At 40.2% G+C, this 275152-nt stretch overlaps 2 protein-coding genes, 1 long non-coding RNA gene and 1 other non-coding gene across 7 annotated transcripts; 1 reads left to right on the forward strand and 3 right to left on the reverse strand.

The window, feature by feature from the left end:
• Positions 1 to 421: 421 nt before the first annotated feature.
• Positions 422 to 67730, reverse strand: TLCD4 (TLC domain containing 4). 4 transcript variants are annotated; one of them, XM_055585030.1, is made up of 7 exons: positions 67478 to 67730; positions 44506 to 44671; positions 40112 to 40201; positions 38135 to 38193; positions 35879 to 35973; positions 17686 to 17759; positions 422 to 4012 (listed from the first exon to the last, which is right to left on the reverse strand). In XM_055585030.1, the coding sequence occupies exons 2-7, from the start codon at positions 44658 to 44660 to the stop codon at positions 3694 to 3696; spliced, it is 792 nt and encodes a 263-aa protein (XP_055441005.1). In that variant the 5' UTR covers positions 44661 to 44671; positions 67478 to 67730; the 3' UTR covers positions 422 to 3693. The 4 variants fall into 4 exon arrangements, with proteins under 4 accessions (XP_055441005.1, XP_055441006.1, XP_055441007.1 ...); XM_055585031.1 differs by lacking the exon at positions 67478 to 67730 and adding an exon at positions 67024 to 67357; XM_055585032.1 differs by lacking the exon at positions 67478 to 67730 and adding an exon at positions 65870 to 65964.
• Positions 67731 to 93712: 25982 nt separating this feature from the next.
• On the reverse strand, positions 93713 to 107227 carry LOC129655096 (uncharacterized). Its single transcript, XR_008715762.1, has 2 exons — positions 107069 to 107227; positions 93713 to 94014 (listed from the first exon to the last, which is right to left on the reverse strand). It is a non-coding gene; the product is annotated as an uncharacterized LOC129655096 (long non-coding RNA).
• An 8925-nt stretch (positions 107228 to 116152) lies between these two features.
• Positions 116153 to 211845, forward strand: ALG14 (ALG14 UDP-N-acetylglucosaminyltransferase subunit). The gene is made up of 4 exons (XM_055585035.1): positions 116153 to 116439; positions 120201 to 120352; positions 150527 to 150658; positions 211407 to 211845. Exons 1-4 carry the CDS (start codon positions 116301 to 116303, stop codon positions 211635 to 211637), a joined length of 654 nt encoding a protein of 217 aa, XP_055441010.1. The 5' UTR covers positions 116153 to 116300; the 3' UTR covers positions 211638 to 211845.
• Positions 185018 to 185089, reverse strand: TRNAY-GUA (transfer RNA tyrosine (anticodon GUA)). The gene has a single exon. It is a non-coding gene; the product is annotated as a tRNA-Tyr (tRNA).
• Positions 211846 to 275152: the final 63307 nt, after the last annotated feature.

The raw sequence follows: 275152 nt of genomic DNA on the forward strand, positions 1-275152 counted from the left end.
AACCTTAGGTCTTGCTGGCTTTTCCTTGTCCTCACTAATATCACACATTTTATGTCAGAATTTGCTTTCAGTACCTTTAGTGTGTCTGTCATTAACCAGCTGTGGTTAAGGCTAGGAAGGTGTGTGTGCACCCGGGGCCTCTCATCACAGGAGGGTCTCCGGGCTATACTGGTTTGCACCTTTTGAGATATACTCTGCCACATTATGATAACATTATACCAGTTTGCTTCTTATAGAATCCAAAACACATAAATACATAATTTTCTATGAAGTATAATTGATGATGTCAACAATGACATGGACTTTCAAATTTAATTTAACAGATTAAACCACTTAAAGCCAATTGAAATGTATATTTACGTATTTGGAGTGAAGAGAAACCTAGAAATTGAAATTTATTCAAACACTTATTTTAATAGTGTCTTTTGGAACATGTTTATTTTCCTTAAAAATGAAGTAGAACAAACATGAATATTACAACATACTTCCCCCCTATATATCTCCATGAGAAGAATATTTCTAAACACATGATTACAATGTTGGTGTACCCAACAATACAGGGAAGAACCACTCTTTAAATGCCTAGTGCACCTCAGAGAAAATATATAATTTAAAAACTGATACTTTCAGCAAAATTTTTATTTGAGTCAAATATGTCATTAAAATTTAGAAAAGAATTTGATTTAAACACCTATAAATTAGGCAGTTTTTAAAACTAGACCTTTACAACAGTACTGGGTCATCCACAGTATATGAGCCACCCTTAGGAATGATAAAAACATCATTATTTCTCTGAACAAAGACTACTCCATAAAATAACAAAACTGAACAGCTGGAATAAATATTGCATTTCAACTTCTATGATATATCAAGACACAATTTAAGCAGGAGTTCATTTCTCTGCACTCAAGATTCATACTGAGATTTAAATAAATGCAAATGATATTCATTAAAAAGGTTTTAGACACAATAATGCAGACTCTATAAACTCAAGCTCATAGTTTTTAAATTCTCCCCAATAAAATATCTAATGCAGTTTATGATCTTGCATGATATTTAGTTGATTTTCACTCATTTTCAAAATTTTGAATGACCTTTTTATTTTCTAGAGTACTACATGTTCAGAGAACATTTATATAGTTACAGGTTGTCACTAACTTTTTTCTACAAAAATAGAGTTGCTTAAAAATTTATACCAATTTGTTTTCATTTTCTATAAATATTTTAACAGTTGTTTAATATCAGAATGTCTAATATCAATAGAATCATTTAAATTAATCCATGTAGTCAAAATATTTAATATGTAAAATGTCTAGCAAAAGTTTGTCATTTAATAAATGAAAAATTCATTATTTAATAAATGAAATGTTCTGTCTTTAACTACTTGTATCTTAGGCAGGTGGATAAAATCACAGAACAGCAAAGTATAGCTCCTGTAAAGATCTGACTTAAAGTAGCATGGCAGCTTATAGTGTCTTTTTCATTTCATATCTATTGTATGAGGAAGTACGTAGAATCTATTTTGGATATTTAATCTGAATGTTAAATTATCTGTCATGCAGCCAGCATAAAATAAGAATTGCTGACTAAGAGAATAACAAACTTTAGTTCAACACATTGATATTTTAATTATACTTACTTTGTCGGGGGCTATACTACTGAAAGGTGCTGTTGGTGAAAGTAAAAATAAAGTTTTAAGCATGAAATAACAACTATAAAAACTGAAATTGCTATATGGAAACTCACTCATATTATATAGCATTATATTTTCTTCATATTGATGATGGGTTTAAAATCTGTGTTCAGAAACCACAGAAATATCTGAATAGTCAAAATTATTTATTTCACATTTTGTTTCTTTCTAAAGGAATGAATTTCCAAAATAGCTTTCTAATGTAAGTGTTTTCCTTTTTGAAAGCCATTTTTCTTGCAAAAGAGCAAGAAAGGAACAAGATAAAACCACATGCTTTCATACTCCCTCTAAACAACCAATACATGTCTAAGTGCCTATGTGTAAAAGGGACTAAATTTAATAACAAATTATCAATGTAATATTAGTAAATCTGAAAACAAATACTTACATTTTACATTACTTTAAGCCTTTCAAAAATAAGTGCACTGGTATAAGCCAATCAATTTCAATTTATCATTTAGTTACTGACTGAGATTTCAGTTACCTTCTTTAAATGTTCTATAACTTATCAGGCCCTATCTGCATTGGACAGCTGAGTCAAATCAAATCACATTAAATCAAAAGTCCTGAAATATCCAGCTAGCCTTCCTTCATCACCATAACATGGACAATGAGAATGAGTGGCACATTCTCATTCAAACTGAGAAACTGAATGGATTAGATCTTTTGGTTTGGGTTCAATTAAATTCAAGTATTTTCCATTGATTAATTTTTTTCCTTAGGTAAGAATGATCATTAAAGTCAAGTACTTGAGAAAAAGAAAGACAATAATAGCTAACTATGTTATTTTATATTTGGGTTGTTAGGACCAAAACAAAAGCAAACATATACCCACATACACAAACAGAAAAAAAAAGTCACCATTCATTTATCCTCACATAAAATAATAATATTGATAATCAGAATACTTAAATCATCTATCTTTTGCCTATCTTTTAAGAAAAACAGAAAATCAAAGCACTCAAAATGCTAGCAAGCATGGGTGTAAATTGTGAGTAAAATATGAATACTGACTTATTTATTTAGTTTTTGCAGTTTTGGTCTCATCAAGAAGAGGCTTACTTTAGGAGCATGATAAATATATATTGCACAAGACTGTGGTGCTAAAAAATGTTGGGTTCAGAACTCATGGGAGGTTTTGAAAATAGAAATAATATAGTTTTCAAAGAAAAAAATGCAAGGGAAGCAGATAAGAGACAGCAGTGTTAAAGCCTTTTTCTTAATGACTCCTCATATTAGTCTAACTAGTCATCTAGAACATGCATGTTTAGAAGGAAGAATTCATCTCTTAAGGAGCTCTATTAGATTGGTCTTAAGCTTTCCTATTTAAGAAAAAAGCAATAATTTGATAAAATGTTAAAAACAGATACAATAAAGTAATGTCAGAAAAATCCAAAATTGTAGGAAATATTTCCCATGAAAACTAATTAGAGGTTCCCAAAGTAAGCAAAATATTTCATTATTAGTAGATGATAGCAAATTGAAATGAAAAAGACATCACATCTAATAGTCTAAGAAAAAGAACATTTCAATAATTTGGAAATCAAACTCTACTCCAGGAATTGACAGCCATAGTAAGAAATAAGCACAGTGCATCAGAATGTGGAGAGCTGTTTACAGATTTAAAGGCAGTTCCCATTCTCTCAGCAAAATCAGTGACATAAAACCAAGTGCACCAAATTAGCATAGTCATCTTTTCACAGAGAAAAGTACCAATGCCAGTGAACAGATTTCCAAAAAGATTCACGATCAATATTTATACATTTTTATTTTAATCTTTAAGATTTTATCCATGCTTATAATGCAGAAGAAAATTAGAAAATAAATCTTGAGAAAAAAAACTGTTTTAGTTTCTCTTTTCTAATGGTTAAGATAAAAAGACACTGAAAGTATGAATACCAAGTATAATTAATAAAGAAGCACAAGAACATGCCAAGAATTTATCCTATCAGAAGAGACAATGTGGGTAGTAATGAAGTATGCTTATCGATAGCCCGCTTTTAGTCAAGTTTTCCATTCTGAAGACTCTTTCTGGCTTTCTCTTGTCTTAAGAGAGAGATGACTTTGATGCACCCCTTTGAAATTTTGATCATCCACATGACATTCATCACATCCAAAACCACACAAGTAGCAATCCAGGAAAACTGAATTAAAAATCCAAGCCTCATGTAGGCTTCTGTCCCAAACACAGAGTACATGTAGCCATAACAAGGTGGTATCGAGGCAATCCTCACTACGAAGAACACCACCGTCATAAGGATTCCATTGATGACGTTAGCCTTGGAAAACTTAGGATACTTCAGAGCCTCAAAGAACCATCTGGGAAAAAAATTTAAGAAACATCTCATTTATTCTGCATCTGTGAGGATTAATGGTTTCTAGTTTACAGTTTTTAAAATTCAGAACACCCCCCCCCCACCCCTGCCCAAGATTTATTGGGTTGGCCTAAAAGTTTGTTCAGGTTTTTCCTAAGCTGGTATAGAAAAACCCAAATAAACTTTTTGGCCAACCCAATCTATGGCAAGTCAAAGGGCCTAGAATTGTCAACATAATACTGAAAAAGAACAAAGTTGACAGATTCACTTTCAAGAACTACAATAAAGCTATAATAATTAAGACAGCATGGCATCGATAAAAGAACAAATAGAACAGTGGAATAGAACAGAGAGTCCACCAATAAACCCACACAAATATACTGAACTTGCTTTTGACAAAGGTGTAAAAGTAATTCAATGGAGAAAAAGCAGTCTTTTTAACAAACAGTGATGGAACAATTGGATAGCCACGTGCAGAAAAATAAACCTAGGCAGAGACCTCACAACTTACACAAAAATTAACCTGAAATGGACCACAGACTTAAAAGTAAAATGCAAAATTATAAAACTTCTAGAAAAAAAAAAACAGGAAAAAATCTTCATGACCTTGGGTTTGATGATAGTATTTTAGATGTAATACCAAAAGCACAATCCATAGAAAAAAATATCAATAGGCTGGACTTTGCTAAAATTAGAAATGGGCTCTGTGAAAGGCACTATTAAAAGAAAATGAAGAGACATCCAAACACTGGGCGATTGTTTACTAATACATATATGATAAAATACGTATCTAAAATATATATAGAACTCTTAAAGCTCAGAAATAAGGAAACAACTCAATTAAAATATGGGCAAAAGATCTTAAATACATCATCAGAGACGATAAACAAAAGGAAAAAAAGTATATAAAAAAGATGTTAAACATCATTTGTCCTTAGAAAAATGTAAATTAAAACAATGACATACTACTACACATATATTAGAATGACTAAAATCCAAAAATCTGACAATATGCATTGTCAGCAAGGACGTGGAACAATATGAATACTCATTAATTGTTGGTGGGAATGCAAAATGGAAGCCACTTTGTAAGATAGCATTGCAGTTAAAATGTTACTCATATTCACAGTGCACAATCTAACTATCACACTTCTAGGTATTTTTTTCAATTGATTTCAAAATATATGGCCACACAAAAACCTGCATGCAAGTGTTTACACCAATTATATTCATAATTGCCAAAAACTGGAAGTAACCAAATGTTATAGGTTGGTTCACAATATTATTCACAACATAGTATGTGAACAAATAAGCAAACTGTGGTACATACATACAATAAAATACTATTTAGCGATACAAAAGAACAAACTATCAATTCATGTAACACAACAGGTGAATCTTAAATGCATATTGCTAAATCAAAAAAGTCAGTATGAAAATTTTATGATTCCATTTATATGACATTCTGGAAAAAGCAAAACTATAAAGACAAAACAGAATAGTGACTGCCAGAGGTTCAGAGAGAGGAGAGTGTAGAATAGGTGAAGCGTGGGCAGTATTTTAGAGTAGTGAAGCAATTCTGTATGATACTGTAGTGGTGGATACATGACAATATGCATCTGCCAAAACTCACAGAACAGCATGAAGAATGTTCACAAGTTTTTTAAAAAATTAATAAATAAAATCTCCCAGGGGACCCCAGTCTGAAAATAGACTGTAAGACTAAAAAACCTATATACATAGGCACTGTACTCTACTTAGTAAAACTATTATCTCAAGGGGGAACAGGTTAACAATTTTGAAACCATTATGCATGTATATTGGTATTTAACAAATAAATTTGTCTATGGTGCAGTGGGGACCAGATTTCTCATTGTTGGAGTGGAAATTACAGACAATTGAGTGTAAAAGGCTAGATTGATCCATATGATCCTGGATTAGAGTTGGAAACTTCAGTATAAACTCATACTTAGTTTAATACAGATATAGATGGATATATAGAGAGAAATAATTATAGATATGTGTGTATATACAGGTTAATATATTTCCAAGTTGTCAGCTGGGAGGACATAGGAATAATGATTCCCCAGGAGCAGTGAGCACACCCAGGGCCCACATTTTGGTTTCTAATAGCAGTCTCCAATAAAAGGAAAAAAGACTCCTTAAGAAAAGGCGGATTCTAGGGTTGGGACACAATATACAATAAAAATCCAGAATACTGTTTTTAGTATCAGAAACTAAATAAGTGTTCAAAGAACAAAATGATGAAGTTATGTCAAAGGGACTAAGAAACCAACTGAAAGAGTTCCCAATGGCAAACGTTATAACAATTTGAACAAAATAAATATAGGTAGTATTGGTTTTAAACTCAAAGTAAAAAGTTGATATCCACAAAGTCATGGTAACATAAATGAATGAATGAGTGAATGAATAGAGAAGAAAAAATAAATACTCTGTACAGAATGATTGCAAACAAAATATGTAGATGCATCCTCAAAGAGTTCATGAAGCATAACTCCACCGTTCAAGAGGGGACTACGTGTAATGACTTTGTTCCAGGGAGTTCAGTGTAGAAGGCAAGTAGCGTAGAAATAGTAACTTTAAAAACTGAGAAATCTTACAAACTCTACCTCAGCTAGGTGAACAAGGTAAACACCAACAGTGATAAACCATGTTTATGCATGTAGTCCTGACATAATGGGATGAGAATGGCACACTACTTCTGTGGTCTTCCTCCAAAAACCCCATCGTTGTTGTTTAGTTGCAAAGTCATGGCCAACTCTTGTGACACCATGGACTATACAGCCTGCCAGGCTCCTCCGTCCATGGGATTTCCCAGGCAAGAATACTGGAGTGGGTTGCCATTTCCTTCTCTGGGGAATCTTCCTGACCCAGGCATGGAACCTGTGCCTCCTGCATTGGCAGAAGAGTTCTTTACCACTGAGCCACCAGGGAAGCCTCCGGAAAACCCCATAACCTGAATCTAATCACGCAAGAGAAACATCAGACAAATCCAAATTGAGAAATATTCTACAAAATACCTGACCAGGACTTCTCAAAACTGACAAGGTCATCAAAAACAATGAACGTCTGAGAAATTGTCACAACCAGGAGTCTAAAGAGAAGTGACAGCTAAATGTAATGTGGTATCTCAGATAGAATCCTGGAACAGAAAAATGACATTCGGTAAAAACTAAGGAAATCTGAACTACTATAGCCATTAGTTAATAATAATGTACCAATATTTATTCACTAATTATGACAAATGTACCATACGAATGAAAATATTAACACTAGGAGAATCTGAGTGTGGGGTATATAGGAATCCTTTGAACCCTCCTTGAAACTTTTCTGAAAGTCTAAAATTATTCTCAAGTAAAAAGCATATTTTTCAAAAATTCAGTATTTGCTCTATTCTACTTTTTCCTCCTTAAAGAAACTATATTGCCTAATGTTGCTTCATTATATTGTAGAGGTTGAATTATAAAATGGAGTGAAATATATCCATGGATCTTAATATTAAATTTGACTGAATTAGTCATGACTAAACTAGAAACTGGAGAAGGCAATGGCACCCCACTCCAGTACTCTTGCCTGGAAAATCCCCTGGACGGAGGAGCCTGGTAGGCTGCAGTCCATGGGGTTGCGAAGAGTCGGACACGACTGAGCAACTTCACTTTCACTTTTCACTTTCCTGCATTGGAGAAGGAAATGGCAACCCACTCCAGTGTTCTTGCCTGGAGAATCCCAGGGACGGGGGAGCCTGGCAGGCTGCCGTCTATGGGGTCGCACAGAGTCGGACACGACTGAAGCAACCTAGCAGCAAACTAGAAACTGCTCAATCTCAGAAACCAAAAATCAAACTGTTAAAAAAAGACCTTAAAATATTTTACTAAGAAATTAAAATATGAAACAGAAATAATTTGCAGGATAAGAGAGATATTACAATTTATAACTATGTTGCGTGAAAAAAGAAGGAAGTTAAGGTAGCAATTTAGGTGCTGCTGCAGCTAAGTCGCTTCAGTCGTGTCCGACTCTGTGCGACCCCACAGACGGAAGCCCACCAGGCTCCCCCGTCCCTGGGATTCTCCAGGCAAGAACACTGGAGTGGGTTGCCATTTCCTTCTCCAATGCATGAAAGTGAAAAGTGAAAAGGAAGTCGCTCAGTCGTGTCCGACTCTTAGTGACCCCATGGACTACAGCCTACCAGGCTCTTCCATCCATGGGATTTTCCAGGCAAGAGTACTGAAGTGGGGTGCCATGCTCAAATTAATAAAATAGTATCACAAATAGGAAAAATGTCACTGTAGCAGTAAAATCAAGATTTTTTGCTCTATCCCAATCTCCTATCTTCCAGCCTTCTCTACTCCGAAGATTTTCCCCATCTGATCCTCAGTCATTCATTTTTGTGACTATATAGCCTCAATTTTAATGAAAAATGCTATACCTTAAATAATCCACCCCCGTATTTAAAAAAAAAAATTTTTTTTAATTTATTTATTTGACTGTACCAGGTCTTAGTTGCAATAGGTGGGACCTTTGATCTTCGTTGAGGCATGCAGGCTCTTAGCTGCAGCATGCAGGATCTCGTTTTCTGACCAGGGATTGAACCCGGGCCCTGTGCATTGGGAATGCAGAGTCTTAACCACTGGATCACCAGGGAAGTCCTAACCCATTCCCTTCTAAGTGTATTCATAATACCTGATATTTCATTTTATCCAATTCCATCTAAATCTCTTCATTGACTTCCACTCCTAAACCTGTCACTATCAGCCTCTGATTCACTTCTTTTCCTACCTACCTCAGTTACCTTCAGGACACACATTGGCATCCTCAGCGCTCTTGCCACTTCATCCATCATACTTACCTGCCTATCATCAACTTCTCATCAAGTCAGCTTTCCTTAGGCAGAAAAGAGAGGGAAGGCAGGTACTACACTCTGCAGTCAGAAAGGCTGGGCTCAAATCTCCTTCTTCCACTGGCTGCTGTGTGGTCTTACCTCTGTTACTGACCTCTCTGTCTCAGTTTAATCTACAAAGATCATGGTGGATAATGATAGCACTCTGCCCCCTTATACAATGAAGTTGTTATAATACATAGTAAGAACTCCCTTGAACTAAAGAGCTCAATCAATAGCTATTATTACTCACCAATATTGACATTAGATAAATAGCACAAATATAGAGAGATCTGAACTGCCCAGTGTATCCTCAGATTTGCTTCATGTTCCTTTTACTTAACTCGACATTCTCCATAGAATTGCCTCCAAACCTCTGTCTCACCAATGAAGTCACTTTCCTTCCTCATTTAACTCTCTCTCTCAATCCCAGAGGAACTGGCCTCCTCTGCTCTTAAGATATTAGTCCATCAACCATGGATTCCTCAAACTCTGACCTCAAGACCTCAAATCTTTTCAGGCACATCTTCCTCTACATTCAGAAGTGGTTTCTCTTGCTGTCTCCAAGGCCAACTGCTCTGCACCTATGCTCTGCAACCTTAGGCCATCAATTATCCCCTTCCTCTTGCTCCATCCAGCTCTCCATCTATAGGTTGATTCCTTCTTTCTTACCAACATGCCCAATTCTTCCTAATCCAAAAATCTCTCCTCCTCTGCTTGATTTCCCTATTAAACTTTTAAAAAGAGACATCAACAGTGTATTCAGAGACATTCTTGTTATAACTTCACAACCCAGTACATATGATTGCTGCTGCTGCTGCTGCTGCTGCTAAGTCACTTCAGTCGTGTCTGACTCTGTGCGACCCCATAGACGGCAGCTCACCAGGCTCCCCCGTCCCTGGGATTCTCCAGGCAAGAACACTGGAGTGGGTTGCCATTTCCTTCTCCAATGCATGAAAGTGAAAAGTGAAAGTGAAGCTGCTCAGTGGCGTCCAACTCTTAGTGACCCCATGGACTGCATCTACCAGGCTCCTCCATCCATGGGATTTTCCAGGCAAGAGTATTGGAGTGGGGTGCCATTGCCTTCTCCACATATGATTGCATTCCCCTACAAAAGAATGCAGGGGTCACCAGTGGCAGCTCCATAACAAGACAGTGGATTCATCCCAGCCTTCATCCCCGGTAACCTTTCTGTAGCATATGACACTGTCAATCATCACATTTCCTTTCTCCTCTCCTGGTTTCCATACTATTTCGTCTTCATTCCGGAGCTACAGTTTTTCAGTTTCTATTTCCTCTGCCTTTCCCTTAAAATTTTGTGCTTCCCAAGTACACTTCCTCCATATGCTGTGCCAAGGCCATTGAATCTATTCCCAGGGGCCTAAAAGGCTTCAGAACAAGTTTCCCAAAATGTGCCACCACTATGGCTTGCCGAATATTTTGTGTGCGTGTGTATTAAGTTGCTTCAGTCGTGTCCAACTCTCTACCACCCTATGGACCGTAGCCCACCAGGCTTCTGTGTCCATGGAATTCTCCAAGCAAAAATAGAGCTGAAAGAAATTAAGACCCAGCAGATTCAAGAAAAACTCCTACCTCTCCCTTAACTACCTGAGAGATTTCAGACAGGTGACCCAGCCACACAGAGAGCTATTACCAAGAGATAACTTTTCATCTGAATGACCTATCTGTATAGCAGGACAAACATCTAATTACCAACTATCTGCTCTCTTATCATCCTGTGAATATCCTCCTCCACAGATGCCTACACCATGCCTTAGTTCAAGACGGCTTTATAAGCCTCTATTGCCAGTTTGAACTTGGATCTCATTGTCCTGTGGCACTCCCATATATATGTAATTAAATCTGTTTTTTCTCCTGTTAATCTGCCTTATGTCAATTTGATTATTAGATCCACTAAAGAACCAAAACTAGTAGAGGAAAACATTTTCCTCCTCAAAGGCTCAAACACCCTGACACAAATCTCTGGTTTCAAGTTCTCTCTTATATTCTACTTGTAGTTCCATATTTCTCAGTTATTGCTGAGCATCCTTACCTGACAAATCACACATTCTCAAATATGCCTCAAACCCAACATGCCTGAAACAAATACCCTACTCTTTGCTTAATCTCCCTTTCCTCCATGACCACCACCACAGAAATCTCCCAAAATTAATCAATGGGATCATCATCAACTTAGCCAAGTCAGAAAACTGGAGTCACCCTAGACTGTTCCTAGTCTTGAACCAAGCCCTATTCATCTTATCTCCTAAGATTCTTCTTAATCCTTTTCCAACTTATTCCATTACACCTGTTGCCATTATAATTTTTGTCATTGGTGTCTCTTACCTAGATGAATGCAATAACCCAACTGGTCTCCTGTAACCCTATATTGCTAGCCCTCTCTCTTTGATCTCATAACTCCTAGATTGTATTTAGCCTAGACTGTTTCCTGTTGTCCAGCACTTTACACATTTTCCAAATTTTTGGTTGTCTGGAAAGGTGATTATCTACAAATCTGGACTTTAAGAACATGTGCTTTGGCTTTACTGTACAATCATCGCATTTACCTTTGGCCAGTTTCTCCATGTGACTGGTGCCTGATCTTTAAGCCAGTCTCTTTCAAAGGAACGAACTCATGTATTAATTTTTAGGATAAAATAATATTTATATAATTGTTTTTCTCTTCCTCATGTCAGAAGAACCCCTTATGTTTTGGGAATGCATCTCTTTTTACCTAAGTAGAACACTCCTTCATTCCAACATATATAGGCTAACAGTTTTTGAATATATGTATTGATGTTGAGAGGGAGAGGAACAGGAGGAAGCAAGAAGACATGCTTGAGAGAAGGAAGGAGAGTGGGAACACATTGTCTTTCCCCACCAGCCACAGTTATTACTCAGATGGGTATAGGAGAAAAGATGGTAGGCTGTATGTGTTTGTAACCCTCCCCAACTCCATATAGAAAAATCTATCTTTGATCATTTAGCACTTCCTCCTCCCTCTGTTCTTCCAAATGCACATGGACTTTTCAAGTTTCCTAGGAATGAATTGTGCACTGTGTGGTACTAAGCACACTCAGTGTAAAAACAAGGTATTGGTGGGTATAATTCACATTTGGAAAGATGAGCCAGAGCTACTTTCAGATAGAGAAAGAAAGGAAAAAAGAGGATGCGAACCAAGAATCTATCCACCAACAAGGTACTGGTTTGGTGAATTTTAGGAGTTGAGAGCCACAAGTGTGAGATTTGGGAAACCTACAGGGTCCCAGAGATATTTTGAGTTCAGGAGGAATGAAGAGAACAAAAATATCACAAACCAAAGAAAACAAACTATGGAAAATTTCATTATAATCTCCTTGCTGCTCCATTATACCATTTCTTGCTCATATTCCAATCCTATTTCTCAATTCTTAATTTCTTCAAGACTCAAAGATTTTAAATAAAGGTAGAGCATAGCTTTTTACTATAAAATTAAAGAATAAGTTATATTATCTCTAATATTATGATTTCTCAAAAAGAGTTTCAAACAAAAACATTAAAGTTCCTTTAAGTGTCAAAGATAAGTTCCTCCTGCTTTAAAATCTCAAATCCGAATCACCATCAAGATACAGATATTGCTAAAGCTAAACTGATCACCTCTTGGGAACCATTAATTCAAAAAGCAATTAAATGGCTACTAAGTACCAGACAACAGGTGGACACTGGACGATGCAAAATTCAACAAAGTTTGGCTGTTGACCTAACAAAACACAGAGATAAGTAAAGAACAGGAAAAAAAAGAAAAGTTTACTTTACAATAATTAATCATAATGCTATAACTGTGTGTTGCTATTGTGCCACACAGGTGAGGGACGCACAACCCAGCCTGGAAGACATGGGGTTTCTTGTTGTGCTCAGTACAACTCTTGGGCTGACTTGTGAAGAAAGAGCAAGGATCCAGGAGACCTTTCCAGCATAGGGACAGTGGGGCAAAAGAAGAATTTGAGGGGAATACGGCATAAAGAAAGAAGACAGCTCTACTTGCAGAGCTTTCTATGTCACATTACAGAGCTCAGAGTTTATCCTGGAAGCAGAGGAATCACTCAGAGGATCTAACCAGGGGGGTACGTGCTCATTTTTGTGTGGAGATCACTGTGGAAGGTAATAATACAGCAGAGAAGGAAAGGGGAACAGGACTAGCGACAGGCAGACTGCCTAGAGCAGAAATCAGTAAACTTCTTCCCTAAAAAGCCAGAGAGTAAACACAAAGCAAGGGGCTCCGGAAGCCATACCATATCTGTTACAACTAATCAACTTGGCCGCTGTCATGGGAAAGCAGCCATAGTAAACAAACACATTAGGCTGGGCCCCAGTAAAGCTTTATTTGTAGAAACAGGCAGCAGGTTTGGCCTTCAAGTCTTAGTTTGCCGACTCCAGTCTAAAAGAGCACTGTTCAAAGGAACTTTCTGCAGTAATGAAATGGTCCACAGATGTTCTACTCAGTTCTGTAGACACATAGGGCTATGACGCACTGGAAACCTTACAAGTCATGCTGAAGAACTGAATTTTTTATTTAATTTCATTTTAATTAAATATAAATAGTCACATGTGTGGCTTGTGGCTCCTCTACTGGACAGTACAGGTATACCAGCTAGTTCAGGAGCCCAGACAAGAGATGATGAGCGAGAGCACTGACAGCAGAGATGGAGAGGAGCTGGCCAAGGCCAGAACTGTTTAGGAGGTGATGTGGCAGGGCCTGGGATGTACCAAATACAGGTGAGGGAGAAACAGTCAAAGAGGATTCCCACATGCTGAACAGAGATAACGGAGAGAATGGCCAGGTCACAAGCTGAACAGGAGCATGTAAGAGAACACAGAGGGAAATGTGTTGCATTCTATTTCAGACGTGTGGATTCTGATGTGCCACCTGGGAGAAGAAAACACTTGACTACAATGCAAAGAAGTAAGCAATATTAAATATGCTTTTTTATAGATAAAGCAACTGCAGTACAGGAACGTTACATAACTTAGCCAAGGTCAGAGCAAGTAAGTGGCAAGGTTAAATTGCAACTTGAGTTGCTATGATTCTAAAATTCTGACATAGTTCATTACACCACATTGAGCAAATGGGTAATAGCTGAAACCTTGAAAGCACAATTCACTCAGGGGAAAGCACCGAGAAGGTCAGTGGGCCCAGAGGAACACCGGCATTTAAGGAACTATTACATTCAAGACTGAGACAGGATGGTCAGAGCACTACAAGAACCAGTGTGGTGTCATGAAAGAGAAGGGGAGCTGTGGCATTAGAAGGAGATGGCCAACAGTATCAAGTCCACAGGGAGATGCAATGAGATAGGCACCAAACAGTGTTTGCTGGATTTCGCACATGCAAGTCATTGATACCTCTAAGGAAATCATTCTAGCAAAATGACAGAAGAGGAAGCCTAGTTTTAATGCATTAAAGAACAAAAAAAGATACAACCAAGTAGAGAAGGCAAACATAAACTACGCACTTCCAGTGTTGACTAGATTTCAGCATATTGAATCTACACTACATTTAGCACTTGTTGCATATGTAGTGAATGAAAAGCACTAGGTCAGGTGCTTTACACATGTAAGTAAATATACAACCAAACATATAACCACAAAGAATCTTCACAATAAACTGTAAGGCCGATAGGGATCATTATCCCTGTTTTATAGGTAAAAAAAAACAAAAACAAAAACAAAAACAGAGGCCCAGAAAGATGAGACAATTTTCCACTCACATACAGTGGGAAGCGAGGCAGCTTGGATTTGAATCCAGGTCTCCTGCCTTCAAAGAACATGTTCTTTGCTCTCTATACTTTCACGTCATCAGAGTCTTTAAAAATTGCAGAAGAACTCTTATTTTAAAATTTTCAAATGGCCAAGGCTAAAGAACTTAGTGTCTTCTTGAAGAAATAAAAATTAAAACATACGAAACACTGACAAAATAAGATAGTACATAATTATCTGGGAAAGAAAAGTTTAAGCAGCAGATATGTAATCTAATTTCTTCTGTTTGGGTGTGGAAGGACCATGGTTCCCACCTTTGGCAAGAAAAACAAGTGATGAGGCTAACTGCTTGGTAAGCATAATGATGGTATTTGCAGCAGAGAGTCTTCATCCTTGGAATGCTTTTAGGATACATGTAGTCTACAGTTGCTTATAATAAATGAACCTAGAGTGTACAGATATATGGGGTCTGACCTCCCTGGGGAAGGTTACATAATCTAAGTAACTATTTGAATATTAAATGCAGATATTTCATAACCAAGACAGCTACTTTATGTCAGCAATATGAACCATACATATCACTTAGAGACCTCATAGGTAACCTCATTCCAGAATGTGCTCAATGCAAAAAAAAACTTAGGGAGCCTTGCTGATGGTCCTGAACATCATCATGCTTTGCCAGTGTCTCATGATTACTTGTATCCTTGGGATTATTAGTAAGGCTTGATACAGGGTAAGCTCCCTAATGCACATGAGTCTGATTTGACTCTCAATTCTCTGAGGTATCTCTGCACTAAGATACAAAAATCTACATGTAATCATGGGAGCTTTCCCTGGGTTTGGGACTTTGACCTACAACTTGAAAGATAGGCAAATTTTTCAAAGATGGAGGGAAAATGGAGGATATGAATAAAGGAGGAAACGTGAGAAAAATCCACAGGTGTGTGAGACAGTTTAAAGGTATAAAACTAACTCTAATGAGTAATTAGGTAAAAAATTAGGCTGGAGACATGGAGCACATCACAGAGAGCTTCAAAAGTTCAGAGACGACTCTAAAGAAGACACAGCATTTAGTAAGAAAGTAAGGCACTGAAAGTGGGACAAGAGAAAGATGACTTGGAGGCATTATGAGGAAAGGACTGGAGAGTGGGCGAATGGAGAGTCAGGAAGTCAGTTAGACCGCTATCAATCACCCACAAGATCCTAAAGGCCCTAAACTAGGACCATGTGTATGGAATGAAAGGAGCAGCTAAACATTACACAGAAAAAATTACAGCAGACCCTGTTAAATGACAAGATAATGGTAAGAAATGATAATAATAAAGCCATTGTCAAAATGAGAGGTAGGGAGACAACTACCTCCCTCCAGGAGGTGGAGCTTAATTTCTCCCCAGAATGGGTTACATACTTTGTGCCTTGCTTTCAAAGAAGAGAATAAGGAAAAGGAAAAACTTCACAGCAGAGAAACTTGTCAAACGCCACCTCAACCACACAGTGGACGTTCACACCCCCAGTGATGTCACATGGATATCATACAGCTCCTGATATGTGACAAGGGTAGTTCAGTTCAGTCGCTCAGTCGTGCCTGACTCCTTGCGGCCCCATGGACTGCAGCACGCCAGGCTTCCCTGTCCATCACCAGCTCTCCAAGCTTGCTCAAACTCATGTCCATCGAGGCAGTGATGCCATCCAACCATCTCCTCCTCTGTCATCCCCTTCTCCTGCCCTCAATCTTTCCCAGCCTCAGGGTCTTTTCAAATGAGTCAGTTCTTTGCATCAGGTAGCTAAAGTATTGGCATTTCAGCTTCAGCATCAATCCTTCCAATGAGGACTGATCTCCTTTAGGATGGACTGGTTGGATCACCTTGCAGTCCAAGGGACTCTCAAGCATCTTCTCCAACACCACAGTTCAAAAGCATCAATTCTTCGGCACGCAGATTTCTTTATAGTCCAACTGTCACATCCACACGTGACTACTGGAAAAACCATAGCTTTGACTAGATGGACCTTTGTTGGCAAAGTAATGTCTCTGCTTTTTAATATGCTGTCAAGGTTTGTCATACCTTTTCTTCCAAGGAGTATGCATCTTTTAATTTCATGGCTACAGTCACCATCTGCAGTGATTTTGGAGTCCCCCAAAATAAAGTCTGTCACTGTTTCCATTGTTTTCCCATTTATTTGCTATGAAGTGATGGGACTGGATGCCATGATCTTCATTTTTTAAATGCTGAGTTTTAAGCCAGCTTTTTCAAATGTTGAGTTTTAAGCCAGCTTTTAAGTGACAAGAAGGGCACTTCACCTCTATTGGATTTCTTTCAAAAACCTATAACCTTTGCCTAGTCATGAGAAAAACAGGTAAATCTAGACTGCAGGATTCTACAAAATAACTGGAGAGTATCCTTTAACAATGTTAAGGTCATGAAAAACAAGGAGAGACTAAGAATCTGTTACAGACCAGGGTAGATCGGGGAGGAAGACTGACAACTAAATGCAACGTGGCAGCCTGGATTGAATCATAGAACAGAAGGAAGACACTAATAGAAAAACTCGGGGAATCCAACAGTCTGGAGTTTACTTAGTAATAATGAGTCAATGCTGGCTTAGTTTTGACAAATGTTCCATGATAATGTAAGATATTAACAAAAGGGGAAACTAGGTGAAGGGTTTGTGGGAGTTTTTGTGTAATTTTTGTGACTTTTCTGTAAATCTAAAATTAAAAGATTCTTTTAAAAGAGGGACAACATAATGTTGGTATCAAAATTTGGGAACAGGAGGAAGTTGGTATCAGGGATATTAACTGGGCCCAAGATAAATCCAGTAAAACAAAGTATTGTTATACCACAAAGGGAGCTGGGTTCAAGAGCCAGGGTCACCACCAATCTTGGCTTAGTTTCCTTCACCTTTCCAAGGCTCAATTTCCTCATTTGTACAATGGTGATAATTCATATCACATATTCTCATTTTTATAGCTAGGATCTTGAGGAAAACATTTCCCTAAACTAAACAACCCAAGTATAAAATAATTAATGATATCAGTAACCTACCGCTGATTCACAAAAGGGCTGGAAAGTTCTGCAAGCAGGCGGAAATTCCCAACGTACACCAGCACACCATCATTCTGGGTGATAAATATAAAACATCATGTCAGGGTTAACGTTCTTATCAAAATCTCCAATCATTGAAGAGACATTCAACAGCTTCTTGGCATAAAACAATGATCAATATAAACACAAACCAAGTCTGCTAAAGTGATCTTCTTTATGAAAACTTAGAAATGTCATTAGAATTCTACAGTATATTTTAAAGACAACATATTGCACACTTATGTTCATTTACGTACATAATGTTCACTCAGACAGATTTCAAGCAGTAGTCTCATGCTGAACTAATGAATTCTGCAAATAGCCATGAGTAACAGCGTTCTCAAATTACCATAGAAATACTGATCATGGTAGTGTGAATTTCAAAAGTTGAGTAATTTTATAGCAATTAAATATCTAATCGGAATGTAGTTTTATATCCATTAGACACACCTTAAAAATTTCCAAAGTGTGCTTCACTTTCTCAATAACAATATATGCCTATGAGCAGACACACACTTGCCAAATGTAACAACACATGTTAAACCTTATCTATCATATTTGACCTGAAAAATATATTTGTCAATCAGAAGATCCTCTAACTAAAACACATACTTTGGGGACCTTTCTGAATTTAGAAACATAATGCTTAGTACATTTCACTAATTTAATAACCAAAAAAGTATTATACTGTTAATAACCATTAGAAATAAAACTAAAAGTATACATTCCAAAAATGTTATGTAATTTTAAAAGTGTTACTAGGTTAATGGAATCATTATAGCACTTCCAATTAAATCAGAATTATGATTATACACCAAAAGAAATAGTTCCACCTGCCCTCAAAATGTTCCCAGATGGTGCTAGTGGTAAAGAACCTGCCTGTCAATGCAGGAGACATAAGGGACATGGGTTGATTTCAAAGTTGGGAAGATTCCCTGGAGGAGGGCATGGCAACCCACTCCATTATTCTTGCCTGGAGAATCCCATGGACAGAGGAACCTGGAAGGCTGGAGTCCATAGGCTTGCAAAAGAGTCAGACACGACTGAAATGACTTAGCATGCATGCCCTCAAAACATGAGATATACAACTTCAGAAACATTTTTCCCACTGTTTATAGCACACTGCCTTCCAAATGGGAACAATATAAAGCAATATTTTAGAAAATGATAATGAATGGGACTTTTTATTTTAAGAGTCTCAGTTCTTCTCTATGTAAGTTATTTTAGGGGTTAAACATTGAGAGCTGGATTGCAAGAATTAGTTTTTCCAAGATAAATCTAAAACTAAAACTTCCCATCATCTCAAACTCGCTGTCCTTAGTAAAACTGAAATGGGTTATGAGGAAGAAGAAAGGACAACAGAGAGATGAAGACAATAGCCAAGATGAGCTCTGTGCATGTGGAGGGTGATGGGGAAGATGATCAACATTTTAGAGGTGACTGGACACAGCCATAGCAGTTCAAAAACACATGACAATACATGGGAAATAACTATCCACATGTGTTGTTACTTTAACACAGAAATATGTGTGAATTTGAGATTCTATATTATTCTGTACTATTTTCTTTTCTATTACAGTAAATGCTTTTATTTAAATAATAGAACTAGTTAATATCAGTAACTAGTAATTAATAGTGGGACTAATCAAACAAATCAAATTGTGGAAAAATATATTTTTATAATGTTTATGATCTTTTATTTCTCTTTGATATTGAAATTTAGTAGGTTATATTATGTTTTCAGAAGCATAAATATAAGACTTTTTAAAAGAAGAATGCAAATACAATAGGACTAAACAGTTGTTACCCATATTTAATAAAAAAAATTATATCTTTTTATCCATGACATAGTAGGATATTTTCACTCTTTATCTCCTTTTCCAATAGTACCTTTCTGAAATGTCTGCAGCCTTTAGGATATCCTTATTTTTTGCAGGATTAAAACAACTACAGTTAAATATAAAATTTACTTTGACTTATAACTGTGCTCTTAGAGGTCCACATTACTGGTATCAGTCAAATATGATGATCTCAAGCTAAATATTTCCTCAATAAAGTTGTTTAAGCATAAAATACATAAAATTTTACTTATTAGCAATAGTAGGCTTTTAGAGTTATAAGAATTAAGTTTCCAGCTCTCTAACAATATTCATTCACTTTGTAGTTACAGGCTTGTTCTGGTAGACCAGTAGTTTGCAAGATCATTTGTATGCATAAATTCATCATATATGCCATCTATTTCTAAAATGTCTAAAATACATATCATTTTAAGATACCCTAGAGCATACTCAATGAATTCCAGTAAGTTATAGTTTTAGTATAAAAAAAGTTCTATTTAATGTAGCTACTCTTCTCTGGTAACATTTTTGAGTTCCGAGGCAGTCTTATTTCCAAAAACCTGAGCCAGTATTTCACTGTATAAGTTTTCTCATTTCATTGTATGCAATTTCACAATCTGCACATAACATCAAACGATGCAGGTACTGATAGTTCACCGTTTTCTATCTCCTTATGGCCTCTTCAACTATCATCATTTTGGAGAACCAGTACATAAATATCCGTTTCACTGCAACATTTTTATGCATTCTCATCCTCAATCTATTTCCAAACTAAAGGACATTCCTCTTGCCTCACACTCTGAACATATGCTTGCAGAGCAGGCCAACATTTGCTGGCAGCAGTCATAGCTACTTGTAGGCTCTTGTCCACAAAGATTATGTCCTTCCATCTCCATAAAGTCAAATATCTCATTAAGTGTTTCTTCAGGTTTTGAGTAAATGAAAGATGAACAAGAACTTTCATTATGAAAGCTTCAGTGTCACAGGTAAGCAAATCACGTTCCTTTAACAGGATTGTATACAAGATGTAGAAGACATCTAGTGGGTAATATCTTTTCACTTTCCTTGGTAAGAAGTTTATAGACTGAATGAAATTTGCCAAAGTTGACAATAGTACTGTCTGCTATAAAATGTAGATAGATGAGCAAAATCTAACTTGTTTTTATATATCAACAATTTTCATGTTTTATGTGGTTTCTTTATAATCTTCACAGAAATCAAAAATTCAGTTTGAAAATCCATTTTTCAAATCAAAATACCAAAGATGGAGGGGGACATCTTTTTGTTGCTGTGATTCAATAAATCATTTGATATACTGCAGAAAGAATGATCATTGGTAAGATCTGACAGAATCAGCTGTATATAAGAAGCCATCACATCTGTTACCAAAATTTCCCCCTTCTTTCACCTACAGAATATTTTAGTTGTACCTTCTGAATCAGGAAATCCAGCTTTACTCAGTTTCACAGAGCAATCAAGGGGATAAAATGTGTACATTCATGTGGAATATCCAAGCTAAGTCAATGCCTGCTATTTTCATTTGAGCATTGGTGTCTTTTTGCAAGATGAGAAAAGCACAGATTAAGATGTATCTGCCTGTATTATTCCAGACCTGTGAGATTTGGTCTCTTCAGGTGCTTTTACATCCTCTTCTCCACCAGGCCTGTGTTGGTGGCTAGGGCTGCCATAGCTAAGTACTGCAAACTGAATGCCTTAAACAACAAAAATGTATTATCTTACAGTTCTAGAGGCCAAAAGTCGAAGACCAAGGATCAACAGGGCCATGCTCCTTCTGAATGTTTTAGGGAAGAAGTTATTTTAGACCTTTCTCCTAGATTCTAACCGTTCCTTGGTTTCTGGCAGCTCAGCTCCAATCTTCATATGACGTTTTCCTTGTATGCATGTTGGTGACCAAATCCCCTTTTCATGAGGACACCAATCATATTGGATTAAGGACCAATACTACTCAAGTATGCCTGATTTTCACTTAACTAATTATCTCTGTAATGACCCTATTTCCAAATTAGGTCATATTCTGAAGTACTGGGGATTAGGATTTCAACATATACATTTGAGGTGAGGGTGGGGCAGGGGACACAATTCAACTCAAAATTCTTTTATGCATATTGTGCAGTATGTTCTGCCTTGGTTATCCAACTTCCTAATTGTTTTTCTATCCATCTATGATAACATATCACTATACACAATAATATATACTATGTATATTTCCATATATAAAAACTACTATAACCTTCTTTCTTGGTCATGCTTGTGGCAGTTTGGTGGTATCATAACTGTTGTCATTTTCATTATCTACTCTTAGAAAAAACGGTCACAATATGTACAGTGCTAATAAATTAAGCTAACACTGTTTCAATAAAAATACAGCATTAATCCAATGGGCAAAGTCAAGGATGACTGTTATTGTTCATGATTACAACACACTTAAGTTGCATCATTCAGAGTGACGTGACAACAAATGAACCATTATTGAGAACTGCAAATCATGGTGCCATGATTTTTTTGCATCACAGGGAGGGGTTTCATGAGATGTAGGATTTTTGATGGTAAAATGGTAAAACCAGGATAGACATAGGCAGGCCACGCCTAACTTTATTTTATTATCAATTTTATTATAATGAATTCCAAATGGCAGGTGAATGTTTTCATTTTAATATGTAATAGGAATCACATTCCCAGCTAGGAGATGTGGAAATGAATAAAGAACAAGCATCTTGCCTCTCTTAAGTCATCCAGCAGGGAAAAAAAAAAAGCACTTTAAAGAGAAAAGGAGAAAAAATGTCACTCATAGTCCAGGTTCCTGGATAGTTTGTGGGCTTAGTTTTAGTTTGAGTGATTTGTTTCAAGTTTAGGTGAGTTGTTTCAAAAGAAGTGGTCAGAATAGTTAAATTAAGAAAAGGTCAGAAAAACAAGAAATTGTTTTCAATGACAAACCATTCAAATAAAATTCTCAAGTTGAAATGCTCTTCTCTTCTCTCCTTCCATAGTTTAATTCTGTAGTGAATAGGTTAAGGGAGAAAAGCCTTGCAAATAGTATAAAACTACAAACAATATGACTGGGGCCACAGAGGACAGAAAATGAAATGAAAAAAAGTTATTTTAGTAAGATTGTTACTTGAACCAGATGTAAAAATCTTGGAAATATTTTTACTAGTATAATCTTTCATTATAATAGATTCAGATATATAATAAACATTTCCTACTTTTTCTTAAAGATAAATTCTCTCATTCATAACATTGCCTTTCCCTCCTCAGTTAAAGGCAGCTCCTCATTCAATCCATTATTCTTAACGATTTTCTTCTTCTTTTGATTAGTTTTTTTAAGTCTATGCTATTCTAGAAAAGTGTATCCAATGTTTAGAGAATATGATCGTCCATACTGCTGTACTGTGAGTTAATGTGTTCCTATGGTCACTCAAAATCCTTGCTTAATTACTCACTGTGTCTTTCAAATAAACAGTTTTTCCAAAGATGAGATCCAATTCTAAAATTTATTTTTAATTTGAATTTTATGCAACTTCAAAAATATTTAAAAGACACCTCATAGTCATGTAAAATACTGAAATGATAATAGTAGCAATACCCTTAATCTTAAACTTTAAAAGAGAATTCTATGAATTACTCTCTAGTTAACTTTTTAAAAACAAAAAATATGTTCATGACATATACTATGTCTAAGACTTTTTTGAGAGTTTAAAAGATTACTTCTTCCAACTCCTTTCAATTTGGAACAAAATTAAAAATACCTATTAATCAAATATCAGGTTAAACCTGACTTTATGATATTCTTTAAGTATTAAAAGTTACTAGTAAAAATAGTATTTTTGGTTCATTGTTTTTATCTAAATATGGCCAAAATACAAATTTTTCACATTTTGAAAAATTTCCTCTAGATTTTCTTTGAAAAAAATGGGCATAACATCCTGACCTTCCTCTTAAATTCTCTTCCCTCTTTCTAAAGAGAATCAGTTAGTTGTAAGCCAAAGAGTCTCAAAATGTGGTTCCCAGACTAGCAGCATTAGCATTTCCCAGGAACTTGCTAAATTTGCATATTTTATTCTTGGACCCCATCCCAGACCTACTGAATCAGTAGCCCTGGGGGTGACACCAGTAATCTAGTTTTAACAGGTCCTCTAGTTGATTCTCATATACACTAGTGTTAAACGGCTACTGTCCTACCTAGAGATTGAAGTCCTAAGGAAACTAGCTCCCTACTTCTCTGAAATCATAATTAGGGAAGATTTACAAAAGCCCTCATCAAAACCCACAACTATTATCTAGGTGGACCTGATACATTCCACTAGAAAAGTTTCTTCTGACCCCTTCCTGTCTGTTACTGTACTTAGCCTCCTGCAAATACCTGCATCCCCTGTTTCTCATTTCCTGTTCTATCTGTAAAGCTTAGTGCAGCGCCTGGCCCATGTTTCCTGAGTTGAGCCTCGCCTGCTAACCAGTGTAAAGGAGAATCACCTCCAAAATCAAAATCCTAAAAGAGTCCTTCGGACCTATTTCTGAGAGGGTCAGTGCACCCTGATGAGAACGTTAGTATTCCACCCGAAAATGAAAACAGAAAAATATCTCAATTTCAATTTCTTTAAAGAGATCGGTAGAGCAGCATTAGAGGTTATCATAAACTTGCTACGAGCAAAAAAAGATAGATGATTAATCTCCAAACCTTGATACATTCAGGTTAGTGAAGGCAAGACAGGAAAAGTGGGCAGGCAACTAAAAGAGGTAGGGGAACTTGAGACCTATGTAATAGCTACCAATCAGAAGGAAACGAGCTAGAAGCAGGTTCTCAGTGAGCACACAAGCAGAGTCCCTCATCATCCCATGACCTCTTGTCTACTGATGAACTTCCCTAACCCCATTTCCAGATCTCTTTAAAATATGAGGAATACTTTGTACCAGAGCTGTTGTTAGGACTGTATGGCTGTCACTGCCACCACCATGATCTTCATCACTTTATAAAACAGAATGACAGAGTTATGGTTAACTGACAGATGAGAGGTCTCTGGATGCCATGACCTCTTGATCCTAATACTCATGATAGAATTGCCATGAAGACTTATAGGCTAACTGACTGCTTAGAAAGTCTGCAAAACATCATCCTCTTTGGGCAATTCATGATGATTATTAAGCAGATAAGTTTAAGGAGGCAAGGATAGTTAATGAATGATTATGGGCCTGTGGTCTGAAAACCAAGATTTGAACCGTAGCTCTCCCGGGTGACCTTGGGCAAAGAAGACCAAAACCTCAGTTTCTCCATGTGTAAAACAAGCAGAATACCATCCTTATGACAGAGCTGATGTGAGAATAAGACACAATGCATACTAATGGCAAACAGGAAAAATACTAAAACAGAAAAGCACTGCAAAAAAGCACTTTTTTTTAAGGTTAAAAGTGAAATAGAACCAGGTACTTTTTCTTACCACAGCTATTAAGAAGATTAAATAAGTTTGAACAAGTCCTGAAAGGATGTATTCTTTCCTGCCTAGGTACAAGCCTTCAACTCTAGTCATTGATCCCTGGATGACTACACAAGACTAAGGGCCATGCCTGAGGTGATGACAATGAGCAGATGATAGGAAAGACAGATCGTCATCACAATTAGGACAAAAATGTAGGTTCACTACTGCTATTTTACTATATATTAATAATCACTCCTCAAAAAGTAGTTAATGCTACTTTCTAATTGCTGCAGAAAAAATATTCATGCTGGAAAAGAAATTAAGTACTTCTAAAGGAAGACTCACCTGTTTTACTTGCCCAGTAGGTTGTATCAACTTTATACCTCACTTTGCACAACTATACTGCATCCAAGCTGAACTTAACTTCTTCATGACAAGTTTATGCTTATGACCATCAAAATGTGGTGAGATTGAGATGGCCTCTGAAGATTGCCTATTTCAATTACCCACAGATTTCTTAAATCCCTTCTACAAAAGTTCTTCCAGTTTACCCCTCAGCATGGAAAACTCTGTGTTAAGAGGAGTAGCATCTTCTAAAGCTGCTTTCCAAAAGTTCCAGAACTAATCTGTACCCTCTTTGACATCTACCCGCTAGTCCTATTCCAGATTCTGGCTATCCAAAATCACTTTTTCATATGAAAGTGAAAGTGTTAGTCACTCAGTTGCATTCAACTCTTTTGCAAACCCATAGACTACAGCTCGCCCGGCTCCTCTGTCCATGGAATTCTCCAGGCAAGAATACTGGAATGGGTTGCCATTCTGTTCTCCAGGGGATCTTCTCAACCCAGGGATTGAGCATGGGTCTCCTGCAATGCAGGCAGATTCTTTACCATCTGAGCCACTAGGGAAGCCCCTCTTTTCATATTATAACCCTTCAAATATTTTATGACTGTCCAAGTACCTGTCTATCTTCTTCAGAGGTATCAGTTCCACTCTGCACAGAAAATTCTGGCCTATCCTCCTCAGAGTTCCTTAGCCCTATGAACTGACAGCATTCACAAGACAAAAACAAACAGATACAACAACAAAACCAACCAATCTCTTGATGAAAAGGACCATTTACACATAACACTCCCTACCTGTTAACCAATTCAATCACATACACACATACATCTTTGGAGGACACTGGGTAACCTTTCTAAAGATAATTTTAGTAGAACATGTCACTATCCTTAAAAATGTAAATACCATTTGCCCAGGAACCCCACAAAACTAACCTTTGAAATAGCTATGTATAGGCACAAATATGAAGACATAAGAATGTTTATGCAAGTTATATACAACAGTAAAACTTAAAAAACACATAAAGATAGAAAACTGATTAAATATGATTGTTTATCTATATGCCATCCACAGAGATACTGATGCAACTAGACGGCCTGAAAATAAAAACATTTTCAGAACTTGCTGAAGATTTCGAGAGTATACCTCCTTTACCCCCTTTCTTGGAAAATATGAGGATATACTATAGCATGAGTGAATAAACCAAGACAGATATGGGGTAAAGAAGCAGTGGCCTCAAACCAGAAGAGTAATGGTAGGAAGCCTGGGACATTAACAAGCGCACCTAGAGGGCAGGAGAATGGAGAGCTCCAGGGGCAGGTATCTGGGGAATTTGACTGAAGAGATGGGACAATTCAAATACATGATAAAGGCATATGTTACAAGGGGAAAAAAAGAAGGCAAATAGTCTAAGCAAAAATTAGATAGGAAAAATAATCCTAGCTGTTCAGTGAACTATTTTAATACAATCATAAGAAACACTTCATTTTCTCTGTGTAGGATCAACTGAAATGCAATATGATTATAGAATATAAGGCAAATACTGTTAAATCTTAGTGATACTAAAGTTCACATGCAAATGACAAAAACTGGAAGGACAGAAGCATAAACATCTTCACCTTAAAGGATCAAGAGGTGCTACAAACCCAAAATAAAAATGTTTATAAAGTTTTCGAAGAAACTGTGAGAGGAACTCTAATTACTTTAACTACATGGGAAGAAAGAAGGGAAAGGAGATAGAGGTGGGAGAGTTAAATTCTTACCCACCATAGCAAGAAGATAATACATGGTATCTAACACTGACCAATTAAGACATGGCTTACAGTCACCTAAGTGATCACCATCAATTCTGTCCCTTCCTGCATGGGCACAGTGTTCCTCAGATCATGTGCTTGGGTCTTACTTTCCTCCCCTTGAATCTGGGCTGCCTCAGTGACTCATTTGACCACCAGAATGCAGAGGAAATGAAGTTCTGGTCTTCTGCAGCTAGGTCTCAAAGAGCCATGCAGCTTCCTCCTGGGTCTGTTAGAATATTTGCTCTTAAAATGCTCCCTCTTGAAACACAATAGCCAGGCTGTGAGACGCTCAAGACACATGGAGGGGCCACATACAGGAGCTTGAGGCAAAGAGCCTACTGATGTTCCAGGAGAGAACTAGCATGAACTACCAGCTACTTGAATGAGCCCCTTTTAATTCAGTCAAGCCTTTAGATTATCCAGTCTTAACTGCTACCTAACAGCACCCACATGAGACCTCACACAAGGACCACCCAGCTTTCTTCCTCCCTTCTTTTTTTTTAAATATAATTAAAAACTTGTGAGTCAATGGGTTTCACTGGCCTAAGTCAGTATTCTAACTGATGATCAAATTGTCACATTTTTAACCAATGGGATAGTCATTGTGTTAGTTCCAGTGTCTTTTTGAGAAAACCCTATTAGTCTTTGATAGGTTCCTTGCTTTCTGACAGACTACCTTATTTTGTTGTATGCAATGCTTCAATATGTAAAACAAATTTTAAATTTTGGGGTTTGATCCTATTTTTGTAATATATATTCATATACAGAAGACTATTTTTTAATTATTCATATACACAGATAGAATATATTCCTATATGTAAATGGTGATTAAGTAAATATAAATAGTTATCTCTGGGTTGTGAGATTGAGCATTAGCTTCTCTTTTTGCTTGTCAATATTTCCTAATCCTCAAATAAAAATGAGCGACCAAATTAATTTTTTCAAATAGCTCTGCACCGACATTTCTTATCATAGCTTTTTAAATTATAGTGTTGCCTTAACCACTGTTTACCAAATGTATTCTTTTGTGGTTCTCTTTCTGCACTTCTGAAGTTCTCCTCTGCTTCTTTTAGAGGATTGACTTTCTTTGGGTCCCTGACTCTGATTACCCTGCACCGACAGGTCATTTCTTATTTCTAATGGCATATGAGCCCTTTTCCCCTGGAATAACCATGTATCACCACAAACCTGAAATCTACAAACACATTTCTGCCCAAACTGGTTCTCCCATTTCCTTTAGGATCTCCATTCCTCTAGTGCCCTGGGTCACTTTGCCCTCTTGTTTCCCTTCTTTCTCTGAAATCTAAATTAGTCACCATGATCTATTGACTACAATGTTGCTTTTAGATTAGTTTCTTCCTCATTATTTCTTCCTGCTTATTTATTATTATGGATATTTCTTCCCGCTTATTTAATTTATATGCAGAGCACATCACGTGAAATGCTGGGCTGGATGAAGCACAAGCTGCAATCAAGATTGCCAGGAGAAATATCAATAACCTCAGATTTGTAGATGATATCACCCTTATGGCAGAAAGCAAAAAACTAAACAGCCTCTTGATGAAAGTGAAAGAGAAGAGTGAAAAAGTTGACTTAAAACTCAACATTCAGAAAACCAAGATCATGGCATCCAATCCCATCTCTTCATGGCAAATAGATGGGGAAACAAAGGAAACAGTGAGAGATTTTATTTTGGGGGGCTCCAAAATCATTGCAGGTAGTGACTGCAGCCATGAAATTAAAAGACACTTGCTCCTTGGAAGAAAAGCTATGACAAACCTAGACAGCATATTAAAAAGCAGAGACATTATTTTGTCAACCAAGTTCTGCCTAGTCAAAGCTATGGTTTTTCCAGTAGTCATGTATGGATGTGAGAGTTGGACTGTAAAGAAAGCTGAGTGTCGAAAAATTGATGCTTTTGAACTGCGGTGTTGGAGAAGACTCTTGAGAGTCCCTTGGACTGCAAGGAGATCAAAACAGTCAATCCTAAAGGAGATCAGTCCTGAATATCCATTGAAAGGACTGATGCTGAAGCTGAAACTCCAATACTTTAGCCACCTGATGTGAAGAACTGACTCATTTGAAAAGACCCTGATTCTGGGAAAGATTGAAGGCAGGAGGAGAAGGGGACGACAGAGGATGGGATGGTTGGATGGCATCACTGACTCGATGGACATGAGTTTGAGCAAGCTCCAGGAGTTGGTGATGGACAGGGAAGCCTGGCGTGCTGCAGTCCATGGCGTTGCAGAGTCGGACACGACTAAGCAACTGAACTAAACTGAATTTGCTCATTAATAAAACCACCAAAGTTAAGTTCTTCACAATCTATCATCTACATTACTCCAATAACCTCCTCAAAGAGATCCTTCCACACAAAACTTTTCTCCCCCCACGTATCACCTTCAGCTTCATCTTTCTAAATATGTAAATTGCATCAAGTTATTTTTTTGGCTAAAGGTCCTACAACAATTCTGTGAAAAGAAAAATACAAGGTTGATAAGGTCCAGGGAAGTCCCTTGAATTTTTAAAAATAGTTTCCTATATTTAAATCTTGCGACTTGTGGTATTTAATTAGGTAGCTATCTACCCTGGATATTCTTATTCTTATTCCTTACCCCCCAACTCCTTAGTTCAAAACCATTGTAAGCCAGTGAGCTATGCTTCAGTAGCCTGGCTTCCATATTTTCTAATCCTGTACATCAATGACTCTTAACCTGTTTAATACAATCCACCCATGAGAGTGAGCATCACATGTGGTAGAGGCTTCCACAGGCAGAGGAAGCTGTTAAATAAGGTTCAGGTTACGTATAATTCCTTGTTACCTTATCCCTACCCCATTAACAAAACCTACTAAAATATAAGTCAGATAGATGCTATTAAGAGGACAGATTTAATTCAGATCTAATAAACTATACATTTTGATACTTCACTGTAATAAATTACAGCAAACTCACAACTGAGTAAACTCTCTTTGCTATATAGGTCAATATGGTGTTTCTACTTCTGGCATCTACCTTTAAGGCGCTTTGTCTATAATAGAATTCATACTGGCCATGGACTCTGCATGACTCTGTGAGAGAAAACAAAATAAGATTTGTCTGATCCCTTCTAGAGCTTAAAGAAAATTCTTCTTTCAGCCAGTGATTATGAAAATCTGGATTTTCTTATCACGAGAAATTTAATTTTCCAATAGCCAAGAACTGCTAGGGTCAGGAATTCAGAAGGTGAGGGAGAAAGATAAATAAAATTATTATGCACCTATTACAGCTAGTATGATGCTAAATATTGTGCCACTTTCAATGGTGTGGAGTGGGATGGACACATTTTCCCACCACTAGGGCTGTATAATTGGTGTGAGGTCATTTATGGGCATCCCAACTGGGCTTTGTATAAAACTGACTATGTTCTACTGTAGCAATTAGGAGGTACTTTTTCTAGGCTATTTGAACTGACTCAGAATCTTAGGTCATTTCCATGATCTAAGAAAACCCTTTTAAAGCACCATCAATATAGAAATGAGATCTGGGAACAAATTCTACCATGTATTCAATTACTGTTTGCTTCACTTTAATCATTCAAAGTTTTTGATGATTTACTTACAAGGCAGAGTTGAAGGTTTGAGGTAACACACTGGACTAGGTTGCCAAATCAGGCTCATGGGAAACAGTGATCTTACCTCGAGTTAAGCTTTACTAGTTGCTACAAGCAGAGAGACTATCAGATTAATGCAGAGGAAGCAGAGAGAGGTTTGGGATATGAAGGGCAGTTGGCAAGCCAGGTCCTTCCTGTGTTGAACAAGCAGTCCTGGCCCAAAGAAGTTAAGGCTCTACTAGGTGAGGTTTACAAAGTTCTTCACACAGCACTAGGAGTCTATCTTATAAAACGTCCTTATCTTATGCCTCTAAAAATATTGTAGAGCCTATATGACATTCTCCAAGGAGCCAGGCCTCACAGAGCCTGGCTTCTCTTTACTACAGCGACTCCTTAGCCAGGAATAGGCTAAGGGCATTTCAGAGTTAAGGTCTCCTCCTTCTAACAGTACATACCCTATGTACTTAAAGTTCCAGTTGACAGGAGATTAGACCTGGGTCACTTGCCTTCTTTCTCCCCCTCCCTTTCTTCCAAGGAGGTGAATGGATTTGAAGACCAGCTGCTTGCACCCCTTCCTCACTTAAGAACTTGGTGAAAAAATGTAGCTTATTCTTGCTTGCCCAGTGCTTAGCTCTCCGTATTAGGAATAAATCCAATAATTTCATCAAAACAACTGAATCACAGAATCTCAGATTAGAATAGAATTTTAAAGATAATTTATTACAAGCTCCTACCTAAAGCTTCTGCTTATTAGATCCATTTTTATACCTATCTGATTGAAGATACCTTATGGAGAAGAATCACTTTAAAAGGGTGTTGTTAAAATCTTCTAGTCATTGGGGATGTCTCTTTTGTAAAAGAGAAGTCTCCCCTACATCTCATTACCATCCCCTTTGGTCCTAGTTCCAATGTCTGAGTGAAACCAGAGTAAGTCTAATTCCTCTTCCACTAAATAGTCGTTTCACATTTCTAAGGACATTTCAAAACCACATAGATGTCCTACAACTTATCTCTTCTATGCTGACCTCTCTGGGTCCTTCAGTTGTTTATTCTGGGACAATAGCTACCTAATCTAATCTCTCCTCTACAGCTATCTGGCAGCTCACCTCTGGACATAGGCAATTTTAGAGACTCCAGAGGCTTTGGGTATGGTCTAATCAAGAAACTGTAATTTGTTTGAACTGGATACCAAACCTCCCCAATAGAGTACACATTTAAAAACAACTTCCTATTTTAGCAGATGGACACACTATTGGTACACCTACAATTGTGGTCATCTGCTACTTCCAGGTCATTTCCCTCTTTTTATACAGTGTCAAACTCAAATGCAAACCTTGACAGTCATCACTATTCAGTTCAGTTCAGTTCAGTTGCTCACTATTAAATTCCATCTATTTGTTTCAGCTTATTATTCCAGCCTGAAACATTTAAATATAAAATACATGATCTGACACATTATTAGTTCCTCCTCCTACCTTTGCTTCAGTCATTTGATGTGCTCAGTCACTTAGTTGTGTCCTACTCTTTGCTACCCCATGGACAGTAGTCCACCGGGCTCCTCTGCCCATAGAATTCTCCAGGCAAGAACACTGGAGTAGGTAGCCATTTCCTTCTCCAGGGGATCTTCCTGACCCAGGGATCAAACTCAGGACTCCCATAGTGCAGGCAGTGGGCAGATTCTTTACCTTCTGAGCCACCAGGGAACTCCATAATTGAAAATGGCTTCCCTTGTGGCTCAGCTGGAAAAGAAAGAATTGAGAACAGGCAACATTTTTAAAATAATCTTTAAAAACAATAGTTTTTTTAAAACACTGTTAATTATAAAATGTTAGTGAGTCATGGCATTTTTTCCATGGCATTGGGGAAATTTTTCTTTAGACTAAATATAAGATCAGTCTTTTTCTACTTCTTGTCTCCTGATGTAAATTACAACTTTATCTTATCTTAAACACTAAATCTCATTTTTCAAAACCACTTCATATGTAATTGCTGGCAATATGTTTTTAAAATATAGATACTAGGGTAAAATATTAAAGAAAAACTAAAACTCCTCACCCTTGAAGTATGACACAATCATGAAATAAATGTAACAAATGGCATCTGAAACCAAATTTTCTTCCTAAATTGCAGTAGAATGGTTTAATGATTAGATCCTAAGGTAGTGGAATGATGCAGAAGAGTTGGCCAAGTATGCATAGACTCAGTCATTTCATATCAAGTTTGAAAGTTTTCCAAACATACTATAACTCATTGGTTTTGTTGAGGGGAGGCAGTGATTCATAAAGAACACAAGAAAAGTAAGGCTACCCAAGAAGTCAGAAATGGAGTACAAAGAGGGTGGTTTACCCCTAAAAATAGGATATTAAAGCATAAATGTGTCACTTCCTTTATGATCATATTTTCCCTGATTATGAGTATCCTGCCCAAGGGATGAAAGTTGAATATCAGGAAAAAAACTATAGAATTTTTTTACCTGCCTATGTAAGCAGAAGAGAGAAAACCTCTTAAACTCTAAACCTTTTTACAACCCGCTGCTGCTGCTGCTAAGTCGCTTCAGTCCTGTCCGACTCTGTGCGACCCCATAGACGGCAGCCCGCCAGGCTCCCCCGTCCCTGGGATTGTCCAGGCAAGAACACTGGCATGGGTTGCCATTTCCTTCTCCAATGCATGAAAGTGAAAAGTGAAAGTGAAGTCGCTCAGTCGTGTCTGACTCTTTGTGACCCCATGAACTACAGCCTACCAGGCTCCTCTGTCCATGGGATTTTCCAGGCAAGAGTACTGGAGTGGGTTGCCATTGCCTTCTCCATCTCATTGCATAAGGGGTAACAATTTCATAAAAGTTTATATGAAATAAGAATAGTAGTACTTACTGTTGGCATTTTGTTAGCTTTACTTAAAAATGTAAGTAAGTGATCTGAGAATTCACCACATGGAAAATTTTCCTTATACTCAAATAGTAAATGTACGATCTATAAATGACATAGGATCTCTATAAACATGTATTAGTTCATCAATTTTGTTTCTATTTTCTTTCCCTATGAATAGATTCACTTTAATTAGATAAATTTATTTCATACCATTCATTTATTTCATACAATAGAACATAGGAAGGCATATCAAAAAAGCAACCATCTCTTGAAAAATATTGCTGTTAATCTTATCAATTTTACTAAAAAAGGCAATAGTTAATTTCTTTTTTAAAAATCCAACATTTATGTCATTGACTTTTTTATAAAGGCATAAAAGTTCAAAGAGAACACAGCATTCATCCCACATAATGAAATATTCAGCTTGCCAACCCATGTACAGTCAGCCACTTGCCAAGCTTGTGACTTCAGTGGTCAAGACAGAACAACACTTCATACTAGTCACATTTACAAATGCATGTAAGTGACCTGTTATCCTTCACCAGCCTATGTTCTTCTCATAGCACACTGATTATTTGTGACTTATGTTCAAAAACCATACTTCTAACCTGCAGCATGATATTAAACTCAAACAGGTACCCACATACATTCTTCCCTGAATTAACCAATATTAGGTTAGTCAGTTTTCATGTCTTTTTAGCAAAAGTGTTTAGGAAGCAAAGTGCGTATATTCCAAATAAGACCTGCAAAAAGTAGAAGCCTATATGTTGTAATTGCTTAATCTATTAAAATCTAAAAAGGAAGATAAGGAAATAAACATTAGGAAATGCCAGTTAAAAAAGCCTATTGTTTCAGAAAATAAGGCGATTGTGGATACCTACTGGGATATATAAGCATTATAAACAACATTAAAACCAGCATAGCTTTTAAAACATTTACATTAATTATTTAGATTCATGACTTCAAATGGGTGATATAAAGAGATGCTTTGCTATATCTTATTCTTGCAGAATGATGAATTGATGTCTTATTTACCAGCTATCTTTGTGTGGGGCAATATAAAGAAAAATGGAAGAATGTTATTAACATACATTTGTATGAGTTTTTTTTTAAAAGACCTCAAAACAGTTGCAAATGTCCACTAATATGCATATTTTAGTAACACCAAATAAGAAAAACAAAGCCAATGGTTACATTTATGTCTTAAAACAGAGAAAACATGGAAGTGTATACCACATGTATTATATAAAATTTATAATATTTTAGTTTACATATGTCTATTATTTCCTAATACCTATCTTGGGTTTGGTGGTATATCTAGGCTAAAAAATAATTGACTGAGGAGATGCAAAGGATATAAAACTGCTAATTTACAAATGTATAATGTAGAAAAATAATGTTAGAAATAAAAATGTACATTAGTGCTGGACATTACATTAGATTTGCTGGATCCTCTATTAGGTCAGTCTTGAAGTCTCTGAGCAAGACTCCCCCTCACTCCCACCCCACTCTCTAGGCCACTTAAGTGCAATTATGCATTTATAGGGCTTCCCTGATAGCCCAGTTGGTAAAGAATCTGCCTGCAATGCAGGAGACCCCGGTTCAATTCCTGGGTCAATCTGCTGGAGAAGGGATAGGCTACCCACTCCAGTATTCTTGGGCTTCCCTTGTGGCTCAGCTGATAAAGAATCTACCTGCAACGCAGGAGACCTGGGCTCATTTTCTGGGAAGATCCAGAGGGGTTGGGAAGATCCCCTGGAGAAGGGAAAGGCTACCCATTCCAGTATTCTGGCCTGGAGAATTCCATGGACTGTTTAGTCCATGGGGTCACAAAGAGTTGGACACGACTGAGCAACTTTCACTTCACTTCACTTCATGCATTTACATGGAATTATACATGAGATTAAATAGAAAAGAAATATTTTAGCTGGTTATATAGGAATCTATATGTAGCTCTGGCTGTTAAAACATAAACACATCTAGAAAGACAAACATCAAGACAAACATTAAGAGCCACATGATCCTAAAGGTTTTCAGTGAACATTCAAGAAATTGGGATCATTTGCCTTTTTCAAAGTTTAAGAATCCAAAGATATACACACTAATACAAATACACAAGTAAAGGTATTATTTTTGTTGATATACAAGATAACATCACAAGATGATCCCTGAATGCATTTGGAGTTGACCTTTATAAATTAAGAATTGTATGTTTAGATTTATGTTCACCCTTGAGTCATTACTCCGTGTTGCCTGTTTGTCAGACTGCTGGAAATCCTAGCACTCACCAGTACAAAGTGGTATGCATACAGCGCTGTACAATGGTGAATTACAAAATACTTATCACCAATCACTTTCCAATACCAAATGAGAATCAACAAATCTGTAAGAAGGAAAAGTAAGATATTACATAGGAAGAAAGCTTCATCATTTTTCAAATGTATTTATCTCTTTCTCCTGACAGCTCACCACAGTCCACTCTGAGCCCTCAGCACTTGCCTCGTACATCAGATCAACTACCCTTTTACCACAAAGCCGGTGCCTCCAGGGGCTATCTCCCTCACACGACTGCAACTCCGCTAGGATAAGCACCAAGTGGGGCATCCATCACAGTGCCTGGCATATAGTTACATAATGTATAATGTATTTGTTGAAAGTATAAATGAATAACTTGTTTCCAGGGTTAAACAAAACAAAAATATTATTGAATAAAAATAATTGTAAAATAAGCTTAAATTACTGATTTTTATCAGTATATAACTCAGAGATTAAGATGGTCCCAGAAGGTATAAAATGACCAAATCATTTATAACACAAATTCATTAAAAAATTTAAAAATTAACAAAGAATGTGATTAAATATTAATTCAAAATAGGGAAAAAAAAGGACAAATAACTATAGCTATTAAAAAGAGATCTTTAAAAAGAGCTCAAGGCATTGATTTTCTTTAAATTCTAAATCAGCACTGTGATTCAGAAAATTGTTTCCTTTAACAAAACAGAAATGTCTCAAAATTTGAACACAACTATTTTCTTTACCAAATGGTTAAACATGAAATTTAGACATGGAAACAAATGGCTATCATGGATGGAAACCAGGTTTTAAGGGTTTGGAGCTTATAGCATGGACAGCTTCTCTTATAAAAATAAAAATTACTAACACAAAACTAGGTGTGACTATATATATAAGATAAAAGAAATTATCAAATTATAAATTTCCAGGAGAGAAAAAAAGTACTTTAAATGTGGAAACCAAGAAAATTGAAAAGTGTTAGTAATTTACTGCCCTTTATACGTCTCTAAATGCATTTTCCCTATATTTCAGCTGTATACTCTTTGATCACCAATTTACATTAAGATAATGACTTTATAATATTTTCTATAGAGAGAATAAAATAATTCACTTTTCATCCAGCTTGGTATAAAAATTTTGTTTCAGTTCATAATCCTTATTTTTAAGTGTTTTGAATTATTACCTTATTTGAGTAAACCTTTTCAAGTTCCTTTTGTATAAGATTTCCTGGGTTGTAACTACTCTCTGAATTGACAACAGTCATTAACCAGTGTATGAAGCATATTATAAATTTTGTATTAACCTTGTCAGTGACAGAATTTCGTGCCAAATGGGCAAACATTTTCCCAGTGTGTCCACATGATTCACTCTTCTTTTAATTGGGCCATCAAATAATCCAATAGCTTATTCATTATTTCTACCCCAAATATATCTTTTCCTTTTAATAAATTACTGCGTTTGGGTTTAATCTAATTTTTCGGTTACAATTCACTTCTTGATGGCAAACATTTTCTAAGACCATCACTCATCTTTATCACTTTTGATTCGTATCCTATTATTTTTATTTCAATTTTATTTCAGCTGTTTATTGAGTTCAAAAATTACAAAACAGTGTTTCCTACCTAAATGTCCAAGTCAGGGATCTGTTATTTCTCTCTAGTTTTATTGAGGCAGTCCAAAATGTCTCTTCAAAAAGCAGTTTAAATGGCATATTCTCAATCTAACTTCCCCTCTGTCTCGTTGTATAAAAGATTACTCCAATCTCATCCAACATGAGATGGAATATGACAGACGGAAATGTGAAGTAGAAAGACTCCATGATCTTAACTGATTACCACTAAAATAGTTTACTTTTGCAGATTTTACCAAAACAACACAAAACCATGACTATGGAAGCACATCTCAAGTGCCTGTGAGATGAGGACTCTCAGGCTTAGACTTCATTAGCTTCATGGTGATTGCACCTGAGCAACTTTGGTCCAAACAGGGACAATCACTAGTTTAAAAAAAAAAAACACACACACCAGGTTTAACTGAAGCCTCACTCTACAGCTCTAATCTTTGAGAACTACAGAGCCACCATGAAAAATGTTTCATATCCTATCATCAGAACAGACATTTTTTTCCCTCAGTATGGGTCCTAAAAGCTACTTCTCAAATAACCAAACCTAAAGCATTGACTCTGTATTCTTTGCATAATTCCATAAGCAGTTTAAAAAGAAATGGACAGATATGAACAACATATCACATACCAGAAATGAGATAGCCTGAAGCAATAGCAACATTCACTTTCCCAAGAGATGTATCACCCCTATAAATATTAAAAAAAAAAAAAAGGTTTCTTTTTTTAGCACATGGTTATAGATGACAGCTACTAATTTTTCTATTGAGATTTAAATATAAATGCTTTCTATAGGTAGCAAATAGTAACCTATCATTTGCACAAGGTATTAATGTTAGCTATGATAATACTTCTAATTGCAATAATCATAATTTCTTATACTTATTAGCCAAAAGTTTTATGAAAATAAACAACATTTTATAAGTATGTTCTTGTATGATTTGTTTTTGAAAGGACTAAAATGCAGTAGATGCTGGTTGTTGTTTTGATTCCTATTTTGCATCAGAGGCTCAAACAGGCTCAAGAAATAATCTAGCCTGCCCTGATATAGAGGCAATATATTGACTACTATTAGCATTCTCACTTTTCTGAGGACTGGAGAGATTTCCCTATTAGCACATATTAGAAAGGCTTCTCAGGTGATGCTAGTGTAAAGAATCCACCTGCCAATGCAGGATTCGTGGGTTCAATCCCTGGGTTGGGAAGATCCCTTGGAGGAGGAAATGGCAACCCACTCCAATATTCTTGCCCGAAAAAATTTCACAAACAGAGGAGCTTGGCAGGCTATAGTCCATGGAGTCACAAAGAGTCAGACATGACAGAGCAACTGGGCATGCATACATTAGAAAATGGTCAGAACAGGACAATTTAATCCTGTTGTTTCAACCCTTTTGCCCTAACCTTGGTTCCAAGGAACAAATACAAATTATCAGTCCTTTATCTGACTTATAAGGTGAATTACTGGTAAAATGAACATTAAGTAAAACTGATAACAGCTAAACTACAAATGGAAATATTTAGTAGAAGTTATATCTTCTTTACAAGTTTTCATTTGTAAATATGATCCAGGAAAATTAGACCTGGAATAAACTACAGTACCAATAAAATGCTAAAATATCAAAACGTATAATAGGTAAAAATTTGTTCAGTTCAAATTGGTCAATGAATCAAATCTGTGTTATAAAATTTACTTTGCAAAAGAACTGGTTCTATTGACAATCGTGTTGGTAAAATATGGGAAAAAAGTAGCAATTGTTTAGATAGACTGCATTAAAACCTGGTCAAAGAATTAAATTCACTAAATTAATTCACTTTGAAAAAGATTTTCTCAATGAAAATTTACCAAAACTGGTGTAATTCTGACTAGCATAACTTCATATTTATGAATAAAAAAAAACATCATTTCAGTCAAATAGAAACAATCAAAAGACCTGGTTAAATCGCCCCACATCCCTCAGAGGCCATGACTATCACATCCTTGTCCAGTGCCCTCTCAAAACACAGTCTCTCAAACTAAGCTGAACTAAAGCTTCTCATATAGTGCCAGGAATTACAGTTTGTAAAATTTCTGCCACTGGAAAGATATTTAAATTCTCCAGAAAGAACACTTTACAAATAATCCTATTATGGCTGAACACAATTACTATTCTTACTTGAAATCATTTCATGCGGTATTAAACTCCTTTCACAAGGACATCTATAATTCTCATTTTCCTATCTTTGAAATTGAAGGATGGGTCAAACATAAATTTGAAGACAAAGTGCTGTTTATCCAAGTTGACTATTCTATCTCAGTAACAACTCATTTTTGCTCAAAACAGTGGTTATAATAACTTGATTTCATTCATACAGTATACATGTTTACATAATTATCATATTCTGTTTTGGATGGCAGTTGCAACACTAATGCAAAATGGCCCTCATTATTTGTATTCAAATCTAAAATAAATCATTCTAATGCACCTCGCTGAAACAAGTCTGAACACAAGCATTTAAATACACCATACACCATCAATATGCTTTCTGTTTTACAGTAAAGAGATGTTCTTATTAATAATTAATATCAAAACATAAATCAAATTGACGATATTAGAAAGAAACAGCTTACCAAAGTGGATCAGCAATACCAGCCTCGTCAAACAAGAAAATGTACAAGCCAACAAGCCCAACCACCAAAGAATGACACGTAGATACCACCCTGAAACGAGATGAAATACACACAAAGATTTTAGATTCTGTGCAATAAATTTTAACTAATTCTGGCAAGACATTTAACACTCTGAAGAAGTTAAATCTGGAAGCATTTAAATATAGGATTGCAGTACATCTGAGAGTATAATACAAAATGGCTATTTAGAAATCCAAGGGCCATAACTTTACTTTGGAATTGATAACAAGAAGGATGCCTAGGTCTACAATTTCCTTCTAGACTATTGATGAACCACTTATTGGTTAAAGGGTCTAAAGGGGAAGAATAGCTAATGATACGGTTGACAGTCTTGTGCAAAGAGGTGGCAATTGGTAAGCACACGACCCTGCACCCTGCTTCATCCCCAGCACCATCACTGAGAGAGTAGTTTCCTGCTCCAAGCAGTCCTGAAGGACTTTCAAATCTACTAGCCTTAATGAATTCTACAACCATGGGTCAGAATTGGAATGGATTGTGAAGTCAAAATGTATTCCCTTGGAGATTCCCTTGGAGTTTTAATACACACATTATAGTACTTGATTCTTTTAAGCAATCTGTGAGATAGCTACAGCAGCTATTGATTATTAGTGTCTCTTTATCACTGTTATGAAAATGGAGGGCTATGAATTCATTCAGAAGAATCTTTTTAAAAGAAATGCCCAAATGAAAACAAAATGTTCACAGGATCAAGATCAAATTTTCTTTATAGAAGGAATAACGTTTAGCTGAAAAACATCAATTTCTTTGAACGCATCTTGTTAAACATTTAATGACTTAACCAAGTTCTAAGATATCCTACTTACAGAACTGTATACAGGACACTATATACTTACTCACAAAACAAAAACATTTATGAGTAGTGAAATTTCTCTTCTCTTCATTAGAATAAAAGATGAGAGGAATAGTAAAGTTTTTAGAAATTAATTGCAGTGGTAAAGAATCCACCTGTCAATGCAGGAGACAGAAGAGATGTGGTTGGATCCCTGGGTTGGGAAGATCCCCAGGAGTAGGAAACAGTGATCCACCCGAGTATTTTTGCCTGGAAAAGCCCATTGACAGAGGAGTCTGGTGGGCTACAGTCCATGGGGTCATAAGGAGCTGGATGACTGAGTGCAGCACAGGCGTCAGGAGTAGAAATTAATGGTGTGCAATGAATCTCTCTACAGTATGACCCCATATCTTTCAAAGTGAAATATATCAACCAATATAAAAGTTGATATGAAAAAATTTCACTGCAATTTGAAAAATCAATATAGTTGATCTAATAAATGATGTGATCCTTAGCAAGAATATCAAATTAATCAAATCATATTTTAAATGCTTGAAGAGTCTCACTAAGTTAAAGGTATTGAGTCCTCTGTAATACCAAAATATCATTTTGAAATGTGATAATTAACCCAATTAACCTGGTTTACAAGTCTGGAATTTTCACATCAAGTATTTGTATTCCACTTGAACATAGCAAGATAAAAATGTAAGTTCCTTGATGTCAAGTAAGGCACTCCATCTAAATAATCATACAACCAGTTTTCTGTTGACATTCAAAAATTCTACTAAAGGAAAAAGCATAACTTCTTACTAACCCATGGTAGTGCCTGGTAACCGTATCAAAAAGTTCCCTTTTGAAAAAAAATCTAAATTTTTGTTCCTAATACTCAGGCCTCAGATTCCCTTCTCTGTTGAGATGTTTCATGGTAAAAGGGAAGAATTGCAAGCCCTCAACTGATGGAAATGACATATAATTCATGAGAGAAAAGTTACATGGTACTTGGATCAAATAGCTCCCACTACAATGAACAGAAGAAACAAACACCCTATGCTTGTATGCTATTCTGTATTAAAAGCCTATACATTATGAAACTTCTATTAGCAAGAATTTCATATTTCATTCTTTAAAACCAGATTCCTGGCAAAGCAGAATGTAGATTCCTCAAGGTCTTAAAAAAAAAAAAAAAAACAAGATGCTACCCAAAATAAAATATTTAAATTTTTTCAAAGAAATTTAAAAAGAAATGTTTGTGGGTTTTTTCTTTAAGGAAATAATGACCATTTTAGAATAGCAATTTAAAGTTACTGATGTAATCACTCACAAGTAGCATGAGTATGACCAATAGAAATGATATAGCTCCATCAGACAAAAGAGTTATATTTTAAAGACGAAGATTTAAAAATTAGGAATATTTCAGCATAACAGTACTTTCCATGTCATAGGAAAGCAAGCGGAAATAATGAATTCATTTAATTATATAATATAAATAATATCAATAAGTATGCATCTTTGTAGAAAAAGCAACAATTATGTATAAGATTTTCTCACTTATAATTAATTAAACTGTTATCTCTCAGGTGTGAATTTTATGGAGAGTTTTTCTGCCTACAGATTGTACCCCGCCAGGCTCCTCTGTCCATGATTATCCAGGGAAGAATACTAGAGTGTGTTACCATGCCCTCCTCCAGGGGATCTTCTCAACCCAGGGATTGAACCCATGTGCCTTATGTCTCCTGCATTGACGGGCAGGTTCTTTACCACTAGCGCCACCTGTGAAGTCTTTCAAAATATATATATACATGTATATATACACACATATATATATACATGTATATATATACACGTACTCAGAAAGCAACCAACTGTTTTTCTTTCTTTGCATTCTCCACCTTACAGCTTGACTCCCATGTAAATTAAGGTGGAGTGGGAAACAGGAGTAAATGTGAAGAAAGAGAATACCATTTGAATAGCATAATGCATCTTAGATAATTCCAGATTTTTTTTTCAAATAGGAACTCAGTTTCCTAAACAGTGATTCCATGTCTCATAGAATGGCAGTGATAAGACTGAATAATGGTAAGTATTTTTCCATTTCATCATTTTATTTCATTTTTATCTTTGCTTCAGTCTATCTGAAACCTCCCTATTTCTTTGGCTTACAGCTCCCCAAGATTCAAATGCGTTTACTCACCCTAACAATGTTGAAGATAAAATGAAAATAGTTCAAAATTTAATCACAGAAAATGTATGCCCTCCTATATGTCCCTTTCCTTTTCTTTCCCACTATCTTTTGTCCCCTCCCCCTCATCTCTTATCCTTTTCTTTTCCATTCTATCTTCACGTTAGAAATGGTTTTACAAAATAATGGTGTCTTTTGTATCCTACATTTGAACAACATTTCAGTGCTATTCTTTAGACAAAAGAATCATACCTCTTATTTTTCAAAAATATGTGGAGAAATAGTTCTAACTTTTGGGGAGAAGAGCCGTAACATGTATGAACCAGACCAATCAGTATAAGATGCAGAGAAAAACAACTAGCCTTATTCCCAGTCTGAGTCATAAAAGTGCATGCCTGCAAAAAAATTTGGCTCAAACAAAGATGGGGCATTTCAGGTCCTGTAAGGCCACTCTCAAATAAATAGACTTTGGCAGAAGTTTTTAATTCTAAAAGGAAATTTCAATGAAAAATAATTATAGCAATGTTGGAAATCTGCTGAATTCATTTCCTAGTTAGCATTAACTTCAACTAAATAAGAACAATAAGTACCCCATAGCTGCTCTAATTCACTGAGGTTTGCAAATGCACAGAGGTCTTTGGGCATCTGAAATGCTCTAAAGCAAGTGAGCCAGTCATCAAAGTCGTTTCCGCTTGAAACTCTGCGAGAGATTAACAAGTTGCATATACACAATTTGCAAACCAACTAACTAAAACTGGTAGATTTCTACATCCTTCGATGTCTTACTTGTTTTCCTCTTACTTTTTTGTTAAAAAAAAATTTTTTTAAGCAAGTTTTACTTTAAAATTACATAACAAAAGAATAGATTCTGGAGGGCTCTGAATTATAATGAAAAGTTCATTAAAAGAGAGACATAGATGTTCTAACTGTACACCAGGTTCTCTGGTGTGTAGTGTTTAATGCCCTAGGTTGGGCTAAACCAGCCAATACTATATATAGGCTACTCACAGTCCCAACTACTATTACTTTCGTTACCGTTTCCAGAGAACATGTATTTGTTATCATAAATATTTCAGAGGAGAATGCAAAACAGTGCCTTCCAGCACAGTTAGCCACAGCCTACTTATCACTTCCCTAGTGAGTTAAACTTTCCCTAACATCTTTCAGAATAAGAATTTAAAACTGTTTCTTGTATAAGATCTATCCACCTTTCTTTCCTTTTACTTCTAATGTCAAACAAAAAATTTGACCTAAGATTTTGTTAAATACTAAGTGAAAAAGAATTTTTGGAAATATTTTAAATGTGTAATTTTGTTTCATAAGACTAGGTTTTTTTAATCAATTACATTTTCATATATGCTTTACCTTGAGTTCCATTCAATCTTCTTTTTGAAGTTGAGGTTATTAAAACCTGGAGAAATCTTTGCTGAAAACCAATAACTTACAACGTGGAAAATCATCTGAAAGGTGAAAAAGCTGGCAAAACAAGTGCTGATGAGCAGTATGGTGTTGGTATCCATATTTCTTCAACCTGTTAAAAGAAATGATGGCTATAAATTCCTTTAAATTGCCTGTAAAACACCCAAATTATTTTTTTAATTTTAAAAGAGTATGTGGTTGTATTTTTTTGCAATTTACTTTAGCACAAACGTAAGAGTACAAGGAAATTGTATGAATTCAAACCTTTACCAGCTATCTGTCCTGGTATCTCATATTTGTACCTACAAGAGGGAAAAATCTATTGTCTTAAAGATCTCGATATTATAAATGTCAGGAGACAAATTTAACATCATTATACTCAAAATTATCTAAGTCTAGAGTTTAACATTATGAGGGCGTTTCAAATACTGTAATTGAAGATATTATTTTAGTAATATTTTTAATTAAACCAAGAACAAATCACCTGATTTCTCTATGCCTCAGTTACCTCATCTATAAAATGAGAACGTTGGTTAGATAATTTCTAAGAAAAAATTATACCAAAAATAAGAATAGAACATTATCTGCAATAGTAAAACAAAACACAATCATCTAATAAAAAATAACTGTACCATGGGACAAACATTTAAAGTCTTAAGAAGAATAATACCACCTTGGAAAATAATTATACCATTGTTTTTGCTTAAATTAGTATTTAACCTAAAAAAAAATATTTTTCAACCAAACATATCCTTGAACGAAAAATCCTCTATGGTTTTTTATCTCTAAAATAAAACATTTTTATAAAAACGCTCCAGGTTTTAGGGACAGAATTACTGAAAGAATAGTAATATGCATATATATGCATTCAAAGTATATTTTCTATCTCATTGAGCTCAACTTTATTTGGCTCCTAAAAATCTTAGGAACATTCAGGCCAAAAAAAGACAATAAATCATTTGCTCATATTCAGCAAATACAGCATTTCTATGACTCCATCTTTGATAGAGCTGACCCTCAAATGAAAAGGAAATGAATCAATACACATTTCCAGCTGCATAATGTAAAGAAATAAAGTCACCTACTGAAGCCAATTCACTAGAGAAAAATCAAGTCATTGACTACACTAGCAATAACCCTACTTCATTCCCTTCCAACCAGGATATCATAATAAGAATCGGTCTCCCACAGGGCCCCTTCTGACTGAACTCATGTGTCTGTAATGAATTCCTTCCTCATTCTTTTTTTCTGGCCTGTGTGCACAGTAAAAAAATTGATATCGCAATTCTTCTTTGTGAAATTCCATTAACTTCATTCCTCATTTAATTTTTTTAATTCAAGAAATGTTTATTGGGTATTAAAATTTTTAATTTTAATTTATCTTGGTCTTTTAGCCTCAGTTTGCTGCTAAGTCACTTCAGTCATGTCTGACTCTGTGCGACCCCATAGACAGCAGACCACCAGGCTCCCCCATCCCTGGGATTCTCCAGGCAAGAACACTGGAGTGGGTTGCCATTTCCTTCTCCAATGCATGAAAGTGAAAAGTGAAAGGGAAGTTGCTCAGTCGTGTCTGACTCTTTGCGACCCCATGGACTGCAGCCTACCAGGCTCCTCCGCCCATCAGATTTTCCAGGCAAGAGGACTGGAGTGGGTTGCCATTGCCTCCTCCAATATTAATCAAATAATATATAAAAGTAAGTTGCATACATAAATTAATGTCATCCTAATTTGCTAAGTGAGATATGAAAAGGAAAATGTTTTTCTAAGATTCAAGCAAATAAGGATATGGATCCCATGTGTGCAGATCAGTTCAGTCACTCAGTTGCGTCTGACTCTTTGCAACCCCATGGACTGCAGCACACCAAGCTCCCTGTCCATCACCAACTCCCAGAGCTTGCTCAAACTCATGTCCATCCAGTCCATGATGCCATCCAACCATCTCATCTTCTGTCATCCCCTTCTTCAATCTTTCCCAACATCAGGGTCCTTTCCAATGAGTCAGTTCTTTGCATCAGGTGGCTAAAGTATTGGAGTTTCTGCTTCAGCATCAGTCCTTCCAATGAATATTCAGGACTAATTTCCTTTAGGATTGACTGGTTTGATCTCCTTGCAGCCCAAGGGACTCTTAAGGGTCTTCTCCAACACCACAGTTCAAAAGCATCAATTCTTCAGCGCTCAGCTTTCTTTATAGTCCAACTCTCACATCCATACATGACTACCGGAAAAACCATAGCTTTGACTAGACCTTTGTCAGCAAAGTAATGTCTCTGCCCTTTAATATGCTGTCTAGGTTGGTCATAGCTTTTCTTCTATGTGGGCAGAAAAACAAAGACAATGAAACCAGGAACAAGAAGCTAGTGGAAACTCTAATCTTAAATGTGAAGATTTGTCCTTAAGGGTTTTGTGTGTTCCCTGGAGGTTCTGGAGGGTGGCTAGGCAAGAGCTGCTTACTTACTTCAGTTAAAATTTAATGTATACAATGAGCATTTATTTCATGAGTGTTTGCTAAAAGTTATAAAACATAGAAGGTGTCACGTAACATTATCCATTTTATGAATTGTTAATTTAAGTAACATCAAAAAAATCACTCAAACAATTCACCATTAAAAAAAATTCCTCATTTCTTAAAAAAAAGTTACTTTTTTATTAAGTTTTTGCTATTTTGCTATACTGGATATCATATATTTTCAACAGACGTTTGGTTAACTACAGTTTTTAGGGAACATGTTGAGATTCGCCCTTTGCAAAAATGTTCCACTTTTAAAACTAAAAAGCTCCACATAATCAAGTTATGGCTTCCATTAAAGGCTCAAAGACAGAAGCTAATTAAATTGTTCAACTCCCAGCTTTGCTTCTTATTAAGCAGTTGCTTGCTTCATCAGTCATGCCAAGTCAAGGACTAATTTAAGGAATTAAAAAAAAAAATTCCCCAGGAAACCAACGTTTCCGGTAGGAAGCAACTGCCTCTGTTCATTCACTGAATCTGGCAAGAAAATGGTAAAAATGGATAAAACCAAATAATGCTCATCACTGACACAGATTAAAGACCTTTTAGAGTTAAGTGTTTATTCAGTAGAGGAACACACAGTAAAAGCAGAAAAGTATTAGACTTGGTTCCTACACCTTTACATGTGGCAAATAGCTGGTAGAACAGAGCTATCCTAGAACAGAACAGAGCAACAAGCTATCCTAGAACAGGAAATATTTCTGTGGCAATTTACAAGAGGCGTGTCTAGACATGAACTTTAATTAGCCCATCTTGCTTTACAGGAATTATGTACACCAAAGAAACTCTTCCAGAGGCTTCCTGGATACAAAGATCTTTGTACTTTTTCCCCTAAGATAGTTCCATAAATTTTAATTCAAGTTGGTTTCTTGGTAGAGAAAACCATGAAAAGGTTTGGAGAAGGCCTCTCAACCATCAGCTTGTGAGGAGAATTCCAGGAAGAGGACTCCCAGAGGCAGGACCACTAGAAACATCTCGGCCAGGCTGATTTAGTCTTCGGCTTGCAACAGTTCACCCAACACCTGTCATGAGTCCACTCTGTGTCAGGCACTGTGATGCGACTCCAAATACAAAATGGGAGACACGCTCATGGGCCAGCAGGTAAGCAACAGACTGATCATCCCCACACAAAGAGGTAAATGCATGGTGCTAAGGGGGCACTTTCTGCTTTCCAGGGAATAAATACCCAGCAGATGTGATATGTAAACAGCGAGGAGATATCCAATGGTACTCAGGCTAACCAAGAGAATATCGTCTCTTCTACTATAACCCCAACAAGACGCTTTAAGGCTGAAGCCCATAAAGATTCAGTTACACAGCTGACTCTAGAACTACCAACCTGGGAATGCAACTGCTGCTCTCAATTCCCCATGTTCGTTATCCCATTGTAACACAAAGAAATCCTTAGGCAGTATGCTGGAATCTCCAATGTCACCTCCAATCTCTAATACACATACAAACCACACTCCTTCATTCTCTGATACAACTTCCAGATAAAACCACTGCCGTACTGATTAGCAGTAAAAATCCTTAAAACCAGGGGGAAAGGCCTTGTGTGGTTGTCTATAAGGGCAGCAAGGAAGGAGGAAGCTGGGAAGAACGTTCTACACATGCTTAGCAGTCCTTTTCCCATTTCTAGTAAGTTCCCTTTCCTATTTCCCAAACTGATTCCAAACACTGATTGCTCTCAAACCTCCTGTTCTCCCTGTCTTGCAATAGATGAGGTTTCTTCCCAATTCACCAAAAAATGTAGGCTCTCAAGTGTGAACTTCTGATGATGGCAATGTTTACCACCTCCCCTCACCCCAACCCAGAAGCTCTGCTCTGCACACTATGGATTCTGCAGGGGTGTATGTCCCACACTTTCAACATGGCTTATACTGTGTACAACCAAACCCCACTATCTCCCAAGGAACCAGTCCTGGATGGTCAGCTACCCTCTCAATGGTTCCATAGGAGCATCCTGGAGACCCCCAGATTCTACATGGCCAAGTAGAACTTAAACCCATTCCAGTCCTTCCCCCAGGGTTCCAGATCTCAGAGAAGGACGCTATCAACCACGACACCTCTCCACCTTCAATCTAGAGCAGCTCTCTCATCCCGGTCTCCTTATCTCTTACTCCCACAGTTAACTGCCAAGTTCTGGTAGATTGAAGAATATCAAATGAATAGCAACATGATTCCAGGGAAGTTCTGAAAATTTCTCTTGAGAGTCTTATGAACAACACAAAAATTGTGGCTGCTTAACAAAATTAAGTAATTCCAGAGTTAGTTGCAAAAATAGAACCAGCATGAAGATCAGTGATCTGAAGAAGACTTGAGAAATATTTCCTGCTATCACATAAGGTTCTCTCTTTTTGATCTCTTTCAGAAATATTTTTATAAATATTTATATGTTTACTCACTCCGCTTATAACACAGAGCTGGGAAAGATAGCTAATATAATTAGTTAACAGATTCAGGTTTCAAAATTATATTCAGAAGCTGAAATAATAATCCCAATCAGAAAAACAGAAATACATTTTTAAAAGGTAATACCCAAGTATAGGACTTAGCATATTATAGTGACATAACACACACAAATACACATGGAGGAAATCTTACCATTTTAATTTGCACAAACCAATGAGAAATAATAATGTAATGAAGGCACTAATAACAAAAACAAACTTCTAACCATTTATAATCAGAGTGTTAGATCAAGACTTATCAGCCCTATTTTACTCTGAATTAACCACATATCAAAGTACCTTTAGAGCAGTGTAACTAAGATGTGATTTTTAGAAAACATATCATATCATTAAGAGTTGAAGGGCTGAGAGATGTCAGCTTAGGAACAAGATTACTTAGAGAGGACTGAAGGGCATTCTGCAAACATCTAAAGAAGTGTCACATAGAAAAGTAAAAAAAAGAACTTACTCTGTGCTACTCCAGATGACCCAAATGTGCAAAAATTACAGAAAGGGAAGAGCTCACCTTAACTGAAGAAAGCATCTTCTAACAATTTAGAAGTACCCAAGCATCCATCAGGTGGCACAGTGATAAGTGCAATGCTGGAGACACAAGAGACGTGGGTTCAATCCCTGGGTTGGGAAGGTCCCCTGGAGAAGGAAATGGCAACCCACTCCAGTATTTTTCCTGGAAAATTTCATGGACAGAGTAGCCTGGTGGGCTGTAGTCCATGGGGTCACAAGGAGTCAGACATGACTGAACACACACACAAATATCATCATGGAAGTGGTAAAATGACCACAAGGTTGGTTCACAAGCCTAAATTTTAGAGAACTTAAAAGTAAGATTCTGGAATTCTAGGACTGAATTGGCATCTAAAAGGTTAATTTTGTATTAGCTTCTCAACAGTCTATCACTTATGTTTTACAAAATCAAAATTACATGCATAAGAAAACATCATTTATGTACTACCCAATGGGAAGCACACAGGTCCTGTCACAGACTTGAGTCTGAGCCTCACTTCATCACTTGTTAGCTGTGTGACCTGGGACAAGTCACTTGCCTTGCTTTACCTGCATTTCAGCGTCTTCATCTGGAAAGTGGAGATAAGGACAGTATTAATCTGACATGGGGAATAAACCACAGAACGCTCGGTGCTTAGAACAGTACTTGGCATGTGGTGCACACTAGAGTACTATTTATGCTTCCACTATTGTCCATCTCCTGGGTCTGTCATCACTCCAGCCAAGGAAAATAAGACCAGTTTCTGACCACTGGGCTCTTTTCTCTAACTCATCCCCTTTACATTAGTCAACACTCAAAACACAGGTGACCCCATTGTAGAAATCTAGCCTCCACTGGACTATCCACTGTGATGCTCCAATGTTCCTTCTGGTCACCTGACCCAGCCCATTGCCCCTCCACCTCCCACATGCTTCCACTAGCCCCCTGAAAGTGAAGGCCTACACCCAGAAAACAGTGCTCTCTCCGTGGCCTCTCCTCTGCCTGCTCTGAAGACACCCTCTTCTTCTGCATCCTTTCAGCTAGCCCAGGGCCTCATCCATCAGGGTCAGGAGCGGCCCCACATCCTCTTTGCTCCTCATGGTTCACTTCAAGCCTCTCTCCTCCCTTCTCTCACCTCCTACAGACAACCAGGGTGTTAGGTCCTTCCATTCACACCCTCTCCCACTCTGCAGTGATATCATATTCCAACCTCCTGAACACTTCCCCCCATTCAAAAACTTTGGTCCTGGTTCACTCACGTCCTCAAGCCCTGCCACCATCCTGTGTGTATGCGTGCTTAGTCATTCAGTCTGACTCTTTGCAACCCTACAGATTGCAGCCTGCCAGGCTCCTCTGTCCATGGGATTTTCCAGGCAAGAACACTGGAGTGGGTTGCCATTTCCTGCTCCAGGGGATCTTCCCGACCCAGGGATTGAACCCATGTTTCTTGAGTCTCCTGCATTGGCAGGTGGGTTCTTTGCCACTCAGCCACCTGGGAAACCCTGCCATCATCCTGAGTGACTTCCTATGTAGAAGACCCAGTTTCCTTAACAACTCAATCCCTTAATCTTTTCTTTCAACCTCTTATTTTGTGTTGGAGTACAGCTGATTGACAATGCTGTGATAGTTTCAGGTGTACAACAGCGACTCAGCCATATGTACACATGTATCTATTCTCCCCCAAACTCCCTTGCAATCCAGGCTGGCACATAACATTGAGCAGAGTTCCCTGTGATATATAGTAGGTCTCTTAATCTTCATTTGGAATGGGACTTCACTCATTTGTTTGTCATCTCTTATCCATCACTTTTCTGCCTCCAAAATAATATTTCAAGAATACTTTGTTGAACTTTCCTTCAAGTGTGCTTAGTGTGACAACATTCTCAAGGTCATTGACCTCTCAGCTTTTCCTCAATCCACTAGCCCTTTCCTCTGTTTATGCCCCTCTTTAATCGGCTTAGATCCTAGAGCCCATCATTTCAATAAGTCTTTCTAACATCCCACATTCCCTTTCTATTGCCAAGAGCCGGCAAAACTCCAACAGTGGATATGTCCAACAATTTACACAGTGACAAGCCCCAAACAATCAGAGCACTGTTGGAAAAAGTCACATAACAGAGAATACTGAGGCTGGTGAGTGTGAAACTACAGAGAGATCAAACAGCTCTCCATCCTGCTCTGCCCTTCCAATGCATTGCCCTTGCCAACCAATCCTTTTATGCTCCACAATTAATTTTCCAACCTCCAGCCATACAGCCCCATTTTCAACAAATACCCATCCTACTTCACAGAAGAATAGAAGACAACATATAACAAGTATGTTGTCACGCTGGGTTGGCAAAAAAGTTTGTTCAGGTTTTCCCACAGAATCTTATGGAAAAACCTGAACGAACTTTTTGGCCAAACATCAACCATTCAAACAACCCATCTGTCCTCCGTTCTCAAGACCACCTCTCTAACCTGTGCAAGTGGGGCCATCCTCTCTGGTCTTCTTGGGAAACTTTTGCTTCCCATTATCCTCTATTCTCTCTTCAACTATTGGTTGTTTTTTTTAAGATTTGATTTTCTTTGGCTAGTTACTTATCTTTGGCTGCACTGGGTCGTCATTGCTGCCTAGGGGCTTTCTCTAGCTGTGGTGAGCAGGGACTACTCTCGAGCTGTGGTGTGTGGGCTTCTCTTTGCAGTGGCTTCTTGTTGTAGAACATAGGGTCTAGGTGTATGGGGTTCAATAGTTGCAGCACATGGGTTTAGCTGCTCCACAGCATGTGGGATCTTCCTAGACCAGGGATTGAACTCGTGGCCCCTGCATTGGCAGGCAGAGGCTTAACACCTAGACCCCCAGGGAAAAAAGCTCCCACTATTGGTTTTTAAACAGGCTCAAGTTCCCAGAAAAAAACAAAAATCAATAAACCCACCACCTCTTCTTCATTCTCCTCTTTTCCAGTGTAATCTCTTAACCTTTCTCCTTCCCTCTTCCTTAAGGACAAAGTTCTAGAAAGGTTTGTAAATATTGTCATTTCTCAACTCTCTTACTCTACATTCTTGTTCCCACCCTCGTTACTCCCCTGAAATAGTTCTTGCTAACATCAGTAATGACTTCTATGTGTGGCTTTTGTGTCCCCTGACACCTCTGCAACATTAGACACTATGGACCACTTTCTCCTTGAAACACTTTTTTCTTCCCTGTTTTTAGACACCACACTTCTGCCCAGAAACTAAGTAATAGAACCCCTAAGTTTCAGTCCCTGCCTCTCTTCTACTTGATTTCACCTATACCTGCGGCTTTGGTTACCATTTATATGCAGAAAAACCTCAAGTTTAAACTCCACCCCAGGTCGCCCTCTGAGCTCCTGACATGTATAACTGACTGCCTGGCTGTTAACACCACAGAGCTTTTCAAACCCCACTCAGGGCCTGATCTCCAAACTTGCTCCTCCTCTAGGTTCTTCATTTCTTCTGTGAATGGTACCACCATTCTGTGAATGGTACCACAAATGGTACACCCATTTGACAGCCAGAAGCCTAGGAATCATCCCTGATAACTTGATTTCCACACCATCCTACTAAGCCACCATATCCTTTCCCTTCCTAAATAACTTTCACGAACACCCATTTTTCTCAACCTGCTGTCACCACTTTTCTGGACTGTCTCCAAATTGGTCTCCTTAGGGTGGAAGACAGATTGGAGGACCCCAGGGGAATTAGTTTTAAAAGCTGTCTCTGTTCATATCACTTCCTCACATACCCCCAATGTAAAATATTCACTGGGGGCCCAGTCCTCTGATGAGGGCTCTGCTCTCCCCAGCTTCAAGAGGCACTTACCCTCACTTGCTTCCCTCCTCAGCAAACGTGGCCTTCTTTCTGTCCCTTAAAGATGCCATGTTCCCTCCAGCCTCAAGGCTTCTGCATAACCTACCTCCCCACTCCTGCCCTGCCCCTCCACTGCCACAATAAGGCTCAGGTCAATCCTCACTTCCTCAGGGAAGCCTTGTTGGAACAAACCCCCTTGTCTGCTTGCATGGCATCACATCCCTCTCTTTTACAGATGCAATTTAAATGAACATCTCTCCCAGTGGAATATGAGCCCCACGAGGGTGGGAAACATGAACATTTCCCCCCACCATGGTGTCCTCTTATCTAACACAGTGCCTTGCCACACAGGATGCACTCAACAAATGTCTATGAAATATAATAATGATAACAACAGACATTCATATTCTTACATGTGCTTTGCATTGTAAAATGCAAAGTTACAGGTCCCTCATTTTGCCAGTACAATCAGAACACTGGAAATAAGAATTTTCTAAATTGACAACCTTAGTGTTATAGCGGAGAAGGCAATGGCAACCCACTCCAGTCCTCTTGCCTGGAAAATCCGATGGGCGGAGGAGCCTGGTAGGCTGCAGTCCATGGGGTCGCTAAGAGTCAGACACAACTGAGCAACTTCCCTTTCACTTTTCACTTTCATTCACTGGAGAAGGAAATGGCAACCCACTCCAGTGTTCTTGCCTGGAGAATCCCAGGGACGGGGGAGCCTGGTGGGCTGCTGTCTCTGGGGTCGCACAGAGTCGGACACGACTGAAGCAACTTAGCAGCAGCAGCTGCAGCAGCAGCGTTATAGCATGAACACATACTGACTGCAAAAGGATCCTCACCTCCAAACATCCAAAATAAGAGTGCCAACACTACAAAACGAACTAATATTGAGCATGTGCCTTAGTCTATTTGTGCTGCTATCACAAAATACTACAGACTGAGAGACTTTAAAATACCATATGTTTATTGCCCACAGTTCTGGGGGTGAGAAGTGTGATATCAGGGTACCAGCATGATTGGAGAAGGGCCCTCTTCTAGGTCACAGAGTTCACATGATGGAAGGGGCGAGGAAGCTCTGTGGTATCTCTTTTAAAAGAGTACTAATCCTATTCATGAGGGATCAACCCTCATGACCTAATTACCCCTAAAGACTCCACCTACTATTACCACCACTTTGATGGTTAGGATTTCAACACAAGAATTTTGGTGGGGGAGTCACAAACATTCAGAGCACAACAGTATGATATTTGGTGTCTATTCCAACCAAGGTGTGACATGTGTTCTCAAGTTTTCAAGAGTATATTTAACTGTAATCTGCACTGTGTTTTCATATTCTTTCCAATTACAGAAGTACTTATTTATCAATTTATCTATCAGTAGCCCTAACATCGGTGAAGGCAATGGCAAGCCACTCCAGTACTCTTGCCTTGAAAATCCCATGGATGGAGGAGCCTGGTAGGCTGCAGTCCATGGGGTCACACAGAGTCGGACACGACTGAAGCGACTTAGAAGCAGCAGCAGCAGCCCTAACATGTAAAAGTGTTTTAAAAGTCTCTATTAACAAACTGTAAGTCATCTGTAAATGAACACATGACGATAAAAAATGAGATATTCACCAGACCAAACAAATAAAAATCCTACCAAAGAAACACCTGCTCCCCACCCATTCTGGTTTGATTTGCATTTTCATATGGCTGGAACATTGCAATCATCTTTCTCAGTGCTCACGAAATGTCAATAGTTAACCAGAGATATTAAAGCCACTTGGTAAAGAATAAGTTATCTACTACCCACTACCCACTTTTGACTTTTCATTCATGTAAAAATTTGAGCATCTAATCAAATGTGTACATAGCTTTTGGCTAACTGCAGTCACTGCTTTTGTTATTGTTTTGTTATTATTGCTAATTCTACATTAAGAGCTATATGGAAAAAAAGGTAGGAGAATCCACCTCTTTTTTTTTTTTTTCTTCTGAGCATCAAGTTTAAGAACCATTAGCACTGGAAAAGTCTAAAACTCCAGCAGCATAAATGTCAACCTAATTTCTATAAATCCTCCAATATTCATGGTATCCCTTTTTAAACTGAAGCAAGTGAAAAGAAATGAAGACTAAACCAGAAAAGGCTAAAGAACCCTATAAGTTACACTCCTTTTCGAGGATATGACGTTACTTAAGATTTAAGAAGGAATTGCTCATTACTATAGAAAAGATAGCTCCATAGTTCTTCCCTGTCAGTTAAGACCCTAAACTTTGAATAAGGGTATCCTTTTCATTTTTCCTATACTTTCAACTCTTTCTCTTCCTAGAACATAGAATTCAAGTTAAAGAGAAACTGTTTTATTCTGCTGTTACAGAGCTTGGCTATGGTTAATTCCCTGAAACAGGTTTTTGTTTTTTGAATATAGATTGTTTAATGAAAACAAAGAATGAAATATGTAAGGCTACATGTCCATACATTTCTAACTGACCTTTATTACCCCCAAGATTCTATGTAATAATTACAATCACAGAGTGTTAGGGCCAGAAGAAGGTTAAATTGTTCCCCAAAACTGGCTATAAGAGTCACCCACTGCCAGGCAAAACATTCAGGGTAATCTATGTCATGACAACTTTTCTGTTGTTCTTATTCAAACATTTTTATTTCATTTTACATTGACTTCTGGCTTGGGATTTGTTTTTATAATGCCTAACAAGAAGTGAGGCTGTAATACAAAAAAGGCCTTCTTTTCCAGCTCCCAACCCACTGAAGAATACTTTCCTTGGGCAATTCAAGAGTATATTTTCCAGGGTCTTAAGGCTCAGAGCATAGATGGCACAATTATTTGATAAATGTTGCTTCCTAGCATTTTACTCCACTCAAAAACTTTCATAAAGAAGTCTGCCTTTTAAACTTATAAGTTCCAACCACAGCCACTAGATTTTGGATAAACCAGAATGCCTTAAGCCAGAAGACAGAAACAATTAGAAGATCACACTAATATAGTATCTGACACAAGCAAAAAGTAAGGGGTTGGAATTTGAGGACCCCTCTTTAAGGAACTCAACATTTCAAACACAATGCACTCCCTGAGCCTTAGATGGGGTCTGTGTGAATGAGAGGCTCTGTAGCTGAAGCAGTGACCAGGTGGGACCACATAACCTGGGGGACTCTGGGAGAGGAGGCGGTTCTGCAACCCATCTCTCCCAGCTTCTGATGTGCTCATTTTCAGATTTCCACTCTTTCTTTCCTGGAGGGATCACAGCAGGAGCCTCTTGGCTTGGGACAACTACTGGCTTCCTGCCAACACTAGGAAATCCAGGAAAAGCTGGACAGAGCAAGTTTTCCAACTGTGTTTTGTTCTTTTAAAAAAAAAAAAAAAGAAAGAAAGAAAGAAAGAAAAGAAATCACTGGGACACCTGCCAAGCAACCTAGAACTTCAGAATCTAAGGAGACAGGGAGGGCCTTCTCACCTCCAAATTATCCACCTGATTACCCCCGAGGAAGGGCTCAGGATGCAAGAAAGGGACTGTGGCAGGGCTTTGCCTGCCTGCCTGTTTGTCTTCTATTTTTCTCTTGCCTGCTCTCCACAGGAAAAAAGGAGATTGTATTAAATGGGTTTGAGATGTTGAAGAACAACTGGGCAAATTTCTCCCACCTGTTGAGTTCTCGAGCCAAATTAAAGAGATGGGAATACCGGATCACCTCACCTGCCTCCTAGAAATCTGTATACAGGTTAAGAAGCAACAGTGAGAACTGGACATGCAACAACAGACTGGTTCCAAATTGGGAAAGGAATACATCAAGGCTATATATTGTCACCTTGCTTATTTAACTTCTGTGCAGATTACATCATGCAAAATGCTGGGTTGGATGAAGTACAAGACTGCTGGGAGAAATATCAATAACCTCAGATACGCAGATGATGCCACCCTTCTGGCAGACAGTGAAGAGGAACTGAAGAGCCTCCTGATGAAAGGGAAAGAGGAGACTGAAAAAATTGGCTTAAAACTCAACATTCAGAAAACTAAGATTATGGCATCCGGTCCCATCACTTTATGGCAAATAGATGGGGAGACAACGGAAACAGTGACAGACTTTATTTTCTTGGGCTCCAAAATCACTGCAGATGTTGACTGAAGCCACAAAATTAAAAGATGCTTGCTCCTTGGAAGGAAAGCTATGAGCAACCTAGACAGCATATTAAAAAGCAGAGACATTACTTTGCCAACAAAGGTCCATCTAGTCAAGGCTATGGTTTTTCCAGTAATCGCGTATGGATGTGAGATTTGGACCACAACGAAGGCTGAGCACCAAAGAATTGATGCTTTTGAACTGTGGTGTTGGAGAAGACTCTTGATAGTCCCCTGGACAGCAAGGAGATCCAACAAGTCAATCCTAAAGAAAATCAGTCCTGAGTATTCATTGGAAGAACTGATGCTGAAGCTGAAACTCCAATACTTTGGCCACCTGATGCAAAGAACTGACTCATTTGAAAAGATCCTGATGCTGGGAAAGATTGAAGGCAGGAATAGAAGGGGATGACAGAAGATGAGATGGTTGGATGGCATAACCGACTAGATGGATATGAGTTTGGGCAAGCTCCTGGAGTTGGTGATGGACAAGGAAGCCCGGCATGGTGCAGTCCATGGGGTCACAAAGAGTCAGACACGACTGAGTGACTCAACTGAACTGAAAGAAAGAGAGCTAGAATCAAATCCTAATCCTGATATTCATCAAGTGGTCTTGGGCAAGAAGACTATGACCTGCAAGATCTACAAAATGGAGATAAGAGTACTAAAGGTGCAAGACAGTTATGTGGCATAAATGAAACGAGTTAAACATACCTCCCTCCATGCTTGGCACATGCAGCCACTTGCAGCAAGTCATTTAATGATCATAAATTCCTTTGTAATGTGGCATTACCATCCCATCATTCACAGGTATATTGTCCTTGTCTCTGTCCCCTGTGAATGTGAGTTGGCCTTGGCACCTGATGACAGATACAGTAGAGGAGAGGGTTCCAGAGTCTAGGGAGGCCTCCAAAGACCTTGTAGCATCTGCCTTTCACTGTCCTGGAGAGTTGCCCAGAGACTGCTGTGTAAAGAAACCTGTCTGGCCTGTTGGAGGATTAGAGGTCACGTGGAGAACTGAGGCTGCCCAGCTGACAGCCAATATGCAATACCAACTACCAGCCATGCTGGTAGGTCCATCCTGGACCTTCCAGCCCAACTGACCCTTCAGCTGAATGCAGACACACTAATGAACCTATAACCAACAGAGTAACTGCTCAACCACCAACCAGAATCAGAAGAAAGAAACTGTCTTAGGTTTGGGAGTGGCTTGCTATTTAGCAATAGATCAAAACACCTCTCAATAAAGGATATCATTTATTACTACCACTCTTTCCTAACTGGAAATGGTTACATCTATCTCTCTGATGGCACCAAGTCACACAGGGACAGGATATTCTGTATCTTAAGCAATGTGATCATTTCCCCCTTCCCTTAACCTAGGGAAGGACTCTGAGGTTTGTCTACACCTATGACCTGATTAGGGAATTTGGTGGCTTCAATGAGAAAACAGCCAAGGAATTACTAAATTCTCTAAGTGGACCTTTGTCCTGTTACCTAAGAGCCACTTAATCCCTACCCACGGTACTTTGACAGTGGTTTCTCTTCTTACCTCCTGCCATAACACTGCCATTGCCTCAAATTGCTCCCAACTGCACTTTTTTCCAATAAACATGGTACTTATCTGACTCAGTATCTGATCTGACACTCTCAGGTAGTCAAAAAATCTAAATGCATTGATGTGTTTCTTTGAACCATTTCACAGATCAGAGAGTTGATGATATGCAAAACAAATCTGATGTGGCTTCAGGTGAATTCAAGTTTAACATTTATTACAAACCTCATGTTTAAATACAGAAGTAAGTCCTATAAAATACCTAAGCTTGGCCCATAGACTTGGTAACAAAGAACTGTTCTGGGTCAATGTTCATGAGACCAGGCTTAAGTGAATGAGGTTATGGAAGCTCAGATCCAGGTGGTTCAGGAAAGTTGAACTTTCCCCAGCTTTACAAAATAGGATCAAGCAACCCCAGCTTGTAGTTCTCTACTGCCAGAAACATTCATTCTACAACCTATTAACAATGTTAAGCTTGGTGATGCTCTCAAGGCTTCTTGGAACTGTAGCTCTGCCCTTTCTAATTTGTGGTGCTTATCAGTGAGCAAATCACCATCCTTCCTGCATGGACCAAGTGCAGAGTTTTGCTCTTTTTTGTTTTAAAGAAAAACTTCTTCCTTAATCTGTCATGGTTCAAATACATTCATGTCATCGAAAACATCTCACTTCTTGCTTTGTAACTTGCAAGCCTAGTATTCTTGGGTAAGTGAGTTCTATTAAAATTCCACTAAATTTAGAACTTCCACTAAGATTATATATCCTCTACTACTTTGCAGGGAAAAAAAAAAACCTGTCCAAGAACAATATCGGATGGCTGTTTTCTTTGGACATGTATCCTCTTAAAGCTATTTCTGGATTAAACCCATGAACTTACACCTCACCCTAATGACCTTTCACTGGCAGCGCTAAAGCATAACACCCCTGGCCAGAACGGAGGAACATGATATGAAATACATCATAAAGCAAGGGCGCTAGGTTTTATTGTAAGATACCAGGAATGCGGTTGAGTAGGCTGGCCGCTGCAAATGCAGCATTTTCTTAATGCAAATCCAAAGGAGAAATTTCTTTCACCTCCTCGAATCAGGAATAGATGGGCTTCTCCAATCTGGTTTCTCTTCTGGACACCTTAGAGCTTATTCTGGATTGTTGGCCTCTTCTCTTTGGTTGCTGGAAATCTGATGGCCAGAACTTTCAGGAAGAATAGAACAGCACTTCAAAGTACACTTGACAGCCTCACTCATACCTCCATCTTATTTTCCTTTCACTTATTTTTCTTACTTATCCTAAGTTTACTTTATCTTGTCGTATTGTGTGCATCTTTGTAAGCCTTCCCTAATCATTTTTGGAACAGGGTGGGATATAATTAAAGACATAATAATCAGTGTGTAGGCCTAATCCCCCTACTCTAGAGAGAGCAAGCTCTTGTAAGCAAGTGCTGAGCGTTGCCCCACTTTAAAATCCCTATGGTGTCCAGTGTCGTGCTTTTACTGTTAAATAAATATTTGGGGAATTAAATGGCAGAATATGTACATTTTGATAGCATTATGCTACCTGAATTATGAAACAAGCAGTATACTTATGATTTTATCCTTTATCCTCAGAACAAATTCACATGAGTGTGAAGGGATACACGTATAACAGTTTACTTCAGCATTAGTTATCAGAAGTAACCTCAAGGTCCAATGATAGGGACATGGTTAAGTACACACGCACAAGACACTATCCCAAGTTATACAGACACTGAAATGAACAGGAGGGTAAAAAAGAAGGTCCGTCACATACTACAAAGTGTAAAAGAATGGTAAGCTGCTGCAAAATGATACATTTTCATAAAATACATAGCTGGGCACATTCTGGTATTTGTACCGAAAGAAGGCCTGAAGAGCTACACCCTGCAAACTGATAACTGGCTGAGGCTGGAGGCGAAAAGGCGGTGGGGTAAGAGCTGGGGGCGGGGGGAAGAAATGAACTTTCATTCTCTGGAACACTGATTGTAATTTTTTAATAATGTGCAAGTATCTCTCTTGTGATTTAAAAATTAAAAACACTGAATAAAACATTTAGAGACTTGAGGTTACAATGCACTCTCAAATTCTCAAAATGCCTAATGTCTTAAGAGTTTGTTGCGAGATACCAAACTGGGATACTCCCAAAATGCTCCCTTTGCTGCAAGCAGCCAGGCCTCCCCTTCCTGCAACGGGGCCTTCCTCCCTGTAGACTTTATCTTGCCCTGGATTTCTGCACAAAGTATATAAGAAATTGATCTGTTCAGTAACACCCATACAGGTTGTCAAAATACAAAAAGGCAAGGAATCTTTCTCCATCAGAACATAGCTGTAGAATTTATAAGTCCTTTAAACAGTATGTGGGGTTCCCTAGTGGCTCAGTGGTAAAGAATCCAACTGCCAATGCAGGAGACAGTGGGTTCGATCCCTGTGTCGGGAAGATCCCCTAGAGAAGGAAGTGACAATCCACTCCAGTATTCTTCCCTGGTAAATCCCATGGACAGAGGAACCTGGTGGGCTACAGTCCATGGGGTCGAAAAAGAGTCAGACATGACTTGGCCACTAAACAACAACAACAAAATAGCATGTAACAAATTATAGAGCATTTAAATTAATAATTGGTTCAATATTTTCACATGTATTAGGGAAAAACATGTTAACTGAGTAACATGAGTATGGGGAAATATGTCCCTAAAAATGAAACACTTTGTAAAGAGGGGTTTTTAATTTGTTCTAAATTTTTTATCAAATGAAAATTCCTTCTTCCTCCTCTTCCAGTAAATAAATACCTGCCAAACAAGAGGTTTTCTATACCTTCAAACTGTACTTTTTAAAGGTTTTTTTAAAGCCTATTTGGAGAAAGGCTTTTAAATAAATTAACTTGACGAAGATAGTTTCTCTATGTCCCCCAAATTTTAAAGTTAAATCAAAGTCCCATAAGCATAAATCTACCAATGTACCAGTTACTTCTAAAGTGACCATGGCAGGACACAGTGAACACTAACATAGCCCAGGCCTGGATCCAATGTGAACTCCAAGCCTGGGCTCCATGGGAACAGTCAGGTAGAGACTATATGTCTGTACCTCACAGATGATGTCAGAGAAACCAAGGTTGAAAGCATTAGACAGATAGCAGAAAGCTGAGAAGAGCTGAAGTCAGACACTGAAAACATCAAGTAAGGGAGGAAAGGGTCGTCCCTGGTGGTTCAGTGGTAGAGAATCCGCTGGCCAGTGCAGGAGATCAATGGGTTTGATCCTTGGGTCAGAAAGAATCCCCTGGAGAAGGAAATGGCAACCCACTCTACACCAGTATTCTTGCCTGGGAAATCCCACAGACAGAGGAGCCTGGTGGGCTACAGTCCATGGGGTCGCAAAAAAATCAAATATGACTTAGCAACTAAACAACAAGGTAAGAAAATCAAACAAGGCAGAGATGGATCAAAGCAAGGATTCAACTAGGTCAAAGTGTAGATGATAAAAGCAAGCAGTAAGCAAGTGACTCGGCTGATCTCTGATACCTGTGTACGTCTTCCTCCTGGCTTTGTATTTGTCCACTGGTGAGGGTGTTAGGTGTTGGAGTCAGATGTTAATTATTATAAAAAGGAAATCCAAGGCATGCAGATCACCTCTGCCCTTGATTAAACACCAGGGCAGAGCTAGTGGAAATAGCTCCAAGGTGCTGGCTCACCTATTTCACCAAAAGCTTTTTTGGCAATCCCAAAGACTGTGAAAATGATCCCAGTTTGATTGTAGATCTTGAAATAGATGTCAAAGGAAGTCTTATAATCTAACCCTTTTATAAAATGCAATGAGAATACCTCTCCAACTTGCTGTGAGGCAAGCAGCCACTTCCTAAGGAGTTTGATCAGCAAATGGGGTTTTGAAACAACACATCCATCCACTGCTTCTGTAAGAACTTCCCAAAGCTGCCTAACCACCCACCCACTACACACTGCGAGGCCCTTTGCTCCCTATCCAGCTGATGAAAGTGACCTAGTCCATCAGCCAACTTGTTCTGAGTCCATTTGCCTTCTTATTTAACCTAAGGAGAGAAACATACTGATCTAAAGACACTACTTTCAAATCTAAGTTTACTCCTTCCACACTTCCTTTTCCCTTAGAACCAGTTGTTTTGCTTTGAAGCAGACAGAACTGGTATGAAGTTCTACTTTTGCACCTTCCCATCCAGCTGCCCTCCATTAACATGAGTCTGGTGTCTATCAGATAGAGATGAGCTCCCATACTCCCCCTGTATCCTCCTGGTCCAGAGATCTCCCAACCACGTCTATACATCCCTACCCTCTCCAGTATCTCCAAGCCCAATGCCCTGCCCACTCCACTGCAACCTGCTTTTCCATCCATTAGACAAATGGTTTCCAAATAGTGGACTGTGATCCATTAATTGTTAATGAGTTTTTCAGAACACAGAATAGAAACAGAAACGTGTGCTCAGTTGCTCAGTTGTGCCTGACTGACTCCATGGAATTTTCCAGGCAAGAATACTGGAGAGGGTTGCCATTTCCTACTCCATGGGATCTTCCCAGCCCAAGGATCAAACCTGTGTCTCTTGCATCCCCTGCACTGGCAGGCAGATTCTTTACCACTAGTGCCACCTGGGAAGTCCTGTTCTTCCATCCATTAGACAAATGGTTTCCAAATAGTGGACTGTGATCCATTAAAAGTTGATGAGTTTTTCAGAACACAGAATAGAAACAGAAATAGAGTAGAAATAGAAACGAAAATTGAAGCAATACTCAGTAAGGGTACATATTGCTTCATGAAACCTGTTTCACATACACATATACTTACTCATGTCCTAAGTCAATGTGAAACTTGTACTGCTCATTTTGTACTGTGTTGTAATCCAAAAATGCCTGAAACAAGCCTTTGTCCATCTAGTCAGACCTCACCCCCCTTGCTGCTGGGCCCGCTGCAACTGCTTTCTCCATGCCGGCCCCAAGCTCTGAACAGACGGCCAGCTGTCTTCTTCATCGGCTGTTTGCACAAACCTTGGCCTTTTACAGTGACTCACAAGCTCCTTCTCATCCAGCCAGGGACTGCCTTCTCCTTGATCAGACCAATGCTCACACACACCTTTGGTATTCTAGGCCTCTTTTCAGGTCTGGGATCTGCTAGCAATATCTCCAACTGTTTCACTATGAATAACAAACCCAGAGCAGCAGGACTCCATTTCTTTGTATGCTACCTTTCATCTCCAATGAGGAAAAAAACATCACCAAAGTCACTCTTGAAATAACCTTAGATTTTCTTACAAAAGTAACCTCACTTTCCTGATGTAATATGTTCCCTGGTGTAACACATACAGCACCTGATACCAATGCCAGGTGACTACAGCTCACTCCTGTTGAATTAAAGTCTGTCTCCCATCCTTGAGAACAGATGGCTAGCCCACCTCCATGTTGCTATCTTCTTCCTCTCACAAAGCAAATGGAAGGAGAGAAAGCATCACCAGGTGACCGTGGGAGCGTGGGCCTCCTTTCCTCTCTCAAGGGCGAGGGCACAAGCTGTCCAGCACAACGCCACCCTGGGCCTGCCCTCCCTTGTCCAAGTGCCCACAGTTCTCACAGAGACAATTCACGCATTATCTTCCTCGACAGAAAAACTCATTCTCTGTAATCCTCCTGTAGATCATCCAGTTTACTTTTCTCAATCAAACTAGGTATCCCACTTTTTAGCCTTCCAAGAGATAACAAAGCCAGATGAGTCCTTCATCTGTAGGATGTGGGACATTCATTTGAGAAGAAGGGTGCACAGAGACACTGAGGTCTGAAGGTTTCTTGTGACGCAAACTGCTCGGTTTCCTTTCCCACATGGAAGGCCAGCTTTGAGGGAGGATCATACATGTGGGACGTCAGTTTGAGCACCAAGGGAGGGGGTGAACAGGTCTGAGAACTGCAGGACAGCTGTGCTAGGCTTGGAAGGGCAAGAAACACTCGCAAAGTGAAAGGGAGAAAGGGTAAGTCACATCTAGGGCACATTCCAGAATTCTCCTTGCTGCCTCACAACCCCCTCTCCGTGACCCGGCCCTTTTCCCATTTCTCAGTCAGGAATCCAGAGCTCCCTTACCATCTCTCTGGTCACCTGGTTTTGGGGAGGGTGGGCCCTCCAGCCCCTCCCAAGTCGTCCCTTCCTCCTCCCCTACTCCTAGCTGAAGAAGCTCTGCATCAATCTAGTCCTGAATTAGATTTCTGATGGCTCCCTGCCCGAGGCCTCTGTTTATCTTGCTCATCAAATGAATCTCTCTCGGATGGAGATTTTAGAAAATCAAAGAAAAGACAGGCCAAACTCTTGAATCCACATTCTAGGGTCTACGGGGAAGACTTGCTTTTTAGGAACTTACTATAAAGTTTCAGCCCCTTGATCCCTGCCATTCCTAGGGACCGCTAAGCATACAGCTTGAGTTGCGAAGAGTCATTTTTCTTTCCAGCAAGATAAAGAAGGCAAAGGGTGAAAGGAACAAGAACAGAAAGTTAAACAATGTAAAAAATCACTACTGACCGAGCAGCTTGGTTTGCGGCATCTGCCCTTAGGTGTGCAAGATCACACAATAAGGATTCAAACTCTGGAGGGAGGTAATGTGGCAAAAAGGAGTTGCAGGGGTAAGGAGAAATAAAGCAGGCTCAAAATATACTAACATCAGGATCACCTTATAGCACAGGAGGGAGGATGCAAGTAAACTAAAATCCATGCTTCCTCAAAGGAATCTTTCAAATTTTCTAGTGTTGCAAGAGTCTGCTTTTCTAATACAGTTTCACCAATTTAAGGACAGATAAACAAGGAGAAAATTCTCTACTTCACACAGCTCAGTTAAAAAGGGACTGGGATTCTGTAATATATTATCTTAACTGGCTACATAAAGATGAGGCTGCATTCCAAACTATACCCTGCTGGGCTCACACAGCAGTATCTCACTTAAAACACACAATCTAAGATCCATTTTTCTCAGCTCCATTTATGACTGGGTGAAGATTTTATTAAAGTGACAGGGGTTTTTTTTCCCCCTACTTCACACACCGACTCATAACATCCTCACAGACTCTTCCAACTTGTCCCCAAATTGGAATCAGATTCATTTAAACATTATCAAAGATCACTCTTTAAGGATAATTTTATAATTTCGTATAAAAATGTGTACCACATTCACACTTAGATGTGTACAACTAAGAAAACACTGGCCATCAACAGCGACCCTTTCATGAACATAGACAACTTAAAGTGCCTTCACGAAGGGCCATAGGAAAATGCTAGCATTACGGGTCCCATTTCATGGCTGGGTAAACGGAGGCACTTAGTTTAATAAACTTGCTCCGGGATATAATGGTAGAGCTGGAAATAGAAATCAATTTCTCCCTCTGACTTTGACCCCAGTCCCTCTCCCACTAGACTCTTCAGCGCTCGCTGGCTAAAAATGGGACCCACTTGAGAACTGCAAGGGTAAATGAAAGCTTCTTGTTTTATTTAGTAGCGGGGAGGTGAGAGACCGGGTAGACTTACCTACTTGATGCACCTGATCTCGTGTACTGGCCTCTAACAAGAAAGCTTTCCATGGATGCCCAAACACCTGCTCCTTTGAGCTGAGACCCCAAGGCACCGCCAGGCAGCCCCAAGCAGCCCAAATCACACCGCCCGGGAAACGCGACTGGAACGCGGGGAGTCCGGGCGACGCGGGGGCCGCGGGCCCGGGGACACCATCTGTGCCTAGAGCGGCCCGCCGCGCCGGGATGATGCTGCGCCGGTCGCACACACCTGCTGGAGCCCTCCCTGGAACCCCCGGCCGCCTCCCGCGCGGGGGACTCCCACCCAGCCTCCGGGCGCCTGAGCCCTCGGCCTCACTAGGCCGGGGGCGGGAAGCCGCGGAGCCCCTCCCGCGGGCTGCGCTCTGCGACGCGGAGAGCCGCTGGGCAAAGCGAGCCCGCCCTCCTTCCGAACCCTCTCCAAACCGCGTCACCTGTGCCGGGTCCCGGGGCGACTCGCTCGCCGGCGGCAGTGAGCCGGGCCGGGAGTGGGCGGCGGGTGGTTACAGGAGCCTGGTCATCCGGCCCGGCCCGAGGGCTGGCGCCGGCCAGAGCCGTCCCGCGAGATGCTCGGCGGGAGCCAGGGGAGCCTTGGGCTCCGGGCCGCTGGAACAGCAGCGGAGGCTACTGCTGCCGCCGCGGCCGCCCGGACTGCGGGCTCGAGTTACCGCAGAGCGTCTCCTTAAAGGGGCCGCGGCGCTCGGGCTACGGCTACGGCTCCCCGCGGCTCCGACCCCCGGCCAAAGTGGGCGGGGCCCCGAGGCGGGCGGTGGGGCCGACCTTTGGGTGATGGAACTTGGGTCCCGGAAAGAGCTCAAAAACGGGAGCACGCGAGGCGGGCTGCGATGGGATTCTGCAAGAGCACACCTCGCTTGGAACAGTGTTCGGTTCCGCGTCTTTCCGAAGCAAGTAACAGAACTAGCAAGTGGAGCTACGGTCTGAGTCCGTTCTCGCAGCGGTCAGTACCTGGGCTCGCCACTTAACCAACATTGTTTTCAGATTATAAATTTATGTTCTGCTTTAGTTGTCCAGATTCTGCGTGACTGAAGCCCATGGTTTGACGATCAGAAAGGAGGTGAAAGGGCAATTGCTGATTTTCCTGCCACGTCGCGTTCCTCGCCGTTTCCGTTTGGGGCTGCAGGTGCGTTCCAAACTGGGTAGGGGGCGTTTGTGGAAAAGGCCAGTGCTTTGGAAGCCGCCTCCTCTGGAATCCAAGAAAAACACCACCTCCATGCGGAGTCCCTCTGCTGTCAGGGCAGGGAAATAGGATTTGGAATTCTAGGGGGAGCTAGCTGAGAAGTTTGCCAGTAAACAGTAGCTCTTCTGATTTGCTAAATATGGCCTCAGAAACTTCCAAGTGTCCTGGATCAACACGATAGAATTGTTTTGAATAAAACAATAATAAATACGTTCTGGTTGTTATAATTTGCACATCAAAACAAATCACAAATACATTTTTTTTAGAAAGAGCCTCACTGAGGTGCAATTTCTTCATCTTTTAGTATAATCGGGATAATAATTCATAGACACCTCTGAAGTGTCTTGCTAAATGGACTGCAGACTGACATAGAAAAGACAGAAACCTGCCCTGCAGTCAAACAGGGAAGATCTTGCAGGCCCCCAGTACACATTTCACCTTTTCTCTCTAAGGCTCTTGGGACACACCCGCGCACCAATGCCCTTTGACTACAATGTGTCCCGTCACAGTTGTTTCACAATGTGCACAGCCCTTGACGACTTTTTCTGCCCCATAGGCACACGGGTATTTCATAACTATCCACGGGCAGGATGGTTGTGCACACCTGTGCAATCAGCCCTGCCAGTACAGAGGACACCTATAATGTCAGGAATCTGCATTAACACTACTCCTCCAGACTCTGTCCTGTGCTTGTCTTCAGTGACATGACAGTTGCTCTGCCCTTTCCTGATAAACACACCATGATTATCTTTGATATGCATATTCTCTAACACCACAGCAGGAGCCAACGCCATCTAAACCTGCAGAAATCCAGTATCCTCTAGTCCCCCCATACTCCTTCATGTTAAGCCTCTACTGATGCATCATCAAATCTGCAGGATTGTTTATAGAGAGCATGTAAGTGAATACATCAACGACAAGGCCTGAGATATGAGAGGAATTCAGTAAATACTAGTTGAATTTTTAAGCTTTTAAACTAATTAAAACTCGATGACCTTCAGGAGGTAGAAGAATACATTAACTAGTTTTCCTCAAAGTTTTAATGCAGCTTAATTTCTTCAAAAATATCCATTTCACTATTTACATTTAGATCTTTAATTGCTATTCTTAACTTTTTTTTTTTAACCAATACTCTTTTTTCAAGGACAGTTCCCCCAAATTCTGTCTTTACCACCCTGAAGTTTTTCTGCATTTTGAATATGAGGTTGCAAAGCTGGATTGCACATTTTATATTTTTGTTCACTGAAACAGTTCCAAGAAACAGTTCCGAGAAATGAAATTATCCATCCACACTGAAAAAAAAGAAAAATAAATAATACTGAAATTCTTTTCAGATAAATTTTCCTGATAAATTTCTGTTTCCAAAAATTCCTAAACTTCTAATTAGAGCCAATTGTTTGGAAAACTGAGACCAAAGGCTGTTTCTTCCTGAAATAACAAGATAATTAAAGCAAAAGTACTTTGGGAGAGACTTCAATTCTCCATTCTGCTCTGTTAGTGAAGATAAAACCAAAATGGCACCAAACATTTTGATCAGAAAAGTTGAGTTCGTCAGTAATGACTATTCCCACCTACAGGTTTTCCCTTAATTGGTAGTTTTAGTGTATTAAGACTTTTGTGTAAGGTTTTTTGTACTTTCATTTCTTTTTCAGAATTTTTCAAGAAGAAACTATTTTAGGATATTAAGAGTGGTTATCTCTGGGTGGATGAGATTCTGTCTTGTATTCTTTTTGTTTCTCTTATTTTATGAAATTTTCTTTCCATTATATATATATGTCTTACTTTGTTTGAATTTTTGTTTTTAATGAAAGTAATACATTTAAGTGAAAATTCAAGTGGTTCTTAAAGGCTTTAAACAAAAAATACCCAAGAGTTCTATCAGTCCCCTAACCAGCTTCTCCACCACCTAGCTTTACCCCTCTAGAACACCTAGCTTCACCCCATTTCCACACAACCTGCTAGGTGTTCTACATTTCCTAAATGAAAAACCTATACCCAGGTTTCTTGATTTTCAGTTTTAGACTTTAGTTATTGACTTCTTGTCATATATTTGAGGATTTTTAGCTCCTATCCACACCACCACTCACTTTTTCCCCAACTTTCCTTCTAACATAGACACATCACAACTCTCATTCGAGTCAGTAATTAAGGTTTATATCATCTTGAAAATATACTGGTCAATACAGGGTGTTGCTGAATCAAGTAAGGTACCAGGATAATGCTTTCTTGAAAACCTCTTGCTTTTTCTGGAGTTAAATGCTTTGTTTTTTCACATTTAAAAAATGTATCTAATCTAACCTGAATTTTACCCATGTGCTTCTACACATCTATCAAATGCCATCAACATTATCTTCTAATGCCCAAATACATGACTTGTTGTTTATTCTCTTACATTGCTAAAGCACAGACTCCAGTCACTTACTCAGAAGGGGTGCATGGAAGGTAAATTTTTAGAGGGCTTGACTGTCTGAAAATGTCTCTTTTCTATTCTCATCCTTGACTGATCATTTGGATAAGTTGCAGATCATTTTCCCTTTGCTTTTTAAGAGAATCGTTCCATTGTCTTTTAACTCCAGCATTGCCATTGAACTATCTAATACCTTTCGAGTTCCCATTCCTCTGTATCTGACCTATTTTTCCTTCTAGAATCTTCCCATTGTCTCTAGCAGTCTGAAAGTTCACAGTGGTGTGCCTTAGAATGTTTCTATTTTCATTGATTGTGCTAGATACTCAAGGGTTCTTTTGACTTTATCTGTATTTTTTTCCTTTCATTATTTCTTTGCTAATTTCCTCCCTCCCATTTTCTCTAAGACTGTGATGCTGGGAAAGATTGAAGGCAGGAGGAGAAGGGGATGACAGAGGATGAGATGGTTGGATGGCATCACCAACTTTTTGTTGGTCACCACAGGGTAAGGGGCATGCACTGGCATCTAGTAAGTAGAGGCCAGGGAGGCTGCTAACCATGTTAGAATGCACAGGAGAGCCTCCCACAACAAAGAATTTCCAGCCCACATGTCAGTCATGCCAAGATTGAGAAATTCTGGACGAGGAGAATTACTTAACTTTATCTTCCAACCTTCTAAAGTTTCTAGTTCAAACGTTTTCTTTCAAATCACAGCTTTGACTAGATGGACCTTTGTCGGCAAAGTGATGTCTCTGCTTCTTAATATGCTGTATAGGTTTGTCACAGCTCTCCTTGAAAGGAGCAAGTGTCTTTTAATTTCAAGGGTGCAGTCACTGTCTGCAGTGATTTTAGAGCCCAAGAAAAGAATATCTGTCACTGCTTCCACTTTTCCCCTTCTATTTGCCATGAAGTGAAGGACTGGATGCCATGACCTTGTTTTTGAATGCTGAGTTTTAAGCCAGCTTTTTCACTCTCCCTTCCCACCCTCATCAAGAGGTTCTTTAGTTCTTTTTCACTTTCTACCATTAGCATGGTATCATCTGCATATCTGAGGTTGTTGATATTTCTCCCAGCAAACTGGATTCCAGCTTATGACTCATCCAACCAAGCCTTTCAGATGATGTACTCCACATAGAAGTTAAATAGGCAAATCAGCCTTGTCGTACTCTTTTCCCAATTTTGAACCAATCGGTTTTTCCGTCTGGTTATAACTGTTGCTTCCTGACCCGCATACAGGCTTCTCAGAGTAATATAGTCTGGTATTTCTATCTCTTTAAGATTTTTCCACAGTTTGTTCTGATCCACACAGTCAAAAGCTTTAGCATAGTCAATGAAGCAGATGTTTTTCTGGAATTCCCTCACTTTATGATCCAATGGATGTTAGCAATTTGATCTTTGGTTCCTCTGTCCTCCTAAACCTAGCTTGTACATCTGGAAGTTCTCAGTTCACATACTGCTGAAGCCTAGCCCAAAGGATTTTGAGCATAACTTTACCAGCATATGAAATGAGTGCAACTCTACAACATTTTTAACATTCTTTTGCATTGCCCTTATTTGGGATTGGAATGAAAACTGACCTTGTCCAGTCCTGTGGCCACTGCTGAGTTTCCCAAATTTGCTGGTATATTGAGTGCAGCACTTTAACAGCATCATCTTTTAGGATCTGAAATAGCTCAGCTGAAATTACATCACTCCACTAGCTTTGTTTGTAGCAATGCTTCTTAAGGCCCACTTGATTTCACATTCCAGATGAGTAACCATCCCTTGTGGTTATCCAGGTCATTAAGACCTTTTTGGTATAGTTCTTCTCTGTATTCTTGCCATCTCAATTTCTTCTGCTTCTATTAGGTCCTTGCTCTTTCTGTCATTTATCATGCCCATCCTTGTATGAAATGTTCCCTTGATATCTCCAATTTTCTTCAAGAGATGGCTAGTCTTTCCCATCTTATTATTTTCCTCTATTTCTTTGCATTGTTCATTTAAGAAGGCCTTCTTATCTCTCCTTGCTATTCTTTGGAACTCTGCATTCAGATGGGTACATCTTTCCCTTCTTGCTCCCTTGTGTTTTGCTTCTCTTCTTTCGTCAGCTATTTTAAAGCCTTCTCAGACAACCACTTTGCTTTCTTGCATTTTCTTTTCCCTTGGAGATAATTTTGGTCACTACTTCCTATACAGTGTTACAAACCTCCGTCCATAGTTCTTCAGGCACTCTGTCTATCAGATCTAATCCCTTGAATCTATTTGTCATTTCCACTATAAAATCATAAGGGATATGATTTAGGTCATACCTGAATGGCCTAGTACTTTTTCCTACTTTCTTCAATTTAAGCCTGAATTTTGCAATAAGGAGCTCATGATCTGAAACACAGTCAGCTCCAGGTCTTGTTTTTGCAGATTGTACAGCACGTCTCTATCTTTGGCTACAAAGAATATAATCAATTTGATTTCAGTATTTACCATGTGGTGATGTTGATGCATAGAGTCATCTCTAGTGTTGTTGGAAGAGGGTGTTTGCTATGACCAGTGTGTACTTTTGCCCTGCTTCATTTTGTACTTCAGGGCCAAATTTACCTATTACACCAGGTATCTGTTGACTTCCTTCTTTTGCATTTCAGTCCCCTATGATGAAAAAGGTATCTTTTTTTGGTGTTCATTCTAGAAGGTCTCATAGGTCTACATAGAACCAGTCAACTTCAGTTTCTTTGGCATTAGTGTTTGGGGCATAGGTCTGGATTACTGTGATACTGAATGGTTTGACCTGAAAATAAACTGAGATAATTCTGTCATTTTTGAGACTGCACCCAAGTACTTCATTTCAGACTTTTGGTGACTATGAGGACTATTCCATTTCTTCTAAGGGATTCTTGCCCACAGTAGTAGATATAATGGTCATCTGATTTAAATTCACCCATTCCTGTCCAATTTAGTTCACTCATTCCTTAGATATCAATGTTCAATTTTGCCATCTCCTGCTTGACCAGGCCCAATTTATCTTGATTCATGTATCGAACATTCCAGGTTCCTAGGTAATATTGTTCTTTACAGCACTGGACTTCACTTTCACCACCAGACACATCCACAACTGAGCATCGATTCAGCTTTGGCCCAGCCATTTTATTCTTACTGGAGCTATTAACAACTGCCCTCCATTCTTCCCCAGTAGCATATTGGACACCTTCCAACCTGGGAGGTCCACCTTCCAGTGTCGTATCTTTTTGTCTCTTCATACTGTTCATGGGGTTCTTGAGGCAGCAGTACTGGAGTGGTTTGCCTTTTCCTCCTCCAGTTCTGTCATAACTCTTCACTATGATCCTCTTTGGGTGTCCCTGCACTGCATGGCTCATAGGTTCGTTGAGTTATGCAAGCCCCTTCGCCACGACAAGGCTGTGATCCATGAAGGGGATCTCTCCCAATTTGCCAAGTCAGATATAGTTGGCCTGTAATTTCTGTGGATATAGAACCCAGACCTAGGAAAGGCAGACTGTACATCAGCATTTTATGTAAGGAACTTGAGCATTTGACGATTTTGATATCCAAGGGAGGTCCTGGAAAGATACCAAGGGATGACTGCATCTCTATTCTATCCAACTTGTACTTTCCACATTTTACTGAGATCTCTCATCTTCTGTGTATTTTTCTCTTGTCCCCTTTTTTTCTGTGACTTATATCTTGCAAACCTCTTTGTACACTATTGTTTTAGTGCTACTTTGCAAAGAATAAGTGATTAAAAAAAATTAACAGAAAGGGATCCAAAACAGAGGAAGGGGAAAAACATGGATCTATTCTTCTTAAATTTGTAATTTTTTGTTTTATTGTGCCAAAATATTATATTTCATAAATTTGTAAAAAAATGTTACAAATTCAATAGACATTACCAATCACTGGTTCACGTATATGTTTATAACTTTTAGATCAGTTTGTTGACTATCCTTCCAGATACTTTTCCATGCATGCTTACATATACTTTAGGATTTTTTAAACAGCAAGAAGAATTAAAATAGTACATATTATTTTGTAATTGCTCAGACTATCCCATTCAATGGATATATCATATTTAACCGATCTCTTACTGTTGGACATTTATAGACTTTACTCAGTCAGTCAGTCAGTTCAGTCACTCAGTCATGGCCGACTCTTTGTGACCCCATGACATGGACAGGCCTCCCTGTCCATCACCAACTCCTGGAGTCCACCCAAACTCATGTCCATCGAGTCCGTGATGCCATCCAACCATCTCATCCTCTATTGTCCCCTTCTCCTCCTGCCCCCAATCCCTCCCAGCATCCAGGTCTTTTCCAATGAGTCAACTCTTCGCATGAGATGGCCAAAGTATTGGAGTTTCAGCTTCAACATCAGTCCTTCCAATGAACACCCAGGACTGATCTCCTTTAGAATGGACTGGTTGGATCTCCTTTCAGTCTCTGGAGACCAGAGTCTTCTGGAGACCAGAAGTCTCAAGAGTCTTCTCCAACACCACAGTTCAAAAGCATCAATTCTTCGGTGCTCAGCCTTCTTCACAGTCCAACTCTCACATCCATACATGACCACTGGAAAAACCATAGCCTTGACTAGACAGACCTTTGTTGGCAAAGTAATGTCTCTACTTTTGAATATGCTATCTAGGTTGGTCATAACTTTCCTTCCAAGGAGTAAGTGTCTTTTAATTACATGGCTGCAATCACCATCTGCAGTGATTTTGGAGCCCAAAAAAATAAAGTCTGACACTGTTTCCACTGTTTCCCCATCTATTTCCCATGAAGTGATGGGACCAGGTGCCATGATCTTAGTTTTCTGAATGTTGAGTTTTAAGCCAACTTTTCCACTCTCCTCTTTCACTTTCATCAAGAGGCTTTTTAGTTCCTCTTCACTTTCTGCCATAAGGGTGGTGTCATCTGCATATCTGAGGTTATTGATATTTCTCCCAGCAATCTTGATTCCAGCTTGTGCTTCTTCCAGCCCAGTGTTTCTCATGATGTACTCTGCATATAAGTTAAATAAGCATGGTGACAATATACAGCCTTGACGTACTCCTTTTCCTATTTGGAACCAGTCTGTTGTTCCATGTCCAGTTCTAACTGTTGCTTCCTGACCTGCATATAGATTTCTCAAGAGGCAGGTCAGGTGGTCTGGTATTCCCATCTCTTTCAGAATTTTCCACAGTTTATTGTGATCCACACAGTCAAAGGCTTTGGCATAGACCTTACTAATGGACCAAATTTTCAGTTTTCCAAATAGAGTAAAGTGGTAACATCTGACTAGAAATTTATAAAGATTCAAAGCCAGTTTCAACTTTAATGGGGAAACACTGGAGAATTCCTGCTCAGGTCAAGAGGAAGACAAGAGGGGTGGCGACTCTTCCTCTGCTAATGCAGTGGTACTAGAGGTATCAGTCAAAGGTACTAGAGAAAGAGAGAAAGTAAAGACAGTAACTACTGGGAGAAAAAGGCTAATAAGTTGTAATTATTCATATATTATGATTAAGTAATTAGAAAACTCCAAGAAGATCAACTTAAAAATATAAACAATAGAAAATTAAGTATGGGAGGAGGATATAAAATTAATTTGTGAAAATCTGTGATATATATAGATATGTGTATACACACACAATAACCACTTAAAAAATAAAAGAAAAGCCTCCACTTGTAACTGCAGCAAAAAATGTCAAGTGCCTTGGAATAAATTTAATGAGGAACATGAAAAACTTATACGAGAAAACCTTTAAAACATTCCTATAGGACCCAAATGTAGACTCAATGAAATGACACCATGTTCTTAAATAAGAAAAGTCAATGTATGTCAATTCTCCAAAAATTTTAATTTTTAAATTTATTGCAATGTCAATGAAAATCAAAAGAAACTATTTTCTGGAATAGGACAAGCTGATTCTAAAGTTCATATGGAAAAATAAGTAAGCAAGTAAACTCTTTTGAAAAGGAAAAAAATCTTCCAATATATATTAAAAAATACTAGCAGACCTCAATAATGAAATATTTTGGGATAAGCCATAGGAATAGAGATACTAATGGAAATAAATAGAAAGTCCAGAAACAGACCCAAATACATGGGTCATCTCAAATCAGTAGTATAAAATGGACTTTTTAATAAATATATAACATGTGGAAAAAATAAATTTAAATCTGTATCTCATATTGTATACTAGGATAAATTCAAATGGGTCAAATATATAAACTGTGGACACAAATGAATCTACTCTAAGGAAATATAAGTGAATTTTTTTCTTACCTTGGAATGGGAAGGCCTCTCTATGACTCAAAATCTAGAAATCATAAAATATTAATAAATCTAACTAAAAATAAAAAACTACTAGAAGGCAAAAACTAATAACAATAACATGAGCAAAGTTGAAATACAAATTACAAACCAGGGAAAAAATATCTAGTACTCAAATCACAGATAAAGAGCTAATCTCCTTAATAATATGAAGCTTCTAGAAATTAAGAAGAAAAAAAGACCTGCAACCATCCCCCCTGAAAAGAGGATGTTGACAAGAGATATAAAAAGAAATATAAAAATGACCCTTAAACATTATAAATGGCCCTCATTCATTAAAGATAAGCAAATTACAACTGACCAATCTCATTCCATCCATACACAGATTGTTATGTTACCTTCTCAGTATTCTCTCACTACACTCTCTTTAGAGTGGCTCTATCTAGCATCATTTTGAGGGAAAAAATGGGACATTTATGAAGTTGTGTCTTTCTTTAAGTCCTATATCCCATACATTTTGTTAACAAGGCATACAGATCTTAAGAAGATAACATTAGAGTATTACTGCTTATCAACATACTAAAATTCATGCTTGCTGTTTTGAAATATGAATAACCCATATATTGGTATGATAAAAATCAGTATGTTCCTTATCCTTATGCTATGAACAATCATGTTTTTTAAAAAATAAGTTGATAAATTATTCATAAGTAGTTTTCATAGTTTTCAAATATAATTTTAGAATTTAGAAATATTCCTTAGTATAAACATTTCCTACCCTAGCTCCATCCTCTGCCAAATATATTCAGTTCCAAAAGAATCAAATTTTGTATTAATTCAACTACTTCATTGGTTATATGCTCATATGCACTGATCATATAAACTATCCTAAAAGTAACTAAAGTTAAAAAATAAGCAATTTTCATGACAGTACTTTTTTAATATACAAACATAATATCTCCCTTATATGTCCCAATCAAATTGATCTCCTAATGTCATCATGATTTTTGTTCATGTGATTGTTGTTGTTTAGTCACTAAGTCATGTCCAATTCTTTGAGACTGTATAGATTGTAACCTGTGAGGCTCCTCTGTCCATGGAATTTCCCAGGCAAGAATACTGGGGTAATTTGTCATTTCCTTCTCCAAGTGATCTTCCTGACCCAGGGATCAAACGTGCATCTCCTGTGTTGGCAGCAATTCTTTACCACTGAGCCACCAGGGAAGCCCATTCATGTGATAGTATTACTATAATCAACCCACAATTTAAACTGTGTTCACTAACTGAAGTGACTGTTTTAGGCACTCTATATAAGAAGTTAGAAGCATTACGAATGACAGTTATAATTATTATTTTTATAGAAAATAATATTCTGAAAACATTACATTCTACAAAAACAGAAAACATTCTGATCTGCCACTTAATCTTGAGGCATGTGTTCTTTGCCTTTTAGAAAAATAAAACATTTTTGCCCTCCAGTAAGTAACAGTTTCAAAATATCATCTCTTTTCAAAATACTTCTGATATACTTTGTAATATACTAAGAAGCCAATCTAGCTTTAATAAAAAAAGAAATCATTCATTGGAAATTTTTTTTCCACCAGAAAATGTGTGGTTCTAGTCACAAATTTTTAAATTCTCCTTGCCAGAAAATATGAGGTAAGAAATAATTTTTGAAAGACTGTTAAATTAAGTGATTCAAACTTTTTCAAATATATCCCATAATAAAATGTGGAGTGTCTCAAAATGCTAACATAATGTTGAATAGCCAAAAAGTAGGTAGAAATGAATTGTGGGGTAAGGAAAATTTTAACTATTAATACTATTTATTCAAAGCATGTTAGAAACTATAATATCGATGATGAAAAAGATCATCAGGATAAGAAAATATAATTTAATCTATGAATTCTTCCTCCAGTCAAATCCAAATCAAGGGTTTCACAAAAATCATATATATACCAAGTTAAAATGTTAAAAAATTTTAGCATAGAAACTATTTATTTTGATGTCAACATGAAATTCACTTTTCCTCTAAACATTTATAGATAGAAGGTGAGGTCATAGGAATTTGGATATTTGGCAATAACCAATTGGCAGAGGGAATATTATCTGCAGTATTCTCTATCTCTCTGCATGGCCAACATGATCCACCAGCAACTGAAAGACACCTTGGACTCCTTTCCAGCCCCACAGAAGATTCAGGATCTGCATTACAGCAACTGTCTCCTCTGCTCCAGTCTTGTTCCCACATCTTCTAACCGACCTCAATTGCCACCATAGGTTAGAATGAGGTAGGAGATAGATGGGCCCCTGGGCTGGACAGCTGATGTTTGTCAAGTGGAATAAAACTGAAGCTTTGTTCTCACTCAGACACTCTGAGGACAAGCTAGTGGCAAAAGGTGAACTCTGCTAAAGTAAAGAGATAAGGTGCCAACTTCTGAGATCAAGGAAGACTTTCCTGTCTGCACAGGCACAGGAAGGTTTCTTGGGTGTCAGGAAGGGAAGGAGCCCAACCCCGTAACAAGTGTGAACATGCGCCCACAGGCCTTTACAGGAGGATCCATCTTAACAAAAAGTTGCATGTGCATGTTGGGGTGGGTCCCAGGATCAGGCAGGTGTGAAGAAAGAAAGAAGATAATAGCCAATGGTAAATAAAGACCCAGAAAGACTGTCCTATAAAAGTGACTTAAATCACCTCTTTACTACACTCCTCATTCTGGACACGCACACTCCTCTCTGGGTGTGTATCTCTGTTTAGCTTTGGACTTACTGAGCTTCTCCTCATTAGAAAGGACACTCACACTCCTTCTCTCCAGGTGTGTATTTCTGCCCTACATCTGTCTTAAATAAACAAACAAACCATTTCTCTGTGTGCATAAATTTGGGACTTCCATGGTTATCCAGTAGCTAACACTCCACACTTCCAATGCAGGGAGCCTGGGTTTGATCCCTAGTCAGGGAACTGGATCCCACATGCCACAACTAAAGACCCTGTGTGCTGCAACTTAAAAAAAAATCCTACATGTCACATTTAACCAAATTTAAAATATTCCTGAATACCACAACTTAAAAAAAAAAATCCCACGTGTCGCAACTAAGACCCAGTGCAGTCAAATAAATGAATAAATATTTTTAATTGCATAAATTCTGATTGCAAGCCATACAAGAAATTCATAGAAAAAACTAACTACAACCAACAGCTAAAAACAACTGTCTAGATTCAACATATTGATCTGGAAGGGACAGAGGACAAACAAATAGAGTTAAAATTTAAAACCACACGTCTCCTCAATAATTTAGATGTGTTTTATGGTAGATCCACCCTTCTTTGGTTTGTAATAACCATTACAACAGTAAAAACCAATCATTCTTTGAATTTGGGTATCAACATAAAAACACAAAGAATTAATTCACTGACACTCCTGCTGCCCTGCAACACCCTGGACCCAGAGTTCAGCCCTCCCTCTAGCCTTCATAGAAAATTACCTCTAAGAATTGCATGGTTTTCCCCAACTCAACTTACAATTGAGGAGATTCCTGAGGAGTCAAATGATCTGTGAAACAGCTCTGTGTTCCTCTCCCCTTTTCCTCACATGAGAATTGAGTGGGCATCTTAAGTCTCTCAAAATCCCTGGCATTTCACTGCTTACCTAAAGTAGTTCTTCCAAACAAATACAGCATTAATCCTAAAATAAGTCCTAGGGAAAACAGTCTTTAACTTAATTCATCTACCTTGCTTTTATTTCTCAGTAAACTCCTGTACTCTCTTGACCCCTTGACCTTTTCATCTCCAAGTTTAGACAACTTTCTGCATAGCCTGACAACATATGGGCTTTCCTGCTTTAATTCTGAGCTCTGATTTTTGCAATCAACCTTTTGCTTAGTTCATTTCCACCCACTCCAGGTGACAGCCTCATTCAATTTGGACCTGATCTCATCTCCCTATTTCCCCAATTCACCAAGGTACACCTGTTATCAACTCTGTTTCCATAATAGTTATCTAAAGTTCTCTTTCCTGAGCTCCAGACCTACATTCCCAATGTCTTACTATGTGTTCTCAGGTTCTTCAAATGCAATAAAACACAACTCATTATCCTCTCTTCTTCCCCATGCTTTTTTCTCAGTTTATGGAGTCATTATGTTATGACCAACCTAGATAGCATATTCAAAAGGAGAGACATTACTTTGCCAACAAAGGTCCGTCTAGTCAAGGCTATGGTTTTTCCAGTGGTCATGTATGGATGTGAGAGTTGGACTGTGTAGAAGGCTGAGCACCGAAGAATTGATGCTTTTGAACTGTGGTGTTGGAGAAGACTCTTGAGAGTCCCTTGGACTGCAAGGAGATCCAACCAGTCCATTCTGAAGGAGATCAGCCCTGGGATTTCTTTGGAGGGGATGATGCTAAAGCTGGAACTCCAGTACTTTGGCCACCTCATGCAAAGAGTTGACTCATTGGAAAAGACTCTGATGCTGGGAGGGATTGGGGGCAGGAGGAGAAGGGGATGACAGAGAATGAGATGGCTGGATGGCATCACTGACACGATGGACGTGAGTCTGAGTGAACTCTGGGAGTTGGTTATGGACAGGGAGGCCTGGTATGCTGCAATTCACGGGGTCGCGAAGAGTCGGACATGACTGAGCAACTGAACTTAACTATGCACCTAATCACCCAACCCAGAAACTTCAATTTTCCTAGACTCTCCCCTCTTATTTAGACCTCTATATCCAAGTAGACACCAAATTCTAACAATTCTACTCTCTAATCGTTCATATGTTTATGTCCTGCACCCTTCTTCTTTCACTCACCAAAGTTTAGGCCCATATACCTTCTTTAACCTCTGATGTCTCTCTGACATCTTCCCTCTTTGAGCCTTTACACACAAAGTACCAGGATAACAGCTTCCTTCCCACTGCTTAATAACACATATTTCACATGTGGCAGACCATCAGTAAATATTCATTAATTACAGAAGAGACTTCAAATCCTTGTGATCTCTCATCTTTCTTTTCCTGGCCATTCATTAGATTGCCTCTCTCTTCATCTAACCTCATGCTTCTTCAGGATTCCTTTAACTTGCTGTTGATTATGTTATCCTTTTATGTCCAGTCAAAGCTTTTTATTACTCTTTATTGCCTTTCAAGTAAATGCATGGCATCAAAATCCTCCATTCTAGCTCAAACTTACCTTTCTAGTCTTATTGTTCATACCATCCCCCTAAATTTTTACTCAGTTTAGTCAAATCTAACCACTAGCCATTCTCCCAAAAGTGCTGTGCATTTTCCTCCCTCCTTACCTTTGCTCATACTGCTTTCAAAACAAGACTTCATATCTTTCTGTCAAAAGCTTCCCTAGTTTAAGGTCCAGATCAAATGCCACTTTCTTCATAAAACTTAGTGTTTCCTTCAGACAAAGTTTCTCTCTCCTTCTTCTCTCTTTTTTTGAAACTTAGTTTGTAGCTTGCTTTGTATTTTTACTCATCCTGCTTAAAAAAAAAACAACAAAAAAACCTGCAGGTGGCTCAGATGGTAGAGTCTGCCTGCAATATGGGAGACCTGGGTTCAATCCCTGGGTTGGGAAGATCCTCTGGAGAAGGGAAAGGCTATCTACTCTAGTATTTTTGCCTAGAGAATCCCACGGACAGAGGAGCCCAGTGGGCTACAGTCTATGGGGTCTCAAAGAGTCGAACAAGACTGAATGATTAACACTTTCACTTAAAAAAAAAAACAAACAGTATTATATAGTTTTTCAAAGCAGTGCTTTTCAGACCACCTGCAATAGCATAATAGGAGTCTTCGTTAAGAACAAAATGCTACAGAATCAGACTCTCTTGAGGTGGAACTCAGAATTCTGCAACTTGAAAACAAGCACAGAGAAGTTGGAGGCTTGTGAGGTACAGAAATGGGCTTTGAAGTCATTGTGAGTGGGAGTTGCATTCCAGTTGTATCTCTGTTAAAAGATGATTTTCAGAAAAAAACTAAAATCATGACTGATTCAGACAGAAAAGCAAAAAAGTTAAAGATGTTATTTAACTCATTCAGCGAAGGAACCAGGCAGATGTTACAACCTATTCAAAAGAGAATATTTAAAAAAAAAAAAAGACATATTTATTCAAAGTTGTAAAATGAAGCAAAGATGCTAAGTGGCTACAATCAGATAATTCAGAAGGATGTGCAATAGTTCCAAGACAATGAAAAGCAAGAGCAAGGTGACCTGGAAGTTTTCTTGTAGGCAATACCAAGTTTTCTACTGAAACATGACATTTTTTTCTATACCTCTTACTAGCTGTTTGATTTTGAGTATATTACTTACTGGTGATGGTGGTGGTTTAGTCATTAAGTTGTGTCTGACTCTGCGACCTCATGGACTAAGCCAGCCAGGCTCCCTTGTCTGTGGGATTTCCCAGGCAAGAATAATGGCGTGGGTTGCCATTTCCTTCTCCAGGGGATCTTCCCAGCCCAAGGATCAGACCCACATCTTCTACATTTCAGGCAATCTACGGCATTGCAGGTGGACTTTCTTTACCACCAAGCCACCAGGGAAACCCCATGTTACTTACTAGCTGTTTGATTTTGACTATGTTCTCTGATCCTCAGTTACTTTATCTATAAAATGGCAATAAGGTTTCATTGTTTTTGAAAAGTTTTAATGGGGACAATAATTACCTAACAGAGCTATTGTTGAGTTAAATGAGCTAATGAGTTCCGAGAGCTTAGGACAGTATTGAGCAAGTGATACTTGATAAACATTATACAGTGGTAGTAGTACTATTGGTAGTATTACTACCAACTACAAGTTCTTTGAGACTCATTTTTGTTTATTAATGTATGTACTAATTCATTCAATCAACCGATGTATATAAAACACCTATTCATGCTATGTTTGGCTGGATTATAAAATGGTCTTTGTCTTCAAGGAGTCCAGACTGGCAGAGATAAGAAGTTAAACAAATAATTACAAGGGATATAATAAGTAAAATTCAAGATTTGTGAGTTCAATTAAGAAAATGGCTAACCATGTGAGGAATGTACAGAATGATTCCAGAAAAGCATTATAAAGGTGAATGTGAGCTGAATTTTGAAGGGTGACAAGGAAGTCACTAAAGGAAGCACAGTATGCTAACAATTATTGTGTTAGAATGTTATATGTGTTAATTTTATTTAATTCACACAAGAGTGATAAAATAATAATACTTACTTTGTGTCAGGCCCTGTTTCTGATAACCTTCATTATCCTATTTTATGAAGAAAAGAACCTGAGGCTTAGAGAAGTCAAGTAACTTTCCCAAGATGATACAGTGAGTGTCAAAACCACAAATCATCCCAGATAACCTCTTTTCAAAATGTAGGAAATATAGTCTCAATTTACTAATAGAAGACTCAAAACCCAGAGTGATTATGAAGTCTTCCAGGAAAGACTGATTAGCAATTGTGTTCCTGATTTTAAAGCCCAGGCAAGCTGAGGAAGAAGAGCACTCTAGAAAGAAGGAAAACGTGCAAAATCTGGGAAGCATGGAGGAGCTTGGGATGTCCCTAGGAACCCGAAATGCTTGCAACTCAATGTACATATATGGAAACAGCAATAAATGTCACTTCAGGAATTGTGAAAAATAAAGTATGCCACACTAAATATTGCAGACTCTGCTCAGGAGCAAATGAGGAAACAATGAATGTTTTAAGCAAGGGATGTAAAGAACTCAAAGATTTAGACTGGTGCCAGCGCAATGAGTTAGGAAAAAACAGAGCCAAGTATTACTGAGGTCAGGAGTTTTGAAGCCAGACACCATGCCACTTATCATGACCTAAGGAAAGAGAACTTCTCTGAGCAACAGGCTCCTCATCTTTACAATGCATATAGTAGGCAATACCAAGTTTTCTATATGAGGTGTACAGGAAAGAACATAGGTAAATACCTGACTGTTCTTTAGATCTAGTAGGCATTTGATAAATGATGGTGGTTCCATTAACAGTTGCTTATTGCCATTTTTGTCATGATACAAACTAGCAACAGTGTAGGTCTTTTTGAAGACAGAACATGTGAAATACACTTCAGTTAAGTCACTCAGTTGTGTCTGAGTCTTTGCAACCCCATGGACAGTAGCACACCAGGCTTCCCCATCCATTGCCAGCTTCTGGAGCTTGCTCAAACTCATGTCCATCGAGTCAGTGATGCCATCCAACTATCTCATCCTCTGTTGTCCCCTTCTCCTTCCGCCTTCAATCTTTCCCAGCATCAGGGGCTTTTCCAATGAGTCGGTTCTTCACATCAGGTGGCCAAAGTATTGGAGTTTCAGCTTTAGCATCAGTCCTTCCAATGAATATTCAGGACTGATCTCCTTTAGGATTGACTGGTTTGATCTCCTTGCAGTCCAAGGGACTCTCAAGTCTTTTCCAACACCACAGTTCAAAAGCATCAATTCTTCAGTGCTCAGCTTTCTTTATGGTCCAACTCTCGTATCCATACATGACTACTGGAAAACCATAGCTTTGACTAGTGGACCTTTGTCAGCAAAGTGATATCTCTGCTTTTTAATATGCTGTCTAGGTTGGTCATAGCTTTTCTTCCAAGGAGCAAGAGTCTTTTTTTTTTTATTTTATTTTATTTAACTTTACAATATTTTATTGGTTTTGCCATATATCAAAATGAATCTGCCACAGGTACACATGTGTTCCCCATCCTGAACCCTCCTCCCTCCTCCCTCCCCATACCATCCCTTTGGGTCATCCCAGTGCACCAGCCCCAAGCATCCAGTATCGTGCATTGAACCTGGACGGGTGACTCGTTTCATATATGATATTATACATATTTCAATGCCATTCTCCCAAATCATCCCACCCTCTCCTTCTCCCACAGTCCAAAAGACTGTTCTATACATCAGTGTCTGTTTTGCTGTCTTGTATACAGGGTCTTTTAATTTCACAGCTGCAGTCACCATCTGAGTGATTTTGGAGCCCAAAAAATTAAAGTCTCTCACTGTTTCCATTGTTTCCCCCATCTACTTGCCACGAAGTGATGGGACTGGATGCCATGATCTTAGTTTTCTGAATGTTGAGCTTTAAGCCAACTTTTTCACTCTCCTCTCACTTTCATCAAGAGGCTCTTTAGTTCTTCTTCACTTTCTGCCATAAGGGTGGTGCCATCTGCATATCTGAGGTTATTGATATTTCTCCCAGTAATCTTGGTTCCAGTTTGTGCTGGCATTTCACATGATGTACTCTGCACAGAAGAAGTTAAATAAACAGGGTGACAATATACAGCCTTGATGTACTCCCTTCCCTATTTGGGACCAGTCTGTTGTTTCATGTCCAGTTCTAACTGTTGCTTCCTGACCTGTATACAGATTTCTCAAGAGACCGGTCAGGTGGTCTGGTATTCCCATCTCTTGAAGAATTTTCCACAGTGTGTTGTGACCCACATAGTCAAAGACTTTGGCATAGTCAATAAAGAAGTAGATGTTTTTCTGGAATCCTCTTGCTTTTTCGATGATCCAGCAGATGTTGGCAATTTGATCTCTGGTTCCTCTGCCTTTTCTAAATCCACCTTGAATGTCTGGAAGTTCACGGTTCACATACTGTTGAAGCCTGGCTTGGAGAATTTTGAGCATTACTTTGTTAGCATGTGAGATGAGTGCAATTGTGCCATAATTTGAACATTCTTTGGCATTGCCTTTCTTTGGGATTGGAATGAAAACTAACCTTTTCCAGTCCTGTGGCCACTGCTGAGTTTTCCAAATTTGCTGGCATATTGACTGCAGCACTTTAACAGCACCATCTTTTAGGATGTGAAATAGCTGAACTGGAATTCTATCACCTCCACTATCTTTGTTTGCAGTGATGCTTCCTAAGGCCCACTTGACTTTGCATTCCAGGATGTCTGGCTCTAGATGGGTGATCACACCATCATGGTTATCTGTGTCATGAAGGTCTTTTTTGTATAATTCTTCTATGTATCCTTGTGACCTCTTCTTAATATCTTCTGCTTCTGTTAGGTCCATACCATTTCTGTCCTTTATCAAGCCCATCTTTGCATGAAATATTCCCTTGGTATCTCTAACTTTCTTGAGGAGATCTCTAGTCTTTTACCTGGGTTGCTTAGAAATAAATCCAATACTGCTTGATTTGTTCAGACATAGTATATTGATCTATATCAGAACAGCAAAGTCCCAGAAACACAAAGAAAATCATATTTCATAAATGGCATGAGGTTTAGGGTTCAGTTTGTCAAATATTCCTTGTGTTCAACACTGTATTAACTGATGCACACATAAAAACAGTTAAGACATAATCTCTTCTCACAATAAGTCAAGAGTCTACAATACAGCTCTTTGGGTTGATTTTCTTTATTCTAGATCCCTGACCTCCTCTTTTATTTACAACCTTCCACTCACCTCTTAGGTCTGATATTTATACTACTATTTGGAAGTGATCTTGGTTTCTCTATTTCATTTCCCTCCTCCCTCAGCTTTGGACTCCTTCCTTTCCTGGGTAAGTCAGATTACATCTCATCTGATCAAAGCCTATCCTCAGAACCCTACCCTGGTTCCAAGATGCCTTGCTACCATAGTAAAGTTAAACCAATTTCTCAACAGCTGGCACTAGAATTTTTCTCAGAAGGAAATACTTTGATGAGTTATTATGAATAGACACGTTGTTATGAATAGTGCTTGAGAACTTGGATTAGCAAGAGGCAGTATAAATAAAGATTGTTCTACATTAGAAATTCACTTAGGGGTATGGAAAAAGTTGGGGAAAAAAGAGAAGACAGAAGAGAAAGAAAAGAGACAGAAGGCAGAGTAACTTCATAATGGCTAAAATACTTTTTTTCATGTGCAAGATTCTGTTATTTGCATTTCTTCAACTCCCCTCATGTCTCCCAAATCTTCAGTAAGTCTTCCACTACCCCTACACCACCCACCTCCCCATAGCATACACACTGTAAGTGGAGATGATGGTTGGATAAGTCAAGAAATCATGGGGCCAAGTTCCACTGCTGGATCAAACAGGAACAGAACAAAGACAGCACACCCAGAACAGCAAGACAGTCCATAAACTGAACTCATTGGTAAGACCAGGCTCCATGATAATGCTAAAACCACAAGCGTCTACAAAACTGCAGAACACTTCAGAAGATATTGTATTTTGTTTAAGAGTTGTGTAACAGGGGCTTGAACCTGTCTCAACATGATAGAAAATCCTAAAGATGCCACAGAACAGTTTAGAGCTCATCAATGAATTCAGTCAAGTTGGAAGATACAAAATGTAATGTATGGAGACATTAAGTCTCCTACATATGAACCATCAAATTGCAAACTTTCAAAGATGCGAACATGGGTTCCATCAATGTCAGACATGAGTGACTGCAGCTTGCTCTCCATCCTAACAGTCCTTCTACTCTTACCATCTCCCTCGTCCTCTCCTTCCTCCAGTCAGTAACTCTTCCTGCCTGTTCACTTGATGCTAGCCCCTGTATGCCAACTGTCATACTGTACTACTGTACTTTTCAAGGTACTGTACTATAAGATTAAAAACATTTTATTTTTTGTATTTATTTTTATGTATTATATGTGTGAAAAGTATTATAACCTATTACAACACAGTAGTATATAGTCAAATTGTTAGAGGAAGCACACTGACTGAAACCGCCCAGCCCACCAAGGCCAGGCACCATAGTAACCATTTGCGTGAATTGTTTTATGACAGGAGGTCCTGGTAAGGAACACAGAACTAATAAGCCACCAGCAACCAGAATTTGGGAAAAGTCAAAAGGAGACACCACATACCTAACCACCTCCCAGAATCCTTCCCGCTGGCATCCATCTTGACTGAACATGGTGTGCACCACCAGGATGGACTCTGAGTCAGAATGATTGGCTAAAGACAACCCAGAAACTAATCCCATCACCATAAAACCTGAGACCAGGAGCCACTTGGCAGAGCAGTTCTCCTGGGTTCCCTTACCCTACAGCTCTCCACCCAGGCACCCTTTCCTAGTAAAATCTCTTACTTTGTCAGCACATGTGTCTCCTCAGACAACTCATTTCTAGATGTTAGACAAGAGCCCACTTTTGGACCCTGGAAGGGGTCCCCCTTCCTGCAACAAAATGTGTTAGTTGGGTACCTAGGTTAACTTTGTTGTACTTATAAACAAATTTGACTTACAAATGTGCTAAATGAGTTCTAAGAGCACATTTGTAAGCAAATTTGTTTATGAGTACAACAAAGTTAACCTAGGTACCCAACTAACACATTTTGTTGCAGGAAGGGGGACCCCTTCCAGGGCCCAAAAGTGGACTCTTGTTTAACTAACACTCAGACTTACTATACACCTGGAGAAGGAAATGGCAACCCACTCCAGTATTCTTGCCTGGAGAATCCCATGGACAGAGGAGCCTGGCGGGCTACAGTCCATGGGGTCGCAAAGAGTTGGACACGACTGAGCAACTTCACTTTCACACTTTCTACTATACACAAAAATCTCTTGCATTTCTATACACTAACAATGAAAAATCGGAAAGAGAAGTTAAGGAAATAGTCCCATTTACTATCTCATGAAAAGAATAAAACACCTGGGAAAAAACCTATCTAAAGAGACAGAAGTCCTGCACTCAAAAAACTTTAAAACACTGATGAAAGAAATCAAAGATAACACAAACAAATGGAAAGATATACCATGTTCATAGATTCGAAGAAGCAATACTGTCAAAATGACTGTACTCTCCAAGGCAATCTACAGATTCAGTGCAACCCCTATCAAATTATCAATGGCATTTGTCACAAAAATAGAACAGAAAATTTCTAAATTTATATGGAAACACAAAAGAGCCCAAATAGTCAAAGGAATCCTGAGAAAGAAAAACAGACCTAAAGGAATCAGCTTTTGATACTGGCATAAAAACAGAAATATAAACCAATGGAACAGAAATCCAGAAATAAACCCACATACCTATATCAATTAATCTCTGACAAAGGAGGGAAGAATATACACTGAAGACAAGACATTCTCTTCAATAAGTGCTGCTGGAAAAACAGAACAGCTACATATAAAGGAATGAAGTTAGCACATTATCTAACACCATACACAAAAATAAACTCAAAATGAACTAAAGACTTAAATGAAAGACTGGGTACTATAAAACTCTTAGAGGAAAACAGGCAGAACAATTTGGTTAAAAAACAAAACAGATTATGACAGTTTATATCTAGGTCCTGATTTCTTCAGCTATTGACAATGACTGCCTTTCTAAGATTCCTTTCTTCCCCAGTGTTGGGAAGACAGGAATATTGTCTTATCCAGGTTACTACAATAATATCCCTGGGTTTCTTAAGGAGCTAGATTATAAATATTTCAGGCTTTGTGGGCCAGATGGTCAGTTAGTCAGCTCTACACTTATGGCCTGGAAGCAGCAATAGACAATATGTAAATGAATGTATATGGTTGTGTTCCAATAAAATTTTATTTACAAACTCAGGTAGTAGGCTTTCTATCCTGCTCCTTCTGTTCTCCACATTATAATAAGGGTAGTCTTTCTAGATGTCACTTCTCTGCTTAAAAACTAGAATCGATTCCCACTGCCCTTAGGATAAAGCCCAGATTCCTTAACAGAATAGATTTCATCTCATTCGCCTTCTGTCTAGCACTTTCTAGCTTCTAGCTCAATTTTTCAGCCCAACTGAACTACTTTCAATTCCCCCAAGTTCCTGATTGACTTCTTTCCATGCATCTGCATATGCTGTTATTTTGACCGGGAATACTCCCTTCTCCCCTCAGCCAACAACCACACTCTTCCCCCATTCACCAGCTTAGTTGATGCTTTGTTGTTTTTTGGTCACTAAGTCATGTCCAGCTCTTTTCAACCCCATGGACTGTAGCCTGCCAGGCTCCTCTGTCCATGAAATTTCTCAGGCAAGAATACTGAAGTGAGTTGCCATTTCCTCCTCCGGGGATCCTCCAAACCCAGGTATCGAACCCATGTCTTTTGCATTGGTAGGTGGATTCTTTACCACTGAGCCACCTGGGAAGCCCTAGTTGATGCCTACTCATCTATATTTTAAGTTTCACATTAAATGTAACTTCTTCTAGGAAGCTTTCTCTGATTCCTAAGTTCTCACAAGTGTTGAGATTGCTGGTTTAATTATCTGACTCTCCTGTTAGTCTGAGGCTCTGGGAGTACAGTACAATTGGAAATTATTGTATTCCAAGGTACTCAATAAATAATTTGTGAATAAATGGGTTCTTGGCTGTCCAGGAAGGAAAAGACAAGAACCACCCTAAAAATGGGCTTTCCCGGTGGCTCAGAATGTACAGAATCTGCCTGTAATGCAGGAGGCCCAGGTTCGATCCCTGGGTCAAGAAGATCCCCTGGAGAAAAGAATGGCAACACACTCCAGTATTGTTGCCTGGAGAATTCCATGGACAGAGAAGCCTAGCAGGCTACGGTCCATGGGGTCGCAAAGTGTGGTTCACGACTGAGAGACTAACACTTTCACTTTTTCACCTTAAAAATAGAGAGAGCCCTCAAAGGCTAATTGATGCAGAATGAGCTAAAGATTTGTTTGAGTTGTTCCCTCTAATCCAAAATCTGCTTCTGAAGCATTTTCTGCTATGCCATTATACTTTACAGTGAGGATAAGGAAACATGCAATGTATCTTCCAGAGTTACTGATGCAGCAACCAAAGTCTTGAATGGTTTCACTTGTGCCTTGATCTCCAAACTTAATCTGTTCGCCTTCTCTTTGGCTCCTCATCTCTTACCTCATATCCTGCTTATAGGCTTATATATAGTGTGCTTCATATTTGGTAAATCTCCTCTCAACGTGATCTTGGCTTGCCTTTCCAACCATTACTCACATTTCAAGTATCATGTGGTGCATATATTCTACATGCCAGGCTCACAGGACTTCTCTAAATCAGGCCTATAGGACTTAACCATTTAGTCCTCATTCAAGCCTCACAATAATGTTATAAGAGATTTCCTTTCCTTGGCCCCACTTCACAGTTGATAAAATGAAGACTTAAAGAGGTTAAGTAACTTGACAAAGAAACAGAACAAATGGCAAAGCTGAGATGTGAGAGAAGAAAGTCTGACATCAGAAGTCAAGTTTCTAACTGCATACCACTTTATAGTTTCTCCAGACTATGTCTGTTATTTTTGCTGGGTTTTTTTTAACCTCTCTGAATACTGTTTCCATACAACCCTAGAAGTCTTCTGAAGTCCTCCTGCAAGTTTCATACTGAATCTCACAGATAGTGTGTTGAATCGAAGGTCATCATACTAACATTTACTGAGCACAGTCTTCTTAGCTAAGTGCCATTTGTGTTACTCAATCAACCTTCACAGATCCTAATAAAAAAAACATAAGGTCAGTTCTGTTTTACAGATAAGGAAATAGAAGCACAAGGGGTAAAAATAATGCGTCCAAGGTCACACAATTAGAAATGGTAGGATCTAGAATTTAAGCCTCGGTAGTCAGCAGCAGCAGTCCAACTCTACACATATTTCTGGGTAAGAAGGAACATATCCAGAAGCAGGTAGCATAAAGATTCCTCAGGCCTCACAAAATGAGATGGAAAGTGTGGGTGAGCTGGATTGATTTAGGCTGTAATCACCCAGGATAAGAGAGTACAAGGATGACTTAATTATTTATTGCTGCCCAAACAAACTATCATCAAAGTTCATGCCTTAAAATAATTGTTTATTAGCTAACAGTTCTATTGGTCAACAATTGGGCTGAACTTGGCTGGGAAGTTCTTCAGCTGGTTTTGTCTGAGCTCACTCACAGGGTGACAGTCAGCTGTGACAGTTTGGCAAGGGCTTGATGCTCTGAAGTGTTGTCTCCATCTGTCAAGGCCAGCGGCACGCACATGTGACTTGTGCTTCGCTCATCGTTCTGCTATTTCTACCTTGAAATTCTTAATAATTATGAAATAAGAGGCCCTCCTGGGCCTTGCACATTATGTTGCCAGTCATGTTGGTGGTTGGTGGTTGGTGCTGAATGTCAGCTGGGCATCTTTCTCCACGTAGCTTCTCATCCTTAAAGAGAATAGCCCAAGTTTCTTCACATAATGGTAGAAGCTTTCCAAGAGACTGATAGCAAAGCCTGCAAGGTTCTTGAGGTCTAGGCTCATAATTGCCACATCATTACTTCTGCTGCATTTTTTATTTATTTATTGGCTGCACGGGTTTCTCTAGCTGCTGTGAGCAGGCTTCTCATTGTGGTGGCTTCTCCTGCTGTGGAACACGGTCTCTAGGGCTCCAGCTGGGTAGTTGCAAAGGGGTGTGTGTAGAGGGACAGGATGAGTTTGTGACCATTTATTGCAATTTATCACCAATGGGGTACATGTTTAAGGAGAAATTAAATCATTTCAGTCTTGGACATCTGGTGATTAAGGTTTTTCCAGTGATAAATCCATGCAAAGCTGTCTACTATTCATATAATATAGGTTTAGAATATAAAAGAGAATCCTGGTTGGGCATACAAATTTGAAAGCTGTCAGTATGCAGGAGATAGGTTTCTGAATAAAGAAATCAGAACCTCAAGCAAGACTGTATTAGTTCAGGTAAAGGTAAACAAAGAGATTCGGTCAATCCCTCATACCACCGAGATGTCTCAGTGCACCCTTCTTCCCATACAGCTCAACCTCTCTCCAACAGGAGCCATCTGTGGGCCTATTCATTTCCATAGCCAGTTCAAAGTCTACTCTCTCTGGGGAAAGTAGAGCCTTCTCTTTCTTGTCCAGATGTGGCTACATACAGTCCAATGACTTATAAACCAAAAAATATTCACTTGATCCCCACTTTCAACCCAATCTGTAGTGGTGGATCAGGAATAGAATACAAATTTCCATGTGAAAAATGAAAGAATGAGAAACATGTAGCAACCTGTAATCCTTAATAGTTTTCTCTCCAGACAGAAACTTTTGCCCTGACCATGGAAGACATTCCCTGATGAACCCATCTGGATGCCTTTGGTTATGCCTGCAGACCCCTGGGTTCACTCTTTGGGAGGTTCTTCCATGTCCACCATTCACCAGGATCAAGACTGAAGAGGACCTTGGAGACTAGCATTCCCAGAAACTCCTTGAGGACACAGTGAATGGCTTTTGCAGGGCAGATTTATGGTTTCTTTAGTAATGCAATTTCCTAAAAAAAAAAAAAAACCTTTTAGGCTTTTGTACTATTCATATACAGTTATGTGTCAAAAATGATGCCAAAGTTCTTTTATGGACCTAGCTCTTAAATTAGCTTATTCTATGGTCTACCCATTCCTCTTTTCATTGTTTTAATGGTGGCTACTTTGAGGTAATCTTAAAAAATAAGTGTTAGCACCCTTAATCTGATCTTTGCTGAAAGGCTAGATTTCTTTCTTTGTCTAAGGATCTTAATTTGTTGTTGTTGTTCACTTGCTAAGTCATGCCTGACTCTTTGTGAGCCCATGGACTGTAGCATGCCAGGCTCCCCTATCATTCACTATCTCTCAGAGTTTGCTCAAATTCATGTCCATTGAATCAGTGATGCCATCTAACCATCTCATCCTTTGCCGCCCTTTTCTCCTTTAGCCTTCAATCTTTTCCAGCAGCAGGGTCTTTTCCAATAAATTGGCTCTTAATGGCAGGTGCCCAAATTATTTGAGCTTCAGCTTCAGCATCTGTCCTTCCAATGAATATTCAGGGTTGATTTCTTTTAGGACTAACTGGTTTGATCCAGTCAGTCTTTTCCAAAGTCTTTTCACTTTGAAAGCATGAATACTTCAGCACTCAGCCTTCTTTATAGTCCAGCTCTCATATCTGTACAAGACTACTGAAAAGCTTTAGACTATACAGAACCTTTGTCAGCAAAGTGATATCTCTGCTTTTTAATACACTGTCTAGGTGCATCATGGCTTTCCTTCCAAGGAGCAAATATCTTTTAATTTCATGGCTGCAGTCACTGTCCACAGTGATTTTGAAGCCCAATTTTCCCCTTCTATTTGCCATGAAGTGATGGGACTGGATGCCATATTAGTTTTTTGAATATTGAGTTTTAAGCCAGCTTTTTCACTCTCCTCTACACCCTCATCAAGAGGCTCTTTAGTTTCTCTTCACTTTCTACCATTAGAGTGGTGTCATCTGCATATCTGAGGTTGTTGATATTTCTCCCTGCAATCCAGATTCCAGCTTGTGACTCATCCAGCCCATAATTTCACATGAGGTACTCTGCATATAAGTTAAATAAGCAAGGTGACAAAAGACAGCCTTGTACTCCTTTCCCAATTTGGAGCCAGTCTGGTGTTCCAGGTCCATTTCTAACTGTTGCTTCTTGACCTGCATACAGGTTTCTCAGGAAATAGATAAGGTGGTCTGGTATTCCCATCACTTAGAATTTTCCACAGTTTCTTGTGATCTACACAGTCAAAGGCTTTAGCATAGTCAATGAAGCAGTAGATGTTTTTCTGGAATTCCTTTGCTTTCTCTGTGACCCAACGAATGCTGGCAATTTAATCTCTGGTTGCTCTGCCTTTTCTAAACCCAGCTTACACATCTGAAAGTTCTTGCTTCACATACTGCTGAGGCCTAGCTTGAAGGATTTTGAGCATAACTTTACTAGCATGTGAAAATGAGCACAGTTGTACAGTAGTAAATTGAAGTAGTCTCCAGTATCACTGTCTGTACAATCCCATGGTCAAAGATGTCTGTCGGGCTATTGTCCATGTGGTTGCAAAGAGTCACACACAACTGAGCATGAGAAATCTTAATGGAAGGGCTTAAAAAATATATATATCTGAAAAACAACCTTTATTATCCTGTTTGCACTACAAAAATAGTTGGATTTTCTAATCCTCTGAGGCCCAAATTTTCTATACACTCTATTTCCTTCCATTTCTGTTTATAAAACCCTCATTTCTTATATGAGCTCATCTCTTTCTCAAAAAATCTTGCTAAAGTCAGCAAGGACCAACCATCATACATTTATTTTCTGGTTCTTCCCAAATGCTTCCACTAAAATTCTGCCATAGAAAGATGGTCAGGCTTCCAAGCTGACTAGGTAAAATTTCTACCAAACATTTTGCAATGGCATTAAAAGGATCATCAGTTTTCCAACCTGAAAGATCTATTCCTTCACTGTCAATTGTCTGATTGTTTATGTAATGCCATATGTTTTAAGATTCTGTTAGAAGTTCCCCATTTACAGGTATCAATTTTTATATTAAATGCTAAATTGCTGTGATAAAGAGGCCCTAGAAGTCACAGACATAAAGAAAATGAAAGTTTCTTTCTTTCTCAGATACTAGTTGGGCCTAGACTGACAAAGCATCCAGTATTATGAGGTCATTTAGGACCTGGATTCCTTCTACCTCGTTTTCCATCCTCTCCTACCATGTCTTCCCCACTTTTGTGCTGCAGTGGGTCACAGACATGTCCATGAAGGAGACAGAAAGGCGTCTAAGGCAAGCCATGTTCTTTTAAAAAGAGTAAGGCAAAAGATTTTCTCATCACTTCTAGTTATATTCCACTGGCAAGAACTTAACCACAAAATCATACCTAGCTGCAGAAGAGGATAAGAAATGTAACTGCCAACTGAGTGAGCATGTACCATAGAGAAGATAATGGATTTTATGGTGAAAACCATTTACCTTAGGAAAAAAGATACACAAGGTTAAGAAACCTCAGAAATAAAAATTAAAAAGCTAAAGTGTAGGGAGAATGGTGGTATAAATAAAGCTTTTCTTTCTTAGAGAGGAAAAAAAATGACAGTCTGAACAAGGAAGAAAGGAAGGAATGGAAGGAAGGAAGAAGAAAGAAGGAAGGCAAAATTATCTAGCTGGTGGGTACCCAAGTTCCCATTTTTTTTTCCAATGTTTTTCTGAATATATTTTTAAATGTGTGTGTGTGTGTGTGTGTGTGTGTGTGTGTGTGTGTGTGTGTTATGAGAATTAGATAGAGAAAGAAAGGCCCAGGAAGACTATGAAGGTAGAGTAATAGTGATATGAGGAGACCCAGTTCAGTTCAGTTCAGTCCCTCAGTCATGTCCGACTCTTTGCAACCCATGGAATGCAGCATGCCAGGCGTCCGTGTCCATCACCAACTTCCAGAGTCTACCAAAACTCATGTCCATTGAGTCGGAGATGCCATCCAACCATCTCATCCTCTGTCGTCCCCTTCTCCACCTGACTTCAATCTTTCCCAGCATCAGGGTCTTTACAAATGAGTCAGCTCTTCACATCAGGTGGCCAAAGTATTGGAGTTTCAGCTTCAACATCAGTCCTTCCAGTGAAGACTCAGGACTGATCTCCTTTAGGATGGACTGATTGGATCTCCTTGCAGTCCAAGGGACTCTCAAGAGTCTTCTTCAACACCACAGTTCAAAAGCATCAATTCTTCTGCACTCAGCTTTATTTATAGTCCAACTCAGACGACATTACTTTGTCAACAAAAATCCATCTAGTCAGGGCTATGGCTTTTCCAGTAGTCATGTATGGATGTGAGAGTTGGACTATAAAGAAAGCTGAGCGCCAAAGAATTGATGCTTTTGAACTGTGGTGTTGAAGAAGACTCTTGAGAGCCCCTTGGACTGCAAGGAGATCCAACAAGTCCATCCTAAAGGAGATCAGTCCTGGTTGTTCACTGGAAGGACTGATGTTGAAGCTAAAACTCCAATTATTGGACACCTGATGTGAAGAGCTGATTCATTTCAAAAGACCCTGATGCTGGGAAAGATTGAGGGCAGGAGGAGAAGGGGACAACAGAGGATGAGATGGTTGGATGGCATCACTGACTCAAAGGATGAGTTTGGGTAAACACCAGGAACTGGTGATGGACAGGGAGGCTTGGCGTGCTGAAGTTCATGGGGTCGAAAAGAGTTGGACACGTCTGAGTGACTGAACTGAACTGAACTGATGGGACCAGATGCCATGATCTTAGTTTTCTGAATGTTGAGCTTTAAGCCAACTTTTTCACTCTCCTGTTTCACTTTCATCAAGAGGCTCTTTAGTTCTTCTTTAGTTTCTGCCATAAGGATGGTGTCATCTGCATACCTGATGTTATTGATATTTTTCCCGGCAATCTTGATTCCAGCTTGTGCTTCATCCAGCACAGCATTTCTCATGATGTACCCTGCATATAAGTTAAATAAGCAGGGTGACAATATACAGCCTTGATGAACTCCTTTCCCTATTTGGAACCAGTCTGTTGTTCCATGTCCAGTTCTAACTGTTGCTTCCTGACCTGCATATGATTTCTCAAGAGGCAGGTCAGGTGGTCTGGTATTCCCATCTCTTGAAGAATTTTCCACAGTTGATTGTGATGCACATAGTCAAAGGCTTTGGCATAGTCAATAAAGCAGAAATAGACATTTTTCTGGAACTCTCTTGCTTTTTTGATGATCCAGCGGATGTTGGCAATTTGATCTCTGGTTCCTCTGCCTTTTCTAAAACCAGCTTAAACATCTGGAAGTTCACAGTTCACATACTGTTGAAGCCCGGCTTGGAGAATTTTGAGCATTACATTACTAGCTTGTGAGATGAGTGCAATTGTATGGTAGTTTGAGCATTCTTTGGCATTGCCTTTCTTTGGGATTGGAATGAAAACTGACCTTTTCCAGTCCTGTGGCCACTGCTGAAATTTTTCAAATTTGCTGGCATATTGAGTGAAGCACTTTCCCAGCATCATCTTTGAGGATTTGAAATAGCTCAACTGGAATCCCATCACCTCCACTAGCTTTGTTCATAGTGATGCTTCCTAAGGCCCACTTGACTTTGCATTCCAGGATGTCTGGCTCTAAGTGAGTGATCACACCATTGTTATTATCTGGGTCATGAAGATCTTTTTTGTACAGTTCTTCTGTGTATTCTTGCCACCTCTTCTTAATATCTTCTGCTTCTGTTAGGTCCATACCATTTCTGTCCTTTATTGAGCCCATCTTTGTATGAAATGTTCCCTTGGTATCTCTAATTTTCTTGAAGAGACCTCTAATCTTTCCCATTCTGTTGTTTTCCTCTATTTCGTTGCACTGATCACTGAGGAAGGCTTTTCTATCTCTCCTTGCTATTCTTTGGAACTCTGCACTCAAAGGGGTATATCTTTCCTTTTCTCCTTTGCTTTTCACTTCTCTTCTTTTCAAAGCTATTTGTAAGGCCTCCTCAGACTGTCATTTTGTTTTTTTGCATTTATTTTTCTTGGGGATGGTCTTGATCCCTGTCTCCTGTACAATGGCATGAACCTCCATCCATAGTTCATCAGGTACTCTGTCTATCAGATCTAGTCCCTTAAATCTGTTTCTCATTTCCACTGTATAATTGTAAGGGATTTGATTTAGGTCATACCTGAATTTTCTAGTGGTTTTCCCTACTTTCTTCAAGTTAAGTCTGAATTTGGCAATAAGGAGTTCATGATCTGAGCCACAGTCACCTCTCGGTCTTGTTTTTGCTGACCGTATAGAGCTTCTCCATCTTTGGCTGCAAAGAATATCAGATTTTGGTGTTGGCCATCTGGTGATGTCCATGTGGAGTCTTCTCTTGTGTTGTTGGAAGAGGGTGTTTGCTATGACCAGTGCGTTTTCTTGGCAAAACTCCATTAGCCTTCGCCCTGCTTCATTCTGTACTCCAAGACCAAATTTTCCAGTTATTCCAGGTGTTTCTTGACTTCCTACTTTTGCATTCCAGTCCCCTATAATGAAAAGGACATCTTTTTAAGGTGTTAGTTCTAGAAGGTCTTGTAGATCTTCATAGAACCATTCAACTTCAGCTTCTTCAGCATTACTGGTTGGAGCATAGACTTGGATTACTGTGATATTGAATGGTTTGTCTTGGAAACAAACAGAGATCATTCTGTTGTTTTTAAGATTGCATCCAAGTACTGCATTTTGGACTCTCTTGTTGACCATGATGGCTACTCCATTTCTTCTAAGGGATTCTTGCCCACTGTATAGATATAATGGTCATGTGAGTTAAATTCATTCCAGTCCATTTTAGTTCGTTGATTACTAAAATGCCTGCATTCACTCTTACCATCTCCTCTTTGACTACTTGCAGTTTGCCTTTTTTCATGGACCTAACATTCCAGGTTCCTAAGTAATATTGCTCTTAACAGCATCAGACTTTGCTTCTATCACCAGTCACATCCACAACTGGGTGTTGTTTTTGCTTTGGCTCCATCTCTGTATTCTTTCTAGAGTTATTTTTCCAGAGATATCCAGCAGCATATTGGGCACCTACTGACCTGGGGAGTCCATCTTTCAGTATCCTATCTTTTTGCCTTTTCATACTGTTCATGGGGTTCTCAAGGCAAGAATACTGAAGTGGTATGCCATTGCTTTCTTCAATGGACCATGTTTTGTCAGAACTCTCCACCATGACCCATCTGTCTTGGGTGGCCCTCCACGGCATGGTTTAGTTTCTTTGAGTTAGATAAGGCTGCGGTAGGAGAGTAGAAAGAAGAGTAATATGAGGAGCAGTATGACTAGTATGAGGAGAGTCGGAAGAAAAAAATGAAGATGTGGAAGTCAATCAGAGGAAAAAATTCAGTGGCCTGAATGAAGACAAAAAAAAAAAAAATTAGAAAAGGAGATGTTCTTTGGGTTTGAAAATCCAGCAGTTACTAGAGAATGATTATGGCAGAAGCTAGATTTCAGTGAATTAAGAAAAAAAAAAAAAAAAAAACTAGACAGCAAGTATGGAGTAGTCTTTAACAACACTGACTTTATAGGAAAGAAAAGACATGATGGTAACTAGTTATGACTAGTTCCACTAGCACGTGGACTAAGATAAGAACCAGTCTTCAAGGCTGAGTTGGGGTATTGGGTCCTAGAGACCAGGGTGGTTGACAGTTCTAGCTGTCCAGCATATACATAATGTACATCTTAAACAGTAGTAACTCAACAGAGCTCTCTGATCCTCGGAATAGATTACGGATGTAACTAGTATGCACAGGGCACTGTCATTCTAGGACAAGCCCTGTGTCAATCTATACCTGACTTCTGTAGTGCTGGGAGGACCAAGTTTCTTCCGTATGCTGAGAGGAGCCTCCATATGCTTGGAGTCCACCAAAAACAGGCTGCCTAGCTACATGTCCAGGATGACCGCCTTTCAACAACTGAAAAATAATTCTGTTCTATGCACACCAGAAGGCTTCAGTTCTGTGAAATAGCCCAATTGCTTAAAAATAGACTGGGAGTGGAAAAACACTCTGGCAAAAGGATAGAAGGTGTGGTTGGGCTGTGCAGGACTGGTAGTTTAAAGGAGTTCTGCCGAGCCAGGCCCAGTGAGGGAGGGTTTTATTGATTGTGCTTTTATTTTTTAATGGGAAAGACTTCCGCTAAAGGGCAAAAATACAATGAGAGCGCATAGTTAAAGATTCAGGAGAAAAGGCATAATTGATGGAGGAAATTGACCATAAAAGATTTTGTTTCATTTATAGTACCTTTTTAGAAAGGGAAATTGAGAGCTGTTTTTTTTCCTAAGTTAAGACACAGACATTCCACAGTTCCCAGGAAAACATAAATGGAGTATTACAGAGTGTTAAGAATTTCTCAGGTTCATTTAAGTTATTTTTTAACTTGTGTGTGTGATTAGTCGTGTCTGACTCTTTGTGACCCCATGGACTGAAGCCCGCCAGGCTCCTCTGTCCATGGAATATTCCAGGCAAGAATAGTGAAGTGGGTTGCTACTTCCTACACGAGGGGATCTTCCCAAACCAGGGATCAAACCCGACTCTCTTGACTCCTCTGCACTGGTAGGCAGATTCTTTTACCAATGTGCCACCTTACTCCAAAACAAATATAACCAGCAAAGATCCCACTGGAGCACTGGTGTAGAGAAAGGAATCTTAAGTTTGGCAAACAGCCAAGCCATCTGAGATTTCTATCTAGAAAAAGGTTTTCAGTAAATTGTCAAGCCTGTTTGTAACAAATTGAGAAGTAATTCACAGTGAATAGAGTACCTAATATAGATGAAAAATGATTAGGATATTAAATAAATTGTGGAGACGCTAAGAAGACACCAGGTTACACGTCACAGCAAGAGCTATATATCCCCTGTTGTAAAGTATACTCAATATTATTCACACAGAATTTTAGGGAGAAAAATAACACTAACCTTTAAGAGGTACATCTGTAAGTTTCATTCTTCTTATCTCCTTCTTAATGTAACATGTTCTCTGTATTTTCTGCATGAATTACTTTCCCTAAGTAACATCACTATACTCCCGAAGCCACTAGATGGCCACAGTACATCCACAGGAAGTCAAATCAAAACATCAGTGGTGTTGACTTAGCACAGTAGAGCCTTAAGTTCCTCACCTACAAAATGGGGATAATAATAGTACTTAAGTTCATAAGATGGTTGCAAGACATAGTTGAGAAGCTATACAAATGCCTACTAAACGGCAGACTGCTTGTATGACTGTGTATATGAATTTCATTTTTTCATATAAAGTTAAGGAATAATGTAAGCGAAAAGCAAAGGAGAAAAGGAAAGATAAAAGCATCTGAATGCAGAGTTCCAAAGAATAGCAAGAAAAGATAAGAAAGTCTTCCTCAGTGATCAATGCAAAGAAATAGAGGAAAACAACAGAATGGGAAAGACTAGAGATCTCTTCAAGAAAATTAGAGATACCAAGGGAACATTTCATGCAAAGATGGGCTCGATAAAGGACAGAAATGGTATGGACCTAACAGAAGCAGAAGATATTAAGAAGAGGTGGAAACAATACACAGAACAACTGTACAAAAAAGATCTTCATGACCCAGATAATCACGATGGTGTGATCACTGACCTAGAGCCAGACATTCTGGAATGTGAAGTCAAGTGGGCCTTAGAAAGCATCACTACGAACAAAGCCAGTGGAGGTGATGGGATTCCAGTTGAGCTATTTCAAATCCTCAAAGATGATGCTGGGAAAGTGCTGCACTCAATATGCCAGCAAATTTGGAAAACTCAGCAGTGGCCACAGGACTGGAAAAGGTCAGTTTTCATTCCAATCCCAAAGAAAGGCAATGCCAAAGAATGCTCAAACTACCATACAATTGCACTCATCTCACAAGCTAGTAAAGTAATGCTCAAAATTCTCCAAGCCAGGCTTCAGCAATACGTGAACCATGAACTTTCTGATGTTCAAGCTGGTTTTAGAAAAAGCAGAGGAACCAGAGATCAAATTGCCAACATCCACAGGATCACGGAAAAAGCAAGAGAGTTCCAGAAAAACACCAGACCACCTGACCTGCCTCTTGAGAAATCTGTATGCAGGTCAGGAAGCAACAGTTAGAACTGGACATGGAACAACAGACTGGTTCCCAATAGGAAAAGGAGTACATCAAGGCTGAATATTGTCACCCTGCTTATTTAACTTATATGCAGACTACATCATGAGAAACACTGGACTGAAAGAAACACAAGCTGGAATCAAGATTGCTGGGAGAAATATTAATAACCTCAGATATGCAGATGACACCACCCTTATGGCAGAAAGTGAAGAGGAACTCAAAAGCCTCTTGATGAAAGTGAAAGTGGAGCATGAAAAAGTTGGCTTAAAGCTCAACATTCAGAAAACGAAGATCATGGCATCCGGTCCCATCACTTCATGGATAATAGATGGGGAAACAGTGGAAACAGTGTCAGACTTTATTTTGGGGGGCTCCAAAATCACTGCAGATGGTGGCTGCAGCCATGAAATTAAAAGACGCTTACTCCTTGGAAGGAAAGTTATGACCAACCTGGATAGCATATTTAAAGGGAGAGACATTACTTTGCCAACAAAGGTCCGTCTAGTCAAGGCTATGGTTTTTCCTGTGGTCATGTATGGATGTGAGAGTTGCACTGTGAAGAAAGCTGAGTGCTGAAGAATTGATGCTTTTGAACTGTGGTGTTGGAGAAGACTCTTCAGAGTCCCTTGGACTGCAAGGAGATCCAACCACTCCATTCTGAAGATCAGCCCTGGGATTTCTTTGGAAGGAATGATGCTAAAGCTGAAAATCCAGTACTTTGGCCACCTCATGCAAAGAGTTGACTCATTGGAAAAGACTCTGATGCTGGGAGGGATTGGGGGCAAGAGGAGAAGGGGACGACAGATGGTGAGATGGCTGGATGGCATCACTGACTCGATGGACCTGAGTCTGAGTGAACTCCGGGAGTTGGTGATGGACAGGAAGGCCTGGCGTTCTGTGATTCATGGGGCTGCAGAGTCGGACACGACTGAGCGACTGAACTGAACTGAAGGAATAATGTATAGTCAGATAAAAGAATGAAAACATAATTTGTGTGTTTCTATCAAGGACAATCAATCTGATTTTGATATTGACCATTTGGTGATGTTCATGTGTAGATTCATCTCTTGGGTTGTTGAAAAAGGTTTTTGCTATGACCAACAGGTTCTCTTAACAAAACTGTTCGCCTTTACCCTGCTTAATTTTGTATTCTAAGGCCAAACTTGCCTTTATTCCAGGTCTCTTTACTTCCTACATTTGCTTTCCAATCCCACATGATGAAAAGGACAACTTTTCTTGGTGTTAGTTCTAGAAGGTGTTGCAGGTCTTCATAGAACTGGTCAACTTCAGCTTCTTCAGCATCACTGGTTGGGGCATACACTCAGATTACTGTGATGTTCAATGGTTTGCCTTGGAAATGAACTGAGATCATTTTGTCATTTTTGAGATTACATCAAAGTACTGCATTTCAGACTCTTTCATTGACTATGACAGCTACCTCATTTCTTCTAAGAGATTCTTGCCCACAGTAGTAGATATAATGGTCATCTGAATTAAATTCACCCATTCCCATCCAATTTACTTCACTGATTCTTAAGATGTCAATGTTCAATCTTGCCATCTCCTACTTGACCACGTCCAATTTACTTTGATTCATAGACCTAAGGTTCCTTATGCAACATTGTTCTTTACAGTATTGGACTTTACTTTCACCACCAGACACATCCACAACTGAGCACTGATTCCGCTTTGGCCCAGCCACTTCATTTTTTCTGGAGCTATTACCAATTGCCCTCTGCCCTTCCCCAGTAGCATACTGGACACCTTCCAACCTGGGGGGCTTATCTTCTAGTGTCATATCTTTTTGCCTTTCATACTGTCCATGGGGTTATCCAGGCAAGAATACTGGAGTGGGTTGCCATTTTCTTCTCCAGTGGACCACGTCTTGTCAGAACTCTTCACTGTGACCCATCTGTCTCGGGCAGTCCTGCAGAGACAGCATGGTTCATAGCTTCATTGATTTACATAAGCCCCTTTGCCATGACAAAGCTGTGAGAGTTGGTCCATAAAGAAGGCTGAGTGCTAAAGAATTGTTGCTTTCAAACTGTGGTGCTGGGTAAGACTCTTGAAAGTCCACTAGACGTCAAGGAGATCAAACCAGTCAATCCTAAAGGAAATCAACTCTAAATATTCATTGGAAAGACTGTTGCTGAAGCTCCAATATTTTGGCCACCTGATGCAAAGAGCCAACTCACTACAAAAGACCCTGATGCTGGGAAAGATTGAAGTCAAAAGGAGAAGGGGCCGGTAGAGGATGAAATGGTTAGATAGCATCACCAATTCAATGGACATGAATCTGAGCAAACTCCAGGAGGTAGTAGAGGACAGAGGAGCCTGGCATGTTACAGTCCATGGGGTCACAGAGTCAGACACAACTCAGTGACTGAAAAACAATAATAACAAGTTAAGGACAAAAAGTTCTATGGAAGCAGAAAACAACTAGAGAAAGACAGAAGAAAGGGCAGATATACAATGAAGAAGAAAAGATTGATTTGATGGAGGTGCTGGTCAGAGGCTCTGGGAGGGGGAGGAAGGGTTGGGATGAGGAGAAAATTAATTCAGCAGATTTCAAAGACAAGCAGTGCTACGTGAAAAAATGGAATTGTTTCTTTATAAGTCTAAAACAGAAAATATGGTAACTTTGAAAATTAAGAGCGACTTCTATTGTGGTTGTCATTAGTCAATAGTATAATGTGGTATGGTACTTACCATGATAGTTTTGGAATACATTTATAAATAAGATTTTAATGTCTTGTTAAATTTGGAACTGATAAGGCATTGTGGGTGCACAGGCTAGGGCAGGGATTTATAAACATACCTGGAAAGGCGTAGCTGAGATAAACGGACATAAAGTGAGAGAGAAAAAATAGCATATCTAGTCATTTCACTGCAAATATATTGACTCAAGTGTTAAGATGAATTTACAGTGAAATGACTAGACACGCTAATTTTGTTCTCTCACTTTATGTCCAGAGAGAGAGAAGCATACATTTGTCTGTCAACCTATCTAATCTAGTATTGTATTTTAATGTATCAACATTGGAGAAAAAGCTAACAGTAAACCAATTCTTGACTGGCATGTGAAACAGCTACTTTTCAAAATCCTTTTCCTCCTATTGAGCTCTGATTTTACAACTGAAAAGTCAGGCATAGTAAACAATACTGTATTTCTATCTTGCTTTCTATAATGTATAGCACAGCAGCTGGTGTAAATACACAATAAACACATTTAATGATACTGTAGAAGTTAAGAGTGTGAGATATTTTGAATTCTGACTACCAGTTCCTGGCTTTGTGGCCTAGAGTAAATGATGTGATCTCTCTGTACCTTAATGTCTTCATTTGCAAAATGGGGGTCATTATAATGCCTACCTCATGGAGTTGTTGTGAGCATTAAATTAGTTAATTCATGATCTGAGTGCTTGGCATATATTAAGCACACAGTAAAATGCCAGTTAAGGATTAAACAATGACCTTACAGAGGTAGCATTCAAGGAACACTAGGAAGTGGCTTTATCCAGGAAAAGGTTGTGACTTAAATATATACTAAGTGTGTGTATGTGCGTGTGTGTGTGCAGTCACTCATTTATGTCCAATTCTTTGCCCCGACAGCTCCTCTGTCCATGGAGTTTCCCAGGCAAGAATACTAGACTGGGTTGCCATTTTCTTCTCCAGAGGATCTTCCCTACCTAGGAATAGAACCCGTGTCTCCTGTGTCTCCTGCTTGGCAGGTGGATTCTTTACCACTGAGCCACCTGGGAAGCCCTATATGTTAAGTACATTTGGCCAAAAAAAAGTCTTGGCTATAACTCAGATATTTGGTTGTACTGGCACAATTTCTGTCGCCTATCTGACTCAACTTTCCAGAAGATCTTTATGGTAAAGCATACAACCATCCATCCTGGTGGCCATAGTTTTATCTCTGGCCCAGGCTAAGAACTCTCTTCCAGCTTTATCCTACCTTGTCAAGGACAAACATAATGCTGACCAAAGTGGGTCTCCTGGGCTCTTGCAGAAAAGCTTCATTCTTCTTTACCACCCTCATTAGGATTGAAGATTGCTGAACTCTGGTGGGAAGAGCTTCGCTGCTAGGCTTCCTGGCAGCCCACACTTCAAGGCAGCCCATGACAGCATGGGAAGGTGACTTTTCTCTTAAGAGGCTCTGGTAAGACATACACAGTTCATATAGCCAGGATCATTGTAAAGTCACTGCTGGGGTGTTAACTGTCACTGCCCACAGAGTGCAGCATGTAACAGGTACTAATAGACCTGGATGGAAATGAATTGAGAGCCTGCTCTCAACCCTTTTTACTTCAATCCAGAAGCCTCCCAGATGAGCCAGAAGCCTCATCGCTGTAGTTACTGACCCAAATGACCCAAATGGCATTCCTCACCACCTTACAAACCCTTTCACTGCACCTGTAGACCTCTTGATCTTTTTTTTTTTTTTAAGCTTTACATAATTGTATTAGTTTCACCAAATATCAAAATGAATCCGCCACAGGTATACATGTGTTCCCCATCCTGAACCCTCCTCCCTCCTCCCTCCCCATTCCATCCCTCTGGGTCATCCCAGTGCACCAGCCCCAAGCACCCAGTATCGTGCATCGAACCTGGACTGGCAACTCGTTTCATACATGATATTTTACATGTTTCAATGCCATTCTCCCAAATCTTCCCACCCTCTCCCTCTCTCACAGAGTCCATAAGACTGTTCTATACATCAGTGTCTCTTTTGCTGTCTCGTACACAGGGTTATTGTTACCATCTTTCTAAATTCCATATATATGCATTAGTATACTGTATTGGTGTTTTTCTTTCTGGCTTACTTCACTCTGTATAATAGGCTCCAGTTTCATCCACCTCATTAGAACTGATTCAAATGTATTCTTTTTAATGTCTGAGTAATACTCCATTGTGTATATGTACCATAGCTTTCTTATCCATTCGTCTGCTGATGGACATCTAGGTTGCTTCCATGTCCTGGCTATTATAAACAGTGCTGCGATGAACATTGGGGTACACGTGTCTCTTTCCCTTCTGGTTTCCTCAGTGTGTATGCCCAGCAGTGGGATTGCTGGGTCATAAGGCAGTTCTATTTCCAGTTTTTTAAGGAATCTCCACACTGTTCTCCATAGTGGCTGTACTAGTTTGCATTCCCACCAACAGTGTAAGAGGGTTCCCTTTTCTCCACACCCTCTCCAGCATTTATTGCTTGTAGACTTTTGGATCGCAGCCATTCTGACTGGTGTGAAATGGTACCTCATAGTGGTTTTGATTTGCATTTCTCTGATAATGAGTGATGTTGAGCATCTTTTCATGTGTTTGTGAGCCATCTGTATGTCTTCTTTGGAGAAATGTCTATTTAGCTCTTTGGCCCATTTTTTGATTGGGTCATTTATTTTTCTGGAGTTGAGCTGTAGGAGTTGCTTGTATATTCTCGAGATTAGTTGTTTGTCAGTTGCTTCATTTGCTATTATCTTCTCCCATTCTGAAGGCTGTCTTTTCACCTTGCTAATAGTTTCCTTTGATGTGCAGAAGCTTTTAAGGTTAATTAGGTCCCATTTGTTTATTTTTGCTTTTATTTCCAATATTCTGGGAGGTGGGTCATAGAGGATCCTGCTGTGATGTATGTCAGAGAGTGTTTTGCCTATGTTCTCTTCTAGGAGTTTTATAGTTTCTGGTCTTACATTTAGATCTTTAATCCATTTTGAGTTTATTTTTGTGTATGGTGTTAGAAAGTGTTCTAGTTTCATTCTTTTACAAGTGGTTGACCAGATTTCCCAGCACCACTTGTTAAAGAGATTGTCTTTAATCCATTGTATATTCTTGCCTCCTTTGTCAAAGATAAGGTGTCCATATGTGCGTGGATTTATCTCTGGGCTTTCTATTTTGTTCCATTGATCTATATTTCTGTCTTTGTGCCAGTACCATATTGTCTTGATAACTGTGGCTTTGTAGTACAGCCTGAAGTCAGGTAGGTTGATTCCTCCAGTTCCCTTCTTCTTTCTCAAGATTGCTTTGGCTATTCGAGGTTTTTTGCATTTCCATACAAATTGTGAAATTATTTGTTCTAGCTCTGTGAAGAATGCTGTTGGTAGCTTGATAGGGATTGCATTGAATCTATAGATTGCTTTGGGTAGTATGCTCATTTTCACTATATTGATTCTTTCAACCCATGAACATGGTATATTTCTCCATCTGTTAGTGTCCTCTTTGATTTCTTTCACCAGTGTTTTATAGTTTTCTATATATAGGTCTTTAGTTTCTTTAGGTAGATATATTCCTATCTTGATCTTAACTGAAAATTTCCCCTGCATCTTCAACTTCTTTCTGAATGTCTTCTTCCCTTTGCTGCATAAGCTGAAAACTTGCTCTCTCACATTTCTTCAATATGTCTCTCAAAGAGAGGCTGTCTGACTCTCACATCCTTACAGGAGGTGGGGAAAGTACTCCTCTGGACCCCTGTCACTGCTTCCAAACCATTTCTCCTTCTTCTTTCAAAAATTCCAGCTCCTTTGAAGTTCTAGTCATGCCATTGTACCACCCTGTATCAGCATCCCTAAAAGACAGCATACAGATGGCACATTGTATGCGGTTAATTTGAAGATGATTTAATAAAGGGACTGCAGTGTTGACTCTCACCCTAAACCCTAACCCTAGGGTGGGGGTTAGAGTATTCACTCTGCACAGTGGAAAATTCTAGTATAATTTATAGTCAGCCCTCCATATCCATGATTCCTTCATGTCTGTGTTTCCTGCATCCACAATTTCAACCACCTTCAGATCAGAGGACGGAAGTGCTTATTATTGAAAAAGCTCCACATATAAGCGGATTGCCACAGTTCAAACCTGTGCTGCTTAAAGTTCAACATATTTACAAAGATGTGAATGAGGTAAGGAAGGCACAAGAGGTCATGCAGCGACTCAGGTTAGTATCAGTGGCACTATCATCATTCCTAGGCCTGATGGAACAAGGAAAGGGAACGCAGGCACCCAGAAGGAGAGAGATGCATAGACAAAGCCACGTTGAAAGGGAAAACTGGCACCCAGAAGGAGAGAGATGTGTAGACAAAGCCACATTGAAGAGCAGAGATCTTGAGTTCAGGGACACAACCTCCCTCCATCCATTCTGAGGATCCCCAATGGCCAAACCCAAGCAGAACCAGAGAGCAAAAAAAAACAAGTTGGTTTAATCTAAGTTTGAGCTCCCATGGCACTGAGTGCAATGGAGAAATGTGGATCTGGAGGGACAGATGGAACATATCTAGCTTAAAACCAATGCTTTTGGGGCGGACTTCTCTGGTAGCTCAATGGCTAAGACTCTGTGCTCCCAATGCAGAGGTCCCAGGTTCTATCCCTGGTCAGGGAACTATGTCCCACATGTGGCACAAAGATAGAAGATCCTTCTTGAGTGCTGCAACTAAGATCCAGTGCAGCCAAATAAATAAATATCCTTTTTTTTAAAAATGCTCTTTTTGGTTGCTATCATCTTTCAACCTCTTACTCTTTGACGATGTGAAATCCTAGCTCATTTTCTTGCTTTCCGCCCCTTAGTTACCTCAGCATCCATTTGGGTGTGCACACCCACCCTGTGATCTTTTTCATCCATTCATACTGTCACACCCTAACTACTACCACCAATAATAACAGTATTGGCTTCAAGCATCTCACTTGCTGACCACCACCTCGTATCTCTAAAGTTTGCTGACTCTTTTCATTGCAATTTTTAAACATTTTAGGCCTCTAATCCACTGACTTTATACTCTTCCATGATTCATCCACAGTCCCACCTCCATTCCCCTGTCTTCACTTTACACTGTGTCCAGAGAAAACTCCATGGACCTCACTCCCTTGAAAAGAACCTCTCTAATGTATTCACCTGTCAAAAATTTAACTCTGGTTAAAGCCAACTGTTCTTCGCCTTTTCCAGTGGTGGGGTCGGGTGGGGGGAGACATAAAATCATGCCAACTGGTTTTTCTCTATATTTGCTATCTCAAGCTACAAATGGGCATCCCAATCCACTCAGGAATCCTAGGCTGATGCTGGTAAGTATTGCAATTACTCTTCAAGATGCTTAATTCATGCATTCTTTCTTCTTGAGCTCCTCATACTCTTCTGCACCCAAGTTTCCACACCCTTCTCTATTCACCACCAATTCTACAAACCTCCCAGTACTGCATCCATATCCCTGCCCTCCATCCTGTAACCATGGAATAAGGGTCCCTCCTATCAAAGCCCAACCACTCCCTTTGTCCTCAAGATTTCAACCCTTTTCATTTTTAAAATAAATGCATTACAGGACTTCCCTGGTAGTCCAGTGGTTGGGAATCTGCCTGACAATGCAGGGGACATAGGTTCAATCCCTGATCTGGGAAAATTCCACATACCACAAGGCAGCTAGGCCCATGAGCCACAGCTGCTGAGAACACACCCTAGAACCCGAGAGCCACAACTACTGAAGACTGCGTGCCCTAAAGCTTGTGCTCTGCAACGAGAGAAGCCACTGCAATGAGAAGTCTGCCTACCATAATTAAAGAGTAGCCCCCACTTCCCACCACCAGAGAAAACCCATGTACAGCAATGAAGACCCAGTGGAAGCAAAAATAAAAATAAATAAGTAATTAATTAAAAATAAATAAATGTGTTCCTATTCTCATTCCCTTTCTCTCCTGCATCAATCTGCCTCTACTGGATCATTTTTAACATCAAATGGTGTTGGTGATGGACAGGGAAGCCTGGCGTGCTGCAGTCCATGGGGTCGCAGAGTCAGACACAACTGAGTGACTGAACTGAACTGAATATGACAATTAACTCCCATCTTAAAAAATATTTCCCTTATATAAGGAATTTAGAAAGACGGTAGTGACGACCCTATACATGAGACAGCAAAAGAGATACAGATATAAAAAACAAACTTTTGGACTCTGTGGGAGAAGGCGAGGGTGGGATGATCTGAGAGAATAGCATTGAAACATGCATATTACCATATGTGAAATAGATGACCAGTCCAAGTTCAATGCGTGAAACAGGGCACTAAAAGCCAGGGCAATGCGACAACCCAGAGGGATGGGATGGGGAGTTCAGGATGGGGGACACATTATACCCATAGCTGATTCATGTCAATGTGTGGCAAAACCCACCACAATACACCTCCAATTAGCCTCCAATTAAAATCAATAAATTAACTTTAAAAATGTTTCATTGACTACAAATTCTCCTCCATTTCCCATCCAATTCATCCGTTCCTCTTCACAAGCAAACCTGAAACAACTATGTACAGATGCTGCTTCTCTGCAACTCCCAGTCTCTCCTCTGCCCATTTCTATCTGCCTTCCACTACCAATATTCCATGGAAATGCTGCTCCTGTTTAGACTGCCAGTGACTAACTTGTCCCCAAGTCACTTGATGTAATCTATCTGCAGCCTGTGACATAGCTAACTGGACTCCTATTCTTAAATCATTTTCCTCCTGTGGTTTTTGTGGACACCATTTTTCCTGATTTTCCTCCCTGGCTCCCTGGCTTTTCCTTCTCCATCTTTCTTCTTTGCTGGCGCAATCTCCTTAACTGGATTTCTAAATATTAATGACCCCAGACTCTTCTCTACTCTGAGCTGTCTAATACATTAGCCATTGGCTACTGTCAATGTATCTATATAAGTTTAAAATAACTGAAATGAAATAAAAGTTCAGTTCCTCCATCACACTGGCCACATCTCAAGGGCTCAGGAGGCAAGTGTGTCTAGTGGAAAACATGGACACAAAACATTTCCATCATTGCAGAGACTTCTGTTGGACCTGACTGACCCAAATTCCTTCCCTAAGTGATCTCACCCAGCTAGTCCCACGGCTTTAAACACCATCTATATGTTGAATTCAAAATTTATACCTATAGCTCTAACCCAGACTTCAGATTTATATGTAAAGTGCCTAACTGACACAACCACTAGAATGTTTAACAGGCTATTCAAACTAACACCCAAAACAGAACACTTCCATGTCATCCCCTCCTCCCCTTTCTTTACCCACAAAAGCTTGTTTCTCTTCCTGTCTAGTCCTGGCATGACACCATCCAACCAGTTTTCAAGCCAAACATCTAGCAGTCACCTTGATTCCCAATATCTAATCCATCAATGAGTCTTACTGACTCTATCCATAAAATATATGTCAAATCTACCCTCTTCTGCCTTCCACTGTCATCTTCTTGTCTAAGGTTTTTGTCTGGATTAGTGTCCTTCTCATACACGATCCCCTACAACCAAACCCAGCACACAGCATGTGTGCATTAAATATGTTGAAAAAAATTAATAAGTACAATGCTATTTAATAGTGCAATATAATCTTACTTTTAAAAATATTCACGAATAATACTTGTTAAAGAAATTTTAGAAAACAGATTTAAGAAGATAATAAAAATCACTTCCTGGCAGACTTTACTTAGGATTGATTACGGCTCAATATTATTATTCAGTTTATCAATTACTAATACATTTTCACACTTTCATACACTTTACCTCTGTGCATTTATCTGCAATGTCAGTGCAGCTTACATCCCCAAAAGAAATTTTCGTTGCTCCTTCCTGATCAGTCCAGCCTTTTCTGATTAATCCAGTATAGTTTCTTGACCTCTTTTAATTATAGTCCATGCCTGTCAAGCCCACAGGAGTTGGCTCACACAGCAGACATTTATTGCATTCTGGAGTTCCCAACTTGGTTTCTGTCCCTGCCTGCCACTCAGCTCCTCCCTGCATCCACAACTTCCTTGTCAGCCTTAATTCAAAATAACTCATCCAATAACTCCAAACAATGTCTGCTACTTCTTTGATTCTCGGCATTTACTGGTAGTCGCTAAAACACTTGATCACCCCCTATTCATTCCACCTGCAACTAAGTGTGGTCAAGCTGATTTTTCGTAGTGAGGGGATGGGTAGTAGGGAATGCAGGGGTATCTCTTGGGGCTTGGATTCTAGACATTATCAATATGTCCAACATCTGCATTGCCTGAGTCAGTTTACAGCACTTCAAACATACTATCTCCGCAGCAATCCAAACACTATTATTTGCCTACCCAACAATTCTCTCTCCTCCACCCTCCTCCAACTTCCTCCTCTCCAAGAGAATGTCCATTTTGTTCAGCACCCACCCTACACCAAACAGCCAGATACAACAGGTGAGTTGTATATCATCCTCCATCCTACCCCAGCCAGCTTTGTGGTCTCATTCCTTTGATGAGTGGGCAGGTGATATAACATGGCCAGAGAGTGAAAGTCTTCTGTGAGAGGTTTTGGAAAAGGTTTCCTCACTCTTAAACAAACAAACAAACAAAAAAGGGCCCGATGACAAGGTAACCTCTTGAAATCTGGAGACTGCCTATCCGGATGTAATTTCTGAGACCACTAAATATCTGCTTTTAAGTAGGAGGGGAAACAGCATTAAGCTGAAGCCATTGCTGGGAATGGCAGAGCAGGCAGACGAAATAAAACTATACCCTTTGTAATGTTCTTAAGCTGTTGTTCACACTGAGCCAGAGGCTCTACTTCTGGACTTTCATCTATGTATTGTAAGCCGAGGGGATTCTGATGCCATCAAAATTTGAGAGGCACTGACTTCTAAACCCACAATTATAAAACTTCTCCACCACTACCGGCTAAGTAATCTTAAGCAATTTAACTTTTATAGAATCCTTTTCTTTATCTGTAAAGTGCAAAAGTAATATTCACCTTATGACCTTATTGTGAGGATACAGGGTTAAGAGGATTTGATAGAATAAAGTGCTGCAAGGTCCATTAGCCAGAAAATGATGCTACATAGTTCCTAAATATTTCCCAAACTTGCCTGCTGATACAAATAGATGGATTGGTTAGATGAGTTGGTCTTAGGCCTCTCCCCTGGAGATTCTGTTTCAAAATGTAGCTCCCTACTGTACCCTAGAAATCACATTTTTAACAACACTGTTCTAGGATCTAAGCAAGTTTGAATTTAGCAAAGGAATGTGTGAAAATGTTGCTCAGTTGTGTCCTACTCTTTGTGATCCTGTGGACTGTAGCCCACCAGGCTCCTCTGTCTATGGAGTTCTCCAGGCAAGAATACTGGAGTGGGTTGCCATTTCCTTCTCCAGAGGATCTTCCTGATCCAGGATCCAGGGATGGAACCCAGGTCTAATGCATTGCAGGCAGATTCTTGACAATCTGAGCAATCAGAGAAGACCTAGCAAAGGAATACACAATGTAAACTCCTATGCAGCAGGAGTTGGGATTTCCACTGTCTAAATCTACATCTGCCACTATCTCACTTGAGCAAGCTGTTTAACCTTTCTGGACTTGCTTACTCCTCTGTACACTTGTCCTATCTAACCTACAAATCCACGGGGGACTGAAGGCAAATTACACGTGGGGTGAAGGGGCTTCTCTCAGTATTTTTATATTGCTGTAATGGGAATTAAGTAAACACAAAATTAAGCAAAACTGAGATAGGGTAGGTGTTGCCTTTATGGTAAAATTAACTGAATAGGATGATGTCATCTCTAGCCCGCCACCTTGAGCCCCTGAGCGTCCACTCCTCTCAGGATCACGGTGTAACCTGAGGTGATCACCTACTCAGGTCAGACTGTTCGAGATCTGTGAAAACGTCTAGAAAAGTGAAAAGCCTGAGTGTTGGGAAAGAGGAGAAATACGAAGACCCTAAATTCAACTTTCTGTACCAAGTTACCTTTAACTGGCAAACACTTTCAGTAGCTGCGCATGTGCAACAGAAACATTTCTCTCGGCGTTTCATAAAGAAAAACGGCGATGTATGCCATTGGCCTCAGGTGGAAGTCACAAAGTTGGTAAACCTGGAACACCTGCTAACTTGGGCGCTCGGGGGGGGGGGGGGGGGGGTCTTTAGGGCGCACAGGTGTTCTGATATTCTCATGAGCTGCAACCAAACTTCTCCAGGGCGTTAATCCGTGAACTTCAGTTTATGCACTGGCTGTAGGTTAGCAGAAACCCTCCCCCATACCCCCGCCGGAAGCCAGTGGAGCGGTCTAAGCCCGGGCTTCCGCCTCTGGCCTTGAACTCCTCCCACCTCAAGCAAGCCACGCCCACCAAGACGCCCACTCTTCGAGTTTGAGTCTCCGGAGAGCCCGTAGTTTTGAACTCTGACCGCTCCTGCGGCCGGCACCGGGATAGCACGCATGCGTATTTTCTTTGAATGGGTGCCGCCCTTATCCTCGCGGCGGCTGCAGGAGCCCTGGCCTTGCTGCTGCTGGCAGCGCGGCTGTGGGTAGTCCTGAGTCCTCGCGCTCCTGTGCCTCGGCGGTCTCTCAGCCTCTTGGTGGTGGCTGGATCTGGTGAGTATACGGGCCTTGACTGGCGGACTAGGGTCGGGAACTACAAAACCCAGATTGCACCGCGGCGCTCTTCGACAGCGCCAGTAGGACTTTTTGCAGCTTTGAATGCTGAGATTTGTAGTTTGTCTGCATGATTGGCTCGTCTGCCCAACCTGGGCAAAACGCTGGTTTGTTGTCAATGTGCCTCAGGCCGCGCGTTTATTGACAAATGGGTAATTTACACTTGTCTGTAATAAGCTTTTCTGTAGCGTATATTTTTCTAACAAAGTAAGTATCAGTTACCAAAGATGACACAGAAGCCTGTTGATGCAACATGAAATTTCCCTGAATAAATATTGTTATTTTGCATTATTAATCTAGACGTTTGGGATTTAACTTAGGAATCACAATTACTGCATGAAAAACGAGACAGACCGAATCGTCGCATTTTTAAGTATACATATACAAAATCTGCGAGTGTAGAAGCAATTACCTACTAACAGGAGAACAATACACACCTCAGGATGTTGTGTCAGGGAATGAACAACAATCTGTACAGTCAGATAATGCAATCTAAACGGAATCGGCCAGCTCTGTACGCGCTTACAACTTTAAATGGACAGCTCTGACAGCCATACACACCCACACTGTGTACATATAGAAATGCCAGAAGATTGCATCCAGAAAGATTAATGTTTATAGTATTAGCAAGTGTTCTAAACCTATGTTCACGTGTAATTCATTACTTTATTCACTTAATGTGTTTTGAGCCATGGGAGAGAGGGCAGGCAGTAAACTAAGCCCTGAAAATAACAAAACTGATTAACACTACTTGTCGTGGAGTACTATGTCCCACGCACTGAAAGGTGTGAGGGAACAGCTGTGAGCGAAATGGAGAATATAGAAAAACTAACAGAAAACAAAAAACAGAATGGATCCTTGCCGCAATGAGAAAAGTGCTGTAACCTGGGAAGTAGAACCTGCTATGTAAGTTCACACTGGGCATCACTTTATCTGAACCTGAGGCAGGAGGCTTCCTGGAAGAAGTGATGTCTAAACAGATACTTGAAAGATGACTAAGAATTAGCCAGACAAGGGGGAGCTGGGTCTTTGAGGTCTGGAAAGCTGTGTAAAGAAAGCCATGGCACTTCGGATGGCCAGACGTAAGAGAGCACTCCTGCAGTGAGTTGGATGTGGGGAGGTAACGATTGGCGAGGGTATTTTAACAACCCCCAAACACACACACATAGAGCAGGGGACACTACTCCACTGCATCCTACCATGTAGTCATTAGGATCACTTACCTCTAAGTTAACATAGTACCGGAGTTAAATGACATCTCTGCCGCTTACTAATTTGGTGATCTTGGGCAAATTAGTTAACCTCATTGAACCTTCTGTTTCCACTTTGAAAAATGTAAGTTAGGAAGAGCTGAGAGAGTAAATGTGGTGGTAAAGTGCTTAGCAAAGTGCTTGGCACATAGTAATGCATTTAATAAGTGATGACTTTTGATAGTCCTAGTAGCAATGGGATCTTTTAAAGAATTTTTAAATGAAGAGTGACCCAGTTGAATCTGAGCTTTCACAAAGATCATTCAGCCTGCATTGTCAAGAGAATGTCTTGCAAAGACTGAGGTAGGGAGACAAGTAGGACTTTTGAACATTTCAGGTGACAGATGACAGTCTGACTGGGGGGGTTGAAGAGTGAGGAGATGGAGAAAAGTAAATGCATTTAAGTGAGATTTACAAGATTAAAAATCACTAGAATTGTGGATTGGAAGTGGAGGGTGATGGGAAGGTGGGCTCAAGAGTCATGTCTGAGTTTCTGGCTTGAGCAAATGGATGGAAGAATGGATGTTCAAGCCATTCACTTAATGTCATTAGATTTGGCAGACTGGGAACCAAAACTAAAATTGAGAATTTGTCAGGCAGGTGGTGCCCTATGTCATTCAAACCATTGAGGGTATGAAGAGTCAAGGACCTCCAAAAGTCATCCAAAGCAAAGAAAGATTTGTAGTTAGATAAATAATTTAATAGTTCATGTCCAAAATTTAGGATGGGAAGCCATTTTCCTTGTTTACCCTGAATACCAAAAAATGCTTAATCTTACCATAAAGTATCACTTGTTTAAAGAATACCAATCAAAATTATTATTTGTCTTTGAAATACCATATGTTTCAAAGACATGTGACCTGCTTAGACAATTTTAGATGTAATATTAAATTGTCTGTCATTGGAGGTACAGCAGTAACAAAATAAAAGCCCTTGCTATCATGGTGTTTACCGTCTACTGGGGCTAGGGTAGGGGAGACCAAAACAGAAAAAATGAATAGACTGAATAGTTAGTTAGAGGCAATAAATACTGTGAAGTAGAGAAAGGAAGTTGCATTTTAGATAGAATTGTCAGGGAAAGCCTCCTTGGGGAGATGACAGATACCCAATAGCAAGGAGGCCAGAGTGGCTGGAGTAGACTGCGTAAGGTGGGGAAGAAGCAGATGAGGCCCAAGAGCTTACAAAAAGTCTTTTATTCCATATGAGAAGGGGAGCCCTTGGAGGGTTTTGCATAGAGATAAATAATTTGATCAACTCTTTTTAGTAGGATCACTATAGAGGCTGTGTTGAGAATAGACTATAGTGGATACTTAAATAGACAAGGGCAGTGAGGGGAATAGACCAGGAAGCTACAGTCATAATCCATGCAAGAGAGGTGTGGTTTGGAGCAGGATGCTTGCAAAGGAAGTTAGAAGTGATTGCATTCTGGGTTCATCTTAAGATAGAACTGAGAGGATTTCATTCCCAAAGAATAAATCTTAATGAAAGAGTAAAATGGAAGACAAAGCCCATCATTTTAATGACTTGGTTCAGTAACAAGCTTAAATTTTGAAAGAATGTATTCAGTGAGGCTTTCCTTTAAAGAAAAAAAAAAAGGAAAAAAGACCATGAAAGCAGGTAAAATGAAGTCTTAACTGCAGTGGAAGATGTTATGTATATTAGGTTTTATCCTTAATTGTTCTAGCTGTGAAAATAAGTACCTACTTTGCAAACTACCACACTTTTTCAAAGTTAAAAACAAAAATTCTAGGATGAGTATGAGATGTGTGAATTACTTGCATAAGAAGATGGGTGACAACTTATTGACAGAGGCGCCTGTTGGGCTACAGTCCATGGGGTCACAAAGAGTCAAACAGGACTGAGCAGCTAACACTTTCATTCACTTTCACAGAAGAAAATGGGTGACAAGTTATAAAGTTCCAGTATGATTCTAATTCCCTTTATATTTACTCTGTGCTGACTTATTTCTATATCTAATTCCTTCTGGGATCTAGAGAGTAATCTTTCCCTTTCTACTATAAGAATATATATGTGCTTCGAGAAAACAAATACTTAATTTGTTTGATTATCCTACTTGTTTGTTTGTATTCTTTCCTGAGACAATCCCACGGACAGAGGAGCCTGATGGACTGTAGTCCATGGGGTCGCAAAGAGTTGGACACCACTGAGCCACTGAGCATGCACAGTACAGTGTCTTATACTTCTTTGTACCTTCTTCAGCTAGTACAGTAGCATGACTTACTGTTGGTACTGATGTTATTTTTATATTATCCTCTTCCCCCATATAGAAGTAATATAGAAGTAATATTTCTACAAGGGCACAGATTATTGTTTCCATATATTCCTTCTGTATTTTGAGAAATGCACAAAACTTAGCAGTAGGATAACATCATCAGATGGATATGTCCATTACAAGTTTCTTCATCTTAGGCCTTCCAATATTTTTTCCAGGTGGGCATACCACTGAGATCCTAAGGCTGCTGGAGAACCTGTCCAATGCTTATTCTCCTAGACATTATATCGTTGCTGACACTGATGAAATGAGTACCCATAAAATAAATTCTTTTGAACAAATTCGAGCTGATAGAAACCCCAGTGCTACGGTAAGTAATAATTTCTATGTCTAAGAAAGTTACAGGTTGTATATTGAATTTAATTCTCTCATGAAGCAATCTCATGGCACTTCAGTGCCCTGCTCACACAATACGGTCACACGTTTATTGTCGATGAAATATAGTGCCTTTACTACTCAAAGATAAAAGACTCTTTAAATCTTCAGATAAAAATGGTTGCTAATTTCTTATATTCTTTTGTTTCAAATAGATATTTTTTTTGGTAATTCCAACTGCAAAAATTGTTTTATTTATAATTACATATTAAAGCATCCAGTTCATGTGCTTATTGGCTCTTTGTTAAATTTTTTTTTTTAAGAACACACCAAAGTGTAATTCTTTGTAATATTTATCTATTTATTTGGCTGTGCTGGGTTTTAGTTGCAACGTGCAAACTCTTGGTCGTGGCATGTGGGATGTAATTCCTTGACCAGGGATTGAACCTGAGCCCCCTGCATTGGGAGCATGGAGTCTTAGCCACTGGACCATCAAGGAAGTCTCTCATTAAAGTTCTTTATCAATGTATTAAGTGTATTGATCATTTACTGTTACTACTGTTTATCCTTCCAATTATATCTGTATCTGCCTTTAAAATTACTTCTCAGCTCCTCGTTGCTTGCTTCATTTTAGCATTTTAATCAGAATTTGGAGTAAACTGAAAAAAAGTAAAACTATTTTATCAAGGAAAGAAACCAGAGCTATTCTTCATTAGCTTGTCTCCGTCGTTCCCTCTCTCTGGTACCTGCCTGGCCATGGAGCTCCAACAGGTAGTTCAGGAATGGACAGACAACCCGGCTCAGGCCACTCAAATGGTTCCTCTGGGCTCTTTGGACTTGAGGACCCGGAGAATGGAAATAGTCTTTCTTCAGGTGCTTCAGCTCTATAAAAGAGAAAACTTGGAGAAAAGCAGTCATGTTTTCACCTGCTAGCTAAAGACATCTAGAGCAAACTATGAAGTTAATATACAGGAAGAGCAAGATGGAAAAGCAGATGCTGAGTCCTGCCTTCAGTTACTCCAGAGCTGCCCTCATATGAGCCCTATCGTTGTTCTTATCGATAGTGCATCTAATCAGGATGCACTAATGGGTAACTCACCCTCTGCTGACCTTTTTAGCTAATTAAACCTTGTTTTAGTTACGATTTGGTCACTTGTAAGCGTCATCCCTCACTGTGTGCATGCGTGCTAACTCACTTCAGTCATGTCTGACTGTTGGCAACTCAGTCCACAGAGGCTTCTCTGTCCATGGGATTCTCCAGACAAGAATACTGGAGTGGGTAGCTATTCCCTCCTCCAGGGGATCTTTCTGACCCAGGGATCAAACCCATGTCTCTTAAATCTCCTGCATTGGCAGGTGGGTTCTTTACTACTATCGTGACCTGGGACGGCCCCTCATCCCTCACTTCAGTTCAGTTGCTCAGTCGTGTCTGAGTCCTTGCGACCCCATGAACTGCAGCACACCAGGCCTCCCTGTCCCTCACCAACTCCCAGAGCCTACCCAAATTCATGTCCTTTGAGTCAGTGATGCCATCCAACCATCTAATCCTCTGTCGTCCTCTTCTCCTCCTGCCCTCAAATCTTTCCCAGCATCAGGGTCTTTTCAAATGAGTCAGCTCTCCACATCAGGTGGCCATCCCTCACTTACGCACTACTAAAATGTGTTCTTGGAAGATCCCCGTTAAACAAGATTGAAATCAACCCGCTATTATTCAGCCATAGTGAAATATGTGGTATGGGATGAGCCAAAATGCTTCATTTCTGTTTCAGGACTCAATACTGTGTTAGTTTCCTAGTGCTATTATGACAAAGTGCTATACACAGGGTGGCTTGAAGCAACGGAAATTTATTCTCTCACTTCATTTGTAGTTATTATAAAATAATGGCTGTTTTCTGTATAATATATCCTTATAACTTATTTATTTTATGTGTAGTTTAATCCCTTCTCCGACTTGCCCCTCCTTTCCTTGCCCCATTGGGAACCACTAATTTGTTCTCTGTATCTGTGATTTTATTTCTTTTTTATTATATTCACTAGTTTATTTTTTCGATTCCACATGTGATATTATACAGTATTTGTCTTTCTCTAACTTACTTCGCTTAGTATAATATGCTCCAAGTCAATGCATATCATTGCATTTGGCAAAATTTCATTCTTTTTATAGCTGAGTAGTATTTCATTGTGTATGTGTGTGTGTACACTACATCTTCTTTATCCATTCTTCTGTTAATGGACACTTAGGTTCCTTCCATATCTTGACAGTTGTATATAATGCTGCTATAAACCTTGGAGTGCATGTATCTTTTTGATTTAGTGTTTTTGTTTCTTTTTTCAAATATATACCCAGGAGTGGAATTGCTGGGTCATGTGGTAGTTTTCTATTTTTAGTTTTTTGGGAAACCTCCATACTGTTTTCCACAATAGCTGCACCAATGTACATTCTTACCAACAGTGTATGAGGGTTCTTTTTTTTCCATGTCCTCACCAACATTTGTTATCTGTGTTCTTTTTGATGACAGCCAGACAAGTGTGAGGTAATATCTCATTGTGGTTTTAACTGACATTTCCCTGATCATTGGCCATCTGATCTTTTCTTTGGAAAATTGTCTGTTCAGATATTTTTCCCCTTTTTTAATCAGGTTGCTGGGCTTTTTTTTGTTTTTTGATATTTGAGCTGTTTATATATTTTTGGACATTAACCCCCTATTGATCATGTATTTGCAGATGTCTTCTCCCATTCAGTAGGCTGTCTTTTAATTTTGTCAGTGTTTTCCTTTCATGTGCAGGAGCTTTTAACTTTCATTAGGTTCCATTTGTTTATTTTTGCTTTTGTTGCCTTTTTTAGGAGACAGATCCAAAAAACACTGCTACAATTTCTTTTGGGAGTCTTCTGCCTATGTGTTCTTTCAGGAGTTTTATGGTTTCTGGTCTTACATTTAGGCCTTTAATCCATTTTGTGTTTATTTTTTCTACCTGATGTTAGAGAATGTTCTAATTTTATTCTTTCATATGTAGCTATCCAGCTTTCTCATTGCCACTTATTTAAGAGACTGTCTTTTCTTCACTGTGTGTTCTTGCCTCCTTTATCCTAAGTAATCGACCATCAGTGTATGGGTTTATTTCTGGGATCTCTGTTCTGTGCCAGAGAACAGAGATCTGTGTGATCTGTGTGTCTGTTTTTGTGCCAGTACCATCCTCTTTTGATTACTGTAGCTTAATGGTATAGTCTGAGGTCAGGGAGCACAATTTCTCCAGCTCCGTTCTTTCTCGAGATTGTTTGGCTGCTTTGTTGTCTTTTGTACTTCCATACAAATTAAAAAAAAATTTTTAAGTTCTATGAAAAATGCCATTGGTCATTTGATAGAAATTACATTGAACCTGTGGATTGCCTTGGGTAGCATGGTCATTTTAAGATTATTAGTTCTTCCAATCTACGAACATAGTATACCTTTACATCTGTTTATGTGGTCTTCAATTTCCTTCATCAGTGTCTCATAATTTTCCAAACACAGGACTTTTTCTTCCTGAGGTAGGTTTATTCCTTGGTATTTTATTCTTTTTTGTGCAATTGTAAATGGGATTGTTTCCTTAGTTTCTCTTTCTGATAGTTTGTGATCAGTGTATGGAAATGCAGCAGATTTTTGTGTATTAATTTTGTATCCTGCAATTTTGTTGTATTCATTGATGAACTCTTAATAGATTTTTGGTGGTGTCTTCAGGATTTTTTACATGTAGTATATCATCTGCAAACAGTGATAGTTTTACGTCTTTCCAGTTTGGATTTTGTAATATCTGTTTCCCTGCTGATTTCTGTGGGTAGGACTTCCAGCACTGTGTTGAATAAACATGGTAAGAGTGGACATTCTTATCTTATTCCTAATTAAAAAAAAAATGTTTTCAGCTTTTCACTTTTGAGTATGATCTTAGCTGCGGACTTGACATATATGGCCTTTATTATGTTGAAATGTGTTATCTCTATGCCCATTTTCAATATCATTAATAGATGTTGAAGTTTATGAAAAAGTTTTTCTGCATCTATTTAAATAATTGTATGGCTAGTCAAGGCTGTGGTTTTTCCAGTGGTCATGTATGGATGTGAGAGTTGGACTGTGAAGAAGGCTGAGCGCTGAAGAATTGATGCTTTTGAACTGTGGTGTTGGAGAAGACGCTTGAGAGTCCCTTGGACTGCAAGGAGATCCAACCAGTCCATTCTGAAGGAGATCAGCCCTGGGATTGCTTTGGAAGGAATGATGCTAAAGCTGAAACTCCAGTACTTTGGCCACCTCATGTGAAGAGTTGACTCATTGGAAAAGACTCTGATGCTGGGAGGGATTGGGGGCAGGAGGAGAAGGGGACGACAGAGGATGAGATAGCTGGATGGCATCACGGACTCAATGGATGTGAGTCTGGGTGAACTCCGGGAGTTGGTGATGGACAGGGAGGCCTGCAATTCATGGGGTCGCAAAGAGTCGGACACGACTGAGCAACTGAACTAAACTGATGGCTTTTATGCTTCAGTTTGTTAATGTAGTGTATCATATTTATTGATTTGCAGATATTGAAAAATCCTAACGTCCTGGGATAAACTTCACTTAATTGTAGTATATCATCCTTTTAATGTATTGTTAGAGTCAGTTAGAGCTAGTGTTTCGTTGAGGATTTTGCATCTATGTTCATCAGTGATCTTGGCCTGTAATTTATTTTTTGTGGTATCTCTGTCTGGTTTGGGTGGCAAGGTGATGCTGACCTCATAGAATGAGTTTGGTAGTGTTCCTTCCTCTGCACATTTTTAGAATAGTTTGAGAAGGATAGGTGTTGACTCTTCTCTAAATGTTTGGTGGAATTCACCTGTGAAGCCTTCTGATCCTGAACTTTTGCTTGTTTGGAATTTTTTTTTAATTATTGATTCATTTTTATTTCTGGTAATTGATCTGTCCATATTTGTATTTCTTCCTGACTGAGTCTTGAGAAGTCATGTAAGAGTTTTAGGAATTTGTCTGCTTCTTCTAAGTTGCCCATTTTGTATTGCCCATAGTTGTAGTAGTCGCATGACTCTTTGTAGTTCTGTGGTGCATGTTGTAACTTCTTTTTTATTTCTGATTTTATCGATTTGAGCCCACTTTCTTTTTCTCCTTAATGAATCTGGCTAGAGGTTTATCAATTTTGTTTATCTTTTCAAAGAACCAACTCTTAGTTTCATTGATCTTTTCTATTGTTTTTTAGTCTCTATTTCATTTATTTCCACTCTGACCTTTATAAGTTCTTTTTTTCTGTTAGCTTTAGGTTTTATTTGTTTTTCTTTTTCTAGCTCCTTTAGATTTGAGACTAGATTTCTTATTTGAGATTTTTCTTCTTTCCTGAGGTAAGCTTGTATTGCTGTAAATGTCCATTTTAGAACTGCTTTTGCTGCATCCCATAGGTTTTGGATCATTGTGTTTTCATTTTCATTTGTCTTCACATATTTTTTTAATTTCCTTTTCAATTTCTTCAGCAATCCATTCATTGTTCAATAGCATAGTGTTTAGCTTTCACAGGTCTATATGTGTTTTGAAGCTTTTCTCTTAGAGTTGACTTTTAGTCTCATAGCAGTGTGGTCAGAAAAGATGCTTGATAGGATTCTAGTTTTCTTAAATTTATCAAGGCTTCTTTTGTGTGAGGCATGTAATGTATCCTGAAAAATGTTCCACGTGCACTTGAAAAGAATGTGTACTCTGCTGCTTTTGGATGGAATGTTCTATAAATACTCCTAAGTCCATCAGGACTATTGTGTCATTTAAGACTAGTACTTTTTTTTATTAATCTTCTATCTGGTCTGGATGATCTGTTCATTGATGTGAGTAGGGTGTTAAAGTCCCTTACTATTATTGCCAATTTTTCCCTTTGTGTCTATATTTCTTTTATGTATTTAGATGCTCCTATGTTGGGTGCATATGTTTATATCTTCTTAGAGCAATCTCTTGATCGTTATGTAATGTCCTTCTTTGTCTCTTGTAACAGTGTTTATTTAAAAATCTATTTCTTCTGCTGTAAGTATTGCTACCCCAGCTTTCTTTTGATTTCCGCTTGCGTGGAATATGTTTTTCTATCACCTCATTTTTAGTCTGTGTGTATCTTTAGATCTGAAGTGCATCTCTTGTAGGCAGCTTTTTTTTTTTTAGCCACTCATTGTTGTTGATTAGATCATTTAGTCCAGTTAAATTTAAAGTAATTGTTAATATGCATGTTCTTATTGCCATTTTGTTCATTGTTTTATAGGTCTGTCTTGTTCTTGTTCTTTTGTTCTCTCGTGATTTGATGACCGTCTTTAGGATTAGGTTTGGATTCTTTTTTCTTTTTGCATGAGATATATATATGATTATGATTATATATATGATTAAATTCATGATCTCTTAATTTCAACTGCGTTTTAACAACTTTGCATTTGTATTCTCCTCCCCTCATGATAACTGTTTTAGATATCATGTTTTACCAGGAGTTGTTTTGTGTATCCCTTATCTGATTATTGTGGATATAGATGGTTTTACTAACTTTCCTGCTAGCTTTGTGCATGGAAAATTTCCTACCCTTCCTGTATTTTTGCCTTTGAAAGTGAAAGTGAAAGTCGCTAAGTCCTATCCAACTCTTTTCGACCCCATGGACTATATAGTCCATGGAGTTCTCCAGGCTAGAATACTGGAGTGGGTAGCTGTTCCCTTTTCCAAGGGATCTTCCCAACATAGGGATCAAACCCAGGTCTCCCACATTGCAAGCAGATTCTTTACCAGCTGAGCCACCAGGAAAGCCCAAGAATACTGGGGTGGGTAGCCTATCCTTTCTCCAGTAGATCTCCCCAACCCAGAAATCGAACTGGGGTCTCCTGCATTGCAGATGGATTCTTTACCAGCTGAGCTACAGCCTTTACTGATTAATTTTTTCCATTCATATTTTCATGTTTCCAGTTTCTAATTGTGACCTTTTCTTTTTCACCTAGAGAAGTTCCTTTAACATTTCTTGTAAAGCTGGTTTGGTGGTACATTTTAACAAGATTAGTTTTTCTAATCCATGAGCACAGAATATCTTTCTATTTATTGGTGTCTTCTTTAATTTCTTTCATCACCGTCCAATAGTTTTCAGTAAACAAGTCTTTCACCTCCTTGGCTAAACTTATTCCTAGGTATTTTATTCTTTTTGATGCAGTCATAAATGGTATTGTTTTCTTTTTTTTTTGTTTTTTTGTTTTTTTGTTTTTTGCGACTTAAGATTTGTATTTAATAGGATTATTCTGGCTCCAATTTGATAATTTGTTAATAGTTGTAGAAATACAAAAGATTTTTGCCTATTGATTTTGTATCCGGAACTTTGCTGAATGTGTCTCTTAATTCCAACAGATTTTTGGTGGAATCTTTAGTGTTTTCTATATATAAAATATCATAGCAACAACAAATAGTCACTATTTTGTTCTTCTTTTCCAGTTTAAGTTTTGTATAACTTGTCTGTTATACAATGGCCCCAGTGTCTGGCCCAGTGTGTTATTTTTGTTATGGAAATAAAACTTTACAGGCTTTCTGTTTCTTTTAAAATCAGTGTAACAAAGATATTTTTCTAAGAACATGTTTAATTTTGGTAACTTTGCAAATATATTGGCATTGCTGCTGCTGCTGCTAAGTCGCTTCAGTCGTGTCCAACTCTGTGCGACCCCATAGACAGCAGCCCACCAGGCTTCCCCGTCCCTGGGATTCTCCAGGCAAGAACACTGGAGTGGGTTGCCATTTCCTCCTCCACCTCATGAAAGTAAAAAGTGAAAGTAAAGTCGCTCAGTTGTGTCCAACTCTTAGCGACCCCATGGACTGCAGCCTACCAGGCTCCCCTGTCCATGGATTTTCCAGGCAAGAGTACTGGAGTGGGGTGCCATTGCCTTCTCCTTATTGGCATTAATATTTTCATAATATTCTCTCGCTGTTTTTGTAATCTGTGCTGTAGTGTTTGCATATTTTCCACCTCTTTTGAGTTTTGTGTGTCATGATGTTTTAAATGTGTCTTTTATAAATGACAAAGTATAATTTTAAAATTCAAAACTGAGAATCATTGTCTCTTAACAAACATGTTTGGTACATGTACGTTTATTTTGGTCACTAATATATTAGATTTATTTCTACTATTTTATTTGGTTCTTTCTACTTACCATTTCCTTTGAATCTTTTTTTGTTCCGTTTCTGCCTTCTGTTTGGATTGAGTTTTCATTGTCCTCCTCTTATCCTGGAATGGAAATTACCCTCTTCCCTTGGGTATTTTCTTTAAATTGTTAATACAGATATCCAACTTAAAATCAAAATCTTATTATTTCCAGTCTTCTGAAAAAAAAAGAAAAAGCTTTTAGAATATTTTAACTGTGAGCACCACCTCCCATCCTATATGGTATTGTTCAGGGTTTTGTTTCTACCTTGTTTTTATTCCACTTATATTACTTATTACTGTTATTTTATGCAGTTAGTATTTATTTAGATGTATGTAGTATTTGCTTTCCTTACCCTCACTACTCCTTTCTTTTGGATCCACTGTTTTTCTTCTAGAAATATATATATATTTTTAGTTCTTTCATGGAAGGGACTTATTCTTTCCATTTTGTTTGTTTGAAAATATGTTTGGGTTTTGCCCTCCTTTGATTGCATTCTGTATTTAGAATTCTAGTTTGAATTTTTTCCTTAATAACTGTGAATTTGGCATTCATTTATTTAACAAGTATTTATTGCATTCCCATTGGGTGCTAGGGATACATTAGTGAATAAATTACAAATGCCTCTTCCTTTATGGTGTCTATATCTCAGTAAGGGGATAATAAACAAGATATTTAAGTAAAATGTATAATTTGCTAGTGATAAATGCTAAAGAGAGAAATAGAGCAGGGAAATAGAGCAGTAAAAGGGAACAGAGAATATTGGGGAGTTGAAGGGAGATTGCAGTTTTTGGTAGGGTGGTTGGGAAAGGTGATACTTGAACCAAGACTTGATGGAGGTATGGTGCAGAGCAGCCTGAGGAAAGCCAGTCTTGAAGAGGAAACAATAACTGCGGTGAAGCGCCCTGAGACAGAATTGTACCTGCATATTTATGGAACAGCAAAGGAGATCAGTGTGGCCAAAGCAGAGTAAGCAAGAGAAAGCTCATAGGTTATGAAGCCATAGACGTCAAAGTGGGGATAACAGGGTCAGATCTTTTAAGACCTTTTGGTCCATTTTTAGTCTTAGGTTTTTCCCCCCTCATGAGTGATGTGGGGAACCATTGGGAAGTTTTAAAGGGGAATGATGTGATCTGGCTTATATTTTAATAGGATCATTTTGGCTGCTGAATACACTAAAAGGGGCAAGGGCAGAAGCAAGGAAAGCAGTTTGGAGGCTATTGGAATAATTCAGGTAAGAGACCAGCATGGCTTGGACAAGGATGGCAGTGGTGGGTGTGATGGGGAACAGTCAGATTCTGGACATACTGTGAAAGAAGAGCTAATAGGATTTCCTGGCAGACAAGGTGCGAGATGTGGAGAAAAAACAGAGTGGGAGATGACATCCAGATTTTTGGCCTGAGCTACTAGGAAAATTTGGAGAAGGAAATGGCAACCCGCTCCAGTGTTCTTGCCTGGAGAATCCCAGGGACGGGGAAGCCTGGTGGGCTGCCATCTATGGGGTCGCACAGAGTTGGACACGACTGAAGCGACTTAGCAGCAGCAACTAGGAAAATGGAACTGCCGTTCATTTACATGAGGAAGACTACATGAGAGAACAGCAGGGCTGAGTGTAAGATATCTGTGAATATATAAGCAAGGATGTTGGCTGTGCAGTTAGATGTATGAGTCTCAAGTTGAAGGAAGCTGGTCTTCAACATGAATTTTGGAGTCACCTGTGTTTACATGGTAATACTCAAAACGAGAAACTGTGATATCACCCAGGGATTGAATGTAGTTAGGAAATAGAAGACGGCTAAGAACTAAGCCCAGAGCACTCTAGGTTTCAGATACAGGGGAGCTGTTACTGTTGTGGAATTATCAGCCTTCAGTTTTTTGTTCCTCGGTAGGCCTCTGCTCCGGAACCTGGGGAGGGCAACCCAAAACCCAGCTCTAGCTTTCTGGCATCATTATGTCCTCCTCCCAAGGTTCAGGGTCACAGACTGCTCCCATTTCATTTTCTTCTTGTTTCTAGCAAGCAGAGATTTCCCTTCTTTCCATTTCAGATTATATTTTGTTGTGTATCTTGCAGCATTTTAATCCATTTAGAGAAGGGTTTGGGTCTTCGTTTAAGTCAGAGTTTTAATGTATCCTCTGTATATGTATAGATGCCTATTCTACACTGTCTGTATTAATGTGTTTAGTACATCTAATAAATAGCACCCCCTACCTATCCAATTTTCCCCACTCTTTAAAATCTGGTATAACTGTACCAACTGCAGTTTCCTAGCAGTTGATAATACTCCTGCAGTTAAAGTCCTTGACTGTCTCTTTTTAGTCTAATTTTTTTCTTAAACCAGAAACTCTGTACCACTTTAAAGCATTAACAATAATTGCACTCTGTGCCTGGGTGGGGTGTCTCATCCATATCGCTCAGAGCACTTTAGGAATAAAAGTGCATCAAGTCCCACTTGGTTCTGGTAAGAAGCCAAAACCTGCATTCTCAACACAAGCCCGCTCTTCTAAAAACATAAAGAAGACCTTTGCAGCAACCAGAAGATACAAGTGACCTATTATTAACCTCATATTGTTGCCCAAGTAGCATAGGAAGTTTCTACTGTTTGGTTAATAACTTAGTCTAATGTGGAATTTCTAAATATTTTTGTTAGTTTTTAGAAAAATACTTAAATGTTAATATTTGTCTATTTATGATATAAATATCTAGCAGATTTTAAAGCTAAATTTTATGTTAATAATATAGTCTTATTATTGAATGGTAGAGATGACCTACTTTTGTTGCAGAAACCTCATTCAAATTCCTTTGATTCAGTACATTTTTACTTGTATTTAACATCTTTAGGTACATAATTTATCTTATTTATAGTTACACAAGAGTGAAGAGAAATAGTTATTTCTGGTGCGCTTTTAACTCCTCTCAGTCTATGTTTCTTTAAGTAGTTTAACTCGCTTTTGAAGAGAAACAGGCTTCTCTGGGGAGAAACATCTCGATGCCACTCAAATAAAGCAACCAAAATTAAAAAGGTGAGGGGCAGAATGCTAAGCGAAACAAAAAACAAAACCATGTTTAGCTGTGAAATTACCTGTATGAAAAAAATCTGGAAAAGCCTTCTAAAGAAAATGTAATTTCCACTGGGATTATCTCTAAAGTAAAGAGTGGCTAAAGTAATATCTTTTCGAAAAATTGGATGGTAACCTTTCCAAATAGAACCAATTACCAGAGCTGTATTATATAAAGGTAAGTGAAAAAGCACAGCAGAGCTTCTTCCCGGGAAGCAGTCATCACCTGTTGGCCTGTGTTTCAGCAGGGACGTCCACCCCTTTGGGACACTGAGGGAAATGAGAGTCAGGGCACTGCACTGTAGATTCTGGTTCATTTTTTTATTTGCTTCTCAGTCCGCGCCTTATTTGTTAACCACCCGGCTTGACAACCATTACTCCTTGTAACTTCTGTTAGAGCCTGAGTTGGCACCTTAACGTCATATCAGTAAAGACAGAAGTTCAGTGACACGCAAATAAAACATTTTTTGAATACACATAAAAATTAAAAGACTGAGCTTTTTTCTTACGTAAAACAATAATAGAAGTTTCTGAAAACTGAGTTGAAGGATTGAAAATTAGGGTCAACCTTCTTTACTTTTGGGTCACTGACTAGATTTCTCACTACTCTATAGTTAAGCGTATAATGCTTTGCCAAGAAAGATTATTTGTTTATTTTGTGGTGGGGGGGGAGAATATTCAGTGCATGCCAATTCTGTACAAGACATTATGCTTATGTGGATATTTCAGCATATCTTTATAATCAGTATGCCCCATAATTACCTGCTGCAGGACTGTAAACAGTTATTTTTCTGTTTCTTTTCTTTTCCAAAAGTTCTGTTTGTTTCTAAATTGAAAAACTGTAGACAGCAAAGAAGTATGGAAGTGAAAAATGGGAGTTTCCAGTAACCACTCCAGTCACTGTCTAGAGAGAAACACTGCACCAGCTTGAGTCATATCCTGCTGGTATTACTCTTTTCCTCCTGTTATACATGTACTTATAACAGGATGTTATGAATTATGTGTGCATATATATACGTAACTATATAAACAGGGGTGGGAGAGCATAGCATGGCTAGTCTATAAATCACACCCTGTACATTGCTTTCAGCTTTTCTGTTCTTTTAACTCTGTACCTAGATAGTTTTCCATGTTGGTACTTGTTGGTCTACCTTATAATGCTTAGATATGTAGTACTGTTGTACCTTTTCCCTATTGCTGTTTTCAGGTTTTCATTGAATACTGCAGTAAACAATTTTGAATTTATGTTATATATAGTCTGCAAGTATTCTTATAACTTTCTAGATTTTCTGCAAATGTGAGTGTGACTTTGATTAGAAAAAAATTAAAAACAAAAAGCCCAAATTAAGTACCTTGCTGACATGGAAGGGCACTGTAGGGCCCCTTTGGCTCTGTAGCATTCTGCTAGAATGTTGATTGAATTCTTGATTTGATGTAAATGCAGTAAATATATGAGAGTATCCTGTGAGGTAAACAAGTGTAATAGCTATCCCAAACTCGTACTGTTTTGGTCACTAAATAAAACCCTCCTGGGCCTCTCTTCATATTTTTCAATAGTTTACTGGGCCAGGTGGTACTGAATGCATGCTATGTTCAAAGCCCACATATACTGCAGTTACTTTGAATTCTAGTCTTCTTGTCTGCATCATGTTCATATTCTTGGCTGCCTACATTTATTGTCCTTAAACAGTGCATTGAACAAATAACCTATTATTCTAACATTTTTAATGATTTCCTTAATGTGAAAAAGTGTATTTGGAGCCAAAAGCCAATTTCCATAAGAGGCATTCTTCTCCCTAGAATCAGACCCCAAACAACAATACCTGCCAATTCAGTTCAGTTCAGTTCAATTCAGTCGCTCAGTCATGTCCAACCCTTTGTGACCCCATAGACTGCAGCACGCCAGGCTTCCCTGTCCATCACCAGCTCCCAGAGCCTGCTCAGACTCACGTCCATCGAGTCAATGATGTCATCCAACCATCTCATGCTCTGTCATGCCCTTCTTCTCCTGCCTTCAATCTTTCCCAGCATCAGGGTCTTTTCCAATGAGTCAGTTCTTCGCATCAGGTGGCCAATGTATTTCAGTTTCAGCTTCAGCATCAGTCCTTCCAATGAATATTCAGGACTGATTTCCTTTAGGATTCTGGTTGGATCTCCTTGCAGTCCAAGGGACTTTCAAGAGTCTTCTCCAACACCACAGTTCAAAAGCATCAATTTTTCAGCACTCAGCTTTCTTTATAGTCCAACTCTCACATCCATACATGACTACTGGAAAAACCATAGCCTTCACTAGACGGACCTTTGACAGAGTAATGTCTCTGCTTTTTAATATTCTGTCTAGATCAGTCATAACTTTCCTTCCAGGGAGTAAGCGTCTTTTAATTTCATGACTGCAGTCACCATCTGCAGTGAGTTTGGAGCCCCCAAAAATAAAATCAGCCACTGTTTCCACTGTTTCCCCATCTATTCCCCATGAAGTGATGGGACTGGATGCCATGATCTTAGTTTTCTGAATGTTGAGCCTTAAGCCAACTTTTTACTCTCCTCTTTCACTTTCATCAAGAGGCTCTTTAGTTCTTCACTTTCTGCCATAAGGGTGGTGTCATCTGTGTATCTGAGGTTATTGATATTTCTCCCGGCAGTCTTGATTCCAGCTTGTGCTTCATCCAGCCCAGCATTTCTTTCCCCAATTTATGATGCAGTATCAGTCAGAATTCTAGAGTTTTTAAACTTTTTTTTTTAATTCAATGTTAAATAGTTGTTTTCTACTTGCCAGGCATTGTAATAGGCAGTTGGGATACATCAGTGAAAAAACAGGCCAGAAATATTGCTGCAGTCATGAAACTTACTCTACTCGAGCTGGATCAGAAAGGCAGTAATACTAGACAGAGTGAATAAGAAAACCATACAGCTTGTTAGTAGGCGATCAGTGCTGGGGGGTGATTGCCCAAGAACCGGGGGCTGGGGTGAGGGATTGAGAATTCTGACAAAGGAGGAAAAATTTGCAATTCTGATCAGGATCTTCAAGAAAATGGGAGCACCTGGGAGAAGGCATTTCAGGCAGAGGGTGTGGTCTGGAAAAACTGCCTAATGGATGTTGGGGGAATGGCTGAGGGTCAGAGTGAATGGAGGGAGGGACACCAGAGACGAGACGGAAGGGTAGGTTGGGGCCAAATGGTGTGGGGCCTTGTAGGCCCATGTGAGGACTTCCTGTCTTGCTCTGAGGAAAATAGGGAGCTGTTGGAAGGTTTTGCTCCAGTGAGTGACGTGGCCTGACTGCTATCTTAAACAAATCACTCTGGTTGCTGTGTTGCACGTAGACTGTAAGGGACAGGATGAAACCAAGGAGGGTAGTTAGGTAGTTGAAGCAATCCAAGCAAGAGCGAGTGTGGCTTGTATTACTAGGGATAGGAACAGGGGGAAATGGCTAGAATTTGGATTTTTTTTTTTCCTGAAAGTAGAGTAATAGAATGTTCCTGACAGATTGGATATGAGTTGACGAGAAAAGAGAAATCAAGCAGAAGTTCAGAGATTTTATCAGTGGCCCTGGGAAGTCTATCAGTGGAGCGTCCTCATCTCCAAGTGTCTTTATAAATAATATTTTGTACCACCCAAATGAGTCAACAGCCTCTATCTACACTGGCTGGAGGAACCAGGATGCAACCTGGAATTCAAAGGGGCTGCCCAGGCCCTCCCAGCACTGCTTTAAAACTATTTCCTAAGTCCTGTGCACTTGCACTCTCTCTTTCTCTTTTTTCTCTCCCCTCCCCTGCTTCCCCTCTCACTCCTCCTCTTCCAACCCAAAAAGGCCTTTCAAGCTCCAGAAATGATTCTTCGAAGTCCTTCCGGGTGTTTAAGAACTTTGTAAAATGTTAAGACTCTCCCTCGGCTGCTTCCTCACCCCATGTTGCTGTCATTCCCTCATGCTGCCACCAGGTGGCAGCGCACTGCGGAACATTATGCTTTTGGGCCCTGCGCGACTTCTCAGTAGGGGCAAGGGACCGCTGGACTTTAGAATGGATTTCTAATATATATCGCATACTAATCTGGCTTGGGGAAGATGAGGAGAGATTGTCCCCAATTCTTTTTTTAGTAGCATCATATAGCCTTGCTAGGGATAATATCCTTTCTTGAGTTTGAAAAGGCTCTAACTGGCTTTCTAGCAATCTTTCCATGTAGAGTGTGAATTTAAAGACTTGCTTCACCAAACACCTTCTTGAGGTTGCAGTACTGTTTATTTGTTTTATACGCTGTTTATTTGTGACAGGTAGAACAGCTCCCTAGAAGCCTTCCCAAAAGTAAAATCCTTGAAAATTATAAGTGGATATTAAGTAGTTTCTGTATGCAGAATTTGGACTGTGTTTTTATAAAGTAAGGAAAGGAAGTACCCTTAGTCTGAGGTTTTTTTGGTGTGGTTGGACAGGCAGAGCATGAATACTAGAAGCCTTAGGAATTAATTAATGATAGTGTTATTGGGCAGTGCTGCTGACTAAAAAATAATATAGCGCCAGGTACCTCTGGAGTATGGAGTACAGGGTAGGGTGGAAAAGAAGCCTCTTGGTTGAAGTCTGCCTAACTGCCTTGTCAGTTACGCTCCCAGCCTCTCTGCTATTACCTGGTAGAAAACCCAAGGTTTATCCACCGGAAAGGTTAAATAAAGAAGTTTTGGCTTTGGAAACAACAAACCAAATTGCAGATGGGTTAAGACATTGCCCTAAAAACTGAGTGCTTAAGGAATGTGTATAACTACCCCTGTTCCCCCCATGCATACCACTTAGGTCTCCTTTGCCATCGGTTCATATGTTTCCCCAGGCAGGAGATTAAACATTAACTTTGAAGAAACTGATTTGCTTTGGAGAATAGAGCTATGTATTCCAACACTTGGGATTTTCCCCCAGTGAAGTGGTCAAGTCCTGTTTTTGTCCTCTACGTGACAAGTTCCACCCAGCACACAGAGCTTCTGTCTTCCTTTTAATGCCTCATTCTTCAGTAGGAACTGGGATTTCTCAGCCTTGGTACTGTTGATATTTTAGATGGGGAGGCTGTCTTCTCCCTGTGGGATGTTTAGCAGCATCCCCAGCCTTCACCACTAGAGGCCAGTAGCACCCATTCCTTCTCCACCCCTCACCCCCAGTCCCACCCCTCACCCCCAGTCTTCCGGCCAAACATGTCTCTTATCCTTGTCGCCTGAAGGTCTTCCTGAGGGAGAAATCTCCCCCTCTCTCTTGAGAACTACTGCTTTGAACCAGCATCCACAGACTACCAAATATTGGAAAAAAGTCCCTAACATAAGAGAAGGCAAAACTAACCAGGAAAGGGATTTTGAGAAAAGGAATGGGAAGGGTGGAGGAGGGGGTTTTGAAGGAAAACAATAACGTTAGAGAAATGCGAGGACATTGTATCTTTAAAAAAAGAATGAGATCTACCTTCTAAAAGCCCTCATAGAATAAGAAAGACCTTTGGCTATTATAATTTTAATTATAGGAATTAAAAAATCAGAACATTGGAAGAGCATATTCAAGAACTCTTCTGTAAGTAAGAACAAAAAATAAAAACAGTAGAAAAAAGGTAAAAAAATTAAATAATTAAATTAGATGTTGGCAGTCTACTATCCAAAAAGACCAAGGACATAGGGGAAGTTGTTTTTTGTTTTTTTGTTTTTTAAGTGAAGAGCCAAGAAAAATTCCCAGCACCTGAAGGACATGACCTTCAAACTAAAGGACTACCCCCAAGCCAGTTAAAACTGTAGTCACAACAAGATATATCATCATCCTATTTCAGAACTTGTGGTTAAAGAGAAAAATTGCAAAAACATCCAGAAAGAAAAAGGAAGAGAGTCATGTTGGGGGTTCTAATGGCATTCAGAATGACAGTGGAGAAATGTCCTCAAACTGATTCCCCATAAATCCTTTCACAGAGGACGCGCTCCACCAAAACAAGGGAAATCCAAGAAAGAGGAAGCCTTTAGTCCAGGAGTCTGAGAGCAGCAAGCGGAATTCTCAGGATGGCAGGGAAGGAGTTCTGTGAGAAGACAGCCGTGTTCAGCAGGCCCAGAGAGAGAGAAGACCATGCTGATTTGCGTGTGAAGGAGGGACAGCTCTGGAGCTAGAGTGTTGGGGGCCTGGGCGGGAACGGTAGCTTCTCGGGAAGGGCAGAGGGACGCGAAGAGTGAACCTGGGGAAAAGTAAGGAAGGCGGGAAGTTCAGCACTCGCACGAACAAATGGAGGTTGTGTTTGACAAGAATCACGACAGCTGCTGAAAGCAGTCGGTTAAATTTACAAGGCAAGAAATTATTTCAGATTTAGAAACCCAAGACCGTCTTAGAATGTTTTCAGTTACAGAAAAGGTTTAAGTTAGCTGGTATTAAGATTGTACAAAGTGGGTAGAGGAATCATCTTAGCGTTACCAATATGGTTGATTTTCAGTTTTGTTTGAACATTTTCTGTGTTTTCTAAAGTTATAATTAGAAAACAAAGTGTTTTGGAGGGGTTTTTGTTTTTTTTGTTTGTTTGCTTTTTTAGAAATAAAGCTGAGAAGAGAGAAAAGCCCCAGTGGAACTAGTAATTTTCTGAATACCCACATTTCATCAGCACTAATATTTAGGGACTAGTATAATTTTTTGGAAGCACATTACTTTTTCTGTTACTTTAATAAATAGGGATCTCTTGGTATCATCTTTTAGCCTGTCTGCATGAGTCAGTGACAGTTTCCTGATTGTAGGACTCATCTACCAAAACTTCTGAAATTAGCATGATGTGCTTGCATTTAACAACACCTGCTGTTTTCCACAAGGTGGGGTGCTGACTTCACACAGTGAACTGAGGCTGTGCTTAACTGCTGAGACTTCTAAATCTAATGCTAATGCACTTGGTATCTCTCTTACATAATTCCCAGGCAATCCTAGAAGTAAGTTTGTGAACTGTGTAAAAGCAGTTATGGGGTTTTGTTACAGTTCATGGTTTAACATATTTACCTTTTTAGAGTGTGACCAGTGTATACATGCACTTTTCCTCTTTATAGTGGACCTTAAGTATATTCAATTATAGGTGAAGGTAAAAAATATCTCTAATTTGGAAGAGGATCATTCTAGATGCCTGAAATACCTTAAATAGAAAGTATCTAAAATGTATTGCACTTAGAGATTCTGCCGTGGCTCTTTCAGTGAATAAATGATTATTTCTAAAACAGTACATCAGATAGATGTATAATATATGGTTCTCAAGTATTTTAAGTAGCTTAATCTCTTAAACTCCTTCCCAAATCTTAATTGTCGCATCCTCCATCTCTTCAACAAAGGCAAATTAAACTTTCTTTGAATCAGATTCTGAATTGATGTTATTAAAGTAACTGTAAATAGTATATTGCAGTTATTTCAACCTTCAGGTAATTTAACTTCTTCCCTGTGCCAGTGAAATTTGTATGGGCGTCTTACAACATGCAGAGCTGGTAACATTTTACAGTATGATGCTGTTGTTTCTCCATTTTAAAGCAAATTAAAGACATTATAATAACCAGTGTTTGACTTTAAATATTTACATAAATAGCATACTTAAAAAATTCATGGACCCAAGTATACAGTAATTTTTGTTGTTGTTGACACAAAATCAGGATGTGGCCTGTTTCCTTTTATCCTTCCTTTTGCATAGATGGAGATTCTTTGGTCCCTTTTAGCCTTTAAGCTCCAGGAAATAATTCTGGAGCCAGTAGTCACAATCCTGCCAGGGACAACGTAGTTCTAAGCCCTGCAGGTAGTGAGACTGACCCGTGGTGGTTTCAATCACCAACTGACCAAAGAGCTGAGCTAGAAGGAGGCAAAAGTGGAAGAGGGGTACAGGGGTGTTCACTTGTCCTTCAGGGATGTGAGAGGCGCCTGAGTTGTGGTAGAAAGTGACAACCCACGAAGTGACCTGTGAAAAAGGAGCTCTGGGTTCCAAGCTGGGTCCTGCTGATGACCAACCACCTTATCACTTCAGGTAACTTAGTCTCTCTGGACCTCATCCTCTCACTGTGAATGAAGCCAGGAGGCCTGGATGAGACCAGGGATCCTCAACAGGCATCCATGATCCCACCATTGGCTGTCAGGTCTGACTTGTCTGAGACAAATGAGGCCTCTGCTCCAAGCCAGGTTACGCTGAGACCTGTCAGCACCTGCCTAGAATCTAGATTTCCCAACACTGCCTTTTCCTAGATTCCCAGTTGTCTTACTCTGTCTACCACCCTGCCAAGTCAGTCCGTTGCCCATGTTCCTGTACAAATCCTTGTCTGTCCCATTTCAACCTGAAAATTACCTGTATGTATTCTCTAACAGGTGGTGCTAGTGGTAAAGAACCCGCCTGCTAATGCAGGAAACATAAGAGATGCGAGTTCAATCCAAGGGTTGGGACAATCCCCTGGAGGGGGGCGTAGCTGCACACTCCAGTATTCTTGCCTGGAGAATCCCATGGACAGAGAAGCCTGGTGGGCTACAGTCTGTAGGGTCGCAAAGAGTCGGACACAACTGAAGCGTCTTAGCACACACATTCTCTAACACTGATATATTTTGTACTTAGAGTGTTTTTCTGACTCAAAATTATGCTCAAAATCTAACCACAGTGATATGCTCTCAGTGTGTTTCCTCTTTTACCATCACTCCCCTAGAAACCTGAGAGTCACCCCAAGCTCCCCATCCTTCTTAAATCCCTGATCCCCGCCTCTTGCCCTCTCCAGTCCTTTGCCTTAGTGTTATGAGCATACGTTAGGCCTTCAGCATCATTCTCCTGGTATATTTGTTTCTCCCAAATGCTTTCCCTTCTCTGGTTGAGACCCCTCAGCAGGGCCCCTCTATCCACTCTCTTCATACTCTCCTTTTTAGCATCTTCAGTATCTCCTCTTTGCCTTTAGATTTGAGCACGTACTCTTTAGCATGGCTTTGGGGGCCCTACTTCTCAAGCTCCATTTGCTGCTGCTCTCTGCTCTTTACATGCCAAAATCTAGTTCCCAGCTATTCCATGCCACTCCATGCCTCCCTGCTGTGAACATGCCAGAAGAACCTCTTTCCCCCTCTGCTAGACCTGGTAAATCTCATATTCTTCCAAGTTAGATAAAACAGCTCTTCCATAAAGCTTGACTTAGTTTATCAAAGTATTAATTCATCATTTCTTACTTGGTGCTCACATTATTTTTAATAATTATGTCTCTTATTGTATCAGTCTCTCTGATTGCAATTATTAGTTGTCCTCTGTCACTCTACCAAATGGCAGTGAGTTCCTTATAAATATTTTACTTACCCTTGTGCTCCCAGCCCAGTTCTGTTACCTAGTAGGTGCTCTTGGGAGTTTTATCTGAGCTTACAATGAAGAGTCCAGCTCTGATAACCAGTGTTGTAAATGACTGCTTCATCTATGATTTGAATATATTTTCCTTTTTAAGCAGAGGAAAACAGTCTTTAAATTCATACCATTTTAAAGCTAAAAGGAAGGGTGTTTCAACTGCAAGTGCCCTAAAACCAAACTCAAAACTGGCTCGAACAATAAAGAGAATGTGTTGACTTACGACATGGGAAAAATTCAGTCTTGTTTCTGGCAAGACTTGGTCCAGCTGTCCAGGGAGATCACCAAGGATAGCAGCATGTCTCTGCTCCATCTTCCGCAGAGTCATCGCCATTGGGCCCCCCAATGCTGCCTCCAGCAGCCCCCAACTCTCCCCCCAGGGGAGCAAAGAGCATTAGCACCTCCTGGCTTCATGTCTTTGCCCTAACTGTCTAAGGAAGAAGAAGGTCTCTTATAGCATGTAGGAGAGGGAGGGATAAAGCGTCTTTTCCCAAAAAATCCAAGCTAATATCTGCTGCCTAATGATCTCCAACTGGGTCATGTTCCCATCTTTCAGCTAATCATCACAGCCAGAGGTGAGCGTCGTTCCCTGGTGCTGAAGCTATTCCAGGTCTACTCTTGGAGCTACAGGTTGGGAGTTAAGGAGATGGGCTAAAATCCCACCAAAAGCATCTGACTGAGAATGTGAGCAAGAGTGAGTTACCCAAAGGAAAAATCAGATTATTGCTGGAAAAAGAGAGTCAATAAAAGGCTGGAAAAGGACAACTAATGTTCATTATGAAGGACTTTAGAAATCTTTTGGGCCAGACTCCCATAATTGTTTCAAGAACAAACTTCTTTTTTATTTCCCTGAAGCCTGAGACCTCCACGTAAGAAAAGAACTTCTCAAGGTAAAGTGAGGAATGCCTGCAATTCGTGAGGCAGGGCTATAACAGCAACCTTGTCTTCTTTGACGAGTCAAGCTTGAGAAGCAGTTGTGGGATCCTGATGGCTGGTTAAGGATTCCTGATCTCAGCCAGGCCTCCTTGCTTTCCAGTGAGAGATCTGAGGTCCAGAGAGGCTAAGTCACCCGGGTTTCAGAGCTGATTATCTGAGCGGAACCCGGCTTGGAACCCACAGCTCATTCATCCTAAGTCACTTCACGGTGCATCGTCATCATCTACCGTGAAGTGAGCAGCTACCGAGTTCTGGAAGGACATGCCTATAAAACCTTTTTTTTTTTTTTTTTTGGTAAATTATGGTCATCTTGATTTCAGAATAGTTGGGTGAATCATCCAACATACTTTTACTGTATATTATACTTTTCATTATTAAAAAGAGCAGTTATGAAAGAAAGCTGAAACCATTTTTGGTTGAATAGAATTTTACCATTTTCATTTTGTCTTGTTTCCAAGATTCTGCACTAGCGTGGCATTCACTAAATAATAAATGTATTGTACATTTCAGTGTGTGGTAGCAGCGAAGAATGACTTCATAGACCACTTGACCTGCTCTGTTGTGGTTTATGATGCCATCTGGATTCCTTGGTGGAATTATTTCCATCTAAATCACTATAAACTCCTATTTAGCTTGTCACAAATCTAAAGCCAGATATGTTTGTGGTTTTTAGTAGTGATGTAATTCTGAAAGACACTTTGAAAGTTACAAGTTGTCATATACCCTTAGCATTTCACTTAGTGTTCCATATAATTCCAGACAAACTAGAAGCTTGAAAAAAAAAAAATCTATTACTCTTTTTTTTGTTTTTAACTCTTAAACATTCCGCCTTTGCTGTGGATTTGGTTATACATCAATCGAGTATGTGTGGGGAACACTGGGAGGCTCTGTGGGCTACACAGTAATGTAAGCCTAGTCCCTGCTACTTCTTAATGAGAAAGCTTACATAGATAGATGGAAAGGATGTCTCTAACTATATGGTGAAGAGAGAATAAGAGAGAGTCCCTTTTTGTCTTTGATATCACTGCCAATTGTGTGAAAGAAACTGGATCACGTTGCAAGATAGACACATACTGCAGGGCGGCCATGTTGACCTGCACAGAAAGAAAGGACTCAATTACAACATAGTTTCTCAGAGAAGGCAGTGGCACCCCACTCCAATACTCTTGCCTGGAAAATCCCATGGACGGAGGAGCCTGGTAGGCTGCAGTCCATGGGGTCGCTAAGAGTCGGGCACGACTCTGTGACTTCACTTTCACTTTTCACTTTTATGCATTGGAGAAGGAAATGGCAACCCACTCCAGTGTTCTTGCCTGGAGAATCCCAGGGACAGGGGAGCCTGGTGGGCTGCCATCTATGGGGTCGCACAGAGTTGGACACGACTGAAGCGACTTAGCAGCACCAGCAGCAGCACAACATAGTTTCTAGGAGTGTGTGACCTAGTTGGCTGCCAGGTAGGAGCAACAGCAAAACAGCAGAACCTGCCAACAGGGCCTCGGGGTCTAATATTCAACAGAAAAGTCTGAAGATTTCTAAGGCCCTGCGTTTTTGTTCTGAATTTTCCCCGGAAAGGCTTGGGGGCAGAGGAGGGAGTCATTGGTAACAGCAGTAGGTAGGGGAGGGGAGCCAAACCTACAGTGCAGAGCGGAGCACAAAGCACAGAAAGGAGAGAGGAGGCCAGGAGAGCAGCTTCCATAGAGATGCAGCACACTCTGGGGGTGGCAGGCTGGCGACACATGGGGCAGGCGGGTTGCCAAACAGAGAAAGAAGAGAAAATGGGTCAGGATGAGTAGCTGGCTGTCTTAGAAACGACAGAAGGCCAGGAAGCACAGCTCCAGGGGCAGCTGATTCAACTAGCTGTGTGTTGGGGAGTCAGGCTTCTCAGCAGGAAGGCTTAGGGACTCAAGGCCAGGGTTCCAGTCCTGGCTCTACCACTTGCTGGCTCTGTCCCCCTGGGAAATTTGACTCCTCATCTGTGAAATGAGGAAATGGGATTAATTGGTGCTTTATGTTCCTGAGATGGTATGAGATAAAGAATCATTATCCTCCCCAGCAGAGACCACAGGTTGGGACTTCTAGAAATGGTAATGACACTCATTTATCTACTCAGTGGTAAAGAGCATGTGTGACTCATGAAACACCATGCTGCGTGCTGGCCTCACGAAATCCTGTCCTTCACTGGAGCTCTCACTCTGGGGAGAGAGGCAGGGAGCAGTCAAACCATCACAAACAAGTTAATTTGCGTCACCAAGAACTGCTGTGAAGATAGTAAAAGAAGACAGTGTGGTCAGGGAGGGGTTGATGGAGGAGAACTGAATCCTCTCTGAGGAGAGAACATTCAAGAGAGACCTGATTTGCAGGAAGGAGCTTCCTAGAAGACAGTCCAGGGGCAAGGCAGACTGCTCAGAAGAAGCAGAAAAGGCCCTCAGGAAGGAATGAGTCCGGCACATTCACACAGCAGAAAGGAGACCAGTGTGGTTAGGGTGAGCAGGGGGTGGTTGGGGAGGTAAGCCAGCCCCAGACTACATGGGACCTTGGAGGCAATGGTAAGAAAGTTGGATCTCATCCCAAGTGCAGCAGTAAGCCTTTGGAGGGTTTTAAGCAGGAGAATGAAAGGAAAGATCTGCTGTACATTATGAAAAGATCACTCTGGAGATTCTGTGAAGGATAAAGTGAAGGCGAGCAAGAGGAGAAGCAGAGATGAATTAAGAGGGAATTGTACTAGTGAGAGGTGGTGATGGCTTGGACCATGAAAGTGGCAAGGATGTAGGGAAGAAGTGGGTAGATAGGAATGTGTATAGAGGTTTGGGAAGAAGGAAGCAGGGAGACAGTCCCCCCCACCAGCCCTCGTCTCGGCTAGTGCCAACATAGATCTTCATGTCTATTCAGGAAATCTGTTTATGATAGAGTCTTCTCTTCATTTGTCAATTTCTAGTTTGGGAGTGCAGGAGTATCCTGTTTTGGTAGCAAATATAATAGTCGAGTTTCAAGTTGTTATAGAAAAGCCTAGTAAATAGAGGAACACCAAATCAAGTATATATTTCTTGCCCTAGTAGAATGGATTGAGGGCCAGTTTAGCAGTCCACAGTGTTTCTCAAAGGAAGAACTGTCCCTGGGTCTCTGTAAGAATCCAGGAAAAAGCTGACCCTGCTTGGGTCATGTGGCCACTCCCAAATCAAATGTTAGATTTGGGGATGTGGCTCAGTGGGTAAAATGATGGGTGAAGCATGCTTTGTGTCCTGCATGCCATTAATAAGACATAAAAAAAGGGTCGGGACAGTTTCTTCAAGGCAAAGGTACAGACTAACAAAAACAGTATGTCTATAAAGATGCCTTCACTTGAATTGCTCCAGATGCCACAACTCCTCAGAATGCCTGGTCACAGCCAAGCCTAAATTGTAGCTCTCTGAAATTGTTCCATTCCTTTGTCTTCAAAGGAACTTTTGTGAAGACCAAAATATAAGCATTCTGTCAATCAGTTTTCCTCATTTACGTCTTTATATATTTGATTATCTTCTGAAACTCTACAAAGTAATAAAAACTCTCTTAAGATTTTGTCCTGGCCTGGTTCTCAGTATTTCTTCTAGGTGACATGGGACATCAGACACCCCAGCACCAACTTCTGTGTATCAGGCATGGGTAACTTGAGGGGTCCGTCCATATCAGGATGGCCTCAGGCTTCCAATCACTTGACTGTCTGCCTGCACATAGGTTAATACAGACCCAGTGGGCATAGAATTTTTCAAACACTTTTAGATACACAGTGGGAGGCTCTCCTTTAACCTCACTCCCTTTCCCTTTGTGCTTATACCTCAAGCATCAGATCACTCCTCTCTCATGGACCTATTTTCTGAGGAGAGGATCCGCAAGGGCTAGGAAGTTCCTTGAGGCCCTTGTGAATGGTCGGTTTCACAGAGAGAAGTCTAGGCTGTGTACCCAGGTCTCATTAACTTTTCGTTGGTTCCTTCTCATCTCCCTTAGGGTTTCTTGCCTCTTGACTCAGGCTGTTTGTGAACACTCAATCCTGAGCTATGCTTGGGCAATTTCCCTCTATCCCCGGAATTCCCATTTATTGAGTAGATTGTACAAATAAGGCCCATGGAAGTGCTCTGAAATTACTTCCTTTGTGTCATTTTTTCATTCCTAGTCTAAATACATCTCAGCTAAGTGACAGGAAGCTTGAATTATTTTCTATTAATATCCAATAATGTACGAATCATTTATTCAGTAAATATGCATTGCTCAAATACTCAAAAGCACTGAGATTGCAGTGATTCAGGTTCCTGGCCTCTCCAGGTAAATTATATTCTAGTGGAGCAGACAGACAGACATGTGGAGGAAACATATAATATGCCAGGAGAGTAAGTAGGATAACTTTAAAACAAAAGGCAAGCCTGGTGTTTGGAGGAGAAAGGAGTGTGTGTACAGGCAAGAGGAGCAGGGTTATATAGAATGATTAGTCGGAAAAGGTGCCTCTGAGAACTGATCTGGTGGAGTTGGGTGGGACGAGACTTTGATATGGAGAGAAATCTCTATTTTGGTAGGGTTACCAGTTACCTGACAATTTAGATGGTATTTGGAGGTACCGGCCTCTCTGGTGTAAAGCCATAAGCCAGAAAGTGGCACCATATGTAACCACCACCACTCACCCTGGCCCCATCCCCTGCTAGTAACCGTCATGGTTCTGACCCCTTGCCTAGCTCGATCCTTACTACCCACCTTTCTCCACACTGGTCACCACCTCTCCGTTGCCCTGTTTATCGCCCTGGTAGAACATCCAGGCTGGCTTTCTTCACAGCTACCACTTGAGCTCTCGTCCTTGATGGTAATGTAGATGCTTGCATCACATTGCCTTGGACTATTCTGAATAAATTTTCTTTCCTATCTCTAGGATGAACCTACCTACTCATTGCCCACCCTATGGGTAACAATATACTCTATCATTGAAACTGAGACACTTCTGAGAGCAGAAGGAAGTATTATTAATAATTATGCTGGGACTACACGTATAAACCGGGACCATCCTGTGAAAACTGGATGATTGGTCACTGTGTGTATGTGGTGATGGGCCCAGTTATCTCCAGCTCATGAGTGGAACCAGGACCCCCTCCCCAGCCTGGCATCTCATCTGAAGAATGAGGTTGGGCTCCTTATATGGCTCATCCAGAAATCAAATATAGGTCACCCCTCTTCAGGCACTACCTTGTTTTTTCACCCTCAGGCCTGTCTTTCTAGTTTCCATCAAGGAGGCTCCAGGACACACTTCGACTAGTTTCCCTTCTGCTGGGAATGGACTGGAGATTTCCAGAACCTGTTTTCTCAGCTTCTTCAGGCTGCCACCTGGGATGAGATGTAGGCTCTTCTCCCTTGTCCAGGTCTCAGAGAGCTGTGTCCAGACCCTTGCATAGGCCCTATCGCCTGTGTTTTTGCCTTTCTGGGGTTCAGAAGGAGTCAGAGGAGTGGACTTTCAAGCCAGAGTCAAACCAATCTTCCTTCCAACCCCTCAGGATGCTAAAAATACCCCCCAAAATATTGTTCATTGCTCTTTAGATAGCTATAAGCAAAGAAGATGCAGTGTGTGCATGTGTGTATATATATATTAATAATAGAGTGAAATAATGCTATTTGCAGCAACATGGATGGACCTAGAGACTGTCATACTAAGTGAAGTAAGAAAGAGAAACACAAATACCATGAATATCACATATTTGGAATCTAAAATATGACACAATAGAGCTTATCTACGAAACATTCACAGATACAGAAAACAAACTTGTGGCTGCCGAGGTGGGGATGGCAGAGGGATGAAGTGAGAGTTTGGGACTAGCAAATGCAAACTGTTGCATATAGAATGGATAAATAGTAAGATCCTACCATATAGCACAGGGAACTACACACTCAATATCCTGTGATAAACCATAATGGAAAAGAATATGAAAAAGAATATATATATATATGTATAACACAGTCTCTTTGCTATACAGCAGAAATTAATACAACATTGTAAATCATCTAAACTTCAATAAAATAAAAAGATTTAAGTTATATTGTTCACAGCTTTAAAAGATTCAAGGAGCATAGTAAATACCCATGCTTTTTGAATAAAATATTGTAGATATTAAAGTCAGGCCTCAAATTTTGGAAGTAACACCAAAAAAAACCTTTATAATAAGACTCAACTGAGTTATTTTTACTGTAATAATAATGACATCTTACTGGGTTCAGATGTATTGTCTAGTACAGGTCCACAGTCCCTATTCTGAAATCTTAGAAAGCTTGGAAAACCAAGGAAGAAAAAAAGTTCCAAGTTTGTCACAAGTTTATCTGATAGTAAAACCTGGGTTGAATTGGCGTGAAGCTTATTGTCTCATCTCACTTAGTGTGAATATTCCTATTTTGCTGCAGAAATATTAATATTTGAAGAAGCTTGGAGAAGTTTCGGTTACTTCTCCAAACTTTAAAGGTGGGTATGTGTAATATATGGTATATGTACTATAATACCTGTTCACAACACTTCTGACCCAAAAGGTTTCTGATGGGGGATTTTGTCTCTGTAGTGCTGAAATCTAGACCCACATGCCCACAGTGCAAAGAGCCAAATTCTGACAGCCAGAGTTTGCAGCAAAGTAAGGGTTTACTGCCAGGCACCAAGTAAGGGAGTGGGAGACAAGCCTCAGATCCATTCCCACTTTTTCTTTAAGTTAGGTATTTCTTTTTTTTTTTTAAGGGCAAGAACAAAGACTGATATTAATTGGCTTGTGACATTTCTTAATCATAGTTTCGGGACTCAGAATGTTCTGTTTTGTGAGTCTCAGACCAGGGGGTCCATGGCTCGGGGGTCTGTTAGCTCATCTTGTCCTGGAGAAACAACCTGGGTTTGTATGTTAACCATGAAAACACATACTAGTGATCTTAGTACATTAGCGATGAGTATTGGCAATATATATTTCAGTCATCGGACACCGGTAGGATTAGTGCTCAGTTAGCATAGGATTGAGGTCAGAGGGGACAATAAAGGGAATAAAGATTTGGATAGAGAGATTAGTCATAAACTCAGTAAGGGAACTCAGTTTTAGGGGAATTCAGTTTCAGCTAACAGGACTATTTTACCCATTACATGTTTTCAATGAATAATCTCCACAAATTAGGCAAACACAACCTCCAACAAGATTCCTCACAAGTTTGCCCCCTTTTGGATTCTGCTCCTTGTATGGTCTATTGTTTGGGAACTATTTGTATTATTTTCTCATTGAACATTTAGTACCTTAATCCTTTGGAAGAAAGCAAACACACTGAAATAGTAAATGATTAATAAGTAAATAATAATAGTGAATAACATATTGAGCCCAGAGCTTTCATTCTTCACTGGTGTAGCATGGAAGGAAGAGGGAATATCCTTTGTCATCATATGTAAAAGAGAGTGGTCACATGTGTCCCCCATTTTCACTTTATGCTGAATTCTAGGAACTACATAGATGCCCTCCTGGAGGATAGCATAAACCTTCACACATGATTTCATGCTTTATGAGTCTCAGACCAGGTGGTCCTTGGCTCAGGGACCAATTTCTTCATGCAAATACTAATATTTGTATGTCTTCATGCAAATACTAATGTGTGTACCAGTGTATGTACCAACACACGTAACTGTGTGATTTGTTAATACATACTGGATCATATTAAACATACTGTCCTGCAACGTGCATATTCACCTTGACAACTTATCTGGGCACATCTTCCATCTCTGTTCATATAAATCTGTATCATTTGTTCTTATATATTTCATTGCATGGACTTTTCCTATCCCTATTGGAGGATATTTGGGCGGTTTCCAATTTCCACAAATACAGTGATAAAGTGGATAGCATATGGATAAATCTGTAGGATGTATTTCTGGAAACAGAAAGGCTGAATCAAAAATAGACAAACTTAAAATTCTTATAGATATTCCCAAACGGCCTTCCCCAAAAGTTACATCAATGTGTTTGCCAAGGGAATGTAAATGTCTGTTTCCCTATATCCTCAGTAATATTAAATATCCACAATCTCTGCCAACTTGGTAGGTGAAAAATAACTCATTGCTTCCTTTTATGTTTAACTGTTAACCATCTTTTCAAATGTTTCACTATGTTTCCTGTTTAGAATTATCTGTTCCATCTCCTTTGCCCATCTTGATACTAGGTTACTTGCCTTATATATTGATTTGTAATGACTCTGTGTATCCATATGTTAAGGTCTTTACATAAAACATATTTTATAGAAAATTTCCCTTAACTATTGTCAGTAGGCTTCCTTGGTGGCTCAACCATAAAGAATCCACCTGCAATGAATGAAACCCAGGTTCGATCCCTGGGTTGGAAGGATCCCCTGGAGAAGGGACTGACTACCCACTCCAGTATTCTTGCCTGAAGAATTCCATGGACAGAGGAGCCTGACAGGCTGCAGTCCATGGGGTAGCAAAGAGCTGGACATGACTTAGCAACTAACAGTTATTGTCAATATTCACTTTAACAAGCCTGTCATATTTAGGAACTTTTTGTGATAACCCAATGATGTGTGTTGTATAAAATACGAAAAAGGCTTAGCTTAAAAGTAATTCCAAAGAAAGTTAAAAGTAATCAAGAGAGCATTTCCTGTTTGTACAAATGTTAACTGTTACTATGTTTAACTCCCGTATCAGTGGCCCAGTTGATTTGGGTTTTCTCTATTTCCTTCCAGTTTCCTGAATACTATGTTCACCGCATTCCCAGAAGCCGGGAGGTCCAGCAATCCTGGCTGTCTTCAGTGCTCACCACCTTGTACTCCATGTGGCTCTCTTTCCCCCTGACTTACCGAGTGAAGCCAGATTTGGTACGTATCTGGTACCAAATACCAAATTTGGTGTTTGGAGGGGAGCGAGGGTCACTGTCCTATGGATGCTTTGTTGGTAATAGGACAAGCTGTTTTCTTAAACAGCTACCATTTATTATTGCGCTAGATACTGTACCAGGCCTTTTATTAACGTGTGCTAAGATTTATCATTTCAGTGCACTTTGGTGAAGAATTTGTCTTCCCTGTCTGGCTATAACTTGAACTCTGAATTTGCCTTCTTCCTCCCTCTCTGTCTGATGGCAGTAAGAACTAACAGAGCACTTCTTTAACCAATTTGTGCTCCTGTCCACCTGTGGTTCCTGAGCCAACATCATGTGCTTACTTGTCAGCTGGAAAAGAGCCAGTTTTTTAATTCCTTTTCAATACTTTTCTTGTTTTGTCAAAACTCTGTTACCGATACTCTGTAATGGCCTATTTAGAAAAGAATCGAAAAAAGTGTGGATATATGTATCTTATTTACTTTGCTGAACACTTGCAGCAAGCACAACATTGTAAATCAATTATACCCCAGTAAAAATTTTAAAAATTGGCAATCTAGTAGGCAAATAAAACTCTGTTACCAGAAATGATATACAATGGGCAGAATGTCATACACTCCCAAGTTTTTATAGGAAAGTAATACAGAAGATAGAAATGCGAAAACTTTATTAGTACACCGTATTAAACCTTACCTTCCTTATCTATAATGGTCTTAAATTCTCTGTGGATGAAGTTCTGTTACTAAATTCGAAATGCACTTCAGTGTAAGGCAGATCAGCAGATATGTTATCACAATAGTGTAGACAGCTCTTAAATAATATTCTCATTCCTGTTTAAGGCAGAATCCATTAATCTGTGTAGCCTTAAAGAAACTTGATTAACTTACCTTATACATGATTTCTGGCACAGTGGATATTATTTTCATGAATAGTTGGACAAAAATGCACTTAGCTCTGATGATTTTGAAAGATCTCTATCAGTTTGGTCCTTGCCCTTCACCAACTGAACTGCCATTCAAATGCCTCCTTTAGATTAGAATTTTAAAACCGGAATTTTCTATATGAATAATTTAGATTGTTTTTAAAAGCTATAATTTATAAGCAGTGAAATGCAAAGATCTTAAGTATATAATTAGACTATATCTCTTATCAAGATACAGAACATTTCTATCACCCCACTGGCCCCTCCCCAAGCAACCAATTTCTGGTGATTCCTATCACCATAGATTAATTTTGCTTATATTTATTTTAAAATTTTTGACAAAGTAAATTTATCTCAAAGTCTCCAACCACATTTTTAGTGTGTAAAATTCAGATGTTTTCTGAAAGATCATTAGTGCTCTTAAGGGACTTCCCTGGTGACTCGATGATAAAGAACCCACCTGCCAACACAGGAGACGCAAGTTTGATCCTTGGGTCGGGAAAATCCCCTGGAGGAGGAAATGGGAACCCACTGTGGTATTTTTGCCTGGAGAATTCCACGAACAGAGGACCCTGGTGGGCTGTAGTACATGGGGCCACAAAAGAGTTGGACATGACTGAGCAACTGAGCACACACGTGTGTACTGCTCTTAAAGATTTAATTATTCCTGAAACTTAAGAGATAAAATGGAAGGAAGAAAAATGGGCTTCACATTTTCAGCTGGAAGTTCTGAGTTTACATTACTAAGTCACTGGGGGTATGGCCACTGTCACAGGCAGCAGCCAGGGTCGGGTGTGAGGGCTGGAGGATGCGAAGGTGTGAAAGTGAGAAGGAGGCAATGACGTGATGGCTGGTGTCTGCTGTGGACGTGGAGGGCTCTGCTGTCTGCCTGGCCAAAGCGTTTGATACCCTTGTGGGAAGAGTAGCCGATGGGGCATGAAGACACTGGGTCCCAGGCTCATTTTGGCTTTTATTTGATTTTAGATCCCTTCTGGGCCTCATTCTCTACCTTAAAACAAAAGGACTGAACTAGATGTCCTCTCAGTTTCCTTCAAACTTAGTCTAAAATTTTGAGTGCCATAAATTTGCCTATAAAGAGTGGAAGGAAAAAAAAAAAAAACTATTATGTTTCTAAAGGAATAAGAGGGGGGAAAGGAGGGAATGTGAGGTACTTATTTCCACTTTAAACTGAGTTTTCAAAATTATTTCAAACCTGAACATTGTCCAGTCTGCTGTTCTGATATGGTTCGCGTCACAATATGAACTCCCACTTAGTGAAAGTTGCTTTTACACACACAGCAAGTTAACGGGTAAAAGGCCTTTTTTCCTACTTCAAAAGCAGAACTACAACATGCAGCTCTCTCCTGTATTCGTCCTTGACTTTTTCTTTTTTAAAAAAATTATAAATGGCACTAATTCTTTTGAATATTTTTGCCCTTTTAAACTGAAATATAGTAAATTTATAGTGTTGTGTTAGTTTCAGGTATACAGAAGAGTGATTCAGTTGTGTGTGTGTGTGTGTGTATGTATATATGTTCTTTTTCAGATTCTTTTCCATTATAGGTTATTGCAAGATATTGATTATAGTTCCCTGTGCTGTACAGTAGACCTTGTTCTTTATCTCTTTTATGTATAGTAGTTTGTATCTGTTAACCTCAAACTAATTTGTCCCTCCACCTTCGTCCCCTTTGGTAACCAAAAGATTGTTTTCTATGTCTGTGAGTCTGTTTCTGTTTTGTAAATAAGTTTATTTGTATCGGTTTTGTTTGTTTTTGGATTCCACGAATAAGTGATAACATATGGTACTGTCTTTCTCTGACTTATTTCACTTAGTATGATAATCTCTAGTTCCATTCATGATGCTGCAAATGGCATTGTTTCATTCTCTTTTATGCTGAGCAATATTTCATTGTATATGTATGCTACATTCTTATCCCTTCATCTGTTGGGCATGCTTACATTGCTTCCGTGTCTTGGGTATTATACATAGTGCTGCTATGAACATGTATCTTTTCAAATTAACATTTTTATCTTTTCTGGATCTGTGCTCAGGAGTGGGATTGCTAGGTCATATGGCAACTCTGTTTTTAATTTTTTAAGGAATGTCCATACTGTTTTCCTCAGTGACTGCATCAATTTACATTCCCACCAACCCTGCAAGAGGGTTCCCTTTTCTCCATGCCCTCAGCACTTAACTATTTGTAGACTTTTGGGTGATGGCCATTCTGACTCGTGTGAGTTTTGATTTTCATTTCCCTAACAGTTAATGATGATGAGCATCTTTTCACGTACTGTTGACCATCTGTATGTCTTCCTTGGAGAATTGTCTCCAGATCTTCTGCCCATTTTTTGATTGGGTTGTTTGGTTTTTTGTTATTAAGTTGTATGAGCTGTTTGTATATTTTTGAAATTAAGCCCTTGTCATTTGCTTAATTTTCAAATATTTTCTCCATGTCTGTAGATTGTCTTTTTGTTCTGTCGAGGGTTTCCTTTGCTGTGTGAAAGCTTCTAAGTTTGATTAGGTCCTATTTGTTTATTTTTGCTTTTATTTCTATTGTCTTGGGAATATAGTCTGACAATTTATGTCAGAGAATGTTTTGCCTATGTTATTTTATAGTTTTATGGTATCATGTCTTACATTTAGGTCTTTAAGCCATTTTTAGTTTCTTTTTGTGTATAATATAAGGATGTATTCTAAGAATTGATTTACACATGACTGTCCAGCTTTCCCAGTACCACTTGCTAAAGAAACTGCCTTTTCTCCATTGTATATTTTTGCCTCCTTTGTCAAAAATTAATTGACCGCGAGTGCCTGGGTTTATTTCTGGGCACTCTGTTCTGTTCCATTGATCCATATGTCTCTTTTTGTGCATTCTTATGACTTTGACCAAAGTTTCTTTACTTCTGTTAAAAAGAAAACCCCACTTTTAGAAACAGTAGTAATATCAGACCTTAAATTACCTGAGTTGTCTGAACAGCAAGGCGATTTTCTGCTTCACCTCAGTTGTATGCACCTGAGCCAGTAAGCTGACTCTCCATTCAGCTGTCTCTGCTCCTTACTTTGTCATCTGTAAAACAGACATAAAGCCACTTTCCTTGTTTCAGAGCGAATGGTGAATAATAGAACATTTCAATGTTTTTTAAATGGAAATTCCATCTGGTATATAATAGCTAACATTTATTGACCACACTTATATGTGCCAGGCTTGGTCCTTAGTACTTGCCTTCATGCTGTATGAGGTGGGTAGTACTGTTATGCACATTTAATGGAGGAGGAAACTCAGGCTCTGTAAGACAGGAAGTTACTTGCCCAGAGTATGCAAAACCAGGAAATAACAGAGCTAGGTCTAGAATCCAGGTCTTTCTGATTCCACAGCCCAAAGCCTTAACTACTGGACTGTATGCCCCATTCTGGCTCATCATGGAAAGTGTATTCATTCATATAGGCCAATTAGAAGTCAATTAATAGATTACTTTTAAAATAAATTATGTTAAATATCAGTCCTCTAATTGAGTATGTAAATTTAAATATACCCCAACAGCTCAAGTACTTGCTTTCAAAATAGATTTAATAAAGACTGATCTAATTGAATAATAGTAATAATAGTATATATTTCAAAATTAAGTATCGTGTATATTTGTCAAAATAGAATATTTTTAGAATTCAAAATGGATAATTCAAATAAGTATTAATAAAGAAGTATTACAGAATTTTACAAATGAGACTGATGTGGAAAATTGATTGAATTCATATTTATCAGTTTTCTATTATAGAAAGTCATATGTAAAACCATTGTAAGAATATGTAATATTATATCTTAATTTAACTTTTTGAATGAGATAGTAATCTAAAAACTCAGGTTGTTTTGAGGGAAAAGTGTAGAATTGTGCTTATTGAGCATGTATTAAAAGGCATGCTTGTTTGGGGGACTTCCCTAGAAGTCCAGTGGTTAAGACTCCAAGCCTCCAATGTAGGGAGCTTGGGTGTGATCCCTGGTCAGCAAACAGCTCCCACATGCCATGCAGTGGAAAAAAAGTCATGCTTGCTTCTTCTAAGCCAGTTATTAGATGAAAAGCATCTTAGAGGAAAGGTTATAAACTCTAATTTGGAGGCCTGAATCTAATCTTTACTAATTGGAATGGATGGTTTCTTCTTTTACAAGGTCATGAAATAACTTTTTAGGTGGTTCTGATATTTCACGTATCATATTTTTCCAAGAAATATGGCTTTGCCAGGCATCCTGTGAATAAGAGTCGTAAGTTCCTAAGGGTATCCTTGAGTCTAAAAAGACAGTTGGACAGAAAATAGATTATTGGTTGCCAGCATCTGAGGTGGGGGAGGGACTGACTACAAAAAAAACTTGAAGGAACATTTTTGGGTGAAAAGCTGTTCTGTATTTTGATTGTGGTGGTGATGGTGGTTGTTAATGCATGTGTTTGTCATAACTAAGACTTGTGTGCTAAAAAGGATAAATTTCACTCTATAAATTATATCCTAAATAAATATCAGTTTTAAAATCTGAATCGTGGCTGAAAGCCTCAAATCTTTGCCTCCCAGTAGCTTCATATATAGCATGTAATTATCTTTGAGTAAAAGTGATTTGGTGAATCGTTGCTTACTCCTCCCTACACCTCACCACGCTAGTGTTTTTAAGACCCTCTCTTAAGTGGCACAAATACCAGAGTCGAGTTACAGCATTTATCTAAAATTTCTAACACAAAATTCAACTCCTTTGCCGAATTACGAATCTGGGTCAGGGAACATCACTAGCAGCCAAAAATGACATAGTTCATTAAATGAGCTGAGATTTCTAGTCATTCCAATCACTTATTATTTTATATTTGTCTCTGTAACCTTGGAAACAGCAAGTAGAGCTGGTCAAGTTTGCGATGCTGTATTATATGTTTGATTCTAGGTGAGTCTGTCATCATCAAAGAGTTAGTTATTGAAAGTATATGTTAAATGCCTTCTGCTTTTCCCCTTGTACTGCTTATCCACTTGTACATCCAGTAGGCATCTGAAACTTTCTTGGTTCAAAATTGTAGGTATTTCCTATTTTTCCCAGGTGGCACAGTGGTAAAGATTCCACCTGCCAACTCAGGAGACACAAGAGATGTGGGTTTGATCCCTGGGTTGGGAAGGTTCCCTGGAGAAGGAAAGGACAGTGCACTCCAGTATTCTTCCCTGAGCTCTTGCATGCACGTGCGCGCGCGCACACACACACACACACACACACACGTACATGCATGCTAAGTCACTTCAGTCATGTCCGACTCTTTGCGACACTATGGACTGTAGCCTGCCAGGCTCCTCTGTCCCTGGGGCTTCTCAGAGTACTGGAGTGGGTTACCATGCCCTTCTCCAGAGGAACTTCCTGACCCAGGGATCAAACATACACTCTTCCCCATCTTGGTAAACTTACTTAAGTCAAGTTTTCTAGGAGACATCTTTGATTTATCACTGCCACACCCTACTCCTGTTCAACAGCAAGCCCTGCCAGCCATGTCTTCACAATTTATCATGATTTCTGTCTGTTTCCATCCATGTTCACTGTCCCCCTGCCATCAAGCACCACCCCATCCATCCCCATTGCATGGTCTCTTGCCTGCCTGTGGACATTCATAACCCCCTGCAATTTTACCACTCAGCAGCCAATGTGATTTATAATGTAAATCAGAGTGAGTCTCTTACTCCTCACAGAATGCTGTTACATCCAGCAGCCTTCTATGTTCTTAGAATAACATCCAAATTTCTCACTGTAGCCTGCATGCTCCAGCCTGACCAGCTTCTCTAACCTCTTCTCCTCCTCCTCTCTTTCCCTAGTTTTCTGTATGCCAGACAGACCTGCCTTTTTTTCTCCTCCAACAAACCCCTCTGATTCATATCTCAGAGCCTTTGTACATGCCGTTTCCTGTGGGTGGGGTTCTTCACACCTGCTCTAAATGTGACTGGTGCCTTTCTGTTCTCTGAGCTCAAATGTTCCCTCCTCACAAAGGCCTCCCCTGATACAAGCCCTTCCTCCAGCCCATGTCCTCACCTCTCTGAGAGACTGCCCTGCTTTAGTTTCTTCAGAGTCCTAATCCCACTTTTAAAAAAAGAAAAGAAAAAGCTATTTTATGTATGTGTTCGTCGTTCCATAAGAAACTGCAGCTGCCGTGTTACTGTAGCGCTGCAGCAGTGCCTGGCGCTTGGTAACCTCTCAGTACGTATTTTTGATGAATGGTCCAGTCACTGTGCTAAGTTCTGGTGCCTTATGGTGGCGAGTGAACACTGCTATGGGAGTATCACAGAAGAACTCCGTGGTTCCCTCACTCACAAATGGTGGTCAGAGACCCTGCTCTGTGACAGGATTTATCCTGAGTGTGAGAAGTATGAAAGTAAGCACAGTAGACAGCAGTCTTGCCCACAGCTGGGTTATTATAGTGCAATAGTCCTCTGGGGCGGAGAAGGCAATGGCACCCCACTCCAGTATTCTTGCCTGGAGAATCCCATGGATGGAGGAACCTGGAAGGCTGCAGTCCATGGGGTCGCTGAGGGTCGGACACGACTGAGCGACTTCACTTTCACTTTTCACTTGCATGCATTGGAGAAGGAAATGGCACCCCACTCCAGTATTCTTGCCTGGAGAGTCCCAGGGATGGGGGAGCCTGGTGAGCTGCCGTCTATGGGGTCGCGCACAGTAGGACACGACTAAAGTGACTTAGCAGCAGGTCCTCTGGGGAGCTGGATATGGCTTGAGAGTGGAGATGACATTTAAGCAAAGATGGATAAGAGTTAATCAGTCAGAGAATAGAAAAAAGGTCATTTTAAGAAGAGTAAAAGATTAATAAGTCAGTTGAGTGAATCACATAATGTATATAAGATTGAAGTCTTTAGACTGTACCTTTATTAATTAGCATTTCACATATAATATTTTATTGTTATTAGAAATTAATGAGATCCAAAACTTAAGACCTGAATGCAGTAGCAAGGTAGTCATTTTTATAATGTTAATTATTATGGGTACTTGTTAAGATGACATATGGGACTTTTTTCTCTATAAACCCCATAAACAGATTTTTTTTCATTAAAGTGCAATAGTATTTAAAGGAAATGACCACTTAAACATTTTATTGATTTATCATTTTGATTCATGTGAATGGAACACCTTAAAGTCGTATTTTTAAAAATTTTAAGAAAAATAAAATTTTTTAAACTCTCCCTGTGTCAGTTACTGTTCTCTGTGCTTTACCTATGTTAACTCATTTAATTCCCTTAGCAGTCCTGTGACATAGTACTCTTTATCTCTGTTCTATGGATAAAAAGCTCAAAATCCAGAGAGGTCTGAGCAACCAAGGTCACAAACCTAGTCAGAGTAGCATAGTTCCAGTTCTCTTAGAAGTGTATCAGGTTCTGCCAGAGTTAGATAACTTATTCAATAGAAACTTAACTAGTATTTTTTAATGTCTGTATTGCAGCAGCACGGAAAGCAGCACTGGCTAAATAAAATATAACCAGTGTCCTCAAGAAGCTTATATTTAGTTAGCTTCAAGGAAAATGGAATAAAGAAATAACAGGTAGACATGAAATAGTAATTCTGTTGCGGGGGGAAGCCATTTAAATCAGAAATAGTTCTTCCATCTCTTCAGCCTGCGCCTTGTTTGGTAGCTGAGATTCTTTTAAAAAGCATTTGAGTAGATTTTTTAGCATTTTTTTTTTTGTTTTGAAATGATTACAGATTCCAAGAAGTTGCAGAAATAGTACATAGCGTTCCAGGTACTCTTCACCGAGCTTCCCCTAGTGGTGGTTCTTATTTAACTGTAGTGCAAAATTGGTATTAGTATAATACTGTTAGGGTCTTCCCTAGTGGTTCAGTGGTAAAGAACCCTCCTGCAATGCACGAGACGGGGCAGGAGCCGCGTGTTTGATTCCTTGGTTGGGAAGATCCCCTGGAAAAGGAAATGGCAACCCACTCTAGTATTCTTGCCTGGGAAATTCCATGGACAGAGGAGCCTGACAGGCTGCAACTCATGGGGATCACAAAAGAGTCAGACTCAACAGAACACAACACACACTAGTACACACACTATAGTAATTTTCTAAAACCACACTTTGTGTGTGTGTGTGTGTCCCCACAATACTATTAACCAGACTAAAAACCTTATTCAGTTTTCACTGTTTTTCATATGTGTTCATGTGTGGTTATGTGTGTGTGTGTGTGTAGTTCTGTGCTGTTTTAATCCATGTGTCAAAGTCGAGGTACATAACTGTTTCACATCACTGCCAGAGAACTGTGCTAGCCCTGTACTAGCCCCAGTCCATGTTCCATGGTAGCCATTAATTCGTTTTCCATCACTATAGTTTGTCATTTCAAGAATATTCTATAAGTGGAATCACCCAGTATGAAACTTTTTGAAATTTACTTTATACACTGAGCTTAATGCCCTTGATATCCATTCAGTTTTTTTATATGTATCAATAATTCCTTTTTATTGTTAAATAGGAATTCATCCTATGGATGTACTACAATTTGTTTAACCATTTATCAGTTCAGTTCAGTTCAGTTGCTCAGTCGTGTCCAACTCTGTGCGACCCCATGAATCACTGCACGCCAGGCCTCCCTGTCCATCACCAACTCCCGGAGTTCACTCAGACTCACGTCCATCGAGTCAGTGATGCAATCCAGCCATCTCATCCTCTGTCGTCCCCTTCTCCTCCTGCCCCCAGTCCTTCCCAGCATCGGAGTCTTTTCCAATGAGTCACCTCTTCACATGAGGTGGCCAGAGTACTGGAGTTTCAGCTTTAGCATCATTCCTTCCAAAGAAATCCCAGGGCTGATCTCCTTCAGAATGGACTGGTTGAATCTCCTTGCAGTCCAAGGGACTCTCAAGAGTCTTCTCCAACACCACAGTTCAAAAGCATCAATTCTTTGGTGCTCAGCTTTCTTCACAGTCCAGCTCTGACATCCATACATGACCACTGGAAAAGCCATAGCCTTGACTAGACGGACCTTTGTTGGCAAAGTAATGTCTCTGCTTTTCTAGGTTGTCTATGTTATCTACGTTGGTCATAACTTTTCTTCCAAGGAGTAAGCATCTTTTAATTTCATGGCTGCAGTCACCATCTGCAGTGATTTTGGAGCCCAAAAAAATAAAGTCTGACACTGTTTCCACTGTTTCCCCATCTATTTCCCATGAAGTGATGGGACCAGATACCATGATCTTCGTTTTCTGAATGTTGAGCTTTAAGCCAACTTTTTCACTCTCCACTTTCACTTTCATCAAGAGGCTTTTGAGTTCCTCTTCACTTTCTGCCATAAGGGTGGTGTCATCTGCATATCTGAGGTTATTGATATTTCTCCTGGCAATCTTGATTCCAGCTTGTGCTTCTTCCAGCCCAGCCCAGTATAACCATTTATACTGAGGGCTATTTGTATTATTTTTCAGTTTTTTCCTGCTATGAATAAAGCTACTGTGATTATTCATATATAGGTTTTTGTGTGGACACAGGTTTTCACTTTTCTGAATAAAGGCCCAAGAATAAGATTGCTGGGTCTGATAGAAAGTACAAATTTAGCTTTATAAGAAACTGCCAAGAATTCCCTGACGATTCAGTGGTTAGGATTCTGCACTTTCACTGCCGAGGGCAAGGGTTTGATCCATAGTCAGGGAACTAATATCCCACAACCCTCACAGCCAAAAAAAAAAAAAAAAAAAAAAGCCAAACTATGTTCCATAGTGGCAATACCATTTTACATCTCACTAGCAATGTATGAGAGATCCAGTTTCTCTGTCTTCTCTCTAGCATTTGGTATTATCAGTATTTCTTAGGTGTGTAGTGATATACCATTGTTTTTAATTTGTATTTCCGTAATGGCAAATGATGTTGAACATCTTTTCATGTGCTTATTTGTCATTAATAGCTCTTCTTCACTGAAATGCTTGTTCATGTCTTTTGCCCATTTTCTAATTGAATTTTTCATTTTACTTTTGAGTTTTGTATATTCTAGATATTGGACTGTTGTCCAACATGTGGTTTACAAATAATTTCCCTCACTTCATAGTCTTTTCATCTTCCTAACAAGGTCTTTCACAAAGCAAAACTTTTTACTTTTGATGAGGTCTAATTTATCAAATTTTTCTTTCACAGATTATTCTCTTATTGTCATATCTATAACTCGTCATCCAGCCCTCAATCACAAAGATTTCCTCATATTTTCTTCTAAAGGTCTTATAGTTTTATGTTTTACATGTAAATGTATAAATCAATTTTTGTATCAGGTGTGAGGTTTAGATGAAGGCTTACTTTGCCTGGATGCCCAGCGCAGTTTGTTTTTTTTTTAAAAAAGAAAAGAAAAAGAAAACTTTCCTTCCTCCATTGAATTGCTTCTCCCCTTTGTTAAAAATTAGTTGGAGGGACTTCTCTGGTGGTCCAGTGGTTAAGACTGCTTGCTTTCACTGCAGGGGACTCAGATTGAATCCTCCCTGGTCAGGGAACTAAGACCCCACATGCAGCATGGTGCCGCCAAATAAGTTTTTTTAAGAGAATGATTGCTGCTACTAAGTCGCTTTAGTCGTGTCCAACTCTGTGCGACCCCATGGACGGCAGCCCACCAGGCTCCCCCGTCCCTGGGATTCTCCAGGCAGGAACACTGGAGTGGGTTGCCATTTCCTTCTCCAATGCATGAAAGTGAAAAGTGAAAGTGAAGTTGCTCAGTCGTGTCCAGCTCTTAGCGACCCCATGGACTGCAGCTTACCAGGCTCCTCTGTCCATGGGATTTTCCAGGCAAGAGTACTAGAGTAGGGTGCCATTGCCTTCTCGAAGAGAATTATTACTAACTAAAAAAATAAAATCAACAAAAAAATCAGTTAGAAGTTTAAAAAGCAAGGTAGTTGGGTGTTTCGTTGATCTGTGTCTCTCCTTTCTCGGTACCACTCCCTTGTGGTTGGTATAGCATATAAACCTTAACTTCAGGTAGAGCGATTTCTCCTACTTCATTCTTCTTTTTCAAAATTGTCTTAGCTGTTCTGATCCCTTCCCCTTTCAATATAAACTTTAGAATAAGTTTTTCTATATATAAAACAGAGTTTTGCTGGGATTTTGATAGGAATTGCATTATGTGTATAGATCAGTTGGGGGGAAATTGACGTCTTTACTATACTGAGTCTTCCAAAATGTGAAGAGGGCATGTCTCTTCATTTATTTAGATCTTCTTATATTTTATTCATCAATATTTTGTCATTTTTCAGCATCTAAATTATGTGCATGTGTTTTAAATTAGTATCTTGGTATTTCACTTTTTTGGAAAATTGTAAGTTATAAATGGAATTGTGTTTTTAATTTTGGTTTCTACATGTTTGTTGCTAACATACCAAAATACTGTTGATCTTTGTTTATCTCACTCAGATTCTGTGATCTTGCTTTTCTAAATAGATTTTCTTGGATTTTCTAGAAAAAAATCATATTTTTTACAAATAAGAAAGTTTTATTTCTTCTCTTCCAGTCAGTATATAATTTATTTCCTTTTCTTACTTTATTGCACTGAATAGGGCTTCTAGTATTATGTTTAATAAGAGTGATGAGAGCAGCTTTGTCTCTTTTCCAATTTTAGGGAAAAAGCATTCATTCTTTCACCACTGATTATGATGTCAACTTTAGGTTTTTTATAGATGCTCCTTGTCAAGTTGAAGAAGTTTCCCTTTTGTATTAGACAGGGTTCTCCAGAAAAACTGAACCAGAAACAATAGGATAGAATTTTACTCAGCCTTTTTGTACTATTTAGGTGTTCAGCTTAACACATTAGGGAGAACAATGCACTTTACTCAGTCTACTGATTGAAATGTTAATCGTAACCCCAAAACCCCTCACTGACATTGTTGTTGTTGTTCAGTCGCTAAGTTGTGTCCAACTCTTTGGGACCCCATGGACTGCAGCATGCCAGACTTCCCTCTCCTCTTCTATCTCCCGAGTTTGCTCAGACTCGTGTCCATTGTGTCTATGATGCCATCCAACTATCTCATCCTGTCATCTAAATAGATTTTCTGGGATTTTATTTTCTTAATTTATTGTTTTGTTTTCTTAATTTTAATTTATTTTCTTAATTCTTAATTTATTGCACTGGCTAAGACTTCTAGTATGTTTAATACTTTCCCAGCATCAGGTTCTTTTCCTATGAGTCGGCTCTTCACATCAGGTAGCCAAAATATTGGAGCTTCAGCTTCAGCATCAGTCTTTCCAATGACTACTGAAGGTTGATTTCCTTTAAGATTGACTGGTTTGATCTCCTTTGACCAAATTCTGGGCACCTCATGGCCCAGTCAAATTGACATGTAAAATTAACCATCACAACCTCTATTCCTAATATTCTGATCATGCTTTTATTTTACATTAGTGAAAAATTAATGTATTAATGACAAAATGAATTTTGTCCAAACTTTTTTTGTTGATTGATACAACCATGATTTTTTGTTTAGCTGTTGATACAATACAGTGAGAGATTTTCAAATATTCAAACAGACTTGCATTTCTGGAATGAATTCTACCTGATCATGGTGTATAATCATTTTTGGTTATAGATGGATTTGATTTGCTAGTAATTTGTGAGAATTTTAATGATGATATTCATGAGGGGTATTTGTCATTAGCTTTCTGCTTTAGACTTTCAGCTTGGTATTGAAATTAAGCTGACCTTATAAAATGATTGGTAGGTGTTTCACCCTCTTTATTTTCTGAAAATAATTATTTAGAATCTACGTTAGTGCTTCTTTAAATGTTTGGTAAAATTCTGCAGTAAAAACATCTGGTCCTGATGATTCCTTTTTCAAAAGCTTTAGCTACAGATTACATTTCTTTAATAGACATAGGATTATTCAGGTTCTCTCTCTTTTATTGAGTGAGATTTTGTAGTTTGTGGTTTTTAAGGAATTGTTCCATTTAATCTAAATTTTCAAATTTATGTACCTAGAGCTGTAATATTCCCTAATTTTTCTTTTTTACAGGTTTAGGGTCTGTGGTTATAGCTTTGGTCTCATTCTTGATATTGGGAGGTTCTGTTTTCTCTCTTTTTATATTTGTCAGTCTTACTAGAGACTTATCAATTTTATTGATCTTTTCTAATAGTTAGGTTTTTGTTTCATCTGTTTTCTCTTCTGTTTATTTTTTCCTTTTTGTGGCTGTCTTGGGTTCATTTTGCTCTTCTTTTTCTAGTTTCTTAAGGTAGGGACTTAGATCATTGATTAGACCTTTCTTCTTTTCTAATGTAAGCATTTAGTATTTTAAATTTATCTTTAAGCACTGCTTTAGCATCATCCTGTAGATATATTTTCATTTTGTGCTAAGTATTTTTTATGTCCTTTGATGCTTCTTCTTTGACCCATGGATTATTTAGCATGCTTTAATTTCTATTTGGAGATTTTTTTTCCCCTATTACTGATTTCTAGTTTGATTGATTTTGGTCAGGGAACACACTTTGGTTTTAAATATGTTGACTTAATGTTTTATGATCTAGGATATAGTCTATCTTGGTGAATATTCCATGAGTGCTTGAAAAGAATGTGTGTTCTGCTGTGTTGTATAGGATGTTCTATAATTGTCCGTTAGATCCTTTTGATGGATGATGCTATTGAACTCTTCTATATTTTTGCTGATTTTCCATCTAATAGGTCTACATATAACTGTGAAAGACATGGACCATTTCATGAGTCATTCTAAAGCTATGTCTAAATGGTCTCATTGGTCTTAGCTCTTCATAATCCATTCAGTGCCCTGTTCCCCCTATTGTAATGTACACACTGATCCTGCAGTAATATGAATTTTAAGTGGACCTTATAGTTCACTGTTTTGTCTCTCAAAACCCATGTATTTCTTCACTATTGTGTTTTTCTAGTTTCTCCTAAAAGTGGGGGGTCTTTGAATCATTTTTTCAGTAAGTTAGCTGATCTCATACTCTTGAAAACATACTTCTACAGAAAAATTTGTTTGTTTCAAGGTGAAAAAGAGAACTTTGAATTTGTGAGTTACTGATCATTAAACTAAAGAGGACTGCTTACGTTCAGGGAGAGAGATCTGTAAAGTTCTTGAGGATAAAGGCCATGTATTTTTCTGTTTCCCATGGTCCCTGCTTAGAAAAGTGTCTTCCACATATTTGTGGAATGACTTAAAAATAAATGAATGAATACTGGATGATGTGAGTCATCACAAAAACAAAGATGCCTGGTTCCTAAACTGGTGTTCTTCTCAGGCTTTATTAAAGAGTCTGAAAAACCAGAAGGGTTTCCCAGGTCTGCAAGTGTTTGATTACTGGCTCCCTTCCATCCTGGCTGTTGTTAAATGAAATACTCGGAGAAAGAGCTCTGCATGTTAAAATGAAACCTAATTTAATTTTTAATCAAGTAATAAATATCAGATTCTACATGTATAACAAATTGGAAAGAAATGGACCGTTAATACACTGCCTCTTTGCCTGAAGCTGAAGCTGATTTAATTCACCATGACAAATGTAGATGTATTTATTACATGTACACTCATGCTTTGTATGAAAGAAATCCATTATTTTACTTAGTCTTTTTTTTTCCATGTTCTATATCCAGTTTGAGCTGTGAAATGTCTAAGTTCATAGCAGTAGCAAGTTGATGACATGCATAATGGGCTATTGTCCATAAATGGAATACTATGGCTTTTTTTTTAATGAAGTATTTTCAGTGGTAAACCACAAACTGGGTGGTATTGGGATTACCACTTGTTTGCATAGTATATAAAAATTTTATTGGCCTATTGATTGACATGTGTTTCAGACATTAGGAAGAGTCAGTTAATTTCTTGTTGATATGCCAGAACCTTTACAGGAACTTTGTTTTTCCCCTTAATTTGTGTTGGTTTGATTCTTTGTATAATGACCTTCATCTGGTATTATGTTTTTCGGTGATCAGAACCTTTATAGCATGTTCAAAGGAAACTAAGCTAGACAAAGAAAAGGTCAGCTGGCCCAAGATGCCTATCTGTAATTGGAGTTAAGTGAGAATATGATTTTTCAAGCCAAGTCAAATAAGAAGCAATTAGCTCGCAGTCATCTGTTGCTTCTTGTTTTCCAAGATTAGTGAAATCATACTTGGAGCCATTTGTTTAAGTTTGTTCAGTTCCTGTTCCTCTGTCGACCAATCCTCTGTAGCACATTAAAATAATACCAGTGTTACTTTTTTCCAATTTCTATTTCCCCTCCATACATGTACTGTAAATTTAGCAACTTTCATAGAGATACAGCTGGTATTGTATGCGCATTTAGCAGGTCTGATAAAGCTCAGAGCCCACGGTGAGGAGTGACTGTATGTGAACATTCTCCCACACATTTGGTTTCTTAGGCCTGAGGAACTGCTTTCCCAGCTGCGTGTGAAACTACCGGCTGTACCACTGACACACTGGCTAGGCGACAGCCCGTAGCCGCTTCCATCCACAAATGCGGAATTTGATTTAAATGTTACAGTTTCTGATTCACATTTTGAGTGCCCTTAAAATCTGTGTCAAAATTATGCTGTGTATTATCAGTTAGAGATTGCTTTGAATTTTTTTTCTCCACTTTGGGGGATTCTCCAAAGCTTGAAAACGACTTTTCTTTTCTGAATTGATCCTTTTTCTACTTGGTAAACATGATGTTTTTCCTCTCTGCAGAAGCCAGTATGGCTTTGCCTACCATTTTTCCCTCGTTTCACTTTGCCTACATCACTCTTTTGAGTTGTCGCTGTTTCAGATCATCACAGGCACAGATGAGATCTGGGTCTGGTGGGCCCTCTTCCTCTTGAGATGAAAGCTAGCCTCTTTTCATAAGGATAACAACGTGCTACAGTGAAAACCGAAACAAAAGTTGAAGGAAGAGAAATTCAGTTGTGAAAGGGTTAGGGAAGCGTGGTGGGAACAAAGCTTTTTCCAAGAAAGGACTGATATGTAATCAGAGGCAGTGACCTCAGAGAGACCTGGCCTTGTGCAGAAAGGTGGTGGAAGGCACCAGTAGCTAAGTGAAAACAGAGAGTGAGATCAGGAGAAAGAAAATCTTTGAAATGATCTTCAGTTTTAATAATGATTCCTAAGAACCAGCCAGTTTCAGAACCTTACAGTGCCTATTTTAAAGTTTCACATGAATCAGTATAGCTCTATATTTATAGTATCTGAAAATCACTAAGGTGCCATTTTTGTCTAGGATTTTTAAAATTTCCCTTTGGTCTGAACTAAAAAGAAAAAAAAGGAGCACAATCAGAACACAAATATCTGAGTGTGAAATAGGTGAGCTTAGGAAGGGCTGCTACAGTCCAAGTCAAGGGCAGTCATTAATGATTTGGAGATGTCTGGAACTCAAGTTGGTATGGAAGTAGCTTGGGAAGTATTTTAAATTTGAATGCAGACTGTGAACTCCTTGAGGAAAGGTAAGATGTATTACTCATCTTGGCAATCCTAGCACCTCTTAAAGTGCTCTGGGGCATGTAGGAGTTCAATAAATATTGAAAGAAAGAAGTTGGGTAGGAGGAATATAGGAAGGAAAGAGTCAGAGAAGCTATTAAAACTTAGTGATGACTGCTTAGAGCTTTTAAGGGGGTGGAAAAAATAGAATAGGGGAAAAAACATTGCATAACTGCTCCTTGGCTAACCTTTGCACCCACTGAACTAATCCCTGGAATACATCTAAGGATTTTCTTGGTGGCACGTTTCTGAAGCATTAAATATTGTCTTTGTCGGAACAGTCAAAAGGAAATGGCAAACATTTCTCATTCACCTTAAGCAGAATGCAGTTGCTTTACTATACTTTTCTTTTTATTGAGATAAAATTTACATAACATAAAATGAACTATTTTAAAATGTACAATTCAGTAGCGTTTAGTACATAGACAGTATTAAGTAGCACCTGTATTTGGTTCCAAAACATTTTCATAAAGAGTTGCTTTATTTTAATGCCTGAGTATCATGAAACCACTTAGAGTGTTTTACTTTTTTTTTTTTTTTTTTTTAAAAAAAAGATTGAAACGTAGTGTTTTCCAGCAGCCTCTGGAGACTAAATGCTGTCTTTGTCATAGTCTGCCTTTTAAATTTCTCATTTCCCTCCCCCCGAATCATTGGGTAAAACTTGCACTTTTAGGCTGGCTTTTCCTCTTTGGTAGTTTGCTTTTCAGTGGTTTCTTTTTCTCCTGGCCTCCTGGTGTAATTCTTATATTTTGTAGCATGAATACAGCAAAGCCTCCTGGTTGTGGATTTCTTTTTCTAATGTTATAAAAATCAACTGTGGAAAGCTTATCACTTCTCTATATGGAGTATGACATTTGAGATTCCACTTATACCAGGAGATGTAAGCCAAGGGTCCTTGCTACAGGATGAAAAGGGCAAAATCTGATTTTCTCTAAGACACATGGACAAATAATTATAAAAATATTCTTCCAAAGGACCTTATAATCAGGGATGAGGAAACTTAGGACTACCCTAGATTTACTGAGAAAAATGAATAAAACCCTAAAAATTTCAAACACTGCTGTGGCTTACAGAATAAGATATTTTAGCATTATTGCTTAGAGTAGCGAAAAGGGCCCATTTAGGTTAGAGAGCTTGAGAGCTCTCTTAAAAATAGCAAGACATTCCCTGCTGATAAGACCTCTAAATTATGGAAAGAACATATCGTGACTGATCATTCCTTTTAAGAAATGTGAATAGCAGATTTATAAGTTTCATATGGTTATGATGTCAAAATTTCCATATTCTGCCGTAAAGAATGAAATCTGCAGAGGGATCATCTATAAAATTGCAAAGGGTAGCAAATTCCATTTGTGAGCAGAATACCATTTTGCATTCTTGGTTTTCCTGAAGTCACACTTAAGCCATTTATGCAAATCTTTGACAAAGCAACTTTTAAAAAATGTTTATAGTTGACAGTTCGTGAAAACACATTTGTGCTTATGGGCTAAATAATTACTTTTCTCTAAAGACAGGTGTCTCGTGCTCAAATCAGTTGTGTCCACATCTTAAAAGCTCCAGATGCTATATTTCAAAAGATTTGCTTATACAATACAGTATTTTGTAGATAAGTCTTGTTAGTGAAGTCAGTGCCCAGGGCTCAGGGGACTTTGTTGCTGTTTTATTATTCCCAAGCCAGCTTTCCTGTTTCAGCATTTCAAGGAGCCATGATTCATCTCTGTGAAGTCACACAAGAAAAAAAAAAAAAAAAAAACCCTCACCGCTCAGTAGGCACAGAGAACAGAATTGGGGTGGGCGTGGGTGGAGGTGTGTATTTCCCTCCTCCCTAGGAGAACTGGGTGAGACTTGTGCATGGCAGACTTCCAGTCTTCAGGTCACAGAAGAGTTCATTTTTGTTCTATAGCTTTCATCAAGAATTTGTTCTGAATATTTGCTTTACGTTTTTTCCTCCACATTGTTGTTTCCACATTATTGTTTTCTCTGGCTTGCACCCTTTATACCTTGGTTTTGGTACAGGAGGAAATATGCCACACTGGGGATCAGGAGGCTCTGGGTTTACTCTCAGCCTTGTGAATAATTAGGCATGTGACTCGAAGCTAATCAGTTAGCCTGTCTGAGCTTAGCCTCTCTTCCCGATCAAATGGAAATAATAAGAAGTAGACAGAGCACAGATGTCAGATCCACTTGCTTTTGAACAGGCCGCTGCCTCTGCCAGGAAGGTGATGGATTCCCTGCCACTTAAAACCACTAACTCCTGCTCTGTTCACCTCCTGTCTGAATGACTGATGGCTCCTTGAAGCTCCTGCACCTTGCAGTATCTTAGATATAGTGGATGCCCAAAACATGTTTTTTTAAATTGTGATGACTTACTTCTGAGAACATTTCTGTAGTTCCTCATAGTTTATTTGCAGAACACCTATCACCTATACACACACATCAAATGCTTGGCTACCCTTCTACTGCCCTGCCCTATAGAGCGGCCTTCTCTCTTCTGTCTCTCTTTATACAGTGGCCGTTCTTTCTCTGTCTTCTGCTTTCTCACTCATACCTCTGACCTCCCGTTGGGATTCATGTTGAAAGCCTTGTAGTTTTGCCCATTAACCTTTACTTTTCTACCGCTGTCTTGATCACCTTCTACTGCAGGAATTCTTCTTCCCTTAACTCTCTTGGGAGATAGAATTTAATTTTAATTTTCCACAGTTCTCCCAGTTTTTTGTGCTAGGTGAGTGTCCCTAGCACACTCACCTTTGTTTTAAGGGCTCTCTTCCCCTTGACTATAGGAAGCAGATAGGTACTGACAAAAATTGTAAGCATTATTAGAGTTAGACATGTAAGAGCTTATCCTTTAGTGATAGACTTTATCCAAATAAAATGGGAAAGGTCTTTCTCAATGCCTTTTCTTTGTCTACTTCAATGAGGGCCCTCCCCCGACTTTTTTTTAATATTTAAGACTAGGTCTCCTGCATTTCTTTTTTATCAGCTAATTCTGAAGCAAACTGATAAGCATTGGATCACATGCGGATACAAACATGTTTTGTCTGATTCACCTAGCTAGTTGGCATTTTGTACCACATGGTGGTTTCAGGTCTTTCACGTTGCACAAAAACCCATATTTCTATTTGAGGAATTGGAAGAGCAGGTGACTGCAGGGAGCTATCAGCCAGAGCTGAGTAGTGACCGTCCTGTCTGGGGCACATAGTCTCTTACCTCTGGTTGTCTCATTTATGTAGGCTTCCTGAGCAGGTTGTGTTTGTGTTCAGCCTTCATCCCTCTCTTGGTGACCAGAGTGGGTGGTGGTAGCTCAACGCAGTGGTTTGTAGGCCTCATATACTCAGGGGACTAAATGCAGGCCATGCAAGTGAGAGCAGTGGTCTCAGTGTACTCAGTAGCAAGACAGACCTGCTATCCCTGAACCCTCTCTCCTTAAAATCCCGGAGCTGCCACTGCTTTTGTGACAGAACTGTTTATAGCCTGGTGGATTTCTGTATACAGAGATCAATATGTGTCCTCATATTCCCCCCTCCTCTTTTAATTAGAACAGTCATATTAAGTCATTCCCTGGTGGGGAATCTACTTGTAACTTAGACTCATAAATGTTCACAGATGATACCTTAGCAATTGTTTAATCCTACATCTTCCTTTTAAAGTTTAGGTTATAAAGCCGAGAGGGGGCTTGCCTTGTATTGTCTTAGAACTAATAGCAAAGCATGGTTGACAAACCCCATTCTTCTCACTCCCACCCTCCAGGCTCAACTCTAGACCGCACTAGACATGAAACATGGATTTCCCTCCTCTCTAAGGGCATCCCTGGTGCCTCAGATGGTAAGGAATCTGGCTGCAGTGCAGGAGATCTAGGTTCAACCCCTGAGTTGGAAAGATCCCCTGGAAAAGGGAATGGCTATCCACTCCAGTATTCTTGCCTGGAGAATCCATGGACAGAGGAGCCTAGTGGGCTATAGTCCACAGGGTCACAAACAGTCAGACATGACTGAGCAACTAATACTTACTTAGAGCATCTAAGTGTATATTCTCTACATGAAAGAGAGAAAATGGGCTTTGGGTAGCAGGTATACTAAGGTTCAGGATCTAGGTCTGCCATTCTAATATATGGGCAAGCTTAAGTGAGCTGTTTGATATGCATAAACTTCCTTTGCCTCTGTAGAACAGAGACCGTGATACGTACTTCTTAGTCTTATGTGAATATAACTAGTGTATACATAAGGGGCCTCCATGGTATATTCCTAGGTCCTCTTCACCTCTTTTTTTAAAATTTTAAGTTTGGTTTTTTATAAATGATTGAAAATTTCTGATGACTCACAAAACCAATTTTTAGGGAGAAAGCAATAACAGGAGAACAATAAAAACCTTATGCACATAATTTAAGAATAATGTCTTTTGTATGCATTAATGTTGAGAAGAAATTTTGCAAATTACTGATTTTGGTAAAAAGCTATTAGGTAAATAAACATAATAAAATATATTTATAAAGCAGCATACTTTGTTAATTTATTTTACAAGTATAATTGAGTTTTAATTATTTATGAGTTTTCCACATGAGGTAAGTGAACTGTGATGTAACTTTTAAAGACCATGAAATATTTATTCTTATCAATTCAGGTCAGTATCCTATTACTGAGATTATTCCTTCAAAAGGGAACCAAAATACCAGATGTGTTTGTTAAATATATTGTGTTTGGAGCTTAATCAATTTGGCAGGAATTCAATATAGAATTATCATATGACTTAACGAGAAACATAATGCTATTTATTAAAATAGTCCTCTTTAGTTATCTCATATTAGAGGGAAAAGATAAATAATTCATTGTATGACACTATTATACACAATCACTTCACAAAAATCACTTTGTTAAATTTATTTAAAAATCATATTTCAAAAAATAGTTATATAATCTTATCTTTAAAACTACATCTAAAAGCATAGTGATCAATCACTAACTCATGATCTGGGACAAAAGATTTGATCAGACTGATATGCATAATTCAGTGCTTCTCACCCCTTTATCATCAGGTTAAATATTCTCTTCCAAAAATTGAGAGGCTAACAAGGAGTTAATAAATATTTTTAAACTTAGGCCAAGGAATGCCTGCACGGTGCCCAGCTTGGATGATGTGATGTGTCTGTTTTCATGTTGATTTTCATGCCACAGTGAGCCCCTTCAGGCGTGAAAACAACTGAGGATTATTTGCTTCTCTTTCTTTCTTTTTTGGCCCTCTTGTGTTTTCATCACTGACTCCAGCCCTTCCAAAAGCAGTCTGTCAGGGTTCTCTCTCCTGCCGGGCCACCAGCAACATCCTTCTGAATCTCCCCCTCTCAAGGAGGAGTTCATCTGCATGGGCCTGACTCTCAGTTGCACTGTTCATTTACCCAATTTCTGGAAGCTTCTTCTTAGCTGTGTCTTGCACTATCACTCCATCCCGACCTTTACCACCCATGAACTCTTAGGGCTTTATAGGCTAGCGTTTCACCATTCTCTGGTCATCTCACTTCCATTCGTTTTCCCCTTCCCCAGATTACATTATGAGTACTTTAAGGGCCAGAAACAAAATCTTCTGACTGTATTGGGTGCTTATAGAGGTCTCTGATTAATAACTGGATCATAAGGAACTGGAAGACAGCATGACAAAAATCAGCTCCTGATCCCATCTCTTCCCAGTGCACCACACTGTCTTCCTTCTCTGCCAGTTATTAATGATTTCTCCTCCCCGGCTACCTCCTTCTTTTCCTTCTTAGGTGCCACTCAATGGTAGGGAGTGACATTCAGAAGACCCTTCAGCTGTCCTATGGGTCACCTTTATCCTTGAGACTCTCCCTCCCTGCTAGCCGGGTGTGCCCTGTACTCCTAGTTATCAGAGGTCATGGGAACTTGGACCTCCTCTTTCTCTAAGAGCAAACCATGGCAAGTCTAAAACTATGCAGAGCTCCCTTCAAATTGAAAAAGATTAGGAAACATAACCAAACCTGAGAAACTCAATTCTTCTCTGCTGCCATTCCCCTGAAATACCCAATTGATTCTTAAGGAAGATGTTACTCATTTAATTATTCTTTATTTTTTTAAGAGGACCTGAAACTATCAATGTAAAAATTGCCTTCTGATGCCATTTTTTTAGGATTGTAAAACCTGGGTATCAAAGCAAGCTTTTACTGGTTATAATCTGAATGTCTATCCTTTGAAGTCATTTATTCCTGAATTTGTTATTTTATAAACTTATTATTTACAAATAAAAATTATCTGTAAATAAGTTTATGAAAAATTATAATTTATTTGTAAATTAATTATAAATAAGTAAATTATTTACAATGATGTTATTGTTTTACATTAAATAACTGCTGTGAGCTGAGACCTGAGCTGGCCACCATAAAAGGTGGAGGTGAGCATGAGATGTGGGTGGCATTCATGCTCAGAAGAGTCTATAATCTTGGAGGCAGGCCCTGCCCCAAGTCCTGGGTTAGTAAGATCATGTGGACTGGGAACTGAACTGACCTGCCTCAGGGTTTAAAACAGAAACACCAGGGTGATTATTTGGAGATGTTTTAAATCCCAGACCCTCTTTTGGAGGTGAGAGCTGATTAATGAGCCATTATCCCATCATTCACAAACTACATAGTGAAGAATAGGCATAAGGCTTCAGGATGTCTGACAGAACAGTTCCAGAAGGCAGGAGCAGCAAAGGTACTTCAAAGAACCCAGAACAAATAGCTCTTTGGGTCAGTTTTTAAATCAATAACAGATTGGGCGCTACAAGAGGAAGCCTGTTTCCCAGCCAGTGAACAATGCTAAAAGCCCCGGCTCCCACAGTCTCTGGGGAGTAATTAGAACTTGCTCAGTAATCAGCCAATTTGGATTTCTGAGAATGATTCTAAATATAAAATGATAAAAGTTGAATAAACCAAACTATTGCTTCACCATTTAATTTCATAATTCAATTAGAGAATCATAAAGTTAGAAATGCTGGAGGGTTTTTTGGGTTGTTTTGTTTTGTTTTGTTTTGTTTAAGGAAAAGTTATTTAAAGGCAATGCTATTTTAAAAAAAAATAACTCAAGGCTAAAAATATATGCTGAAGCATTTTATCTCATTGGGGACCTTAAAACAGTAAAATATCCAAGTTGGAATCTCGTCTTCATTAGACCAATAAGTTAGTTTGGGAACTTTGAAATAATTGTTTGATTTCTTTTGTCTATAAAGTCAGTGCAGATTAGGTAGATTGTTCAATTGTTGGCAAAACACTGTAAACATCCAGGTTCTGGTTGCTGTGTTTTTATTATAAAGCACAGGAAACTTCCATCAGAAGCAGTAGAGTGTTAGGATAAATTGTAAATAAACAATAGCTTTTGGTCAAGTTCAAATACAGCCTGTTACTTATCCTGCACTGGAAAAATGAGGCAATTCTTCGATTTCTATGATTACATATATGTATGGCAACTCTAATATTTTTGATGAGAGGGAAAGATTCTTCTGGATTGTTTTTTTGTTGTATAATCAATGGCACAAACCCATAAAAGAGTTGAACAACATCTTACCAAGTTATACTTTTCCCTGTGATATCACTTTTGGTCTTTGAGGTTCCTTCCAGCTTTAAGAGTCTTTAATTCACTGATTCTAATGGGATATTCTAGGGAATTCCACCAAAGCAGGACTGGCTGGAACAGGCCCTGTTGGCCCTGGCGTATAGATGTTCTCCAGGGGAAACCCAGTGTATGATGATGTAAGTGTGACTGACCTGCAGAGGACTGCCTGATTAGAGGTACCTCAGAACTTCACTTAATGCTGCCAGCATAGCCTTGGTGACCAACAAATGTAGCATTTGTATTTCTTAGTAACAGATATGGAGAATTCATTATTACTTAATGAGCAGCAAAATCTTACTGAGCTGTACTATAATAACTTCATAGCTTTCTCTAATAAGACAAAACAACTGGAAAATAGTTCTGTAAGTTTAGTTCCAACTCCACTTCTCATTGAGTTGGATAGTATTTCCCTAAACTAGAGATTGTGGATTACCGTGACATTCACCAAAAGATCCAAACCATGTTTACATGGAAGTACATATGATGAAATAATTGAAATTCACTTTTTATCACTTTTACTCATTCAAAGTAAAGACTAAAATAATTATCAGATTTACTTTTTGAATTTCAATAACAAGGAATAATAGAATGCTAATCCTGCTTTCTCAAGAGGCAGGTCAGGTGGTCTGGTATTCCCATGTTTTGAAGAATTTTCCACAGTTTATTGTGATCCACATAGTCAAAGGCTTTGGCATAGTCAATAAAGCAAAAGTAGATGTTTTCTGGAACTCTCTTGCTTTTTCGATGATCCATCGAATGTTGGCAATTTGATCTCTGGTTCCTCTGCCTTTTCTAAAACCAGCTTGAACATCTGGAAGTTCACTGTTCACGTATTGCTGAAGCCTGGCTTGGAAAATTTTAAGCATTACTTTACTAGCATGTGAGATGAGTGCAATTGACTCATTGCAAAAGACCCTGATGCTGGGAGGGATTGGGGGCAGAAGGAGAAGGGGATGACAGAGGATGAGATGGCTGGATGGCATCACCGACTCAATGCAGATGAGTTTGGGTGAACTCTGGGAGTTCGTGATGGACAGGGAGGCCTGGTGTGCTGCGATTCATGGGGTGGCAAAGAGTCAGACACGACTGAGCGACTGAACTGAACTGAATCCTGCTTTACAGGAAAGGAATGGATTGGCCAAAAAGTTTGTTCAAGTTTTTCTGCAACATCTTATAGAAAAACCCAAACATACTTTTTGGCCAACCCAGTAATTGGAATCTTTGGGTTTCTAGGCTAATTTCGATTCCGGCCCTGCTCATTCTTTTCTGAGATGGCTTTATGATCATAGTGTAGACAGAGAAGCACACAGTATTCTAAGTATACGATAAGAACAATTCCCCTGATGTTATTTTTTGTTAGTTTCTTTGTTTACATAAAGAAGAATGTGCTTGTTTATATTTCTGCTAGGTCCTGTTGGAATTTTCTCTTCCAATTTCATAGAACTTTTCACTAAGTATGGGATGATATGCTGATATCATTTTCACTTCCAGTCAGTAAGAACTTTCTTTTCTTTGCAGATCTTAGGAATGGTGAGAAGAACTAACTCATTTCTTGTGGTATTTTCTAAATCCATACTAAACAAATGAGTAGTCACATGGCTGATAGAATTAACAGTATACAGTAACTTGTTGTTTGTTTCTCTCTTTTTTTAAAGTAGATTTTATTCTTTAGAGCCATTTTAGATTTACAGCAAAATTTAGCAGAAGGTATGGAGAGTTCCCATGTACCCTCTGCCCTACACAGGCATCATATCCCCCATTATCAATATCCCTCATCAGAATGGTACACTGATTATATTTGATGAACCTGCATTGATACATCAGTATCATCCAAAGCCCACATATTTACATTATTATTCACTCTTGGTGTTAACACATTCAATAGATTTTGAGAAATATATAATGACATGTATCAATGGTAAAGAATCTGCCTGCCAATGAAGGAAACACAGGTTCCAGATCTTCCCTGGGGCAGGAAGATCCCCTGGAGAAGGAAATGGCAACCCAATCCAGTATTCTTGCCCAGAGAATCTGATGGCCAGAGAGCCCAGTGGGCTACAGTTGATGAGGTCACAAAAAGTTGGAAATGACTTAGCAACTGAATAACAACAACAGTGGGTATGTACTAGTATCTTGTTTTAATTTGCATTTTTCTAATAATGTATGATGTGGGGCATCTTTTCACATGCTTTTTTGCTATTAGTGAAGTGTTGGTAAAGATCTGGCCCATTTCTTAGTCGATTTGTTCGTTTTCTCAGTTTTGAGTTTTAAAAGTTCTTTGTATATTTTGGATAATAGTTCTTTGTCTGATATGTCTTTTGCAAATATTTTCTCCCAGTCTGTGATTTGTCTTCATTTTATTCATAAAGTCTTTTAAAGAATTGATTTTTTATTTTAACTAAGTCCAAATTATCAATTATTTCTTCTGTGGATTGTGCCTTTGGTATTAAATCTAAAAAGTCATCACCAAACCCACAGTCATCTATTAATAGATTTTCTGTGTTATCATCTAGGAATTCTGTAGGTTTGCATGTTATGTTTAGGTCTGTGATCTACTTTGAGTTACTTTTTGTGAAGGGTATAAGATCTGTGTAAGAAGGAATCTGTATCTTTTTTCTTTTGGGCATATGGACGTCCAGTTGTTCTAACACCATTTGTTGAAAAGACTATCTCTGTTCCATTGTGTTGCCTTCACTCTATATAGTCAACTGTCAGTTGACTATGTGGTTCTACTTCTGGCTTTCTGTTATGCTCTTTTGTTATACTTGTCTGTTCTTTCACCAGTATCTCACTGTCTTGATATTGTAGCTCTACAGTAATTACAAAGTCAGTACTTACTGAAGTCAGGTAGTGTCAGTCGTCCAACTTTGTTCTTCAGTATTATGTTGTCTGTTCTGTCTTTTGCCTCGCCATATAAATATTAAAGGTGCCAGAGCAGGAGACATCAGAGACATGGGTTCGGTCCCTGGATGGAGAAGATCCCCTGGAGAAGGGCATGACAACCCACTCCAGTATTCTTGCCTTAAGAATCCCACGGACCGAAGAGCCTGGCGGGCTGCGGGCCTTAGGGTCACCAAGAGTCAGACATGACTGAAGTGACTTAGGACACACAAATATTAAAATCAATTTGTTAATATCCACAAAATAATTTGCTGAGATTTTGAGTGGGATTGTATTGAATCTATAGGTCAAGTTGGGAAGAACTTAAATCTTGTTAGTATGGAGTCTTCCTATCCATGAACATGGAATATATATTTTATTCTTCCTTGATTTTGTTTTTCAGAGTTTTGTAGTTTTCCTCATATAGAGCTTATACATATTTTGTTAGAGTTATATCTAAGTGTTTCATGGTTTGGGGTGCTAATATAAATGGTTATGTGTTTTTAATTGAAAATTTCAATTGTTCAATAGAAAAGTGATTGACTTTTGTATGTTAACCTTATATCCTATAATCTTGCTCTAATCTCTTACTACTTCCGGGAATGTTTTGTTCATTTCTTTCAGATCATGCCATCTACAAACAAAGACAGTTTTATTTCTTCCTTCCGTCCCAATTAATACACCTTTTATTTCCTTTTCTTATCTCACATTAGCTAGGAGTGATGAAAGTGGACATCCCTTCCTTGTTCCTGATATTAGTGGAAAAACTCCTGGTTTCTCACCAGTAACTATGATGTTAGCTATAGGCTTTTCATAAATTTTTTTTTATCAAATTGAGGAAATTTCCCTCTATCCCTAGTTTATAAGAGTTTTTTTTAAATCATGAATTGATTTGGATTTTATCAAATACTTTTTTCTCCATCTATTAATATGATAATGTGATTTTTCTTCTCTATCCTGTTGCTGTGATAGATTACATGAATTGATTTTCAAATGTTGAACCTGGCTTGCATACATGGAATAAATCACACTTGATTGTAGTATATAGTTATTTTCAAACATTCTTGGATTTGATTTGCCAGTATTTTGTTGAGAATTTTTGCATCTATGTTTGTGAAAGATATTGGTGTATGAAAGTGAAAGTTGCTCAGTCTTGTCCAACTCTTTGTGACACCATGGACTATACAGTCCATGGAATTCTCCAGGCCGGAATACTGGAGTGGTACCCTTTCCCTTCTCCAGGGGATCTTCCCAGCCCAGGGATCGAACCTAGGTCTCCCACATCACAGGCAGATTCTTTACCAGCTGAGCCACAAGAGAAGCCCAAGGATACTGGAGTGGGTAGCCTATCCCTTCTCCAGTGGATCTTCCTGACCCAGGAATCGAACCAGGGTCTCCTGCATTGCAGGAGGATTCTTTACCAACTGAGCTATAATTCATCTATAGTTTTCTTCTCATGTCTTTGTCAGTTTTTGGAATTAGGGTAATTCTGGACTCATGGAATGAGTTAGGAAGTATTCCCTCCACTTCTATGCTCTGAAAAAGATAGTGTAGAGAGTTGGTATAATTTCTTTAAAATATGGACTGCTTTTTATTTTGCAGTCATTTTAGGCTTACACAAAAGTTGCAAAAATAGTAGAGAATTCATGTGTATCATTTATCCAGCTTTCACTGGTTTTAATAATCTTTTAAAACTGTGCTACAGTTACCTAAACCAAGATATTAACATTGGTATAATAACCATTAACAATTAAATTGCAGCCTTCATTTGGATGTTGTCAGTTTTTCCATCACTGTACTTTTTTCTGTTTGAGACCCAATCCGAGGTTCCTATCCTAGTTATTTACCAGGTCTCAGTAGTTTCTTCTAATCTGTGACATTTCTTCAGTCTTTCCTTGTCTTTCATAACCTTTACACTTTAGAAGCAAACTGGTCAATTATTTTGCATACAGAGATTACAGTTGTATGATACATAGTGGGATTCACTGTGTCTTTATTTCTAAATGAAAGTCTGAGTTTTCTAAAGGTTTTATTTCATGTTTGTGAAAATCCTGGTGTTTACATTCTGTTGTTAGTTTAGTTGCTAAGTCATGTCCAACTCTTTTGTAACCCCATGGACTGTAGCCTACCCAACTCCTCTGTTCATGGAATTTTCTAGAAAATACTGGAGAGTGGGTTGCCATTTCCTGCTCCAGGGGATCTTCCTGACCCAGGGATTGAACATTTGCCTACTGCATTGGCAAGCAGATTCTTTGCCAATGAGCCACCAGAGAAGCCCTGTTTACATTTTGTTGTTGTTCAGTTGCTCAGTCATGTCTGACTCTGTGTGACCCCATGGACTGCAGCACGCCAGGCTTCCCTGTCCTTCCACCATCTCCCAGAGCTTGCTGAAACTCATGTCCATTGGATTGGTGATACCGTCCAACCATCTCATCCTCTGTTGTCCCCTTTCTCCTCCTGCCTTCAGTCTTTCCCAGCATCAGTCTTTTCCAATGAGTCGGCTCTTCGCATCAGGTGGCCAGAGTATTGGAGTGTCAGCTTCAGCATCAGTCCTTTCAGTGAATATTCAGGATTGATATCCTTTAGGTTGACAGGTTTGATCTCCTTGCAGTCCAAGGGACTCTCAAGAGTCTTCTCCAACACCACAGTTCAAAAGCATCAGTTCTTCGGCACTCAGCCTTCTTTACAGTCCAACTCTCACATTCATTCATGACTACTGAAAAGACCATAGCCTTGACTAGACAGACCTTTACCAGGTTGCAGTTATTTGTCATATCTTACCTTCTCGGGGATCTATAGTTACTTGAAAATTCCTCCTTCAGTACAAGGAATTGATGTATCCTCAGTTCTTTTCACTGAAGCAGTCTCTCTGTCTCCAGTAATGATATGTGAAGTATCATGTGGGGAATAGCTTTATTAATGCAGAATATAGTTACTAAATTAATAAATTTTATTTTATAAGTTATATTTAAGAGCCTTATATTGGTTCCTCAAAAAATTAAGCATAGAATTACCATACGATTCACCAATTTCACTCCTGGGTTAACCCCAAATGACTCAGATAATTGAGTCACTGATTTATTTGTACACTGAAGCCCATAGCACACTAGCCACAGTCAAAAGAGGAAAACAACACAAGTGTCCTTCAAGAGATGAATGCATAACACCATGTGGTATATGGAATATCATTATTCAGCCATAAAAAGAAATGAAATTCTGATATATGCTATAACATCTATTTGAAAAACATTATGCTAAATGAAATAAACCAGACCCCAAAAAAGACATATTTTTTCATTATAGTTATATGAGGTACCTAGAATAGGTAAACTGATAGAGAGTAGAATAGAGATTACCAGGGGTTGGGAGGAGGTGATATGGGGAGTTATTATTTATTGGGTACAGAGTTTCTGTTTGGTATGATATAAAAGTTCTAGAGACGGTGGGTGGTGAGGTTGCACAACAATACTTAAAGTGGTTTAAGGGTAAATTTTATGTTATGTGTAGTTTTTAATTTTTTTAATTAATTTAATTTTGGCTACACTGGGTCTTGTTGATGCGCACAGGCTTTCTCTAGTTGCAGCGAGTGGAGGCTCCTTCTGTTGCGGTGCACGGGCTTCTCGTTGCAGTGGCTGCTCTTGTTGTGGAGCACAGGCTCAAGGGTGCGAGGGCTTCAGCAGTTGTGGCGCTTGGGCTTAGTTTCCCCGCAGCATGTAGAGTCTTCCCAGGCCAGTGATTGAACCCACCTCCCCTGCATTGGCAGGCAGATTCTTAAGTACTGGACCACAGGGAAGTCCTGTTATGTATATTTTACCACAGTTTTTAAAACGTCTTATTCAACTATCCCTTTCCTTCCTACCCCCACCCCCCGCCCCCCACTTACTGTGTCGTTTTAATCCAGTATGTAATTTTTTTCCATATTTCACAGGTTAATAACACTCTCTTCCCACTCCCCACTTATTGGGTCATTTTAATCCAGTATGCATTTTTGCCATGTTTCACAGATTATTTTTTTCTGAGAAACCTTAAATAGCATTATCATGGTATAGCTGACCTTATAAAAGCTGTATTTCTTCCATCGTTATAAGTTTGAAAAAGTTTCACCCCAAATTAATTTCAGTGTAAGATATATCCTGAGACTAGTATTTGATTAGTTACAAAGATGAACAATATTAGAAACATAAGCTTATTCTCACTAGAGATAGATTTTATCTTGTTGCCTTGGGTTTTGTGATGGAGATTCACATCAAGTTTAGCCTCTGAATGATCTACCTGCAAAATGTACCACTCAATTTATCAAACCTCCTGACACTATGCCTTGATTCTCCAGACGTAAGAAGTACAAATACCTGCTTAAACTGTAGGGAATCTAGGGGCTAGGGACATGCAGATTAATAAGCTCCATACTCATAACCCCATTTACTAGCTTGTTCAGTCTCATTATTGGCAGCACCATCAAGAAGCAGTTCACAAAAGAAGGGAATACTGGGCAAAACAAAGATAGATGTCTGCTACATCAGGTCATTTCATTAATTCATTTGGCAAATATCTGTTGAGCAGTATGAACAGCGTTCTGAGGGTTTGGGGTACATCAACTAACAAAATAGGCAAATAACCCAGCCCTCACCTAGCTTACCTTTGAGCTGGTCTGTTCCACTGCAAAAGCATATTGAGACATGGGCAGCCAGTTGATGTGACATCAAGGGCTTAAATTTCTGAGGCTAACCAGTCCCCTATTTGTTGATCAATCCATTGAAGTCTTTGCATTCATGGTGGATAGGAAGCTAGTGTTTCTATCAGAGTGATGTTCTTCTACAGAGTTCTGCATAGCTTCCAAAGACTCAGACCAGTGGATGGTGTACTGGGGTTCAAGAGTCCTTATACCTACAATGAGGAGATGAACTGGTGCTGTTTCAGTCCCAAGGAACAGCATGGTAAGAGCCAGCCAAGTTATTGCAGGGCTTCATTCTCAGACCAAAATGGGATGAAAAATCAGAAGCCTGGATAGAATTATGCATGGTGGGTCTCAAGCTGACATTCACTAGACATACAGGAATGCAGGGGCTTTCTGCACACACCATATCCATGCTTAATGCAGAAATACTGATTCCAACTTACAGGCCAAGCCCCTAGAATGGGTGGCATACTTGCCAATCTTCGATAGACTTGGGACATGGGCAGACAAGAAATGATTACAGGAGGGTGGTAAACAAATGCTATTGGCAAATAAAAATTAATGTTAGTATTTATTAGCCAAACCCACATTTTCATTTAATCCTCAAGACAAAAACAAACTAGGAAGAAAAAAATAGCTCTGAGATCTGCACTCTTTGTGACTATTAAAAACTGAGATTTAACTTGTTTAAACTAAAGAAAGGAAAATTTTTTCAATACTGGTGATATATTGAGGATTAAGATAGATCTCCCCTGTTCCCTCCCCTATCCTGATCTCACTGTGTGGAGCAACAACACTTTCCCCTTTTGGGGGGGATATTAGGAAATATAGTTATATATTTCAGCGCTGGAAACCACATTCAGTTCTAGGCACCACACTTCTAAAGGGCCACTGACTAATTGGAGCATGTTCCAAGGAAAATGGCCCAGATGGTAAGGGAATATGAAACCAAGTTATATGAGAAACACTTGGAGGAAGTACGGAGATTTAGCCGAAAGAAGAGAAGATTAACCAGAAAGTATTACAGAGACCACAGTTTTCAGTTTCTGGAAGAGACGCTAAGGATGGGCTAAGGATTCATCGTGCTTTGCCTACTGGAGCCTCCAAGAACAAGGGTCATTGAGGGGAGATACAGGAAGAACATCATCAAAAAGAACTTGATAAAAATCGAAGGCATATCAAAAGGAATGGATATCACTGGAGACAGATACCAAGCCCCACATCTCTGAAATTATTCTCACAGAGGCTGTCAGTCAGTGCCTGCTCACATCAGACCTACACCGTGGGCCTTCCCAGGCCGCCCATGGCCAGTAGCATCTCTTCCCCTTGTTCTCCCTTTGTACTCTTACCTCTCTGAAGTACTGCCATGCTTTCGCTTGTGCTTTAATTCTGTTTATACTTGTCCGTCTCTCACTAGTGATTCTCAACTTTCAACCTGATTGTATTCTTTTTATGGTTTCCCTTGTGGCTCAGCTGGTAAAGAATCCACCTGCAGTGCGGGAGACCTGGGTTCAATCCCTGAGTTGGGAAGATCCCCTGGAGAAGGGAAAGGCTACCCACTCCGGTATTCTGGCCTGGAGAATTCCATGGACTGTACAGTCCATGGGGTTGCAAAGAGTCGGACCTAATTGTATTCTTTCAACCTAATTGTATTCTCTCTATAACAAGTATAATATATATAAATTGTAACAAATACATGTTATATATTATAACAAATATATGTTATAATATATATAGTGGTGATTTAGTCGCTGAGTTGTGTCTGACTCTTGCAACCCCATGGACTGTAGCCTGCCGGGCTCCTCTGTCTCTGGGATTCTCCAGGCAAGAATACTGGAGTGTGTTGCCATTTCCTTCTCCAGGGGATCTTCCCAACCCAGGAATTGAACCTGGGTCTCCTGCATTACAGGCAGATTCTTTACCGACTCAGCTACAAGGGAAGCACTTTAATATTTTATATATATATATATACACACATACATAAAATATAATACATATAGGCAATGGCACCCCACTCCAGTACTCTTGCCTGGAAAATCCCATGGACAGAGGATCCTGGTGGGCTGCAGTCTGTGGGGTCGCTAAGAGTGGACACGACTGAGCGACTTCACTTTCACTTTTCACTTTCATGCATCGGAGAAGGAAATGGCAACCCACTCCAGTGTTCTTGCCCGGAGAATCCCAGGGACGGGGGAGCCTGGTGGGCTGCCGTCTATGGGGTCGCACAGAGTCGGACACGACTGAAGCGACTTAGCAGCAGTTTCACATTTAACTATGTGAAATTCATAATTAATATAACCCACCTGTGCAGCACATAATTCCAAAAATATACTATAATGCCCTCATATTGCACTTAGTCACTCAGTCCTGTCCGACTCTTTGCGACCCCATAGACTGTATAGCCCACCAGGCTCCTCTATCCATGGGATGCTCCAGGCAAGAATACTGGAGTGGGTTGCCATGCCATTCTCCAGCCCTCATATTAAGGGCAATTAAAAGGAAAAACAAATTGTATTCAAGTTACATATTTCACACAATCTCCAGGAATGACCATACCAGGAAACACAGTAAAGTAGATGGATTTGGAATGTGGGAGCAGCACTATTAGGGCAGCTGTGCTGCAGGCTGGTGTAGGCACATTGCATCAGTAACTCAAAAAAAAAACAAACTAGGAATGTGTTTGCTTCCCATGATACAGTATTCTTTTTCTTTCCTTTTTTAATTCTTTTCAATTTATAACTTGTTTATTTTAAAATGTGTAACATAAAATGCATCATTTTAAGCATTTTTAAGTGTACAGTTCTGTGGCATTAAGTACATTCACTTTGTCATGTAACCACCACCTTCCATCTTCCAAACTTTTTCATCTCCCTCAACTCATGATGTAGTTTTCTTAAGTAATGAGTCCTCCTGGCAAAGGTCCAGACAACACAATCTATGACAGTCTTCCTTCAGTTTCCTTGGTAATTCTACTTATAAGATTTCAGTGTATATATAAAATATGTAAAAAGTTTTGTTTTTGTATGTAAAACAGAGTTAGGTTTTAAGTTCTGCTGCTGCTGCTGCTAAGTCGCTTCAGTCATGTCCGACTCTGTGCAACCCCATAGATGGCAGCCCACCAGGCTGCCGCATCCCTGGGCTCCTCCAGGCAAGAACACTGCAGTGGGTTGCCATTTCCTTCTCCAGTGCATGAAAGTGAAAAATGAAAGTGAAGTCACTCAGTCGTGTCCTACTCTTCATGACCCCATGGATTGCAGCCTTCCAGGCTCCTCCATCCCTGGGATTTTCCAGGCAAGAGTACTGGAGTGGCTCGCCATTGCCTTCTCCTTCAGGTGATTGTAAATGGATTGTCACCCATCCAGATGACCAATGGGATGGGGGACAGGGGCTTGTTGACTGAAACAGACCCAAATATTGCAGAATATCTGTATCATTGGCAGTTGTCCACTAAATGCAAGTACCACCCCTTGGTCACTGTAACAAGCAGAAACAACCCTATTCGTTCCCTTATCATTACCACTATTGACAGCCAGACTGTACAGTACATGAACTCTAAGGCAAGACTCAGTTTTGTTCTTTTTTTAACTTCCTTAGTACCTGGTGGGGCTTCCCAGGTGGCGCTAGTGGTAAAGAACCTACCTGCCTGCCAATGCAGGAAACATAATGAGACATGGGTTTGATCCCTGGGTCGTGAAGATCCCCTGGAGGAGGGCATCGCAACCCACTCCCTGTATTCTTGCCTGGAGAATCCAATGGACAGAGGAGCCTGGCGGGCTACAGTCCATGGGTCTCAAGGAGTTGGACACAACTGAAGCGACTTAGCATGCACAGTACCTGGTACAAGAGGCTCTCAGTGTTTATTAAAGTAGAGAATGTAGTAGAGAGGATGCCCACATGTCCCTCAGGTAGCTGTGGCTCAGCTTTTCTGAAACTGAACAAGGAATCATCTTCCTCTTCTCTAGCCTCGCTCCTCAATCTTTCCTAACCTTCTTCATTCTCAGTCTTTACAGTTATCCAAAAAGCTAGCCACTGCGGATTCGCCTCCCTCACTGTGCACATCTGGTGGGTCATAGACCATCACTTCTGCCTGTCCTAACTCAGGGACCCTCTGTTTCCCCTGCTCCAACCTCCCTTATATCTTCTTCTATTATAATACCCTTTTTTCTGGCCTCCACAATCACCATCCTTCAAATGCTCAGGAACTCTAAGCATTTCATTGGCATGCCAAGCCTTCCATTTCGGAGTAGGGTAGCCCCATTGTTGTTCAGTCTCTCAGTCGTGTCCCACTCTTTGCGACCCCATGGACTGTAGCATGCCAGGCTTCCCTGTCTTTCACCATCTCCCAGAGCTTGCTCAAACTCGCGTCCATTGAGGCATCAATGATGCCATCCAACCATCTCATCCTCTGTCGTCCCCTTCTCCTCCTGCCTTCAATGTTTCCCAGCATCAGGATCTTTTCCAGTGAGTCAGCTCTTCTCATCAGATGACTAGAGTGTTGGAGCTTCAGCTTCAGCATCAGTCCTTCCAATGAATATTCAGGACTGATTTTCTTTAGGATTGACTGGTTTGATCTCCTAACAGTCCAAGAAACTATCAAGAGTCTTCTCCAGCACCACAGTTTGAAAGCATCAATTCTTCGGCGCTCAGCCTCTTTTATTGTCCAGCTCTCACATCCATACATGACTACTGGAAAAAGCATAGCTTTGACTATATAGGCTTTTGTCAGCAAAGTAATATTTCTGATTTTTAATACTGCTACCTAGGTTTGTCATAGCTTTTCTTCCAAAGAGCAAGTGTCTTTTAATTTCATGGCTGCAGTCACCATCCACAGTGATTTTGGAGCCCAAGAAAATAGTCTGTCACTGTTTCCATTGTTTCCCCATCTATTTGTCATGAAGTGATGGGACCAGATGCCATGATCTTAATGTAGCTCCTTATGCCTAGAGTAACTGTTACCTTTTTCAACTTGAAAAATTCCTACTCATACATGGAGACTCAGCTGAAATGTCTCCTCCTCTGGTCCCAGATCTCAGACAGAATTACCCACTCCCTGTCTCTGTTGATATCTTTGTTGTATCATTTCTTGTGTTAAACTTTGTTCATGTGCCTGTCGGACTAAGAGTTCCTTGAGTAGAAGTTAATTGCTCAGGCTTTAGAGTCAAGGGCTAGAGTGAATCCTGCATGACTTAGCAGTCCTGTGGTCTTGAACAAAGCCCTTCACCTCTGGAAGCCCCAGTTTGTCTTATCTGTAAAATGGGGATAATATACTGCTTACAAAGTGTTTAGAGCAAAGCTTGAAATGTTAACCATTTTCATTGGCTTTGTATCTGTCCAGCACCTCATAAGAAGCAAAATAGAGAAGGTACTTACCAGCTGTTTTGAATGAAGGAAGCACGGACTGCTGATAGTGTCAGATTTGGAGATTTTATTATTTAGTCATGTTCAAACGGATGTTATATTTGGCACTTATAGACAATTTTATCATGCATAAATTTATCCATGGAAAATATTCTTGAAAGAAAAAAGCAATCTGTTTTCAGCTCTGACTTTTTTTAGGTGTATTAAAAAGCATTCATCCTGAAACAGTAATGTAAAAACCCTTGGGCTTGTAAAGTCTGTGCCCACTGTGGAAAATTATGTGCCTAGAAACTCGTGTGTTTTGGATTTTGACCTGTAGTTTCCATAACGTGAAATGTGGGGAATGTCACTTTTTTCTTACTCATCTGAACAGCGAAGACCGGCGCCCACCTCTGGCAGCACTGAGCCCAACCCCGTGACTGTCCTGCGCCTGTCCCACCTTCAGTACAAAGTGTATATTCTTATTCAGCTTATGACTCAACTCTTTGCTTTAAAAACCCTTTAAGTGCTGCTTGCAGTGTAAGACCAAATCCTGCATTTTAAAAACTTCCATAGCTAATACTCTGCTAAATGTTTAAAGCCTGACATTTAATCTCCATGAACTGGAGCGCTCTGATTTCACTGTTTGCAGCTAGTAAATGTCACTCTGAACATTGTTGCTTTCACTCACACTTAAGCACTTTCATCTGCCGTGGATGCAGTGTGTCAGAGGAGTCTTTGTGTGCTGTTCTAGTGAGGGGAAAAAAAGGCGAAACCCGGCCTTTAAACAGACTGAAAAAAACTGCTTGAAAGGCAGCGATGACCCTGTTTTTTTTATATGGTGTTTGTGAACACACGATCCTGAGTTCCACCAGATTCTCTTAAAAACTAACTCTATTAGCTCAGTCAGAACAGGGTCCCTGCTGAGCTCATCCGTGGTTGCCAGCCAAGCAGCTCCCCCTCCTTTGTGACCAGAGTGGGGATCGGTGGGGAGAAGGGAGAGAAGATGCTGGCATTCCTTTCATTTCACTTCTGCCTGCAGGAGGAATCTTGTCATCCTCTGGCTCCCCAAACTATTTTCAACCTGGCTGTTTTATTTCTTAGTTCCTGAAGGCTGCTGGCACACAGGACAGCCCTCACTTTTCATCATCTTGACATGGAATGGAAAATCAGTTTGTGGCTCTTTTCATAGCAAGTGATTTACTCCTGTTCTTTTATCTGTCTCCGCTTTATACTCTTTGTTTGAACATGTTTTTATTTCCCGTCTCTGCTGCCTTTTGTTCTTTTTCTGGGATTTTTCTGTTCACTTTTCCTTCCCCTGCTCTCTCCCCATCCCCCACCCGCCATCCCCTGCTCAGTCCCTGGGGCCTTCCTTGTCTTGGCCCCCAGGCCCTTGTCCCACCCCTTTTGTGCACGTCCTGCTTCCTGCCTGGCTGCCCTCCTCTCTCCTGCCCAGTCTGTTACAGGCACTGCTGGTGCCCCTCCACTGCTGTTCTTGTCCCTGGGGCCCCTCTTCATGTACCCATGGGCTCAGTCAGTAATAGCCCAGGTGCAGCAGGCAGACGGACTGAATTTGTCCATGGTCACATTATAGACAGATTGTCAGCCAAATTCTTAGGCAGATTTGTTTTTAAGGCCGTTAATGCCTACACTAGCCTTTGTTTGCAGTTTCCTGGCAGCCATGCTAAAGCTCAAGTGAGCTGAAGCCTAGAAACAGAACACTCTACAAGAAGCACTGAAGGGGAAATTTTAGAAAACTATGGGCTTTTCTAACAGACATGGATTCAAGTCTCTACTCTGCGGTTTATTAGCTTTGTGGCCTTGGACAAATTCATTCATTTGACAAATGTTTATCAAGTGCCTATTATGTGCCTTCTGCTGCTAAGTCACTTCATTCGTGTCCGACTCTGTGCGACCCCATAGATGGCAGCCCACCAGGCTCCCCCATCCCTGGGATTCTCCAGGCAAGAACACTGGAGTGGGCTGCCATTTCCTTCTCCAGTGCATGAAAGTGAAAAGTGAAAGTGAAGTCGCTCAGTCGTGTCTGACTCTTTGCAACCCCATGGACTGCAGCCTACCAGGCTCCTCCGTCCATGGGATTTTCCAGGCAAGAGTACTGGAGTGGGGTACCATCGCCTTCTCCGATGTGCCTTCTAGGCAACCAGTTAATTACCTTCTGTCTTCTTCTCTTATGTTCCCAGCCAATTGGGAAATAAGACAGTAGAAATCAAAATATCAGCTTTATCAACTGATGGAAGCCAGATTAGAGGATGTGGCTAACATATGCAGCCACCATGGGTTTACTTCTTTGCTGAATTAGGCATTAGGCCCACCTCTCTTCTCTACTTAGCACACAAGCCAGGTATAGAGGATAGAGGCTGAAGACAGACAGGCTGAGAAGAGAGTGAAGAAATCCAGGGGCATGGTGCATCCTCACCTCCTGACCTCACCCATAGGCAGGCCACTCCTCCCACAGGGAAGGACCTAGTGGGGAGCCTGAGAGGAGATTTCACCCCTCCCTCCTGGGATCTGGAAACTCCCTTCCCTCCAGGGAAACAGGAGGGTTGAGAGCGCGCCTTTAACTCTAAGCACTGTATCTAACCAGTGATTACCATAACAGGCAAAATAAATATTGCCAGTCTGTTTCGTCACCTATAAAATATGAATCATCATACCCATCTCTTACTGTGGCTGTGGGGACTAAGGTGAAATGAGATGCTGTTTATGAAGAATATGAGTACCTGTTAGCTCTCACCCTTTGATCAGGACCAGCCGAAAGTAGAATTAGTCACTCAGTGGCTTGATATATCTTTGTTGTCCTCTTTATCTTCTCTTTTTGAGCCTGTTTGGTCATTTTTCCCCTCCTCACTACTGTTTAAAAAACAAAAAAAGTGGAAATAAAAAGCAGGAATACTGGTCCTAAAGCACAGTAAGCACAAATCATTTCTAATCCTGGTGTACGTGTTACACAACTCATTAATCTGGAAAAAGGAAGCATTAGAGACAATTAAATCTACTTTAGAACTACAAAAACTGGTTGTTCTTGAAGGGTCACCAAAGTACAAAATACGGCTACAAGCAGATATCTTATATTACATGGGAAATGTTTGTTTTGATTCCTCACACTTATTGTTATATTAACTTAAATAATATTCATGAGGTTCTTTATTACTGTAGAAAAGAATTCAGCTGAGCCTGGAAACCACAGTGATGAAGGAAAATAGTAAAGATAGTTTTAGGGAATAACTTTTAATTCAGGGTGCTTGGACTTTTTTTGAGGGCAGCAGGAAGCCACTGATGACAAAAGCTGAGACAGTCAGGTTTGTACGGTAGGTGAATGCCACGTAGCAGCGCTATGGGAATGAAACAGGGGAGAAGGCAGGGCTGGGAGAGCAGGGAGGAGGTGAACCAGGTGAGAGGAAATTGATTCACGCCAAGTAGCAGCACCCAGATTTAAGGGCCTTCAGGAGTAGAATTGGCAGGGTCAGGATTCCGGGGCGGAGGGCGGAGGAGTAAAATGTATCTGGTAAGAGGGCTCTTTTCTGAAGTTAAAACAGGAATTCCCCTGGTGGTCCAGTGGCTAAGACTCCAAGGCTCCAGTGGAGGAAGGGCGGGTTTGATTCCTGGTCCGGAAGCTAGATCCCACGTGCCACAACTCAGACCTCAGTACAACGAAGGTGGCAACTAAGACCTGGCACTGCCAAATAAATAAATATTAAAGAAACTATAAAATAAAGTTCAAATAATAAGAATTCAAATGGCAGTGCTGCCAGAGGCCCTTCCCAAGCAGGATTAGAGAGTTAACATGGGAAACTCAGCCTGAGAGAGACCAAGCCAAAGGAGAGATGAACTTGGCCAATAAGAGGGGCTGGACCAGTTTCCCGAGAGGGAGCCCTCTGGCAAGATAAAGCAGCAGGGTATAGCATGACACCGAGATATGCCTTCCACTGATGGGAAAGAGAGAGGAAGAAAAAGAAAGCCAGAGAATTTAAGTCAATTGGGGGCTTTGGTGGTGGGGGGGCACTATCAAGAATGCTGTGGAGTTGTAGATTGTCCTGCCTCTCGCATAATTATGTCAGCCATTCTCATAATAGGCACATAAAGCCTTATTTCAGTTTTTCCCTCAAAAAAACAGATTTAACAGAAGTTCTCAGGTGGATACTAAGCTAGATGTTTTTTTGTTTTGTGAACAGTTTTCTTCTTTGGGCTTTTTTAATTGCATTCTTTTATTGACTGGGATAGAGGGAATTCAGTCCTTGGGACAGGCTCTCTCCTTGTAGTCAGTTTTTATAGGATGTTACAGAACTTTTCAGTTTTGAAGTGGATCTAAAAACAGTAAACAAGAAAAGATCAGTAATGCTTTTGCAAGGTGGAAGGGGAAGGAAAGAGGAATGACTCAATGGCTTTGGAACAGTCCCTTTTTATATCCATGTGTATGTGCATGCTAAGTCGCTTCATTTGTGTCCAACTCTGTGCAATCCTGTGGACTGTAGCCTGCCAGGCTCCTCTGTCTATGGGATTCTTCAGGAAAGAATATATACTGGAGTGGGTTGCCATGCCCTCCTCCAGGGTATCTTCCTGACCCAAGGATTGAACCCGAGACTCCTGTGTCTCTGCGTTGGCAGTCAGGTTCTTTACCACTAGCGCCTCCTGAGAAGCCTCTTTATGTCCATGCTACTGCTAAATCACTTCAGTCGTGTCCGACTCTGTGCGACCCCCTAGACGGCAGCCCACCAGGCTCCCCCTTCTGGGATTCTCCAGGCAAGAACACTGGAGTGGGTTGCCATTTCCTCCTCCAATGCATGAAAGTGAAAAGTGAAAGTGAAGTCGCTCAGTCATGTCCGACCCTTAGCGACCCCATGGACTGCAGCCCAACAGGCTCCTCCGTCCATGGGATTTTCCAGGCAAGAGTACTGGAGTGGGGTACTAATTGAACAGAGCACTCTGTTCCCATCACAGCAGAGCAGTATTAGGCATATCTGTGGTGAACATACATTTTAGTTTTCTAACTGGTTACACAAAATAGTGGAAAACTATTTTCTCTGTTTCAAGACGAAAGGTTTTCCTTCCATTTCATAGTTTTTAAAGACCCAATATTGGAGCAAGGAGTTTTTAACTAATGACATACTATTAAAGGGTTTTGTTCGTATTTGTAGAGTCGATGTATAAAGCCATTGTTTTTTCTGAAGTATTTTGATATATTAAACTGAGTAAAACTAGAGACCCAGCAGTGAATCAGTATTTCTGCCAGCTCCTCTAAGACTTTTTTTGGGCACCTGTTTTGTGCAAAATGCTTGTTGATAAGGGCTGAATACAGTGCCATGTGTCTAGATTGTAGGCTCCCCGATGGCTTACTTGTCTTCCCAAACCCAAGTGCCAAGAAAAACACCAAGCATCATTGTATTTGTTGACAGGGAAGAATAAATTGAGAAAGTATCATTGATATATATACACTAACATGTATAGAATAGATAGCTAGTGGAAAGCTGCTGTTAGCACGGGGAGCCCAGCCTGGTACTCTGTGATGACCTAGAGGGGTGGGATGGGGGAGGGGTGGGAGGGAGGCTCAAGAGGGAGGGGATATATATATGTATAGTTATAACTGATTCACGTCGTTGTACAGCAGAAACCAACACAACATTGAAAGCAATTATCCTCCAATTAAAAAATAAATTAAAAAACAAAATAAAAACAATACTTGTTGACTGTAAACAAATAGACTGCCAGGTACTTCTCCAAAAGTGTGTTTCCTTGGGATCAGCAAAGAATTGCCATTTGAGGATCTGCGACCGTGGTTTTTTGTGGTTTTTTTGCGACCATAGTTTTAAAAGATGCTTGTTCCTTGGAAGAAAAGCTATGACCAACCTTGATAGCATATTAAAAAGCAGAGACATTACTTTGCCAACAAAGGTCTGTCTAGTCAAAACTATGGTTTTTCTAGTAGTCACATATGGATGTGAGAGTTGAATCACAAAGAGAGCTGAGCGCCGAAGAATTGATGCTTCTGAACTGTGGTGTTGGAGAAGACTCTTGAGAGTCCCTTGGACTGCAAGGAGATCAAACCAGTCCATCCTAAAGGAAATCAATCCTGAATATTCATTGGAAGGACTGATGCTAAAACTGAAGCTCCAATACTTTGGCCACCTGATGTGAAGAACTGACTCATTGAAAAAGACCCTAATGCTGGGCAAGATTGAAGGCAGGAGGAGAAGGGGACGATAGAGGATAAGATGGTTGGACGATATCACCGACTTGATGGACATGAGTTTGAGCAGGCTCTGGGAGTTGGTAGTGGACAGGGAAGCCTGGCATGCTGCAGTCCATGGGGTCACAAAGAGTCCGACGTGACTGAACTGAACTGAAGTGACCATGGGTGAGCCATGTGCAAATCCCTGCTGCCAGGCCACAAGAAGAGGGAACCTCTCTTAAAGAGGGGCAGAGGAAGCTGGGAGGGTGATAGTGAACAAAGAGTCTGTTGGAGGAATTGGGAGTTCGAAGAATAGTGGCTTTTCATTGGCTGGTTGTCAGCTCTTGCCAGGCAAGAAGAGGAGTCTGTCTTCTCCCTGTTGGGCTCTGTCTTCATAGGGCGTGAGAACCTTCTGGCCTCCCAACTCAATTTTAACTGAGGTTTCTGTTTATTAACTTTTATACACTTTACATGTGTTAACTCATTCAATCATTACAATAACCGTATCCTATTTTTATCCCCATTGTGCAGATAAGAAAACTGAGGCATAAGGGGGGGGGAATTGATTTGCCCAAAGTATGAGGGACACTAAGTGGCAGAAACAGGATCCAAACCCGGATAGCTTGAGGCTGCAGTATCTATGCTCTAGTCACTGTACTCTGCTACCCTTCTGCTCAGGACAAAACTATTGAATTCATGAGTAAATATCCTAATGGAGTCATACGGATGAGACCATCCATTGTGACGGGCTGGTGATAGTTAATTAGAATTACAGCATGGACTTTAAACATGCTTGATTATAATTAACATCAAATTTGAAGTTAGCGTCTATCACATGTGTGAGTGCCTGACTTCAGTTCCCCTCCAGCATTCTCATTGCCAACATTTCCCGGACCAAAGGGAGCCTGCTTTTGTTTCCACACCCAGCTCTATTTCAAAGACTGAAACCATGGTGGGCCGGGCCGGGGGAGGCTGAATGCGGTTAGACAGCCTGTGGGGGTGGGAGTCTGAGCAACAATGAACCAGCAGCATTAAGAGCTGCATGGCGCGTTCTCTCCCTGGAAACGCTCTGCCACAGTCAGGAAGTATGATTTAATCCTGGTGAAGATAATTCCATTTTATACCCTAGAATAGACTGTCCCTGTAACCGAATTTTATTTGCAGTCTTGCCCTGGGAAACCCTACCAGTAAGTCATCCAGTGTACGTTATTTGTCCTATTAGCTAAACTGAACAAAATAGGGCCCACCACCTTTTCCATTAAAAGGCTCTTAAAAGAGGCTGCAAGAACCTGCTGCCCCAACAGAAGATGCCTGGACCATGGCCCAACGGTGCCCTGGGCAGGGTTTGCAGGAGGGGGAAGACTGCAATTCGGTCAAAAGAGCCACTGTTGATCTTGAAAGAGCATCAGCTACAGATGACACAAGGATTCTGGCCCCACTCCAGCTCTAAGACCCCTCTTTTGGTCACTGTTGTGAAGCAGCCTTAGGCAGAGAGATTAAAAAAATATATAATGGCGGCAAATATACACAAGGAACTTGCTGAGTTCTCAGTGCTTGGCAGACTCTGCCTCACTTAGTCATCGCTGTAACACTATGTGGAAAGCGCGACTTCAGTCCCCATTTTTACAAATGAGGAAACTGAGGTTCAGAGAGCTGAGATAACTAGCCCAGCATCACAAGGTAGAAAGCGGTAGAGCCAGGATTCACTCTCAGGTGGTCTGGCTTCAGGGTCCACGCTCTCATCACTGCCCTTTCCCTGGACTGTCAATGCCTCAGATACCCCATCTTGTTGACCATAAGACAGAAACTTGTTTCAAAAACTGAGGAGAGAGCACATGTGAATGAGAAAACCTGAAGGTTTGGTCTTCTCTCCATAGTAGCTAAGAATTTCTTCTTAACAAAATTTGACTTTTGGTCAGCCAAGATGTTTCAGAGATTAGCTACTGAATCAAAACCTGTTGCCCTGCCCTTAAGATGACTGTGGCAAAGGACCGCCCCCCGCCCCAAGTGCTACTGACAGACTGAGCCCCACCACTGAGGCTCTGCTTGTCCAGCCCACCCCCCACCCCCAAAAGACCGGGCTGTGATGCCAAGAAGCATGAGCAACCTTCCCCACGTCTGCAGAGACGCTGCTTGTTGGGATGGGGCCTCTTGGCAGCAAAGGAGACAGAGTGGCAGAGCTTATGTCACCTTGCCTTCTTCCTCATCAGTGTCCCTTTCCGCCCGCCCTCAGGTACCTTCCTTCTCTTTAGCCTGTCCTTATCCTCACAGTGTTGTCCACTTATCATTTTTAAAGAGTTAGATAATTAAAGAGTTAACTTGTTAACTTCTGGTCTCTAAGATAGGATCCAACCAGGGGTGCTCCCTGTGTAAGGAGCTGATCTCTAAGCCTAGCCAGTGGAGGGAAAGAGGGGCGTCCTGGCAGAGCTCCTCAATTTCTGGCAGTTCTCACTGCTATTAGGAGCCTCGGGCTCACTGAAAACAGCTCTTCCAGATGAGTTCAACTGAGCTGCTTGTCCCCAGAGTGGTTTCTGAGCAGGATGAGAGAGAGAGAGAGCCCTTTGATGGCTCACCAGTCCCGCGTTTCCTCCCCCCGCCACCCCTCCACGCTGTCTTCTCCTTTAGCACACTCAGACCCCTTCGCAGGAAGGCAGATGAGGCAACGCTTATGTAGATTGCCAGCCCCCTTCCTGTAGTGCAGAGCAGAGGTTTCCAAGCACTAATCTGTACCAGAAACACCTGGGAGCATGTTTAAAATGCGTATTCCTGGGCCCCAGACCCAGAGATTCTGATTTGGAAAGAATATGAATTTTTTATTCATTTTAATTCAAATATATCGGGCTTCCCTAGTGGCTCAGTTGGTAAAGAATTTGCCTGCAATGCAAGAGATCCCGATTCAATCCCTGGGTCAGGAAGATTCCCTGGAGAAGGAAATGGCAGCCCACTCCAGTATTTTGCCTGGAGAATCCCATGGACAGAGGAGCCAGGCAGGCTACACTGTCCGTGGGATCCCAGAGTCAGACACAACTGTACAACTAACTTTCACTTTCACTTTAATTGATTATATAGTTGATAATATAGTTGATTTACAGTATTGTGCCTATCTCTGCAGTAGAAAGTGACTCCGTTTTACACACGTATACATTCTTTTTTTAAATAGTCTTCTCCATTATGGTTTATTCCAGGAGATCTGGCTGAGAAGTTCATTTGGGTTTTCTGTAAGATACCAAACCTAAATAAATAGCAAACCTAAATGAACTTTTTGGTCAACCCAATAGTGCCCTGCACCCTACAGTAGGACCTTGTTGTTTATCCATTCTAAATGTAATAGTTTGCATCTACTAACCCCACATTCCCAGTCCATCCCTCTCCCTCCCCTAAGAATCTGCATTTTTGACAAGTACCCCTGGGCGAATGTGATGTGGAGGGCTGTGAAATACTAACATGGAGTCGCTTCTCTCCTTGCTGGTTTAAAGGGTCCCTCTCTGAACAGAACTGGGGCAAACCCAGTGCTTCTCTCAGTTTCTACCAATACTCCTGTCTTCTCAGTCTATGATAAGAGAGAGTTGTTAGTACAGCTGAACATTCCTAAACAAGTTTAGCAAAACTCAGCTAAGCTTGAAGGCAAGAAAAGCCTCCAAAAGATACTGATTTTGATAAGCAGTGTCATTCTGCTCCTGCAAGTTACCAATGGTAGGATCTAGATAGATGCATGGTGGACAAAGAGAAATGCCTTTTGAATCTCTGACTGCACGGAATGAAGCACATATTCTCTGGAGAACTCTGAACCTCTGATTCTAGGTGTGGAATCCAAGCTCAGCTCTAGAATACCATGTTCTTTAAGCTGCACTAAGGTACAGCTTCCTAATGTGTCTCATTTTGTTGAATTCTGTCTTCTCGCCTCTGTTTCATTGTCTTTGAGTATTATGTCTCTCTCTTTTATACACACAACCAGAAACTCGCAAACAAGTGTTTCTATCTATCCTTTCAGCTTGGAATTAAGGAATTAGATAATCCTCTATAAAAAAAAAACTTGTAAACCTTTTTTTATTACTGTACATACAATCTGTACATAAAGGAAATTATCCAAGAAAACTGCTGAGTAGTTTTCAGTTCAGCAAGACAGAAATTTTATACATAGGTTCATGTAAAAGAAATTAGGGAAGGATCATGAATAAAATATCACTTATCTGCCTGAGAGAGGGCCTTGACAGAAGTCAGGAGTTACATAATTGCTTTGAATTCAAGCTAGTCCTTCCTGTTTAAAAAGGATACTCCCTTTTCTTTTGAAAATGTTAACCATTTCCACCACTACCCCCCAATTTTATCTGCTGAAAAGCTTTCGCAATCCATCGTAGCTCAATGGTATGTTATAGTCTGTCACTAATTTCTCAATTAAAGCTATAAAATATGAACATCTATTGGCAGAATTTTGCCTCAATCCAGCTCCCTGTGTTGTTTGTGCCCTGGTGTCTGCCTTGCTTTCAGCCCACTTCCAACTAATGCTGGACCTGATGGGCAGGTGCAGGACCAGGATGAGGGACAAGAGAGTCCCGGGCTTGTCTTCTAAAGCTGGTTTGAGTCTCAGCTGTCTGATCTTTCATAGGTCACTTAATTGCTCTGCATTTCAGCCAGGTTAAAGTGGGATAATTATGCAGAATGCCACACTTAGGCTCTGCACCTGGCAAGTAGTAGCATCCCTGTGAGTATCGAGATCTTTCCCTTCCCTTCTCAAGCTAAAGGGCAAGGACTGAACCTAAGTGACTCCCAAGACTGCACCCAGCACTAGCAATCGGTGCTTCTGAGTATATGGTGTAAGGAAAACAAGAGGAAAAACAAATGGATTACTAGGACTTAAAGGCCTCCATGTAAACATTTCAGAGCGTTGAAAATACAATGAAAACAAAAAAAGACCAAGAAGTCAGGAAATCGTCACCTTGACCATTGGCCCAGAGAACAGGAAAACTAAAAGATTCAGTTTCCTCAACTGAAAGTAGAATCAGCCAGGAAGCTTCGGAAAACAATGTTTGGCTAGCCTGACAGTGATCTTTAACGATGATGCAAAGAAGGCACAGCTTAACCATTCAGATTAAAAAAAAAAAAGGTACTGATTTTATCTATGTATGTATTTATTTAAAAGAATTATTTGTTTTTGTCTGTGCTGGGTCTTTGTTGCAGCATACAGGCTTGCCCTAGTTGCGGCGAGCAGGGACTACTCTCTCGTTGTGGAGCCTGCACTCTTAAGTGCTGGGCTTTAGTCATTGAAGCCGGTGGGCTCAGTAGTTGTGGCTTAGTTGTGACTTAGTTACCACAGGCCACAATGAAGGCATGGGGGACCTTCACAGACCAGGGATTGAACCCGTGTCCCCTGCACTGGCAGACGGATTCTTAACCACTGGACCACCAGGGAAGCCCCTTTGTATTTATTTTTATAAATATATCAGGGCAAGGCAATGAAATGCCTCTCCAGTGTGGGCACTGACAACCTCCGGACTCTTTTTTGGCCATGCTGCACGGCATGTGGGATCTTAGTTCCCCCGATCAGGGATGGAACTTGTGCCCTCTGCAGTGTAAGCTTAGAGTCTTAACCTCTAGACCACCAGGGAAGTCCCCCTTGAGCTCTTTTGCCTACTCTGTACTTACAGTCAGAGGAGCCATAAACATTTATGGAGTGGCCAAATTATGTGGAGCCTTGGGTCAGTAAGGTCTTACCGACATGCATTGAAACTGCTGGTGAACATCCTGGAGTTGTGAGGGGACACTGGTGTCTATTGTCTGTGCATCTCTCACGTGCTTAACTTCCACCTCTGTATCTCAACCCAAACCCAACAAATCAGGATGGTTGCGGAATGTTGGGAAGTCTGGTTTCCCACACAAGGACAAAACAGCTTAACCTGGGGACTTCCCTGGCGGTCCAGTGATTGGGGCAATATGCTGCTAATGCACCCCAACATTCTCTACCGTACCATCTCTAACTCCCAAGAAGGAGAATACATTAGCAAGGACCCTCAGGACAGTCTCATCGTGCCCTGTATATATGTCTCCGTTTACTTTATTCACCACAAGAGGTGGAAGCCCCTGAGAGAGTCACCTGGACCTGTCAGCTCTGTTAAATTATAATCAGTCTCAAGCCCACAACCCTCCCCAACCTCCCAAACTGTTTTTATTGGCTCCAATTTATGGTCCGTCCACGAAGTCTACATCCTCTCTCCTCCATCTTGCTCTAGTTGGTTTACCTAAAATACTGTGCCACTTCATTAGTTACTAGCCCCCAAGTCACCTCCTCCCAGGTCTCCTTTGACCTCCATGTGTCTCTGTCGCCTTCTTCTGCTTTATATTATATAAATGTGTACCTCGTGTTTTCTGTCTTCCCACTGGAATGTAAACTTTATGAGATAAGGGGCTTTTGTTTACTAGTAAACAACAATATCCGTAATACCCAGAACAGTACCTGGCATATTATCCTTACTCAATAACTATTTCATGAACAAATGAATCTGTGAGTGAGGGAACTGAGATATAGAATGAATAAGCAGTCTGTCCCTATTCACATTGCTGCTAAGCAGACAACTCACACCTGTGTGATTGCAAAGCCTTGCATAAGCACCTTGATGCTTCTTGATGGATTGTGTGAATGCAGCATGAGCAAGAGTACTCTGGTTGACTGGGAGTAATCAACATTGGGGTGTCAGTATTAGGAACTTATCAGTTGAGCAAGATACTGCAGGACCAACATTTACATTATATGATTATGTGATTTAAATATATATATGTATTTGGTCATTCAGATCACCAAAATATTTTTGGTATATATTTGGGCTTCGTCCACTGTTCCTGACTCACAGCTCCTAAAACCCTTGGAATTTCCTAAGTGATGAGAGTGATAAAGGTGCCTTGTTAAGTTAATGAGATGACTTTTGGAAAGCACTCAAGAATGGGGGCTGCTTGCCAGTGGAGCCAGCTGTGTGATTAAAGGGTCAGAACTTCAATCCCACTCCCACCCTACCCCCAGCCTCTACCTCTGGCAGGGGAGAGAGGATGGAGGATGGATCAGTCACCAATGGCCAGTAGTTTAATCAATTGTGACTATGTAATGAAGCCAGCATAAAAACTCAAGAGATCAGAGTTGGGAGAGTTTCCAGGTAAGTTAACACGTACAGATTTAGGGAGAATGGCATGGAAATTCCACACCTTTGCCCCATACCTTACCCTGTGTGTCTCTCTTTCTGGCTATTGGTTTGTGACCTTTATTATCCTTCATAATAAATCAATAAACTAGTGAGTAAACTGGTTTTTCTGAGTTCTGTGAGCCATTCTAGCATGTGACTCGACTTCAAGGAGTGGGTCCTGGGAACCTCTGATTTATAGCCAGTTGGTCAGTAATGTGAGTAACAATCTGAGTTTGTGACAGGCATCTGAAGGGGAGGGTGGTCTTGGGGACTGAGCCATTAACCTGTGGAATGTGATTCTATATCAGAGTAGATAGTGTTAGAATTAAGTTAAACAGTAGGACAACCCGTTGGTGTCCGTAGCATTGTTTGTTGTGGGGAAGCCTATACACACACACACACACACATTGGAATTGGGTCCAGGAACCTAATTTACATTGGGAACAGTTTTTTTGAGTTGTTATCAAACAAAATGGAAGTAACTGATATATGAGGAACTAACAAATTCATTGTCTTTATACCATAAGCCTAGATAAAAATGATTTATAACTTAACCTTTTTGGAAATGATTTAAAAGAAGATGAAAGCGATGCCTGGGTAAAGAGGAGTAGGGCAGGGCCTGAGTGGACTGTGACATGTTCAAGCAGGGAAGCAGCTGATGCCCGTGTACAAACATCGAATGGAAGTAGTGATATATTCGGAAAAATAGACCTCAAAATGCCATGTACACAATGATGACAACTCTGAAAATGCTGTGTGTTAGCAATAGAATTGCAAGAGGCCTTGAAGTTCATGAATAGTGATTCTTTTGGATTTTTTCACGTGGCTTTCTTTGGTTATTTCATGTGGGTCTTGATGTTTAGATGTTCCTATTGAACTGTTACTACTCAGATGATTAAATATACATAAAAAAGAAGAAATGCAGTGTACCACAGTGTGAGCCAAGCAGACACGTCATCCCATCTGCTCTGCGTCCAGTTCCTCCCGGCTGTCCACCTCCAGTGAGCACCAACACTCAGCACTGCCTTTGCTCAGGCTGTACTCCCGCCCCCGGCCTTCCGGTCCTCTGACGATATCCTCTGCGTGTTACAGACCACCTGCCCTCTGACTGCATTTTCTCCTTTACCCTCTTGATTACTCTCAGATGCTTCTCTTTCCAGTTTTCTGAGGCTTTTATCCCACTGCTCCTGCCCTCCTCTGCTCCTGAGATGAGGACTTGCGAGTGTCCTTTCCCTATGCCAGAGCACTCACCCTGACCTTTTCCACCTCTGCATCCTCACCCATGTCTCACTCTGCCTCTTCCTGTGCACACGGGCCAGCGCTCGGAGCCCTGCCCGAGGAAATCCTGCGACTGTTCTGACGTGAGCTGTTCCTTCTCTCACTCTGAGTTCGCTGCTCTCAAAGCCTTTGTCTTTTTCCAGACCGATCAGGTTCCTTGTTAACGAACCATAAAATCCTCTGTGGCTGGCTGAAACAGAAAAAGAATTCAGTGAAAGACTGTTGAGAGCGCTGAGAGTTACTGGGAAAGCTAATGAAGGAGGATTAGTAAGCATGGAGGGACAAGCGAGGGAGCCGAGCAGCTAGAACCTCAGGGCTGGTTTGGAGGGGCGGTGCCACCGCCACCGCTGGACAGTGAATGGTGTAGCTGGCCCTCCGGTCCTGGATGCCAGATTCTGCCAGTGGTTCCTCTGCCACCAGAACAGATTCTCCTTGGCCTTGCCTCTCTGCACCACTAGATCCTGGTCGGACCTAGGCAGAAACATCGGGCCAAGTCACAGCCCATCCACTGGCTGCAGAGGGGACGCAGACAGGGCTATCTCACTGGTGCCATGAGAGCTGGGCTCGGCCTGCTGCCCCAACTCTTACAGTGGGAAATCGCTCATTTCCAGACAAGAACAAAAAAGCGAAACAGAAGGCCACATGGCCCATGCCCAATTCAGGACAGTTGTTTTAGTAAACTTTCTACAACTTCCTTATGAAGTCCTTGAAGCTGTTTCTTCTAACCTCTCACTCAGCAAGAACTCTGGAACATAGTTTAATGCAAAATGAAAGCCTTAGGGGTCACAGATTTATATATGAAATGTTCATAAAAGCATGATTTAGAATAGCAAAAAGAAAAAGAAGGAGTCAGCCTGAATTTTCAACAATAAAGGAATAGTTGGATGAATTATGATATATCCATAGGATTAAATATATGCAGTAATTAAAAATCATGAATTTTAAAAACTTTTTACAACACACAAAAATATAACTGAAAAGAACTTTATAATATGTATATGTAACCTCTCAGAATTATATATGTGCATACATGAACATATTTTATAGTGAAATATAAATGTATATATAATACACCAAAATGTTGACAGATTGATGAGATTAGAAGGATTATTTTTTTCTTTATGCTTTTCTGCACTTTTCACATTGAGCTGGGAAGTTATAAATATTGAAAAGAAAATCTGGTGATGGTAGACTTCCTGCGCCACCATTTTTAACCTTTGCCATGTTCTCAGTACAATTTTTCCCAAACCAATCTTAAACTAAATAGTCTGAATTCTTACTCTTTTCTCCCCATCTTCATGTTCATGTACAGCTCCTTCATTCCATTCTATAAGCCATTTCCCAGCCCCACTTCACATGTGAGCCCCTCTCTCCTGCTCACTTTCCCCTCCCTGCATTTTAGCTCAGTGATTCACTGACATAACCATCTCTAGGGTTTCCATTACTCTTCTTTTAGCCAAATCTGAAGACCTTGTCTCTGTCGGTTTAGCCAGGTCGCCTTGTGGTTTTCTTATTGGGATTCATTCTTAAGCACCCTACCTATAAGGCTTCATAGGAAGCCTCACGTCTGAGCTCTTCCTGTGTCTCCTGACTCGCCCCAGGCCTCAGTGTTTACTCCCTCCCTCATCTGCTCATTTATCTCCTTTACCACTGTATTGGTTCCAGCACAGTGGAACCAATATCCTATATTGGTTTTTTCCAATATCCTATATTGGAAGTGTTGGTTTTGACAGGACCTGTGACCTCCAAAGACTACCTGCTGAGCCAGCTCAGCTTTGACAATAGGTTTGAATTCCCCCCAGCTTTATCCGTGGCCTTGGAAGCTCAGTAAAACCTTGCCTGCAGCTGTGTTCCTGCAGTTCATTAGCTCTCTCCAGCTTCCACCTCCACCAGCAAGACGTTGTGCAAGAGGGTAGTTTTCAGGCCATGGCCTCAGAGTTGGAATCTGCTTTTCTGTCCAGTCTTTTCAGATTACAGCCATAATTGGGCTCTCTGTGGGGCATCTCCAATGGCTCAGATGGTAAAGAGTCTGCTTGCAATGTGAGAGACCCAGATTTGATCCCTTGGTCAGGAAGATCCTCTGGAGAAGGATATGGCAACCCAATCCAGTGTTCTTGCCTGGAAAATCCTATGGACAGAGAAGCCTAACCAGCTACAGTCCACTGGGTCACAAAGAGTCAGACACGACTGAGTAACTTTTACACATATCTAGCTTTCAGGTGACTCAGATGATAAAGAATCCACCTGCCAATGAAGGAGACCCGGGTTCCATCCCTGGATCGATAAGATCCCCTGGAGAAGGGAATGGCTGCCCACTCCAGTATTCTTGCCTGGAAAACCCCATGGGCAGAGGAGCCTGGTGGGCTACAGTCCATGGGGTCACAAAGAATCGGACGTGACTGAGTGATTAACACTTTAACTTTCAATTCATCTGGCTTTCAAGCTCACCTTCATATCCTTGGATCACCCTCATTGACCTTCAAACCAACCTAGGACCCCAAAGGTCTTGGCCCATATTCTGTGCATGGGGTTCATACTAGGCTAGGAGTAAAGTTCAGACTACCCTAGTTAAATATATGTTGTCATGCCTGTGCTGGTGTCATATCTCAACCAACAGGCCCTGACCTGTGGTGACCCAAATCTATGGAACAACAGTCCTTTTGTAACTGCTCTTAATCCTTGATCTGGCTCATCTACCCTCACGACTTCATGTTTATATTAGCCCTCACCTCTTTCTGTTTTCTGGACCCATAACTTACATTATCCTTAGTATATCTATGTCTTGGGTTTCCTGCTTTCAGAGACATTTATTTATTGATTTGTTAATTCATCCAGCAGGCCCATATGAGCGCCTACCGGTTGGCGCTGTAAGCAATCGAGTCTAGGCAATAAGTTAGACAAAATAAAGGACTGTGTCAGTTGGGATGCTTTTTATTGCTAGTGACAGACGTCCTGATCCAAACTGGCTTAAGCAAAAATGGAATGTATTCCTTCACATGCCTGACAAACCTAGGACTAGATATGATTTCCTTCAGGCACAGCTGGCTTCATGGATCTTAAATGCTGCCTTTGGGACCTGGCCTGTCTTCATCCCTCAGCTCTGCTCCATTGTGCTGTGTGATGGCTTCATTCTCAGCTCTCCAGGTGGTGGCAAGAGTGATGTTAACAGTGCCAGGCCCACATTCTCCTAGGCGCCAGTACAGCAGAGAAGGTACTGCTCTCTTAGTGGCCCCAACACATGTCCTGCTATGTCTTGTGGTTCTCACTGGATTGGATGCTCTTCCCTGAACAAATGATTTTTGCCAGGGAAATTTAGGGCTCTCACTGGTCAGACTAAAGTCATATGGCCTCTCCTTGTAGTTGAGTGTGAATTCAATTCTGTTCAAGCACTTAAGTTGAGAGCAAGGGGTACAGTGGTTCCCCTGAGGAAAGGCAATGGATGTGAGATGGTAAAAAAAAAAAAAGAATTTTTAAGCTGTCAGTCACAGCCTTTACGCTCATGATGAATGTGTGTGATAGAGCTACAAACAAGGTCGAGTCTGGCAACAGGAGCCTTTGACTTCATATATGACAGGCAAATGATTCACAGCTTCCTTGTCCCTCAATACGTCTTTTTCTTCCTTCCTTCAGCAGAATTTAATGAGTGCCTGTTTTGTCACATGTGAAAAACATAGATTATACTAGAGGTTGACCCTGCTCATAAGCAGTGTACAAGATAGTGAGGTAGAAAGATAGCAATGACCCTGCACCCATGTTACTGAGAATTTGTATTTTAGGAAAGAGAAAAATAAGAAAGAGTATTTCTGTGTTTTTTTTTAATTAAAAAGACAACTTCAACCATTATATTGTTTAAAATCTTCTTTCCCCCGGCTATCTCAGTAAATTCTGTTTTGTTTAGTGCTTAAAATAAGTCTTTCTGATATGCTTTGTTGAATAACAGAAACTCCATAATCCACAATTTTTCAATATTTACCTAGGCTTCTGTAAGGGCTTCCCTGGTAGCTCAGTAGTGAAGAATCCACCTGCAATGCAGGAGACACAGGTTCGATCCCTGGGTCCAGAAGATCCCCTAGAGAAGAAAATGGCAACCCACTCCCGTATTCTTGCCTAGAAAATCCCATGAACTCCCAGAGGAGCCTGGAAGGCTACAGTCCATGGGGTCCCAAAAGAGTCAGACACGACTTCGCAACTAAACAACAACAGTAATAAGGCTTCTGTAAAACTCAGACTTAAAACCTGTATGTAATTAAAAGCTTTCCTTCACTGAAGTTTTAAGGGTTTTGTTTTTTTTTTTTAGTATTTGGTTTAGGGTTTTGTGATTTTATTGTTCCTAGGATTTTTGCAGTAAGGTACCTCAAAATCAAGATACAACAGAGGCAAACAAACAAAATACCTTTAATTTCCACTTTTACCTTAACAGTCTCTGCTTCTGGTCTATGGCAGGTTATTAAAGCATCTCCCACCAATGCCCCTATCTCCAGACATTTCTATCAATATATTCACAGCTTGTATATATATATAATATATATATACATATGTATGTGTGTGTGTGTATATATATATATTCGCAGCCAACCAGATACTGAATGGAACACGTGTGGATATGTACCTTTTACAAATCTGTTCATTTTTGGCTGTGCTGGGTCTGCTTTGCTTGCAGGCTTGTCTCCAGTCGCAGTGAGTGGGGCTGCTCTCCGGTTGTGCCCAGGCCTCGCACTGCGGTGGCTTCTCTTGTCGGGGAGCCTGGGCTCCAGGACGCAGGCTTCAGTAGTTGCAGCAGGTGGGCTCGATAGTTGCGGCTCTCAGGCTCCAGAGCACAGACTCAGTAATTGTGGCTCACAGGCTTAGTTGCTCTGTGGCATGTGGAATCTTCTCAGATCAGGGATCAATTCCATGTCTCCTGCATTGGCAGGCGAATTCTTCACCACTGAGTCACAAGGGAAGCCCTGTACTCTTTTTTTTTTTTTTTTTTTTTTAAGGCAACAAACATGAAAATACTTTTGTGACGTTCAAGATCCAACATGCAACCCTTTTTATTATTTTTTTAGCTGCACGTTTTACTTTGTTCTGTGCTGTGGGAGAAAAAAATGAGAAAAAGCAACACAAATAATCCAAGGATTAGGGAATACATTAACAGCGGTTCTCAACTGGAGAGTTGGCAATGCCCAGAGACATTCTTGACCGTCTTGGCTACTGGAATCTTGTGGGTAGAGGCCAGGGATGCTGCTCCACATCCTACAATGCACAGGACTGGCCCCCGCAAGCAAAAATAATCCAGTCCAAAATGTCAATAGTGCCACTATTGAGAAACCTTGCATTAATAGGATTTTTAGAATTCTAAACCCTGAAAGGATTCAGAACAGTCTTGTAACTTAGGCTTCAGACAAAACCAGAAACAAATGAGACTCAGAGAATTCTAGAATCCTGGAACTAATGGGAAAGGTCATCTAGTCCAGTCTTTCTACTTCCCACATACAGTCAGGAGCCACACAGAGGAAAGGAGACTGGAAACAAAGGTGGAAACTCCACCTTTGCAATGCATGGTCTGGCAACTGGTCCATCTCAGTTTTCATATTCTGTGAAAAGGGAACGAAAAACTCAAATGATTGCTGTGAGGATTAACTTAACACAGGAGGGAGGGGACATATGCACACTTAAGGCTACTTCACGTTGTTGTATGGCAAAGACCAACACAATATTGTCCTCCAGTTAAAAATTTTAAAAAATACATCTGAGATATAAAGAAAAGAATACATGTGAGATGTTTAGCACAGTACCTGACCACAGTGGGTTGGTAATAAATAGTGGTAGTGAGAGCCGAGGTGGTAATTAAGATTACTGTTGTTACCAGAAAAACAAACAACACAATCAAAAAGTGGGCAGAAGACCTAAACAGACATTTCTCCAAAGAAGACATACAGATGGCTAACAAACACATGAAAAAATGTTCAACATTGCTCATTATTAGAGAAATGCACATCAAAACTATAATGAGGTATGACCTCACACTGGTCAGAATGGCTATCATCAAAAAATCTATGAACAATAAATGGTGGAGAGGTTGTGGGGAAAAGGGAACCCTCTTGCCCTGTTGGTAGGAATGTAAATTGATGCAACCACTATGATGAACAGTCTGGAGATTCCTTAAAAAACTAGGCATAAAAATATTGTATGACCCAACAATCCCACTATTGGGCATATTCCCTGAGAAAACCATAACTGAAAAAGACACATGTACCCCAGTGTTTATTGCAGCACTATTTACAATAGCTCGGACATGGAAGCAACCTAGATGTCCATTGACAGATGAATGGATAAAGCAGTTGTGGGATGTATATACAATGAAATATCACTCCGTCATGAAAAGGAATGAATGTGAGTGAGTTCTAATGATGTGAATGAACCTAGAGCCTATTATACAGTGAAGTATGTTAGAGAATAACAAATATCATATATTAATGCATATGTATGGAACTCCCTGTCCCATTTTCTTTTGTTCATGCTCCCTTGAGGGTCCATGAAGAAAGGTTATAGGGACAACTCATTGAGGATTAAAGAGCACTAGCCTGGAGGGCAGCTTAGTAGCTGGGACTTCAGGAGAAAGTCTGAACAAAAATTCTTCATAGGAGACAGGCAGGGGGTTTAACTTGTAGGTAAGAGCTAAGGAAGACTAAAAAGGATTGGTTCCCACCTGAAAACAGGTTACTCTGTCTGACCCCAGAGCTCTGTGAATGGTGTTCTAGGTGGTCCTACCTCGGGGAAAGGTGGGACTTAGGTCACATGCCCTTTACCAAACCCTTACATTCTTCCGTGTGTCTCACAGCTGTGACACATGTCTGTCAGAGAGGGTCCCCGCAATGCTCAGATGGTTATTTCAGCTCTAAAATTCTCTGAGGCTTCCCAGGTGGCTCAGTGGTAAAGAATCCACCTGCCAATCCCTGGCTCAGGAAGATCCCCTGAAGGAAGAAATGGCAACCCACTCCAGTATTCTTGCCTGAAAAATCCCAAGAACAGAGGAGTCTAGCAGGCTCCAGTCCATGGGGTCGCAAATGTCTAATAATAAGTTTTGCGGACCTTGTGCTGAAGTGCTCGTGTGACATTGTAGGCTATGCGTAGTGTGTGTCGACACACAGATCTTCTGTTTTATGATTTTTGGAGTAAAAAATGTTTAATTAGGTTTTACTAATTCAGTCAACATGAACATATGATTAAGATGTGCAAAATGTTTTAAAAATAATAATAAATGATCTTGGTGGCTCAGTGGTAAAGAATCTGCCTGCTGATGCAGGAAACACAGGAGGTTTGATTCCCCGGGTTGGGAAGATCACCTGGCGAAGGAAATGGCAGACCACTGCAGTATTCTTGCCTGGAAAATCCTATGAATAGAGGAGCCTGGTGGGCTACAGTCCATGGGGTCACAAAGAGTCAAACACAACTTAGCATCTAAGCAACAAACAATGATCTTACCAACAGTTCTGTGTAATAGGTTTCCTCTCATTTTCTTAAAAAACTTATAAAAATTCTTTGCAGTTACTCTATGAGTTAAATTCAGCAACTAAATTGTTTTTAACCAGTGGCTTTCTATTAAAAAGAAAAAAAAAAAAGATTAGCAGAATTCAAAGCATTAAAAGGCTCTGGATTACAAGTGTGGATTGAATTCTCTTGAGGGAAAACCTCATTCATTTGGTAGCCTTCTCTCAAATATCCCTCTTTTTGGGGTTTGTTTGTTTGTTTGTTTGTTTTTTGGATTGAACTACAGTGATTCCACCTCCAACAAAAATGTTCTACATAATTTGGTCATTTAAAGATGTTTTCTCCTATATCTTTCATGTCAGTCCTCCAACTATCATAAAGATTGCTTTAAAAAAAATCAACACAAATAAGTCAGCACATTAGAAAACAGTGAATCACAGCTGGTTTCCATATATTTAACGTTCAAGATCCACAAAGCAGTCAGAAGAGCAACACACACCCATCCCGTGGGTGCTGGCCGAACACCGGGCACTGTGTACATGTGTCCCTTAGCACAAAGCAGGCCACCCAGGTGCAGAGAAGTACAGTCATTTTCCCCAGGGCACGCAGTTGATAAGCAGGGGAGCCAACAGCACCGCCCCACTTGGCTCCCAAGCACATGAGTTTGCTGCAGACTGGATCTTAACAGGGAATCACTCAAGACTTCGAATTAAAAAAAAAAATCTCTAAGATTAGAATGTTTTTATTTTAAATGCCTCACTTAGAGTAATATCCTGTGTTTTTATTTGACCTTCAACTTTTTTTTTTTCCAAGGTGTTGTGTAACGGACCAGGAACATGTGTTCCTATCTGTATATCTGCCCTTCTCCTTGGAATACTGGGAATAAAGAAAGTGATCATTGTCTACGTTGAGAGCATCTGCCGAGTGGAACATTTATCCCTGTCCGGAAAGATTCTGTTTCACCTCTCCGATTACTTCATTGTTCAGTGGCCAACTCTTAAGGAGAAGTATCCCAAATCTGTGTACCTCGGGCGAATTGTTTGACCAACGACAACTTACTTCTTTAGCATTTTGCTAGCCACAGTGTTTACTGTAAATGGGGAACAAAAAAAACTACATGTTTTTTATAAAAAAGCTTTTGAAAATCCTGAGAATTATTGGTGGTCAAGAGTAAAGAAATGTGTCAGTAACCCAGTGAGGAAACTGAGGTTCCTCTTATAAAACAAACATTAATAAAACTATTAAGTATGTATGTCTCTGTGCTCCAAATTTCCTTTCTATGTAAAAGTATTTATCGCTGCCTGCAAATTATCTCCTGACTTGTTTTACTTAATATTTTTTCTAGGGCTAAATATAGAATTTGTATGATCAGCCACATTTCCTGTTCTATAGGTTTTTTTTTTTTTTTACAGTATTCTGCATTATAGAAAGAAAAATATTTCTTAGTTTTTGTTCAGACACAACAGGCTTTATTTCCTGTATGGAAACAGAAAGGTCCCTGGTGAATCCTTTCAGCATAAAGGAAGCAGTTATATTAAATTGGCTTCATGACAATTTGCACTCCACAGGCTTCCAGAACTGAGCACATAAACTAGTATCTTTTTTTATTCTTCAGTTTTGCTTTGTGAGTAGTTGGCCTCAATCCAGAATATCTTTTAAAAATCTTTTGTTTGTTAAAATAAATGGGAAAGTGACTATTGTCATAGGAGTAAGAACATGTTTCTGTTTATCATGGCCGAACTCTCAAAACACTTTTTTTTAGCATTTTAGTAAATTCAGCATTTCATGGCTATAGTTGTCTCTGACATTTTAAGATGTGTAGGCTTAGTAAAGTGTGTATTTACTTAACATTTAGGTGAGTGCTTGTTGAATGCCAGGTATTCTTCTAAGCACTTTTCAAATAGTAACTGATTTAACTCTAATAACAACTCAATGAGGTAGGGCCTGTTTTTATCCCCATTTTACAGATGACTTTCCAGAATCACATGACTGGTAAGTGCCAATGTAGGAATTCAAGCTCAAGCTTAATAACAGAGCCAGTTTAGGGCCCCATAGTTAGGAGGGCCCCTCACTTGGTTTAATACTCTGCTGTCTTCCTCTTGAATTCTTCACATATTATGAACAAGAGGCTCTAATTGTATTTTGCATTGGACCTCGCAGATTGTTTAGCTGGCCCAGCTTGAGAATCTCGTCTCCTAAACAGCCATGTCAACTTTAACAGAAGTACAACACCCAGTGCAGGGCCTGGCCTGGCGGGTCTGCAATAAACAGGGATTCCATTCCCCTCCTTGCTATTTTAACAATGCAACAGACAATGAGAAGACCTTTCGTGATGTTTGTTAGTTTTTTTTTCCTCTTAAATCTTTTTTATAAGTATGATATAAAGCTAATAAAAAATATATAAATTAAAAAAGAAATTGAGTTTTGGAGAAAAGAGTGATCGTCCAAGATGACCTACAGTTAAAACACTGAGGCTACTCTAGCCTTTCTTGTACTTTTAGAAAATCTCCTTCTCTGAAGTCCAGTAGGCTCATCTGTCACCAGTACCTTTTCCTGGGTTTTGGGCTGGAGAAGCACATGGCAGAAGACACTCAGAACAGAAAAAGTACCTTGCTGTCTGGATTTGGTGGCCATGGGATAGCCAAGCGCTAGTTCATTGCGCTTTGACTTTAATTCTCAAACCTCAGGCACTGGTTCCGTGTCACCTGACATAAAGGTCTGAAATACCAGACAATGTATTTGTGTGGTTCAGCCAGGAGTGGAAATGAAGTAAGCCTCTACTTTTCTAGGGAGAAAGTGATTTTTTTAGGGACAGTAGCACATACATTTTATGTGTCTTTGAGTTTGTTCGTAAGTGCCACTGGGTGAATAGTTGCTCAGTGAAATTGGACTGTGTTCAGTGCGTTTAATGCCTGTCTGTGCTCCAGAGCAACTGCCCCGGGGGACCCACAGCTAAGCTTGCTGACTTGGCTCCTGCACGGGCTTAGGCCATGGAGAATTGTAGTAAAGAGACCATGATTTTTTCCAGAAACATATGTCCCAGATGTTTTGCAGAGCCTTAACTTAGACAGTGGTTAGTCTGGAATGTCAGAGAAAGAATCTTATGTATATCACTAAAAGTTTAGAAATATTTGCAGGGCCTGGGGCTGCTGTGCACACATTCAGACCCTGGCTGAGCCACAGAGGATCACGCCTTCCTGCTCAGTTCCAGATTATTTGGTAAACAAATTCATGTTCCCCTGTGCCTTATTGTTATGACTAATTCAAATCCTCAAGATCACACTTGAGCAAAAGAGGCTGATTTGAGGTTGCAGTAGAGGCCGTTCTGCTGTGCATTTCTGTGGTGTAAAGAAAGCTAGTGCTCTACTCTCGATTCAAACTGAAGAAATCAGTAGCTAGCTTGTCTTTTCCAATTTCTCTTGAAACACTTGGGAATGCAGCTCTTACTGGTAGAGACTGCTCATGAGAAATTAGTTGTATCAGTCTTTAAATGAGGCAGGCAAACCACACATCCTGCCCACACCTACTTCCCTGGAAGATTTTATCTACAGTTCAGCTGTCCTGAAGGGTCTCAGCAGCTTGCCAGGTCAAAACCAAACTGTTTCAGAGAGGGCTCCCAAGAGTCATCACAGGAAGCTTGTGCTGGAACGAAGAGTGCTATGATACCATGTCAACAAGAGGAATGTTGTACAGTTTTAAACTGAAAAGCAAGAGTTCCTTGCTAGAAGGGAGCTGGCCTAAGCTTCCCCTTACAAAAGCAACTTCAAACATACTCTGATTGCCTTTACCAGAAGAGATTAACATTGGAAAATGTACCACCCTGTACTGTGCACCTCCCTGCCTGGAATCATGCTTCATATCTTCTAAAAATCCCCAGCTCACCGAAAAGAGTTTGGTAGCAAACTCTTTTACATGAAGCGTCTTTTATCCACTTTAATGTCATTTGCGCATGTGTGCTAAGTTGATTTAGTCATGTCCGACTCTTTTCGACCCTATGGACTGTAGCTCGCCAGGCTCCTCTGTCCAAGAGATTTTCCAGGCAAGAATACTGGAGTGGGTTGTGATGAGCCTGCTTCTGTAAGTCTCAACAGCCCAGCACTCTAAAAGCAAGTTGTGTTCTTGTTGCCACTCACTTTAAACACAGATTTGACATTTCTCCTTTTCCCTCCAGAGTGATCACCAATGCCAGGCTCTGCTATCTCACTCAAACAGCAAACTTTGAAGTAATTTTTGTTTTGTTATTCTTTAAGCCACATATAATAGATTGCCTTAAAAAAAAAAAAATAGCCTCAGAATTTTCTCTTGTCTTTTCATTCTCTTCTGTCCTTGTCGTCTGATTTTACGCATCAATTCTGCCTTTGAACTAGTTCGTATCTAGCTTTCCTTTTTAGTCCCATGGTCACAACTCAGCTAACTCTGTAACATAAATTTCTTGTTATGCTAGCACATTTGTTGAGGAACTGAGGCATAAAGAGATTAAGTAACTTATCTAAGATTGTGTAACTAGAAAGTAGCAGAGCTGGCGTTTGAACCAGGATACACTAGCTCCAGCCAGACTTACTTGAACAGCTGTGTTAGGTTTGAAATATGAAAAGTGCTAAAAAGTAGACCAACAGGATGCTGTGATGGGAATACAGTGCTGGGTGCTGTAAAGAGGAATATCAGGAAAGGATTCTCTAAGGGTCACTTTAGATGAGATTTGAGGCCGAGTGCCTGATACATTTGTCCTCTTCCCACTTCCCGTAATATTTCCCCTGTTACCCATAGCCTGGTTTCAGCAACTTCTCTACACACTTCTTTTTTATATATGCACACAATTTTATGTATTTATTGACTGCACTGGGTCTTTGTTGCTGCTCAGGCTTTACTCTAGTTGAGATACACAGGCTTCTCATTGCAGTGGCTTCTCATTTCGAAACATGGGTTCTAGGCTTGCGGGCTTCAGTAGTTGAGGCTCCCGGGCTCTAGAGCACAAGCTCGGTAATTGTGGCCCATGCGCTTAGTTGCTCCACGGCATGTGTGATCTTGCCGCATCAGGGATAGAACTCATGTCCCCTGGATTGGCAGGCAGATTCTTAACCACTGAGCCACCAGGGAAGCCCCTCTGCACACTCTGTGTCCTAGCCGCACACACAAAGTTAAAGTGATTACACACCACCAGGTTGCAATACCTTGTGCTTGTAAACACGTGTGAAGGGAAGACACCAGTGCTTTTGCTAATTATTTCTTTATGTTTGTCTTACTTGAGGGACTATACCTCATACTACTGTGTCCTTGCTTCATTCTTGGTCATACCTACCACAGCTCAGGACAGAATGTAGCCATGAGGTAAGTATATAAGTTTTAGACTTTGTCTAGACCTACTAGTTCCATTTCATCTGGATCAGTACTTCTCAAGCTTTTTGGTCTCAAGACCTCATTAAAAACTGTTGAAAGATCCCAATGAACTTCTGTTTATATGGGCTATATTTTTCAATATTTACCACATTAGAAATTAAACCAATACAAGCAACTCCTACAGCTCAACTCCAGAAAAATAAATGACCCAATCAAAAAATGGGCCAAAGAACTAAATAGACATTTCTCCAAAGAAGACATACAGATGGCTAACAAACACATGAAAAGATGCTCAACATCACTCATTATCAGAGAAATGCAAATCAAAACCACTATGAGGTACCATTTCACACCAGTCAGAATGGCTGCGATCCAAAAGTCTATAAGTAATAAATGCTGGAGAGGGTGTGGAGAAAAGGGAACCCTCTTACACTGTTGGTGGGAATGCAAACTAGTACAGCCTCTATGGAGAAGAGTGTGGAGATTCCTTAAAAAACTGGAAATAGAACTGCCTTATGATCCAGCAATCCCACTGCTGGGCATACACACTGAGGAAACCAGAATTGAAAGAGACACGTGTACCCCAATGTTCATCACAGCACTGTTTATAATAGCCAGGACATGGAAGCAACCTAGATGTCCATCAGCAGATGAATGGATAAGAAAGCTGTGGTACATATACACAATGGAGTATTACTCAGCCATTAAAAAGAACACATTTGAATCAGTTCTAATGAGGTGGATGAAACTGGAGCCTATTATACAGAGTGAAGTAAGCCAGAAAGAAAAACACCAATACAGTATACTAACGCATATATATGGAATTTAGAAAGATGGTAACAATAACCCTGTGTATGAGACAGCAAAAGAGACACTGATGTATAGAACAGTCTTACGGACTCTGTGGGAGAGGGAGAGGGTGGGAAGATTTGGGAGAATGGCATTTAAACATGTAAAATATCATGTATGAAACGAGTTGCCAGTCCAGGTTCGATGCACGATACTGGATGCTTGGGGCTGGTGCACTGGGACGACCCAGAGGGATGGAATGGGGAGGGAGGAGGGAGGAAGGTTCAGGATGGGGAACACATGGCGGATTCATTTTGATATTTGGCAAAACTAATACAATTATGTAAAGTTTAAAAATAAAATAAAATTTAAAAAAAAAAGAAATTAAACCAGAATTCTTTTAAACATAAGAATAGACAAGTATATATACTTTCCATTATCCATCAGAGCGATGATATCACACATCATTGTAGCATTTACAAAACTATAAAATAATGAAAGAATGTGCAGGGAAAAGGCAAATAACATTTCAATATGTCTTATGACAATGTTTTGACCTCGTGTTCTCGTTTTGAGAGCTGATCTTTATAATGGCACGCCAGTGAATTCACCTCCTCTAAGCAGCCTTTCGTCAGTCTGTGCTCTGTCTACTAGTTTTCTATTGCTGTGTAACAAAAATGCTGCAAAGTTACAGGCTTAGAATAATACTTATTATCTCGCAGCTCTTGCTTAGAAATCCATGCAGGACTTAACTGATTCTCTACTCAGGGTCTCACAAGGCTGTAATCCAGGTGACAGCCAGGACTGGGCTCTGATCTAAACCTCTGGATCTTCCAAAGTTATTCAGGGTATTCCTGGCTGAATTCATTTCCTTGCAGTTATAGGACTCATGGTGACCTGTTTATTTTTCTTTGGTGGGTAAGTGGGCAGTTTGCTGTGTAGCATATGAGATCTTAGTTCCTCAACCAGGGACTGGAATCTTAACCACCGGACTGCCAAGGAAGTCCCCGATGGTGATCTGTTTCATACAAGCTAGCAGGAGAGTCTCTATTGCTGCTTGTCTCTTTTAAGGACTCACACGACTGTGTCAGACACACCTAGGGTAATCTCCCTTTTAATTAACTCAGGGTCAACTGATTAGGGACCATAATAATATCCAAAAAATCCCTTTTGCCATATTAATAATGTCATCAGGAGATTAATAGCCCATGATATTCACAGGTCCCACTCCTATATGGGGGCTTCCCTGATGACTCAGTGGAAAAGAATGTGCCTGCCAATGCAGGAGATGTGGGTTCAGTCTCTAGACTGGGAAGATCCTCTGGAGAAGGAAATGGCAACCCACTCCAGGATTCTTGCCTGGAAAATCCCATGGACAAGGGAATCTGGCGGGCTATAGTCCATGGGGTCGCAAAAGAGTCAGACACAACTTAGTGACTAAACAGCAACAACAACTCCTACTTCAAGATAGGGGATCATACAGGGTGTGGGCATCATGGGGTAGAATTCTATGCCAGCTTAGAATTCTGCCAGTTATAATCTGCCTGGTGATTTTGTTTTGTTTTGGGGAAAAAAAAAATTTTTTTAACTTTTACTTAGGCCACCAAACTCCTGCATTAGCATCCAAGTTCTCTAGCCTTTTTTTTTAATATGAGAAATTCATGTCTTCCAAACCTCATCCCTTTTCTAGAAAGTTGTTCTGTGCCTCACTTTGTTTACTTGTCAAATAGGCATAATAATGGTACCTACTTTTAGAGCTGTGAGCATTAAACTAGAAGATACATGTAATGCGTTTAGCACAGAGCCTAACACACAGCAAGCCCTATGCAACCTGATGTCTCCAGGCAACCAAGGTGGCTCCCTTGGTATGTCATGTCCTGGAGGTAGGTTGTCCTTAAACTAAGCGCAGCAACCACTTCCTGCCCTCTAGGATGGCCTTTATCAAACAAAGCAGAAAATAACAAGTCTTGCCAAGAATGTGGAGGAACTGAACCCTCACATTGCTGGTGGGAATGGAGAATGGTTCAGCAGCTGTAGAAAACAGTTTGGCAGTTTCTCAAAGAATTAAAGTTACTGCATGATCCAGCAATTCCACTCTGAGGTATATACCCCCAGAGAATTGAAAACACATGTTCGCACAAAAACCTGTACACAAACATTCATACCAGCATTAGTCACAATAGTCAAAAGGTGAAAACAACTCAGACATACACCAACAAATGGATAGATTAGCAAAAGTGGTATATTTGTACCATGAAATATCATTCAGTCACAAAAGGGATGAAGTACTAATTCATAACATGCTAAGCATGGATGAATGAACCTTGAGGACATGCTAAGGGAAACAAGCCAATCCTAAAAACCCACATATTGTATGATTCTGTGTATATGAACTGTGCAGAATAGGCAAATCCATTGAGAATACGTAGATTCATTGCTTCCAAGGGGCTGTGCTGTGCTAAGTCACTTCAGTCGTGTCCAACTCTTTGCAACCCTCATAGACTGTATCTGCCAGGCTCCTCTGTCCATGGGATTCTCCAGGCAAGAATACTGGAGTGGGTTGCCATACCCTCCTTCAGAGGATCTTCCCCACCCAGGGATCGAACCCATGTCTCTTACATCTCTCCTGTATTGGCAGTGGGTTCCACTAGTGCGACCTGGGAAGTCCAAGGGGCTGTGGAAGGAGGCAATGAGGGTAACTTTAAGCAGATATGGGATTTCTTTTGTTTTGAGTGGTAATTAGACGGTGGTAATGGTTTGTACAACTCTGAACATACAAACCCACTGAGCTGTATGCTTTAAATGGATGTACCTTATGGCATATGAATTATTTCTCAATGAAAAACACTGTCAATAGTCACAGAATCTGTCTGTAGATATTTGTGGGTGTGTATACATATTGAAAAGCAGAGACATTACTTTGCCAACAAAGGTCCGTCTAGTCAAGGCCATGGTTTTTCCAGTGGTCATGTATGGATGTGAGAGTTGGACTGTGAAGAAGGCTGAGCGCCGAAGAATTGATGCTTTTGAACTGTGGTGTTGGAGAAGACTCTTGAGAGTCCCTTGGACTGCAAGGAGATCCAACCAGTCCATTCTGAAGGAGATCAGCCCTGGGATTTCTTTGGAAGGAATGATGCTGAAGCTGAAACTCCAGTACTTTGGCCACCTCATGCGAAGGGTTGACTCACTGGAAAAGACTCTGATGCTGGGAGGGATTGAGGGCAGGAGGGACAGAGGATGAGATGGCTGGATGGCATCACTGACTCGATGGATGTGAGTCTGAGTGAACTCCTGGAGTTGGTGATGGACAGGGAGGCCTGGAGTGCTGCAATTCTTGGGGTCGCAAAGAGTCAGACACGACTGAGCGACTGAACTGAACTGAACTGAACTGATACAGATGAAAAAAGACAAAATGGAAAACTAAGCACAGCAGCCAGGAAGCAGCTACAGGGAGCGTTTTTGTTTACTGTGATTCCATCTCTGCCCACAGCCAGAGACTGAACAAAGACTGAAGGTGCTGGGAACAAAGCACGGCTATTGGGGAAGAGCTGAGTAAGAACAGGATGAAAAGAGCCAGTGGGGGGTTGGGGGGCCTGGCAGGAGAAGATGGCCTCGGTGCACACTAAGTCCCTCCCCCACCTCCTCCCTAAAGGGCCTCACCTCAGACAGCTGAGGTGAATTGTATTTTCCAAAGTTGGCCAGCCACGTGCTCTGCAGTATGACCTGGCCGCTTCCCCACGCGGGAATGGAGTCTGGCTGCTCTTCCCGGGATCTAAACATGGCCACCAGAATGCAGTGAGAGTGGGAAGTGACATACATTTTAACTCAGACACTTCCCGGGGGCATGCCCTCTCAGCAGGCAGCCCCAGGCCATGAGAAGCCAAAGGCTCCTGGAGAGGCCAGGTTGTAGGTGTTGCGGTTCACAGTCAGCTGAGCACAGGCTTGGGGTCATCTCCATACAGATGCTGGACATGTGACGGGAGAAGCTTCCAGATGACTCCAGCCCCACCATCTGAATCACTCCCAGCCTTTTTAGTCCTCCCAGCTTGAGGCTCCAACACCTCGGAGCAGAGAAAAGGTCTCCCTCTGCTCCCATTGAGTTTCTGACCCAGAGCATCCATGGGCAGAATTAAATGGTTGCTGTTTTCTGCCACTAAGTTTTGGAGGAGTTCATTTCAAAGCAATGGGTAATTAGAACAATAACTTTTCAGACGGAGCCAATCCCTCCGAAGTTTGGTTACTTTGGCTTAATATTAGGAGAGGACACGATTTCTCCCTCCAAGGCAAAAGGAATAAAATGTATTTCTACACCATGAATAGGAAAAGGCTTTTTTTTTTCCTCTTCTCCTTGCTCCTTGGCCTGCATGTAGCAGTGAAACAGAAACCAGTGAATTCTTTTAAATCTTTTAACCATATGCAGATGAATAAGCAAATGCTTGGACTTGGTTCCTAATCTCTTTTCCTTTCCTGTGTAACTGATGGGGTTTTTTTTTTTTTCCACTCTAATAAACTTTAGTATTTAAACAGAAGTCATGTGTCACATGTATGACGATTAGTGGCAAGAATGTAGAAAAAGAGATAGCTGCAGAGCACGAAGACTTAATTAATAGCCAAGCCATTCAACTGAAAATAAGAACAATGTTTCTGGCAGGGAAATGTGAACTTGGCCTCCTTTTTCTTCCCTTAGTCTTCTTGGGATAATTATTTAAAATTCAATGATTATAAAGAGAACTTTTTAAAGTTTTCATTCAAGTGCCAGTGCTTGAATTTCAGTAATCTTTCAGTGACATCAAATAGACCCACCCTTCCCATTTCTGGGTCTTCCTGTGAATTGCCAAACCCCAGAATTTGCAAACTGAGACTTGTGCAGAAATCAAACAGAAGGGAAGGCAACAGTGGCAGGAGGCATGGAGTCTGGAATGATAGTCTTCTCCTCTCTCAGAAAAAAGGAAAAGAAGTTTCATTCTTCAAAGAAAACAGAAAGAAAACAAGACTTTTATGGAAATACCATATACAGAGTTGGCAGAAATTCAGCAGGGAATAAAAAGTATCCAAAATGTTTCCTTGTTCAGTTCCAGCCCTGCAGCCAAATTATAGAGGCTCCATTTTCAAGCTGATTTCCTCTGAGTTATCTGGACCTGTGACCAAGCAAGGCCTCTAGAATGGCCCAAGCTTTGGTCCATTGATTCCCCAGCTGAACAAGCTAAGTCTAAAGATGGAGAGAGAGCTTAAAATTCATCAAAATCTTATAGAAAAGCTGAAAAGTTTTAGAAAAACTTACAGAAAAGTTTATGACTGATATGGTAAAAGTCTGATATTTGACAGCCATTCCAAAGAGCAAAATAATGCCGTTTGCTGCAACATGGGTGGACCCATCCCCAAGACCATCCCCAAGAAAAGAAAGGCAGAAAGGCAAAAAGGCAGTGTTGTCTGAGGAGGCTCTACAAATAGCTGTGTAAAGAGAGGCGAAAGGCAAAGGATAAAAGGAAGATACACCTATTTCAATGCAGAGTTCCAAAGAATAGCAAGGAGAGATAAGAAAGCCTTCCTCAGTGATCAGTGCAAAGAAATAGAGGAAAACAATAGAATGGGAAAGACTAGAGATCTGTTCAAGAAAATTAGAGATACCAAGGGAACATTTCATACAAAGATGGACTCAATAAAGGACAGAAATGGTAGGGACCTAACAGAAGCAGAAGATACTAAGAAGAGGTGGCAAGAATGCACAGAAGAACTATACAAAAAAGATCATGACCCAGATAATCACGATGGTGTGATCACTCACCTAGAGCCAGACATCCTGGAATGGGAAGTCAAGCGGGCCTTAGGACGCATCACTATGAACAAAGCTAATGGAGGTGATGGAATTCCATTGGAGCTATTTCAAATCCTGAAAGATGATGCTGTGAAAGTGCTGCACTCAATATGCCAGCAAATATGGAAAACTCAGCAGTGGCCACAGGACTGGAAAAGGTCAGTTTTCATTCCAATCCCAAAGAAAGGCAATGCCAAAGAATGACCAAACTACGGCACGATTGCACTCATCTCAAATGCTAGCTAAGTAATGCTCAAAATTCTCCAAGCCAGGCTTCAACAGTACATGAACCATGAACTTCCAGATGTTCAAGCTGGATCTAGAAAAGGTAGAGCAACCAGAGATCAAATTGCCAACATACATTGGATCATCAAAAAAGTGAGAGTTCAAAAAAAACATCTATTTCTACTTTATTGACTATGCCAAAGCCTTTAACTGTGTGGATCACAACAAACTGGAAAATTCTGAAAGAGATGGGAATACCAGACCACCTGACCTGCCTCCTGAGAAATTTGTATGCAGGTCAGGAAGCAACAGTTAGAACTGGACATGGAACAACAGACTGGTCCCAAATAGGGAAAAGAGTACATCAAGGCTGTATATTGTCTTATTAAACTTATATGCAGAGTGCATCATGAGAAATGCTGGACTGGAGGAAGCACAAGCTGGAATCAAGATTGCCAAGAGAAATATCAATAACCTCAGATATGCAGATGACAACACCCTTATGGCAGAAAGCAAAGAAGAACTAAAGAGCCTCTTGATGAAAGTGAAAGAGGAGAGTGAAAAAGTTGGCTTAAAGTTCAACATTCAGGAAACTAAGATCATGGTATCTGGTCCCATCACTTCATGGCAAGTAGATGGGGAAACAATGAAAACAGTGACAGACTTTATTTGGGGGGGCTCCAAAATCATTGCAAATGGTGACTGCAGCCATGAAATTAAAAGACACTTAGCCCTTGGAAGGAAAGTTATGACTAACCTATATAGCATATTCAAAAGCAGAGACATTACTTTGCCAACAAAGGTCCATCTAGTCAAAGCTGTGATTTTTTCAGTGGTCATGTATGGATGTGAGAGTTGGACTGTAAAGAAAGCTGAGCAGCAAAGAATTGATTCTTTTAAACTGTGGTGTTGGAGAAGACTCTAGAGAGTCCCTTGGACTACAAGGAGATCCAACCAGTCCATCCTAAAGGAAATCAGTCCTAAATATTCATTGGAAGGACTGATGATGAAGCTGAAACTCCAATACTTTGGCCACCTGACGTGAAGAACTGACACATTTGAAAATAACATGAGTGAGTGAGTGAAGTGAGTGAAGTCACTCAGTCATGTCCGACTCTCTGGGACCCCATGGACTGTAGCCTACCAGATTCTTCCATCCATGGGATTTTCCAGGCAAGAATACTGGAATGGGTTGCCATTTCCTTCTCCAGGAGATCTTCCCGACCCAGGGATTGAACCCCGGTCTCCCGAGACGCTTTACCATCTGAGCCCCCAGGAAAAGACCATGATGCTGGGAAAATTGAAGGCAGGAGGAGAAGAGGACAACAGAGGATGAGATGGTTGGATGGCATCACCGACTCAATGGACATGAGTTTGAGTGAACTCCGGGAGTTGGTGATGGACAGGGAGGCCTAGCGTGCTGCACTCCATGGGGTCGCAAAGAGTCAGACATGACTGAGCAACTGAACTGAACTGAACTGGATGGACCCAGAGATTACCATACTGAGTGAAGTAAGTCAGACAGAGAAAGACAAATACCATATGACGTTGCTTACAAATGAACTTATTTACAAAACAGAAACAGACTCAAAGACTTAGGAAACAAATTTATAGTTATCAGCGGGAAAGATGGAGGGCTGGGGCTGGGGATGGGGGAGGGCAGCAGGGAGAGATAGATCCAGCGGGGAAGATGGAGGGCCGGGGTTGGGGGTGGGGAAGGGCAGCAGGGAGAGAGAGATTGGGAGTATAGGGTTGACATGCACACAGTGCCCTTTTGAAAATAAACAGCAAGGACCTACTGTAGAGCACAGGGAACTCTGCTCAATATTCTGTGATAAGCTACCTGGGAAAAGAATTTGAAAAAGAATAGATACATATATCACTGAATCCCTTTGCTGTATACCCAAAACTAATACAGCATTGTTAATCAATTATGCTCCATTATAAAATAAAATTTGTTTAAGTAAAAGGTCTAAGATTTGATTCAAGATTTGTTGCCAGGGTGGGGAAAGAACTCAGGTTTACAGATGAAACAGGCTTAGCCATACATGATCACTGAATATGGGAACGGGACAGTGGGTGGACGGGGCTTTATACCCAACCCTCATCATCTTATTCCCTTTACTTTCATATATCTTTGGGCATTTACATAATTAAAAGTTTTAAAAATACAAATCTTGTAGGAAATCTTCAGCTGCTAAAAAAGATAAAACAAGCTAGGTTTTAAAATGAGAACAAGGAAGGAAATTTACAGGTTACCTTTATTTCCTATTTCACTCATGAAAAGAAATTCAGCCTGCAAATCTGTTTCCTGAACCAGAATCAGTTTTTCTAACTTAATGTCCTGGGCCTTTCACTATACTGCTATCGAGGACCGAATGTCACCTTCTTCTTTATCCGTGTAAGGGCTGTGCCCTCTCATTGTTGAGTAAATATTTGAGGTGTTCCCACATCAACCTGACAAGACCTTCACGGGAGGCTCTGACTGCCACTAAAGGTGTCCCCTTTCTCCAAGGCCACAATCCCTGCCTCCATCCAGCAGACAGCGATAGCACAAGTCACCTCTGTGGACTGGGGATATGAAAATTGGTGCAGACCCTCAGGCCTTCGCGCTGCTAAGGGATTGCATCGTGGAGCCAAGGAGAGGCAGCTGTGTGGTGAGAGCCCTGAGTCGGGCTCTGGCTCCGCCACTGTGCGTGTGTTAATCACGGTTAACTGTAGTATGTCTGTGTTTCCTCACCACACACATAACACAAAGGATTTGGGCAAGATCATCCTTGAGATCCCTTCTAACTACAGCGCTGCCATTGCAAGAGTAATAACAGCAGCTTCCATGATTTATTACATGCTAGCAACATGCTAGCTCCTGCACTAAGCACAGCACACGCAGTGACTCATTTCCTCCTCAGACCCAGGCAACGGAGGCCTCACACTTTGGAGACCCCTCCACTTGCCACCTCCCTCTGTGTGTGAGGCCAGAAGGGTGTGATCACCTGAGCTCACTCTCCCTTCTGAACCAGCTCTGGCAGCGAAGGACCCCAGAATTCCCTGCCTCAGTGGCCCAGGGCTGCTCCTAGGAGTTGCAGGGTTCTCTTCCTGAGATATGCCCTCCCAGGGTGGGTTCCAGTGGGGAAGAGTGTGGAAGGTTAGGCCCTGCAGGCTGGGGGCAGGACACAATGCACAAAACTCTTCAGTGGAACCAGGTAGAAAGAGAAGGACAGGGACTACTGTAGCCAGGGGTTAAGACGCACTTCCAATGCAGGAAGTACAGGTTAGATCCTTGGTCAAGAAACTAAGATCCCACATTCCACACCGTGTGGCAAAAAAAAAAAAAAGCTTTAAAAAGGAGAGAGTGAAGGACAATGGCAAAGGTGGATGTTTAAGCTCTTGGCTAGGCTTCTGGCAATGTTAGGGGTGGGAATAAAGAGATTAGTATTATTGTTACCATCTTGATTTTACAGAGGATGAAACTGAGACACAAAAAGCTTGAGTCACTTGCCTGAGGTCACACAGCTGGTTAGCAGTGGAGCCAGGGTTCCTACTGTTGTCCTCCTGATGCCATGCTCTCCCCTTTCGTGCTGCCATCCAGCAAAACCCGCAGACCCTGCAGATCCCTAGGGCCCTCTTGAGACACAGGAAAGAGACCAAAAAGCTGTGTTCCACCAGATGAGTTGCTTTTCTACCCCCAACTACATTTCTAGTGCCAAGTGAGAATGTGGCAGACAGCGGTGGTAAGCCAAGCCTCATCCAAAAAAAAAAATTACCATGGGAAGCTGATTCAACAGAAAAATATTTGATACAAGAGTGTGACAGTTAATCCTAGGATTTCACTTTTTGTTCTGAACTCCTGACCCACAGCTGCTAGACCAACCACGGAACATCAAGAAGGTACCTTAACTAGATTTTAACCCTGTTAAACAAGTGTTTGGCCAATCAAATAAGCAGGTCTTTGTTGATTTCCTTTCAACTCTAAAACCAGGAAATTACTTCTAATATGTTAAGACCCCCACCTTCCCTCCAAGGACATCCTAAGGCACAGAAATAAAATCTAACCAAACATACTTTCAATGACTATTCATCATGGAACATCCAGAAAATTATAGGTAATTTGAAAAAAAGCAAATTTCCGAACAAAGCTATAAAAATATTCCTATGGTATTTTTAGAAGGCATAATTTGATGTATTTAATGCCAAATGCTCTAATTAGTAATGTCTTGGATATTAAGCACAAATATATAAGGTTGGTATTAATAATAGTAACTAACAATATTGAGTGTTTATTATGTGCCAAGCATAATCCTTCATTTTTTATACGTTCACTCACTTGATCTTTATTATATCTTCACAGATGAGAAAACTGAAATATAGAGAGAACGGCAAGCTTAGATTGAGATTATACATAAATGGATTTATTAATGTAGCATTTATAATAGAAGAAAGTTGGAGACACTATTTTTTTTAACTTTTAATTTTTTAGCCATACCATATGGCATGTGGGATCTTAGTTCCCCAAGCAAGGATTGAAACCATGACTCCTGGAGTGGAAGCATGGAGTCTTAACCACCAGACCACCATGGAGGTTCCCAGAAACAATCTAATTGGAAAAATGTAAAAATTAGTAAATTATGATATGTCCAGATAATGGACTATTTGTGCAGTCATTAAACATCTCTTCTTTGAAGAATATTTAATGGCATAGGAAAATGCTTGAAATGCTTTATTAAGTAATTTTTTAAATGATGCAAATAAATATATATTGTGAGCACAATTTGAAAATCTATGTAAATAAATGTAAAGTTTAAGAAGGGATAGAAACATATAAGAGTTTTAAAATGGCTATCTCTTTTTTTTTTTTTTAATTTTATTTTATTTTTAAACTTTACATAACTGTATTAGATTTGCCAAATATCAAAATGAATCCGCCACAGGTATACATGTGTTCCCCATCCTGAACCCTCCTCCCTCCTCCCTCCCCATTCCATCCCTCTGGGTCGTCCCAGTGCACCAGCCCCAAGCATCCAGTATCGTGCATCGAACCTGGACTGGCATCTCATTTCATACATGACATTTTACATGTTTCAATGTAAAATGGCTATCTCTGAGTTAAGGAATTATGTATGAAGTTCATTCTATAATTTTTAAAACTCTATATTGACTATGTATTACATAATAAAAGAAAATAAGATTTTTAAAAAATGACTGAACTCCTGTGAATCATTAATTCAGGTAGTAGAAAAAAGGGAAACATAATTTCTTCTAAGAAATATCATACCAGTACTGTAACAAATTATAATAGAAATAATTACTTAATAAACATGTGTCTAGGGAATCCCCTGGCAGTCCAGCGGTTCAGACTCCCAAGATTTCACTGCCAAGGGCTCGGGTTCAATCCCTGGTTGGGGAACTAATATCCTGCAAGCTGAGCAGCATGGCCAAAGAAAAACCTGCAATAAACATGTGTCTAATACTTACTGTTTTATGTACAACTTTCACAGCATCTCACTTGATCCCTGCAAAGACACTGAGAGGTAAATAGTCTTGGCTCTGATTTAATAAAGCTCAGAGAGGCTGTGCCTTTTCCAAGCCTCCACAAGATGGTACATGGTCATGCCAGGTCTGAAATCTTTGGACACTCAATCACAGTGCAGCATCTGTGAACACAGGCCCAGTGTGTGGGCAGAGCCAGAAATAGGTTGTACTAACCACGTTCTAATTTCTTTACCATAAAATTGAATAAGTATGGCAGCAGAATGGTAGCAGATGAAGAGAGCCTCACACCAGTTCATGGGAGGGCCTGTTCACGGCCTTTTCATGGCCAGTTCATGGAAGGCAGGAATCAATAGATCTGAGTTCAGATCTTATCATTAGTTAGGTCTGTGGCCAAATCTTTTTACCTCTCTGGGTCCCTTTTTATTCATCTAGATACCTCATAAATGTAATGGGATTTCCTGGGCCCAGGGACTGTCTTGGCGACCAGGGGCTACACTGTCACCTGCCAAACACCCAAAATATGATTCCAAAGGCTTTGAATGGCAGTGGTGATTTCCACGGGCAATAAGGGGGAGGCAGGTTGCATCACACATCACTAGCAAAACATCTTTACAGTTTCCTTTGAACACCTTTTTCCTCCAATTCCCTCTTCCTCTACCAGCTGCGCAAATTCTCTTTTTATGTTTCCTTTTTCCTTTAAAATACATACACAACTCTTTGCCCATTCCTTTCTCAGGCCACGCTCTTCAAGATTTCTCCCTATACCAGTCTATTCTCATTCATTCAACAAATATTTATTACATACCTACTACTTCCTAGGACTGTTCTTGCTGCTGGAGGAGACAGCAGCAGACTTTACATTCTATCACTTTATTAGATGGAGTAATCTAACCTGGTCATAGCTTCTTAAATTGCATCCAGCCAAAGGCAGCTAGTAGGGGAATAAGAGTATTTAATTATTCAGTACTAATGCTTTTTTGGAAAACTCAGCAGTGGCCACAGGACTGGAAAAGGTCAGTTTTCATTCCAATCCCAAAGAAAGGCAATGCCAAAGAATGCTCAAACTACCGCACAATTGCACTCATCTCACACCTAGGAAAGTAATGCTCAAAATTCTCCAAGCCAGGCCTCAGCAATATGTGAACCGTGAACTTCCTGATGTTCAAGCTGGTTTTAGAAAAGGCAGAGGAACCAGAGATCAAATTGCCAACGTCCGCTGGATCATGGAAAAAGCAAGAGAGTTCCAGAAAAACATGTATTTCTGCTTTATTGACTATGCCAAAGCCTTTGACTGTGTGGATCACCATAAACTGTGGAAAATTCTTCAAGAGATGGGAAAACCAGACCACCTGATCTGCCTTTTGAGAAATTTGTATGCAGGTCAGGAAGCAACAGTTAGAACTGGACATGGAACAACAGACTGGTTCCAAATAGGAAAAGGAGTACGTCAAGGCTGTATATTGTCACCCTGTTTATTTAACTTATATGCAGAGTACATCACAAGAAACACTGGACTGGAAGAAACACAAGCTGGAATCAAGATTGCTGGGAGAAATATCAATAACCTCAAATATGCAGATGACAACACCCTTATGGCAGAAAGTGAAGAGGATCTAAAAAGCCTCTTGATGAAAGTGAAAGCAGAGAGTGAAAAAGTTGGCTTAAAGCTCAACATTCAGCAAATGAAGATCATGGCATCTGGTCCCATCACTTCATGGGAAATAGATGGGGAAACAGTGTCAGACTTTATTTTTTTGGGCTCCAAAATCACTGCAGATGGTGACTGCAGCCATGAAATTAAAAGACCCTTATTCCTTGGAAGAAAAGTTATGACCAACCTAGATAGCATATTCAAAAGCAGAGACATTACTTTGCCAACAAAAGTCCATCTAGTCAAGGCTATGGTTTTTCCAGTAGTCACGTATGGATGTGAGAGTTGGACTGTGAAGAAAGCTGAGTGCCGAAGAATTGATGCTTTTGAACTGTGGTGTTGGAGAAGACTCTTGAGAGTCCCTTGGACTGCAAGGAGATCCAACCAGTCTATTCTGAAGGAGATCAGCCCTGGGATTTCTTTGGAAGGAATGATGCTGAAGCTGAAACTCCAGTACTTTGGCCACCTCATGTGAAGAGTTGACTCATTGGAAAAGACTCTGATGCTGGGAGGGATTGGGGGCAAGAGGAGAAGGGGACGACAGAGGATGAGATGGCTGGATGGCATCACTGACTCGATGGACGTAAGTCTGAGTGAACTCTGGGAGTTGGTGATGGACAGGGAGGCCTGGCGTGCTGTGATTCATGGGGTCACCAAGAGTTGGACACGACTGAGCGACTGAACTGAACTGAATGTTTTTTTTAAACTGTTAACATATAAAATGAGAAATGAGTACTTCTTGTTCTCAAAGGACTTCCAACTCAAGTTTTAAAAAGAACTCTATGATTCCGTGAAATTAATTTCATAGCAGTGTCTCCTTCAGAGACACTGGTAATTATAACAAGAATGTATTAGGTACTCACAGTGCCCCAACACTAATTACCTGACCATTGAACCCTCACAACCATGAACTATAGCTACTATTATTCCACTTTCCTTGATAGAGAAACCAAGGGACATTTGGTGACTCACCTGAAGCCAAACAGCCACTGGGCAGCAGCTTGAGGATTCAGACCCAGACGAGCTTGACTTGAGACGCTGTGCTTTTTGCCTCTGTGCTCACTGCACCATCTCATCCCATCTCATCTTCTCTTACCCAAAGTGTGGTTTTGTTGGGAATATTAATGTTCAAAAATCTATTTTTCTTTTCCATTTTTGCCATGTTTTCTGTCCTAGTCCATTTGAGCAACTATGAAAAAAATAAATACTGGAGACTGGGTGGCTTATAAACAACATACACTTATTTCTCACATTTCAGGAGGTTGGGAACTTCAGGATCAAGAAGCCTTGGAGATATGGCATCTGATGTGAGCTATTTCCTGGTTTACAGGCAGCCGTGTTCTGGATATAAGCTCAGGTAACAGAAAGGGTAAAAGAGGTCTCTGGGGTGTCCTTTATAAGGGCACTCATCCTATTCACAGAGGCTCCAGCCTTATGACTTAGTCACTTCTCTAAGGCCCTTTCTAGCTGGAAAAAGTTTATTCAGGATGCTGGCTGTAGAAATAACTTTTCTGCTTCTCAATGTGCTTCCAAGTGATGGGCTTAATAAAGCCATTTCAGGCCCCTATAGTGGAGTCTCTTATCTTTCTCTTTGGTTTTCTCTTTCAGTTCAGTTCAGTTGCTTAGTCGCGTCTGACTCTTTGTAATCCCATGAACCACAGCACACCAGGCCTCCCTGTCCATCACCAACTGCTGGAGTCCACCCAAACCCATGTCCATTGAGTTGGTGATGCCATCCAACCATCTCATCCTCTGTTGTCCCCTTCTCCTCCTGCCTTCGATCTTTACCAGCATCAGGGTCTTTTCAAATGAGTCATCTCTTCGCATCAGGTGCCCAAAGTATTGGAGTTTCAGCTTCAACATCAGTCCTTCCAGTGAACACCCAGGACTGATCTCCTTTAGGATGGACTAGTTGGATCTCCTTGCAGTCCAAGGGACTCTCAAGAGTCTTCTCCAACACCACAGTTACAAAGCATCAATTCTTCGGCACTCAGCTTTCTTTATAGTCCAACTCTCACATCCATACATGACTACTGGAAAAACCATAGCCTTGACTAGACAGATTTTGATGACAAAGTAATGTCTCTGCTTTTTAATATGCTATCTAGGTTGGTCATAACTTCCTTCCAAGGAGTAAGCGTCTTTTAATTTCATGGCTGCAGTCACCATCTGCGGGGATTTTGGAGCCCCAAAAAATAAAATCTGCCACTGTTTCCACTGTTTCCCCATCTATTTGCCATGAAGTGATGGGACCGGATGCCATGATCTTAGTTTTCTGAACGTTGAGCTTTAAGCCAACTTTTTCACTTTCGTTTTTCACTTTCATCAAGAGGCTCTTTAGTTCTTTGCTTTCTGCCATAAGGGTGGTGTCATCTGCATATCTGAGGTTATTGATATTTCTCCCAGCAATCTTGATTCCAGCTTGTGCTTCCTCCAGGCCTCCAGTGTTTCTCATGATGTACTCTGCATATAAGTTAAATAAGCAGGGTGACAGTATACAGCCTTGACGTACTCCTTTCCCTATTCGGAACCAGTCTGTTGTTCCATGTCCAGTTCTAACTGTTGCTTCCTGACCTGCATACAAATTTCTCAAGAGGCAGGTCAGGTGGTCTGGTATTCCCATCTCTTGAAGAATTTTTCACAGTTTGTTGTGATCCACACAGTCAAAGGCTTTGGTATAGTCAATGTTTCAAATTATTACTACAATTTCCCATATGTTGCAATTTTTTTAAACAGAGTCTTCTTAGAAGACTGCCTTTCTCTGAAGATCAGTGAGAACCCCTGGAGGAATTCACAAAGAAACAAGACAGATTTTTATTTCCATCCTAAAAACAATGGGGTAAGGGGCAACATGCGCATTGGTGGGCTGCCAGCACCTTCGTCTTATTCACAAGGACTAGAGTGATCTGGTGTGAGCAACAGAAGTCACTGAATTCTTACAAGCATCAGGGATTCTTGTGAAGTTTCTAATGTGACATTAATCAAGACAATTTCCATTCGGTGTCAAAGTTTTTATGGATTTTTTGCCGCTTCTATTGTCCGACAACACCTTAGAGGTGAATGTCCACACAATTAAAGTATCTAAGTGTCACCACGTGAGTCTTGGCTTCCATAGGACACTGAATGTATAGATTTAAGGCAACGTGTGTTAAAAGGCGTCTTCAAGTTATGAGAAAAAAACAAGTTAGTTACACAATGGAAGGATTTCCTTACTTTTTCCTTTCCTGTTCCAGAGAGGGATACAATGGTTTAAACCCCAGCTTTGTCTAACCAAACCTGTAAACGTTATTTTTTTAAGTTTTCACTTGATAATAAATGGGAATTGATCTATACCATACACAAATTATACGTTGAATCTTTTGGAAAACTAAGGACTTGGTTTACCCCTATTATCTATTATCTGCTAATATTTTTCAATATTTTTTCTTCAGTAACTAAGCCAGGGATCCTTAAAACAGGGTCCATGGAAATATTTGCACATTTTGAAATTTAGCTATGCATTCTTTGGAAAGAGAGGACATAACTTTCTTTAGATTTTCTGTAACTCTTCCCTTACTCCCCAAAGAAGGCAACAAAACTTATACGTAAGATTTTGAGGCTTTCAAGGACATATTTATTTATTTTTAGCTCTTTTCTTCAACTTGAGGCTCGAAATTTAATGGTAAAACAAACAACCTATCTCCTTTCCTTCTGTATCTATTCAATCATCCCACTCCTCCAAAAATGAATGGTGTGTATGAGTGTGTGTGTGTGTGTGTGTGTGTGTGTGTGTGTAAAGCCTTCTCTGAAGGCAGCAGGATGCAAAAAAGAAGACTGGGGGGAAAAAAAGTAATGGAAATTTTTTTAAAGAAAATAATTTTTTCCCAGAAATCTGCCTTTGATTTTTAAATTTCTACCCCAGTCTCTTGGCTATTGTTATTGTTATTTAGTAGTCACTGTGAATTCTTTTGTGGATGACTGTAAATTACCGGATTCTATTTTAACTAAAGGAGCCGACACAGCAAATTTATGTTCTGTTATAAATTAAGTGATGTGATGACATATGCTTAGTGGTTAGGCTGACATGCAAAATAAATCAGATATAATCATTTGAATATAAGTTTGAGATATAAAATAAACCATTTTTGGGTTTAAACAAAAGACCATAAGAGTAACAGTTTGCCAAAGCACAAATACGCTAATTCTGCTTGCAATCAGCAAAAGAAAAAAAATCATTTCAATTGGATATTTTATTTGTCTTCTCCTGTGAGTACCATACAAAGAAGTTAATAGCTCAGATGTGAAAACATGAAATTTAGAAACTGAAGGTTTATAAGTGGATATCTTTACTTTTTTTTTAAACAGATGAGGCATAAGACCACAGGCACTGCAAAACTCAGAGCTTTTGCACAAGCTCTGAAACTCCTGGGTTCTAACTCCTCGGCTACTTTCCACTGTATTTCATCCACTGAACTAAAGTGAGAAAAAATAACTTGACACAGCATACTATGCCATTGGAGAATGTGCAATAAAAGCATAATTGCATACCTGAAACTCAGATAAGGTACTAGGTGAAAACTAAAAAGATAATCCTACCTATCACCGAATAGCTGATAACAAGAACACAACAAAGGGCTAAGTATGAACTTTGTCATTCTGGTTCTTCAGCCAGAAACCGATTTCTAAAATTGACTTCATTAAGATCTGTTTCTTTATTTAAAGTTATACTCTGGAGGAGTTAGCATTAAGGAAGTAAAGGACGTTCACTTTCTAGGAGTAGAGTTTTCTGTGCATTTGACTTTTCTCTCTGATTGGGTAATTATCTGTTACTTTCATAATTTAAGTACACACAAAAAAAATTCTGTACCCTAAGGATTATGTTTGATGTGCTACAGCTCCAGCGTTCTCGTATATCATCTGACTCTGGCCTGTGATTGCCAGTTTTAATGCTTAGCCTGTCAATGGAACTCAAAATAAAAGATAAAAGACCTTACCCTATTTGTGGAGCAATTCAATTATGGTTCCTTTCTTTTGTGGCTTCCAGGAAGAATAGACTAAAAGGTTGATTAAAAGAGAATTGATAACTGAAAGAAACTTTGGCATCATTTAGGCCAACCTGAAACTTACTAGCGGGGCTTTCCCCATGGCTCAGTGGTAAAGAATCCAACTGCAATGCAGGAGCCGCAGGAGACTTGGGTTCAATCCCTGGTTGCATGGCAACCCACTCCAGTATTCTTGCCTGGAGAATCCCATGGACAGAGAAGCCTAGTGGGCTACAGTGCATAGGGTCGCAAAGAGTCAGACACGACTGAAGTAACTTAGCACACATGCACCCAACTTAACTAGATTAGAAGAAGCAGACCTTCAGAGGCTGTGTGGAGTTAACCCAGCTAGTAAATAAGATGTCAGAGGCCTTCACCCTCCCATTGATCTACCCAATACCCACAGTGATTGCATTTCCACAGTGGCGCACTCCCGGACATAAATTATCCAGTGGTTTTCTGTGGCTCACACTGGGGGATCCCACAGGGAAAGCATCATTTGTTTTGTCTAATGTGTCTCACCTCCCTCACAGGGTACAAGGGTCCGAGCCTGAAGCCTCACTAGTAGTTGCTGTGTGTACAATGCGTCAGGCGCTTGGCTGGCACCCTGCACACCTTAGCACATTCACTCTTTAGGGCAACCCTGGAGGACAGCTGCTACTATTCCTCTTTTCTATGGGAGGAACTGAACTCAGAGAGGTTAGGAAACTTGCCCAAAGTCCCACAATTGATAGACAGCAGAAGTGAGATTCAGACCTGGATGTGTGTGCGTGCGTGTGTGCGAAGTCGCTTCAGTCATGTCAGACTCTATGCGACCCTATGGACAGTAGCCTGCCAGGCAGGGGATCTTCCCCACCCAAGGATCGCACCCAGTCTCTTACCATCTGCTTCACACGCAGGCAGGTTCTTTACCACTAGCGCCATCTGGGAAGCCCCGCCTCACCCCTGCATAGGCTGATTCCAAAACTCACCACAGACACTCTTACGTGGAATTATGCTTTATTCACCTTCGTTTTCCTGACAGGGGCTAGCACATAGTAGGGACTCGATAAATGCTGTCCAGAAAGAATCAACAGGGGCTTCCCTGGCAGTTCAGTGGTTAGGACTCCACGCTTCCAGTGCAAGAGGCATGGATTCAGTCCCTGGTTGGGGAACTAAGATCTCACAGCCAAAAAAAAAACAGAAAAAAATGAATAGAGTGAACAAATTATAGAAGAACTTTTTAAAGTATTACTGTCTATATTTCAGATATGTTTTGTTCACATTGTGGGGGGTGGTGGTGGTAAAAACAACCTAAACATTAGTGGCCCAGTAATCCATCAGTTTTCTCTGCCATCTGACAGGCACTCTAGCTGGATAGGGTTGGTTTTTTTCCCCCCGCTTTGGTCCTTATTTAGTTATTTATTTTTGTCTTGATGGTGTTTTATTTTTATCAAAGTATAGTTGATTTACAATTTTGTATTCGTTTCAGGTGTTCAGAAAGTGATTCTGTTAATGTGGTGGTGGTGATGGTTTAGTCGCTAAGTTGTGCCCGATTCTTGTGACCCTATAGACTATAGCCCGCCAGACCTCTCTGTCCATGGGATTTCCCAGGTAAGAATACTGGAGTGGATTGTCATTTTCCTTCTCCAGGGGTTCTTCCCAACCCAGGGATCGAACCCACATCTCCTGCACTGGCAGGCAGATAAAAATAAAACACCATCAAGCCAAAAATAAATAACTGAATAAGGACCAAGGCGGGGCGGGGGGGTGGCGGGAACCAACCCCATCCAGCTAGAGTACCTGTCAGATGGCAGAGAAAACTGATGGATTACTGGGCCACTAACGTTTAGGTTGTTTTTACCGCCTGCCCCCCACCCCAATGTGAACAAAACATATCTGAAACATAGACAATAACACTTTAAAAAGTTCTTCTTCTCTAATTTGCTCATTCTTTTCATTTTTTGGCTGTGCCATATGGCTTGTGAGATCTTAGTTCCCATGCCTCCTACACTGGAAGCGTGGAGTCCTAACCACTGAACTGCCAGGGAAGCCCCTGTTGATTCTTTCTGGACAGCATTTATCGAGTCCCTACTATGTGCTAGCCCCTGTCAGGAGAACGAAGGTGAATAAAGCATAATTCCACGTAAGAGTGTCTGTGGTGAGTTTTGGAATCAGCCTATGCAGGGGTGAAGCGGGGCTTCCCAGATGGCGCTAGTGGTAAAGAACCTGCCCGCGCGTGAAGCAGACAGTAAGAGACTGGGTGCGATCCTTGGGTGGGGAAGATCCCCTGCCTGGCAGGCTACTGTCCATAGGGTCACATAGAGTTTGACATGACTGAAGTGACTTCGCACACACGCACGCACACACATCCAGGTCTGAATCTCACTTCTGCTGTCTATCAATTGTGGGACTTTGGGCAAGTTTCCTAACCTCTCTGAGTTCAGTTCCTCCCATAGAAAAGAGGAATACTTAGTAGCTCTCCTCCAGGGTTGCCCTAAAGAGTGAATGTGCTAAGGTGTGCAGGGTGCCAGCCAAGCGCCTGACACATTGTACACACAGCAACTACTAGTGAGGCTTCAGGCTCGGACCCTTGTACCCTGTGAGGGAGGTGAGACACATTAGACAAAACAAATGATGCTTTCCCTGTGGGATCCCCCAGTGTGAGCCACAGAGAACCACTGGGTAATTTCTGACCAGGAGTGCTCCACTGTGGAAATGCAATCACTGTGGGTATTGGGTAGATCAATGGGAGGGTGAAGGCCTCTGACATCTTATTTACTAGCTGGGTTAACTCCACACAGCCTCTGAAGGTCTGCTTCTTCTAATCTAGTTAAGTTGGGTGCATGCGTGCTAAGTTACTTCAGTCTGACTCTTTGCGACGCTATGCACTGGCAGGCAGATTCTTGACCACGAAGCCACCCAGGAAGCTTACATGTATAGGTGTATATTCTTTTTCAGATTCTTTTCAATCATAGCTTATTACAACGTATTGGATCAAGTTCCTGTAGCAAAGTGGTTTCGTGTGGGGGCCGGGGCCAGGCGGCCTGTGTTCACCTCCTGTCTCTGCCATTCCCCCTCACCCCGGACAAGTCACAGAGCCCCTCTGTGCCTCAGTTGTTTCATTTGTGAGGTGGGATTATAGTCGTGATTTCTTTGGAGAGTTGTTTTGAAAATGAAGTGAGGTAATAGATGTAAGGCACAGTGCGGCACAGTAAACACTCAATAAAAAGCTTTATTAACTCAAATGCGTTTCTTCACGGCCCTTGTAAAACCTGTGCCACTCTCACAGTGAGGCATTTTCACAGGGTGCTCCGTACCACAAACCCAGGGTTATCTCTGGGTTCTTTTCCCAGAGGTTCCTGAGTGTGGACTGTGTTGACATCCCATTATTAATATCTCCTTCTGCCGGGGCTGCAGTCAAAGTTTTTCTAGCGGCCTTGCGTACCCCAGGGGTTTGCTGCACTCCAGTGCACCTCAGAGCATGATAACAGGAACTGAAATGGCAGAAACTGAAAGCACAATTTTACAATTCAGCCAAGAAACTCTTGGCTGTTTTTCCCTTTGCTGCATATAAGGGGGGAAGAAGGCAGTTAAATGGAAAACCTATAAAACCTGATGAGTCTTGTATGTTGTATTCCAGAGTTGTTTTGGTTCAATTTTCTAAATATCCAGACAGAGTTTTCGTTTCTTCGTTTGGCAGACATCTCTTGAGTGTTTCTTGTGGTGTGATTTGATCCCCCATATATGTCTGGTAGCCATCTACCCTGGGTTATCTAGAACAATCCCAATTTTAAATGTCTTTGGCGTCTTTTCATGGAAATAAATTAACAAGGAAGAGGGGAAGAAAACCTTTGTAAGACCCTCTGGCCAGAATTTTGATTTGTACTTACTTTTAGCTGAGTTTCTGCTTGCCCCAAGCTTAGGAGCCATCTAGAAACAAAGTCCCAGGAGCCCTGCAGGGCATTGTGCCAGAGGAGGGGTACCAGCTTGTATCTTCTGTTTCCCTTTGGAGGAAGAGACTTAAATATTCATTACATATTTTCATCTATAATTCTGATTGCTCCTTTGAGGCTGCCAATACTGGAAACTAACTTTGTATAGTATATATTCTCTATATATAATATTACATATTATATAGTCTTTGCTTTTTTCATTTTTACAGTAAGATGCATTACTGTGATACATAGGGGGAAAAAAACATTTTTTAAGCTATTGACCATTGCCACACAAAAATGGACATCCTCTTTCTAAACTGGAATTCTCCAGGCCAGAACACTGGAGTCGATAGCCTTTCCCTTCTCCAGGGGCTCTTCCCAACCCAGGGATCAAACCCAGGTCTGCCACATTGCAGGTGGATTCTTTACCAGCTGAGCCACAAGGGAAGCCCTCTTTCTAAACAGCCCAATACAAAAGGCAAGATGCTCCAGGAAGACAAAAGCTATATACTTCATGGGGATAGAGACCCTCTGCTGTTCCCACCTTTTTATTCTCACAGACCAGCACTCAATATATATCTGCAAAGGAATAACAAAGGCCCCTTTAGTGTTTTTGAAACATCTTTACTTTCTCAAATAGAAGGACCAAATATTGTTCAGTTTACTTTAGTTCAGTCGCACAGTCATGTCCAACTCTTTGCAACCCCATGGACTGCAGCACCCCAGGCCTCCCTGTCCATCACCAACTGCTGGAGTTTACTCAAACTCATGTCCATTGAGTCGCTGTTGCCATCCAGCCATCTCATCCTCTGTCATCCCCTTCTCCTCCTGCCCTCAATCTTTCCTAGCATCAGGGTCTTTTCAAATGAGTCAGCTCTTCACATCAGGTGGCCAAAGTATTGGAGTTTCAGCTTCAACATCAGTCCTTCCAGTGAACACCCAGGACTGATTTCCTTTATGATGGACTGGATGGATTTCCTTGCAGTCCAAGGGACTCTCAAGAGTCTTCTCCAACACCACAGTTCAAAAGCATCAATTCTTTGGTGCCCAACTTTCTTCACATTCCAACTCTCACATCCATACATGACCACTGGAAAAACCATAGCGTTGACTAGACGGACCTTTGTTGGCAAAGTAGTGCCTCTGCTTTTTAAGCTGGAAAAACCATAGCATTGACTAGAGGGACCTTTGTTGGCAAAGTAGTGCCTCTGCTTTTTAAGCTGTCTAGGTTGGTCATAACTTTCCTTCCAAGGACTAAGAGTCTTTTAATTCCATGGCTGCAATCACCATCTGCAGGGATTTTGGAGCCCCCAGAAATAAAGTCAGCCACTGTTTCCACTGTTTCCCCATCTATTTGCCATGAAGTGATGGGACCAGATGCCATGATCTTAGTTTCCTGAATGTTGAGCTTTAAGCCAACTTTTTCACTCTCCTCTTTCAGTTTCATCAAGAGGCTCTTTAGTTTCTTCTTTGCTTTCTGCCATAAGGGTGTTGTCATCTGCATATCTGAGGTTATTGATATTTTTCCCGGCAATCTTGATTTCAGCCTATGCTTCATCCAGCCCAGCGTTGCTCATGATGTACTCTGCATAGAAGTTAAATAAGCAGGGTGACAGTATACAGCCTTGACGTACTCCTTTCCCTATTTGAAACCACTCTGTTGTTCCCTGTCCAGTTCTAAATGTTGCTCCCTAACCTGCATACAGATTTCTCAGGAGGCAGGTCAGGTGGTCTGGTACTCCCATCTCTTTCAGAATTTTCCACAGTTTATTGTGATCCAAATATTATAGCTTACCTTAAACATGCTAAAAATTATTTATTATATAAACATGTATATATAATGTCTGGATTTATACACAGGCTATTATTTACTTGATGGAAGGATTCATCAGACCCGTATGAGTAGCAAATCTCAGTAGGTTTAAAGTGTAATTTGATCTATGTCATTTCTCCTGTGAGAGATCAGTTCAGTTCAGTTCAGTTGCTCAGTCATGTCTGACTCTTTGTGACCCCATGAATTGCAGCATGCCAGGCCTCCTGTCCATCATCAACTCCAAGAGATTAAAAGAACTTTGGCAAACAAAAGCCCCACATTTGAATTCAACTTCTACCTCTGCCCTATTGTGTGTCCTTGGGCAAGTTTTTATTTGTTGGCTTTACCTCTCTGTGCCTGTTATCTCTCTGTAAGAATTGAAAATAACTGTAAATGTTAAAGATACCCACTGAAGCACATGGTGCCCTGCCAGGGGCATAGATTTAAATGGTAGCTGCTGTTATTGTTGTTGTTTAATTAAAACTTATCAGAACATCCAGTGCAAGCACTGAAGTATAATTAAAATGATAACCACATGTCCTGAAATGCATCATGGAAGCTCAAGCTTAACTGATTTGAAGAAGTAAAGCTTTTCATGCTTAATCCCAGCCGAGTAATATAAACGCTTCGACGCACAGCATTCCATGCTTGGCATTCTAGGCATACAGAAGCTTCCTTCACTTCCTTGTTTATGTGATGAAGGGAGGCAGGAACCCCACCCTCCTCCAGCCCCTCCCTGGCTTCCCTGTTCTTTGGAGGCTCAGCAGGGACAAGAGTTGGGGTGAGCAGGGGAGGAGCAAGTAAATTCGAGAACAAGGCCTGGTAAACTGGGATGTTGGGGTTGTAGCCTAGCCAGAGGAATCATGAAAGGTTCAATTCAACAAAAATACCTAAACTTCAGTGTAAACTTCTCAGTCTGATAAATAAACCAAGAGCTGCACCAGATGGTGAAGGAGGAAGTCTTCTCCTGCTGCCGCTCCCCTCCCCCCACCCCAAGGCATGAATGACGCCTGAGGGACTGAAGGGGCTGCAGACTGAAGGCTCGGATATCCAGGTACCCGTCTCACGCTGCTAGACAGGGAAGATTTGCTCCAGATTCATGGATCCAAGACCTGCTGGGCTTCAAGAAACCTACGACAGGAAAAGAAAAGGAGGAAGAGAGGAGGGAGGCTACAGACAGGTGACTTTCTGCTCCAGAATCTGGTCTCCAGCAGTTGGGTTGTACATGCACCAAGCAAAATGTGTCTGTGAGGTGGGCTTCCCCACTGTCTGGGGGTGCAAGAGTATGTGGGGTACTGGTTCTTTGCTCACACCCTTTGCAAGTCAGCAAGTGAACAGACTTTCTCCTCATGCTACACCTGCCATAATGTCCTTCTAGAATGCAGGAGGGGCCACTGGGAAGTAGATAAGGAACCACAGACTTCTGGGCCCCTCTTGTCCATGCTGTGAGTGTAATTTCATTACAATTCAAAGATCAGAGACAGAAATGCCTTCAAGGGAGGAGACCCAGGAAACTAGCTCCCTCCAAGTGGTCACAGGCAAACAGAGTGTTCAGATACTCCAGACAAGGGAGTACAGTAGGAACATAGAATTAAAGAAGGATAGCTTTAGCCTTCACTTGTAAACACACACACACACACACACACACACACACACACACATAGTTAGCGAACACGGAGATTATGTAGTAAGAGCTTATTGAACTGTGTGAGGCTATAGTTTCTACTCCTTTGAATCATTTACAGTTCCTGATACAGCACTATATCCATAGTAGATGCTCAATTAATATTTGTTAACTAAATACATGCCTGTTGAAATAAAAAGCTCTAGGATGATGAGAGCAGGTTTCAGGAAGAGGGTAGTAAGTTACCTAGATCATAATGCAGTATTGACCAGAATGTTGGGTAAATAGTAAACATTTCAATGTGTTGTCAAAGATATACAGCCTGTAGTGTTGTGTACATATTAAGAAAAATACCAATTCCTTTCCACCATTTTCTTATAAGATGTGATGAGCATCAGGGAGATATTTAGCTTTTGAGTGATCTTTTTGCTGTTGCAGGTACAGAAGTTATTTTCTGAGATATTGATATACAGCAATCCTCTTTTCAGTCCTGTTTTTCTCCTTTGCTTACCAGCTTCATTATAAGAGCCAAGAACCAAGTCATGGAAGCCTCAGTGATGAATAATAGGGGTCAGGTGATCTTGCTTGAAAAACCACTCATCACAAGAATAACACATCACTCTTTTCTGTTGACGATGGACATGAAGGGAAGGCTCCTTGGTGATAATGTTCACTGTGCCTAATTCTAGGAAGTGAAAGTGAAGTCGCTCAGTCGTGTCCGACTCTTTGTGACACCATGGACTGTAGCCTACCAGGCTTCTCCATCCATGGGATTCTCTAGGCAAGAATAGTGGAGTGGGTTGCCATTTCCTTCTCCAGGGGATCTTCCCAACCCAGGGATTGAACCCAGGTCTCCTGCACTGCAGGCAGATGCTTATAAACTGAGTTTAATTATTAAAACTCAGTTGATTATATCTTTTCTGATACAGTCATGATGCATTATGGTATATTGATCATAGTGTATTCTCCAATGCTTTTTCAAATAATTTATTATACCTTTGTAGAAAGTTTGATGTTTCCATCCTATTTTGAAAATAATGTGTCTTCCTTTACCAGAATAGGAACAGCCTCTAAGGGAAGGCAAGTGAAAGAGAAATACGCCATTTCTGCCTGAGTAGGTTGCTATTCTCAGCACATTTGGTGTAAATTAAGGAAATAGTGGCTGCTTATGATGGTTAATTTTATGTGTCAACTTGGCTGAGCCATGGTGTCCAGATATGGGGTCAAATATTATTCTGGGTGTTTCCACGAGAGCATTTTTGGGTGAGATTAACATTTAAACTGGTTGATTCTGTGTAAAGCAGCCTGCCCTCCGTGATATGGATGAGCCTAATCTAATCAGTTGAAGACTTGAAGAGAACAAAATCTGACCTTCTCCAAGCACGAGTAAATGCCTGAGCTGATGGCCTTTGGTCTTGAACTGTAGCATTAGCTCTTTCTAGATTTCAGCCTGCTGGTCTAACCAGCAGATTTTGACCTTGCCATCTACCGTGATGATGTGAGCCAGTTCCTTAAAATAAACCTCGGTGAATAGATAGATACACACATTATATTGATTCTGTTTTTCTAGAGAACCCTAATGAATACACTGCTAGAACAAATGCTCCTACAAATTTCAATGGCTGAACACGGTAGAATTGATGTCTTGCTCAGGGAGCTGCTGAATGCCAGGGTTCCTTGTCAGGGGCCAATTTTCCACTATGTAGTGATTCAGAAACCCAGGATTCTTTCATCTTATGCTCCATTTTCCTCCGGGCCTCTGAGCCTCTCAGTCCTCTGTGTGCAGCCACCAGAAAGGAAAGTGAGAGCAGAAAAGGCACATCTTCTTAATCCCCTTGGCCAGATGAGACATACATTTGTCCACTAATTTTCCACTGCTGGATATTAATCATATGACTCCATCAGGAAGGGTGGTGGGGCTGGGAAATGTGGCCCTTGACTGGGAAGCCACTTCCCGACAGCCATTTTCCACTATCGAAAGGGAAGAAAGAATTTAGGAGCTACCGCAGTCTTCTTTGTGAACACTCCCTTTCTATTATATGTATTTTTAAGAAGACTTACTCCAGCTCGACTCTAAACCCTTTTGCGTTTTCTCTGGTGAATGTGTTTCCTTTTGCAATAATACAGAGCACCTCGTGTCAGTTTCCTGAGTATTAGACCTCGCACCATTAGACCTTTCACAGATTTAAAATCTAACGAGGAAAACAAGGTTAAATAAAAGCAGAAAGCAGAGCATACTATTACATGTGCAATAAGCAGGTGAGAAGGGACGTACAATGGGTGTTCAGGGGAAGGAAAGACTCTTGGGCTGTTATGTTCAGCAAGAGCATTTATGGAAGATGTGTGTGCTTGCACTGAAACATTAAACCTGAGTGGGATTTCAATGAGCAGAGGGAATGGTGAGGACATTTCAAGGAGGGTGGATGAGAAGCTTGAGCAAGAAAACAGAGGCAGAAATGAGAGAGTAATTTTTGAAGAATAGTCAAAAAAACAATCTGACATGAGAGCGTTCTAGGGAGAATATTGGTTTTTTTGTTAATAAAAAGGTAAATTAAATCTGGATTGTGCTTAAATTGAAGTAATATATAACTCATGGAGATCCTTAGAAGATTTTTGCATGAAAAAAAAAAACATTTCAGAAGAACAATGTAGTGGAAGTATTCAGGATGGTTTGGAGAGGAACACAGAGAAGCAAGAGATAAGAATCCTCACAACCCCTGATTGTACAGTCTGTGGTTGTCTCTGTACTAGTCAGAATGTTTTTAGTTGCATGCGAAAGAAGTTCAACTTAAACTAGCTTAAGCAAAAAGAGGGTTTTTTGGTTTGTATAAAAGAGAAATCTTGGCTGTATCTGTGTTAAGCATGGCTGGAATCCAGGAGCAAAAAGTGTATCATTAAAGTTCAGTCTTCCCATCCCTCACCCCTGCCTGACCCTGCTCTCACCCATTTCTACACAATGAGCAACATGGCGTTGACTGCTCCCACCTCACATCTTTGACCCTCGGCAAGCCCAGCAGAAAGAGAGCGTCTTCCTAGACAGTGCCTGGGGGGCTGACCTGGGGCAGATGCTTCTCATTCAGTCTTGGGTCCTATGTGCATCCCAGAACCGGTACTATGGTCACAGCAGGGAACCGCTCTGGCCAGTGCTGGACCACGTGCCCCAGTGTAGAAAGATATGTATATTCGGGTGAGGGTCTGGACAGGCTCACCAGTCCCATCTGAAACATGCAAAAGGATCTATCGGGAGAAAGATTCTGTTATCAGAAGGAGAAAAGAGGGGTGCACTTCACTACCACCTCTAATGTCTTAAGTTTTCCCTTTTGCTTACATGTATTTTCTTTCTTAAACATTTGAATGCCTCTTCATTGGCTGGATTCTGTTTCACTAGTTAGTATCTTCCATCTCATCTCCCTGTATCACCTATGCTAGTACTGCTGCTGCTGCTGCTGCTAAGTCGCTTCAGTCGTGTCCGACTCTGTGCGACCCCATAGACGGCAGCCCACCAGGCTCCCCCTGGGATTCTCCAGGCAAGAACACTGGAGTGGGTTGCCATTTCCTTCTCCAATGCATGAAACTGAAAAGTGAAAGTGAAGTCGCTCAGTCGTGTCCGACTCTTAGCGACCCCATGGACTGCAGCCCACCAGGCTCCTCCATCCATGGGATTTTCCAGGCAAGAGTACTGGAGTGGGGTGCCATTGCCTTCTCCGATGCTAGTACTGAGCATATAGTAAATACTCAACTCTGAAATCTACTCCAGAAATATCTCACACTCATCCTTCTATTCTGCAATAGGAAATGGCAACCCACTCCAGTATTCTTGCCTGGAAAATCCCATGGACAGAGGAGCCTGAAAGGCTACAGTCCTTGGAGTTGCAAAGAGTCAGACATGACTTAGCAACTGAGTATGCACACACACATCTTTTCTATTCATGCTCCCCATCCTTATCCCGTGAGCGAGACCCTCTTGCTTCTTGCCTGGCTCATTGCAACAAACTCCCTACTGGGCTTTCTGCCTCTAATCTCTGGCCTTTTTAACTCCATATGTACAATCTACCAGACTTATCATCCTAAAACACAGATCAGATTGTGATAGATGTTGACATGGGACAAATTCTATAGTCCTTAATATGGCAGCGTGGTTGTTTGTTCAATGCCCACAAAGTCCTCCCATCCTAGTATGTATTTGCCATGTGACTTTGCTGCTTCTCCTGTTGAGAAGTGTAGCCCATTTTTTTGCCTCCTTGAATCTGGGTAGGCCTTGGGATTTCAGTTGACACACAAAATGCAGCAGATGCGACATGAGAGTTCTGAAGTTTAGGTCTAACATGCATGGCAGCTGCTGCTTGTTTGGAGCATTGCCCTGAGATTCTGATGTGAGCGGGCCAGTCTAGCCTAATGGAAAATGAGAAGCCACATGGGAAAGAGCCGAGGCCCTCCAGCCAACAACCAGCACCGACATCAACGGCCAGACTTATGAGTGAGGCCACTTGGCTCTCCCAGCTGGTTCATTCTCTAGCTCTCTGCAGCCAGTGTCATGAGCCCAGGAGAAACAATAGAGGATTACCCAGCAAGCCATAGAATTATGAGAAATAGTGAATCGTTGTTGTTTTAGGCCAGTTAAGTTTGTAGGCATTGTGCTATGCACAATGGGTAACTGAAGCAGGTAGAAACGTAAGGACTTGTTTGAAGGTGAGGAATACAGTGACTAGAATGACTCTCGTTAACTGAGGTTTAAAGAAATAGATAATGGTGCTAGCGAGGAGCACTGCGCGCTAATAGGAAGGCAAATGATTATAAATAGGACTTGCATCCTTCATTCAAGCAGCTGCTAAAATCTCACCTCCTTTATTAAACTTTTCTGGAATAAATAAAATAGCATAAATTCTCAAGGGAAAAAAAAAAAGAAATAGATAATGAGTGCAGATGAGGGTGTAATGAGCATTGGCCTGTTATACAAAGAGAAGTCAGAAAGAGAAAAACAAATATATATTAATACATGTATGTGGAATCTAGAAAAATGGTTCATACACACCTATTTGTAGGGCAGGAATAGAGATGCAGACGTTGAGAAAGGACCTGTGGACACAGTGGGGGAAGGAGAGGGTGGGATGAATTGAGTGACTAGCATTAACATATATATACTACCATGTGTGAAATGGACAGCTAGTGGGAAGCTTCTGTATAGCACAGGGAGCTCAACTAGGTGCTCTGTGATGACCTAGAGGAGTGGGATGAGAGGGAGGCTCAAGAGGGAGGGTATATATGTATGTATGTATGTACATACATATACATATAGCTGATTCACGTTGTACAGCAAGAACTAACACAACATTGTAAAGTAATTATCCCCCAATTAAGAAAAAAAAGAGCCTTGGGAGTCATTGGGATATTTCAGCATGTCCAGATGTCCAGTTGGTAGGTGAATGCATGGGTCTGGGGCTGCCTGGATTGAGTCATCTTTTTCAGTAATTGGGAGTGGATTAAGTCACCCAGGACCACCCAATGAGTGAGAGGAGACAGAAGCCAAAGGTCAGAAGAGAAAACCTTGGGGAACACTGACTTTTAAGGCTGGGCAGAGGAAAGGAAGCCAAAAGAGGAGATAGTTTTTTTAACAGAGTTAAAAAGGGATAGACTATGTTTATGTACTTTACTTTTTTACTCTTCCTCTTTTTCTGTCTGATCAATAAGGAAAAAAAGAAAAATAATAGGAGTTAAGAGTCTACCTGGGATGGTAGTGGAAGGATGTCCCAAAGACCTAATCAGTCATTCTCAGGATGCAAAGGACCCCTGGAAACACAACAGGTCAGTGGTCAGATGTCCCCTATCTCATTCCAGGGCACAGGGGAAATGCTCTGTGAAGTGGCATGGCAAACTGTGAGAAAAGCTATTAAACCATCTTGCTGCTCATGCTCCTCTTTCACCCAGACAGAGATCTAAGGAAAACCCAAACAGATGCAAAGAAATATAGACAAACTTGCCACTTAGTCAACACCAAAGGAGGCAGAGATGTGTGCAGAGGCAGCCAAAGACAGACAGAAATCAAAATCTACAGAGCACAGACAACACAGAGAAGAAGAGACAAAGATATGTGGATATAGCAGAGGCTTGTTTCTTGAACTGTCCGACCTCTACTTCAACTCCGTATCCCTCTTAGATACAACCTCAGTGTAGCTTTATGGAGACCGTCCTGTGGGAAACTCAATTATTCCACTTACGTTTCAGCTTATATAAGTATTCAATTACATATTTATGTCAAAGTCAAACACTCTCCATCCAAAACCCACCATAACAGTTTAAATTAACAGAGTTGCTGATACTCTTTACAATACATAGGTTATGTATGTGGGTGTTTAGTAATCACATATATCCTTCAAATTTAGCTATCTTGATTTAGTCCCCACATTTTACAGGGTTTTTTTGTTTGTTTGTTTGTTTACATTTTTGATGAGACTGCAGCATGCTGTCTTAACCAACTCTCTGCCTCTTAACCAAAGACTCAATGAACAAACACATACCAAGCACCCACTCTGTGAGGTTCTGTAGGACCCACACAGATGTAGGCAGTTGTGCCCTAGTAGATCAACACTCATGAAAAGAAGACTTAACAGCATTTGCCAATTTTTAATTTTTGTAGTGGAAACACTCCCATTGTGGCTGATTTCAAGCTGCCAGAGGCATAACAACTGGCTGGCAAAAATCCTGAATATTTAGTTGCCTTGGAACAAACATTTAAGAATGAGTTGCAGGACTTCTTTGGAGAGCCAGTGGTTAGTACTATGAGCTTGCTTCCACTGCAGAGGGCACAGGTTCAATCCCTGGTCAGGGAACTAAGATCTCACATGCTGCAGCCAAAGGGGAAAAAAAAAAAGAATGAGTTACCACATGGAGGAAGTCTGAGACACCTCAGATTTCAGCCAGTACCCACTGTCAGCTATGTGTGTGAAACCATGTTGGTCCTTCCAGCCCAGCTGACTCTCCAGCCAAAGTGCCCAGGTAAGACAAGAACCTTTCAGCCAACCCAAAGAAGCATGAGAAAGTATAAGTTGTTTCAAACCACTAAGTTTTGAGATGCTATGTTATACAGCAGTAGCTACCAGCTATGCATAAAGCACAGAGTGCATGGAAAGGGTTGGTCTATAGAGAAGTAAGTGCCTTTGTTTGCCTTCCAGTCTTTATCCTCAGCCCTATTCACAAGCTCTCTGGGAAGTTTCAGCCTCTCTCTTTGCTACACCAAGACTCTCTGGACCACCTGGTGCTGAACATAAGGGTGGGCAGCTCCAATGTTATAGCCCCTTTGGATATGCCACCAGTCCAGTGTTTAATCAGACAGGGCATTGGGCAAAGCAAAGATTCATATTTACAAGCAGCCATCTTAGGAAGATGTGTTTCTGAAAATCAGGAGTGACAATTCCATGAAGTGAAAGACAGGCATGAGCAAGACCACTCCCAGGCAGACTGAACATTTAAAACCTCTTCCTTGGTTTCAGTCTCCTCTGGATATTGACATTTCTTATCTGTCCCGCCATCAGTAACAAACTTTGACCAACTGTAACCGATGTGTTAAATATTGACTTGGTGCAGTAGTAAGGATCCACGATACATTTCTTCCAGGACACCACTTCCCATAGTGAGTATTTTAGAGGGCAGGTGCCTCTGTTTCTGCACACTTGCAGACTGGGCTCCTCGAAGGGACTTTGTCCTACTAAAGATTTCCAAAGACATGGCCTGTCACTTTGGCCTATGCACCATCATCATGCATGAAACACTTGGTGACTCTAAAGAATCAGGAACCAGGACAATGAAAAAGCATCACCTCAAAGATTCAGTTTTCTAGAAAAAAGCAAGAAAATGATGATCACAAAAGTCAAGATAGGGTTTCCTCCCAGGAGGAGGGAGAGAGTTAAAGATCAAGGAGGGGCACAGAGAGAAGGCTTCAGGTAATACCCGGTTTCTTTCTGGGTGCTTGAGTCACATGGCATTTTCTTCATAGCAGTTTTTAAAGTATGTATGTAATTTTTTTTTATTGAAGTAGAGATTATTTACAATATTGTGTTTATTTCAGATGTACAGCAAAGTCATTCAGATTCTTTTCCATTATAGGTTATTACAAGATCTTGAATATAATTCCCTGTGCTATATAATAGGTCCTTGTTTATCTACTTTGTACATAGTAATGTGTATCTGTTAATCCACAAATCCTAATTTATCCACCTCTCCCTTTCCTCTTTGGTATCCATAAGTATTTTTTGAGTCTGTTTCTATTTTGCAAATAAGTTCATTTATATCCTTTTTTTTTAGATCCTATATATAAGTTATATCATATATTTGTCTTTCTCTGTCTGACTTACTTCACTTAATATGATAATCTCTAGGTCCATCCATGTTGCCTCAAATGACAAGATCTCATTCTTTTTAATGGCTGAGTAATATTCCATTGTATACATATACACATTTTCTTTATCCATTCATTCATCAGTAGACACTTAGGTTGCTTCCATGTCTTTGCTGTTACAAATAATGCTGCTGTGAATATTGGGGTGTCTGTGTCTTTTCTAATTAGAGTTTTCATCTTTTCTGGATATATGCCCAGGGGTGGATTGCTGAATCATGTGGTAACTCTAGTTTTTTAAGGAACCTCCATTCTGTTCTCCATAGTGGCTGCACCAGTTCACACTCCCACCAACTGTGTAGAAGGGTCCCCTTTTCTCCACACCCTCCCCAGCATTTATTATTTGTAGATTTTTTTTTTGATGATAGCTGTTTTGACTGGTATGAGATGATACCTCACTATAGTTTTGATTTGCACTTCTTTAATAATTAGTGACACTGAGCATCTTTTAATGAGCCTTTTTGACTATCTGTATCTCTTCTCTGGAGAAATTTCTATTTAGGTCTTCTGCCCATTTTTTGACTGGGTTGTTGACTGTTGTGATATTGAACTGTATGAACTGTTTGTATATTTTCAAAATTAATCCCTTGTCAGTTGCATCATTTGCAAATGTTTTCTTCCATTCTGCATATAATTTGTATACTCTTGTGAAAGTAGGTTTTATTTCACAGTAAGAAAAAAAATCAATTGAAAATTAATGCATTCTGCATTCTGACTTTTCTCACGTTGTCTGGGAATGTGTCAGAAATAAAGAATCCGGACCCCATTTCAGAGCTACCAGACCTACTGGACCCCAGTGGTTTGTCTGCTCATTAAAGATTGGGAAAGAGTGTCCAGGCTTAATCACTAATCCTGATGCATTGGGAAAGTCACTTTATCCTCGAGTCTTAGTTTCTAGTCAGCAAAATGGGTATAATAATATAGATGTGGCCTCCCTTCCAAGCTGCTGTGAGGAGGATGGGAGATGATGTATGTGAAAGTACTTTGAAAAAACAGTTAAGTACCATATAAACGGGGCTTCCCAGGTGGTGCTAGTGGTAAAGAATCTGTCTACCAATGCAGGAGATGCAAGAGATGCAGGTTTTAACCCTGGGTCAGGAAGACCCCTGGAGAAGAAAATGGCAATCCACTCCGTGGACAGAGAATTCCATGGACAGAGGAGCCAGGCGGGCTACACAGTTCACGGAATCGCTAAGAGTCAGACATGACTGAGCACACACCACATAAACTAGGGCATGTTATCACCCTGGGGCAGTGCTCTGAATGAATCAATTACAAAGAAGTGAACAGTTATCATTCCCTCAGTTTCATACTTTCTGAAATCTTTTCAGCTCTAACTTCCTAGCAGCATCATGCTTCTTGGTTCAGCTGCTAAGAACTTGTTTTCATCCCTGCCCTAGGACCCAGATGCAGGGTCCTCCTTGTCCTTTGCAACCTATCTAGGGCAAACGGCTTCTTTCAAAAGGCATCGGCATCACCAGTGTGACTTTCTGACAAATCAAACTGTACTGTGTAACAGCAGTGTTCTGGCCTCCCCTGGGTGGAAGCTGGGCTCCAGAGGAATCTGTGAGCAGCAGGTAGACAGGCCTCTGACACATCTTCCATTGTTCATGGCTCTTATTATTTATTTATTTATTTAGAATAAAAGCAGTAATCCTGTGCTCTGCATGTTGGAAATACTTAAGAAGTTATGATAAATATGTGCATTGTTTCATAAGATATAAGTTTTGAAGTTTCTTCTAAGCTTTGAAAAATATAAAAACAGTTCTAAAAGGTCTAAATAGGTAAAGAAAGTACCTATAGGTGTGACTGGCCCAGGTTTCTTGCACTGAGCTCCTTCTACTGAGTTTCAAGAATCAGCATGATATTATTTTTAAGGATGAGGTTCATAAATGCTAGACATTCAGTTGTTCTGGTTAATCATTTGTTCATTTCAACATGTCTTTAAAGGCTAATCACACCAGGTTCTGTTCTTGGTTGTCTTTGTGATCTACCAGTACAACATGGGGAAATATAGATGTGTGTGTGTGTGTAAGTTTTTCGATGACCACATTAAAAGAAAGAAAGAGAAGATATGAAAGGGGTGTGGTAAAATTTTTAAGAACTCCCCCCAGAGCCCATGTTCCACTGTCAGACCCTCCTGGCCAATCCTAGCACTACCTGTTATTAGTTGAGAGACTAGGTAAGTTATTTAACTCCACTTGGTCTAAATGTTCTCTTCTATACAGTAGGTTAGGTTTATTGTAAAATTTTTTAAATGACTTAAACCATGTGCCCAGTGTGTGATAAGGGCTCCATAAATGTCAGTTACATAATGATCAAAGAAAGGAACTAGAAGTTCAATTCAGGGGGAAAATACATCAAACTTATTAATGTCATTGTCATGATTATCAATATTCTACTGATGATATTTGTGCAGAGAAGAGTTAAATTTAGCAGGCTCTTTTATTTTCAGACAAATTATATTCAGAGACTGAGAAAGTCTTTACTAACTACTCATTTAACATAGGTTCATTGTGGGAACTGCAATAATTTCACAAGCCAAGAGCATACAGGATAATGTCTCTTAGAAGCCAATAAAGCAATAACATGTTCCAAACCACTGATAGATTAATTACATTATTGTTCCAGGCAAGGGGGAGATGAAAGGAATAAAATCCAAATTTAGCTGCGTTGTGCCTTTGTGTAAGCTGGTTTGGAAGAGTTGGCTTAACCAACCAGAAGCTAACTTCCAGCTGCTGGAGAAGCAGAAGGCCCATGTTTCTAGGAATGAAGGTGCCGGCATTGGCAGGCAAGATACTGTCCTTCAGGAGGCTGCTGCAAGGTTTTCACCACTTCTGGCAAAGAGTTGCCTTGCCCAGGCAGAGGCTAATGCCCCAGGATCTTCAGAGAGCTATTTAGATCAGCAAAGGGTAGCCTTGCCCAGACAGAGTGCTCTTGGTAAGTCCTCACCAACTCGGTGTTTAAGGCTGAAATGTGCCCTAGCCCGAGTGACTGCTCATGCATTCTTAGCCACAGGCCCCCAGCAGTGCCCGCCAGCAGTTGACCTACGGAATGCTCACTGATGCCAACAGATGTTGATGACATCAAGATACAGCTTCCTCCATGTAAACAACTTTGCTCTTAGATCAAAACAAGCTCATTCTTAGATCAAAAACCAAGTAAGAGGACTGGCAACAAGATGGAGGAGTAAGACTAGGAGATTGCCTGCTGCTGCTAAGTCGCTTCAGTCATGTCCAACTCTGTGTGACCCCAGAGACAGCAGCCCACCAGGCTCCCCCGTCCCTGGGATTCTCCAGGCAAGAACACTGGAGTGGGTTGCCATTGGAGGAGATTGCCTGCCTCCCCACAAATACATCAGAAACTCATCAAAATATGGAACAACTCCAACACAGTAACTTCTAAAGGATAGCAGAAAACTCCAGAAAGGCAAGCTGACCTTTCTGGAATGAGAAATGAAACCAATATTGTAAAGCAAATATCCTTCAATTTAAAAAAAAGAATTCCCAAAGGGGGGAAAAAAAGTGAGTTTGAAATCATGTGAAACCAATACACAAGACTAAACTGCTATCCAAGAAGAGATTGGCTTGCAAGATTGGCCCTTGGCTGGTGTCTGGGAAAGTAGATTTTAAGAAAGTTCCCACCCTTAACTGATAAGACCAACTCTCTGTGCCCAAACAATAAAAACAATGTGGTTTATGCTCAACACCCGCTTTCCTTCTGACAGTCTGGAATTTGGGCATGTGCCATGCAGAGGCCGCCTGTCTGCCCAGTTAAAACCTCGGGCACTGAGTCTCCAAGGAGCTCTGGATGGCATCTCTCTCACATGCAAAATTCTTTGCTTAGTCAAAGAACCAAGTGTGTCCTTTGGGACTACACTGGGAGCAGCCCGCTGGATGCTTGCACCTGGCTTTCCCCAGTCATCACCAACCTGCTCTTCCTTTGCGGATTGTGCCTGGTATCCTTTCGCAGTAATAGATCAGAGCCCAGTGGTAAAGAATCCTGCTGCCAGTGCAGGAAACACAGGTTCAGTCCCTGATCCAGGAAGATCCCACATGCCGTGGAGCAACTAAGACTGTGCACAACTACTGGAGCCTGCAACTAGAGAAAAGGCCATGCAACAACAAAGGCCCAGCACAATGAAAATGAAATAAATAAATAAAATCTTAAAAATAAACAAATTAGAACCAGAAGTGGGACAGGATGCTGAGTGCTGTGAGTCCTGCTCATGAATCATCGAACTTGGGAGTGGTCTTGGAGGCCTCCAGACACGGTGCTAAACTATGAAAGAAAAATATTTTTTTTGGAAAATACTGGTACCACAGCAAATATCAATATCAATAAGTGAACATATCACTTTCATAAAGACTCAGAAATATAGGACTTGAGAAAATGTTCTTGAAAGAGTAAAGAAAAAACAATGCTGCCAGGCAGCTTCTGTCTTCAATGACCTCTCTATAAAATTGTGAAGATATTAGGAATCTTTCAGCATTGTAAAAGTTAACTGCAATGTGTAGAGGAAGGCAAAAATAATTTATAATTTTTAGATCATCATACTTTAAAAGTCTTCCTGCTCCCTTCATATAGTTTATCCCCTGAAAAAGTAAAAGTGTTAGCCATTCAGTCGACCGACTCTTTTCGACCCCATGGACTGTAGACCACCAGGCTCCTCTGGCCATGGGATTTTCCAGGCAAGAATACTGTAGTGGGTAGCCATTCCCTTCTCCAGGGGATCTTCCCCAACCTAGGGATCAAACCCAGGTCTCCTGAATTGCAGGCAGATTCTTTACTGTCTAAGTCACTAGGGAAAGTGGACTTGATTTCATTGGCCAGTGTAAATTAATTTTGATAGTCACTCACAAATCCTGTGTTCTAAGAGTTAAAAGCAAATATATTGTGTTATAAATATTTCTTGACTAATTGCTTCAGCTTCAGTTTTGAAATGTATTCATTCACCTAGAATTGATTGGATACTTTCTGCGTGCCAGGCAGACATGTACAATTCTTTGGTTTAACTTCAGTCCTGCTGTTTTCATTATGTTACCACAGAATCCACTTACTTGCCCTGGTTAGGCAAGCCTCTCAAAACCCTTTGCTTTATTTTCTCTTGAAGATGATCATCAGACCATGTATTTGGGTATGTTGTTGTGCTGGGCTTTGTATCAAATGAATTAGTCAGGAGTATTGTTTTCCATCCTTTTGATGAAAGGCAGCTTTCCCATTAAAAAAAGCAAACCCTTTATATTTAAAAAAATGTTTAATAGAATGTTACTCTTTCCAGCTGGTTAAATTTAGAACACTGAAAAAAAGAAGTTTCACATGAGACTCTTCTCCATGTCTGGGCTAGAGCATTTTCAACTTGAGTGTCAGCTAGATGTGTTGGTATTTAACTCACACAGCCACAAGCCTTTGTCCATTCACAGAAAGGGACCAAACCCTCCTGGTCCTCCTGGTTTGCATAACAGTGGCGAAGATTGTGATGACAGATTCCAGGGAAGGGCCTGCGCCAAAACTGTTAGTATTTTCCACTTCAAGTTTCAAATTGAAACGTTCCCTGATCCTGTTGCAGGCCCACCCTTTCTGTTCTTTGAAGTAATTTGAAAGCCTGTAGTCTGTAACCAGTAAAAATGATACAAAAAGTAAATGTATCCAGTTGCAAAAGGCAGCAATACATTCAGTTGAATCAATGTCTTCTGAGCACAGGGCACTATGGAAACTCACAGTCAGGAATAAGACAGTAAAATGTTGATTTTGAGGAACATATAACCAGGTTGCCTGCCTTAGACAAAGCTTTTTGGTGATGGAACAGAAGGGCCCTTGGGCTGGCTTATGCAAAACCAAGGCTTTATTATAAGCAAGAGAAAGAAAGTTGCTGGGTCTCAGTAAGAACAAAACTAAAACCTCAGTGCCAACAGGAACCAGAATGGCTCTCCTTGTAGGTCCCAAGCCTCCGGCTGCCTCTTTTTCTATTTCATGCTGACTCTGTGCTGGCCAACTGTGTGAGCTTGAGACCAGGTAAGACCGTTTGTTGTACCTGTGAGATCACGCCTCCCCTTCCATGGGTATAGAGGTTTAGCTGGACCCAAGGCTGCCAGCCAAAGGCTATGCTTCTTTGCCTCCCATGCTGCTAATTGAAGCTGCTGACTAGGCTTTGGTCAAATGCAATACAAACAGGATTGACGTACATTTACAACTTCCAGGTTATGCTTTTACATAGAAAAGAACTCCTTCTTTACATAGAAGAGCTCCTCTTTGAATGGACAAAGAGCTCCTCTTTTCCTTTACCTTTACTGGCTAGGTGTGGCTGAAAGTGGCAAAACTGAAGCCATTTCTTCAACCTGAAGATGAAAGCTGCCAGTAGAAAATGGCATAGACACAAGGTAAGAGCCTGGTGGCCAACTCCATGGAGCCATTAGATTGGTTTGGGATGACTTGTCGGGGGAGGGAGGTGTGCGCACGGGGGTTGGGGGGTGTGTGAGTAACTCAGTCATGTCCAACTCTTTCCTGACTTCCGCCAGGCTTCTCTGTCCATGGAATTCTCCAGGCAAGAATACAGAAGTGGATTGCCATTTCCTCCTCCAGGGGATCTTCCCAACCCAGGGATCAAACACGGGCAAATTATTTACCATCTGAGCCAGGTTCAGACTGTTTAGGAAGGAGAAACCTGCTTCAGTCTTGTTTAAGCTGGTGTTGTTTTGGTCTTTATGAAAGAAGCTGGAGCCTGGAACCTAACTAGTAAACCTGCTTTTCTATGTATAAAATGGAAAATGACCACCTCATAGCTTCTAAATTTATGAGACCTAAATTGAGATGACCAACCAAGGATCAAACACCCAAGCAAGAGGGAATGTGCTGGTGGTCCAATGGTTAGGACTTGGCACTTTCCTTGCCAGGGCCCTGGTTCAATCCCTGTGAGGAACTAACATCCTGCAAGCCTCATGGCAAAAAAAACAAACAAACAAACCCAAGCAAGAGAATTGATTGTCCCATCTTGGTCTTCTAGCCAGCTAGACTGAAAGGGGAGAGTTGACGGATATAAGCCTAGCGCTGGGCTCACCCCATGGGTGGAGTGAATTTCAGGGGTCCTCAGAGAGGCCCATCTACTTTATTGACCAGTGCTTCTGTACTAAGAGTTCCTAGAGGTATGCTGCTGCTAAGTCGCTTCAGTCGTGTCTGACTCTGTGTGACCCCATAGGTGGCAGCCCACCAGGCTCCCCCATCCCTGGGATTCTCCAGGCAAGAACACTGGAGTGGGTTGCCATTTTCTTCTCCAACACAGGAAAGTGAAAAGTGAAAGTGAAGTTGCTCAGTCGTGTCCGACTCTTAGCGACCCCATGGACTGCAGCCCACCAGACTCCTCCATCCATGGGATTTTCCAGGCAAGAGTACTGGAGTGGGGTGCCATTGCCTTCTCCATCCTAGAGGTATATATGTATTCTTTATAACATGTAAATGTAAAGCATATGAATTAAGTGAGAAGGAAAGCTCAGAAATTGAAAAGGAAGCCAAGATCTCTCTCCCAATTAATAAGGTCTCTTGTGGACATGAGGGTGAACCCGTGCTCCCACAAAAATCTTCCAAGGCTGCTGGGTCTGCCGAGGAAGACGATGGTCCCAAGTAAAGAAGAAAGACTCTTTGGGCAAGGGTATTCAGGGAGCTGTGTACTGTTAGACCCTCAAATCAGAGAGAGAAGTGTTTTGGTAGGTAGGGGAGAGTTTGGAATGAAAGGAAGGGATGCCAGAATGAAGAAAAGTACTTGGGAGATATGGGTGGGTCATCCCCAGGGAATGAGAAAACAGTAAGGAAGAATGAAGCAGGGGATTCTTTATGTTCATCATCTTCTCTCATCCTCTGTTCTCTCTCTCAGCCAGTATCCAGTAGCCAGCAGCAGGGAGTAAGAGTTACAAGAATAGACTCTAGAGCCCCCCTGAGCAATCTAGCAGATCTCCCTCTCTGAGGCACAGTTTCTTCACTTTCATCTGTAGAAGGAAAACAATAGCATTATTTCACAGGATCATGTGAAGATTAACAGAGGTAATAATATATGAAAAGTGCTCAAAACAGTGTCTGGCACAGGGTAAGTGCTATGTATCTTAGCTATCATTATCAGACCTCTAATAATCATTATTATTCTTTCATTAAGCAGATGCTTATTAAGCTTCTGCTTAGCACTGACAGCAAGAGACCCAACTGAGTTAAGTAACTTGCCCAGAGTTTCACAATTAAGAATCACTGATGCTGAGTTTGGACCAAGTATGTCTGACTCCAAAATAGCAGAATTCTTATCAATTTCACCACACATGTTCCCTTTCTTCTTCTTTTTCTTTCTTTTAATATGGTCATCATAGATATAAAAGAATTAATTTCTAAATTAAAGGGGCACATAGTCTAGTGAAATGAGAGGCTAGTCAATTATAGTATATGACCATTTCTATGACAGAGATTAAAAACTAAAAGTCATGAAGCCCCCAAGAGGTATTTAACCATATAAGGAGGATCCAGGAAGGTTTCCTGGAGAAAATAGAGAGAAAGAAAGAGCAAAAGAAAAGATAAAGCAGAAAAGGACATATGGAAAAAAAGCTTTATGGACACAGCTGTTTTGCTAAATTACTAAAAGCAAGTCATTGCCTAGAACATAGAATGTGAAGGTGAAATATATGAGGCTCAGAGTGTACCCCCTCCCACCCCTGCAGTAATTATCAGTGAGACATTTCATGTGAGAAAGGCATTGTAAACTCAGAGATATGTATCTTCATCCTGGAAGCACAGGTGAGTCTCACAAGAGTAGGACAAGACCGGGTGGGCTGCTATTTTGGGGTACATGTGCTTTTGGTTAAATCAAATATAAAAAAACAATAAAATTCCTAGAGGAGAACATAGGCAAAACACTCTCTGACATACATCACAGCAGGATCCTCTATGACCCACCTCCCAGAATATTGGAAATAAAAGCAAAAATAAACAAATGGGACCTAATTAACCTTAAAAGCTTCTGCACATCAAAGGAAACTATTAGCAAGGTGAAAAGACAGCCTTCAGAATGGGAGAAGATAATAGCAAATGAAGCAACTGACAAACAACTAATCTCAAAAATATACAAGCAACTCCTACAGCTCAACTCCAGAAAAATAAATGACCCAATCAAAAAATGGGCCAAAGAACTAAATAGACATTTCTCCAAAGAAGACATACAGATGGCTAACAAACACATGAAAAGATGCTCAACATCACTCATTATCAGAGAAATGCAAATCAAAACCACTATGAGGTACCATTTCACACCAGTCAGAATGGCTGCGATCCAAAAGTCTACAAGCAATAAATGCTGGAGAGGGTGTGGAGAAAAGGGAACCCTCTTCCACTGTTGGTGGGAATGCAAACTAGTACAGCCACTATGGAGAAGAGTGTGGAGATTCCTTAAAAAACTGGAAATAGAACTGCCTTATGATCCAGCAATCCCACTGCTGGGCATACACACTGAGGAAACCAGAAGGGAAAGAGACACATGTACCCCAATGTTCATCACAGCACTGTTTATAATAGCCAGGACATGGAAGCAACCTAGATGTCCATCAGCAGATGAATGGATAAGAAAGCAGTGGTACATATACACAATGGAGTATTACTCAGCCATTAAAAAGAATACATTTGAATCAGTTCTAATGAGGTGGATGAAACTGGAGCCTATTATACAGAGTGAAGTAAGCCAGAAAGAAAAACACCAATACAGTATACTAATGCATATATATGGAATTTAGAAAGATGGTAACAATAACCCTGTGTACGAGACAGCAAAAGAGACACTGATGTATAGAACAGTCTTATGGACTCTGTGAGAGAGGGAGAGGGTGGGAAGATTTGGGAGAATGGCATTGAAACATGTAAAATATCATGTATGAAACGAGTTGCCAGTCCAGGTTCGATGCACGATACTGGATGCTTGGGGCTGGTGCACTGGGACGACCCAGAGGGATGGAATGGGGAGGGAGGAGGGAGGAGGGTTCAGGATGGGGAACACATGTATACCTGTGGTGGATTCATTTTGATATTTGGCAAAACTAATACAAATATGTAAAGTTTAAAAATAAAATAACATTTAAATTTTATATATATTAAAATTTTTTATATATTAAAATTTAAATAAAAACAAACAAACAAACAAACATCTTGACTTTTCATGAATCAGTTCAGATAGTGAAGCCTAAACAGGGGAAGCCATGATATTGAAGGCATGTACTGTGTCCTGCTCAGTGCTATCTCTCTAGAGTCTAAAACAGACCCTGGCACACAGTAACCACCCAACAGATATTTGTCGAGTGAATAAATGCATTGGATAAGAAGATGTGTGCATTTTAAGAGCGCTGTTTGCCAACCTTCCCTTATCCTTTGTGGATTAATGTTGATTAGAATGGTACATTTGGCTTACATCTGGAGGAGCTGACTAGTTATATATTAATCACTCTTTTGGATGGTTATAAAAGTAATTCAGTAGTTCTAAGGAGGCAACTCTGCAGTTTCTTTTAATTGAGGTCTATGCAGTATAACTGACCATGTTGTTGTTTAGTCACTAAGTCAAGACCAGCTCTTTTGGGACCCCATGGACTATAGCCAGCCAGGCTCCTCTGTCCATGAGATTTCCCAGGACATACTGGAGAAGGTTGCCATTTCCTTCTCCAGGGGATCTTCCTGACCCAAGAATTGAACCTGGATCTCCTGCATGGCAGGCAGATTCTTTGCCACTGAGCCACCTAGGAAGCCCTATAATCGACTATTCCTCAATTTAAAGTCATAAGTAAAAAGTGCGCATCACTTTGTACTTGGGGTTCATCTAGGAACCATTAAGGGATAGACATAAAGCATGACCCCATCCTGTGGATGTAAATTGTAATAACGGGGAACGTGAAGAGGATCAGAATATTCACCCCAAAATATGTTGTTTTGGCATGTGTATTCTTTTGAAATGAAGGCAATTAAGAAACACCAGACACAGGAGGAAATTACTGCCTTCCTCTTTTCTGCCTAAAATCAGGAAATAAATATCCCTTTGTAAAGGTGTCACCCCCTTCCCTCTCCTGTAGAAGAGACCCTTAATCATAAGAGACTCTTATCACTGGAGTTTGCATAGCAAACCTTACTAAAATAACCCTTATCTCCATTCATATCCCTCATATATTTCCCTCCCCCAAACTTTATGCCACTAGAAGCCAGAACCCCTTTATTTCATCTTGTTACTCTTCCACATTCATGGCCCTATGCTAGAATGGCATAAGCTCTCAAGCCTAGACACTTCTTTGGGATTTCACTTCTTTTCTGTGAAGCTCCCATGTGCAGTTCAGTTCAGTTCAGTTCAGTCACTCAGTCGTGTCCGACTCTTTGCGACCCCATGAATTACAGCACGCCAGGCCTCCCTGTCTATCACCAGCTCCCGGAGTTCACTCAAACTCACGTCCATCAAGTCGGTGATGCCATCCAGCCATCTCATCCCCTGTCGTCCCCTTCTCCTCCTGCCCCCAATCCCTCCCAGCATCAGAGTTTTTTCCAATGAGTCAACTCTTCACATGAGGTGGCCAAAGTACTGGAGTTTCAACTTTAGCATCAGTCCTTTCAAAGAAATCCCAGGACTGATCTCCTTTAGAATGTACTGGTTGGTTCTCCTTGCAGTCCAAGGGACTCTCAAGAGTCTTCTCCAACACCACAGTTCAAAAGCATCAGTTCTTCGGTGCTCAGCTTTCTCCCAAGTCCAACTCTCGCATCCATTCCCATGTGCATGCATAGTCAATTTTTTCTCCTGTTAATGTCTTTTGTCAGTTTCATTTGCAGTCATCAGTGACCAAACCCAAGAGGGTAAAATCTTTTCCTCTCCTACACTTGCATTAAAGAAGGATGATCATTATTAAGGCTGATTTCATGATAAAGACCAATAGTGGTTTAACTCGTGTATGCGAAGATAAGAGCATGTTAATAAATGTAAGATGAACAATTGAGAGTTTTTAATGAAATAAGTACAATTTCACCTTGGAAACATAAGCTTAAAAATAATAATATATGATTATTAATCTATTTTTAACTTGTATTTGTTTTTTATAGAAGCTTTTTTTTTTCTTATAACGATGCCTTGAGATTTGCAGGATTTTAGTTCCCTGACCGTGGATGAACCTGGGGCCCAGTCAGTGAATGTGCCAAGTCCTAACCACTGGGCCACTAGGGAATTCTCTGTGATTATTTAAACCTCACATAACCATAGGAAGAAAACATGCTTTTTTTCCTGTATAACTTCTGGTAAGACAGTAGTGAAACCAAACAATTCAAAGGCAAATTGCAATAGCTGAAATTGATTTTTATTTTTTGGATTTGAAATACAAGAATGCTTTGTTACATTGCACTTCACTTTATTGTGCTTTGAAGATATTACATTTTATAGAAATTGATGGTTTGTGACAACCCCTACATTGAGTGTCTATGGGCAAAATTTTTCCAACAGCATTTGCTCACTTCATATATTTGTGTCACATTTGGGTAGTACTCACAATATTTCAAACTGTTTTGTTATTATTATATTTGTTATGGTGATCCTTGATGTTACTTTTGTAATTGTATAACATGACGCCCATATAATACAGTGAACTTAATTGATAAATGTTGTGTATTCTGACTGCTCCACTGACCGGCCACTTCCTATCACTCCCTTTCCTTGGACAACTCCCTGTTCCCTGAGACACAACTATATTGAAATTAGGCCAGTTAATAACCCTGTAATGGCCTTTAAGTGTTCAAGTGAAAGGAAGAGTCTCACATGTCTCTCTTTAAATCAAAAGCTGAACATAATTAAGCTTAGGAATGCATGTCAAAAGCAGAGAAAGACTGAAAACTAGGCCTCTTGTGCCAGTTAACCAAAGAAGTTCTTGAAGGAAATGAAAAGTACTCCAGTGAACTCACGAATGATAAGAAAGTGAAACAGCCTTCTTGCTGATACGGAGCAAGTGTTAGTGGTCTGGATAGATCAAAATACGCACGGCATGCTCTTAAGTCAAAGACTAATTCAGAGCAAGGCCTTAAATCTCTTCAATGCTAAGATGGCTGAGAAAGGTGAGGAAGCTGGAGAAGAAAAGCTTAAAACTAGCAGAGGTATAAGGGAATAAGCCATCTCCAATAATGTAAAAGTATAAGATGAAGCAGCGACTGCTGACACAGAACCTGCTGCAAGTTATCCAGAAGATACAGCTAAGATCATTAATGAAGGTGCTATACTAAAAAACAGATTTTCACTGCCCGGCTTCAAAGCTTCAAAGGACAGGTTGACTCTCTTGTTAGGGGCTGATGCAGTGGGTGACTTTAAGTTGAAACCAGTGCTCATTTACCAATCTGTAAGTCCTAGGGCCCTTAAGAATTAGGCTAAATTCACTCTGCCTGTGCTCTATAAATGGAACAACAAAGCCTGGATGACAGCACATCTGTTTGGTTTTACTGAATATTTTAAACCCACTGTTGAGAGCTACTGCCCAGAAATAAAAGATTACTTTCAAAATATTACTGCTCAATGACAATGCACCTGGTCACCTAGAGCTCTGATTGAGATGTGAAATGAGATTAATGGTGTTTTCAAGCCTGCTGACACAGCATCCATTCTGCAGCCCACAGATCAAGGAGTAGTTTCAACTTGCAAGTTTTATTATTTAAGAAATACATTTCATAAGTCTGTAGCTACCATCAATTGGGGATTCCTCTGATGGATGGGAAAAGTAAGTTGAAAACCTTCTGGAAAGGATTCACCATTCTAGATGCCATCAAGAACATTGTGATTCATGGGAAGAGATTTAAAAAATCAACAACTATCAGGGTTTGGAAGAGGTTGATTTTCAATCCTCATTGATTTCAACCCTCAAATGTCAACCGAGGAAGTGATTGCAATTGTGGAAATAGCAAGAGAACTAGGAGCAGAGCCTGAAGATGTGACTAAAGTGACCTAATCTCAAGATAAAACCTGAATGGATAAGGAGTTGCTTCTTAAGGAGGAGCAAAGAAATTAATTTCTTGAGATGGAATCTACTTCTGGTTAAGATGCTGTGAAGAATGTTGAAATGAAAGCAAAAGATTTCAAAAATCACATAAACTGAGTTGAAAAAACAGCAGCAGGGTTTGAGAGAATTGATCTCAATTTGAAAACTTCTCCTGTGGGTAAAATGCTGTCAGACAGCATTGCATGCTACAGAGAAACTGTTCATGAAAGGAAGAGTCAATCTGTGTGGCAGATTTCATTGTTTTATTTTACGAAATTGCCAAAGCCACCCCAACTTTCAGCAGTCACCACCTTGATCAGTATGCAGCCATCAACATCAAAGCAAGACCCTCCACCAGCAAAAAGATTATGATTCACTAAAGGCTCAGATGTTGGTCAGCATTTCTCAGCAATAAAGTATTTTTTTAAGTAATGTATGTACACTGTGGTTTTAGACATACTGCTAGTGCACACTTCATAGACTACAGTGTAGTATAAACATAACCTTTATATGCACTGGGAAACCAAAAAAGTTGTGTGACTTGCTTTATTGCAACACTTGCGTTATGGCAGTGATCTGGAACTGAACTCATAGTATCTTCGAGGTATGACTGTAATGCCTATAATTCATACCTATACCTGCTTCAAGCTGAAAGTAAAGAGTGCTTGCATCACTTTACAATGCAGTTGCTTTGAAAACTTTTTGAAAAAAAAAGACTGGGTGAGGTCAAAATATTTTAAAAATCTGTGATCAGGATCCAAGCATTTTAAAATGCAAAATTGGAGAAAGAAATGGAAACTAATAGAGTGGCCAATTCTAAACACACAAAAAAGAGTGGAAAAATGTTTTCCTGTTATGGTGACCACATTCCTCCCCTAAGTAATAAGAATTTTACTTGAACAAGCATTATAATATAATAGGGGCTTATTTATCCAGAATGACTGGAAAATGGGTCCACCTACTTAATGTCATTTTTGGGGATAAGGTATCAGATAACTCACTCAAGAATTTCTATTTTTAAGTCATCTCAATACTTCACTTATTTTTCAGAAAATAAGTATGAAAGAATTTTTCAGGACCTCAGATCACCATTGTTACTCTTTTGAGGCCAAACTCCTCGCAGCCTTCAATACCTTCCTGATCTGTCCTCTGCCTACTTCTCCCACGCCATCCTTCTCCATCTTGCTCAAGACCTCCAGCCAGTTCTCTCTGTATCTTGAATCTTCTGGCCTTTGTCTCTACTTAAACATCACTGCTCCCTGGCTACCCTCTCTGAAGCTGCACACAGACTCTCCAGCAGAATACTGATACGTTGTCTTCATGACTACAGGAAATTATCTCCCGTGTTGTATTTGCTTAAGTAAGCTCCTAAAAAGAATTTTTTTTCCCCCTTGCTTCAAGGCATGTGGGATCTTAGTTCCCTGACTAGGAATCAAATCCATGCCCTGTGCAGTGGAATCACAGAGTCTAAACCATTCGATTGTTAGGGAAGTCCACAAGAAGGATTTTTTTTTTAAAGCAGGTTTCAGGATGGTTTTTACTTTATAAATTTTATAAATTTTTAAAATTTTTATTTTTATTCTATTCTTTTTCAAATTATTTTCCCATTGGGAACTTTCCTGAAGGTCCAGTGGTTAAGACTTGTGCTTCCAATGTAGGGGGCATGGGTTCCATCCCTGATTGGGGAACTAAGACCCCACATGTGCATGGCATGGCCAAATAAAGAAATAAAAAGAAGAATCTTAACTGTCTCATTTACCACTTTGTTTCCCGAGGCTAGAAGAGCCCTCAGTGCAGAGTGGGTACACAACAAATAATTAATGAATGGAATGAGGGAAAGGTTGATCAAATGATGATTTCTAATTTCAAAAATAAATTAATTTAAAATTTAAAAAGTGATTTCTATAAAATACATTCTGTTATCAGCTTGCTGTTTTTCATTTTTTCATTAGATATTTATTGAATGGCTACTGTGTATAAAGTGTGGGAGATAACAATGTTGAACAGATTGGTTCCTGCCCTCCTAGAGTTTTTAATCTACTGAGAAGTAAAAGAGAAATCCAGTTAATCTAGAAAAATAATACAGATGAACTTATTTGCAAAGCAGAAATAGAGCACAGACCTAGAGAAATGTATGGATACCAAAGGGGATGAGAGGGCAGGATGAATTGGGAGATTGGGATTGATGTATATACAGTGTGTGTGTGTGTGCGCGCGCGCACTCAGTTGAACAGTCATGTCTGACTCTTTGTGACCCCATATACTATATACAAAGTAGATAAGTAATGAGAACCTAGGGTATAGCAGAGGGAACTATCTTCAGTGCTCTGCAGTGACCTAAATGGGAAGGAAATCCAAAAAAGAGGGGATATATTTATACACATAGTTGATTCACTTTGGTGTACAGCAGGAACTAACACAACATTGTAAAGCAACTATATTCTGATAAAAATTAATAAAGAAAAACCCAGTTAGTTTAGCTGACTATATTAATGTTTTTAATACTGTTGAACAAAATGCCTCTTTTCCAACAGTAAACATATTTATTTTAAGAAACAGGTGCTAGGCAACTTTCTGTGAAAATATTCTCCTTTATTAGAATAGTGCTATGTGCCGAAATTTAGACCATTGAGAAAATGATTCCTGGTGTCTCAAAGAGGGAAAAGGAATTGCATTTCAATAAGGAACTCTGGCCTTTGCATTCCTGAGTAAACACGTTTACAAAGGAATTAAACAGCATTAGTATTTTGATACCATCTTAAGTTATCTAAACTTTCTGACAAGCAACAAAGCTTGGAATGTGAGTCATTTTGCATTTCAAAATGGTTGCTTAACTGAGATTTTTGATTTCTTGATGTTAACACTACTTCTTACAACAAAAGTTTTAAAACACATCCTTTTCAAAATCAAGAACACAACTACTATAAAGCTAAAATGAGGCAACTGTATGATGCAATGAGAACCTTTATGATCCTCTTTCCCTTGACAATTAAGGAAAGCAGTAGGATCCTCTTCAAGAAAAATGTCATACACACACACACACACACACACACACCCTTGCATAACAGTTTTTCGAAAGTTGTGAATCCCTGATTGGGATCTCACCCCTCTTCCTAAACTCTTTCCCCAGACTGCCAAGTTCTGGCAGCTGATGGAGGATTGGTTTGATTCTGAACACCAAGCTTCAACAGTCAACAATTTCTTTCATCTTAAATGAAAATATATAAAATGACTAGATATTACCAGTGGCTTCAGGCAGGAATAAGGCAAGAATAAAAGTAGAAGGAGAAAGAAGAGCAGAGAAGACACAGGAAGAGAATGAATGAGGAGTGAATCAATATGGGAATGAAGGGAGGAAGGAGAGAGATAAAGAGAAAGGGAAACCGAGGCAGGAGGTGGGGCAGTCCTCCCTCCTAGAAGTCCAGAAGAAGCACTTTACTGTCTCAGCTCTTGCTGGGTCTTCTGGCTCCACGAACAGCCAGCCATCTGTGCAGCTCTCTCAGCCCCTTCCACTGTACACCTGCTTCTCTCAGCCCACCTGCCTTCTTATTAAGAACCACTGCACTTCTCTGCTTCTTCTCACTAGAGATGGGTTTTCCCATTCCTGCTGCCTCCATTTCTTCACTTCACTTCACTGACCCTTCCTTTTCTTACCAGTAATTTGATTTCTTTTTTTTTTTTTAACTTTTTAAAAATAGTTTTTGTTGTTGTTTTCTTCTGGTTGCACTGCGTCTTCGTTGCTGTGCGAGGGCTTTCTCTAGTTGTGGTGAGTGGGTTGCAGTGTACATGCTTCTCACCGCAGTGGCTTCTCTTGTGGAGCACAGGCTCTAGGGCACGCAGGCTCCAGTAGTCGTGGCACAGGGGCTCAGGAGTTGCAGTTTGTGGGCTCCATAACTCGGGCTCAGTAGCTGTGGAGCACGGGCTTAGTTGTCCCACAGCATGTGGGATCTTACCAGACCAGGGATCGAACTGGTGTCTTCTGCACTGCAAGGCAGATTCTTCACCACTGGGCCACTAGGGAAGCCCCAGTAATTTGATTTCTACTGTGCTCTTGGGGCTTTTCATCAAGAAGGAACATAGTGAAAAATAAAAGGGTTTTTTTTTTTTTTTTGGTCTTATAGTTACTCACGTTTGCTCTTAAAACACTCTTCTACCTTTTTTTCTGGGTTCCTTTTAGTGAGTTTTTTTTTTTTTCACTTTGTTGTTTCACTTGTTCCATCTCTCTCTCTCTCTGCCTTTTTTTTTTTTTCTCTCACCAAATCTGAGCAATTTCAGAATTTAGCTCTTACTTTCCTGCTTTCATTGCATTTCCTCCCTGAGGAGACTGTGAATTATAATGATGCAGTATAGTGCGGTAAGAAAACCATGAGGTTCAGAAGCAGAAACAACCCTAAATTCTGGTAATATCACTGTTGTCCCACCTTGAACAAGTTATTAACCTCTCTGAGCCTCTGCTTCTTGCATCAAAAAAAAAAACAACAAACTGAAGACAGTAGTATATTCCTAAAATTCTTGGTGTAAGGGTTAAATGGGATAAGATTTGTAAGAAAGTGTTTGTCATAGTCTTTCACTGAGTAAGCATCTTGACCATCAACTATATGCCACCCTCAATATAAGATGCTGAGGAATGAGGCAATCAACAATACAGTCTTCTGTCCTAAATCTACTCAGAATCTAGGAAGATGATTGGCATGTAAATTAAATACACTGTGTCAGGAGCAATAATAAGAGTATTTACAAAATATTTAGAAAGGACACACAGCGAAGGGAATAAATAAATCTACTGGAGGTGTGTGATACAAGGAAGGCTTCTGGGGGAAAGGCAATATTCGAGTTGGATTTTGAAGGATAAATGTGAAAGAACAGAAGCAGAAAAAAAAACAGGTTATGTAGAGGCACCGAATTGTGAAACAGCATGGACTACTCAGGCCAGAAAAGTATGGAGAGGCCAGATAATAGTGTGGTGGTGATGATAATGGTAATAACACCCAATTATTGAGTGAATGCTCTGTGCCAGGCACTGCTACATCCCCAAGCACTTTGCATACATGATTTCTTGATATCCTCATTATGAAAAAACCTTGTGAGGGGGAGAGCCTGGGCTTGGCCCTGTAGCCAAATGAAGAGCCACGAGACTTTTAAGTAGGGTGGATGTCATGATCATAGTATATTTAGAAAAGTGATTAAGGCATCATATTTTTTTAATTGTGGTGAACGACAACATACATTTTATCTATTTTAAGTGTACCATTCAGTACCCTTAAGCATAGTCACATTGTTGTGCCACAATCACACCATTCGTCCACAGAATCCTTCATCTTGTAAACCTGAAACTCCGTACCCATTATATAAGAACTCATTTTTCTCTCCCCAGCCCCTGGCAACCACTAGCCTGCTTTCTGTCTCTATGATTCTGTGATATAGGTGCAATCCTACAGCATTTTTCCTTTGGGGACTGGCTTATTTCATTTAGCATAATGTTCTCAGGGGTTGTCCATGTTGTAGCATGTGTCAGAATTTCCTTTTTTTTTCCTTAAAGCTGAATGATATTCTATTGTATGTATATACCATATTTTGCTTTTCCATTCATCCTTTGATAGCCCCTTCGATTGTTTTCACCTTTGACTATTGCAAATAATGCTACTGTGGACATGCGTGTACAAATATCTCTTCAAGATCCTGCTTTCATGCCTTTTGTGTGTACACACGGAAGTGAAATTTGGATCATATAGTGAGTGTGTGTATGTTTGTGTGTGTGTGTGTGTGTGTGTGTTAGTCACTCAGTCATGTCCAACTCTTTGCAACATTGTGAACTGTAGCCTGTCAGGCTTCTCTCTCCATGGAATTTTCCAGGCAAGAAAACGAGTGGGTTGCCATTATTATTATTTTCCACCATGATGCATCACTTAGTTCCCAACCAGGACTGAACCAGGGCCCTTGGCAGTGAGAGCAAAGAGTCCTAACCACTGGACCACCAGGGAATGCCCAGTAATACTTTTTATAGAAAGTAAAATACTCTTTTTAAAAAGTAATACTTTTTTTTTTTTTTTTTTTTTGAGGCAATCCATGCTGAAAGGCATCAGTTTTGGAGATAAATCTGGGAGAGGAAGCCTGCGGTCAGGATGTCATTCCCAGACAAGACATGATAAGAACCTCAACTCCAGGCTATTGAAAATGAAGAGAAGGGAATGCAGGTAAGCCATTGACAAGATCTTGGTGCCTAACGATAAGAGAATGAAGAGCTGGGTATTCTGGATGACTTCCTTACAGGTTATCTCCAGACTTTTTGCCTGAGGCAAATAAAGTTTAGGGACCCTCTTTGAGAAAAAGAATCCTGTGGTGATTGGGGAGCTGCCTACTTACCTCCCATACCATTTCAGGCCCAGACCTGCCAATCAGAGCTTTTCTCCCTGTGGCTAAAGAGATTGCTGTTCAGAGGGATAGGTGACCCAAAGCAGGTTATTGAGACTCAGTTCTGGGACTTTTGTTGGGACTGGTGAGAAATGGTTCATTTTTCTATTACGTCTTGTGTGTGTGTGTGTGTGGCTGCTGAGAGGTTAGGATGTAAGCCTGGACCTTCTGGTGGTAAGCCTGGCACCAAAAGGGAAGGGACAATGGAAGAGAGGAGGTATATGGGGATATACTGGCTTGTGATACCCTTTGATTGAGTCCCTGAGTCAGTCACGCATAAAGCTAGACCTACTTCAACCATTTCTGTCACATGAATCCATTTTCTGGTCTGTATCACTTTGAGTTAGTAATTCTATCTGCTGTAACCAAATATTCAGATTCTATGTCTGTTGACCAAAAAGAACAACGGTGGGCCCTGCTTGAATCATATGCCTCCTTGGACCCAATAACTTCCTCGGGGCGTAGGGTAAACCCTTTGACATGTCAGCCAAGTGAATGCGTCTGTGATTGAGAGACTAACATATCACATGAAGTGAGTGCTGGGTACTCCACAGATGGATGAGATGAAGCCAAAATTTAAAAAAAGAAGAGCAGATGCACCTTGCCAAAGAGATTTTAGATTCTTGAGGGATCTGGGAAATTGGTTTTTGAGAAATCATCCTAAAGCAAGCCTGGTTTCAAATCCTAATTTTGCTCTCCATTAACCACCTGGCTTTGGCCAAGTTGTGTATCCTTTCTAAATCTTAGTTTCTGATTGCAAAATGGGAATAGATAATATTTACCATCTCAGGGTTGTTGTGAGTGATGCCATTAAATGAAGTGATCGTTTTAATTATAAAAATCTGTATGCAGGTCAGGAAGCAACAGTTAGAACTGGACATGGAACAAAAGACTGATTCCAAATAGGAAAAGGAGTACGTCAAGGCTGTATATTGTCACCCTGCTTATTTAACTTATATGCAGAGTAACTCATGCAAAATGCCAGGCTGAGTGAAGCACAAGCTGAAATCAAGATTCCCTTGAGAAATATTAATAACCTTAGATATGTAGATGACACCACCCTTATGGCAGAAAGTGAAGAAGAACTAAAGAGCCTCTTGATGAAAGTGAAAGAGAAGAGTGAAAAAGTTGGCTTAAGACTCAACATTCAGAAAACTAAGCTCATGGCATCCAGTCCCATCACTTCATGGCAAATAGACGGAGAAATAGTGGAAACAGTGGCAGACTTTATTTTATTGGGCTCCAGAATCACGGCAGAGGGTGACTGCAGCCATGAAATAAAAAGATGCTTACTCCTTGGAAGAAAAGCTATGATCAACCTAGACAGCATATTAAAAAGCAGAGACATTACTTTGCTAACAAAGGTCCATCTAGTCAAAGCTTTGGTTTTTCCAGTGGTCATGTATGGATGTGAGAGTTGGACTGTAAAGAAAGCTGAGCACCAAAGAATTGATGCTTTTGAATTGTGGTGTTGGAGAAGACTCTTGAGAGTCCCTTGGACTGCAAGGAGATCCAACCAGTCCATCCTAAAGGAAATCAGTCCTGAATATTCATTGGAAGGACTGATGATGAAGCTGAAACTCCAATACTTTGGCCACCTGATATGAAGAGCTGATTCATTTGAAAAGACCCTGATGCTGGGAAAGGCAGGAGGAGAAGCGGCCGACAGAGGATGAGATGGTTAGATGGCATCACCGACTCGATGGACGTGAGTTTGAGTAAACTCCGGGAGTTGGTGATGGACAGGGAGGCCTGGCGTGCTGCTGTCAATGAGATCACAAAGAGTCAGACACGACTGAGCAACTGTATTGAACTGAACTGACTAAAACAGGCATACTAATTATTTATCATTGTTATTATTGGGCTTCCTTTCTGGCTCAGCTGATAAAAGAATCCACCTGGATTTGATCCCTAGGTTGGGAAGATCCCCTGGAGAAGGGAAAGGCTACCCACTCCAGTATTCTATCCTGGAGAATTCCATGGACTGTATAGTCTGTGGGGTCACAAAGAGTTGGACAGGACTAAGTGACTTTTACACACACACATGGTTATTATTGACTGTGCTGGGTCTTTGTTGCTGCATGGCTTTCCTCTAGTTGTGGCAAGCAGGGGCTATTCTCCAGTTACAGTGCACGGGCTTCTCATCGAGGTGGCTTCTCTTGTTGTGGAGCAAGGGCTCAAGGCTGCACAAGTTTCAGTAATTGCGGCTCCTGGGCTCTAGAGCTCAGGCTCAGTAGTTGTGCTGCATAGGCTTAATTGCTCCAAGGCATGTGGGATCTTCCTGGACCAGGGATCAAACCTGTGTCTCCTGCATTGACAGGTAGATTCTTTACCACTGAGCCACCAGGGAAGCCTAACGGATATTTTGGATCATAAACAAGAACATTATCAAGGAGACATACCAGGACTGCCTGAGACAAACAGTATTAGCAGTACCCCTTTTCACTCTCGAAGTATTCCTATTTGGGTAATAAATTACATGATCTTGCTGCCCATGATGCACCTCTAATATTGCTTAGCACATAGTAGGTGCTTAAAAGTTGCTTAGTCTCCTCTGAATCTTCTAATAGGATTAACTGATGTCTTCTTGCTTCTTTGTAATTCTCCGGCGTTGTGTATTTACAGGGTGTATTCTCCAGAACATTTTTTGCTATTGTCCAAGTGGGAAGTTATGTGACAAATGTGACCCACAGATTTTTATCTGTGAAAGAACACTTTTGTGAAAGAACACTTTCTTACAGCTCCCCACCAACTTCTTTTAATTAATGGGAATTTGGAAAGGTAGTATTGACCTCTTTAAGAGCATTTATTTCCATTCTGCATATTAAGGCAGCTCCAGTTAAAATAATTGAGATTGTTGGGCCACACCTGGTAGTTATTTTGTAACATGAAATTTTACTTCCGAGCATTTGCTGACACATTCTATTGTTAGACTTTGGTCAGGATTTTCTAAATCTACTCTGGTAATGATAAGTTAAAGATGTCTACTATAATAGGAAAACACATAAAATGGGGGAAAGATTGAAAAAATTCTTCATGAAAAAGATATACTCATGACAAAAACAAGCACATGAAAAGATGCCTAGTATCATTTCTTATTTGGGAAAATTAAAGTTTAAACCACAATGAGATATCACCTTACATCTACTAGAATTGCTAAACTTAAAAATATTGACTATAACAAGTGTTGGTGAGGATGCAGAGAAGCTGGAACTCTTGTACATTGCTGGTGGGAATATAAAGTGGTACAATTATTTTGGAAAAGATTGGCAATTTCTTGAAAAGTGAAACCTATACCTTTCTTATGATCTAGTCATTCCATTCATAGGTATTTATCCAAGAAAAATGATAGCATATGTCCATAAAAAGACTTGTACATGAATTTTCATATAGCTTTATTTGCAATAGCTAAAAACTGGAAACAACACAAATGTTCATCAACAAGAGGATGGAGATAGATAGACAGATATACACACACAATGGGGGAGACCTGGGTTCGATCTCAGGGTTGGGAAGATCCCCTGGAGGAAGGCATGGCAACCCACTCCAGTATTCTTGCCTGGAGAATCCCCTTGGACAGAGGAACCTGGTGGGCTGCAGTCCATGGGGTCACAGGAGTCGGACACGACTGAGTGACCTAGCACAGCACAGCATAGTGTGGTATAACCTTACAATGGAATGCTGCTGCTGCTGCTGCTAAGTCACTTCAGTCGTGTCTGACTCTATGTGACTCCATAGAGGGCAGCCCACCAGGCTCCCCCGTCCCCGGGGTTCTCCAGGCAAGAACACTGGAGTGGGTTGCCATTTCCTTCTCCAATGCATGAAAGTGAAAAGTGAAAGTGAAGTTGCTCAGTCGTAGCCACCCCATGGACTGCAGCCTACCAGGCTCCTCCATCCATGGGATTTTCCAGGCAAGAGTACTGGAGTGGGGTGCCATTGCCTGCTACTCAGTAATAAAACTAGGATGAACTACTGATATATGCTACAATGTTGACAAATCTCAAAATGATTTTGCTGAGTGAAAGAAGCCATTTGAAATGGAAACATTGTATGGTCTCATTTATATAAAATTCTAGGAAA

This window comes from Bubalus kerabau, chromosome 6, assembly GCF_029407905.1.
Source record: "Bubalus kerabau isolate K-KA32 ecotype Philippines breed swamp buffalo chromosome 6, PCC_UOA_SB_1v2, whole genome shotgun sequence".
NCBI lineage: Eukaryota > Metazoa > Chordata > Mammalia > Artiodactyla > Bovidae > Bubalus > Bubalus kerabau.

What these genes read in the sequence shown, in the direction of transcription:
- TLCD4 (XM_055585030.1), bottom strand. Translation starts at nt 44,660, where the DNA reads ATGGATACCAACACCATACTGCTCATCAGCACTTGTTTTGCCAGCTTT. An exon ending in AAGATTGAATGGAACTCAAG is followed by an intron (nt 40,202 to 44,505) that starts GTAAAGCATATA and finishes ATCTCGTTTCAG; the next exon opens with GGTGGTATCTACGTGTCATT. An exon ending in TTCAGGCTATCTCATTTCTG is followed by an intron (nt 35,974 to 38,134) that starts GTATGTGATATG and finishes TCCTTCTTACAG; the next exon opens with ATTTGTTGATTCTCATTTGG.
- ALG14 (XM_055585035.1), top strand. Translation starts at nt 116,301, where the DNA reads ATGGGTGCCGCCCTTATCCTCGCGGCGGCTGCAGGAGCCCTGGCCTTG. An exon ending in ATAGAAACCCCAGTGCTACG is followed by an intron (nt 120,353 to 150,526) that starts GTAAGTAATAAT and finishes ATTTCCTTCCAG; the next exon opens with TTTCCTGAATACTATGTTCA. An exon ending in ACCGAGTGAAGCCAGATTTG is followed by an intron (nt 150,659 to 211,406) that starts GTACGTATCTGG and finishes TTTTTTTCCAAG; the next exon opens with GTGTTGTGTAACGGACCAGG.